We start from the raw sequence: 288,358 nt of genomic DNA, 5'->3' as shown, positions 1-288,358 counted from the left end.
ATGTACCAATGCCTGGTTAATTACATTAGTAGTGGGGTAACTCAGTAGACTCACTGTTTATCTTTTTCCCCCAGCTATTACAGCAACAACTAAACAGTTTCCTTTCCATTCTATGCTTTTGGGGGGATATAAAAAATAACCTGCCTAAGGAAGCAATATCAAGCACCTTACGTACTGAAATATCAGTGTTTCAGATGTTCTTGTTTAGAAAGCACAGGGCAGTTTTCCAGCTCATGCCAGAAACAACCAGGAACTGATCTTCTTATAACAAATCAAGTGCAATATAGCAGAGAGAAGACAGAAAGCTTGGATTTAGGGAAGAAATACTCATCTTATCTCCAATTATTAATCTATTTTAATAAATACTTGGTCAATTATTTAAAATGGCAATTAACTAAATATTTTAAATAGATGAAGCTGCCTATGCACTTTCCCTGGCATCAAGCAACTTTATACCAAGTTTCTGTTTAGAGAGATGACTGTCCATGCTTATCTCTGTCCTCTTCAGTCATCATGAAAGCTTCAAGCTCATCTGGTCCTACACCCATTTAAACTTTCATTTCCATAGAGATCAGGTATAAATACACTTCTACTACTACCTGTCCAGTTTTACAGCCTCCCAGCACTTTTGACGGAGCCCTCTGGGACTGCACACTCAATATTAACACACTCCCCTGCTTTCGCAGTCTATTCATAGAAAGATCTCTCCTTCTCAGCACTTTGAAAAGTGCCAGCTTCCAAAAGACCTCCTCTCCCCTCCAGACTCACTGAGAAATAAAAAACCAAGTGCAGACTTGTTTTTCCTCACAAAGCCTTTATATCTCAAACCCAGAAGGAGAGTTTGGAGGGGCACTTAGATAAAATACAGATTCCTAGGCCTCACTCTAATAATCTGATTCAGAAATTTTAGGATAGAACCCAAGAATCTTCATTTTATTTTATTACTTTGCATTTTGTTTATTATTAATTTTTATTGGAATTTACAACTATACTCCAATAATTGTGTTAGTTACTGCTATACAGCAAAGTGAATCAACTATATATATACATATATCCCCTCTTTTTTAAAATTTCCTTCCCATTTAGGTCACCACAGAGCATTAAGTAGAGTTCCCTATGCTATACAGTAGGTTCTCATTAGTTATCTATATCAGATTAATACATAGTAGTGTATATATGTCAATCCCAATCTCCCAATTCATCCTACCCCACCTTCCCCCTTGATATCCATATGTTTGTTCTCTACATCTGTGTCTCTATTTCTGTTTTACAAATAAGTTCATCTGTATCATTTTTCTAGATTCCACATATAAGTGATATTATACGATATTTGTTTTTCTCTTTCTGACTTACTTCACTCTGTATGACAGTCTCTAGGTCCATCCACATCTCTGCAAATGGCACAATTTCATTCCTTTTTATGGCTGAATAATATTCCATTATATGTATATGTGTGTGTGTGTATATATATATCACATCTTTATCCAAGGAATCTTCATTTTAAAGAAACTCTCTAGGAGATTCAGATGCAGGTTATCTGCAGAGAAGTGTTTGGAAGATGGGCTTTAGTTAAAACAATACTGTGTCCCTAATATGTGCCAAGAACATTATGCACATTATCTCATTTAACTTTCACCAAAAAAATCTTAAGAGATGTTATGAGCATTTTATAGTTGAGGGAAATGAAGCTTAAAGCAGCAAAACCAAAATTTGCATGAGATCACACAGCTGGTAAATAATGAAGATAGATTTGTACTATGTAAGTGCATGCTGCTTCTAACAACCCAGATCTCCAAGCTCCTAAACCAGAGATCAAGTGAAGAATACATTAAAAAATGTGTTCTTAAAGATGATTGAAAAGACAGAAAACCTAACTTTGCTGGAAATCATATTCCCCAGAAGGTCTATATATCTTACAATACTAAAGATATTGAATGGGAATGGTCTTTTCAAATAAAAGTTTTCAGCTCCCTCCACCCCGCCCTTACAGATAATCGCAGAAATCAGGTAGTCACATATTTCTTTGGCTTAGGTTAATTCCTTGTTTTGTGTGTGTTTGTGGGTTTTGTTTGTTTGTTTTTTATTTATTTTTTTTTGGCAGGACATAAAGCTCTTGGAAATACCTACAGAAAGAGTGCAGTCTCTGACTTCAAGAAGGCCTGACCAGTGCTCACCTGCTTCTTTGCTCCAGGGCTTGGTTGAGCAAGAATCCTAAAGTCATAAACAGAATATCAGACTTAGGCAGCAGTGTAGCTGGACTGGTCACTTGCCCTTGGTGTAGAGTTGGAATTGTACAGTTTGACTGGTTCATGTTGCCCATTGAGTAAATATAGTAAAAGTCAGCACGAGATGAGGTAAGGAACCTACCGAAAAGACACCAATACAGTTGGTATTAGCTCTAACCATGAGCAAAGCTTGCCAGACAAACAAGTTCATTTTAGTTTTCCCTTTGGCATTCCTCCCTAACTAAATTTCCAACCATCTATCCCAGGAATCTCGTTGTCAGAGTTTAGCGAACTTCAGTTATTTCTAATCATAGTCAAAAGTTTATTATATCCCCTTACTATCAGTGATGTTTTCCTTTAAACTTATCCACCTTTTAAAATGTATGTTTATTTTAAAGATATTTTGTATCACTATTATAAATGGAAAACCAGTGTCACTTGTTATAAATGGAAGAAAATCAGAAAAATCAGTATATAATTAGTAAAACAGTGTTCACCTGAATATCACCTAAGATCATGCTGATTGCATTTAATATGCTGACTAACATAAGCAAGAGAAACTTTGTCTATGGACTGGTATTCCTAGCCTGGAACCCAATGCTGTCCAGATGCTATTACTGCATTATGTTCCTTCCTTCCCTTCCAAATTAAAAGCCGGTTCTATATTTTTCCTTTCAGGGCTCAAGCCTCTAGTGGCCTATTCCAAGGGGATAATTAGCTCAAATTGAATAAGACAATTTATAACATAGGAGAAGGATTAGAAGAGATTCTCTCCAGATAATACATACGGGTTTTAACTCTTGCCTTCTTGAAATAACTGTTATCTTTTTTCTAGAAACCTATGATTGCCAAACCTCCAAATCATTGGGGCCAGAGCCTACCCTGGTGAGTCTGATTCCAGTAGAACTAAGGTGGAGTCCAGATAAGTAATTTGAATGTGCAACCTGTTTGGGAACTTTGGAATAACTGAAAGAGAGGTCTTTTGGGGGAGAAATAATAAGTTGATGGGGAAGATATTTTCATATGGAAGTGCTTGATGGTATTTGTCAAATCACAGTGACTGCAGACAAGGTTAATTCTGTAGACTTCAGTACCTAAGTAAGAATTTAATTGGAATCAAATCAGATATATTCTTATTACATTATTTTATTAAGAGAATTTCAAAGTAGTGCCAGATACAAGTTTGGGGTAGGGGGTATAGACAGCCTGAGCCATATGCAAATATTCCAAGTAAATATCTGATAAAGATGGAATTTCAAATCAACTGAATGACAGACTACTTTTTAATCAGTGATTTTGAGACAATTAACTTTGCACAAAATGGTAGAAAAATAATATCTGTATGGATGAAACCATTTTATGTATAAAAAATGAAACTCCTGAAAAAAAGTGAAACATGCAATTAGTGAAAGTATACATTAGTCCATCCTTTTTGAAGTAAAATTCGACATTATATCCCCCAGACCTTACAAATACTTTTACTTAGCAATTCTGCATTTAGAAATTTATCTTGAGGAAATAATCACATAAGTGCACAAAGTTGTAGAATTCTCAGAAAACACTGTTAATAATAATGCAAAACTAGAAACAAAATATTCAGAGATACGGTTTGGTTACAAAAATTATGGTACACTTGTACAGTGAAATGTATTTCAAGAATGAAATATGATTATGCCTATTTATTGGTATGGAAATACACATGATATGTTATAATATGAAAATCCAGGTTACCAAATACAATATGCTTATTTTAAAATATATATAGTTATATATTCAAAGAAAAAGCCTAGATAGTCTCCAAAATATTAATAGTCTTTGTCTCTGGATGGTGGAATTAAAAGTAAGTTTTGTTTTGTTTTGTTTTTTTATATTTTTGGACATTTTCTGAAAAAAAATGACAAGCACAAATTATTTTTAAAATTAGGAAAAACAATAAAGATATTTCTATTTTTTCACATACCCTTTAGCTTAGCAGTTCTAATCTAGGAATTTTTCTTATAGAAATAATCAGTGATATATGCACATGCACCAAAATAACACTCAAAGATTGTTCACTATGAAATTATTCATAATAATGAAAAATTAAAGTACCCTCTCTTCAATAATTAGGGTTTTTTGGTTTGTTTTTAAAGTTATTTTAACCATCTTAACTATTTTTAAGTGTACAGTTTAGTAGTGTTAAGTATGTTCACATTGTTGTGAATTATGATATTTGTTAATAAATTATGGCATACTTTATTATGAAATATTATTGACATGCAAAACTTTGTGACATAATGTCAGGTAAAAAAATCATTTCATAGCAAGGTATGTGTAATATGATTCTATTTTGTTTTAAAGACATTTAAAACAATTTTTTATTGAAGTATTTAACAATGTTATGTTAATTACTGCTGTACAACAAAATGATTCAGTTAGATACACACACACACACATATATATTCTTTTTTCTTCTTTTTGGCCATGCCACATGACATGCGGGATCTTTCCCAACCAGGGATCGAACCCATGCCCCCTGCATTGGTAACATGAAGTCTTAACTATTGGACCACCAGGGAAGTCCTATACATTTTTTAAAAAAATTCTTTTCCATTATGCTTTATCATAAGATATGAACATAGTTCTCTGTGCCATACAGTAGGACCCTGCTGCTTATCCATTCTACATATAAAAGCCTATATCTACTAACTCCAACCTCCCACTCCAACCCTCCCATAACCCCCTCCCCCTTGTCAACCACCAGTCTGCTCTCTATGTCTGTGATTTTGTTTCTGTAAAACAAGCTTTTAAAAGAGTTTAAAAAAAAAAAAGAGTTTACTTTTTTGGAGAAGTTTTAGTTTCATAGGAAAATTAGGGGACGATATAAATCTTTCCCATATACCCCCCTGTCTGCACACATGGCTAACCTTTCCCACTTCAACATCACTCACCAGAGTGGTACTTTTGTTATAATTGATGAACTGGAACTGACACATCATTATCACCTGAAGTGCATAGTTTACATTAGGATTCACTTCTCATGTTGTACAGGCTGTGGTTTTGGATAAATGTATAATGACATGTATCCATTGTTATAGCATCATAAAAAGTGTTTTCACTCCCTGAAATTCTCTGTGCTCTGACTTCTCTGTGCTCTATTCATCCCTCCATCCTTCTCCCTCAACCTCTGGAAACCACTTATCCTGTTATTATCTCCATAGTTTTTCCTTTTCCAGAATGTAATATAGTTGGAATCATACCATATGTAGTCTTTAAAGACATTTTATAAGCACAGGAAAAACAAGCCTGGAAGGATATATATTTAAATGTATACATACATATTTCTGGATACTGGCATTACAGGTGATTATTTCCCCAAGTTTTTACAAGAAACATGTATTACTTTTGTACTCAGAAGGGAAGAAAAAGTAAATGTTATGGAAGAGAAAGGTTTTTATCTCTAGAGTAATCAATTTTTGTTCATCTTCCTGTGCATCTCAAATTGTCTATTAGAGTATAACTATCATGTGGGCAGAGATTAGGTGTGTGGTTTTTTTTGTAATTTCCCTTGGTTCTTCCTGCTATATAGAGTTCTGCATTCAATAAATGTTGACTAACTGCATTCATGCATGTGCATACATATAAGTCTGTGTACCTATGTGGGCATGTATAAATATGCCAACTTCTTTCTCATCAATAATGAGATAAATAGTGACAGGTTTTTTTTTTGTTTGTTTTTTAAGTGCCATAATTCTACTGACTTTTCACCATATGTTGGGAAAAGAAAATACTTGCCAAGCTAAGAGTACAAAATGACCATTAAAGATTTGGGGGGCATACCAGTGAAGCTTGTCAGTTTTAGCCCAAGCAGTTATTTTTTTGTGTGTGCTATCTCACTTTGGATAATATTTGCTCTAGTTCCAGTTTTCTATAATTCTACTAATGAGTCTATCTGGGCATTTTATTTGTAATATTTAAATAAAACTCCAACTGTAAGTGGGCTATCTGTACCCACTCTGGGCTCCTAGTTATAAGCAAGTGTTAAATCAGCTGAAGTGATATGGGCTTTGAGCTGTTGGGAAGCTGGTAAGCAGGACAGGTGTATGTGTCTTTAGTCACATTTCATTTCTCATCGCCAAAACTCCATATTCCATATCAAAACTGAGACAAGAGTACAAAGTTTGTGCTTTAGGTTATCAGCAGGTGCCCAAGAGAGAATTAATATTAAAATCCCTAAAACCACTAAATTATTTTAAAAGATTTCTTAAAGTTCTGCAGAATCAGATAGCAGAGCTTAAGGATTTATACATTTAACCTTAGAAATAGGACAGAATAAAGACCCAATTTGAGTCCTTGATGATTTGATTTTTTTTAAATAGTTATGGCTGTGCAAGGAAGGCTTGGAATGTGACAGACATTTTAAAGGTAGATTGTGGTTTATCCTTAATTATAGCTGTAGCTGAGCCTAGTACTTGGGTTGGGGCCTAATCATGGCCCAGGCCTTTCCTCAGAGACACAGCTGGTAACTGGGTAGTACTTCTGCTTTCTTTAATCCTCTGATAGAGAATTATTGATTCTGAAATCTCTTGTAGGATGTTTTTACACAGGGAAGTGGTGACTACAGAGGTGGGAGTTTAGAAATCTGAGCAGATGGACCATCTGTGAATTTATACTGCCTCATTACGTTAACCCATTAGAGGCTGCATCTGAGTTACAGCCCAGATACATCTACCTCAGTTTCATGGACTACACTAAAGCCTTTGACTGTGTGGATCATAACAAACTGTGGAAAGGTCTTAAAGAGATGGGAATACCAGACGATTTTACCTGTCCCCTGCGAAACCTGTATGTGGGTCAAGAAGTAACAGTTAGAACCCTGTATGGAACCAACTGATTGGTTCAGGATTGAGAAAGGAGTACGACAGGGCAGTCTGCTGTCACCCCGTTTGTTTAATCTATACACTGAGCACATCATAAGAAATGCAGGGCTGGATGAGTTACAAGCTGGAATCAAGATAGGCAGGAGAAACATCAACAGCTTCAGATAATGCAGATGATATCACTCTCATGGCAGAAAGTGAAGAGGAAATAAAGAGCCTCTGATGAGGGTGAAGGAAGAGAGTGAAAGAGCTGGCTTAAAACTAAATATTAAAAAAAACTAAGATCATGGCATCTGGCCCCATTACTGCATGGCAAATAGGATTTGACAAAGTGACAGATTTCCTCTTCCTGGGCTTTAAAATCACTGCGGAGGGTGACAGCAGCCGTGAAATCAGAAGACGATTGCTTCTTGGCAGGAAAGCTATGACAAACCTAGACAGTGTGTTGCCTAGAAGAGACATTACTCTGCCGACAAAGGTCCGTATAGTCAAGGCTATGGTCTTTCCAGTGGTCACATATGGTTGTGAGAGCTGGACTGTAAAGATGGCAGAGCACCGAAGAATTAATGCCTTTGAACTGTGATGCTGGAGAAGACTCCTGAGAGTCCCTTGGACAGCAGGGAGATCAAACCAGTCGATTTTAAGGAAATCAACCCTGATTACTCATTGGAAGGACTGATGCTGAAGCTGAAGCTCTAGTATTTTGGTCACCTGATATGAACAGCTGACTCATTAGAAAAGTCCCTGATGCTGGAAAAGATTGAGGGCAGAAGGAGAAGAGGTCGTCAGAGGGTGAGAAGGCTGGATGGCATCACCGATGCAATGGACATGAACCTGGGCAAACTTCAGGAGGTGGTGGCCTGGTATGCTGCAGTCCATGGGGTCACAGAGAGTTGGACATGACTGGGAGGCTGAACAACAACAGTGTTAACCCATTGGAGGCTGTATCTGGGGCACACACTAATACCACTGTCTTCTTACATATTTAATGCACTGTCAAGGTATAAAATGTCCCTATGAAAATCCAAAGTGCTACTCAGCAGACCTTATATTCTTTCTGTTCATCAGCAAGCCCTATAAGTCTCACACACCCAAAACCTGGCAGTAGGATACCTACACTCAGCAAAGATTTAATAGCAGAGAGCACTAGTGAGGTCTCATGTGACCCAGATGTACTCCTCTTTCAAATTAACCAAAGTGTTAATTTGTGAATAATTAAAACCCTAACCCACTTTGAGACCCCTCAACCAGACATTTTGTGGGGAGATACAGAGGGTACCCTTTTGATGAAAACATGGGAACTGGCACAGGAGTCAGTGAGAATTACAGGTTTATAAGCAACACATTCCTAATGCAGGATGCTATGGTCCCACTCACATCCTTGTCCTGTGAAACTTCTATACCACAGCAAGGTCTGTACCCTTATAGAATATACTCACAGCCTCTAATTTAGTGACTCATCCTGAGTTTCACCCGATAAATAAATAAGTGACTCTAGAGAAGTCATATTTTTAAAATGCTTGGTAGTGTTAAATTGTGTATAAATGAACTTTCAAAATATAGTCCATCATATAATGTGTGACCAGTTGTAGGGAGCGGACCCTTGAAAAGAGAGATTGTCTAAAAGTGACCACTGAGCATCAGTTCTAGATATTTTTCTTTAGCAGTTCAGTTTCTAGGCTGAGCCACTCACTTTGCCTTTTTTGTTAATTATCCTACAGATTTTGGAAGAGTCAGAAATCTGGCCTTTGCAGTTCTTTGTAGAAATCTGCACACTGGCTACTTTTATTGCCTCCTGGCTGAATATTTTTAAATTCTGTTATTTTGTTTCCATGTTGTCATTGGTCTAGCCAATGCCCATTCCTTGTTTATTCCTCTTCATCCTCATATAAGACTCCTGTTTCACTTTCCCACTCTCCATATACAATTATCGTAACTTTAGTTTCAGTTCAGTTCAGTTCAGTTGTGTCCGACTCTTTGCAACCCCATGAATCGCAGCGTGCCAGGCCTCCCTGTCCATCACCAACTCCCGGAGTTCACCCAAACCCACCTCCATCGAGTCCGTGATGCCATCCAGCCATCTCATCCTCTGTCGTCCCCTTCTCCTCCTGCCCCCAATCCCTCCCAGCATCAGGGTCTTTTCCAATGAGTCAACTCTTCGCAGGAGGTGGAAAAGTACTGGAGTTTCAGCTTTAGCATCCTTCCTTCCAAAGAACACCCAGGATTGATCTCCTTTAGAATGGACTGGTTGGATCTCCTTGCAGTCCAAGGGACTCTCAAGAGTCTTCTCCAACACCACAGTTCAAAAGCATCAATTCTTCGACACTCAGCTTTCTTCACAGTCCAACTCTCACATCCATACATGACCACAGGAAAAACCATAGCCTTGACTAGACGGACCTTTGTTGACAAATAATGTCTCTACTTTTGAATATGCCATCTAGGTTGGTCATAACTTTCCTTCCAAGGAGTAAGCATCTTTTAATTTCATGGCTGCAGTCAACATCTGCAGTGATTTTGGAGCCCAAAAAAATAAAGTCTGACACTGTTTCCATTGTTTCCCCATCTATTTGCCATGAAGTCATGGGACCAGATGCCATGATCTTTGTTTTCTGAATGTTGAGCTTTAAACCAACTTTTTCACTCTACTCATTCACTTTCATCAAGAGGCTTTTTAGTTCCTCTTCACTTTCTGCCATAAGGGTGGTGTCATCTGCATGTCTGAGGTTATTGATATTTCTCCCAGCAATCTTGACTCCAGCTTGTGCTTCTTTCAGCCCAGCGTTTCTCATGATGTACCCTGCATAGAAGTTAAATAAGCAGGGTGACAATATACAGCCTTGATGTACTCCTTTTCCTATTTGGAACCAGTCTGTTGTTTCATGTCCAGTTCTAACTGTTGCTGCCTGACCTGCATACAGGTTTCTCAAGAGGCAGGTCAGGTGGTCTGGTATTCCCATCTCTTTCAGAATTTTCCACAGTTTATTGTGATCCACACAGTCAAAGGCTTTGGCATAGTCAATGAAGCAGAAATAGATGTTTATCTGGAACTCTCTTGTTCTTTCAGTGTTCCAGTGGATGTTGGCAATTTGATCTCTGGATCCGCTGCCTTTTCTAAAACCAGCTTGAACATCTGGAAGTTCATGGTTCACATATTGCTGAAGCCTGGCTTGGAGAATTTTGAGCATTACTTTACTAGCGTGTGACATGAGTGCAATTGTGCGGTAGTTTGAGCATTCTATGGCATTGCCTTTCTTTGGGGTTGAAATGAATACTGACCTTTTCCAGTCCTGTGGCCACTGCTGAGTTTTCCAAATTTGCTGGCATATTGAGTGTAGCACTTTCACAGCATCATCTTTCAGGATTTGAAATAGCTCAACTGGCATTGCATCACCTCCACTAGCTTTGTTTGTAGTGATGCTTTCAAAGACCCACTTGACTTGACATTCCAGGATGTCTGGCTCTAGGTGAGGGATCACACCATCATGATTATCTGGGTGGTGAAGATCTTTTTTGTACAGTTCTTCTGTGTATTCTTGCCACTTCTTCTTAATATCTTCTGCTTCTGTTAGATCCATACCATTTGTGTCCTTTATCGAGCCCATCTTTGCATGAAATGTTCCCTTGGTGTCTCTAATTTTCTTGAAGAGATCTCTAGTCTTTCCCATTCTGTTGTTTTCCTCTATTTCTTTGCATTGATCGCTGAGGAAGGCTTTCTTATCTCTTCTTGCTATTCTTTGGAACTCTGCATTCAGATGCTTATATCTTTCCTTTTCTCCTTTGTTTTTTGCTTCTTTTCTTTTCACAGCTATTTGTAAGGCCTCCCTAGACAGGCATTGTGCTTTTTTGCATTTCTTTTCCATGGGGATGGTCTTGATCTCTGTCTCCTGTACAATGTCATGAACCTCAGTCCATAGTTCATCAGGCACTCTATCTATCAGATCTAGGCCCTTAAATCTATTTCTCACTTCCACTGTATAATCATAAGGGATTTGATTTAGGTCATACCTGAATGGTCTAGTGGTTTTCCCATACTTTCTTCAATTTACGTCTGAATTTGGCAATAAGAAGTTCATGATCTGAGCCACAGTCAGCTCCTGATCTTGTTTAGTGTGTATCTTTAGTTTAGTGTGTATCTTTTCACTTATAGGTATTCTTGCAAAATGTGTATATGAATATTTTTTCGGTTGATGTTAGTGGCATTCTGTTCTATATCTCATTTCTTCCTTAACATTATTTAAAAGTTCCATTCATGTTTCTATGTGTACATCTAACATATGGCTTTTGTCTGCTGTATTCACTCTCCTAACATCTTCAGCTTCCCACTACCACGAACCATACTACAGTGAACATAACTCTGCATGAACCCATGTAAGAATCTGGGATACCAACTCAGGAGAAAAATGCTGGGTCATGGGACATGCAAATTTAACTGCCTGCCAGTTAATTCTTCAGAGTGACAGTACAAACCTACACTCTTACCTTCATGAGAAGGTCTCCCCCAGCATTTGGCATGACCCTACTTTCTCATTTTTATCAGTGTAATAGGTACAAAGTGATATTTCATTGTTTTTAAAATTTACATCTATCTGATTACAAATGAGCTTCAGTATATCTACATATGCTTTATTAGTCTTCTGGGCTTTCTGTTATGTAAATTGCTTATAAATATCATTTGCCTCTTTTTGTACTAAAGTTGCTGATCTTTTTACTTTAAAAATAAGCTTATTTAGTTATAGTTTACACACAGTGAAATTTGCACTTTTCAGTGTATAGAGTTTTGTCAATGTACACTGTCATGTAACCAATCAATAGCACAGTCAAGATATAGAACATGAAGTTGCTGACTTTTTGTTGATTTGCCAGTTCTTGTGTACTTCAGGTATTCCTTCATCAGTTTCAGACATTGAAATTTTTTATCTAACCTTATCATCTCTCTTTTAGTTTTCTGCATGGAACTTCATATTGAATAGAAATCCTTAATCTTAACATATTTGAATTTATCAAAGACTTGCCTTATGTTTTGATTATTAGGATATTGTTTCCACTCTAAATTCAAAGAAACAAATAATTCTTCTTAGGGAACCCAGAGTTCAGCTTGAGAAACATAAAGCTAACTTAAATGAGAATTAAATATCAGGAGGACGAGGAGGAGTTAACACAAACAGGCAGTTACCCTGATATAACTGCTGTTCATTGGGTGCAAAATAAAAAGAAGCAGGTCATTCTCATAATCCTGAGAATGGTCCAGAGGTAGAGCTATGTTATATCAGTCATTTAAATTTATTTTATTAAAAATATTTTGTTGAGAAAAGATTGACACAAGGATTACTACTTTAATACGTTGTTGTTCAGCAGAAGATATTAACAAGAGGTGGCAAGAATACACAGAAAAACTATACAAAAAAGGTCTTTATGACTCAGACAACCACAATGGTGTGATCACTCACCTAGAGCCAGAGATCCTGGAATGTGAAGTCAAGTGGGCCTTAGGAAGCACTGCTACGAACAAAGCTAGCGGAGGTGATGGAATTCCAGTTGAGCTATTTCAAATCCTAAAGGATGATGCTGTGAAAGTGCTGTGCTCAATATGCCAGCAAATTTGGAAAACTCAGCAGTGGCCACAGTATTGAAAAAAGTCAGTTTTCATTCCAATCGCAAAGAAGGCAATGCCAAAGAATGTTCAAACTACCACACAATTGCACTCATCTCACATGCTAGCAAAGTAATGCTCAAGATTCTCCAAGCCAGGCTTAAACAGTATGTGAATTGAGAACTTCCAGATGTTCAAGCTGGATTTAGAAAAGGCAGAGAAACCAGAGATCAAATGGCCAACATTTGTTGGATCATTGAAAAAGCAAGAGAGTTCCAGAAAAACATCTGCTTCTGCTTTGTTGACTACACCAAAGCATTTGACTGTGTAGATCACAACAAATTGTGGAAAATTCTCCAAGAGATGGGAATACCAAACCGCCTTACCTGCCTCCTGAGAAATCTGTATGCAGGTCAAGAAGCAACAGTTAGAACTGGACATGGAACAATAGACTGGTTCTGAATAGGGAAAGGAGTATTCCAAGGTTGTATATTGTCACCCTGCTTATTTAACTTATATGCAGAGTATATCATGCCAAATGCCAGGCTGGATGAAGCACAAGCTGGAATGAAGGTTGCCAGGAGAAATATCAATAACCTCAGATACTCAGATGACACCACCCTTATGGCAGAAAGTGAAGAACTAAAGAGCCTCTAGATGAAAGTGAAAGAGGAGAGTGGAAAAGTTCGCTTGAAACTCAACATTCAGAAAACCAAGATCATGGCATCCGGTGCCATGACTTCATGGCAAATAGATGGGGAAACAATGGAAACAGTGACAGACTTTATTTTTGGGGGGCTCTAAAATCACTGCAGATGGTGATTGCAGCCATGAAATTAAAAGACGTTTGCTCCTTGGAAGAAAAGCTATGATCAATCTAGAATGCATATTAAAAAGCAGAGACATTACTTTGCCAACAGAGGTCCATCCAGTCAAAGCTATGGTTTTTCTAGTAGTCATGTATGGATGTGAGAGTTGGACCATAAAGAAAGCTGAGCACCGAAAAATTGATGCTTTTGAACTGTGGTGTTGGAGAAGACTCTTGAGAGTCCCTTGGACTGCAAGGAGATCTAACCAGTCAATCCTAAAAGAAATCAATCCTGAATGTTCATTGGAAGGACTGATGCTGAAGCTGAAGCTCCAATATTTTGGCCACCTGATGCGAAGAGCTGACTCACTGGAAAAGACGGTGATGCTGGGAAAGTTTGACAGCAGGTGGAGAAGGGGACGATGGTGGGATGGAATCACCGACTTGATGGACATGAGTTTGAGCAAGCTTCAGGAGTTGGTGATGGACAGGGAAACCTGGCATGCTGCAGTCAATGGGGTCGCAAAGAGTCGGACACGACTGAGCGACTGAACATGTCTGATTCTTTGTGACCCCATGGACTGCAGCACACCAGGCTTCTCTGTTCTGCACTACCTCCCAGAGTGTGGGAGAATTTGAAGCTTTTGCACAGCAAAGGAAACTATTGCCAAAAAAAAAAAAAAAAAAAGACAATCTACTGAATGGGAGACTTATGCAAAGTATATGATATATAAGAGGTTAATATCCAGCATATATCCATCATACAATTCATTATCAAAAACAAACCCAATTTAAAAATGAGCAGAAGACCCAAATAGACATTTTTCCAAAGAGGAATTGCAGATGGCTAATAATCACGTGAAAAGATGCTCAACATCACTAATTATCAGGGAAATGCAAATCAAAATCACATGAACTATCACCTTATACCTGTCAGAATGGCTATCAGCAAAAAGAACAAAAATGTGGAGCAAAGGATACCTTCATTCACAGTTGGAGGGAATGTAAACTGGTATAGCCATTATGGAAAGCAGTATGAAGGTTTCTCAAAAAACTAAAAATAGAACTACCATGCTGTGTGGTGCTTAGTCACTCAGTCGTGTCCAACTCTTTGTGTCTCCGTGGACTGTATGTAGCCCAACAGGCTCCTCTGTCCATGGGGATTCTCCAAGCTAGAACACTGGGGTGGGTTGCCATGTCCTCCTCCAGGGAATCTTCCTGACCCAGGAATCGAACTAGGATCTCCTGTATTGTAGGCGAATTCTTTACCAGCTGAGCTACCAGGGAAGCCCAGAACTACCATTTAACCCAACAATCAATTCCACCCCTGAGTATATATCTTAAAAGACAACAACAACAAAAACAACACTAGTTTGAAAAGATAAATGCACCCAAATGTTCATAGCAGCATTAGTTATTCACTATTGCCAATATATGGAAACAATCTAAATGTCCATCAACAGATGAATGGATAAAGAAGATGTGATATACTGTAAAGAACTGTGTGTGTGTGTGCTGTGTTTGTGCTCAGTTGTTTCAGTTGTGTCTGACTCTTTGCAACCCCATGGACTGTAGTTGCAACCCCATGGACTGTAGACTGCCAGGCCCCTCTGTCCATGGGATTTTCCTGGCAAGAATACTGGAGTGGGTTGGCATTCCCTCCTCCAGGGCATCTAACCAATCTAACTCTAGGGCATCTAACTCGACCTAGAGATCTAACCCATTCCTCCTGCGTCTCCTGCATTGCAGGCAGATTCTTTACCACTGAGCCACAAGGGAAGCCCCAGAGAACAGTGTGGAGTTTCTTTAAAAAACTTAAAACAGAGCTGCTATATGATCTTGCAATCCCACTCCTGGGCATATATCCAGACAACACTATAATTTGAAAAGATACACGCACCTCAGTGTTCATTGCAACACTATTTACAATAGCCAAGACATGCAAGCAACCTAAATATCCATCAACAGGAATGGATAAAGAAGATGTGGTATAATCATTTAATAGAATATTATTCAGCTAGAAAAAGAATGAAATAATGCCATTTGCAGCAATATGGATGGACCTAGAGATTATCATACTAGGTGAAGTAAGCCAGAGAAAGACAAATATCATATTATATCACTTATATGTGGAATGTAAAAAAATTGATATGAATGAGTTTCTATACAAAGCAGAAACAGACTCATAAACATAGAAAACAAATATGTTTATCAAAGGGGAAGGGGGGAACTTCCCTGGGATCCAGTGGTTAAGAATCCATCTGCCAATTCAGGGGACACAGGTTCAATCCCTGGTCTGGAAAGATCCCACATGCTATGGAGGAACTAAGCCTGTGCACCATAACCACTGAGCCTGTGCTCTAGAGCCCACGAACCACAACTGCTGAGCCTATGCACCACAACTATTGAAGCCCACGTGCTCTAGAGCCCATGCTCCACAACAAGAAAAGTCACTGCAAAGAGAAGCCTATGCACAGCAAATAGAGTATAGCCCCCACTTGCTGCAACTAAAAAAAGCTCACTCACAGCAACAAATACCCAACACAGATAAATAAATAAAATTTATAAAAGTTGAGGAAGGGAGAGGGATAAATAAGGAGTTTGGGACTGACTTATACACTTTACTATATATAAAACAGATAACCAAAAAGAACTTACTGTATAGCACAGGGTACTATGCTTAATAGTTTGTAATAAACTCCATGGTAAAGAATCTCAAATATATATATATATATATGTGTGTGTGTGTGTGTGTGTGTGTGTGTGTAACTGATCACTTTGCTAAAACTAACACAGCATTGTAAAACAATTGTATTTTTGTTTTAAAAACCACCTCAGTCCAAAAAAATGCGATATGTATATTGACCAACTCAGTATATATGGAATACTACTCAGTCATAAAAAGGATGAAATTTTGCATTTGCAACAACATTGAGGACTTGAAGGGTATTACACTAAGTGAAATAAATCAGACACAGAAAGAAAATACTGTGTTATATCACTTATATATGAAATTTTAAAACTAAAAGAAACTATTGAATATAACAAAAATGAAGCAGACTCACAGATATAGAGAACAAACTAGTGGTTACAAGTGGAGAGAAGGAAGGTGGGAGGGGCCAGTTAGGGGTAGGGGATTAAAAGCTGCAAGCTACTATGATAAAATAATTAAGCTACAAGGATATATTGTACAATATGGGAAATATAGGCAATATTTTATAATAACTATAAATGGAGTATAACCTTTAAAAATTGTGAATTACTATGTTGTACACCTGAAACATAACATTGTACATCAGCTATTCTTCAATAAAAAACATTTAGTGTGGTTAACATTTTTTGTTTTAGCCATTTATTTATCTATTGGCTATGAAATGTTATATTATTTTCCTATTGCTGCTGTACAAACTAACATGGATTTAATGCCTTAAAACAGCAGAAATTTATTTATCGTACAATTCTGAAAGCCTGAAGTTTGAAATGAGTATCATAAGACTAAAATCAAAGCACAAGACAGACTGTTTTCCTTCTGGAAACTGCAAGAGAAACTCCTTTCCCTTGCCTTTTCCATCTTCTAGAGGCCACCTACATTCCTTGGCTCATGCCTGGCCTTTTTCTCCATCTCCAAAGCCTATCATTCCAATCTTTGTTTCTGTTGTCACATCCCCTTCTTTCAGCAGATACTCCAGCTTCTCCCTAAACAAGATTCTGGTGGTTATTTTGGGTCCATACAGATAATCTTGGATGATCTCCCCAGCTCAAGATCCTTGACTTGCTTGTATCTGGAAAGCACCTTTTACAATGTTAGATAACAGTCACAGGTTTCAGGGATTATGACATAGGCAAATTGTGGGAGAGGAAGCATTATTTAGCCTACCACAATTGACACTTCATTTTATGTATGTGTTCTTAATAGCTTGAGATAAAATTCACATACCATAAAATTCACCCTTTTAGTAGTTTTTAGTTTCAGTAGTTTTTAGTACATTAACAAAGTTGTGCAACCTTCACCACTAATTCCAGAACATTTTTATCAGCCCAATAAAATATCCTCATACCAATTAGCATGTTCCCTCCTACTTTCCTCTCATTCCCTTTTTCCAGCCTTAGGCAAACATTAATCTGCTTTCTGTTTTCATGGATTTGCTTGCTCATTTAATGTACATGGAATCCTACAACACATGGTCTTTCATGACTGGATTCTTTCATTTAGCATGTTTTCCAGGTCCATCCATTTTGTAGCATGCGTCAGCACTTTATAATTTATCCTAATTTTATTTTTACTTTTCTTTAAGCACAAAAAACATTTTATACTGGGGTATAACTGATTAACAATGTTGTGATGGTTTCAGGTGAACAGTGAAGGGACTCAGCCATACATATACATGTATCTATTCTCCCATAAACTCCCCTCCCATCCAGACTGGCATAGAACATTGAGCAGAGTTCCATGTGCTATGCAGTAGGTTTTTGTTGGTTAACCATTTAAAATATAGCAGTGTGTACATGACCTTCCAAAAGTCCTTAACTATCCCTTGCCTCCAGCAACCATGAGTTCATTTTCTAAGTCTGTGAGTCTGTTTTGTATGTTCATTTGTATCATCTCTTTTTAGATTCCACATATAAGGGATGTCATATGATATTTCTCCTTCTCTATCTGACTTACTTCACTCCATATGACAATCTCTATGTCCATCCATGCTGCTGCAAAGGCCTTATTTCATTCTTTTTTTAATGGCTGAGTAATATTACATTATATATATATGTATATATGTATATGTATATATATATATATATATATATATATATATATATATATCTCAACCCACTCCAGTGTTCTTGCCTGGAGAATCCAAGGGACGGGGGAGCCTGGTGGGCTGCCGTCTATGGGGTCGCATAGAGTCGGACACGACTGAAACGACTTAGCAGTAGCAGCATATATATATACACACATACATATACATACAAACATACATCACATCTTCTTTATCCATTTATCCATTCCTCTGTTGATGGACATTTAGGCTGTTTACATATCTTGGCTCTTGTAAACAGTGCAGCAATGAACACTGGGGTGTATGTATCTTTTTGGGCCATGTTTTTCTCTGGATATATGCCCAGGAGTGGGATTGCAGGGTCATATGGTAGCTCTATTTTTAGTTTTTTTAAGGAACCTCCATACTGTTTTCCATAGTGGCTGTACCAATTTACAGTCCCACCAACAGTGCAGGAGGGTTCCCTTCTCTCCATACCCTCTCCAGCATTGTTGTTTGTGGGTTTTTTGATAGCCATTCTGGCTGTGTTGATATCTCATTGTAGTTTTGATTTGCGTTTCTCTAATAACTAGCAATTTTAAACACCTTTTCATGTGCCTATTGGCTATGAACAGTGGATAAAGATGTGGTGTATATAGGAATATTACTCAGTCATTAAAAAGAATGGCCTATTCTTGTGTATGTCCTCTTTAGAGAAATGTCTATTCAGATCTGCCCATTTTTTGAGTGGGTTGTTTGTTTTGATACTATTAATTGTCATAAGCTGTTTGTAAATTTTGGAGACTAATCCCTTATCAGTTACATCACTTGCAAATATTTTCTCCCAATCTGTGGGTTGTCTTTTGTTTACTGTTTCCTTTGCTGTGAAAAAGCTTTTGAGTTTAAGTAGGTCCCATTTGTTTATTTTTGCTCTTATTTCCGTTATTCTAGGAGGTGGTTTAAAAATATGTTGCTGTCATTTATGTCAGAGAGAGTTTCGCCTATGTTTTCCTCTAGTAGCATTTTTTCTCTAGGAGTTTTATAGTGTCTGGTCTAACATTTAGGTCTTTAATCCATTTTAAACTTATTTTTGTGTATGGAGTTAAGGAGTGACCTAATTTCTTTTTTTTTTTTTTTATCTTACATGTGGCTGTCCAATTTTCCCAGCACCATTTGTTGAAGAGATTGTCTTTCCAACATTGCATAGTCTCACCTCCTTTGTCACAGATTAAAATTGAGGTGCATGGGCTTATTTCTGGGTTTTCTATCCTGTTCCATTGATCTGTATTTCTGTTTTTGTGCCAGTACCATACTGTTTTGATGACTGTGTTGCATTTCTATATACTAAAAACTAAAGATCAGAAAGAGAAATTCAAGAAGCAATTCCATTTACCATTGCATCAAAAAGAATAAAACACCTAGTAATAAACCTACGTAAGGAGACAAAAGACTTGTACTCTGAAAATTATATGATACTAATGAAAGAAATCGAAGAAGACATAAACAGATGGAAAGATATACCATGTTCATGGATTGGAAGACTCAATATTGTCAAAATGACTATACTACCCAAGGCAATCTGGACTTCTAAACCATGACTCAGTAGTAAAGAATCTGCCTGCAATACAGGAGATGCAGGAGACTTGAGTTCAATCCCTGGATGAGGAAGATCCCCTAGAGGAGGGCATGGCAACCCACTCCAGTATTCTTGCCTAGAGAATACCATGGACAGAGGAGCCTGGCAGGCTACATTCCATAGGGTTGCAAAGAGTCGGGCACAACTGAAGTGACTGAGCATGCATAGATGCACCCAAGCAGTCTACAAGGAATCAGGTCTTCCCTTGTGGCTCAGTTGGTAAAGAATCCACATGCAATGAGGGAGTCCTGGGTTTAATCCCTGGATCAGGAAGATCCCCTGGAGAAGGAAATGGCAACCCACTCCAGTACTCTTGCCTGGAGAATTCCATGGACAGAGGAGCAGGACAGGCTGCAGTCCATGGAATCGCAAAGAGTTGGACAGGACTGTGCAACTAACTTTCACTTTCACAAGGCATCTACAAGTTCATTCAACACAATCCCTATCAAATTACCAATGACATTTTTCACAGAAATAGAACAAAAAATTTCAAAATCTGTATGGAGACACGAAAGAACCTGAATAGTCAAAGCAATCTTTTTTTTTTTTTAATTTTAATTTATTTATGGCTGTGCTGGTTCTTTGTTGCTGTGTGGGCGTTCTCTAGTAGAGGCAAGTGGGTGTTACTCTCTAGCCGTTGTGCAAGGGCTTCTCATTGCAGTGGCTCCTCTTGTTGCACAGCACAGGCTTTAGGGTGCTCGGGCTTCAGTAGTTGTGGTTCCAAGGCTTTAGGGCACAGGCTCAATAGTCGTGGCACACAGGCTTAGTTGCTCTGTGGAATGTGGAATCTTCCTGGATCAAGGATTGAACCCAAGTCTCTTGCCTCTCCTGCACTGGCAGGTGGATTTTTTACTACTGAGCCACCAAGGAAGCCGGCCAAAGCAATACTGAAAAAGAAACATGGAGCTGGAGGTTTCAGGCTCCCTGACTTTATACAGCACTTTATCAATTTCTGTAGCTGAACAATATTCTATTGTATAGATGTACTACATATTATGTATCCATTTTTCAGTTGATAGACAATATAGGTGTTTTCATTTTTTCCCACTATTATGAATAATGCTACTGTGAACATTGTGTAGATATTTTTCGTCAGCATATGCCTAGTTTCTATTGGAATTTCCTTTCTCTTGGAAATGCCAGTTCAGATGGTATTCCTTTGTTTTACGTTTTGTTGTTTTTGTTGTTCAGTCACTGCCATGTCCAACTCTTTACCATCCCATGGACTGCAGCATGCCAGGCTTCCCTGTCCTTCTCTTTCTCCCAAAGTTTGCTCAAACTCATGTCCACAGAGTCGTTGATGCCATCCAGCCATCTCATCCTCTGTTGCTCCTTTCTTCTCCTGCCCTCAGTCTTTCCCATCACCAGGGTCTTTTCCAGTGAGTCAGATCTTTGCATCAGGTGGCCAAAGTACTGGAGCTTCAGCTTCAGCATCAGTCCTTCCAATGAATATTCAGAGTTGATTTCCTTTATGATTGACTGGTTTGATCTCCTTGCTGTCCAAGGAACTCTCAAGAGTCTTCTCCAGCACCACAATTCAAAAGTATCCATTATTTGGAGCTCAGCCTTCTTTATGGTCCAACTCTCACATCCATACATGACTACTGGAAAAACCATAGCTTTGACTATATATATGGATCTTTGTCAGCAAAGTTACGTCTCTGCTTTTTCATATGCTGTCTGGGTTTGTCATAGCTTTTTTTCCAAGGAGCAAGCATCTTTTAATTTCATGGCTGCAGTCACTGTCTCCAGTGATTTTGCACCCCAAGAAAATAAAATCTGCCACTGTTTCCACTATTACCCCTTCTATTTGCCATGAAGTGATGAGACCGGATGCCATGATCTTAATTTTTTGAATGTTGAGTTTTAAGCCAGCTTTTTCAGTCTCCTCTTTTGCCCTCATCAAGAGGCTCTTTAGTTCAACTTCACTTTCTACTATTCAATTCAGTTCAGTTCAGTCGCTCAGTCATGTCCAATTCTTTGCGACTCCATGAATTGCAGCACGCCAGGCCTCCCTGTCCATCACCAGCTCCCGGAGTTCACTCAAACTCACGTCCATCAAGTTGGTGATGCCATCCAGCCATCTCATCCTCTGTCGTCCCCTTCTCCTCCTGCCCCCAATCCCTCCCAGCATCAGAATCTTTTCCAATGAGTTAACTCTGCGCATGAGGTGGCCAAAGTATTGGAGTTTCAGCTTTAGCATCATTCCTTCCAAAGAACACCCAGGACTGATCTCTTTTAGAATGGACTGAGTGGCACTATTTGCATATCTGAGATTGATGTTATTTTTCCCAGAAATCTTGATTCCAGCTTGTGATTCATCCCGCCCAGCATTTTGCATCATGTGCTCTGCATGTAAAGCTGCCAAATAATTTTCCCAAGTGTCCACATCATTTTACATTCCCAACAGAAATATATGAAGGTTCAGATTTCTATACATCCTCACCAACACTTGTCCACCTTTTTTTTTTTTTTTTGCTATAGAATTCCTAGTGGTTGATATACAGTATCTCACTGTGGTTTTTATTAACATTTCCCTGAAAACTAAAGATGTCGACCAACTTTTCCTGTGTGTATCACCTATTTGTATGTCTCTTTTGGAGAAATATCTATTCAGATTATTTGTCTGTTTCTTAATTGATTTGTTGTTGAGTTGTAAAAGGTCCTTTATATATCTGGGTACAGTTCCTTATCAGATATATATGATTTGCAAATATTTAATCCCATTATTTAGGTAGATCTTTTCATTTTCTAAATTATGTCCTTTGAAGCAGAGGAATTTTTAATTTTGTTGTCTTAATTATCTATTTTTCCCTTTGTTGCTTGTGCTTTTCGTGTCACATCTAAGAAACCAATTTTGAACTCACAGTCACAAAGATTTACTCCTATTTTTCTCTAAGAGCTTTATTGGTTTATCTCCCACATTTAGCTCTTTCATTCATTTTGAGTTATTTTTTGTGTATGGTGTGAGGAAAGGCTCTAACTTCATTCTTTTGCATGTGTATATCTAGTAGTCCAAATTTATTTGTTGAAAAGACGTATTTTCACCCAATTGAATTATCTTGGATTGCATGTCAAAAAGCATCTATCCATACATTTGAGAGTTTATTTCTGGACATTCAATTCTACTCAATTGATCTATCTATTTAACTTTATGCTAGTACCACACTGTCTTGATTACTCTACTGTAAGTTTGTAGTAGGTTTTGAAATTAGGAAAGTGAGTGTTCCAACTTTGTCCTTTTTTCAAGATTATTTTGACTATGGTGAATCCCTTGAACAGCCACATACATTTTAGGATTCGCTTGTCAATTTCTGCAATATGGTCAATTTGAGCACTGCCACTTAATATTTAAGTCTTAATTCAGAAATATTGGATGTCTTACTATATTTAGGTCTTATTTAATTCCTTTCAACAACATTTTGTAGTTTTCATTTTACAAGTCTTGCATTTTCTTGTTAAATTTATTTCTAAGTATTTTATTTATTTTGATGCTATTGTAACAAGAATTGTTTTCTTAACTTCATTTTCAGATTGTACGTTCCTAATGTAGAGAAATACAGTGGTTTTGTATATTGACCTGCAACATTGCTTAACTCATTTATTCATTTGAATAGGTTTTTCTTTTCTTTTCCTCTCTTTTTTGAGATTCTTTAGTATTTTCTATATACAAGATTGTGTCATCTGCAAATGGAGTTAGTTTTGCTTCTTCCTTTTCAGTCTGCATGTCTATTATTTAATTTTCTTGCCTAATTGTCCTGGCTAGAAATTCCAGTACAATGTTCCATTGAAATGACAAAAGGGACATCCTTGTCTTGATCCTTACCTTAGGGGGATATCTTTTGGTCTTCCACTATCATGTACAATAGTACCTATGGGTACTTTTGTAGATATTCTCTATCAGATTGAGGAATCTCCTGCTTATAATGAGTTGGATGTTTGTTTGTTTGTTTTGTCATGAAAGTGTGTTGGATTTTGTCAAATGCTTTTCCATACCAGTTCAAAGGATCATGTAGTTTTGTCCTTTGTTTTATTAATACAGTATTTTACATTGATTAATTCTCATATTTAAAACAAACTTTCATTTCTTGGGGTAAATCCTACTTGGTTCTTGGTTGTGGTAAATAATCCTTTCTACATATCACTGGATTCCAATTTTCAGTTGCTAGGGGTTTTGTTTTGTTTTGTTTTGTTTTTTGAGGATTTTGTATCTACAGTCACAAGAGATATTCAGACCAGTTATTTTTTCCTGAGGTCACTTGCTTCCTGTCTGAAGAATTTTTCTGAGTATTTCTTATAAGGTAGGTCTGCTAGCAACAAATTCTCTCAGCTCTTGCTTATTTGGGAATGTTTTTATTTAGCTTTCATTCTTATAAGACAGCTTTACTGGATATATGATTACTGACTGACAGAATTTTTCTTTCAGCTCTTTGAATATATCATTCTACTCTCCCCTTCTACTTTCGATGCTTTTTGATTAGTAGTCACCTGTTCATCTTACTGGGGTTCCCTACATGTGAGGAGTCATTTTTCTCTTGCCGCTCTCAAGATTTTGTCTTTGTCTTTTAATATTTTTACCATGATGTGTCTTGGTATTGATTTCTGCATTTATTCTACTTGCAGTTCTTTGAGCTTCTTAGATTGTAGATTAATGTTTTCCGTCAAAACTCAGAAATTTTCAGCCATTATTTATTTGAATATTTTTCTGCTCCTTTTCTTCTCTCTTCTCCTTCTGATATTCTCTTTGTGCATATTTTGGGGCATTTAATGTTGTACACATCTCTGAGGCTCTGTTAACATTTCTTTATTCTTTTTTCTCTTTATTATGAAGACTGTATAATCTCTATTGATCTATTTTCAAGTTCACCATTTTTTTCTTCTGCTAGTTCAAGTCCACTCTTTGAAGCCTACTAGATCTCTTATAGTGAATTTTTAATTTTGTTATTATACTTTTAAACTCCAGAATTTTGATTTTTAAAACTAATTTATATTTTTAATGATATTTTCTTTTTATTGAAACATTGTCATCCAGCAAAAGAGACAAAGATGTATAGAACAGTCTTTTGGACTCGGTGGGAGAGGGCGAGGGTGGGAAGATTTGGGAGAATGGCATTGAAACATGTGTATTATCATATGTGAAATGAATCACCAGTCCAGGTTCAATGCATGATACAGGATTCTTGGGGCTGGTGCACTGGGATGACTGGTGCAGAGGGATGGGATGGGGAGGGAGGTGGGAGGAGGGTTCAGGATGGGGAACACATGTACACCCGTGGCGGATTCATGTCAATGTATGGCAAAACCAATACAATATTGTAATTAGCCTCCAATTAAAATAAATAAATTTATTTTAAAAGTTAAATTAAAACTTCAAAAAGAGAAACATTGTCATCACACCTTTCTTTAATTTTTTAAGTAAAGTTTTATATAATTCTTTAAATATGTTTACTATAATACCAATTCTGAAATATTCGTCTTCTCAACTGATATCTAGGCCCTCTCACTGGCAGTTTCAGTTTCTTCTTTTTTTCCCATGTATGGGAAAAACCCATGTATGAGTTATATTTCCTGTTTTCCCTTTTTTGCATGTCTAATTATAGCAGCTTTGTGTACTGACCCTCCCTTACTCAGGGTTTATTGTTGTTGTTTGCTTCTTTGTTTAGTGATATGGATAGACTATTTTAATGAAGTCTATTTCCCCTATAGTGTGCAGTTCCCCATTAATGTCATTTCTCAAAAAGCACAGCTTTGGGCATGCATGCAGTCACCCTGAGATGACAGTGGTTTTAGCAGAGATCTTTTTTTCTCTTTCTCTGATGTCTCTGTTAAGCTATCTACCTCTGCTGGTAACACACAGAGTTATTAGGAATCAGTAATTGCCAAGAAATTACCCTGCTGCTTTTGAGATTGCCCTGTGTCATATATTGCTCCTCAGTCCAATCCAATTAAATTTGTGCCCCTTTGTAGAGGTAGGTTTTGAGGCCAGCCTTTGAGTTTTGTTCTGACTACAGGAGGACTTTTCTTATTTCTTTCCCTCATTCTCTCTAGTAAATTGGTCTATGATTAGTTTTGCTTATTCTCATGAAGCTACTAGCCTCTTCTTTGCTTACTACCAAAATCTCCAGCATTTCAAAAGCACCCTTTGGCTTGAACTTCCCCATACTATGTTTCAATAAACTCAGTTCCCCTGGGGAGAGCATCAGAATTCACTGTTCTTATGGATCACCTTTCTCCCTGGGGAAAATATCTGTATCACTGCTCCAGAGCTGGAACTGGGATCAGCGGTCTGTTTCAGAATGAAACACCTACTTTACAAGCACAGTGTGTCTTGGCCTCTCTTGCTGTGGAAAATAGCCTATAAGTCAGCTGGAGTGAGGGTGACTGGGGACAAGTGTTTTTGACCTGACAGGCCTAGGTTGGAGCTTCCATACTATGATTTAGAGCTGGCTAGAGGAAGGGAGCCACAATCCTCTCAACCATGCTTAGATGAAACAGAGCTTCAAAATAGGTCTTGGGACAAGAAGAAATGCTGGTTGCCCACCCCTCCTGGGGAAAATCTTCATCTTCTTGGATGCATCTGTCTGCAGTGGAGCTTCTGTCATTGAACTTGAGATTCTCACTGTTTTTAAAACCAATATTTAGTAGATTTTATTGTATGTGCTGCCAACTGTATATCTTCTTTGGTGAAGAATCTGTTCAAGTCTTTGGCCCATTAAAAAAAAAAACCCTGAGTTCTTTGTTTATTATTAAGTTGAGAAAATTAGTTATATATTCTTTACTGAATATGTGATTTGCCAATATCTTCTCTCAACTGATTTTTTTTACAAAAGTACAAGGGCAATTCAATTGAGAACTGATAGGATTTTCGATAAATAGTGCTGGAGTAATTGGATATCTGTATGGGAAAAAGGCAAACCATGACCTCTACTTCACATCATACACACACACAAATGAAATGTGCAGCAAGATAAAGCTAGGTTTTCAGAATTGTGGCATGAGGTACTTGGCACATTACCTCTCCTCTTAATTCAGTATTTTTTATTGCTTTATAGTATTCCACTGAAAGGATATACCATTGTTTATTTATTTCATGGTATGTAAATAATACTCCAATAAAGCTGCTTTTAAAAAGTATGAACACAAATGCATTTACTAGTTTGGCTGAATCTCAAAAGCTATCTGTTGATTTAAAGAAGTCAAACAAAACAGTATATACTGAATGATTTCACATACTGAAATTCTAGAAAAGATTAAACTAACCAACAGTTACAGAAAACAGCAATAGCTTTGTAGCACTGGAAATTGACCATCATGAGGCCTGCAGCAATTTAGGGAAATTCTGTATCTTGATTGGGGTGGTGGTTATATGACTGTATATATCAGTGCTGATTCAACTGTAGACATAAAACAAAATTTTAGGTGATTGAAAAAACAAGGCAGCCCATATCCCAGACCCTCATAAAAATCAGAGAGCCCATCTTGCCTTCAATGATGAGAACCAGGGCTGCTTCATCTCTACTTGGTGTAAGACAAAACTCAGTTGAAGAATCTGGAGGCCACCTCAGAGACTCTGTCTTCTAGGGATGCAATGTAGACTAACCAATTCTTAGCCAGACTAACAAAGCCCTTCAAATTTATATTGGGTATTATTTACTCTGATGCCATCTAAATATATATACTGCCCATGTTCATAGAATAAATTCTAAAAAGCTTTTTTTTTTCCAATTTTATTTTATTTTTAAACTTTACATAATTGTATTAGTTTTGCCAAATATCAAAATGAATCCGCCACAGGTATACATGTGTTCCCCATCCCGAACCCTCCTCCCTCCTCCCTCCCCATACCATCCCTCTGGGCCGTCCCAGTGCACCAGCCCCAAGCATCCAGCATCGTGCATCGAACCTGGACTGGCAACTCGTTTCCTACATGATATTTTACATGTTTCATTGCCATTCTCCCAAATCTTTTTTTTTAACTCCTAGACATCAAATCTCTTTTTTTGAAAATGAATCAGTCTTGCTCTATTAAGATGCTAGGGTTAGAGGGAGGGAGGCACAACAGGGAGATATATATATATATATATATATATATATATATATATACATACATATATACATACACACACACACACATACTTATAGCTGATTCACTTTATCATACAGAAGAAACCAACACAACATTGTAAAGCAACTATCCTCCAAAAATGTTAGTATTCCTATTTTATACTCTGACATTATCAGGGCCCTGTACCTTATCAGTATCTGAGATTTTTCACCAACCTTTTAATGGCCATATTTTGCCTTAAGGGCATACAAGATATTTGAAAATACTTTTTACCTAACCCAATCACCTATAAAAAGGGCAATCAAGACTGAGTGATACTAAGATATAATTTAATAATTGGTTTTGTTTTTCAGAGAATATTTACCCTTTGAGACAGCAAACGGTTGTTTTAGGAGGAATAAAAAATGATTTAAAGACACATTGAGATTTAAAGACAAAATGAGAATTAAATGAGCAAATAGTATATTATTTATCATTTGTTATGATGAACATCATCCCTTATCATGGAATTTCAATACTGACATTCTCCCCTGAGGGATATGAGTTTTATTTCTAAGACCAGACTGGAATTATGGGTAAAGGCAACTTTCTTTTTCCCTTCTGATTCAATTTCTTAAATTTATGGAATCCTCTTTCCTTTTTTTTTCCTTTCCCTGATTATCAAAGTGGTAAGCATACAGTTTGGAAAATTTGGGAAGTATGGAGAAATATATAAAAAGAAATAAGTCACTTGTCATCTCTACAGCAAGAGGCCACAAGAAACAGTAGACATATGAAAGAAAGGCAGCATTATTTCCAGTTACTGAGAAATTAACTTTGTCCCTCCAACCCCAAATGATTGATCAGCTTAATGATAATAAGCTAACTTCATTTCCACCAGGATTTCATTGATACAGGGGCTTTTAGATGGAGCTGGTCATAAAAAGAGTGAACTACAGATGAAAAGGATTCTATGGCAAGTTTTAACTAGAGATCATAAAATAAAGTATTAGCGATGATGGTTCCAGGGACCAACCTCATTTAACTTCTAGTCTGTTTCTTGATCATATCCTGTTGGATGTGGTCAGTCCTATAAGTCCCAATCCCATAAGTCCTGCCTGCTAGGTACTAACAGGGATGGTGTGGGGAGGGAGGAGGGAGGAGGGTTCAGGATGGGGAACACGTGTATACTAATTAAATAATTTTCTATTAAAGAAAAAAAAAATAGAATACCGGAAAATTGAGACAACAATACAGAGTTCCCATAAAAAAAAAAAAGAAATTAAATTGCTGCATAACTAGGTATGAGTAACCATAAATTACTCAATCAATATCTTGATATTAGACATATGCATTGTCTCTAAGATATTGCTACAATAAATGACTGCCCTCAGCAAAAAAAAAAAAAAAAAGATTTTTTATGATAGTAATTTGGTGTTACAGGCAGGGATTCAGGAATATGACTTAACCCATGCAAAGGTCATAAAGGAAAGATAAACACAGGGTGCAAAGATAAATAGAAATTAAAACATTACTTTGTGATTAGTGGAGTTAGTGCCCAGTACTTTGGTACAGGGCTCTCTGTAAAGCTAGGTTTCAGTAAATAACCTCAGCTCAGGGTCCAAAAAGGACTTCACATTCTCCTGCCAAGTCTTAACCTTAGTAATTGACCATTGAATTGATAAGAACTCTTAACTACATGAAATATCAAGTGAAGGACACAGGAAAGCAAGATGGTTGGGCACCCAGGAGACTCTGGCTTAGGGTTTTAATATCTCTGAATGGCAAAAAAAAAAAAAAGCACTAAAGAGAAAGATCTTTTCATCCATAGTGACCAGCCTAAACACACTAGCAAACATAGCTCAAGGGATCCAATCAAATTACTAGGTCCTCTGGAGGGAGGTAGTAGAGGTGAGGAAGCTGTGATCCTTCTCTTTATTCTCACTTTGTGCTTAACTGTCACTGTGTGAGAAGAAACTGTACAATATGTGGATGCCCCCATAAGAGCATGGGAATCAGATGGTCCTAATTCTTTTATAGATGGAAATTTTCTCTAATTGGATCTTAAGAACACAAGTTTTAACAGGCTCACATTCTGTCTTCTTTTAGTATTACATTCATTGTAGTGGTCCCTCAAGTTTCTACATCCTTTCTAAGCTCCCCCCCTTTTTTTTCATTATCCATCATACATATTTAAAATACAGTTAACTTTTGAATAACACAGGTTTGAATTGCATGAGCTCATTTATATATGGTTTTTTAAAAATAAATATTTATCATGTACTATATAGTTTCCAAATCCTGAAAGATGATGCTGTGAAAGTGCTGCACTCAATATGCCAGCAAATTTGGAAAACTCAGCAGTGGCCACAGGACTGGAAAAGGTCCGTTTTCATTCCAATCCCAAAGAAAGGCAATGCCAAAGAATGCTCAAACTACCGCACAATTGCACTCATCTCACACGCTAGTAAAGTAATGCTCAAAATTCTCCAAGCCAGGCTTCAGCAATATGTGAACCATGAACTTCCTGATGTTCAAGCTGGTTTTAGAAAAGGCAGAGGAACCAGAGATCATTTTGCCAACATCCGCTGGATCATGGAAAAAGCAAGAGAGTTCCAGAAAAACATCTATTTCTGCTTCATTGACTATGCCAAAGCCTTTGACTGTGTGGATCACAAGAAACTGTGGAAAATTTTGAAAGAGATGGGAATACCAGACCACCTGATCTGCCTCGAGAAATTTGTATGCAGGTCAGGAAGCAACAGTTAGAACTGGACATGGAACAACAGACTGGTTCCAAATAGGAAAAGGAGTAAATGCTGGACTGGAAGAAACACAAGCTGGGATCAAGATTGCCGGGAGAAATATCAATAACCTCAGATATGCAGATGACACCACCTTTATGGCAGAAAGTGAAGAGGAACTAAAAAGCCTCTTGATGAAAGTGAAAGTGGAGAGTGAAAAAGTTGGCTTAAAGCTCAACATTCAGAAAATGAAGATCATGGCATCTGGTCCCATCACTTCATGGGAAATAGATGGGGAAACAGTGGAAACAGTGTCAGAATTTATTTTTCTGGGCTCCAAAATCACTGCAGATGGTGACTGCAGCCATGAAATTAAAAGATGCTTACTCCTTGGAAGGAAAGTTATGACCAACCTAGATAGCATATTGAAAAGCAGAGACATTACTTTGCCAACAAAGGCTCGTCTAGTCAAGGCTATGGTTTTTCCTGTGGTCATGTATGGATGTGAGAGTTGGACTGTGAAGAAGGCTGAGCACCGAAGAATTGATGCTTTTGAACTGTGGTGTTGGAGAAAACTCTTGAGAGTCCTTTGGATGGCAAGGAGATCCAACCAGTCCATTCTGAAGGAGATCAGCCCTGGGATTTCTTTGGAAGGAATGATGCTAAAGCTGAAACTCCAGTACTTTGGCCACCTCATGCGAAGAGTTGACTCATTGGAAAAGACTCTGGTGCTGGGAGGGATTGGGGACAAGAGAAGAAGGGGGACAACAGAGGATGAGATGGCTGGATGGCATCACTGACTCGATGGACATGAGTCTGAGTGAACTCCGGGAGTTGATGATGGACAGGGAGGCCTGGCTGCTGCGACTCATGGGGTCGCAAAGAGTCGGACATGACTGAATGACTGATCTGATCTGATCTGATATAGTACCTGATGGGCTTCCCAGGTGGCTCAGTGGGCAAAGAATCCACCTGCCAATGTAAGAGATGGTGATTTGATCCCTGGGTTGGGAAGATCCCTGGAGGAGGGCACGGCAACCTACTCCAGTATTCTTAACTGAAGAATCCCATGGACAGAGGAGCCTGGCAGGCTACAGTTCATGGGGTTGCAAAGAGTTGGACACGACTGAAGCAACTTAGCATGCATGCATGCATATAGTACATGATACAATCCAAGGGTGGTTGAATCCAAAGATGTAGAACCATGGATAAGGAATTGGTTCCAGCTGTAAATTTACATGTTTTTTTGACTGAGGGGAGTGTTGGTGCCCCTAAACCTTGTGTTGTTCAAGGGTCAACTGTATTTTCATTTTCATTTCCCTTTGACTCTTGTATTCTTAACAATCTCATCTACTTCCTGTTTGAGAAGGTGCATGCTAAGTCGCTTTAGTCATGTCCGACACTTTATGATCCCAGGTTCCTCTGTCCATGGAATTCTCTGTGCAAGAATACTGGAGTGGATTGCCATACCCTCCTCCAGTTATGAGAAGGTACTTTACATTTATAAAAGATAGCTCTCTGAGTGAAATGTATGGCCTAACAGTCTTCACAGTATCCATCTCTTGCTCATCTATATATACATCTCTGTCCCCAGCAAGATACCGAGGATTTTGCTCTATGTCACAGTGACTGTTGTTACCACTTTCTGCTCCAGGTTCCTTCAGACTACAAAACCTGCCTTTTAAGGAAGGTTCATCCCTTGTTCTCACAAATGACCCAATAAGGGAAGCACCCTCGACAAATTCCTAAACCAAAGGGGCTGCTGTTGGTAACTTCCAAAGGCACTCACCCACTCAGTGAGTACCAGTGTATCTGCTGTCATGTCTTCTTTCCTGAAACCTTGAGTTCCCTTTGGTTTTTAAATAACTTGTAGTATAACATTCTTTTGCACTCTACCCCCAGAAGTAGTAGCATATGCTTCTATTTCTATTTCCTTCTATTTCTCCCTGATTTATTTCTTAAGGTTCTGTACATTCCCTACCATGCATAATGATAACACTATTTGTGGGACCTTATTGTCTTTTGTCTTTCCTTTTCCTTCTCTTTCTTTTGTGTTTTAGACATTTGTTTTCTTAACATACTCCAGGCTTTACCTTAGGGGATTCCTCCCACAGTAAGAACTGTAAAGAAAAGAAGTTCTAGGGGCTTCCCTGGTGGAGTGATTAAGAGTGTGCCTCCCAGTGCAGGGGATACAGGTTCGATCCCTGCTCCAGGAAGAGCCCACATGCCATAGAGCAAGTAAGCCCATATGCCACAACTACCGAGCCAGCACTATTGAGCCCACAAGCCACAACTACTGAACCCAGCACCACAACTACTGAGCCCGTGCACCCTAGAGCCCATACTCTGCAATAAGAGAAGCCACTACAGTGAGAAGCCTATGAACTGCAACTAAGAGTAGTCCCCACTCACTGCAACTAGACAAAGCCTGGGTGCAACAATGAAGACCCAGCACAGCTAAAAATAAATAAATATTAAAAAGAAGAAAAGAAGTTCTAAGTCTGCAGAAAGCATTCATAGTTCAAATAAAACTACCTTATCCATCTTCACATCCATGAATAGAAGAATTTCTTTCAGCTGATATCTTTGCATCATTCCAATATCTAACCTACACCAGATCCATACATATTGAAATCCTAGTTTAGTGATTTCATCTTTTCTCCTCTTCCCTTAGAGCTCTAACTCTCTAAGTGTTATGGGCATCTTCCTCTTTGCTCCAAACTATACCTGCTTCCCCAATCACAAGTGGTGTCTCCTGAAATTCACTAAATAATGCCTGAAGTATCCTTTGCCACTCTTGTGGTCTTTCTCTCTTGATTTTTTTTTCCTGAATATTTTGTAATCTGTCATGAAAAGGACTATAATCTGCTCTTATTAATGACACTTTGTCTGTAATACTCAGAGGACTCATCAATAGTTTTCTGGGCCTGGGATAGTTTGTGGGAAGAGGAGGGGCAATGAGAGGTCATTCCAGTTTACTCTCATCTTTCTTTTTCTGTTAAATCTCTTTGACCTGAGTTATCTTCCTTGACCTAATAATAGAGCATATACCCTCCTTTTTCCTACTCTATACCAAAAAGCTTTTAGGCCTGGGGACATTTGGGGGGCGGGGTTATCCTTCTTTTCCTTTTCATGTAAGCCAAATTTGACCAAAGCCTTCTCAATCTTCATTTCCTGATAAACCTATGGTTTGCTTTCTGACATTTCTAAATCTAAAATGGTCTCCTAGGCTGTGATTCTCTGTTCATTTACAACACGCTGTACTTTCTCTGCCTGCTGCCAACGTCTTTAGGCTGTTGCTGTGCCAACCAGATTCTCAAAGCCAAGGCATTACTGCCACAGTGTCTTTTAGTGTATTGCTTTTTTGTTCTGACTTTTTCTTTTGAATTTTTGGTAATTTATTTCACTGTACCCTCCACCCCTGCAACCTTAATTGTAAAAGCTGCCATATTCTTCCATGTATTTAAGGCTTTCACACTTCTTGATTTGGTTTCTAACAAAGTCTACCATCCTTTGGGTCTTCGAAATCAACAACAAGGATCATGGTATACCTGAGGGATAGCCAGAATGGATTCACAAACTTATGAAACAGGAAAGAGAGCCTTAGAAGTATGGCTCTAAGTCACACAGAATAAGGTAAGCAGCAACATAATATGGGCAGATGGCACCAACTATAAACACTTAAAGGCCTAATTGTCTCCCACTAAAGTTCAGTTTACTGTCATGACAGAGGGACAGAATGAAAAAAGGGGGAAACAAACTATGGTATCCAAAATAATTCCATTGTATTAAAGAGAAAGGATATGTCCAAAGAAAAGACACATAAACTGTCACTGTTTGCAGATGACATGTTATTATACATAGAAAATCCTAAATATTCCACCAGAAAACTATTGGATATAATCAGTGAATTTGGTAAACTTGCAGGATACAAAACTAATGCATGAAATCTCTTGCATTCCTATACACTAACAAAAAGGCAGAAAGAGAAATTAAGGAAACAATCCCATTTACCATCACAACAACAACAAAAATGCCTAGGAATAAATCTACCTAAGGAAGCAAAAGATCTATACTTATAAAATTATAATACTCCAATGAAAGAAATCAAAGGGGACACAAATGGATGGAGAAATAAACCATGTTCTTGGACTGGAAGAATCAATATAGTGAAAATGAATATATTACCCAAAGAAATCTACAGATTAAATGTAATTCTTATCAAATTACCAATGGCATTCTTTACAGAATTAGAACAAATTTTTTTTTTTTTACAATTTGTATGGAAACACAAAAGACTCCAAGAGTCAAAGTACTCTTAAGAAAAATGGAGCAGGAAGAAACAGGCTCCCCAACTTCAAATTATACTAAAAAGCTATAGTAATCAAAACAGTATGGTACTGGCACAAAAACAGAAATATAAATCAATAGTACAGGATAGAAAGCCCAGAGATAAACCCATGTACCTATGGTCACCTAATCTATAACAAAGGAGGCAAGAATAAACAATGGAAAAAAGAGAGTATCTTCAATAAGTGGGGCTGTTAAATCTGGATAGCTACGTGTAAAAGAATGAAATTAGAACACTACCTAGCACCATACATAAAAATAAACTCAAAATGGATTAAAGACCTAAAAAGGCCTGCATAGTCAAAGCTATGGTTTTTCCAGTAGTCATGTACAGATGTGAGAGTTGGACCATAAAGAAGGCTGAGCACCAAGGAATTGATGCTTTCCCAAGAATTGATGCTTTCAAACTGTGGCTCTGGATAAGACTCTTGAGAGTCCCTTAGACTTCAAGGAGATCAAATCAGTCAATCCTAAAGGAAATCAACCCTGAATATTCACTGAAGGGACTGATGCTGAAGCTGAAGCTCCAATACTTTGGCCACCTGATGGGAAGAGATGACTCACTGGAAAAGATCCTGATGATGGGAAAGATTGAGGACAGGAGGAGAAGTGGGCAACAGAGGGTGAGATGGTTGGATGGTATCACTGACTCAGTGGACATGAGCATGAGCAAACTCCAGGAGATAGTGAAGGACAGAGAAGCCTGGCTTGCTGCAGTCCATGGGGTCACAAAGAGTCAGACATGACTTAGTGATTGAACAACAGCAACAACAACAAATGTAAGACCAGATACTATAAAACTCTTAGAGGAAAACATAGGAAAAACACTCTTTGACATAAATCACAGTAAGATCTTTTTTGAAGCACCTCCTGGAATAATGAAAATAAAAACAAAATAAATAAAAAAGGTCTATATAGTCAAAGCTATGGTTTTTCCAGTAGTCATGTACAGATGTCTGGTTTGACATAGCTTTCCTTCCAAGGAGCAAGCATCTTTTAATTTCATAGCTGCAGTCAACATCTGCAGTGATTTTGGAGCTGAAGAAAATAAAATCTGTCACTGTTTCCACATTTTCCCCTTATGTTTGCCATGACATGATGGGATGGATGCCATGATCTTAATTTTTTAAATGTTGAGTTTCAAGCCAGCTTTTCACTCTCCTCTTTCACCCTCATCAAGAGGGTCTTTAGTGTTCACTTTGGCAGCACAAATACTAAATTTGGAATGTACAGAGAAGATTAGCATGGCCCCTGTGCAAGGATGACACGCAAATTTCTGAAGCATTCCATATTTTTAGACATAGAGAACAGACTTGTGGACACAGCGTGGGGGAAGGAAAGGGTAGGATGAATGGAGAGAGTAGCATGGAAAAATATCTACTACCATATGTAAAGTAGATAGTCAGTGGGAATTTGCTATATGACTCAGGAAACTCAAACCAGGGCTCTGTGACAACCTAAGAGTGGTGGAATGGGGTGGAAAGTGGGAGGAAGTTTTAAGAGAGAGGGCACATATGTATACCTATGACTGATTCATGTTGGTGTATGGCAGAAACCAACACAATATTTTTAACCAAGTACCCTTCAATTAAAAATAAAAATTTAAAAAGAGACTCTTTAGTTCCTATTCACTTTTTGCCATTAGATTGGTAAGTAGGTAAGTGTTAGTCACTCAATGGTGTCCAACTCTTTGCAACCCCATGGACTGTAGCTCAGCAGGCTCTTCTGTCCAGCGTTCTCCAGGTGAGAATACTGGAGTGGGTTGCCTATGCTCTTCTCCAGGGGATCTTCCCAACCCAGGAATTGAACACATTCCTGTTCATTTTAGTTCACTGATTCCTAAGATGTTGATACTCAACCTTGCCATCTCCTGGTTGACTACATCCAATTTACGTTGATTCATGGGCCTAACATTTCAGTTTCTTAAGCAATATTGTTCTTTATAGCATCAGACTTTACTTTCACCACCAGACACATCCACAGTTGAGTGTTTTTCCCACTTTGGCCCAGCTGCTTCAGTCTTACTGGAGCTATTAGTAATTGTCCTTCACTCTTCCCCAGTAGCATATTGGACACCTTCTGACCTGGAGGGCTCACCTTCCAGTGTAATATCTTTTTGCTTTTCATACTATCCAAAGTGTTCTCCAGGCAAGAATACTAGAGTGGTTTCCTTCTCCAGTGAGCCATGTTTTGTCAGAACTCTTCGTTTTCAACCATCCATCTTGGGTGGCCCTGAGAAGCATGGTTCATAGCTTTTTTGAGTTACACAAGCCCCTTTGATATGATAAGGCTATGATTCATGAAATGGCTCAGCGGTAAAGAATCTGCCTGTCAATGTGACTCAGATTCAACCTCTGGGTTGGGAGGACCCCCTGGAGAATAAAATGACATCCCACTCAAGTATTCCTACCTGGGAAATCCCAGGGACAGAGGAGGTTGGCATCTACAGTTCATGGGGTGACACACACACACACATATGTACACAAATACGTGGCAAGTAAACAATATACTACTAAACTAGCAATGGATCAGTGACAAAATCAAAGAGAAAATCAGAAAACACCTATAGACAAATGGAAATGAAAATGTAATTTTCATTTATATTTGTAAATGAAAGCACAACAGTCCAAAATCTATGGGATTCAGCAAAAGCAATTCTAAGAGAAAAGTTTATAACAATACAATCTTACCTCAAGAAACAAGAAAAATCTCTAATAGATAATCTAACCTTACACCTAAAACAACTAGACAAAGAAGAACAAAAACAAACCTAAAGATAGTGAAAGAAAAGAAATCATAAAGATCAGAGCAGAAATGGATGTAATAGAGGCATAGAAAACAATTGCAAAGATCAATGAAACTAAAAGTTGCTTCATTAAAAAGACAAACATAATTTATAAACCTTTAGCCGGACTCATCAGGAAAAAAGGGAGAGGGCCCAAATCAATAAAATTAGAAACAAAAAAGCAGAAATTACAACTTGCACCACAAAAATACAAAACAACATAAGAAAGCAATTGTATGCCAATAAAATGGACAACCTGGAAGAAATGGACAAATTCTTAGAAAGATACAGTATCCCAAGACTGAACCAGGAAGAAACAGAAAATATGAAAAGACCAATCACAAGCACTGAATTGAAGCTGTGATGAAAAACTCCCCAAAAACCAAAGTCCAGGACCTGATGGCTTCACAGGTGAATTCTATGAAGCATTTAGAGAACTAACACCTATCCTTCTGGAACTGTTCCAAAATATTGCAGAGAAGGAAAACTTCCAAATGTATTCTGTGAGGCTACCATCATGCTGATACCAAAACTAGCCAAAGATGCCACACACAAAAGAAGAAAATTACAGGCCAATATCCCTGATGAACATAGATGCAAAAATCCTTTGCACATTACTAATGTTTTGAATCCAACAATACGTTAAAAAGACCATATACCATGATCAAGTAGGATTTATACCAGGGATGCAAGGATTTCTCAATATCCACAAATCAATCAATGTGGTACACTACATCAACAAGTTGAAAAATAAAAACCATTTAATCATCAAAAAGAATAAAGTACCTAGGAATAAACCTGCTGAAGAATACAAAAGACCCATACTCTGGAAACTGTAAGATGCTAATGAAAGTAATCGAATAAGACACAAACAGAGGGAAAGATATATCATATTCATGGATTGGAAGAATGAATATTTTCAAAATGACTATACTACCCAAGGCAATATAGAGAGTCAATGCAATGCCTATCAAATTGCTAATGGCATTTTTCACAGAACTAGAACAAAAATTTTTTAAATTTGTTTGGCGACACAACAGACCCTGAATGGCCAAAGCAATCTTGAGAAAGAAAAACAGAGTTAGAGAAATATAACTCAGCCATAAAAAGAATGAAGCAATACCACTTGCAGCAAATGGATACACCTAGGAAGTGTTATACCGAGCGAAGTAAACCAGACAGAAAGACAAACATTATATGACATGGCTTATGTGTGGAATCTAAAAAATTAATACAAACAAACAATTTATGAAACAGAAACAGACTCACAGACTTAGAGAACAAACTTGTGGTTGCTGGGGGAAGGGAAAGAGGGGAAGGGAGGGAGTTTGGGATGGACAGGTACACATTGCTACATTTAAAATGGATGACCAACAAGGGCCTACTGTATAACACAGGGAACTCTGCTCAATGCTAGGTGGCAGGCTGGATGGGTGGGGAGTTTGAGGGAGAATGGAAACATGCATATGCATGACTGAGTCTCTTTGTTGTTCGTCTGAAACTATCACAACATTGTTAATGGGCTATACTCCGATACAAAATAAAAAGTTTTAAAGAAAACTTATTTGTATATTTTACTATGAGTATTAACATATATTTTGTCCATTTTTCTTTCTTTTTGTTGGAGACTTTGGGATTCTAGTTACCCAACCTAGTTCCAGGCTCTTGACAGTGAATGTGCTGAGTCCTAACTGGAGTATTGGGGGATTCCCTTGCCCATTTTTCTATTAAGCGATTTTGGTAATTTCCCTTATTAACTATATATTAAGGAAATTGTTTGTTATATGTGTTACAAACTATTCCCCAGTTTCTCATGTGCCTTTTGATTTTATTTATAGCATTTTTCGCATGTAGGAAATAAAGCCCATGATTTTTATGTAGTCAAATTCATCAATCTTTTCTCTGGTAACTTCATTATTTTCCTTATTTTAAAAGTTTTTTTTATTAAATATAATGTACATAAAAGTGATTATTATCACATGTCATAAATGTAGTTCAGTGAATTTTTGTAAACTGAATACTTCCCTGTAACCAGCATCCAGATCAATAAATAGAACATGGACAGTATCCATGGTACTCCCACAGTCACTACCTGTTCCTTCCCACACAAGGTAGTAAATTAGTTTTATAAGGTTTCATTTTTTAATATAACATTCAAAAACTCCTTTTTAGGGAGAAGAGTGAATCCAGGAACCCATTTTATTTTTTAAAATGACTAGTTAGTTGTCCCAACACCATTTATTAAATAATAAATAAATAAATAATAATATAATATAATATAATTTATTATAATTAAATAATAAATAATAAAAAAAGGTAAATAGGAAATTTTACCTTTATCATATATCAATCTCTTTTATGTATTTGAACCTATTTCTAAACTCTTTTTTCCACTGATGTGACTATCTCTTCATGGTTTCTAGCAGAGGAATGACATAGTCTATGCTTTCAAAAGATCATTTTGGCTGCTGTGTGGAGAATGGACTGTATGGTGGGGTAGTGTGCAGGGTGCAAGTAGGGAGTAAGGATATTGTAGTAATCTAGGTGAGAGATAACAGTGGCTTAGAATAGGAAGTTAGAGCAGAATAGAGAAAAGTGGTCATAGATGAGGTAAGATTTGGGCATTTAATTCATATATCAGTACCACACAGCTCTTTTAATTTCTGTATCTTTATAATATACTTTAATATCTCATAAGACCAATTTCCTCCTCATTAGTATTTTTTCCAGAATTTTTCTTACTTTTCTTGATATGAGCTTTTCTTTATATTAGCTTAAGAATCAGTTTTTCAGTTTCAAAAAATTCTATTGTTGTCTTTAAAAGGTCAGATTAAACTTATATAGTAATAGATACAAGAAAGAACATCTTTGTACTATGAGTAGTTCCATCCAGTAACAGAAAATTGAAGACTCTGTGATTGTCAAAAGTATATAAAAGATTTCTTCATACAGATCTTTTAAGTTTCATATTTTTACGTCCTGAGGGTTTTTATTGTTGCCATTTGAAACTGGACATTATCTACCATTATATTTTTATTACCAGTTATTATCTCAAATACACAAAAGGACAAAAAATCAGACACCCATGTTTTTATTAGCTAGACTTAACTGAATGTTGACATTTTTTATACTTGCTTCAGATCATTTTAATCCTATTTTTAAATCGAATTATTATTGATCATAATGTGTTATATGTTACAGAGGGACAATATAGTGATTCACAATTTTAAAGGTTATATTCTATTTATAGTTATTATAAAATATTGGTTATATTCCTGGTGTTGTTCATCATATCCATGTAGCTTATTTTATGCCCAATAGTTTGTACCTCTTAATCCTTTATCCCTATATTGCTCCCCCCACTGCTTACTTCTCCCCACTGATAACCACTGGTTTGTACATATTTTCAATTTTACTGAATATGACTCACTTTCTGAATAGCAGTTAGTTCAGTGCACAAATATTTATTTACTCCACAATATGTGCCAGACGCTATTCTAGGAGCTGTGTTACAAGAGAGAACAAAGAAGACAAAATCTCCTGCATTCTGAAGAGTACATTGAAGTTGGGGGAGATAGACAAAACTGAAAATATCTAAAGAAAATACAGAATGTGTTATATCAGATAAATTAGAAAAAAATAAGACTGGGAAAGTGAATATAGAGTGCAATGGTGGTTAATCTTAATTGTTAACTTGGCTAGGCTATACTACCCAGTTTTTTAATAGAACTAACCTAGATGTTGCTGTGAAGGTATTTTACAGATGTGGTTAACATCTACAATTATTTGACTTAAAGATTACCCTAATTAATGTGGGGGCTTGCGTGTATGCTCAGTTGCTCAGTTCTGTATGAGAAAAGATGCAATAACAGAAATTCTAGCCTGCCGGGTTCCTCTGTCCATGACATTTTCCAGGCAAGAATACTGGAGTGGGTTGTCATTTCCTTCTCTAGGGGATCTTCCTGACCCAGGGATTGAAATTGTATCTCCTGCATTGACAGGTGTATTCTTCACCACTGAGCCACCTGGGAAGCCCTAAATAATGTGGGTGGACCTCACCAATCAGTTGAAAGTCTTAAGAGAAAACCTGAAGTTTCTTGGAGGAGAAAGAATTCAACCTCAAGATTGCAGCATCACTTCTTGCAGTTTCCTGCCTGATGACCTGCTTTATGGATTTATGACTGACAGTCCCTGCAATTGTGTGAGCCAGTTCCTAAAGATAAATGTCTTATTATAAATATATTAATGCATTGTATATAATTATATATATATATATTATGTCCTATTTGTTCTGTTTATCTGAAGAACCATGACAAATGTACAGTTTGGCTTGAGAAGACAGAATCTTAAGGATAAATTTTCATTTTTATTATTGTTGTTGTTTTGGCCATGCCACACAGCACATGGGATCTCAGTTCCCTGACCAGGATGGAATCTGTGCCCCCTGTAGTGGAAGCATAGAGTCTTAACCACTGGATCACCAGGGAACTCCCAAGGATAAGTTTTATGAGTTGGTTCTGGAGTTTCTTGAATTGCTTCTCTAATCTATTAGGTTTAAATACATTAATGACTCTATTTACAGTGGTAAAGAAGGCGCTGGGGAAAAATAAATAATCAGACTTTCAGGAATTATTGATCATGAGCTCTGAAATGACATTAATTCTAGGAGAACCAAAAGAACAGTATACTCCACTAGTCAGAGTAAGGCTCATGCAAGTCAAGTGATAATGGATAGCTCAGGTCCATCTCACAGTGGACACAGTGGTTCCTCAAATCTGTCTTGTGGTTATTTTTCTGATCTGGAATGCATAGTTGGAACAGATATAGTCAGTAACTGGCATAATCCTTTCATTGGTTCCCTAACCTATGTAGTGAGGTCTATTATGGTAGGAAAGGCCAAGAGGAAACCACTAGAACTGCTTCTACCAGAAAAATAGGAAACCAAAAGCAACACCACATTCCTAGAGGAACTGCAGAGATTAGTGCCACCATTAATGACTTGAAAGATGAAGGGGTGTTAATTACCACCACACCCACATTTAGTTTGCCTATTTGGCTTATGTAAAAGACAGATGTGCCTTAGAAAATGACAAAGGATTACCATAACTTTAACCAGATGTTGAGACCAATTGCTGTTGCTATTCCAGATGTGGTTTCTTTGCTTGAGAAAACTAATATATCCCTTGGTATCTGGGGATATTTCAGTTGTTGATCTGTCAAATGCCTTTTATCAATGCCTGTTAGTAAACACCACCAGAAGCAGTTTGCTTTCAACTTCCAAAGCAGCAGTACTGTCTTGTTGCAAGTATATCCATTGCTCTACTCCTAATTTTCATACTTTATAGAGATCTTTTACTTTGCCTTTTACTTCTATAAGACACCATACTACTTCATTACATTGATGACATTGTGCTGATTGGACCTGGTGAGCCAGAAGTGGAAACCACTCTAAACTTACTGGAAAGACATTTATGGGTCAGAGGGTGGGATATAAATCCTACAAAATTCTGGAGCCTTCTATCTCAGTGAAACTTCTAGGGGCTCAATGGTGTTATGTGAAGATATCCCTAGGATGGCTAAGTTGCTGCATCTGACCCCTCCTACAACCAAAATATAGACCAAATGCCAAGTGGGACTTTTTGGATTTTGAAGTTATGTTTCTCATTTGGATGTGCTACTCTGACCCATTTACCAAGTATTCTAAGAAACCACTATCTCTGCATGGAGCGCAGAAGAAGAGAAAGCTTTGCAACAAGTTCAGGCTGCTGTACAAACAGCTCTGCCATTGGGCCATATGATCTAGCAGATCCAGTGTCACTTGAAGTGGTATTTGTCAGTGGCAGATAGGGATTCTATTTGGGGCCTTTGGTAGGACCTTATAAGTCAATCATAGTGTATGCACTTAGGATTTTGAAGCAAAACCCTGCGAGCCTCTGCAGATAACCACTCTCCTTTGGAGAAATAGCTTTTAGCTGCTTGCTATTGGGCTTTAGTAGAGACTGAACACTTAACCATGAGCCACAAAATTACTATGAGACCTGAGATGCTCATCATGAAGTGGATATTGATTCCCACACAAACCCATAATGTTGGCTATGCACACTGGCACTCCACTAGCAAATAGAAGTGGTATATAAAATTATGCTTTAGCAGGCTCTGAAGGCACAGGTAAATAAAATAAATAAATGTCTCAAATGCTTATGGCCCCTACTACTTCTATGAAAGTGAAAGTGAAGTCGCTCAGTCGTGTCTGACCCTTTGCAATCCCATAGACTGTAGCCTACCAGGCTCCTCTGTCCATGGGATTTTCCAGGCAATAGTACTGGAGTGGATTGCCATTTCCTTCTCCAGGGGATCTTCCCCACCCAAGGCTCGAACCCGGGTCTCCCACATTGTAGGCAGACGCTTTACCATCTGAGCCACCAGGGAAGTCCTATATTACCTCCTTTCTCTCAATCTATATCTATTGCCTCATGGGAAGTTCTCTATAATCAGTTGACTGAAGAAGAGAAAACTTGGGCCTGCTTGATATACATGCATATCAAGATGGTTCTGCTTGAAATGCATGCAACACTTAAAAGTAGACTGTTCCACCACTACAACCTCTTTGTGGGACATCCCTGAAGGACAGTGATGAAGTGAAATCTTTCCAGTGTTCAGAACTTTGAGCAGTGAACATGCTTGTTCATTTTTACTTTGAAACAGAAATGGTCAGAGGTATGAGTGTGTATATACCAATTCATAGACTGTAGCCAATGATTTAGATGGGTAAGCAGGGGCTTGGAAGGAACATGATTGGAAAATTGGTGATGAAGAGGTCCAGGGAAGATGTATGTGGGTACGCCTCTTTGAATGGGCAAAACCCTTCACAAAACTGGATATTTGCATCCAATGTGAATGCTCACCAAAGAGTGACATCAGCAGAGGAGGATTTTTATAATCAAGTGGATAAGATGATCTGTTCCCTGGATAGCCATGAGCCACTTTCCTCAGCCACTCCTGTCATTGCTCAAGAGACTCATGAACAAAGTGACCATGGTGATAGGCATGGAATTTATGCATGGGCTTAGAAACATCAAGTTCCACTCATCAAGGACAACTTGTCTCCACCCACTGCTCAGTGCTCAGTCTGTTAGCAGCAGAAACCATTGCTTTGTCTCTGATCAGACACAATTTCCAGGGGTGATCAAGCCAGTTATTTGGTGGCAGGTGGCTTATTAATACATTTGACCACCTCTATCATAGAGGGGACAGCCCTTTAGTTTTACTGGAACAAATGCATTAGATATGGACTTGTCTTCCCACCATTCAGTTCTTCTGCCCAAAATACACTCTGTGGACTTACAGAATACCTTACCCACTACCATGTATTTCAAACAGCATTGGTTCTGATCATGGATCTCATTTCATAGTACTTGAAGTGTGGCAACAGGGCCATGCTCATGGAATTCACTAGTCTTACCATGTTTCCCCTCATCCTGAAGCAGCTGCATTGATAGAACCATGGAATGGCTGTATGAAGGCTCAATTACAGTACCATCTGGGTGACAATATTTGCAGGGCTGAGGCATGTTCTCCAGGAATTTGTACATACCTTAAATCAGCATCCAATACATGGTACTGTTCCTCCTATAGCCAAAATTTATGGGTCTAGGACCCAAGGGGTGGAAATGGGAGTGGCACCACTATTATTACCATAGTTATCCAATAGCATAAATTTGGCTTTCTGTTTCTGCAGCCTTATACTCTGCAGATCTACAGGTCTTAGTTCCAAAGACTGGAATGCTTCCACCAGGAGACACAACAGTGACTTCATTGTATTTGTAGTTAAGAGTGTCACCTTGCCACTTTGGGCTCCTCATGCCTTTGAATCAACAGACAATGAAGGGAGATACTTTATTGGCTAAAGTGATTGATCCTAATTACTAAGGAGAAACTGAACTCTACAACACAATGGAGGTAAGGAAGAGCTTGTATGGAATACATTAGGTTCCTTAAGGCATCCATCTCTTAATACTACTATTCTTGTGATTAAAATCAATGTAAAGCTATAATAACTCAATTCGGTGGGACTACTAATGGCTTAAACCTTTCAGGAACGAAGGTTTGAATGGCTTCATCAGGCATAGAACCACAGTCAGCTAAGGTGCTTGCCAAGGTCAAAAGGAATATGGACTAAGAAGTGGAATGAGGTAGTTATGAACACCAGTTATGACCATGTGACCAGTTGCAGGAAAAATGGCTATAATTGTTATAATACATAATCCTTATTTTTATGAATATATTTGGGTGTATATTTATGTCAAATGCCTTTCTCCCTCCATTATCTCCTCATAGAACATGAGATGCATTAACGATAATTAAATTTACATCATAGTATTTGAGTTACAGGATATCAAGGAGAGGAGTGATTCAAAGACTTTGCATACTCTTATGGTGAAAAAGTTAGCACATTTTTCAGTTGTAAATGACTTTGTTATTGTATTTATTTAGAGATATGTGTATGGATACCCATTGGACAAGAGTGGGACTGTGATAGTTCATTTTATGTATCAACTTGGCTAGTTTATTGTATCCAGTTATTTAATCAAGCACTTACATAGGTGATGGTGTATGCTAGATGTAGTTAAAATATGCAATCAGTTGACTTGAAGTAAAGATTACATTTGATAATGTGAGTGAGCTTCATCAATTAGTTGTAGGATATAAGAGAAAAAACTGAGATTTCCTGGAGGAAGAAATTCTGCCTCAAGGCTGAGGTGTCGCATTCTGCCTAATTTCCATCCTGCGGGATTTGCCCTAGATCCCACTCAAGACTGCAGCATCAACTCTTCTTGAGTTTGCAGCCTGCTGGCCTGGTCTACAGATTTCAGATTTGCTAGGCCCCACAATCACAATCACATGATCACATGTTCTAATTCCTTAAAATAAAATTATATATATATAAACATATATATTATATTTCCCTGGGAACCCTGACTGATGTAATTGTGCAGGTGTGATTTTAAATAAGATGTTTAGGAAAGGTGGCATTTGAGTATCATTTATGTTTCAATAATAGTTTATGCCTTTTTACTGTTTAAAATTATTTCTTTATTATTTTTAATTATTAAAGTTTTATTTTTAGATAGTGTAGATTCACAGTTTTTTTTATAGTTCCACAATATTTTACAATTATTTTTTAAGTAGGTAAGTTAAGATTTTTCATTGGAGATTCAATATCAAACTCAATTAATAGAATGAATAGACAGAAAAGTAGGAAGATACAGGTCTGAAAAGCACTATGAACCAATTCAACATAATTCATATTTAAACAATTTTCACACAACCACAGGATACAAATTCTATTCAAGTCCCCATAGAGTATAAACCAGGAAACACTGGAACATATCCAGGGACATGCAACAAGGTGCAAAAGTTTCATGGTCTAAAGGTATTGAAACTATAGAGTCTGTTCTCTTATCACTGTGGAGTTACGTTAGGAATCAATATCAAAAGATATTTGAAAATAACCATTCTGGTTCAAGATGGCAGAATAGAAGGATATGCGCTCATCTTCTCCTGCAAGAGCACCAAAATCACAACTAGCTGTTGAACAACCATCAACACTGGAACTCACCAAAAAAGTATACCCCATGTTCAAAGACAAAGAAGAAACTGCAGCAAGATGGTTGGAGGGGCACAATCACAATAAAATCAAATCCCATACCCACCAGGTGGGTGACCCACAAACTGGAGAACAATAATACCAAAGAAGTTCTCCCACCGTTGTGAAGGTTCTGAATCCCATGTAAGACTTCCCAGCCTGGGAATCTGACAAAAGGACTGAGAATCCCCAGGGAATCTGACCTTGAAGGCCAGTGGGATTTGATTACAAGACTTCCACAGGACTAGGGGAAACAGACATTTCAGTCTTGGAGGGCACAAACAAAACCTTGCATGCACCAAGACTCAGAGGAAAGGAACAGTGACCCCACAGGAGAATGAACAGAAACTACCTGCTAGTGTTGGAGGGTCTCCTGTGAAAGTGTGGGTGGGCAGGGGCTCACCAGAGGTATGGGGGCATGAGCAGCAGCAGTCCTGAAATATCCCCCATGGTGTAAACTCTCTTGGAGGTCACCATTAACCCAACCACAGAGCCGGTAGACCCGAGGTCTGGGTCACTTATGGTCAAAACACTACCAGGGAAGGAGTGCAACCCCACACATGAGCAGATAATTGGATTAAAACTTTACTAAGGCAAGACCCAGTTTTTCCCACCAGCAGTCCCTCCCATCAGGAAGCTTACACAAGCCACTTAGCCTTCTCCATCAGAGAGCAGACAGAAGAAACAAGAACAACCACAGTCTCACAACAACTAAAACAAAAATCACATTACAGAAAGTTATCAGCATGAAAAAGCAGAAAGTTATGTCCCAGATGAAGGGACAAGTTAAAAGCCCAGAAAAACAACTAATTGAAGTGAAGATAGGCAACCTTCCAGAAAAAGAATTCAGAATAATGATAGTGATGATTCAGGATCTCAGGAAAACAATGGGGAAGATGCAAGAAATGTTTACCAAAAACCTATAAGAACTAAAGAACAAACAAACAGATGAATAGTACACTAGAGGGAATCCATAGCAGAATAACTGAAGCAGAGGCACTGATAAATGACCTGGAGGACAGAATGGTGGAAATCACTGCAGCAGAACAGAAAGTAGAAAAAATGATTAAAAGAAATTAAGACAGCCTAAGAGACCTCTGGGGCAACATTAAGTGCTGTCCCCTACATTATAGGGGTCCCAGAAGGATAAGAAAGAGAGAAAGGACCTGAGAAAATACTTGAAGAGATCATAGCTGAAAAATTCCATACCATGGGAAAGGAAACAGTCTACCAAGTCCAGGAAGCACAGATAGTCCCAGGCAGGATAAACCCAAGGAGGAACACACAAAGACACATAGTAATCAAACTGACAAAAATTAAAGACAGAGATAAAATATTAAAAGCAACAAGGGGAAAATGACAATATACAAGGGAACCCCCATCAGGCTATCAGCTGATTTCCCAACAGAAACTCTACAAGCCAGAAGGGAATGGCATGATATATTTAAAGTGATGAAAGAGAAGAACCTACAACCAAGAATACTCTACCCAGCAAGATTCTCCTTCAGATTTGATGGAGAAATCAAAAGCTTTCCAGACAAGCAAAAGTTAAGAGAATTCAGCACCACCAAATCAGCTTTACAATAAATGCTAAAGGAACTTTTCTAGGCAGAAAACAAGAGAAGGAAAAACCCTACCTACAGAAAATAAACCCAAAACAATTAAGAAAATGATAATAGGATCATACATATGGATAATAACCTTAAATGTAAATGAACTAAATGCTCTGACCAAAAGACATAGACTGGCTGAGCAGATGAAAACATGTGCATGTATGTACTTCCACATCACTCTGCTTGACCCCCAAAATTGTAAGTAATTGTTTTATATTGTTAGGTTAGTCACATTCCCGTTATGGCTTTCAATTGTAATCATCTTTAATTTTTTGTCTGGTTATTGATTGTGAAAACTGATAAACATCATTTATATTGTGATTAGGTAACTATTACTCACTTAATACCGTTGTGTTGGTTAACAGAAAAAGAATAGAACTCTATATGACCAAAACTACCATTTAATAGAAAAACCTGTAATCACTTTTAAAAATCTAGATGTATATCAGAATCACCTTGGAATTTTTTGAAAAATACAAATGCCCAGGAATTGCATTTTATTCACCAGCACTCCAGATACGTTCCTAATGAGCAGTCATGTTTAAAAACAACTGGACTCTATGAGGATCTTTTACTTTTATCTGGTTTGTTTCACTTTATCTATTTCACATTCAGTGCTCCCATTTCATTTAGTTTATGCTTTCCAATTTCCCCATATCTTCTTTTTTTTGATGTTCTTTCTCAAGCCTTTATCACACATAGTAGAAAAGCTCTTGTATACATATATACATAATGTGTATAATATATGTATTTCAGAAAACTTATGAATTTTTGCCTAGCTAAAGATTTTATGACATTTTGATTCCACTTGTTTGACTTAATATAAATAGAATGCCAGATTTCTAATTAATAAAACAGATGTGCAACAAACAACAAAGATTTACTGTCTAACACAGGGAACTATAGTCAATGAAAAGCAATTTCAAAAATAATATATGTGCTTATATATAAAACTGTATCACACACAAAAAATAATTCTATTTTTTGAAATTTAGTAATGCTTATCTTTTCATCAGTTTTTCTAAATGTCCTATGGAAATCTAATAACAATGTATGAGATACAAAATTTTAAATATATTTGTGTAGCATATGATTAATATAAATTAGTTAAATAGAAATCTATTATTTTTAAAGTATTAGTGACATAATTCAAGATCCTCCTATTCTTGTTTTTCTGCACTTGATAAAGTATTCTCAGAGAAATGTTAATATGTCTCACTATGATTATAGATTTTTGCTTTTCCCTGATATTTCTTCTGATTTTTGCTTTATGTATCTTTGTTTCTATGTTAGGTGTCTAATGGTTTATGATGTCCATCTCTTTAGTGAATTGTACCTTTTATCATTAAAAATATTTATATGTGTTTCATTTAAAAATAAATAAATTTAATTAAAAAATAGATATTTGAAAATAACCTACATATTTTCAAGTGCAATATAGATTCAGTTTTATTGATCTTTTCTCTTACCTAGATTTTGCTCAGGTTTTCAATATTGTTGATTTTGGCTCTTTATTATTTCCTTCCTTCTTACTCTGGCTTTGTTTTGCTTTTCTTTTTCTAGTTTCTTGAGTTAGAAGTAGGATTACTGCTCTGAGACCTTTCCTGTTTTCCAATGTAAGCAGTTAGTGCTATAAATTTCCCTCTTAGCACTTTTTAACTGCCATTGCACATATTTTGGTATTTTGTATTTCCATTTACATTTAGCTATTTTTTTTCCTTTCAAGACTTCCTTTTTTTTTTTTCTTCTAATTTTATTTTATTTTTAATCTTTACATAATTGTATTAGTTTTGCCAAATATTAAAATGAATCCGCCACAGGTATACATGTGTTCCCCATCCCGAACCCTCCTCCCTCCTCCCTCCCCATACCAACCCTCTGGGCCGTCCAGTGCACCAGCCCCAAGCATCCAGCATCGTGCATCGAACCTGGACTGGCAACTCGTTTCCTACATGATATTTTACATGTTTCAATGCCATTCTCCCAAATCTTCCCACCCTTCCTTTTTGACTGATGAATTATTTAGAAGTCTTATTTCCACATTTCATGATTTCCCTGTCTTTCTATTATTGACTTCAAGTTTGACTCCATTGCGGTCAGAGAACACTTTCTGTAGGATTTCAATTCTTTTAAATTTATTGAAGTTTGTTTCATGGTATGGTCTACCTTGATAAATGTTCCATAATGAAGTGCAAGTTGCTCAGTCCTGTCTGACTCTTTGTGACCCCATGGACTATACAGTCCATAGAATTCTCCAGGCCAGAATACTGGAGTGGGTAGACTTTCCCTTCTCTAGGGGATCTTCCCAACCCAGGGATTGCACCCAGGTCTCCTGCATTGCAGTCAGAGTCTTTACCAGCTGAGCCAGGGAAGCCAAAGAATACTGGAGTGGGTAGCCTATCCCTTCTCCAGCAGATCTTCCCAACCCAGGAATCAAACCAGGGTCTCCTGCATTGCAGGCAGATTCTCTACCAACTGAGCTATCAGGGAAGCCTGATGAATGTTCCATAAGCTCTTAAAAAATTTCTGCTATTTTTGGGTGGGGTGTCTTATATATCCTAATTAGATACTGTTGGTTGATGGGTACTTCTATATCCTTACTGACTTTCTGTGTAGTAAGTAGATCTATCAGTTGCTGAGAGTGAGATATGGGAGTTTCTAATGGTTGATTTGTCTATTTCGTATTTTGGCTCTATAAATTTTTGCTTTGTGAATTCTTGGACTTAGGTTTTTGATGTGTACACATTTAGGATTATTAAATCTGGGTGGATTTACCTTTTTATTCTATTTAAAGGTTTTATTTGTATCTAGTAATAGTCTTTTCTCTGAAGTATACTTTATCTGACATTATGTAGGCACTTCTGCTCTTTTTAATTTATGTTTACATGGTATATCTCTCTCCATCTCTTTTCCCCCGGCTCATCTATATCATTAAAGTTGAAGTGAGTTTCTTATAACCAGTACATAGTTGGGCTGTATTTTATTTTATTTTATTTTTAATTTACTTGCCCAATCTTTGCCTTTTGAATAGTTTAGACCATTTAAATGTGTTTAGACCATTTAAATTTAAGATGATCATTAATTTGTTAATACTTAAGTTTATCATTTTATTCTTTATTTCCTGTTCATTTCCACTGTTTTTTATTCCACTGTCTTTCTCTTATTGCCTTCCTGTGGTTATTTGACCAATTTTTACAATTTTATATTTATTTATGTGTAGTTCTCTGGGGTGTATTATTTTCTATAGCTTTCTTAGTGGTTGCTCTGGATATTACACTATCCATACATGACTTATTACAGTCTGGTGATATCACATCTCAATTGTAATGTGGAAATCTTACTTCCATTTAGGTTCTTGTAGCCTCCTAATTTTAAAATATTATTGTTTTGAGTATCAGATGCAGTCTTAATTTTTTGTTTCAGTCATCATGTCTGATATGCGTTGAATTGTGCTTCCTCAAAAGATATGTTAAAATAATACCACTTAGCTCCTCAGAGTGTGACCCTATTCAGAAATAGGGTCATTGCAGATGAGGCCATACCAGAGTAGGCTGGACCCTTAATCCAATATGACTGGTGTCCTTATAAAAATAGAAGAGACAGAGAAACAGAGACACACACAAGGAAAGCTCCACATAATGATGACAGCAGGGATTGAAGCACTTAACAGCTACATGTATTGCCAAGTATTGCCAAAGATTGTCAACAAATCACCAATAACTAGGGAGAGGAAAGGAAGGATTCTCTCCCTTAGGTTTCAGAAGGAGCATGTCCCTGCCAACACCTTGATTTTGGAGCATGTCCCTGCCTTCAGAACTGTTAGATCGCCAGTCCAGTTTTGATGCATGATACAGGAAGCTTGGGGCTGGTGCACTGGGATGACCCAGAGGGATGGTATGGGGATAGAGGTGGGAGGGGGATTCAGGATGGGGAACACGTGTACACCCGTGGTGGATTCATGTTGATGTATGGCAAAACCAATACAATATTGTAAAGTAATTAGCTGCCAATTAAAATAAGTAAATTTATATTAAAAAAAAGAACTGTTAGATATTACATTTTTGTTTTCATAAGCCACACAATTTGTGGTACTTTGTTACTGTGCCTTAGGAAACTGATACAGATTTTGGTAGTGGGAAGTGGGGTGCTGCAGTAAAAATTACCTAAATATGTAGAAATGGCTTTGAAATTGGGTAATAGATAGAGGTTGGAGGAATTTTTAGGTGCTTGATTTAAAAAAAAAACAATCTAGATTGCATTGAATAGACAGTTGGTAGTAATATGAACATTAAAGGTACTTCTTGTAAGGAATCAGAAGGAAATAATGAACAAGTTATTGAACACTGAAGGAAAGGTGATTGTCGTTATAAAGCGTCAAAAAGCTTGTCTGAATCATGTTCTGACTTTGGACAGAAAGTAAACTTGCAAGTAGTAAAGTTGGAGATTTAGTTGAGATTTCCAAGCAAAGTACAGAAGAAAGGGCCTGGTTTCTCTTTTCTGTTTATGATTAATGCATAGAGAAATAAACTGTGGAATGAACTGCTAAGTGGAAAGGAATTAGACAAGTAATAGAAATAAAAGGTATCAAAATTGCAAAAGAAGAAAAACTGACACCATTTGCAGATGACATGATACTACATACAGAAAACCCCAAAGACTCCATCAGAAAACTACTAGAACTAATAAATGAATTTAGAAAAGTTGAAAGATGCAATTAACACAGAAAAATCTGTTGCTTTTCTATATACCAATAATGAACTATCAGAAAGAGAAAGCAAGAAAACAATTCCATTTATAATTGTGTTAAGGAGAGACCTACACTCTCAAAACTATAAAATACTGATGAAGGAAACTGAAGTTGATACAAAGATATGGAAAGGTATCCCTTGAATCAGAAGAATTAATATTGTTAAAATGTCCATACTACCCAGGGCAACAAACAGATTTAATGCAATTCTATCAAAATATCCATGACATTTTTCACAGAACTAGAACAAATAATCCTGAAGTTCATATAGAACCACAAAAAACCCCAATTGCCAAAGTAACCTTGAGAAAAAAGAACTAGGTTAGAAGTATTATGTTCCCAGAAGTCAGATCATACTACAAAGCTACAGTAATCAAACCACATAGTGCTGGCACAAAACAAACACATAGATTAATGGAACAGACTTGACAGCCCAGAAATAAACCCACACACTATGATCAATTAGTCTATGACAAAGGATGCAAGAATATACAATGGAGAAAAGACAGTCTCTTTGGTACATGGTAGTGGGAAAATTGGACAGTTACATGTAAAAAAAAAAATTACAATATTTCCTCACACTATGTACAAAAATAAACTAAAAATAAATACCTAAATGTAAAACCTGAAACTAAGAGCCTCTTGATGAAAGTGAAAGAGGAGAGTGAAAAAGTTGGCTTAAAGCTCAACATTCAGAAAACTAACATCATGGCATCCAGTCCCATCACTTCATGGCAAATAGATGGGGAAACAGTGGAAACAGTGGCTGACTTTATTTTTTTGGACTCAAAATCACTGCAGATGGTGATTGCAGCCATGAAATTAAAAGATGCTTGCTCCTTGGAAGGAAAGTTATGGCCAACCTAAACAGCATATTAAAAAGCAGAGATATTACTTTGTCAACAAAGGTCCATCTAGTCAAGGCTATGGTTTTTCCATCAGTCATGTATGGATGTGAGAGTTGGACTATAAAGAAAGCTGAGCACCAAAGACTTGATGCTTTTGAACTGTGGTGTTGGAGAAGACTCTTGACAGTCCCTTCGACTGCAAGGAGATCCAGCCAGTCCATCCTAAAGGAGATCAGTCCTGGGTGTTTATTGGAGGGACTGATGTTGAAGTCAAAACTCCAATACTTTGGCCACCTGATGCGAAGAGCTGACTCATTTGCAAAGACCCTGATGCTGGGAAAGATTGAAGGCAGGAGGAGAAGGGGACGACAGAGGATGAGATGGTTGGATGGTATCACCAACTCAATGGACATGAGTTTGGGAGTTGGTGATGGACAAGGAGGCCTGGCATGCTACAGTTCATGGGGTTGCAGAGTCAGACACAACTGAGCAACTGAACTGAACTGAACTGAACTGAAAACCTGAAATCATAAAACTCTTAGAAGAAAACATAGGTGGATCACTCTTTGACATAAATCATTACAATAATTTTTTGATCTGTCTCCTAAAGCAAGAGAAATAAAAGCAAAAATAACAAATGGGACCTAATTACACTTAAAAGCTTTTGCACAGAAAAGAAAACTATTGACAAAACAAAAAGACAATCTACTGAGTGGGAAAAAACATTTGTAAATTATATGACCTATAGGGGTTAATATATTAATACAACACATATAAACAGTTCATACAACTCAATATCAAAAAAATCAAACAACCAAATGAAAAAATGGGCAAAAACTAGGAATAAAACTATCATATGACCCTGAAAGCCCACTACTGGGTATATACCCTGGAGAAAATCATAATTCAAAAAGACATATGTATCCCAATGTCCATTGTACCACTATTTGCAATCACCAGGACATGGAAGCAACCTAGATGTCCATCGACATGAATGGATAAAAACGTATACATATACAATGTACACATATACAATGGAATATTTACTCAGCTGTAAAAAGGAATGAATTTAAGTAAGTTGAAATGAGGGGGATGAACCTAGAGCGTATTATACAGAGTGAAGTAAATCAGAAAGAGAAAAACAAACACTGTATGTTAATGTATATATATGGAATCTAGAAAAAATGGTACTGATGAACATATTTGCAGGGGGGAATGGAGATGCAGACATAGAGGACAGTCTTGCAGACACAGCAGCAGAAGGAAAGAGTGGGACAAGTCAGGAGAGTAGCATTGACATATGTACATACTACTATATGTAAAATAGCTAATGGAAAGCTGCTGTATAACACAGGCAGCCCTGTCCTGTGCTCTGTGATCACCTAGAGGGGTGGGATTAAGGGAGAGTGGGAGGGAGGCATATACTTACGGCTGATTCACATTGTCATATGGCAGAAACCAACAGAACACTGTTAAACAATTATCCTCCAATTAAAAAAAAAAAACTAAAAATATATTAGAGTGCTAACTCTAAGGTTAAAAAATGGGTAGAAGACCTGAATAGACATTTTTCCAAAGAAGATATACAGATGGTCAACAGCCATATGAAAAGATGCTCAACTTTGTTAACCATCAGAGAAATACAGATCCAAACCATAATGGGCTACCACCTCACACCTGTCAGAATGGCTATCATCGTAAAATCCACAAGCAAGAAATGTCTTCAAGAATATGGAGAAAAGAGAACCCTTGTACACTGTTGGTGGGATTATGAATTGGTGTGGCCATTGCGGAAAACAGTATGGAACTTCCTCAAAATAGAAAAATAGAATGACCATTTGATTTACCAATTCCATTCCTGGGTGTGTGTATATATATATATATATATATATATATATATATATATATATTTTTTTTTTTTTTTTTTAAAGTGCTAATTTGGAGATATACATGCACCTCAATGTTCATGGCAGTCTTGTTTACAATAGCCAGTGGGCACTTATATGTGGGATCTAAAAAAAGATCAAACCCAAAGACAATGTGAGGTATGTCTTCATTTTATGTGTGTGTTCATGAAAGGGTGGTTAATTCAAAGTTGGTATAATTCTGACTAAAGATGGAAATAATTTCTATTTAATGGCTAAAATAATATAAAAATGTTACAGTAGCATAGCAGATTATTTCACATACTTGCCCATTTTGAAGCTAATTATGGTCTTTCTGATAATTTTTAAATTTGAACTATTTCAAAAGCTGCACATCGTCAAACTCTCAATATTTTGTATTGTACTATCTCAAATTTTCATAATTAAAATTCCTATAAAATGTCATCAAATTGGAAAACATGAAGCATTGCTCTCTGATCTCATCTCTCTACTCCTTTCCAGCCATACTAGCTGTCTTCTAGCTCCTAAAGTACTGCACATTTCTCTCTGCCAAAGGATCTTTGTATGTGGTATTTCTGGGAAGTTCCCTACTCTCATTTCCATATTCCTCTTCACCTAGGTCAATCCTACTTATCCTTGGTGTGCAAGTCCAAGTATCAGGTCAGGTTTCTTTATTAGTGGTTCTCATAAAACTATGTTCCTTTCCTTCAGAGCTCTTATATCAGTTTGAAATCATATGATCATAATTAAAGTGATTTTTAAAAACTAGTGTAAGTTTTATGAGGAGAAAGTCAAAGTCCAATTTTGCTCACCATCAGTATTCTCAGTACCTAGCCTAGTTCCTAGGGCATAGTAGGTGCTCAAAATAATTTGTTTAATTGATTAATGAACAAGTATCCATAGTTGCTTCAGTAATCTTTAATTTTGCCACAGCAGCTCAATATAATAATAGCTGATATGTATGAAGTATCCTATATATGTACCAGCCACTATTTTAAATTCCTTTTTAAAATTAATTTATTTATTTTAATTGGAGGCTAATTAATTTACAATATGGTGGTGGTTTTTGCCATACGTTTACATGAATCAGCGACCAGTGTACATGTGTCCCCCATCCTAAACCCCTCTCCCACCTCCTTCCCCATCCAATCCTTCTGGGTTGTCCCAATGCACTGGCTTTGAGCACCCTGTTTCATGCATCGAACTTGTATTGGTCATCTATTTTACATATGATAATATACATGTTTCAATGCTATATCATTCCATGCTTGCCTTTTCCCACAGAGTCCAAAAATCTGTTCTTTATATCTGTGTCTTTTTTGCTGTCTCGCATATAGGGTCATCATTACCATCTTTCTAAATTCCATATATATGTGTTAATATACTGTATTGGTGTTTTTCTTTCTAACTTACTTCACTCTGTATAATAGGCTCCAGTTTCATCCACCTCATTAGAAGTGATTCAAATGTGCTGTTTTTAATAGCTATCTCATTTCCCAAATTCTGTGAGATTGGCACCATAATTATTCCCATTTTACTGATAGAGAAATTGAGGTAAGCCTTACTGTTAACAAGAAGGGAATACTGAATTCAATTCCAGGCATTCTACTTCACACTCCATGCTCTTAAATGCTAAGCCATCTAACCCAACTTCTTCATTTTCCAGATGGAAAATGGAGGCCAAGAAGGGAAGTGACTTGTCTAAGTTCTTACACTGAATTTAGTGGCAAAACCAGGAAGAGAACCAAGGTATCTTGATTAGTAATTAACTCTGACAGAACTATTACACATATGCAATTATAAAACATATTATTATGTTTAATATAATGACTCTTTCAATTTCATCTTTAAAGTGGCATCTTTCTCCAAATAAAGATCAAAAGTTTTTTGAGCTAGTTTACTAATTTTCTTAGTTTTTAGCCTAATAAAAAGACAAATACTTGAGGGTAAGGCGTTGGAGTGATTTCTAAGAATCCAAAATAAGAACTTTTAAGAAATATAGATCAATGGAACAAAATAGAAAGCCCAGAGATAAATCCACGCACATATGGACACCTTATCTTTGACAAAGGAGGCAAGAATATACAATGGATTAAAGACAATCTCTTTAACAAGTGGTGCTGGGAAAACTGGTCAACCACTTGTAAAAGAATGAAACTAGAACACTTTCTAACACCATACACAAAAATAAACTCAAAATGGATTAAAGATCTAAACATAAGACCAGAAACTATAAAACTCCTAGAGGAGAACATAGGCAAAACACTCTCTGACATACATCACAGCAGGATCCTCTATGACCCACCTCCCAGAATATCGGAAATAAAAGCAAAAATAAACAAATGGGACCTAATTAACCTTAAAAGCTTCTGCACATCAAAGGAAACTATCAGCAAGGTGAAAAGACAGCCTTCAGAATGGGAGAAAATAATAGCAAATGAAGCAACTGACAAACAACTAATCTCAAAAATATACAAGCAACTCCTACAGCTCAACTCCAGAAAAATAAATGACCCAATCAAAAATGGGCCAAAGAACTAAATAGACATTTCTCCAAAGAAGACATACAGATGGCTAACAAACACATGAAAAGATGCTCAACATCACTCATTATCAGAGAAATGAAAATCAAGACCACTATGAGGTACCATTTCACACCAGTCAGAATGGCTGCGATCCAAAAGTCTACAAATAATAAATGTTGGAGAGGGTGTGGAGGAAAGGAACCCTCTTACACTGTTGGTGGGAATGCAAACTAGTACAGCCACTATGGAGAACAGTGTGGAGATTCCTTAAAAAACTGGAAATAGAACTGCCTTATGATCCAGCAATCCCACTGCTGGGCATACACACTGAGGAAACCAGAAGGGAAAGAGACACGTGTACCCCAATGTTCATCGCAGCACTGTTTATAATAGCCAGGACATGGAAGCAACCTAGATGTCCATCAGCAGATGAATGGATAAGAAAGCTGTGGTACATATACACAATGGAGTATTACTCAGCCATTAAAAAGAATACATTTGAATCAGTTCTAATGAGGTGGATGAAACTGGAGCCTATTATACAGAGTGAAGTAAGCCAGAAGGCAAAACACCAATACATTATACTAATGCATATATATGGAATTTAGAAAGATGATAACAATAACCCTGTGTACGAGACAGCAAAAGAGACACTGATGTATAGAACAGTCTTATGGACTCTGTGGGAGAGGGAGAGAGTGGGAAGATTTGGGAGAATGGCATTGAAACATGTATAATATCATGTATGAAATGAGATGCCAGTCCAGGTTCAATGCACGATACTGGATGCTTGGGGCTAGTGCACTGGGACGACCCAGAGGGATGGTATGGGGAGGGAGGAGGGAGGAGGGTTCAGGATGGGGAGCACATGTATACCTGTGATGGATTCATTTTGATATTTGGCAAAACTAATACAATTATGTAAAGTTTAAAAATAAAATTAAAAAAAAAAACACCTATACATACCTGTTAAACAATAGCAAGTGATAAGTATTACCTGACTGCCCACTTGGTTCCAAGACTTCACAAGTGTGATCTTTAATCCACAATAAGTCTATGGGAACAATAATCTTGTTATGCTGCTGCTGCTAAATCGCTTCAGTCTTGTCCAACTCTGTACGACCCCAGAGACAGCAGCCCAACAGGCTCCACCGTCCCTGGGATTCTCCAGGCAAGAACACTGGAGTGGGTTGCCATTTCCTTCTCCAATGCATGAAAGTGAAAAGTGAAAGTGAAGTCGCTCAGTCGTGTCTGACTGCTAGCGACCCCATGGACTGCAGCCTACCAGGCTCCTCCGTCCATGGGATTTGCCAGGCAAGAGTACTGGAGTGGGGTGCCATTGCCTTCTCCGAATCTTGTTATACTAGTTTGTTTTTTGTTTAAGCAGACACTCTGGGATACAGAGCTATCAAAGTAACTTATCACAAATTTCACAATTATTAAATGGATCTAGGCTCATTCTCAACTGATTCCAAAATAGGGGGTAGAGTGGAAGATTAGATATTGATTACTGGGAGTGGCATTTTGTGACATTATTTCCTCCATAACAATGAATGGAAGGTTCCCCACACCCCCCGCTCAGGTACTTAAGCACAGCAAATCACTATAGGTAGATCTCATTTTATTCAGCTTACTTGGAAGATACTGCATTTTTTGCAAATTGAAGAGTTGGGGCAATCCTGCATAGAGTAAGTCTATCGGCACAATTTTCCCAACAGCATTTGTTCACTTCATGTCTCTGTGTCACATTTTGGTAATTCTTGCAATATTTCAACCCTTTTCATTATTATATTTGTTATGGTGATCTGTGATCATTATTGTTACTCTTATGACTCACTGAAGGCTCAGGTGATGGTTAGCACTTTTTTTTTTTAGCAATAAAGTATTTTAAAATTAAGATATGTACTTTTTTTGGTAGACATAATGCTATTGGACACTTGAAATAGACTGCAGTATAGTTAAACATAACTTATATGCACTGAGAAGCCAAAACATTCATGTGACTTGCTTTAGTGTGATATTTGCTTTATTGTAGTGGTCTGGAACTAAGCCTGCAATATCTCTGAAGTATATACCTGTAGTAACTATATGTGACAGTATTAGACTGACCAGTGGGTGTTTTTCTTATTAAATTATATCTCTGCTGTATATGTGAGCTCCTAGAAGGCAAGGCATGTCCTTTATGCAGTTGACACAGGGCTTGAGGAACTGACCCTCTGCCCCATTGAAAATCCACATGTAACTTTACAGTGGGCACTCTGTATCTTCAGTTCTGCATTTGTGGACTCAACCAATCTCAGACCCTATAGTACTGTAGTATCTCCTACTGGAGAAAGTCTGGATATAAGGGGACCTGCACAGTTCAAATTTATGTTGTTCAAGGGTCAAGTGTATTTAAACTTTTCTTTTTTTACTATCTAGCACAATATGTGGCATAGCTGAATATTTATTGAATAATTTTCAGTATTAATACTTATAATCATATTTTTGAAGTGGTATAGGCAATACAGTTTATGCTAGAAATAAATGTCTTGAGTTAGAGACATGGGCTTGGATGGGACAAGCACAGAGTGCGTTGTCAGCTTGGGTGAAAAATCTTTAAAGACTATTCATTGTATCATCTTGAGGAAGTTTACTATACCTCTCCATGTTCCAATTTTCTTAAATGTAAAATGGAGAAAATGCCTCTTTTGCAGAGTTGTTGTGAGAAATATTAATTCATTAAAGTGCTTTGCACATAATAGACAATAAATAATAGCTATTATCTTGCATCAGTGCAGAGGAGGAGATAGACTAAAACTCCATTATACTGTGGGGAAGATATTTTGGAGAATTCATGCCCCTAATATGGGAGTTCCTAACCTGTGAATCCCCTGAAATTCTATGAAAACTTTTGAGTATGTTCATTTTCAGGGGGCAAAGGCCCATTGATTTCATTAGATTCTTAAAGTGGTATGTGGCCTGAAATATGTATTAACTACAGCTCCAATTAGTTTAAATAGAATACTGTATAAAAGGAGTGTGATTATCACTCTCCCCCAAATTAAGTCCATTAAAAGCTCAACTACAGGATGTATCAAATGTCTTTAGACAAAGGACTTGCCATCTTCCCCATGAGCTCTGGTACTGTCCCAACTTTGATCAGGAGTTGGGAAGAAAAGGATGTGAAATCACTGGGAAAAGAATAGAACCACTTATTCACTACAATCATGCCATTAGTTTAGTTCAAGAGGAATCTTTCTCTAGGGCCATAGTCACCAGAATACACCTCTGAATCCTGCATAGAATGAAGAATATACATTTGTGATATCCATCACATAGGAAACTCATAGGAATTGGGAAAAGCAAAGACTCAGAATATTAGAGGGGCCCAATTGTGGGGGCTTTACTTACTCTGTCCCTCATTCTCTATCCTCCCCCACTTCCTTGGTATGGAATCTCAAAATCTCTTTTTGTTCTTTAAAGCAATGGCTTGGGACCTTGGTTTCAGTCTTTCATAGTTCTGATGAAGAGAAAAAAGACAATATAGTGCATTTAAATAAAGGATTGCCTGATTGTCTTTTGGTGTTAAAATGATCTTCTGTGAATTGATAATGACTAGTTTTATTTTAAATGTCTTTACTTACCAAAATAAAAAGTTGGTAACTATAAAGACTCCCCCTCCGTCTCTTTTTCCTTATTTAAAAATTTCCCAAATCTGAACTCTATGTCTGGAAACCATTGAATTAAGACAATGTTGCAATAGTCCAGGTGAAATACCATGAAAGCTTGAATTAATGCAGTGTCACTGAGCAGGGGGATAGAAAGGCAGGAGAATTGAGAGTGGCCAATTGGATATGAGGATAGAAGAGAAAAGAATTGCTAGTGAACCTTGCTCTCTGGCTTGGGTCACTAACTAGATGAATGGCAGCACCATTCACTGAGCAAGAACATACTCAGTGGATATATGGATAATGAAATGATCTTGAATACATAAGTCTGAAGAATTTGTAGAATGTCCAAGTGGATATAACCAGCCTACAACTGGAAATATAGGATGGGAATGCAGGAGAGATTTGAGGGAATCTAAGTGATAGTTCAAGTGGTAGAAGTGGATGAGATCCTTAAGTGAGAATAGAGGGTCACTTTCTCATACACATTTTTTTTTCACAATTTCCTTGAGTATATTTAAAACCAATGAAGTGGCTGTTGGCTGTATGTGCCACAATGACCTTGTGGTTATCCAGAGCTCTAGGCTCTCATAGGTGGCTCACATGGACTGGGCACTTGGAAGCAAAGTCGTTTTCTAGACATAGCCAATATTAATATACTGAGCACCGTGGGACAAGAACTTAAGAAAGTCTCAGTTTAAAAGAATTATGAAAAATCTGATATCTTTTGGGTACCAGGCAAATTAACGTGTATTACTTTCCAATAAACAGCTTTGACACGTTGAGACGACTGTATCTCTGTAAAATCCATCTGGATCAGAAAATAAGGACGTCATTTGTTCCTTTGAAGACTAGACACATTAGAAAATGATTCCCCAACTCAAGGGGTAGAAAAACCCCTCTGCACAGAACTTACCCAGTGCTCCTCAAATTTTAACATGAACACAAATCACCTAGGAATCTTGTTAAAATTGAGATTCTGATTCAGTAGAATTGTTGTAGAGCCTGGAATTCATCATTCCTGGTGAGTTCTCAGATGATGGTGATACTCCTATTCCTATTCAAAGTGTTACTCAAAGCATGGTTAGAACCTTAGATGGCAATTTGTCATTGATCAATAGACTTGTTGGGGTTCCCTGATAGCTCAGTTGATAAATAATCTGCCTGTAATGTAGGAGATCACTGTTTGATTCCTGGGTTGGGAAGATCCACTGGAGAAGGGATAGGCTGCCCATTCTAGTATTCTTAGGCTTCCCTTGTGGCTCAGCTAGTAAAGAATCCACCTACAATGCAGGAGACCTAGGTTCGATCCCTGGGTTGGGAAGATCCCCTGGAGAAGGGAAAGGCTACACACTCCAGTATTCTGGCCTAGAGAATTCCATGGACTGTGTGTATAGTCCATGGGGTCACAAAGAGTTGGACACGACTAAGCAACTTTCACACACAGTGGACTTGTCTCAAATATGGTACCAATTTTTTGCAATTCTTTCCTTTTCTCCTATGTTATGTTTGTTTTGAAATGTAATTTTACATATTGAATTGAATATATTAGAGCTTTTATTTTGCATATCGTTTTAAATTTTACTTTTAAAAATTCACTCTTATTGTGTTTTATAATAGTATTAGTTTTTAATGGATTGGAGGAAAACATTGGTCCTTCATCACAGACAGTTTGAGAAACATTGATCTAGACAATGAAGAACTTTTTATTTGGGACATAGAATTTAATTAGAAATGGTTGGTTTCTGTTACATATGATTCTAAAGCAGTATTTTAAACTTTTCTTTTTTATTTATTCCATAAACAATAACAAAACTCAGCTAAGTAACATTATGACAGTTTCACCATACACTCAATCACAAATATTTAAAACCTTTGCAACAAGAACAACAAAACCAGAGGTGTTACAAGAATAATTTACAAGAAAATCTATAAAACAGCAAGAAGCTCACAAATGTTCATTTTCTTTTGCACAATATCACTACACTCGTTCACAACATGTTTTGTGTTACAAAATTCCCAACAAAAGTGTATTTTTTCTTTGTATTGTGGTTTCTAAAACCAGAAACTTTGAAGTAAATATCCTTTTATTAGCACCTAGTGGTGCAGAAAAAGGAAAATTCTCACATACAGACACTTCACAGCACTTTTCTAAGAAAAATATACACTTACAAAATATGTTACAAATTGGCACACTTAAAAATATACAAGATTTTGTAGGCGTCTTAAGAGTGATCCCTAAGCTTTATTCTTCGATTGACTCTACAGATTATTTATAAAGTTTAACTCTAAAAGAAAAAGGCAAATAATTTCCTAACATTTTAAAGTTGCAGTGTCATATGTCAAACAGAAACTTAGGTTACATTCATAAAAAGGGCCTTTAACACTTTTAAATTTTCTTAAATGCGTAAGGGGCTTGGGAGAGGAGAAAAAATGGGGATAATCATTTTATTTAGCACCATAAATCAGTAACTTACTAAAGAGGTGCATTCAGTTTTATGGAAATTAAATTAAGGACTAGTACATTCAAAACTCTGTAGGCAGCAAACTCTAATCAGTGCTACAGGAATCCCAGTAGAGCATCTCAAGCTTTCTCTCATTCTTACTGGGAGTCAAAAACAAAAAGCCTCTTAGAGTTTTCATTCTAAGCCTTTTCTTTTGTGCTGTAAAACTAGGCATCTCTCAAAGAGGCAAAATGATTTAAATATCTCCTTTCTTCTTTGTGAAGGGGGTGTCTTTCTCAGACTCAGAAATCACCGAGCTTGTTAGATAGACAGACATCCTTTCCATATCATGTTGATGAGTGCTTCTTTAGTATCTTTAATATCTATTTACTCAGATACCAATTTTAAAAGCCTCATTCACACCGTAAACTTTGAACTAAACCTCTTTCTTTTACATTATCCTTCTCCAATGCTTTATCTCTTAGTTATTATTCTGAAATCAAGAGTACATCTCAAGTATCATGTAGCTGCATAGGGAGCTCTGCTTCACGACTGTAGCTACTGTTTAGTATTCTGAGAAAAAAAAAAATGTACCTTAAAGGGTAGCCTGAGTACTGCCATCAAAATAAGCCCGTGCTGGCTGAGGACCTTCAAGCTGATACTGTTTCCCAAGTTACACAGCCCACCTAAAGTTTTTTCTGTCTTATTTTGTTCCTTGAGAAACCTTTACAAAATTCCTGGGCTACACTTTGTTGACAAGATTCCTATTTGTTACTAAAAATACTTGATTTTGGTACTAAGTCTTTCAAACACAATGATGGGCTTAGTGAATTTTATTATTAGAAAGTCAATCTCATGTTAGTTTTATTTCATAAAAAGGACATATTCCTGTAGTGATGGGTAGTCACTTAAAAATCTCTAAATGAAAACAAAAACTCCTTAAATTGGACAATTTCTCAATAATACAGGAGAAAACCAATACTTCTAGTTCTAGCACCATTTAGGACTAGCTAATGCTTCATTCTCTTCAGCACAGAAACTTAGCTCTCTTTCATTCTTGGAACTGTTCTGAGAGCATCTGTGAATTGAAGATGTGGCAGATCTGCATCAGACTGGTTCAGCTTGGTAAGACCAAGCTTGGTTAAGAGGTTCTTGGATATGGGTTTTCTCCTTTAGGCAATAACTGCTAATTAGAACTCACTAAAATGGAAATTTACTAGAACTGCAGAATCTCACATAACAGGACAAAGGATGCTAGCCAGAGTTGTTTACAGCTTGTGAGCATCCTTTATACCTCTCTCTTTTTTTATGCACACTTGTTCCCTCCCTATCCTGCCTGCACACATGCAGATGCTTCTTAAGAAGCAAGGAAAAAGGTCAGAGAAGGTGAAAGTTGTCACGAAAGTCCATCTAGCACCAAGGACTTCAGGAAGATGGCTAAAGAAGTGATGGTCAAGGTAGTGCCGGAGGTTTGAAAACATTGAGGAAAAGGTAAGGCCTTAACACATAACTACACAAAGTAACAAGTCAGAAGAGAGAGCTGTGAGGAAGCTGGTATATGAGACACTGGAGAGGCCATGGGTTCAAGTCAGTTATCAAAGACCAAACATAACACTGAGAGTCTCAAAGAACATTGGTCAAGGCCACTATTTCAGCACCCTGCTCCTCATAGTCCAACAACTAACCAGGGCAGAAAGGGATCAGATCTTTCCTTATAGATCTTCAAGGAAAAGGAGTTTCCAACTTTCCTTAGTCATGTAATATAATTCTGCATGTGTGTGCATGTGTATCTGCATTTAAAACTAGATTTGAAAGTAGCCAAGGCAATGAAAAGTAATTAAGAGTATGAAAGTTTCCCTTTGAACTTCCATAAGAAAGTAGCCTGGCTAAAGTTCTTATAGTCTGACACCTTGGGGAAGTGGAATATAAGGTTATAAAAGAAGAACATTTTTAAGATCAAGAACTGAAATTAAGTAAGGAGAATAATGGAGAATATCATTCCCAGGAAAGAAAAGATTAAAGGGGATTCTGTTGGGGGAGGAATTATAAGAAGAAGCTTCTTAGAAGAGAGAAGGGAGTGGCAATCAGGAAATTCAGACCAAGGAAAATTCCATATAGCTAATTTCAGATATCTATGATAGGATAAAAACACTACCTTTCTGTCACTGGTCCTCACTCCACTAAGGCAGCTGGTTAAATAAGGAATCTCCAAAAGTCAGGCCTATTATGTTGTTAGAGGGAGCAAAGGATTGCGAGAGCAGAGACAAGACCAACAAAGCTTCCCAAACTGAAGACCTCAGAACATGATATACTGAGAGGGATATAGAATGCAATTTAGAGAACAATTATCTTCTGCCTAATCCCGTTGTTCATTTCTCAAACTCGGTTCCTTTTTATGTTTCAGTACAAAACAATTGGTTATAAGCCACTAATTTAACCTTAAAAACATAGAATTAACTGTAGGCCAAGAAAAAAGGTACTTTAAAATGGCAGTTCTCTTCGGAGAAAGGGATAACCCATGTCCTAGATTAGGCTCCTAATGGGCTCCATAGGAGCGACTGAAAGAGTATCCATTCCAAAGGATTCATGATAGCAAGTTCTGACAAGGAAATTGTTTCCAACAGTTTTAGGCTGTCCTTCTATCCCACCTCACCCCATTTGCCAAAGCTGAACTGATACTGAGGAAAAGTGGGACAACTGCTCCCATATTTATTTGTATAAAACATACTGTACTCATGGAACATTTTCTTTATTCCTTCTTTCATTGCCACCATTAGATTACGTAGAGAGCACTCCATTCCTGTAAGCTGGTGACTTTGAGATTTGGAGTCTTGGGGATCAGAATACAGGCAGAGTTGGTGATTCCAAACTAAATTCAGCTGGAAAATAGAAAAATAAAAACAAAACAAAGACCAGTTCCGAGGAACCAGCCATAGCATTTAGCAAAAACAGCTAGCTATCAGAGTGGAGAAATAGAAGAAAATGTTCCCATTTGATTATTTTTCCTTTTGAATGGCTGCTGAAGAGCAGGAGACATGTCACATCTGGTACTTTTCCATTAAGTAATTTTCCAGGACTTACCACACACTAGTGTCAAAACCTAGGAATAGGCCTGAAGCAGCCTCACGAAATGCTCTTCACCCACTCATTCCCCACAGACATACACAATCACACCATCAAGAAGAAAAGTTGGTTCATTTTACTACCTAGTTGTAAGTAGTAGAGCTGGCTGGTAAAAGGAATCATGGACAAGTGTGTATACTTATATATGTGACAGGCTTCCTTCCATTTCTCTCTGACTACTTTCAAATGTTGCTTCTCTGTTTGTGAATATATTTAGGTGGCAATGACTAGGTAGGTTCATATTTTGCTTAAAATTTTCCTTTTGAAATATATTCCCTTTTTTAAAATCCCCTTTTCCCCCACCCACCTATTCTCCACCCTCCCACCCACAGCCTATATATCCACAAGTTAATAGGTTAGTAACAATATTAGTAAGAATAGTAAGAGTAACAACAACAACAACCAACAACATTAATAATATTAATCCCCTATATCTGTATAGCACTTTACGATCTACAAAGCGCTTTCATATCCATTATCTCATCTGTGCCATAATGCATCAGTCATCAGACACACAGGCCTTCAACTGTGCAAGGAAAAGAGATCAAATGTTAGAAGTCAAGTGGTGAATAAAAGGGAAGAAAAAGCTAGTTGTGAGGGATGTTGGGGCTGTGAAATTTTTTAAAAAGGGAAAGGGCTAAATAAAAAATGTGATTTCAAAAATGTATATAAAAAATTGAGATTTAAGTTTAGTGTGTGGCATCAGATACTCTAGTTATCCTCAAACTAAGTATATATGGCCCCAATTAGTTGTTACAAATTATTCAGTTTATCAAATATATGTATGTGATTCATAGGCATCAAACTGAGATACCTTAACATTTTCTTTAAATGACATTGGCATTGCAATATTAAACACTTAACACTAAAGCCATGATATGAGTGCATTTCTGACAAAACTGGAATAAAACATTTATGAAACTACTTAAAAGCAATCTATGTATTTCATTTATCGTAGTCTTGATTTTATAGCTATTTTATAATTTATCCCAGACTATTATAAAATATATAAAACTGAGATATAAAGTATCAGCAATATAACTTTGCACTTTAAATAATTTTCAGATACAGATTTTCCTTTTAGAAAACAAACTTTAAAGCAGCTGCTTTGTTTCCTTGTAAAAGTTTCTGTAAATGCATATACTTGGGTCCCTGATGGACTTAGCTGTTGTGACTTTCAGACTTTTCCAACACTTTAACCCTTAGACAATGGAACAAACAAACCTTTATTGTGCCTTATTTAATGGTCCATGTTTCCACACAGGACAGTAGAATTTTAATTTTAAAAATAAGGTATGTATTCTTATATTTTAAATTAATTAATGAGCTTTAAACTGTGGGGGTGAATATGTAAGATGAGGTAAGGAAATTTGGCACATTTCAAACAGTATCCTTTAAGTTTTGGTAAATTGTGTAACACAACATATTTTTCCACTGTGATCTACAGGTGCTATCCACATAAGTGGGGGTGGTTAATAGCAATAATCACTGGAATGTTTCTAGTAAATTAACAGGGACAAGTTCCCCAAATACTCACAACCAAATGTTGATATAGAAGTAAAAATATATACAATACAGTCACCTGTTTGTAGTTTGGCACAATGTTTTCCTTTATTTCCCCTTGGATAAATAGTGCATAAACTACTTGTGCAACTGTATGACTTCTAAAGTCTTTTACATAGAACATCAGATTAAAGTTTGCTTCTAAAGACTTATTCCCACACTTTAAAATTCTTTTCTTTAAGCACTTACATGTCAACATACATACCACAAGGCATATTTTGAAAGAAATAAAACACAAACATCAAATGTCTTTCTGGAAAATGAGAGTCTCTTCTTCAAACACAGGTAAAACCCAAAATGTTGTTTCTGCATTTAGGAGATTGTAGTCGGAATCCCTGCAGAAAAACCAAACAATTTATGCCATCTTAGTTAGATTTAGTGTATGTCCCACAAAGGGATCATACAATCTAAATTTGTTTACATCATACTAGATGCCGTATGATGCAGAAAAAGATACCAATAGCAGGGGGCACTAGAAAGCACTCCTAATTGCCTTATGATGAGATTTTGTTTTCCAAATTACGCTCTTTTTGTTTAAATCATCTTGGTTTTTTGGTCTATATAACTTTTAAATTCTGTTGGTCAAAATTTTTCTTACTGCAAAGCCCTTCCCTTCCCCAAATCATTCAAAAGCATATTTTAGTTGTATTTTCTCAGTAAGTAAAAATTAATGCTGACTAGCAGAAAAAGTAGCCTTGTCAAAATTTATCCCTAGTCAAGCCACAACAAAATTGCCCAATCTTTTTGGTGGCTTAGAGGTATAGGGATTTTCATGCACGTTTTTCTTTTTGTTTTAATTTGAAAAAGAAAGGAATGGGACAGTTTCTTTCATGCAAACTTCTGCTTTCAAGAGGGAAAAAATGAGGGACTGTGGGCTTAGCAGAGTAGGAAAGCTAAGGTGCATCATCTCAGCCATTTTGGTGCAGTATTACCTCAGTTTTTCGAAAGAAGCTGTCCCAGCCTCATCCTTGTGGACCTGTTCTCGCTCCATACGCTTTCCCTTACACTTCTCTTCTCTCAGGGCCTTGGAGCTGGTTTTGTGACGATATAACTTTTTGTGTGTTGGTACATTATTGCCTAAAGTGCTCAGGTTATTAAGCTTTTTATCAAAGAAGGCAGAGCGAGAGTCCTCATTATAACCAGACATGCTTGCACGACCAGGATCACCTATTGCTGCTTTCCCATTGCTTTTACTCACACCCTTGATAGACCTGTGATTCTTAGTGGCTCCTGGAGAGCCACTGTTGACCTTTTTCTTAGATTCCTGTGGTGTCCCAGCCAATATTTTGAGGGTTTTTAATTTTAGACTATTGGACTCAGGGGAGTAGAATATATTAGGGTCCCCATGGTGCTCCATGGGTTCCCAAAGGGGTTCTATGGAGGCCATCATGAACCTCTGCACATCTGCCATACCAGAGGCAATGTTGGACAAGATATATGAAGGCTCCTGAAATTCCCGTTGGTCATCATCCAAAAGGTTGTTGGTGCTGGTGCCCATGTTCATGTCATTCCAGCCTGGGCTGCTTTCCTTCCCCAAAGACCAGTCTCCAGAAAGCCCCTTCTGACTTGGCATCTTCATAGAGGCTACAGGGCCATGTTGGATACATTCAGCCAATGTCTTCCCTGTGGAGGATATGCTGTTGATTTGGCCTCCTCCACGACTGATGCCAATTTGCATTTTCTCTCCATTGATTGCAGCCATGAATTTCCCTTTCTTTGCTGACTTAGGGACCTGGCGGGAAGTTTTGCCAGGTGGTTTTTCCATCCCTTTGTTGTTGCTTTTGGGGGATTTTTTCCTGTTGTTTTTCTGAGAAGAGCTTTGGTTCATAGCCCCACTCTTGCTGGGTGAACTTTTCTTTCTTGATTTTGACACCTTGTTGCTGGTACTTATTTGACTAGATGGATCATTAAATGTTGATAAGCAAGGGGCTTTCTGGAGCAGGCTGACAGAATCCTCATCATTGAACATATGGAACTGAAACTGATGGTTATGTAAAGTAAATCCATCATCCACTTGAACCTGCTGTGAAAGGGTACTGCAGTCCCACTTGATTTTCTCCATATTGCCCAGTGTTCCTGGGACACCCTCTTGAAATCCTTTTAGTGTTCCTAGTGTCTTGATATTCTCACATCTGGTAATTTGAGGGGAAAGACTGGGAGTATCAGGTGGAGATATCTCTGAGAGGGAAGAGTGGCGGAATTTGTCAGGAGTGAAGTTGGAGATATCCAGGAGGTCAGTGGACTCCTTTAGTGGTGCTATCTCATCAATGCTCTGCTGTATCACCAGCTTGGGGCTGCAGTGGGCCAAGAAGTCATCAGCAATATCATCATCACCATCCTTTTCACAAGATTTCAAGCTTAAGGAGCAATAATTGCTTGAGTTGACAGAGAGTGGGGCAATGGAATCAAAGCTAAAGAGCCGCACATTGTCCATATTGACTGGACCCTGCTGGAAAGGAAAGCAGACCTCTCCATTATTAAAGTGACATAATTGGTAAGAGTCATCAGATGAGAGCTGGGTGTCTTGCACAGAGGTATATATGACCTTGTTGCAACTACTGCCACCACTATTGAGACAGATTGGACTGTATGTTGTAGCTGTGAGGCTATTTTCCATGGAGACTACTTGGGAGACTCCAAATTCACTGGACTGGGTTGGAGCTATCTCCCTTGAGACTTCAGCCATGAATTCCTGGGAGCCAGAAGTAGGTTTGTTGTGCCACACATCTCCATAGCTGCTTGATTCCATTTTGAAGTTTTGGGATGACTGAAGCAGCTCAGACTCAGAAGGTGAGGAAAGCACACAGTCCTGGGAGGGTTGGAGAGGTACAAATGATTTTTCTGTTTGAGTGAGCCTGTCTTCATTTTGCTCTGGAGAATGATGATTGAAGTATGAGATACCAGTATTATTTGACAAGTCAGAAGCATCTAACAATGTCTGTAGATACCCTCCAGGAATAACAGGTATATTGTTGGCAACATGAGCAGATGATAGAGGCATTTCAGAAGAGCAGCTGGTTGGTAGGAACGTAGAATTCTTAGCAACCTTTGTCTCATGAAATTCAGATAGATGAGAACTATTTGAGGTCCCAGCAATAGGTTCATTCTTTGAATTAGCCTTGGAGGATTGGTTTTCCAAAAGAGGGCTCATTTGAACAACTGGCTTGCTTTCTTGCCCAGCTTTGATTTTTTTGGATTTTAACCTGGCTTCACTTTTAAATTTGATTTTGTTAAGCACTTTCCTCTCTGGTGCCTTAAACTGACCATCTTGGGCTTTGACTTTCTCTGAGTCAGGACCTGTGATGTCATTTAAATGTGATCCATTTGCACAGCTGGAGGCAGCCAGAGGTGCTGACTTCAGTGTGCCTTTCAGGCCTCCATCTTCTTTACGATTATTAGCTTGCCTCTCATCATTGCAGAATGAAACCTGCTTACCACTTGCTGACGTTTCTATGGATGGAATTCTTTGAATCCTGTGCCTGTTGCCAAGTTTAGATTTTCGTTTGCGAGCAGGTGGCAGAAATGACATCTCAAAGCTACCTGGTTCAAAGCTTTGCTTTTGGCATAAGGATGTTTTGCTGGAGTCTGCATTGCTGTTTCTCTGCTTTTTCTTCTTCTGCCAGAAGCCCTTCAAGGGAGCCAGCTTGGCATATTTGTTGAGCTGATTTTCACTCAAATTAACTGTTGTTTCACTGGCATCCACTCTACCCAACTTCACCAGCATGTTTTTCTCACCTTTAAAACGGTTGATGATAATATATTTGATAATAACAGGGGGCTCCTTACGGGTTACTTTTCTTCTCTTTTTGGGACACCATTCATCATCATCTTCTTCTATAGAACCACCTGGCAGCCATTCCTTCCTCTCATTTACTTTTTCACCCTCTAATGAGTCAACATCATACAGATAATCTTCACTATACCTGACTTTTCTCTTGGCTCGTAGCCCATAGTTCTGCTGGGAGGAGGAGCTGCCAGAATTAGTGTCCCGAGCCATATAGCGGCTACAGTCCTTGATCTCCCCCATGGTATCAAATGAGACCTCAATGAAGGAACTACCATCACTGAAATTCCCTGATGCTTCCAAGGAATTGGCAAGATGGCCTTGCTTTAGATTCTTAAATTGCCCTACTTCAGTTCCACTGCATGGTTTATTTAAGGCAGATTTTTCATCATTATCCTTCCCATCTTTTTTCTCTGCACCTTTTTCTTCCTGGCCTTCTTCTTTGCCTTTCTTCTTGTCCAGGTTTTTATCTTCCTCCCCCCAGATAATGCTCACATCAGGGACCTTGAATTGGGAAAAATCGCTACTTTGCTTCAGGGCCCCAGTCTTAGACTCCCGCTTGGGGCAGGTAGTAAAGACACTGGGAAAAAAGTTGAACTGGGCATCTTCCTGCATCAAAAGGGTGGTCTTGTCTCGAACATTGTCCTGGAAGGACTCATATCGAATTTTCAGGGAGCAGACATCACTTCCCAGTGTTGACTCATCATCATCAAACATGTAGTTATCCACATCTTCTTCAGAGAACAGGTTGACAGATAGCTCATTCTTGGAACAGAGGTCAAGTAGTTCGATCTTACTCTCACTAATGAAAGTCTCAAAGTAACCCCAATCCTGATTGGAATTTGCCAGCAAAGCCTCTTCTGTATTGCACTTATCTAACAGTAATGCCTCATAATAACTTTTCTGACCTGGGTCCTCCAAGTCAATGTCAGGTTTCTCAGCTTCTCGTCTATCTCCTGCCCTTGATTTGTGCAAGGGGAAGCCTAGGAGCTGATCTGAGAGAAGCTGTTCTCCATATTTCATGTTTTCTCCAGCATTAATACACTGAATCCCTATATCAGAGACTGCACAGGTTTCATAATCCCTGTTTAGATCACTGACTTTTAGACTGATCCCTGGCTCAGGATCTACTGAATCCTTGGATTCCATGAAGCAGCCCAAGCAAGTCCGGCTTGGCTGCATGAGGCAGTCCCCATTCAGAGCTGACATGCCTGCAGGCTCCATTATGGCAAATGGAGCTTTCTCACACTCATTGGGCAATGACCATGTGTTCAGGCCCTTTGCAACACCAGATGTAAGGGAGATGGCATTCACAGAAGCACTATTAGCAGCATGCTCAGGTGCTTCAATCAGGCCCAAAGGAGAGGGAGGGCTCTGCATACAGGGCTTCTTAGAGGGCAGAGGCAGGAGACCTCTGGGGTACATCAGGTTCTCTTTTTGAGCCACTGGTATAGACTGGATTGGTGCAGCAGCTTCTAGAGCTGCAAATGACTTCATTGCCACATCCTGGTCCTCTGAATCTAGAGAAAAGGGGGAAAATGACAGAAATAAAGTTAAAGATCTTAGACCAGACTCATTAACTCTTCCCCTTGATCAGTTTCTGGTACTTGATCTTAATGTATAAAAGGTAAGCTTCAGCTTCTCTAACTTTAGAACTAGAAACTACAAAGTTAAAGAATGACCCTGATTTTGTACTGAACATTTATGAGAGTGAAAAGTAATTACTTCTTTACATTCAGCTTTTTCTTCAGACACACACAACACTCTCCTCAGAAATGAGGGGAAAATGGATTGCTTGATCAACTGGAAAGTCAAAGCTTTCAGGGTGGGAAAATGCTCAGATGGTATATATTCATGATTTTTAAATTCTCTAAGGCATATTCCTATCCTTCAGACTTACCTCTGTTTTGGAAGCTTCTACGGAATCTAGACATTTCAAACTTCACATCAAAGCAGATTTCTAATTCACTACAAATTTAGGGGAACCTAAGTATTCATTTGATAGAGATGATTTCAGAGAGCAAAGGGGTTGGATTAGATACCTCCTTGAGACGCTTCTAGTCTAGTTACAGATTTGGTGGGATAAAGTTTAGGATTAACACCTATCTCAGAGGTATCCTAGACTTAACTTGCCCCTGCTCTGTGGATACTGAAAATCTATAGCAATAACAAAGTACTATTGGGAGAGCTAATGCATACTATAATTAAATTCCCTTACCATTTTCCTTGACCCCATTAATCATAGTGTTTTCTCCGTTGGTTGAGGCAACAATAGCCTTATCTTGTTGGTTATCCATGAATGGGACCTCTTATTGTTTCATTCCAAGTCCAAATGCTGTCCAACCTGCACATTTCAAATACATAATAATATCAGTCACTAAATTTTTTCTCTGTTTTAAGGTTATTTCAGCTAGAGAGGTCTTAAAAGCTTTACTGGAATTTACCTGTTTCCAGACTGGCTTCATAGGCACTATTGTTTTGTTTCATAGCTTATACATACCATATAAGTCAGTTTGGAAATTCACACTTCATTCATACATTCTAGACCCTTCTATCCCCTCTTGGCTACCATACTATTAAAACAGAAGTCTGAGGAAGCAGGCAAACTTACATCTTCTTTCAGATAGTAACACATTTAACCACTTCCAACCCCTAGCCAAAACAAGGCTACAAAAATGTTTCCACAGATTACTGACCTATACTTATATCCCCTTTCAAGTAATGAAATAAAGAACAGCTGCTTCAGACAAATATTACTAGCAAAAATTAATGTATCATGAAATATATACAGGAGCAATGCACTTAATTATCAAGAATTATCTAATCTTGTCAGATACAACAAGAATACTGGAACAAGTATACTCCAACAAGAATCATGGAACATATAAGTGCCACTGTAACTTTACTCTGGGATGCTGTTCTCCTGAGAACATAAATTTCTCCTCAGAAAAAATCTGACCAAGCACCCAGGATTCATTGCTCTGAATTAAATGCAAAAAAAAGTGTTGAGAATAGAGATAATATGCTTTGGCAAAAGAAGAGGTGGAGACTGGTATGGGAGTTTGATAAGTTGGGAAGGGGAGAGGAAGGGAGCACTAGGTGCTAGGCTGGATACAGTTACAGAAGTTCTCTCATTTTGTACTTATAATCACCTTGTAATTTTGGCTCTACTAGGTTCTTATTTGTTTTCTTTTTCTGGGCCATGCCACACAGCTTCTGGGATCTCAGTTTCCCCACTAGGGATTGAATCTGGACCATGGCAGTGAAAGCACTGAATCCTAAGCTCTAGACCACCAGGGAGGTCCCTTATTCCCTTAATTTTTTTCAAAAGGGCAAACTGAGTATCATAGATACTGGCTTAGATACTAATAGAGATACTATCATAGATATTAACAATGATTATCAATTATTTGGGCCTTTTTTCCCCCTACAGAATCAGAAGGCTAAACCCCGAGCAGAAAATCCTTTAGTCCGTTCCTATGACTTTTTAGATCTCAGCTCTAAATGACACAACTTAAGGCCATGTATTTTCGCACATTTTAATTTATACCTTGGCTGTTTATAAAAAAAGATTTGGGAGAAGGATTATAATTTTTTATGCCTGCAATACAAACATCTCTGCACTTGTTTAACTCTTCCCTGTTGATCAGCATTTTAGGATAACAAATTTTATGGGGTGATTAAAATCTATTTTGAGCTGAAATTGATTAGCACGTTTGGAATAATGTACAAGCTGCTTTGCTGATCATGGTAAATCATGCAGTGTAATGGCACTGATATAACATTAGCATGGAGACAGGTATTTTGAAGCAAGAAAATGATCAGTTAAAGTGGAAAAGCAACCTCTCCTACTTGACCTTCCCTCAGTTGGGTCTGAAGAAGGCTCACAGATCTTGTCCTAGTAGATTGCTATGCTCTTCCCCAAAGGCCTTTAGGGCTCAGGTCTCAGAGTCTAGATGACCCATGCCTATGATTGTGTTGGGAGCTGTCCTTGGCCTTTCCCAACTGGGAAAAAATAAGGCAAGAAAGTAATTCATGTTTCTGCCTATGGATCTGGGACAATATAGCCTTTCGGATGAGTAGTGCTAATCTCTGGGATACCAGTTTAAATTAATTCAACAAATTTACTATGTACTACCTATGGTCATGGTGGTGTACCAGAAACTGCAGTGGAAAAGGTAGTTTACTGAGACCAGATCCTTGCTCTCAAGGTGCTCAGAATTTATTGGAGAAAACAAGTCATAGACAAATACTAATAAATATATTTTATTCACTGAAATAGAGGGAAAAAGTTTCTATAGGAGTTCAAAATAGAGAGAAATTATTCCACTTCTAGAAAGGAGGTAAACCAGTGAAGGATTCACTAATAGCAGCATTTGATTTGGACCTTGAAGGATGCTGTTCCACGGAGTAGGAATGGGGAATAATAGAGGAGAGAAAGGCATTCTAGGCTTCAGGAACTTCATGAGTTGCCATGAGTCTCTCCCTACTCCAGTCAGCCTAAACAACTGCAACAGAATCATAGGCCTGACACTTTCCTTGCATATAACACCCTTTTCCTTATTTTTTCCATTGTTCTTTTTTTAAAAATTAATGTATTTTAAATGAAACAAAGATGAATATTTTTATAATAAAAGGTACAATTCACCAAGAAGATAGACATCATAAATCATTAACAGCAAAGAAACCTTAACAACAAAGAAAGATACAAAAGCAAAAATCAGAAGAAAAAAAAGTGAAAAGAAAAAAACATATAATCATAGTGAGACATATTAACATTGCTCAGAGACTATTTTACCAAGTGCAGAAAAAACAAGAATAGAAGCATCTTGAATGATGTCATTAATAATCTAAATATACTAGATTTACATTTAATTAATTTATATTAATCATATACTACACAAATATATTCAAAATTTTGTTATTTCATAAGTTGTTATTAGATGTCCATAGGACATTTAGAAAAACTGGTAAAAAGATAAACATGACTAAATTTCAAAAAATATAATTCTTTTTTATGTGTGATTCAGTTTTATATATAAGCACATATATTATTTTTGAAATTATTTTCTGTTATAGGTTATTATAAGACATTGACTATGGTTCCCTGTGCTATATAGTAAACCTCTGTTGCTTGTTGCATATCTATTTTTAAAAAATTAGGAGATTCCTTAAAAAACTGGAAATAGAACTGCCTTATGATCCAGCAATCCCACTGCTGGGCATACACACTGAGGAAACCAGAAGGGAAAGAGACACGTGTACCCCAATGTTCATCGCAGCACTGTTTATAATAGCCAAGACATGGAAGCAACCTAGATGCCCATCAGCAGATGAATGGATAAGAAAGCTATGGTACATATACACGATGGAGTATTACTCAGCCATTAAAAAGAATACATTTGAATCAGTTCTAATGAGGTGGATGAAACTGGAGCCTATTATACAGAGTGAAGTAAGCCAGAAGGAAAAACATAAATACAGTATACTAACGCATATATATGGAATTTAGAAAGATGGTAACAATAACCCGATGTATGCGAGACAGCAAAAAGAGACACTGATGTATAGAACAGTCTTATGGACTCTGTGGGAGAGGGAGAGGGTGGGAAGATTCGGGAGAATGGCAATGAAACATGTAAAATATCATGTAGGAAACGAGATGCCAGTCCAGGTTCAATGCACGATGCTGGATGCTTGGGGCTGGTGCACTGGGACGGCCCTGAGGGATGGTATGGGGAGGGAGGAGGGAGGAGGGTTTGGGATGGGGAACACATGTATACCTGTGGCGGATTCATTTTGATATTTGGCAAAACTAATACAATTATGTAAAGTTTAAAAATAAAATAAAATTAAAAAAAATAATAAAATAAATAAATAAAAAAGAAAGTTAAAAAAAAATTAGAAATATAGCATTCTATTTATACTAAGTCAAATAAGTGGAATCAAAATGTCATAATTTTTTAGGCAAAAATTCATAAGTTTACATATATATTCATAAGTTATACATATATATATATGTATACAAAAGCCTTTCTACTATGATTGATAAAGGCTTGAGAAAGCACATCAAAGAAAAAAAGAAGAGATGGAGAAATTGGAAAACATAAACTAAATGAAATGGGAGCACTGACTATGAAATATAAAAATGAAACAAACTAGATAAAGGTAAAAGATCCTCATATACTCCAGTTGTTTTTAAACATGGCTGCTCCATAGAAACATATCTGGAGCTCTGGTAAAAAAAAAAATACCTGGGCATTTGTATTTTTCAAAAAATTCCAAGATAATTCTGATATGCATCTGGATTTTAAACAGTGATTACAGATGTTTCTATTAAGTGTTTGTTTTGGTGATATAGAATTCTATAATTTTTCTGTTGATCAATCATGATACAATGGTATTAAGTGAGTAATACTTACATAATCACAATAGTAAAAGATATTTATCAGTTTTCACAATCAATAGTCAGACAAAAAATAAAAGATGATTACAATTACAAGCCATAATGGGAACATGATTAACCTAACAATATAAAATAATTACACACAATTTGGGGGGTCAAGCAGAGTAATGTAGTAAGTGGAAGTGCGTACATGCACATGTTTTCATCTGCTCAGTCAATCTATGTCTTTTGGTTGGTGCATTTAATACATTTACAGTTAAGGTAATAATCGATATGTATGATCCTATTCCCCTGGAGAAGGGAATGGCAACCCACTCCAGTATTCTTGCCTGGAGAATTCCACGGACAGAGGAGCTGGGCAGGCTAAAGTCCATTGGGGTAGCAAAGACTCAGATATGACTGAGTGACTAACACTTTCACTTTCACTTTCATGATCCTATTAACATTGTTTTGGGTTTATTTTCTGTAGGTAGGGCTTTTCCTTCTCGTGTTTTCTGCCTAGAGAAGTTCCTTTAGCACTTGTTGTAAAGCTGGTTGGGTAGTGCTGAATTCTCTTAACTTTTGCTTGTCTGGAAAGCTTTTTATTTCTCCATCAAATCTGAAGGAGAGTCTTCCTGGGTAGAATATTCTTGGTTGTAGGTTCTTCCCTTTCATTACTTTAAATATATCATGCCATCCCCTCCTGGATTGTAGAGTTTCTGTTGAGAAATCAACTGATAGCCTGATGGGAGTTCCCTTGTATATTGTCATTTTCCCCTTGTTGCTTTTAATACTTTATCTCTGTCTTTAATTTTTGTCAATTTGATTGTGTCTTTGTGTGTTCCTCCTTGGGTTTATCCTGCCTGGGACTATCTGTGCTTCCTGGACTTGGTTGGTTATTTCCTTTCCCATGTTAGGGAAGTTTCAGCTATGACCTCTTCAAGTATTTTCTCAGGTCCTTTCTCTCTCTCTTCTCCTTCTGGGTCCCAAATAATGTGAATGTTGGTGTGTTTAATGTTGTCCCAGAGGTCTCTTAGGCTCTCTTCATTTCTTTTCATACTTTTTTCTATGTTCTGTTCTGTGGCAGTTATTTCCAACATTTCTGTCCTCCAGGTCATTTATCCGTACTTCTGCTTCAGTTATTCTGCTATGGATTCCTTCTAGTGTATTATTCATTTATTTGTTTGTTATTTAGTTCTTCTAGGTCTTTGGTAAACATTTCTTGTATCTTCTCAATCTTTGCCTCCATTCTTTTTCTGAGATCCTGAATCATCTTCACTATCATTATCTTGAATTCTTTTTCTGGAAGGTTGCCTATCTCCACTTCTTTAGTTGTTTTTCTGGGGTTTATCTTGTCCCTTCCTCTGGGACATAATTTTCTGCTTTTTCATGCAGATTAACGTTCTGTAATGTGCCTTTGTTTTAGTCGCTGCTGGATTTTGGTTCTTCTTGCTTCTTCTGCCTGCCCTCTGATGGAGGAGGCTAAAATGCTTGTGTAAGCTTCTTGATGGGAGGGACTACTGGTGGGAAAAACTGGGTCTTGCTCTGGTGGGTAGGGCCCTGCTCAGTTCAGTTCAGTTCAGTCACTCAGTCATGTCCAACTCTTTGTAACCCCATGGACTGCAGCATGCCAGGCTCCTCTGTTCATCACCAACTCCTGGAGCTTACTCAAACTCATGTCCATCAAATCGGTGATGCCTTTCAACCACCTCATCCTCTGTTGTCCCCTTCTCCTCCTGCCTTCAATCTTTCCCAGCAACAGGGTCTTTTCCAATGAGTCAGTTCTTCGCATCAGATGGCCAAAGTGCTGGAGTTTCAGCTTCAGCATCAGTCCCTCCAATGAACACCCAGGACTGATCTCCTTTAGGATGGGCTGGTTGGATCTCCTTGCAGTCCAAGGGACTCTCAAGAGTCTTCTCCAATACCACAGTTCAAAATCATTAATATTTTGGTGCTCAGCTTTCTTTATAGTCCAACTCTCACATCCATACATTACTACTGGAAAAACCATAGTTTTGAATAGATGGACTTTTGTTGGCAAAGTAATGTCTCTGCTTTTTAATATGCTATCTAGGTTGGTCATAGCTTTTTTCCAAGGAGCAAGCGTCTTTTAATTTCATGACTGCAGTCACCATATGCAGTGATTTTGGAACCCCCAAAATAAAGTTTGTCACTGTTTCCATCATTTCCCCATTTATTTGTCATGAAGTGATGGGACTGGATGCCATGATCTTAATTTTCTGAATGGTGAGTTTTAAGCCGACATTTTCACTCTCCTCTTTCACTTTCATCAAGAGGCTCTTCAGTTCTTCTTCACTTTCTGCCATAAGGGTGATGTCACCTGCATATTTGAGATTATTGATATTTCTCCCAGAAATCTTGATGCCAGCTTGTGCTTCATCCAGCCTGACATTTTGTATGATGTCCTCTGCATATAAGTTAAATAAGCAGGGTGACATTATACAGCATTGACCTACTCCTTTCCCGATTTGGAACGAGTATGTTGTTCCATGTACAGTTCTAGTTGCTTCTTTACCTGCATACAGCTTTCCCAGGAGGCAGGTCAGGTGGTCTGGTATTCCCATCTTTTTAAGAATTTTCCATAGTTTGTTGTGATCCACACAATCAAAGGCTTTGGCATAGTCAGTAAAGCAGAAATAGATGTTTTTCTGGAATTCTAGTGCTTTTTTGATGATCCAGTGTATGTTGGCAATTTTATCTCTGGTTCCTCTGCCTTTTATAAATCCAGCTTGAACATCTGGAAGTTCACAGTTCACATACTGTTGAAGTCTGTCTTGGAGAATTTGGAGCATTACTTTACTAGCGTGTGAGATGAGTGCAATTGTGTGGTAGTTTGAGCATTCTTTGGCATTGCCTTTCTTTGGGATTGGAATGAAAATGGACTTTTTTCAGTCCTGTGGCCACTGCTGAGTTTTCCAAATTTGCTGGCATATTGAGTGCAGCACTTTGACAGCATCATCTTTTAGGATTTGAAATAGCTCAACTGGAATTCCATCACCTCCACTAGCTTTGTTCGTAGTGATGTTTCCTAAGGCCCACTTGACTTCACATTCCAGGATGTCTGGCTCTAGTTGAGTGATTACACCATCATTGTTATCTGGATCTTTAAGATCTTTTTTGTATAGTTCTTCTGTGTATTATTGCCACTTCTTCTTAATATCTTGTGCTTTTGTTAGGTCTGTACCATTTCTGTCCTTAATTGTGGCCATCTTTGCATGAAATGTTCTCTTGGTATCTCTAATTTTCTTGAAGAGATCTCTAGTCTTTCCCATTCTGTTGTTTTCCTCTGTTTCTTTGCATTGATTGCTGAGGAAGGCTTATTATCTCCCCTTTCTATTCTTTGGAACTCTGCATTCAAATGGGCATATCTTTCCTTTTCTCCTTTGCCTTTAGCTTCTCTTCTTTTCACAGCTATTTGTAAGGCCTCCTCAGACAGCCATTTTGCCTTTTGGCATTTCTTTTTCTTGGGGATGGTCTTGATCACTGCCTCCTGTACAATGTCATGAACCTCTGTCCATAGTTCTTTAGGCACACTGTCTATCAGATCTAATCCCTTGAATCTGTTTGTCACTTCCACTGTATAATTGTAAGGGATTTGATTTAAGTCATACCTGAATGGTCATGTGGTTTTCCCTACTTTCTTCAATTTCAGTCTGAATTTGGCAATAAGGAATTGATGATCTGAGTCACAGTCAGTTCCCAGTCTTGTTTTTGCTGACTGTATAGAGCTTCTCCATCTTTGGCTGCAAAGAATATAATCAATCTGATTTTGGTATTGACCATCTGGTGATGTACATGTGTAGAGTCTTCTCTTGTGTTGTCTTCTCTTGTCTATGTGCTCTATGGTTGGGTCAGTGGTGACCTCCAAGAAGGTTTACCCCAAAGGGGATCTTTCCAGACAGTTACTGCGAGTCCTGCCCAATCCCTGTGGTGAGCCCCTGCCAACCCATGCCTCCACAGGAGACCCTCTAACACTAGCAGGTAGTTCTGGTTTGGTTTCAGTGGATTCACTGTTCTTTTCCTCTGAGTCTTGGTGTGTGCAAGGATTTATTTGTGCCCTCCAAGACTGGAGTCTCTGTTTCCCCCTGTCCTGTGGAAGTCTTATAATCAAATTCCCCTGGCCTTCAAGGTCAGATTCTCTGGGGATTCCCAGTCCATTTGTTGGGTCTCCAGGGTGGGGAGCCTGATGTAGGGCTCTGAACCTTCACAACAGTGGGAGAACTTTTTTGGTATTATTGTTCTCCAGTTTGTGGATGACCCACCCAGTGGGTATGGGATTTGATTTTATTGTAATTGTGCCCCTCCTACCTTCTTTCTGCAGCTTCGTCTTTGTCTTTGGATGTGGCGTATCTTTTTTTTCTTTTTTTTTTGGTAGGTTCAAGCAGTCTCCTGCTGGTGGTTGTTCAACAGCTAGTTGTGATTTTGGTGCTCTTGCAGGAGGAGATGAGTGCACATCCTTTTACTCCACCATCTTGAACTGGAAGCCTCTTTTTAAATTATTAATTAATGTATTTTAATTGGAAGATAATTACTTTAAAAGATTGTGATGGTTTTTTTTTTTTTGCCATACATCAACATTAATTGGCCATAGGTATACATGTATACCCGCGCCCTGAAGCCCCCTCCCACCCCCCTCCCCACCCTATCCCTCTAGGTTTTCCCAGAGTACCAATGCCCTGCTTCATGCCCCGAACTTGCACTGGTCATCTATTTCACATATGGTACTGTACATGTTTCAAAGCTCTTCTTTAAAATCATTCCACCCTTGTCTTCTCCCACTGATTCCAAAAGTCTGTTATTTATATCTGTGTTTCCCTTGCTGCCTGCATGTAGGATCACTGGCACCAGATTTCTAAATTTCATATATACATGTTAATATATATTTGTCTTTCTCTTTCTGACTTACTTCACTCTGTATAATAGGTTCCATCTCATTAGAACTGACTCAAACTCATTTCTTTTTATAGCTGAGCAATATTCCATTGTGTATATGTACCACAACTTCCTTATCCATTCATCTGACGATGTACATCTAAGTTGCTTCCATATCCTCAGTTCAGTTCAGTTCAGTTCAGTCGCTCAGTAGTGTCTGACTCTTTGCAACCCCATGAACTCCAGCATGCCAGGCCTTCCTGACCATCATAAACTTCCAGAGTCCACCCAAACCCATGTCCATTGTGTCGGTTATGCCATCCAACCATCTCATCCTCTGTCGTCCCCTTCTCCTCCTGCCCTCAATCTTTCCCAGCATCAGGGTCTTTTCAAATGAATTAGCTCTCCTCATCAGGTGGCCAAAATATTGGAGTTTCAGCTTCAGCATCAGTCCCTCCAATGAACACCCAGGACTGATCTCCTTTAGGATGGACTGGCTGGATCTCCTTGCAGTCCAAGGGACTCTCAAGAGTCTTCTCAACACCACAGTTCAAAAGCATCAATTCTTCGGTGCTCAGCTTTCTTTATAGTCCAACTCTCACATCCATACATGACTACTGGAAAAACCATAGCCTTGACTAGACGGACCTTTGTTGGCAAAGTAATGTCTCTGCTTTTTAATATGCTATCTACGTTGGTCATAACTTTCCTTCCAAGGAGTAAGCGTCTTTTAATTTTATGGCTGCAATCACCATCTGCAGTTATTTTGGAGCCCCCCAAAATAAAGTCAGCCACTGTTTCCCCATCTATTTGCCATGAAGAGATGGGACCAGATGCTATGATCTTAGTTTTCTGAATGTTGAGCTTTAAGGCAACTTTTTCACTCTCTTCTTTCACTTTCATCAAGAGGCTCTTTAGTGCTTCCTCACCTTCTGCCATGAGGGTGGTGTCATCTGCATATCTGAGGTTATTGATATTTCTCCCGGCAATCTTGATTCCAGCTTGTGCTTCTTCCAGCCCAGCGTTTCTCATGATGTACTCTGCATATAAGTTAAATAAGCAGGGTGACAATGTACAGCCTTGACGTACTCTTTTTCCTATTTGGAACCAGTCCATTGTTCCATGTCCAGTTCTAACTGTTGCTTCCTGACCTGCATACAGGTTTCTCAAGAGGCTGGTCAGGTGGTCTGGTATTCCCGTTTCTTTCAGAATTGTCCATAGTTTATTGTGATCTACACAGCCAAAGGTTTTGGCATAGTCAATAAAGCAGAAATAGATGTTTTTCTGGAACTCTCTTGCTTTTTCCATGATCCAGCAGATGTTGGCAATTTGATCTCTGGTTCCTCTGCCTTTTCTAAAACCAGCTTGAACATTTGGAAGTTCATGTTTCACGTTTTGCTGAAGCCAGGCTTGGAGAATTTTGAGCATTCCTTTACTAGCGTGTGAGATGAGTGCAATTGTGTGGTAGTTTGAGCATTCTTTGGCATTGCCTTTCTTTGGCATTGGAATGAAAACGGACCTTTTCCAGTCCTGTGGCCACTGCTGAGTTTTCCAAATTTGCTGACATATTGAGTGCAGCACTTTCACAGCATCATCTTTTAGGATTTGAAATAGCTCAGCTGGAATTCCATCACCTCCACTAGCTTTGTTTGAAGCTTTGATGCTTCCTAAGGCCCACCTGACTTCACATTCCAGGATGTCCGGCTCTAGGTGATGTGAGTGATCACACTTTCGTTATTATCTGGGTCATGAAGATCTTTTTTGTACAGTTCTTCTGTGTATTCCTGCCACCTCTTCATAATATCTTCTGCTTCTGTTAGGTCCATACCATTTCTGTCCTTTATTGAGCCCATCTTTGCATGAAATGTTCCCTTGGTATCTCTAATTTTCTTGAAGAGATCTCTAGTCTTTCCCATTCTATTGTTTTCCTCTATTTCTTTGCATTGATCACTGAGGAAGGCTTTCTTATCTCTCCTTGCTATTCTTTGGAACTCTGCATTCAGATGCTTATATCTTTCCTTTTCTCCTTTGCTTTTCGACTCTCTTCTTTTCACAGCTATTTGTAAGGCCTCCTCAGACAGCCATTTTGCTTTTTTGCATTTCTTTTTCTTGGGGATGGTCTTGCTCCCTGTCTCCTGTACAATGTTACAAAACTCCATCCATAGTTCATCAGGCACTCTGTCTGTCGGATCTAGTCCCTTAAATCTATTTGTCACTTCCACTGTATAATCATAAGGGATTTGATTTAGGTCATACATGAATGGTCTAGTGGTTTCCCCCACTTTCTTCAATTTAAGTCTGAATTTGGCTTCCATGTCCTAGCTAACGTACATAGTGCCACAATGAACATTGGGGTACATGTGTCTCTTTCAATTCTGATTTCTTCAGCATATAGTCCCAGCAATGGGACTGCTGGGTCATATGGCAGGTCTATTCCCAGTTTTTTAAAGTAATATCCACACTGTTCTCCATAATGGTGTACCAGTTTGCATTTCCACCAACAGTGTAAGAAGGTCCCCTTTTCTCCACACCCTCTCCAGCGTCTATTGTTTGCAGATTTTTTGATGATGGCCATTCTGACCATTGAGAATACCCTTTTCAATCAGTACTCACTTTCATTCTCTTCACCTCTACCATATACTCCAAAATATTTTTACTTATATTCTAGACCACTTTTTGCTTCCAGGTATCTTGCTTGATATTCTCTGTGCCTGGAACATCTCTCCCTATTCTTTCTCCTTCCTCTATTCTTCCCCTCCTCCCTTTCCAGCTTTTGTTTCATTTCCCTCTCCTATTCCCCACTCAAAATTTCCTGACACTTTCCTTGATTCTCCATACCACAAACAAAATTAATTTTTTCCCTTCTCTCTGTTCCCAAAGAACTTTGCTCTTCTCCGTGTTTATCATCTTTTATAAACATTACTTCTTTATATCTGATACCCTCAAAAGACTATGCACCCTTCATCTCCATAGGGCTTAGCTCAAATAGTGTTTAGAATATGGTATATACTCTGTCAAAGTTGACTAGAAGATGATGTTGAATGATAGAAAATGATGGGGGAGAATTTGGGGAATAGTAGTGTTTTTTTTTTTTTAAACATCAGGTACATATAAGGAGCTATGGTTGAAAAGATGAGGACTATACTGTGGAGGCCAAAAATCTTAAAGAAAACACTGAAGGGTTTTGAGCAGAGAAATACTATTATTAGAACATTAGGACCAGTGAGAGAGGGAGAATCAGAGGTAAGAAAATATGTTCAGGAGACAATGTTCAAGGGTGAGCGGTCAAGAAGATTAGAATTAGGGCAGAGGAAATAAAAATGGAAAGATTTTAGATTTGAGTAAATTGCAGAGGTATGCTGTAGAGTTTGGAAAATGATTTAGATGTGGCAGGTGAGGGAGCAGGAGTTGGCATATGGAGAGTAGAGAGGTCAAAGAATTAATTTATTGTTGTTTAGTCACTAAGTTTGGAGAAGGAAATGGCAACCCACTCCAGTGTTCTTGCCTGGAGAATCCCAGGGATGGTGGAGCCTGATGGGTTGCCATCTCTGGGGTCGCGCAGAGACGGACATGACTGAAGCAACTTAGCAGCAGCAGCAGCAGTCACTAAGTTATGTCTGACTCTTTGCAATCTTATAGACTGTAACCTGCCAGGCTCCTCTGTTCATGGGGTTCTCTAGGCAAGAATACTGGAGTGGGTTGCCATGCCCTCCTCCAGGGGGTCTTCCTGGACCAGGGATTGAACCTGCATCTCTTGTATAGGCAGGCAGATTCTTTACCACTGAGCCACCAGGGAAGATCTCAAAGAGTTATTAATGATTGTAAAAGGAGCATTAGGGGTGGTTGGATTCCAGACCAGAGTAACCTCAGAAACACAAGTGCCAGGATGTTTATGAGAATAAAGCAAGATGAGTAATAAGCCTGATCATCAGGTCAAACATCTATAATGAAGCTGAAAAAGGTCTTAGCTGGAAAGGAGGCAACTGACCAGCAAGCTGATATGGATGGAGAAACTACGGGTTTGGTTAGGAACTGAAATGGATCAATGAAATGAGACTTGTAGTAAACAGGTCCACAGAAGTTCTCCAGGTTAGCCTAGCCAAGATCTATCTAGTCTAAATCTTCCCAGTTCAACTCCAGTCAGCTGACAGATGACAGAATCAGCATTAGTACAGAGAGTACACAGTTATCCATAATGCTACTTGACTAATTCAACTTTTTAACATCTACCAGGATTTCAAGATACTAGGTTAGATATATGGAAATGTGATGCTTTTAAGAAAACATGCTTAAATGAAGAATCATACAAGTTTTTTAAATATTAAGGATAAGAAAGACATCAAAAAAAGATTACCACAGTAAAACACTAAAAAATTCTATATACCTCAGAAGTATGGTATAATTCTATGTTGTCTTTCATGATTAATAGTCCAAAATTCAAAAGATATGCACAAAAACTCATATAAGAACTGATATCATAGGATGGATGAAATACAACCACTAACTAGCTGGGTAACAAAGCTATGCATGTTCCATCTGCTTTGATTTTTGGCAGACATAAATCTAAGACATGAGTCTTTGCTGTTAGGTTCCTGGGCAGCAACTATAGTGGCTGCATTTTGGCATAGCTCAGTGTTTAAATATTTGGATCTCCATTCCTCTTATTTTTCCCTCCCTCACTATTATCTGCACCATCCTTTCTGATATCATTGTAAAGAAATTCCCAGGAAGAACAAGTTCATAGGATCATAAATCAATGAGAAAGTATGTGAAAATGCATTGTCCATGTTAAAGCACTACACAGATGCTAGAAAACCTTATATGCAATAAGATGTGAATTAGAAGTGGACAGAAACAAGCAGAGGCATTCATAGGCTCAAGTTGGGAATGGCCAGCCTCCCCACTAGACTTATAAACTTTATTATTTTATTTTTAATTCTTAAAAAAATTTTAATGGGACTTCCCTGGTTGTTCAGTAGTTGGGGATGAACCTGCCAATTCAGGGGACACAGGCTCAATCCCTGGTCCAGGAAGATTCCACATGCTATGGGGCAGCTAAGCCCATGTGCCACAACTACTGAGCCTGCGCACCCTAGAGCCCATACTCTGCAACAAGAGAAGCTATCTCAGTGAGAAGCCCATGCACTTGGGTATCCAAGTGTAGCCCCCGCTTGCCCCAACTGGAGAAAGCCCACGTGCAGCAACAAAGACCCAGCACAGCCAAAAATAAATAAATAAATACATATTTAAAAATTTATATTGGAGTACTGTTTATTTACAGTGTGTGCTAGTTTCAGGTGTACAGCAAAGTGAATTAGTTATATACATATATACTTATATCCACTCTTTTTTAGGTTCTTTTCCCATTACAGAGTATTGAGTAGAGTTCCTTTGAGTTGAGTTCCCTGTGCTATACAGTAGGTTAGTTATCTGTTTTATATATAGTAGTATGTACATTTGAATCCCCAAATCCTAATTTATCCCTCCCCTCATTTCCGCTTTGTAAACTGTAAGGTTGTTTTCTATGTCTGTGAATCGTTTTCTGTTTTGTAAATAAGTTCAATTGTATCATTTTTAGATTCCATATATAAGCAATATCATATGATATTTATCTTTCTCTGCTTGACTTACTTCACTCAGTATGACAATCTCTAGGTCCATTCATGTTGCTGCAAAGGACATTATTTCATTCCTTTTAATGGTTGAGTAATATTCCATTGTATATATGTACCACACCTTTATCCATTCCTCTATCAATGGACATTTAGGTTGCTTCCATGTGTTGGCTATTGTAAATAGTGCTGCAGTGAACATTGGGGTGCATATATCCTTTCAGACTATGGTTTTCTCTAGATATATTCCTAGGAATGGGATTACTGGATCATATGATAACTGTATTTTTAGTTTTTAAAGAACATTCATACTGTTCTCCATAGTGGTTTTATCAATTTACATTCCCACCAACAGCGTAGGAGGGTCCCCTTCTCTCCATACCCTCTCCAGCATTTATTGTTTTTAGACTTTTTGCTGATGGCCATTCTGAGCAGTGTGAGGTGATACCTCACTGTAGTTTTGATTTGCATTTCTCTATTAGTGATGTTGAGCATCTCTTCATGTGCTTTTTGGCCATCTGTATTTCTTCTTAGGAGAAATGTCTATTTAGATCTTCTGCCCATTTTTTGACTGATTTGTTTGCTTTTTTTATATTGAGTTGCATGAGCTGTTTTTATACTTTGGAGATTAATCCCTTGTCAGGTACTTCATTTGCCAATGTTTTTTCCCACTCTGTGGGTCATCTGTTCATTTTGTTTATTGTTTCCTTTGCTCTCCAGAAGCTTGTAAGTTTGATTAGGTCCCATTTGTTTACTTTGGTTTTATTTTCATTACTCTAGGAAGTGGATCAAAAAGATATATTGCTGTATTTATGTCAGAGTGTTTTGCCCACATTTTTGTCTAAGAATTTTATAGTATCCAGCCTTACATTGAGCTTTTTAATTCATTTTGAGTTGATTTTTGTGTATGATTTTAGACAGTGATCTAATTTCATTCTTTTACATGTAGCTCTCCAGTTTTTACAGTACCACTTATTGACGATATTGTCTCTTCTCCATTGTATATTTTTGCCTCCTTTGTCATAGATTAGGTGACCATAGGTGCATGGCTGTATCTCCAGACTTTTTATCCTGTTCCATTGATATATATTTCTCTTTTTGTGCCAGTACCATACTGTTTTGATTACTGTAACTTTGTAGTACAGTCTGAAGTCAGGGAGCCTTATTCCTCCAGCTCTGTTTTTCTTTCTCAAGATTGCTTGGACTATTTGAGGTCCCTTTTGTTTCCATACTAATTGTAAAACTTTTTGTTCTAGTTCTGAGAAAATGCCCTTGGTTATTTGACAGGGATTTCATTGAATCTGTATATTGCTTTGGGTAGTATAGTCATTTTCACAATATCGACTCTCCCAATCCAAGAACATGGTATGTCTGTCCATCTGTTTGTGTCATCTTTTATTCCTTTCATCAGTTATCTTATAGTTTTCTGAATATAGGTCTTTTGCCTCCTTAGGTAGATTTAGTCCCAGGTATTTTATTCTTTTTGATGCAGTGGTAAATGTGATTTTTTTCCCCTTGATTTCTCTTTCTGATTTTTCATTGTTAGTGTATAGGAATACAAGAGATTTCTGTGTGTTTATTTTGTATGCTGCAACTTTACTTAATTCATTCAAGAGTTTTAGTAGTTTTCTAATAGCATCTTTAGGATTTTCTGTGTATAGTATCATATCATCTGCAAACAATGACAGTTTTACTTCTTTTCCCTTTGGGATTCCTCTTATTTATTTTTCTTCTCTGATTGCCACGGTGAGGATTTCCAAAATTACATTGAATGATAGTGGCAAGAGTGGACATCTTTGATTTGTTCCTGATCTTAGAGAAAATGCTCCAGTTTTTCACCATTAAGAATGATGTTTACTGTGGGTTTGTGGTATATGGCTCTTATTACGTTGAGGTAGGTTCCCTCTATGCCCACTTACTGAAGAGTTCTTTAAAAAATCATAAATTGACATTTTCTGCATCTATTGAGATGATCATATGGTTTTTATTCTTCAATATGTTGATGTGGTATACCATACTGATTGATTTGTAGATGTGGAAAAAATCTTGCATTCCTGGGATAACTCCAACTTGATCATGGTGTATGATCCTTTTAATGTGTTTTTGGGTTCAGTCTTCTTATATTTTGTTGAGTATTCTGTGTATATGTTCATCAGTGATACTGGCCTGCAATTCTCTTTTTCTGTGTGATATCTTTGTTTTTGGTATCAGGGTGATGTTGGCCTCATAGAATGAGTTTAGGAGTGTTCCTTCCTCTGCAATTTTTTCAAGAGTTTCAGAAGGGTAGGTGTTAACTCCTCTAAATGTTTGATAGAATTTGCCTGTGAAGCCATCTAATCCTGGACTTTTGTTCATTGAAATATTTTAATCAGTTTCAATTTCAATACTTATGATTGTGAAAGTGAAAGTCCCTCAGTTGTCTCCAACTCTTTATGACCCCATGGACTATATACAGTCCATGGAATTCTCCAGGCCAGAATACTGAAGTGGGTAGATGTTCCCTTCTCCAAGGGATCTTCCCAACTCAGGGATTGAACCCAGGTCTCCTGCATTGCAGGCGGAGTTTTTACCAGCTGATCCAGGGAAGCCAAAGAATACTGGAGTGGGTAGCCTATCCCTTCTCCAGCAGATCTTCCCAACCCAGGAATTGAACTGGGGTCTCCTGCATTATAGGTGGATTCTTTACCAGCTGAGCTACCAGGGAAGCCCCGAAACTTGTGATTGGTCTGTTCGTATTTTCTATTTCTTCCTGGTTCAGTCTTGGAAGGTTGTACCTTTCAAAGAATTTGTCCATTTCTTCTAGTTTGTCCATTTTATTGGCATATAGTTGCTTGTAGTATTCTTTTATGATACTTTGTATTTCTGTGGTGTCTGTTGTAACTGTTTTTTTCATTTATAATTTTATTGATTTAAGTTTTCTACCTTTTGTCTTAATGTGTCTAAGTTTTATTAATTTTGTTTATCTTCACAAAAAAACAGCTTTTAGTTTCATTGATCTTTGCTATTGTTTTCTTCATCTCAATTTTATTTATTTCTGCTCTAATCTTTATGATTTCTTTCCTTCTACTAGCTTTGTTTGTTCTTCTTTCTCCAGTTGTTTTAGGTGTAAGGTTATGTTGTTTATTAAAGGTTTTTTTTGTTTTGTGATGTAAGGCTGTTTTGTTATAAACTTCCCTCTTAGAATTGCTTTTGCTGCATCTCTTAGGCTTTGGACCATTGTGCTTTCATTGTTATTTGTCTCTAGGTACTTTTTTAATGTCCTCTTTGATTTCTTCAATGATCCATTGGGTATTCATTAACATATTGTTTAGCCTCTACATGTTTGTGGTAGTTTTTTTTTTTTTTTTACAGTTTTTTTCCCCTGTAATTTACTTCTACTCTCACAGTATTTTGGTTGGAAAAGATGCTTGATATGATTTTTATTTTCTTAAACTTACTGAGGTTTGTTTTGTGGCCCAAGATGTGATCTATCCTGGAGAATTTTCCATGTGCATGTGAGAAAAAAATATATTCTGCTTCTTTAAGATGGAATGCCCTATAGATATCAGTTATGTCCATCCAGTTTAATGTGTCATTTAAGTCTGTGTTTCTTTATTGATTTTCTGTCTGGATGACCTGTCCATTGATGAAGGTAGGGTGTTAAAGTCCCCTACTGTTATTGTGTTACTGTTGATTTCCCCTTTTATGGCTGTTAGTATGTGCCTTATATGTTGGGGTGTCCTATGTTTGGTGCATATATGTTCACAATTGCTATATCTTCTTCTTGGGTTGATGCCTTGATCATTATGTAGTGTACTTCCTTGCTTCCTGTAACAGTCTTTAATGTCTGTTTTGTTTGATATGAATATTGCTACTCCAGTTTTCTTTTGATTTCCATTTTCATGGGATATCTTTTTCTATTCCCTTACTTTCAGCCTGTATGTGTCCCTAGGTCTGGTGTTGGTCTCTTGTAGACAGTATATACCTGTGTCTTAGTTTTGGATCCATTCAGCCAGTCTACATCTTTTGATTGGAACATTTAACCCATTTACATGTCAGGTAATTATCAATATGTATGCTTCTATGGAATTCCAGTTGAGCTATTTCAAATCCTGAAAGATGATGCTTTGAAAGTGCTGCACTCAATATGCCAGCAAATTTAGAAAACTCAGCAGTGGCCACAGGACTGGAAAAGGTCAGTTTGCATTCCAATGCCAAAGAAAGGCAATGCCAAAGAATGCTCAAACTACCGCACAGTTGCACTCATCTCACACGCTAGTAAAGTAATGCTCAAAATTCTCCAAGCCAGGCTTCAGCAATACATGAACCATGAACTTCCAGATGTTCAAGCTGGTTTTAGAAAAGGCAGAGGAACCAGAGATCAAATTGCCAACAACTGCTGGATCATGGAAAAAGCAAGAGAGTTCCAGAAAAACATCTATTTCTGCTTTATTGACTATGCCAAAGCCTTTGACTGTGTGGATCACAAGAAACTGTGGAAAATTCTTCAAGAGATGGGCATACCAGACCACCTGACCTGCCTCTTGAGAAACCTATATGCAGGTCAGGAGGCAACAGTTAGAACTGGACACGGAACAACAGACTGGTTCCAAATAGGAAAAGGAGTACATCAAGGCTGTATATGGTCACCCTGTTTATTTAACTTATATGCAGAGTACATCATGAGAAATGCTGGGCTGGAAGAAGCACAAGCTGGAATCAAGATTGCCAGGAGAAATATCAATAAGCTCAGATATGCAGATGACACCACCCTTATGGCAGAAAGTGAAGAGGAACTAAAAAGCCTCTTGATGAAAATGAAAGTGGAGAGTGAAAAAGTTGGCTTAAAGCTCAACATTCAGAAAATGAAAATCTGGTCCCATCACTTCATGGGAAATAGATGGGAAACAGTGGAAACAGTGTCAGACTTTATTTTGGGGGACTCCAAAATCACTGCAGATGGTGACTGCAGCCATGAAATTAAAAGACGCTTACTCCTTGGAAGGAAAGTTATGACCAACCTAAACAGCATATTGAAAAGCAGAGACATTACTTTGCCAACAAAGGTCCATCTAGTCAAGGCTGTGGTTTTTCCAGTGGTCATGTATGGATGTGAGAGTTGGACTGTGAAGAAAGCCGAGCGCCAAAAAATTGATGCTTTTGAACTCTGGTGTTGGAGAACACTCTTGAGAGATCCAGCTAGTCCATCCTAAAGATCAGCCCTGGCTATTCTTTGGAAGGAATGATGCTAAACCTGAAACTCCAGTCCTTTGTCCACCTCATGCGAAAAGTTGACTCATTGGAAGAGACTCTGATGCTGGGAGGGATTGGGGGAAGGAGGAAAAGGAGATGACAGAGGATGAGATGGCTGGGTGGCATCACCGACTCGATGGACATGAGTTTGAGTGAACTCCGGGAGTTGGTGATTGACAAGGAGGCCTGGCGTGCTGCGATTCATGGGGTCACAAAGAGTTAGACACGAAGAGCGACTGAACTGAACTGATGGCCATTTTCTTAATTTTTTGGATTTGTTTTTGTTGGTCTTCTTTCTTCCCTTCTTTTGTTCTCTTGTCTATCTGTTTTATAACTATCTTTAGTGTTGTGTTTGGGCTGCATTTTCTTTTTTGTGTGTGTATCTATTTTAGTTTTTTGGTTTGCAGGTTCTATGATGTTTTGATATAGAAGTCTATATATGTACAGGGTTGTTTTAATTTGCTGGTCTCTTAATTTCAAATGCAATGTGCATTTCTTACATTTGTATTCTCCTCTTCTCATGCTTGCTGGTTTTGATATCATATTTATGCACCGATGATTTCCTAATATTATTTTTTCATGTTTGCTTTGACTAATGAGTTTTCCCATTTGTAATTTTCTTGTTTCTATTTGTGGCCTCTTTCTCACTCTGCCTAGAGAAGTTCCTTTAGCATTTGTTGTAAGGCTGGTTTTGTGGTGCTGAATTATCTTAGCTTTTGCTTGTCTGTAAAGCTTTTGATGTCTCCATCAAATCTGAATGACAGCTTTGCTGGGTAGAGTGTTTTGTTTTTTTTTTCAGGTAGAATATTCTTGGTTATAGGTTTTTCCCTTTCATCACTTTAAATATATCATACCACTGTCTTCTGGCCTGCATGGTTTCTGCTGAAAAATCAGCTGATAACCTTATGCGGATTGCTTTGTATATTATATTTGCTTTTCGCTTGTTAGTTTTAATATTTTTCTTTGTATTTCATTTTTGTCAGTTTGATTAATATGTGTCTCAGCATGTTCCTCCTTGGGTTTATCCTGCCTGGAACTCTCAGTGGACTTTCTTGATAACTCAGTTGTTAAAGAATCCACCTGCAATGCAGGAGACCCCTGTTTGATTCCTGGGTTGGGAAGATCTGCTGGAGAAGGAATAGGCTACCCACTCCAGCATTCCTAGGAACTCTCAGTACTTCCTGAGCTTGGGTGGCTGTTTTCTTTCCATGTCAGGGAAATTTTTGGCTATAAAGTCTTCAATTATTTTCTCAGACCCTCTCCCTTTCTGTTCTTCTTCTGGGGTCCCCTATAATATGAATGCTGGTGCATTTAATGTTGTCACAGAGGTCTCTGAAACTGTCTTTTCTTTTCATTCTTTTTTTTCTTTATTGTGTTCCATGGTAGTGATTTCCACCACTCTGCCTTCCAGTTCACTTATTCTTTCTTCTGCCTCAGTTATTCTGCTACTGGTTCCTGCTAGTGTATTTTGTATTTCAGTGATTGTGTTGTTCATCTCTATACCTCTGTTTGCTTGTTCTTTAAATCTTCTATCTCTTTGTTAAGCATTTCTTGTATATTCTCAAACTGTGCCTCCATTCTTTTTCTGAGATTTTGAGTAATCCTTACTATAATTACTCTGAATTTTTTTCCAGGTAGAATTCCTATCTCCTATTCGTCTAGCTGTTCTTGTGGGTTTTTTACCTTGTTCCTTCAACTGTAACGTGTTTCTCTGTTGTCTCATTTTGTCTAACTTTCTGTTCTTGTGGTATCCTTTCTGCAGTCTGCACTCTTGTAGTTTCTCTTGCTTCTGGTGTCTGCCCCCAGTGGGTGAGGTTGGACCAGGAGCTTGTGTAGGCTTCTTGGTTGGAGGGACTGGTGCCTGCCTTCTGATGGGTGAGGCTGAGTCTTTTCCCTTTGGTGGGCAGGGCCACATTAAGAGGTAAGTTTTGAGGTGGCTATGAGCTCAGTATGACTTTAGGCAACCTGTCTTCTAATAGTTGAGACAGTGTTCCTATCTTATTTGTTGTTTGGCCTGAAGCTTTACAGCACTGGAGCCTGTAGGTTCTTGGGTGTGCCTGGGTCTTCTTGCTGAAATGGAGACCTCACACCAATTACTATTTGCTGGGGCCTCTGCTACCAGTGTCTTTGCCCCCACAAGTGAGCTATATCTAACCCTTGCCTTCCCAAGAGATATTCCAAAACCTCTAGTTTGGTGTAGCCCAGGTTCATATGAAGATACTGCTTTGCGCTGGGTCCCAGTGCATGTGAGACCTTGTGGTGCACCCTCCAAGAGTGGAATCTCTGTTTTCCCCAACCCTGTGGAGCTCCTGCACTCACGCCCCACTTGCCTCAAGGCTAAATGCTTTCAGGGTTTTCCCTCTTGATGCCAGACCCTCAGACTTCCTTGGAGGACTATTTTTATGTGGGGACACATGTTCTATGTGTGTTTGATATTTTTTGGTGCAAAAACTGTTTTTTAGATATCTGCCACCACTGTCCTTGGTGTATTCTGATCATTATCCCCTTGATAGGAGGTGTGACTGATGTGGTGACCACAGCCTGCACTGGGTATTGAGCATGGCATCTCTGTTGTGCTGTGGTTGTCACTGCCTGTGTGTGGTAGTGAGTCACACTGAGTCACTGCAGTGTGAGGTAGGTAGGATTGGAGCACTCCCACTGGAAAAGAAGTCACTGAGTATTCCTTCTCTAGAGCTGTTCACCTGTGAGTGTGCTCTGTTGTGTCACCTTTCACCCACTGTGTGAGCTCTCAGATTACAAGGTTGGTGGCACTGCTCTCAGCCTCACTTTAACAGTGTATATGCTGGCAACTGGCCCTGGTGTCTCTCAGGTGTTGTTTTCACCAGGCCACCAGCATTGATCCACTGAATTCAGGTCCCAGGATTGCATTAAGTGTGGAACAGGACCTGCTGTGGGCACTATTGGGCTCACACTCTGGCATGGCCAACCCCCACCTGCACATGCCCATAAAATTCACAGTTGCTAAAGCCAGATTTGTCTTGGCTGTGGGAGCACTCATTGTCCATTCAGATGTTCTGCAGGTGCTGAGTTTACCAAGTCAGTTGCAGGGGTATAAATTTGCAGTTTGTGCAGCCATGAGGTATAAATTTGCAGTTTGTGAAGGTATAAATTTACAGTTTGTGCAGCTTTTTCTTTGGTTGCAAGGTTCTTGGGGTTCAGCTTAATTACTTATTAAGCCCCACTTCTTTCTGTGGGCTACCCACAGGTATCTGCTCCTGAGGCTGCCCTGGAGCATATGAGGAGGGGGTGTGAAGGAGGAGGTGGCCGTCAAGAGCACGAGACCCCATCCGGGCAGGACCCGGTGTAGAGGAGAAGGTGGTGACTGGGGTATAAGAGCCCATCCTTTTGGGGATTGGGCACAAAGGAGGACATGGAAGTTGGGGGTGTGAGAGTCTGCCCCAGCAGGAGTGCTTCTTAATGCCTGGGTATGCAGGGGCTAGCACACAGGGAGAGAGGCTGCAATGGTGGCCCTTCCTTTTGCATGTCACTCAATGGTGCTTCATTTTCACAGTGGTCCAGGCTTCTTTCCCGAGCAATCCTCATTACAGAGCTCCTCACTACTATCCCCTAAGGCTGCCTTCTCATAGCCAACAGTAGTCCCCTCCCCAGGTCTTCTCTCCAAACCCCATTTTCCAGTACCTATTCCCCATCTGCACTGGCAGACACACATGTTAGGCTGGGGAGCACATGGCTGTGGCAGACCACTTGCATAGGTCTCACTCTGTCCAGCCTGCCTCAGACCGGTAGCTGGGCTCTCCTCTGAGCCCCTGAAGCTCCCCTTCTGTTATAGCAATCTCCCCACTGGTGAGGGGGTTTCCCCAGATGCAGAAACCTAGTCTCTTCCTCAGCAACCCCCCAGGGGCACAGGTTCTATCCCACTTCCTCTCCTCTTCCTTTTCCTTTCTGGTTTCCTTCACTCTACCTGGTTACACAGAGATCTGTCTTGCTTTTAGGTGTCTGAGGTCCTCTGGTAGTGTTTAGCAGGTGCTTACAGAGAATTGTTCCATTTGTAGATGTATTCTTTTTTTTCTTTTTCTTTTTTAATGAAGGACAATTGCTTAACAGAATTTTGTTGTTTTCTGTCAAACCTCAACATGAATTAGCCATAGGTGTACATATATCCCCTCCCTTTTGAAACTCCCTCCCATTTCCCTCCCCATCCCACCCCTCTAGGTAGATACAGAGCACCTGTTTGAGATTCCTGAGCCATACAGCAAATTCCTGTTAGCCATCTACTTTACATATGGTAATGTAAGTTTCCAAGTTACTCTTTCCATACATCTCACCCTCTCCTCCCCTCTCCATGTCCCAGAGTTCACTCAAACTCATGTCCATCGAGTCGGTGATGCCATCCAGCCATCTCATCTTCTGTCGTCCCCTTCTCCTGCCCCCAATCCCTCCCAGCAGCAGGGTCTTTTCCAACGAGTCAACTCTTTGCATGAGGTGGCCAAAGTATTGGAGTTTCAGCCTCAGCATCAGTCCTTTCAATGAACACCCAGGACTGATCTTCTTTAGAATGGACTGGTTGGATCTCCTTGCAGTCCAAGGGACTCTCAAGAGTCTTCTCCAACACCACAGTTCAAAAGCATCAGTTCTTCGGCGCTCAGCTTTCTTCACAGTCCAACTCTCACATCCATACATGACCACTGGAAAAACCATAGCCTTGACTAGACGGACCTTTGTTGGCAAAATAATGTCTCTGCTTTTCAATATGCTATCCAGGTTGGTCATAACTTTCCTTCCAAGGAGTAAGCATCTTTTAATTTCATGGCTGCAGTCACCACCTGCAGTGATTTTGGAGCCCCCCAAAATAAAGTCTGACACTGTTTCCACTGTTTCCCCATCTATTTGCCATGAAGTGATGGGACCAGATGCCATGATATTAGTTTTCTGAATGTTGAGCTTTAAGCCAACTTTTTCACTCTCCTCCATGGTGGTTTTATTTCTAGGTTTTTTAGGAATCTCTACACCATCTTCCATAGTGGCTGTGTCAATTTACATTCATACTAACAGTGCAAGAGTGTTCCCTTTTCTCCACACCTTCTCCAGCATTTACAGTTTGCAGACTTTTTGATGATGGCCATTCTGACCGGTGTGAGGTGATAGCTCATTGTGGTTTTGATTTGCATTTCTCTTATAATGAGTGATGTTGAGCATCTTTTCATGTGTTTGTTAGCCATCTGTATGTCTTCTTTGAGAAATGTCTGTTTAGGTTTTTTCCCTACTTTTTGATTGGGTTGTTTGTTTTTATGGCATTGAGTTGTATGAGCTGCTTGTATATTTTGGAAATTAACCCTTTGTCAGTTGTTTCATTTGCTATTATTTTCTCCCATTCTGAGGGTTGTCTTTTCACCTTGCTTATAGTTTCTTTTGATGTGCAAAAGCTTTTACGTTTAATCAGGTCCCACTTGTTTACTTTTGTTTTTATTTCCATTACTCTAGGTGGTGGGTCATAGAGGATCTTGCTTTGATTTATGTCATCGAATGTTCTGCCTATGGTTTCCTCTATGAGTTTTATAGTTTCTGGTCTTACATTTAGGTCTTTAATCCATTTTGAGTTTATCTTTGTGTATGGTGTTAGGAAGTGCTCTAATTTCATTATCTTACATGTAGCTGTCCAGTTTTCCCAGCACCACTTATTAAAGAGGCTGTCTTTGTCCCCATTGTATATTCTTTCCTCTTTTGTCAAAAATAAGGTACTCAGAGGTGCATGGGTGTATTTCTGGGCTTTCTAACTTGTTCCATTGGTCTATAATTCTGTTTTTGTGCCAGTACCATACTGTCTTGATGACTGTGACTTTGTAGTATAACCTGAAGTCAGGAAGGTTGATTCCTCCAGCTCTATTATTGTTTTTCAAGATTGCTTTGGCTATTCAGGGTCTTTTCTGTTTCCATATGAATTGTGAAATTTTTTGTTATATTTCTGTGAGAAATGCCATTGGTAATTTGAAAGGGATAGCATTGAATCTGTAGATTGCATTTGGTAGTATGTCACTTTCACAATATTGATTCTTTCTACCCAGGAACATGGAATATCTCTCCATCTGTTTATGTCATCTTTGATTTCTTTCATCAGTGTCTTATAATTTTCTGTGTACAGTTCTTTTGTCTCCTTAGGTAAGTTTATTCTTAGATATTTAATTCTTTTTGTTGCAATGGTGGATGGGATTGATTCTTTAATTTCTCTTTCTGATTTTTCATTGTTAGTATATAGAAATGCAAGTGATTTCTGTGTATTGATTTTGTATCCTGAAACTTTGCTAAATTCACTGATTAGCTCTAGCAATTTTCTGATACTACCTTTAAGATTTTTTTCTGACCTGGATTCCTTTTGTTTCCTTTTCTTCTCTGATTGCTGTAGCTAGGACTTCCAGAACTATGTTGAATAACAGTGATGAAAGTGGATGCCCTTGTCTTGTTCCTGATCTTAGTGGGAATGCTTTCAGTTTTTCACCATTGAGAGTAATGTTTGCTGTGGGTTTATCATATATGGCCTTTATTATGTTGAGGTGGGTTCATTCTATGCCCATTTTTTGAAAAGTTTTAATCAATAATGGGTGCTGAATTTTGTCAAAGCCTTTTCTGCATCTATTGAAATTATCATATGGTTTTTACCTTTCAATTTGTTAATACGGTACATCACACTGATTGATTTGCATATATTGAAGAATCCTTGCATTTCTGGAATAAAACCAACTTGATAATAGTGTATGACCTTGTTGATGTGTTGCTGAATTCTGTTTGATAAAATTTTGTTGAGGATTTTTGCATCTATGTTCATCAGTGATATTGGCCTATAGTTTTCTTTTTGTGTGTTGTCTTTGTCTGGCTTTGGTATCAGGGCGATGGTGGCCTCATAGAATGAGTTTGGAAGTGTTCCTTCCTCTGCAAGTTTCTGAAAAGAGTTTTAGAAGGATAGGCATTAGCTCTTCTCTAAATGTTTGATAGAATTCTCCTGTGAAGCCATCTGGTCCTGGGCTTTTGTTTTTGGGGAGATTTTTGATCACAGCTTCAATTTCAGTGCTTGTAATTGGGTTGTTCATAATTTATATTTCTTCCTGTTTCAGTCTTGTAAGATTGAACTTTTCTAAGAATCTGTCCATTTCTTCCAGGTTATCCATTTTATTGGCATATAGTTGTTCATAATAGTCTCTTATAATTCTTTGTATTTCTGTACTGTCTGTTGTAACCTCTCCTTTATCATTTCTAATTTTGTTGATTTGATTCTTCTCCCTTTTTTTCTTGATGAGTCTGGTTAAAGGTTTGTCAATTTTGTTTATCTTCTCAAAGAATCAGCTTTTAGTTTTATTAATTTTTACTGTTGTTTCTTTCATTTCATTTTCATTTACTTCTGCTTGGATCTTTATGATTTCTTTCCTTCTATTAATTTTGTGTTTTTTTTTGTTGTTGTTGTTGTTGTTCTTCTTCTTTATCCAGTTGTTTTAGGTGTGAAGGTAGGTTAGGTTGTCTATTCAATGTTTTTCTTGTTTCTTGAGGTATGATTGTTTTGATGTAAAATTCCCTCTTAGGACTGCTTTTGCCTCATCCCATAGATTTTGAGTTGTCATGTTTTCATTGTCATTTGTTACTAGAAATTTTTTGATTTCCCTTTTGATTTCTTCAGTAGCCTGTTGGTTATTTGGAAACGTGTTATTTAATCTCCATGTGTTTGTGTTTCTAACAGTTTTTTTCTTGTAATTAATATCTAGTCTCATAGTGTTGTGGTCAGGGAAGATGCTTGACATGATTTCCATTTTCTTAAATTTACTGAGGTTTGATTTGTGACTCAAGACGTGGTCTGTCCTGGGGAATGTTCCATGTGCACTTGAGAAGGTATATTCTTCTGCAGTTGGATGGAATGTCCTGAAGATATCAATGAGATCCATCTCATCTAATGCATCATTTAGGACTTGTGTTTCCTTATTAATTTTCTGTTTTGATCATCTGTCCTTTGGTGTGAGTGGGGTGTTAAAGTCCCCTACTATTATTGTGTTACTGTCAATTTCTCCTTTTATGTCTGTTAGTGTCAGTCTTATGTATTGAGGTGCTCCTATGCTGGGTGCATAGATATTTACAATTGTCATGTCTTCCTCTTGGATTGATCCCTGGATCATTATGTAGTGTCCTTCCTTATCTCTTGTAATCTTACTTAAGGTCTATTTTGTCTGATATGAGGATTGCTACCGCAGCTTTTTTTTCTTCCCATTTGCATGGAATATATTTTCCATCCTCTCACTTTCAGTCTATATGTGTCTTTAGGTCTGAAGTGGGTTTTTGTAGACAGCACACATATGGGTCTTGTTTCTGTGTCCATTCAGCCAGTCAGTGTCTTTTGGTTGGTGCATTTCATCCACTTACATTTAAAGTAATTATTGATGTGTGTGTGTGTGTGTTCCTATTGCCATTTTCTTATGTAGATGTATTCTTGATGCATTTGTGGGACGAGGTCAACTCCATGACCTCCTACACCCCTGCCATCTTGAGTCCTCTTAACTCATAAACTTTTAGGCCATAGGTAGCTCAACTGGCACAGCTCAGAGTTCCTTTACTTTTGTGAAATAATTATATTTTCAAGACTTCTGCCTGATCTCTCTCTCAAGTACAAGGAACAAGTAGTAAAGAAGCCCAGGCACTGTTTGTCAGTATATTTATTTACTCTTTATTCTTATTTTCAAAGAGTCCCTTTCTTCTTGTTGTCAGACCCATACAGGAAGTGTAATGGCACATTAATTACAGGGAGACTAACCTGGAACACCCATTGATGTGTAAAAGATGAGAGAATAGAAGAATTTGTTTGTGAGAATAGAAGAATTGTGTTTATACAAGAATTGTGTTTTTATAAGAATTTTGTCCTTCATTGCCAGGCTGCACTAAGTTACATTTAAAGCTTGAGTACAATAATTGCAGACTGAATTATCTTTTAACTTTCTCTGTATGGTTTCTAATATCTTTTCTTATTACTAATCTAGACTGTTAAAGGAATTTTAAAACTATTATTAAATTATTTTAAGAAATATAATCATCGAAACACAGAGCTGAAAAGATCTTAGAAGACAGTCAAATCCCTAAATCCCCATTTTACAATGGGGTAACCAAGTCCCACAAAGGAGAAACTTCTCAGTCAATGTCACATGGTGAGATGGTAACACAAAACATTCTTTGAAAAATCCCCATGGCACCATGTTACACATAAGGTAAGATATACCTTATAAATAGAAATAACCACCAATCAGAGGACTACCAACTTTTTGTCTTTACCAGTGGGAATACTGTCACAAATAAGAAAAATGTCTTTGTTTATCCCAAGGTGGGGAGTGGAAGGGAGTGGAGAAAAAGCCAAACCCCAAACCCATCTGGGAAGGAAGCACTGGTCTTCCAACCTCTGGATTCTAGGGCTTTGTATAGGTATAACATTTCCAGAAACATCTTTCTCTCTCTCTCTCTCTCTCTCTCTCTCTCCCACACACACGCATAATGTTCATGTATATTCAGAAAAAATCATAGTGTCTTTTCTCATTGTAAAAGTATAATGATGCATATTAAACTAGAGTTGGAAGATATGTAGAGGTGGGAATTCATTTGATCTGAAAGTGCTGAGATAAACTCAACTACTTAATAATACCTAGTCAAAACACCAGTTGAAATTTTATATGTGGATTTGAGGGACCAGAGATACCAGACAAGTAAAAAGGCTTTTGAAAAAGTCCCAAGTGATCATAGTCTTTTACTTATCTTTTACAGCATCTTAATCCCCAAAGCAGATAACAAGAATATAAACATTAAATCAACTATTATGTTTATTTAGAACCCCTAAGGAATTACAAATCTACTCATTTTCGGATAGATAGAGATTTTTAGTAAGTAGACAAGTATGTGTGCTCAGTCACTCATCTATAAATGGTTCCAAGTAAATTGAAGACAACACATAACCAAATACAAAACATCCCATAAGCTAAAGTGATACCACTAACCTGGCCCAGGAATTTGGAATCAATCATGGTCCTACTGGAGTCATCCCATGAGATGATGATGAGCTAGCTGTTATAGCTAACTGGGTTCTTTACTTTTACCAATGATAAAATCTCTGGCCTTCCTTCCTAATTTCAGAGATAGTTTCAAGGCTTTCCCAGTATGTATACTTGAAAAAGGGGTACCTGTCCTCTATTCTAACCAGTGAAGAACAGTATAGTTCACCACTGATGAATATCTATGGATCTGGGGCTTTGTTGAGTACCTACTTCCTTGCATCTTTTGGCTATGTGGAAACTAGAACAAACAGCTGGTTGGAAGGCTGGGACTGTCACAAGTGTGAACATATGCTAGCTACTTACACAACTATTAAATACCTGTTTTATATGTTAGATTATACCATGAGAAAAAGAGAAGTGAGAAGCACAAAATCTACTGCCCAGCCACTTATAGTCTAGGAGATGTAGGAGCATACTTGGTATAGCAGGTATCTCTCAGTGTGATAAATCTTGAAAAGTGAAAATGTTAGTCACTCAGTCGTGTATGACTCTTTGTGACCCTATGGACTGTAACCCACCATGTTCCTCTTCCATGGAATTCTCCAGGAAAGAATACTGTAGTGGATTGCTATTCCTTTCTCCAGGGGATTTTCCCGACCCAGGGATTGAACCCAGGTCTCCGCATTGCAGGCAAATTCTTTACCATCTTAGCCATGCAGGAGACATGATTACTCTTAGATTGGCTCAAACATTTACTTCTCTATGTTGACTTTACTCTCAAACTATTCTGCTAGCCTTATTAATCTCCATGACAGGTCTTTCAGATATTGGTCCAACTAATATTTTCTTCACTAAGGGGGAAAATTTCCCCCTGATCCATATGCCCAAGGCTTAGAAAAATGATCCATCTTGGATCACTCCATGAAGATAAGTGCAGCTTCCCACTTGACTCTGGACTTGTTCTTGTTAAATACACAGCTGCCAGGCAACCCTTAGCAAGTGGTGAGACTACTGTTTCAAATCCCACCCCACCCTCCTCACAGTCCTTTTGCACATATGCTTGTAGTAGGCAGAGCTTGACACTCACTCTCAAACTGATAGGCTGGTAAATGGCTGGATTTTTTCACAACCAGAAGATCTGTCACTACCAAAGATCAGAGGTCCCAGACATCCTTCACCAATAAGTAGACTCCATCAGAGTCTCTTTGTATAGTTACTTATATGTAGAGAAAAATACTTTAAGATGAGTTTGACCATTTACAATAGTATTTTTATAACTGCTATAGTTTTACTCAGCACAGGAAGGAAAAATTCCAATAACCCCAGAAAAGCACCCAGCAATCCAATGCCATATATTCACAGACTACACACCTCTTTCCAATCAGAAGGATTTTTGTCATATTCTTTTAATTTTCTACATTGGGCCAGGAAAGGTTATCCAAGGGAACAATAGAAAGGATAGGTGTACAAGGTGGGGATACATCACAAAAGAAGAGGGGTTGAATCTAAGAATACATATGTTGCCATTCTAGTTGGAGTTCTGCAACAACAGCCTAGTAATCATCTATCACTATTATCTCTCTAGTCTGGCCTCTGGAAATTCATTACTGTAACCCATAGCCAAGGCAGCAAAAAAGCCCTCATAGCAACAGAATCTGTGAAATAGCACTCAGCTCAAGCCAATCCTGGATAAAGCTGTAAAGATGGCATTCTGGGACACTGTGCTCATTAAAGTCTAAATAGGAAGCACCACACTGCATGTGCAGTTCCAAAGCCTACATTTGTTGAGCAGCAGCAGTCAGCTCTGTAAGACTTGTCCCAGTTCCAGCAGCCAAGTAAACAGCAGGGAAGAACCCGCAGGGCCAGACGTTCTGGAGGTGCACCTACTGATGAGAAACCCAGGTCCTGGAAAAGGCAAGGATAAATGCTGTTCTTTCCTAGTGATCCTTTCTTAGGTTCCTTTGCTATCTCCTCATCTACTGGCAGGGTCAAGTGTTTTTCAGAAGGACTGTTGTCTGAAATGACAGCAACTATTTATCTTTTCTATGCCAATATCTGGGCTCATGTGCAACTTCTAACCTGAGCCATCCAATACAGTAGCTACTAGTCACATGTAGTTATTTAAATCAAAATACAAATTAAATAAAATTAAAATTTCAGTCCCCTAGTCACATGAGTCATATTTCAAGTTCTAAGTAATTATATGTGGCTACTGGTTACCATATTGGACAGCACAAATATAGAACATTTTCATTATCAAAGAACATTCTACAAGATAGAACTGTTATTCTTACTCCCCAATCATCTAGTCATGTTCTAAATAAATTTTTAGCATTTTATTTATCTTACTGGTCTCACAAAAAAGAATTGATCTCATCATATTCCTCAATTCATCAGTAATCAAAATAAAGCTTCTTTTTTGTCATTCTTCATTTATTCCTACACTCTTCCATAGTTAATCATTGCAATGTGGTGAATGTCTATTTTTGTATGTGTTATTTTTAAAGAACATACTGTTTTATGTGTATATTATAAAATTTTATTAAAATGATACCATGCTATAGAGTTCATTATTTTAATTTTACTATGAATCATGTTTTTAAGGTTCATCCATACTTCTATATGTATATCTAATCTGTTGTTTTTATCTGCTGCATAATGCTCTATGGTATTCACCCATCACATTTAACCTATTTTTTTTTAATTTTTTTTCACATTTAACCTATTTGCTCTCATTATAATTATAAAATCTAAGATTCCTGGCTTGGGCTTCCTAGGTGGCTCTAGTGCTAAAATTCTTGCCTGGGGAATCCCATGGACTGGCAGGCTACAGCTCATAGGGTGGCAAAGAGTCAGACATGACTGAAGCAACTTAGCACAGCACAGTAGGATGCCTGTCTTAGCATTTTATAGAACTCCTGGCAGAAATTCCTGGCTCACAGAACATCTTCAAAGAAAATCATATAAAAAATACTTGTAATTTGAATATATGACCTCACTTTTAATTGTGGGTATCTTCACTCTCTGGAACACACTCTTGTCCTACCCTTCAATAGTGTAACTTACTGGTATTCCTTTTTGCCTGTTAATGGTCACTGTCCATTTTTTGCTTGGCTCTTGTCTTATAGGAGGTTTCTTCCCTATTCTTGATTTGAAATGTTTCTTTCATTAGTCTTTGGTTCCTATTACCTGGACTCATGTTACGTTCCTTATCTCTTCTGTTTATTTCTGAGTCTTCCTGTAACTCCTTTTCTTTGCCTTGCTGTCACTCAAGATTCAGTTCAATAGGCAGTTTCCTGGCTAAAGTTTTCACTGAGCAGTGGGGGTTAGACACCTAACAGGACACAGGATTGCTGCACTGATAGCCAGAGACAGTCAGCACCTAGTGGGATGGTTCATGCTTTGTGTTAGCCTGGCACACTAGGGAAATAACCTTTTAATTCAATGCAGCATACTTCATTTATTGTAGTGTTATCCAGTTTGAAGATATTATGGAAAACATCTCCAGAGAGATTTAAGATTTCAAAATCATCCTGAGTTTGAACTTAATTCAACTACTCCAGAAGGCTAAAACAATGCAAGATGACATTTTAGACACTTCATATGCCAGGCATTATTAGGCCAGATAATGTCATGCCAAATTAGAATGTTTGTCTCCTGGGTAGGAAGGAGGATTGGTGGGAAGGAGAGGTTGTAGGTATGTGCTTTAATTAAAATCATCTTTCAGTATTAATGACCTATCATTTAAAAAATGATTACTCTATAGAGATACAAAGAAAGAATTGAACAGGGGATACCTGATGTCATTATGGTGGCAGAAAGGGACTAATCATCTTTGATAAGGGATGAAACAAACAGGAACTCATTTAGAGGAAAAAGTCCAGGACAAGGGGATCCAAAACTGATGGAAGAAAACTGATGGAACTCAGAGAAGAAAATTCAAGATGCGTTTTCTGTCTTCCAATGCTTGAAGACCAATCACAAAAAAGTGAAACTAAATTTGTAATTTTTCCCCTATTTCCTACCCAGTGGCATTCAGATGTCTTTTTAAAATTTTTATTGAAGTATTGTTGATTTACAATGTTGTATTTAAATTCTGCTGTACACCAAAGTGACTCAGTTTTACATACATGTGCTGTGTGTGCTTAGTGGCTCAGTTGTGTCTGACTCTGCAACCCTAGAGACTGCAGCCTGCCAGGCTCCTCTGTCCAAGGGGATTCTCCAGACAAGAATACTGGAGTGGTTGCCATTTCCTCCTCCAGGGGATCTTCCCAACCCAAGTATCAAACCCAGGTCTCCCACATTGCTGGCGGATTCTATATATATTCTTTTTCACTATGGTTTATCACAAGATATTGAATAAGTCCCCTGTGCTATACAGTAGGACCTTGTTGTTTATCTACCCTATGTATAATAGTTTGCATCTGCTAGATTCATTTAGTCAGACCACAGTGGGAAGTAACTTGAGGGAGGAAGACTGTAGTTCAACATATGAATAAACAGAGATGTCCAGAGACAAAATGGGCATTGAGGGAGGAGCACAGGAGAAAGAGTGAGCTCAGTGGCTGTATTCAAGCAGAGGCCAGGCAAAAATTCAGCAATATTAAAGAACAGATCTGAGTATTGGATGGAGAAGCTGGACTAGATGATTTGAATACTTTATAATTCAATGTGATAGCAAGAAAATCATTTGCACAAATCTGAAACAATTCACCACTCCAGTACTCTTGCCTGGAAAATCTCATGGATGGAGGAGCCTGGTAGGCTGCAGTCCACTGGGTCGCTAAGAGTCAGACACGACTGAGCAACTTCACTTTCATGCATTGGAGAAGGAAATGACAACCCACTCCAGTGTTCTTGCCTGGAGAATCCCAGGGACGGGGGAGCCTGGTGGGCTGCCGTCTATGGGGTCGCACAGAGTCGGACACGACTGAAGTGACTTAGCAGCAGCAGCAGAAACAAATTCAATGAGCTGTTAAAGATATATAAAAAAAATACAGCAAAGCCAATAAAATTGGGTCCTACTCAAGCTACTCCATAATATGTGTGAGAAAGAGAATAACAGAAGACATTCCCACACTCTGACACCAATACCACCTTGGATATGGGCCCGTAGCAGCAAGGAACATGGCCTGTCCATGGACTCAAGCCATATTGAGTCAAGTTTTTATAAAGCACAGAGAGACTCTCTCAGGAACAAGGAGCTTTGGGTACTGGAGAAATGCTATTAAAAAATGAAGTCTTAAAGAACGAATCTGTAGTTTTTTTTCCTCAGCCAAAGTCATGACAGTTTTTCCAAAGCAATTAGTATACATGCAAATTGGCCTAGGTAGATAAGGATTCTTGCCTTCAATACATTGGCACTACTTCCTCTCCCAACCTAAAAAAAGAGTGTTTTCTCCAGGAAGGCCTTGACACATTTTTCCAGGGCTCTGCCCAGAGTTTGAAAGCTCAATGACATGACACTCCACTTGGCTGGATTTTATTGCCTGCTGTACTCTTCAGTTTCCCTTCTAGCCCAGACTTGATTATAATCAAGGTTTGCAGAAGGCACACAACATGCAGGAAACCTGTTGCATTGCCAGTTAAGTACAAACATATCCTGAAAATGAAAACCAAATGTCAATACAATGAAAAGAAACTCACAGCTTCTTCAGAAGTGTTGAATAAAGACAGATACATGAACGTGCTTTTAGCCTAGCAATTCAGTCCCAGTCCTGTTATATAATATTCCATCATCTCCCACATCTGCATACTCTATATCTTTATCAAATTGTTTATGTTTTAGCACATTTATAATGAAGGTGCCAACGTTGCTTTCATAAATTTTATTTAGTGACACGTGGTTGCTCTAGTTTTCCAAAACAACAAACATACTTTGCCCTAGCCACCCAGTAAAGATGACTATTCACAATCTTTAGGTCTCACCTGTGTGTTGACAGGACAAAAGACACTTTATGGCCTAGGGAATTGCTCCAGTATGGTGGTAGTTTCTAGCATCAGAATTGGTTAGTTTGAAATCCCTGATTACACAGATCAGATTTATTTCAATAAATCCCGTCTGTGGAATCAAAGATCCCAAATCAACCTTAAAGGCTATAGTCCGAAAGTAGTTACCAGTTACTGTTATACATCCCCTCAGTGCCTAGTAAGCCCAGGGCTTACTAGACTAGGGCTTAGTAAATATCAGTTTCTTTTTCTCCCTCTTTCTCTCTACACCTATTTCAGTTCCAGAGGCAGGTGGTACATAATAATAATAATAGCTAATACTTAAGTAGTGCTATCTTCCTTCAGAGATGGATAAAAGTAGGGGTGGGGAAAATAAATTAATCAGTATTGAATGAAGTTAGTAGGCTGGCTGCTAGTCTCAGCTATGTAATTCTGGGGACATCATTTAAACCTGCCAAGCTCCAGTTTACTCATCTGTGAAACAAGAGTACAGGTTTCCCTGCTATTTGAAAGAAAAGTACTCCTAGAGAACCTTTTGTAAGTCAAAATGGTGTAAAAGGAAGAAGCAATTACCTTAGCACACATCTTGCTAATTGATACACAAAATAAAGATAAAGCACAGATGCTCACAGACACAGTTCAACACTATGGTGGTGTGATGTTGAAATACTGAGTGTAGTTCCTGGAAAGGAGCTTGATAGTGCCACTCTTACTGATCTGGGTGCACACCGCCTCTTGTAATATCTCTCTGCAAACAAACACTGAACACTTTTTGATTTTCTTTTTTTTTTTTTTCCAGTAAAAGTGAAAATCGTCTTCTGATTTACTTCAGTTTGTGGAAACAGGTACTAATGTAGGTTTCTCATAAAAGTGAAGTGGTGGAAAGCAAATTTTCAAAAAGTGAGGGATACATGTAATAGTTACCTCATAGGGTTAATGTGAGAGTTAACTGGTTTATGAATATACATAAAGTAGCACAGCACCTGGTTCACAGTGGGTCCTCAAAAGTATAGTTATCTTCTTCTCCCTCCTCAGCCCAGAGTACGATTTAAAAAAATTCTGGCAGTATACTCTAAAGTTGGTAGATGAAATCCCCAGGATCTTTGGAGGTAATTCAAGGCAGGAGGCACAGAAACCAGCTTTGAAGCAACTCAACAGGTTGGAAGAGAACTACCTAAATGGGGCAGTCTTGTCCTTTCTTTATCTTTCCTGTTGATCTCTAAGATATTTTGTGGTACTTAGAGCAATGGGAATGATAAAGTTCCTATGATCTATCTATTTGATGCCTGAAAAGTATTCCTAAGTTGGGGAGTGCTTTAGAACCTGATGTGACATGGTTTAAGATAAATTTAAAAACGTTGCCCTCTGTCATGCAACTGAGCTCCCCCATGGCTGTAGACTGGATGGTTTTTCATTGATTTAGTATAATTCTACTTTTTATTCCCCCCTTCCCCTCCCTACTAGTGCTATCCTGGTGACTGAATCTTGCCTTTCCCCCATGTCCTGAGAAGCTGATGCTGTTAATCTCAAAACAGCCTGAGGTCGAATCCAGAAACCATTTGGGAATTTAGGTGGAGGGAGGAAAGAGGGTTTTGCCTCCAGAAAGTTGATGACAAAAGCCTCTGTTACCTTTCCCTTCCAACCTCTCCTTGGGGAAAAAGAAAACCCTCTATTTACGTTACCTGCCTCTGCTGAGGAGACTTAGAGAGGTGGGATCGATCCCTGTATATGAAGACCACCTCGAGGAGGAAATGGCAACCCACTCCAGTATTCTTGCCAGGAGAATCCCCATGGACAGAGGAGCCTGGTGGGCTACAGTCCATAGGGATGCAGAGTCCAATATGACTGAGACGACTTAGCACGCACTCACACCTCTACTGAACTTCTTATATTCAATGACAATTTCTATCTTGCTTATTGCCTCACCTAGTTATCCATCAAGCTTTGATATAGTATCTGTTCCCAACAAATATGAAGGAAACAGGACCTTCTGGGGAAAACAAACAAACATGCCATTAAAGCTTTCATTCCAAAGTCCTTAACTCCTTATTTCCTCAGGTATCGACTACCTCCTGTTTTCCAAATGCTGAGTTTTTTTATTTTTATTTTTTTAATTTAAATTTATTTATTTTAATTAGAGGCTTATTACTTTACAATATTGTATTGGTTGTGCCATACATCAACATGAATCTGCCATGGGTGTACATGTGTTCCCAATCCTGAACCCCCCTCCCACCTCCCTCCCCATACCATCCCTCTGGGTCATCCCAGTGCACCAGCCCCAAGCTTCCTGTATCCTGCATCAAACCTGGACTGGCAATTCATTTCTTATATGATATTATACATGTTTCAATGCCATTCTGACTGGTATGTGTGTGCTGGAGGAGGGGGAATGGGAGGGGTCAAGTTACAATTACATTTTTTAGTCAGAAAAAAACAAATCAGATGGTAATCAAATCCAAGGAGAAAACATAGATTAAAGTCTTTACTTTCTAAATCTGATACTTAGCTAAACACAGCTGTTAAAGATGATGTCTTTGTTGTGCATGTGTATCTATAATAATGCTGTTATTAGTATTCAGATATGATGCTGAGAATGCTCCCCATCTCTAAGATATGCACTCAGAAGGACTTTCTCCAAGACTGGGAGATTCTACACTGATCCATCTACAACCTCACCGGGTTACTCTATATCCACAGTCTAGGAAGGGAAAGAAACTAACATTTATTTAGTGGAATTCTACCAAGTACTATAAATATATTTATTATCCTAATTTAAACAGTCTTGTGTGGAGAAGGCAATGGCACCCCACTCCAGTACTCTTGCCTGGAAAATCCCATGGATGGAGGAGCCTGGTGGGCTGCAGTCCATGGGGTCGCAAAGAGTCAGACACGACTGAAGCGACTTAGCAGCAGCAGCAAACAGTCTTGTGAGATATATATTATAATCTCTTTAGTATATAAGAAAATTGAGACACAGAAGAAAGTTAACTCTTTCAGGCCCACCTAGCTAGCAGGAAGGGAATCAGGATTCAAACCTAGCACTGAGTTTCTCCAAAGCTCACAGTCCTTCCACTCATCACAGGCTTCTTCCAAGATGCCTGGGCTGAGGGCTAGGGTTCGGTCTTTGGTGGGACCATAAAAGCGGACTAACTCACCCTGAGACTGATAAGACAGCTTTAATTCAGTAACGTGCTGCTATAAACAATCCACTTGAACTCTACATATAAAACATTCCTTGGAAGGAAATAAAGAAGGAAAGGAGAGAAGAGGTTGCACCAGGTTCCCAATTTGAAAAATACCTGAAATCAAGAACCAGCACTCATTTGAAGGTTTTTTTTAGGTCAAACTTACCAAAAGACCCCCAGCACAATACTGTCTTAAGAACAGACTTTTTCACAGCTAAGAAAGTAATATATACTATTTTTCCATGACCGGTCCTAATTAAACTGAAGGAATTAAGTGAATATGACGATGGGGCTATAGAGGACTTGACAGTTTCATGCAATTATTACAAAAATAATATCCTGAAAATTACCACCCAGTGAGTCAGGAAAATAAGCATCATCATCTCTGTTTACAGATGAGAAAACTAAGGACCAGGGAAGTAATAACACAAAGTTGTTGAGATGGGGCAGGATGGGCCCTGAAGTCGTGAATGCTATTGTTTCTTCAGTACAGTTTTAAGTAGGGGAGTGACATGATCAACAGAACTGTAGCAGAGAGGAATGTTGGACCAGAAGCCAGGGGCTCTGGGTTCTAGTCATAGTTTTATCACCTTTATTAACCTGTGAAAGTGTGAAAGGAAGATAAATCTCCCTGCCATTTTTCTTTAACAGGACTCTTGGGGACTCAAATGAGAGAAATAATGGATATAAATATGCTGAATATGTCATCAGATCCTTGGTGACTAGAGAAATTAGTCAGTTTTTAATAAATATTTCTGGAGGATCATTTATTCTGTTGTCATTTATGGTACCTAAGTACACAGTCATGACAATCTAAAACATTCTTAGTGAAGAAATAAGACCTAAAAATATGCTCTAAGCTTTTGGATAGTTTAGGTACTTTTTAAAATTGAAGGATAGTTGATATACTTGGAAGTACCAGACCACCTTACCTGTCGCTTGAGAAACCTGTATGCTGGTCAGGAAGCAACAGTTAGAACCAGACAGGGATCAACTGACTGGTTCAAAATTGGGAAAGGAGTACAACAAGGCTATATATTGTCACCTTACTTATTTAACACAGAATATATCATGTGAAATGCTGGGCTGGATGAAGCACAAGCTGGAATCAAGATTATCAGGAGAAATATCAACATCAGATATGCAGATGATACCATTCTAATGGCAGAAAATGAAGAGGAACTAAAGAGCTTCTTGATGAAAAAGGGTGAAAGAGGAGAGTGAAAAAGTTGGCTTAAAACTCAACATTCAGAAAACTAAGATCATGGCATCTGGTCCCATCATTTCATGGCAAACAGAAGGGGAAAAAGTGGAAGCAGTGACAGATTTCATATTCGTGGGCTCCAAAATCACTGCAGATGGTGACTACAGCCACAAAATTAAAAGATGCTTGCTCCTTGAAAGAAAAGCTATGACAAACCTAGACAGCATAGTAAAAAGCAAAGACATCACTTTTGCAGACAAATGTCCATATAGTCAAAGCTATGCTTTTTCCAGTAGTCGGATACGGATGGATGTGAGAGTTGGACCATAAAGAAGGCTGAGCATGGAAGAACTGATCCCTTTGAATTGTGGTGCTGGAGAAGACTCTTGAGAGTCCCTTGGACTGCAAGGAGATCAAACAGTCAATCTTAAACGAAATCAATCCTGAATATTCATTGGAAGGACTGATGCTGAAGCTAAAACTCTAATACTTTGGCCACCAGATGTGAAGAGCTGATTCATTGGAAAAGACTCTGATCCTGGGAAAGACTGAAGACAACAGGAGAAGGGGGCAGCAGAGAATGACATGGTTAGATAGCATCACTGACTCAATGGACACGAAATTGAGCAAACTCTGGGAGAAAGTGGAGGATAGAGGAGCCTGGCATGCTATGGCTTATGGGGCTGCAGAGTCAGACATGACTTAACGACTGAACAACAACAACAACAACAAAGTTGATTTACAATATTACATTAGCTTCAGGTGTACAGCATAGCAATCAGTATTTTTACAGATTACATTCCATTATAGCCTATTACAGCCTTTCCCAGGTGGTAAAGAATATGCCTGCTAATGCAGGAGATATGGGCTTGATCCTTGGGTCAGGAAGATCCCCTGGAGGAGGAAATGGCAACCTGCTTCAGTATTCTTGCTTTTAAAATATCATGGACAGAGAAGCCTGGCAGGCTACAGTCCATGGGGTTGCAAAAAGTCGGACATGACTGAGCATCCATGCACACCTGATAGCATATTACAAGACAGTGGATATAATTCCCTGTGCTATACAATATATCCTAATTGCTTATCTATTTTACACATTGTAGTTTGTAACTGTTAATCTTATACCTCTACTTTGTCCCTGCCCTCTTCTCTCTCCCCTTTGGTAAACATCAGTTTGTTTTCTACATCTGTGAGTCTGTTTCTGTTTTGCTATATACATTCATTTGCATTATTTTTTTAGATTCCACATATAAGTGATATCCTACATTATTTGTCTTTCCCTGTCTGAGAAAGAGACACTTTCAAAGGTGAAACACTTTGTTTCACTTCACACAGTATCCTCCTTCTATACATGTTGCTGCAAATGGCAAAATTCTGTTCTTTTTTTGTGGCTGAGTAGTATTCCATTATATATATGTTTCTTCCAGTCCAGCATTTCTCATGATGTACTCTGCATATAAGTTAAATAAGCAGGGTGACAATATACAGCCTTGACGTACTCCTTTTCCTATTTGGAACCAGTCTGTTGTTTCATGTCCAGTTCTAAATGTTGCTTCCTGATCTGCATACAGATTTCTCAAGAGGCATGTCAGGTGGTCTGGTATTCCCATCTCTTTCAGAATTTCCCACAGTTTATTGTGATCCACACAGTCAAAGGCTTTGGCATAGTCAATAAAGCAGAAATAGATGTTTTTCTGGAACTCTCTTGCTTTTTCGATGATCCAGCGGATGTTGGCAATTTGATCTCTGGTTCCTCTGCCTTTTCTAAAACCAGCTTGAACATCAGGAAGTTCACGGTTCACATATCATATGGTGGCTTTATTTTCAGTTGTTTGAGAAACCTCTATACTGTTTTCCATAGTGGCTGTACCAATTTCCATTCACACCAATAGTGTATAAAGGTTCCCTTTTCTCCACATCCTCACCAACATTTTTATTTGTGTTCTTTTTGATAATAGCCATTCTGACAGGTATGAGGTGATATGTCATTGTTGTTTTGAATTAGGTACCTTTATTGAATTAAGAATATGATGAATGTGATAGAATTGCTGACTCTCATCTGGCTACCTCTTTACCTAACCTGAGTTTCCTCAGAACTCACTAGGATCCAAAAGAAGCAGCCTCATTTAAAGATCAAGGTATATGCAAGAAGGCAGACAGAGCAAGCTTATGAATCACAGGAGAGAGACAGATAGCATAATGCCTCCTAACATCTGCCATCATGGGGTGCAGGATGAAGAGGAAGTAAATCTCACATTTTAATTTTTTCCCAGTACACAGACAGCTTAATTAACTTTCATAACATACCTAGATAAAAGTCTTAGACCAACGAGTCCAATATTAGGCTTGCCTGTGGGCTATAGACAAGCAGCAGCATCTTGGCATCTATGACAAGGTGTTGGGGGAGAGAAAGGAGATTGTTATTTTAACCCGTGTTTTCTTTATTCCCCTCTTCTTGCTCCACCTCTTACTGGCCCCCTTTCACTTTTGGTCTATCTTCCCAATTTTCTTGTTTCAACCAGTTTTGTGCTATCATTCACCTCTTCTGGTCACAAAATGTTCCAAAATATTTATAATAGTTCTGAAATAATTGTTCACATTCAGATAGGGTAACCCCACATCCTCCCTAACAATTTTTCTGAATTTGTGGGTTCTTTTCTGCCAGAATACTGGGGCTTGAAAAGATGAAAGCCAGTATTATAAAGACAGTGTCTGAAATGTGTTCAAGTTATTAACAGTTCAGAACTCCCACTGATACTACCTAATAAAAGGCACTTTGCTGTTTGCAAATACAACACAGAATCAGTTTAGAGTCTGTCATTTTGCTCATGCCTTGCTCACTACTGAGCTTTCTCTGCCAGAGAGGTATTCTTGGGTTCTTGAAATATAAAGAATTGAGACAAGGAGTTGGAGTTTTCTATTCAATGGGTATGGAGAGTTGAAAATTTTTTCAGTAGGTTAACATGACAAAGTCTGTTGCTACTTCTTACCTCTGCCCCCAGCTTGGATATACTAGGGCTCAATCCTGTTACCTTATGGTGGCGGGTCTAGCTGCTGACACTATCTAAACCTCTGCTGTAATCCATTTGTCATCAAGAAGCTTTGGAGTGATAAGGCAATTTGTGATTTTATTCTATTTCGATGGAGAAGCCACAGTAGCCTCAGAATTGTAATATCTGCTAAATTACTATGGAGAATTATGTAATACTTTAGAGCCAATGATTTCCAAATATTTAATTACAGCTAAGTAAGATTTCTTTGGTATTTTTCTGTAGATTTATACTGAACACATACTTTATATATTTATTTACTTACAGGTGGCGCTAATGGTAAAGAATGCATCTGTCAATTCAGAAGACGTTAAGAGACACAAGTTCCATCCCTAGGTCGGGAAGAACCCCTGGAGGAGAGGATGGCAACCCACTCCAGTATTCTTGCCTGGAGAATCCCATGGACAGAGGAGCTTGATGGACTATGGTCCATAGCACTGCAGAGTCAGACATGACTGAAACAACTTAGCATGCTTGCATGGACTTACTTGGCTTATTTATTTATTTAACCATAAAAGTGATCAAGGACCAGGGGCAAGATGTACAGGATACTTTACCTGGAAATGGCTTGGAAGCATTTGTACTATCTTAGATAAAATCCTGGCCCTATTGAACAGAGATGGAAACCCATTCAAGCAGAAGGGGAATTTCTCAATTTCTCCAAAAATATGAACATGCAAAAAATTTCATCATGTACTGCAGATAAATAGAGGGTGTTCTTGTTCTAGTATGCCTGACTGGGTGGTACAGACAGCACTCACAGGTGAATGGCAATAAACAGCTCTTGCTGCCAACATCTCTCATATGCTTTCTTTCATTTTTTCTTGAGCTCTTCCAAGTGAAGCTACACCATAGTCAAGGCTCATGAGGAAATACAGGGAGGTAGATTTTGAACCAGTTAAACTGGAGTCACATTACCCTTAGGAGTGGCCTCACTTTATTCATAGAGTATGATTAACTTACTCTTCCTTGTGGACCCGGCTTCCTTGGTGGCTCATATGGTAAAGAGTCTGCCTGCAATGCGGGAGACCCACGTTCCATCCCTGGGTCAGGAAGATCCCCTGGAGAAGGAAATGGCAACCCGATCCAGTATTCTTACCTGGAGAATCCCATGGACAGAGGAGTCTGATCACAGGATCAGACTCATAGGATCACATAAAGTCAGATACGACTGAGCGACTAACACTTTTTTTCTTCAAGATTAACTTATATATGATGAACAAGTCAACTTTTTAAGGTTAAAAATATAGTATTTACCCTGGACAAGTTATACATCAGATTTACTAGCTGCTGACCACTCTCCCAACACAATCCCAACCCAACTGCAGGAAATTATATGAACTGAAACCCAAGCTGCTATTTAAGCAGCTACTGATAGGACTGAGTTAAATTCCACACATTTGCAACTGCTTAAAGAGCAGGCTGGAGAATACTTTGACTACCTTCAGATGAATGCAAGTGAGTCCAAAAAACTAAAATGACTTATCACCTTATGATGACTAATGATAAGGGTATTAATATTTATCCATCACTTACTGTATACTAGAAGGTTGATATTATTTGCATTTAACCCTTATAAAAGCCCTGTGAAATAAGAAGGAATTAACATTTTTATTTTATAAATTAGAAAACTGAAGCTTCTAAGAGAGTTTAAGGTAATTTGCTCAAATGCACACAGCCTATTACTGGTGCTAAGACAATATGTTCAGGCCACATACAGAAATTTTAATAGCAGGGAGAGATGTGTATGTGTGTGTAAAAGTGAACAATACTTTGCTAAGTAACTAAGGACATTGCTACTTCAATGTTTTTCTCTTCATGTAATTTCCCCTCCGTTTACAGTCTATTTGTGCTAGTGTTCAGTTTGTCTTTGGAACTTTCTTAATTTCTTTTCAGAGATGAAAGAGTCCTTCATTTTAATCCAGGCACACAAACATAAATGCTGAGTCTTCCAGCTCTAAGAAAGCCTAGAAAAGATTCTTGCCCATGCTTGCTGCTGGAAACAGGTCAGTTGCAGAAACCACTCATTGATCCAACTCTGGGAATGCACTATATTTTCAGCCTATAGGTGAAATAATCATTTATTGTTAAAATGTATTTATAAAGGAACAGACAATTTTTTTCCCCCACAAAAGTCACCTATGATGTCAGAGTTTTAACTGAGACACAACCTGACTTTTATTATGGCCCATTGTTCTTGTTCTTTTTATTTTATTTTTTAGCCAATATATTGTTTTCAATAGTCATTCTTCATGTCTATCATCATCATCCTACAAGGGGAGCTAACAAATGGGTTTTTGATAGTAGGTGCCTATCTCTACTTTAATTCACCCTGCACATTGTTTCCAACCAAACTATTCATCAATATCCTGGCTCAATTACTCAAAATGAATCATCACCTCCTATTATATCAAATCCAGTCACCTCTACAAGGCTTTCAAGGATTTCCATAATCTGGCTCCACCATACCTCAGCAGCCATACCTAGCACTATGCACAGCACTTGACATGCTTACTGTCCCAATATACACAAGGTTTCCTTGCATTTTTCCTTTCTGCCTCTCTAAATTCCACCTTCCAAGGCCCAGACCACTAACAATAAAACCTTTTTTTTTCCCTTATGTTTTGTGGACCCAACCAGAATTTGTGCTCCTGAAAGCAGGTTTTCAGGATTTTACATCTACTGCCATACCATACCTGTACACAGTTCTGGGTATGCAACAGGAATCACTAGATCCTCACTGCTTGATTCCAAAAAAATATTTCCTTTGGGGAATTTAGAACACAGATTTATATAGTTTATACTTGGAAATGTCTGGGAGAAGATAGACTCAGTTTTGATCTGTTTGTTACATTTTACTAATTCCCTTTAATGTACTTCCTCCACCAGAGTCAGTCTCCTTTAATTATTCCTGGGCATTCTTTAGGGAATTCCACCAAGATACCAAAGGAAAATGAAATCTAACTACATTTAAATGATGTAATCGCCATTGGCCTTTGTATCAAACACAGATAAAGGTTGAATTTTTTTCTTTCTTAATGTTAACTTTAATCAAAGTGTACAAATGAGCTAAACCTAAGCAAACGTGGGCATATAATGAGGCCTGGAATTCTATAACATAATCTAGTTGGAAGCATGATTCACATATGTGATAAAATTGTGTGCTTTCAACATTTCTTGACCAATCTGATAAAACTGTCTTACATTTTCACAATAGTTTATAGGTTATAAAATATTTCATGTCTGTTATTTTGTTTGATCTCTGTAATAAAACTATAAAACAGATATTATCTCTCTTTTGTGTAAAGTGAAACAAATTCAGAGCCAGAAAAGTTAAGAAAGGCCTTGAGCCAGGAGAAGAAAGAAACAAGGCCTAAACCTATGTACAGAGAAACTGGGTGGGGAAGGGACAGTGAAGCACAAGAGGTGCCTGGTAACTTTAGCTGAACATCAGCTGTGTGCTAGGTACTGTCAGATGACACAAATATGAACCACAGTCCTACCCTACAGGCACATAAATGTGTGAGAAATATATATAAAGTCTAGACAACTGTTAGTTAATAGAAAACTAAGTTCCAAAGTCTTCACACCTAATGTTCCTTTTCCTACAATTCTGTTGCAAGGATCCAGTTCCCAGTCACCACCTTCTGTCTCTTCTCTCGTTGGTGCTCAGAGGCCACCTTCTGAAATAACTACAGAAGAGACTCTGCTGAAGCCCTATGGCTCCACACAAAGAATAAGAGCACATTAGTTGGAAAGGAATATTGGGAGAGGATGCTAGGGTCTCATGCAGAGACAACCAAATCAGGAAATTAGTGATGTGAATATATGAGAGCAGGAACTTTGTATTTTGGTCCATTACCAAATTACCAAATATAAAACTATAAGAAGTATGTTTGGAAGAGAGAGTCAAAGGAAGAGTACATGGAGAAAGAGGTAGAGGAGGAAAAGAGGGAGAGAGAACAAGAGAGAAATCTTAGGTTTGGTGTATATGAAATTTATACTAAGATTTACTCTCTTACCAGGATATAGTACAGCTCTGTTCATGGAGGCCAGTGGTTTATTGATACTTGTCCTTGAGGACAAGGCAGGGATGGACTAACTGAGAATTTTGTAAGTCTTTGCAATATAGGGAGCCAACAAAGTGACATGAATATCTGAAAGTCTGTAAAGTGTAACAGTAGGTAAGAACTTGAGTGCCCTGAACCAAAATGGTGGCTAAATGACAGTGCTGCTATTGTTTAGTTGCTAAGTCACGTCCAACTCTTTTGTGGCCCTAAGGACTATAGCCCACCACACCACTCTGTCCATGGGATTCTCAGGCAAGAATACTGGAGTGGGTTGCTATTTCCTTCTCTAGGGTATCTTTTCGACTTCTTCGAACCTGCATCTCCTGCATTGGCAGGTGGATTCTTTACTGTTGAGCCACCAGAGAACCCCATTTTCTGCTAAATCCAGAGATTAAAAAGGTCAAGAGAAGGGAAAGTGGCTTAAGGGTGCATCTCTCCCTCAGTAGCTCCATTTACTTTAAATTCTTCTAATTTACGATGCCAAAGAGAGGTCTCTAGGAGCTGGCAGCATCTCCTAGGAAGGCAAAATCCTTATTACCATGACAAAGAATTCTGAAACTCTTTCAAAGAGTTTCAAGGAGTTTCAAGGAGTCCAGAAGAGGACTCCTTCTGAGCTTAGGTTTGGAAATTTGTCAACTAACATATTATACTACTTAGTAATTTAGAATATTTTGATAGAATAAATTTCATATTCAGAGTTGAACAAGCCAGAAGGCAGAAGGGGCCATCATTTCTAAATCCAAGTGTCCACAGAAACCAGAAAACCCTAAGTCCCCCTACTATATACCATTCCCCAATACGAGGCCACCTACATGAGCCTTATTTCCTACCATATCATGTCCCAACATTTCTACATGGCTTTCAAGACCTACCTCCAAACAATTCCTGCTGCCCTGGTTATTAGGTTTGGCTTTATTACTCCACAGACATGCTCTTCCTCCTATCTTCCTATGTGCTGTCATTGATAGCTCTATCTGGAACACCCTTTCCTCTGTATCTCACCCAGTGAAATTATACCCATATGCCAAAGTCCATCTCCTCCTTGAAGTCTTTCCTGACTATTAGACACTTGGTTGATCTCCCTCATATCTGAAGAGTAAATGTGATCTGTAGTAAGAATGATGGAAGCAGTGTGATGGAGAATTTAAAATAGTACTAGAAGATTAGGAGAAATTTTGAATTCAAGTTGCAGGTTTGCCAGTAAATAGAATAAATGACTTTGACAATGTTATCTAAACTTCAATTATTTGTGTTTTATTATATTTCTACTCCATTATTCATTACTCGTCTACCCTATGCTTATTGTTGAATCCTATCTAAATCTTTCCATTAAGGATTTTACAGTCTACTAAATGAGATGTGTATATAAACAATTAGAAGTAAAAATAGGAAAAGTGGTTAAATATTAAGAGAGCGTCATAGAAAGTTCCTCAAGAGGTTATAGGAAGTTTGCATTTCTCTATGTAGAAAATAGCACTGGAACTTGCATGAACAAAGGTATTCTGCTGCTGCTGCTAAATCACTTCAGTCGTGTCCGACTCTGTGCGACCCCATAGACGGCAGCCCACCAGGCTCCCCATCCCTGGGATTCTCCAGGCAAGAACACTGGAGTGGGTTGCCATTTTCTTCTCCAATGTGTGAAAGTGAAAAGTTAAAATGAAGTCGCTCAGTTGTGTCCAACCCTCAGCGACCCCATGGACTGCAGCCCTCCAGGCTCCTCCGTCCATGGGATTTTCCAGGCAGGAGTACTGGAGTGGGGTGCCATTGCCTTCTCCAAAAGTATTCTAAGGATCAAAAAATATATAGGAAAGTGTTAGGAAACAATACATAGAAAAATGCCATACAAATGCAAAGGCCAGTAGTATTTTAACTGGGGTGAGTGGGAGGAGAAGCTGTTCCACGGAATGATAAAGTGGAGCAACGAGTGCTTCAGTCCCTTATTACAATCTGCCAAATACTTTTCTTCAGAAGAAGCAATGGGCTCCCTTGATGTCAGAGTTGCCCTTTTCTGCCAGCACACAAAAGAGCCTACATTACATTGTAGTCCATGAAAACTTTCCAGAGCCACCTGCAGCAGGGGACTCAGAAAGAGCCTCAAATAATGCTCAGTAACTGGCAGCAGATGGCCAATTTGAAGAGAAGCATTGCTATGCCTCACATACCTCAAAGAACATACCAGCAATATGAATGAGCTGGTTTTTATCTTATATTCAGGATAAGGGCAACTGTCTCAGGCCCCACTGTTAAGCAGTTGGGGGGGGGGCACTACAGCAGCTACATAGGTATAAAGCAGAGGAGGAATCTGACAGCAGCTGAAATACTCTGAATACATGTACTCTCTCACCAAAGTTCCAGCAAGAGGCTTGTTGTCCATCAGTAAGATCCTCCCTCCTCTAAGTGATTCTCCAGTCTACTGGTTGCAACCACCAACTGGGTTCAGATAATACAGACCATCCTTTGGTAAATGCTTTCAGCAGTTTTAAGTATGAGTATGTGTGTGTCTCCTCAGGATGACCCTCCTTCTCCCCCTCTACACAAAGAAATCATTCTAATGTACAATGCTAAATTTCATTTCCATAGTCTTTTTCTTCATCCTTAGAGGACATTTTTTTGGGGGGGGGAGGAACAAGGTTTGGCTGGCCATCTAGTCCAATATTTAGCTCAAAATGATATTCCAACAGTATCCAGGTTCATATAAACTCATCTAAATTAAATTTCATTCAGACACAAATTCACCACTGGTATTAGTTTTATTATTAATTATAGTCTTTTACTTCCACTGTATAATCATAAAGGATTTGATTTAGGTCATACCTGAATGGTCTAGTGGTTTTCCATACTTTCTTCAATTTAAGTCTGAATTTGGCAATAAGGAGTTCATGATCTGAGCCACAGTCAGCTCCTGGTCTTATTTTTGTTGATTGTATAGAGCTTCTCCATCTTTGGCTGCAAATAATACAATCAATCTGATTTTGGTGTTGACCATCTGGTGATGTCCATGTGTAGAGTCTTCTCTTGTGTTGTTGGAAGAGGGTGTTTGCTATGACCAGTGCATTTTCTTGGCAAAACTCTATTGGTCTTTGGCCTGCTTCATTCCGTATTCCAAGGCCAAATTTGCCTGTTACTCCAGGTGTTTCTTGACTTCCTACTTTTGCATTCCAGTCCTCTATAATGAAAAGGACATCCTTTTTGGGTGTTAGTTCTAAAAGGTCTTGTAGGTCTTCATAGAACCGTTCAACTTCAGCTTCTTCGGCGTTACTGGTTGGGGCATAGACTTGGATCACTGTGATACGGAATGGTTTGCCTTGGGAAATGAACAGAGATCATTCTGTCATTTTTGAGACTGCATCCAAGTACTGCATTTCAGAGTCTTCTGTTGACCATGATGGCTACTCCATTTCTTCTAAAGGATTCCTACCCACAGTAGTAGATATAATGGTCATCTGAGTTAAATTCACCCATTCCAGTCCATTTTAGTTCACTGATTCCTAGAATGTCGACATTCACTCTTGCCATCTCTTGTTTGACCACTTCCAATTTGCCTTGATTCATGGACCTGACATTCCAGGTTCCTATGCAATATTGCTCTTTACAGCATCGGACCTTGCTTCTATCACCAGTCACATCCACAACTGGGTATTGTTTTTGCTTTGGCTCCATCCCTTCATTCTTTCTGGAGTTATTTCTCCACTAATCTCCAGTAGCATATTGGGCACCTAACAACCTGGGGAGTTCCTCTTTCAGATTTAAGGGACTGGATCTGATAGATAGAGTGCCTGATGAACTATAGACTGAGGTTCGTGACATTGTACAGGAGACAAGGATCAAGACCATCTCCATGGGGAAAAAATGCATAAAAGCAAAATGGTTGTCTGGGGAGGCCTTACAAATAACTGTGAAAAGAAGAGAAGTGAAAAGCAAAGGAGAAAGGAAAGATCTAAGCATCTGAATGCAGAGTTCCAAAGAATAGCAAGGAGAGATAAGAAAGCCTTCCTCAGTGATCAATGCAAAGAAATAGAGGAAAACAACAGAATGGGAACGACTAAGGATCTCTTCAAGAAAATTAGAGGTACCAAGGGAACATTTCATGCAAAGATGGGCTCGATAAAGGACAGAAATGGTATGGACCTAAAAGAAGCAGAAGATATTAAGAAGAGGTGGCAAGAATACACAGAAGAACTGTACAAAAAAGATCTTCAAGACCACGATAATCACGATGGTGTGATCACCCACCTAGAGCCCGACATCCTGGAATGTGAAGTCAGGTGGGCCTTAGAAAGCATCACTACGAACAAGCTAGCGGAGGTGATGGAATTCCAGTTGAGCTATTTCAAATCCTGAAATATGATGCTGTGAAAGTGCTGCATTCAATATGCCAGCAAATTTAGAAAACTCAGCAGTGGCCACAGGACTGGAAAAGGTCAGTTTGCATTCCAATCCCAAAGAAAGGCAATGCCAAAGAATGCTCAAACTACCACACAGTTGCACTCATCTCACACGCTAGAAAAGTAATGCTCAAAATTCTCCAAGCCAGGCTTCAGCAATACATGAACCATGAACTTCCAGATGTTCAAGCTGGTTTTAGAAAAGGCAGAGGAACCAGAGATCAAATTGCCAACAACTGCTGGATCATGGAAAAAGCAAGAGAGTTCCAGAAAAGCATCTATTTCTGCTTTATTGACTATGCCAAAGCCTTTGACTGTGTGGATCACAAGAAACTGTGGAAAATTCTGAAAGAGATGGGAATACCAGATCACCTGACCTGCCTCTTGAGAAACCTGCATGCAGGTCAGGAAGCAACAGTTAGAACTGGACATGGAACAACAGACTGGTTCCAAATAGGAAAAGGAGTACGTCGGGGCTGTATATTGTCACCCTGCTTATTTAACTTCTATGCAGGGTACATCATGAGAAACGCTGGGCTGGAAGAAGCACAAGCTGGAATCAAGATTGCCAGGAGAAATATCAATAACCTCAGATATGCAGATGACACCACCCTTATGGCAGAAAGTGAAGAGGAACTAAAAAGCCTCTTGATGAAAGTGAAAGTGGAGAGTGAAAAAGTTGGCTTAAAGCTCAACATTCAGAAAACGAAGATCATGGCATCTGGTCCCATCACTTCATGGGAAGTAGATGGGGAAACAGTGGAAACAGTGTCAGACTTTATTTGGGGGGACTCCAAAATCACTGCAGATGGTGACTGCAGCCATGAAATTAAAAGACGGTTACTCCTTGGAAGAAAAGTTATGACCAACCTAGGTAGCATATTAAAAAGCAGAGACATTACTTTGCCAACAAAGGTCTGTCTAGTCAAGGCTATGGTTTTTCCTGTGGTCATGTATGGATGTGAGAGTTGGACTGTGAAGAAAGCTGAGCCCCGAAGAATTGATGCTTTTGAACTGTGGTGTTGGAGAAGACTCTTGAGAGTCCCTTGGACTGCAAGGAGATCCAACCAGTCCATTCTGAAGGAGATCAGCCCTGGGATTTCTTTGGAAGGAATGATGCTAAAGCTGAAACTCCAGTACTTTGGCCACCGCAAGCGAAGAGTTGACTTATTGGAAAAGACTCTGATGCTGGGAGGTTGGGGGCAGGAGGAGAAGGGGACGACAGAGGATGAGATGGCTGGATGGCATCACTGACTCGATGGACGTGAGTCTGAGTGAACTCTGGGAGTTGGTGATGGACAGGGAGGCCTGGTGTGCTGTGATTCATGGGGTCGCAAAGAGTTGGACACGACTGAGTAACTGAACTGAACTGAACCGAACTGATAGTCTTTTACTGGCCTGTGCTCAGGGTTTGTTAGGAAGCACCTGCCTATGCCTTTTTCCAGACATTCGATTCTACACCTTCCTTGGAAGGGTCAGATACTTGCCAAAAGTCCTTCATGGGTGGTGGAAAAATTTGGCTTGTGCACCCCTCCTCAAGAAATATATAGCTAATGATGAGAACATATAGTGTCAAACTGAAGAGGGACAAAATATTTCTCCATTACAGACAAAAACTCCTCAATTTGGAATTTTTTTCACAGCCTTCCATTTACTGCTCTGAAGAGTTACCTTGCAAATGTCCATTATTTCTCTCCTCAGACATTAGGGACAGCTCTAGCCTTCATTACTTAAGTCTTCATTACTTATTTGTAATAATAATACCTTGCATTTAAGGTACTGTTTATCCTTTGTATCATATAACATATATGAAGTGAAATTAGTCACACAGTCATGTCTGACTCTTTGCAATCCCATGGACTGTAGCCCATCAGGCTCCTCTCTCCAGGCAAAAATACTGGAGTGGGTGCCATTTCCATCTCCATGGGATCTTCCTGAAGGGATCGAACCCAGGTCTACCTGCATTGTAGGCAGATTCTTTACCATCTGAGCACAAAGGAAGCCCTTATATATTTATTTATATAAATAAATATATATATTTTTAAAATCCCTTATATATTTATTATATAAGGAAGCCCTTATATATATTTATTTATATTTAATTATAATTTAATGTATGTATTTTATAATATACTGCTGTATCATACATGTATACACAGTACATTACATTGACAATAATTTAATACCTGTCTGTGAAGAATTAACCCAGCAGGCCCGCATTACTCAAATTGTATACATTCTCAGAAGGGCCTACTTGTATGACTAGACTTTGGCTGGCTCCTAGGAACTGAGGTCTTAGAATGTTCCCTATACTACTGATTAGGGCACTGTGCATGCCTGAAGTCTTGAACCACATTATACCAACTTGTGTGGATAGTTTGTGTAAAAAATGTAATTTATGCTGAACATCTGTTTTCTTTCTTTGGGGTGGAGGTTGTTCTGAAGTTTTGGTAACTACAATCAGCACTGCTGCTGCTGCTGCTAAGTCGCTTCAGTCGTGTCCGACTCTGTGCGACCCCATAGACGGCAGCCAACCAGGCTCCCCCGTCCCTGGGATTCTCCAGGCAAGAACACTGGAGTGGGTTGCCATTTCCTTCTCCAATGCATGAGAGTGAAAAGTGAAAGTGAAGTCACTCAGTCGTGTCTGACTCCCAGCGACCCCATGGACTGCAGCCTACCAGGCTCTCCGTCCATGGGATTTTCCAGGCAAGAGTACTGGAGTGGGGTGCCATTGCCTTCTCCTAGAGTTACCCAAATAAAAACCCTAGACTATTAGGCAAAATAAAACTTCCCTGGCAAAAAACAGTTTGCATGTATTTCTGAAGTTCATTGCTGGGGGATTTAATATGTCCTGTGTGAATCCACTAGGAGAGGACTCTTGGAAGCTTCTACCTGGTATGCTCCAACTTGTGTCTGATCTACCATTTTCCTTTACTGATCCTTCTTTTAATCCCTTTGCTGAAATGAACTGTAGCCTGACTATAATGACTTCTGAGTCCTGCAAATCCTTCTATCACACCAATGAATCTAGGGGTGAACTTGGAATTCAACAATACAATCTTACAATGTCATGAGGATTATCACTTCCATTTTACATATAAGGAAACTGAGTTTCAGAGAAATCAAAAGACTTCTTCAAGAGTGGAGTTAATGCTTGAGCTGAAACTAGAAAACTATTCTCTCCAAATCTCATTCTTTCCCTACAACACTAAGTAAATTTTGTTGAGCTTGGAGAGGTAGATAAAATGGTATCAGGTATCTTTCAGCTCTGACAGCCCATAACTGTATATCCAGAAGCCTACATAAAAAAAGTACAACCTTTAAAAATTAATTTTTCTTTTTAATTGGAGGCTAATTACTTTACAATATTGTGGTGGTTTTTGCCATACATTGACATGAATCAGCTATGGGTGTACATGTGTCCCCCATCCTGAACCCTCCTCCCACCTCCCTCCCCATCCCATCCCTCAGAATTGTCCAGCTTTCAGTGCCCTGTTTCATGCATCAAACTTGGACTGGTCATCTATTTCACATATGCTAATATACATGTTTCAACGCTATTCTCTCAAAACATCCCACCCTTGCCTTCTCCCACAGAGTCCAAAAGTCTGTTCTTTATATCTGTGTCTCTTTTGCTGTCTCGCATATAGGGTCATCATGACCATCTTTATAAATTCCATATGTATGTGTTAATATACTGTATTGGTGTTTTTCTTTCTGACTTACTTCACTCTGTATAATAGGTTTCAGTTTTATCCACTTCATTAGAACTGAGTCAAATATGTTCTTTTTAATAGCTGAATAATATTCCATCGTGTACCACAGCTTTCTTATCCATTCATCTGCTGACAGACATCTAGTTTGCTTCTATGTCCTGGCTGTTGTAAACAGTTCTGTGATGAACATTGGGGTACATGTGTCTCTTTCAATTCTGGTTTCCTCAGTGTGTATGCCCAGCATTGGGATTTCTGAGTCATATGGCAGTTCTATTTCCAGTTTTTTTAAGGAATCTCCACACTGTTCTCCATAGTGGCTTTACTAGTTTGCATTCCCACCAACAGTGTAAGAGGGTTCCTTTGTCTCTGCACTCTCTCCAGCATTTATTGTTTGTAGACTTTTTGATAGCAGCCATTCTGACTGGCATGAGATGGTACCTCATTGTGGTTTTGATTTGCATTTCTCTGATAATGAGTGGTGTTGAGCATCTTTTCATGTGTTTGTTAGCCATCTGTACGTCTTCTTTGGAGAAATGTCTGTTTAGTTCTTTGGCCCATTTTTTGATTGGGTAGTTTATTTTTCTGGAAATGAGATGCATGAGCTGTTTGTATATTTTTGAGATTAGTTGTTTGTCAGTTGCTTCATTTGCTATTATTTTCTCCCATTCTGAAGGCTGTCTTTTCACCTTGCTTATAGATTCCTTCGTTGTGCAAAAGTTTTAAAGTTTAATTAGGTCCCATTTGTTTATTTTTGCTTTTATTTCCATTACTCTGGGAGGTGGGTCATAGAGGATCCTGCTGTGATTTATGTCAGAGAGTGTTTTGCCTATGTTTACCTCTAGGAGTTTTATAGTTTCTGGTCTTACATTCAGATCTTTAATCCATTTTGAGTTTATTTTTGTGTATGGTGTTAGAAAGTGTTCATTTCATTCTTTTACAACTGGTTGACCAGTTTTCCAAGCACCACTTGTAAAAGAGATTGTCTTTTCTCCATTGTATATTCTTGCTTCCTTTGTCAAAGATAAGGTGTCCATAAGGTTTCCATAGGTGTGTGGATTTATCTCTGGGCTTTGTATTTTGTTCCATTGATCTATATTTGTATCTTTGTGTCAGCACTATACAACTTTTAAAATTCAGAGTTCATTCAGGTCATCTCTTTCTATCCCCATATTGCACACATCATTTCTGTCCTAGAGTGTCTGAGGCTCTACTGACAGTCTACAAGAAGTCACGGGCAAGGAAAATACTATACTTTAAAGAATGACTAGTTCTGCTATGCATACTTTCCCCCAGATGTTTTGTCTAATCCTTGATAAAAAAAAAAAAAAAAAAAAAACTGTACACATGGATACGAGAAAGACCCTGGCTAGATTTGTTCAGTATCACTATTAGGGTAAGTGAAAGTGAAAGTCGCTTAGTCATGTTTGACTCTTTGAGAACCCATGGACTATAAAGTCCATGGAATTCTTCAGGCCAGAATACTGGAGTGGGTTGCCATGTCCTTCTCCAGGGGATCTTCCCAACCCAAGGATCGAACCCAGGTCTCTCCCACTGCAAGCAGATTCTTTACCATCTGAGCCACCAGGAAAACCCGAATGGAAGGGAAAGTTTATAGCCTTCTCTGACCTGATATTGCCAGCATAATGTTGCCTTGCTCTAAATTCCCAAAGGACATACACATCTGTGTAGTCTGTCTCACTAACTATATCTGTATGTTCTGCAAATGGTGGGGGAGGAGATTGTGCCTACATAGCATAAAATATAAAACTTATGAAATAAATCTCCTTTCATGAAATTCTTATTTTGGATTTTTTTTGGGGGGGCATGCTGTGAGGCTTGTGGGATCTTAGTTCCCCAACCAGGGATCAAGCTAGGGTTCCCAGCAGTGAAAGCTCAGAATCCTAACCACTGGACTGCCATTGAATTCCCCTGCCCTTTCGTGAAACTTAATATTTATAAAATATGATATATATTTTAAATAGAACAATAAAGTAAATGAATAAATTAGGCTGCAATCTTGCTTCTATCCCCAACATTAAAATATCATTGGGTGAGTTTCAAAAACCTGGGCTGAGCTTTGCTTTGCAATGCTCTGCAAGATTTTCCACTGAACAGGAAAAATGGGAAGACACCCACCTGTGTAACAATCAATGTTTATCTTTGGATAAAGGATCTTTACTAAAGGATCTTGCTGCTCTGATTTTGGCGTTGGCAAGTCCATTTTCATTACAATGTTTGGGGATCTTCACAGATTTATATCATGAAGAAAAGAAGTCTGTTTGTCTATGTGGAGAATGTTGAGTTAGTTGTACAGTGTGGACCCTTGTTGTTGCTGTTGTTGTTCAGTCACTCAGTCATGTCCAACTCTTTGCAACCCTATGGACTTCAGCACACCAGGCTTCCCTGTCCTTCACCATCTCCCAGAGTTTGCTCAAACTCATGTCCATTGAGTCGGTGATGCCACCCAACCATCTCACCCTCGGTCATTCCCTTCTCCTCCTGCCTTTAATCTTTCCCAGCATCAGGGTCTTTTCCAAAGAGTTGGCTCTTCCCATCAGGTGGTCAAAGATTTGGAGCTTCAGCTTCAGCATCAGTCCTTCCAATGAATACTCAGGGTTGATTTCCTTTAGGATTGAGTGGTTTGATCTCCTTCCAGTCCAAGGGACTCTCAAGAATCTTCTCCAACAGCACAGTTCAAAAGCATCAATTCTTCAGCACTTAGCCCTATATGGTCCAACTTTCACATCGATACATGACTACAGGAAAAACCATAGCTTTGACTATATGAACTTTCGTTGGCAAAGTAAAAAGCTTTTTATTATGCTGTCTAGGTTGGTCACAGCTTTTCTTCCAAGGAGCAAGCGTCTTTCCATTTCACAGCTGCAGTCATCATCTGCAGTGATTTTGAGCCCAAGAAAATAAAGTCTGTCACAGTTTCCATTGTCTCCGCATCTATTTGCCAAGATGCTGAGTCTTAAGCCAGCTTTTTTTTTTACTCTCTTCTTTCACCTTCATCAAGAGGCTCTTTAGTTCCTGCTTGCTTTCTGCCATAAGGGTGGCATCATCTGCATCAGTTCAGTTCAGTTGCTCAGCTGTGTCCAACACTTTGCGACCCCATGGACTGCAGCCCACCAGGCTTCCCTGTCCATCACCAACTACCAGAGCTTACTCAAACTCATGTCCATCAAGCCAACTTTTTCACTCTCCTCTTTCACTTTCATCAAGAGGCTCTTTAGTTCTTCTTCACTTTCTGCCATAAAGGTGGTGTCATCTGCATATCTCAGGTTATTGATATGATATGATATGATACTCTGCATATAAGTTAAATAAGCAAGGGGACCATATAAAGACTTGACATACTTCTTTCCTAACTTTGAGCCAGTCCATTGTTCCATGTCCGGTTCTAACTGTTGCTTCCTGACCCGCATACAGGTTTCTCAGGGGGCAGGTAAGGTGGTCTAGTTTCCCCATCTCTTTAAGAATTTTCCACAGTTTATTGTGTTCCAAACAGTCAAAGGCTTATAGCGTAGTCAATGAAGAAGTAAATGTTTTCCTGGAATTCTCATGCTTTTTATATGATCCAACAGATGTTGGCAATTTGATCTCTGGTTCCTCTGCTTTTTCTAAATCCAGCTTGAACATTTGGAAGGTCTTGGTTCATGTACTGTTGAAGTCTAGCTTGAAGAATTTTAAGCATTACTTTGCTAGTGTGTGAAATGAGTGCAATTGTGCAGTAGTTTGATCATTCTTTGGCACTGCTTTCTTTGGGATTGGAATGAAAACTGACCTTTTCCAGTCCTGTGGCCACTGCTGAGTTATCCAAATTCGCTGGCATATTGAGTGCAGCACTTTCACAGCATCATCTTTCAGGATTTGAAATAGCTCAGCTGGAATTCCATCACCTCCACTAGCTTTGTTCATAGTGATGCTTTGTAAGGCCCACTTGACTTCACACTCCAGGATGTCAGCTCTAGGTGAGTGATCACACCATCCTGGTTATCTGAGTCATAAAGATATTTTTTCTATAGTTCTTCTATGTATTCTCACCACCTCTTCTTAACATCTTCTGCTTCTGTTAGGTCCATACTGTTTCTGTCCTTTATTGTGCCCGTCTTTACATAAAGTGTTCCCTTGCTATGTCTAATTTTCTTGCAGAGATCTCTAGTTTTTCCCATTCTATTGTTTTCCTCTATTTCTTTGTATTGATCACTGAGGAAGGCTTTTTTAAATCTCTCCTTGCTATTCTTTGGAACTCTGCATTCAGATGGATATATCTTTCCTTTTCTCCTTTGCTTTTTGCTTCTCTTCTCTCATCTATTTGTAAGGCCTCCTCAGACAACCATTTTGCCTTTTTGCATTTCTTTTTCTTCAGGATGGTTTTGATCACAGCTTCCCATACAATGGCATGAACCTCTGTCGATAGTTCTCAGGCACCCTATCAGATCTAATCCCATGAGTCTATTTGTCATTTCCACTGTACAATCATAAGGGATTTGATTTAGGTCATACCTGAATGGTCTAGTGGTTTTCCCCTGCTGCTGCTGCTGCTGCTAAGTCGCTTCAGTTGTGTCCGACTCTGTGCGACCCCATGGACTGCAGCCTACCAGGCTCCTCCATCCATGGGATTTGCCAGGCAAGAGTCCTGGAGTGGGTTGCCATTGCCTTCACTCTGGTTCTTCCCTACTTTCTTCAATTTCAGCCTGTATTTGGCAATAAAGAGTTGATGATCTGAGCCACAGTCAGCTCCCAATATTGTTTTTGCTGACTGTATAGAGCTTCTCCATCTTTGGCTGCAAAGAATATAATCAATCTGATTTCGGTATTGACCATCTTGTGATGTGCATGTGTAGAGTTGTTTCTTGTGTTGTTAGAAGAGGGTGTTTGCTATGACCAGTATGTTCTCTTAGTAAAACTCTGTTATTCTTTGCCCTGCTTCATTTTGTACTCCAAGGCCAATACTGATACTCTGGGTTATAAAGGAACAACCTAGCCCAAAGTACCAAAGTCAATCAAGAATTCCATATGAAACCCCAAACAGTAATATGTACTGAATATGCTAATATTTACTTTGTAAACTGAAGTAGTATTGATTTTGTGAGGGTAAGGAAGCTATAAAATTAGCTCCATTTGAAATGAAGCTGATGTATTTTCTTTTCTTTTTTTTTTTCCAAGTTGATGTATTTTCAACACTGCTAAAGCAAAAAGAAAAATTTTTAAATACTGGGTCACTTTAATAACTAAATATCTACCTGTCCTGATGCAGGAAAAACAGATCATGTCTTCAAGACTGAGTTTTATTTTACTTTATTTTCTTTTAAAGAATATTTACTTATTTTTGTGTTTTATTCATTTGTTATTTATTTGGATGTTTCGGTTTTAGTTGCAGTACACGAAATCTTCATTGCATCATGTGGGACCCTTTGTTCCAGAGCACAGGACTCTCTAGTTGAGGCATGCAGGTTCAGTGGTTGCAGCATACCATCTCTCCAGTTGCAGTGTGTGGGTTTAGTTGCTCTGTAGCATGTGGGATCTTAGTTCCCTGACCAGGGATCAATCCCATGCCCCTTGCATTGCAAGGCAGACTCAACCACTGGACCACCAGGGAAGTCTCCTATTTATTTATTTGATTGCACTGGATATTTAGTTGCAGCATGTGAACTCAGTTACAGCATATGGGATCTAGTTTCCTGACCAGGTATTGAACCCAGGCCCCTGCATTGGGAGCGTGAAGCCCTAGCCACTGGGCCACCAGGGAAGTCCCCAAGATTAATTTTTAAATGTATGATACCATCTAATATATGTATCATTGTATATTCTGTCTAATATGATTATTAAAATTTAATAATTCACATTTGTGTGATAAATTTATAATGTACTAATATATTTCATATTGTTCATCTTATGTTGATCCCTAGCAATAACTCTACATGTGAATGGGTAGGTGTTGTCCTCATTTTAAAGATGTCATGGATAGAAGGCTAGGAGAGGCTGAGCACTAGATAGCTGGCATTAGAATACAGGTATCAATGTTCCAAGCTTCCTCTGCTTTGTAGAGGAAGTGGCACTAGTGGTAAAGAATCTGCTTCCTAGTTCAAGAGACACAAAAGACATGGCTTTGATTCCTGGATCAGGAAGATACTCTGGAGTAGGAAATGACAACCCACTCCAGTATTCTTGCTTGGAAAATTCCATGGACAGAAGAGCCTGGTGGGCTACAGTCCACGGGGTTGCAGAGTTAGACATGACTGAGCTCGCACACATACAGCAAGGGACACGAACATGATGAGATGCTGCATACTCCTTTCCAGGTCAAAACTCATTATCTGGAGGAGGAGCCAAGATGGCGGAGGAGTAGGACGGGGAGACACTTTCTCCCCCACAAATTCATCAAAAGAGCATTTAAACGTCGAGTAAATTCCACAAAACAACTTCTGAATGCCGGCAGAGGACATCAGGCACCCAGAAAAGCAATCCAACTCTTCGAAAGGAGGTAGGAAAAAATATAAAAGACAAAAAAAGAGACAAAAGAGGGAGGGACGGAGTTCCGTCCCGGGAAGGGAGTCTTAAAAAGAGAGAAGTTTCCAAACACCAGGAAACCTTCTCACTGCCGAATCTGTGCCGAGCTTTGGAAGCACAGAGGGCAACATAACGGGGAGAAAAAATAAATAAACAATTAAAACTCAAAGATTGCGAGTTCTACAGTAACTCCCCCAGCGGAGAAGCATCGCAGACGCCTGCACGCGCCATTAGCAAGCGGGGGCTGGGCAGGGAGGTGCAGCGCGGGCTGCATCGCTTAGAGTAAGAATCTGGCCTGAATACCCTGAGCACTATCTGAGCGAAATAATTTGGGCTAGCAAACCAGACTGTAGGATATCTACCACGCGAAAAGCCAGCCCCAACCTAAGACACCGCCAGGCCCGTGCACGGAACAAAGAACTGAACAGAGATAGCTGGCTGCAGACCTTCCCCCTCCAGTGACAGGCAGCCAGAGCCGGAAGGGGGCAATCGCAGCCCCAGAGAGACATTATCTATAAAACTGTAAGCAGGCTTCTTTGCTAACTAAAACTTCTTGGGGGTCTGGACGGTTAACATCTGCCTGAGAAGGTGTGCCGGTTTTACACCCAGATAACCGAGTGGCGGGGAGGCGATAAGTCGCAGCATTGGCGCTCGCCAAACACCTCATCACTTGAGCTGCTCGGACCTGGGAAGAGCACAAAACTCAGGCCCAACTGAGTCTCTGCCTCTGAGGACTGCCCGAGTGCCTGAACCTGAGCGGCTTGGACCTGGGAGGTACTTGCAGCCCAGGGCCAGCCTCGGATTGTTCTCGGCGGAACAACCTAGAGCCCGAGCAGTGTGGGCAGGGAGGCTACACGCGCCGTGAGCGGGGGCAGACCCAGTGTGGCTGAGGCACTGCGAGCGCACGCCAGTGTTATTTGTTTGCAGCATCCTCCTCCCTCCCCACAGCGCGACTGAACAAAGAGAAGAAATACAGCTCCACCCATCAGAACACCGACACAAGCTTCCCTAACCAGGAAACCTTGACAAGCCACCTGTACAAACCCACACACAGTGAGGAAAAGCCACAATAAAGAGAACTCCACAAACTGCCAGAATACAGAAAGGACACCCCAAACTCAGCAATTTAAACAAGATGAAGAGACAGAGGAATATCCAGCAGATAAAGGAACAGGATAAATGCCCACCAAACCAAACAAAGAGGAAGAGATAGGAATCTACCTGATAAAGAATTCCGAATAATGATAGTGAAATTGATCCAAAATCTTGAAATTAAAATGGAATCACAGATAAATAGCATGGAGACAAGGATTGAGAAGATGCAAGAAAGGTTTAACAAGGACCTAGAAGAAATAAAAAGAGTCAATATATAATGAATAATGCAATAAATGAATTAAAAAAACACTCTGGAGGCAACAAATAGAATAACAGAGGCAGAAGATAGGATTAGTGAATTAGAAGATAGAATGGTAGAAATAAATGAATCAGAGAGAATAAAAGAAAAACGAATTAAAAGAAATGAGGACAATCTCAGAGACCTCCAGGAGAATATTAAACGCTACAACATTCGAATCATAGGGGTTCCAGAAGAAGAAGACAAAAAGAAAGACCATGAGAAAATACTTGAGGAGATAATAGTTGAAAACTTCCCTAAGCTGGGGAAGGAAATAATCACCCAAGTCCAAGAAACCCAGAGAGTCCCAAACAGGATAAACCCAAGGAGAAACACCCCAAGACACATATTAATCAAATTAACAAAGATCAAACACAAAGAACAAATATTAAAAGCAGCAAGGGAAAAACAACAAATAACACACAAGGGAATTCCCATAAGGATAACAGCTGATCTTTCAATAGAAACTCTTGAAGCCAGGAGGGAATGGCAAGACATACTTAAAATGATGAAAGAAAATAACCTACAGCCCAGATTATTGTACCCAGCAAGGATCTCATTCAAGTATGAAGGAGAAATCAAAAGCTTCTCAGACAAGCAAAAGCTGAGAGAATTCTGCACCACCAAACCAGCTCTCCAACAAATACTAAAGGATGTTCTCTAGATAGGAAACACAAAAATGGTGTATAAATTCGAACCCAAAACAATAAAGTAAATGGCAACAGGATCATACTTATCAGTAATTACCTTAAACGTAAATGGGTTGAATGCCCCAACCAAAAGACAAAGACTGGCTGAATGGATACAAAAACAAGACCCCCTACATATGTTGTCTACAGGAGACCCACCTCAAAACAGGGGACACATACAGACTGAAAGTGAAGGGCTGGAAAAAGATTTTCCATGCAAATAGGGACCAAAAGAAAGCAGGAGTAGCAATACTCATATCAGATAAAATAGACTTTAAAACAAAGGTTGTGAAAAGAGACAAAGAAGGTCACTACATAATGATCAAAGGATCAATCCAAGAAGAAGATATAACAATTATAAATATATATGCACCCAACACAGGAGCACCGCAGTATGTAAGACAAATGCTAACAAGTATGAAAGGAGAAATTAACAATAACACAATAATAGTGGGAGACTTTAATACACCACTCACACCTATGGATAGATCAGCTAAACAGAAAATTAACAAGGAAACATAAACTTTAAACGATACAATAGACCAGTTAGACCTAATTGATATCTATAGGACATTTCATCCCAAAACAATGAATTTCACCTTTTCTCAAGTGCACATGGAACCTTCTCCAGGATAGATCACATCCTGGGCCATAAAGCTAGCCTTGGTAAATTCAAAAAAATAGAAATCATTCCAAGCATCTTTTCTGACCATAATGCAGTAAGATTAGATCTCAATTACAGGAGAAAAACTATTAAAAATTCCAACATATGGAGGCTGAACAACACGCTGCTGAATAACCAACAAATCACAGAAGAAATCAAAAAAAGAAATCAAAATTTGCATAGAAACGAATGAAAATGAAAACACAACAACCCAAAACCTGTGGGACACAGTAAAAGCAGTCCTAGGGGAAAGTTCATAGCAATACAGGCACACCTCAAGAAACAAGAAAAAGTCAAATAAATAACCTAACTCTACACCTAAAGCAACTAGAAAAGGAAGAAATGAAGAACCCCAGGGTTAGTAGAAGGAAAGAAATCTTAAAAATTAGAGCAAAAATAAATGCAAAAGAAACAAAAAGAGACCATAGCAAAAATCAACAAAGCCAAAAGCTGGTTCTTTGAAAGGATAAATAAAATTGATAAACCATTAGCCAGACTCATCAAGAAACAAAGGAGAAAAAATCAAATCAATAAAATTAGAAAGGAAAATGGAGAGATCACAACAGACAACACAGAAATACAAAGGATCATAAGAGACTATTATCAACAATTATATGCCAATAAAATGGACAACGAGGAAGAAATGGACAAATTCTTAGAAAAGTACAACTTTCCAAAACTCGACCAGGAAGAAATAGAAAACCTTAACAGACCCATCACAAGCACGGAAATTGAAACTGTAATCAAAAATCTTCCAGCAAACAAAAGCCCAGGTCCAGACGGCTTCACAGCTGAATTCTACCAAAAATTTAGAGAAGAGCTAACACCTATCCTGCTCAAACTCTTCCAGAAAATTGCAGAGGAAGGTAAACTTCCAAACTCATTCTATGAGGCCACCATCACCCTAATACCAAAACCTGACAAAGATCCCACAAAAAAAGAAAACTACAGGCCAATATCACTGATGAACATAGATGCAAAAATCCTAAACAAAATTCTAGCAATCAGAATCCAACAACACATTAAAAAGATCATACACCATGAAAAAAAAAAAAAAAAAAAACTCATTATCTAACCCAAAGTTTATAATTACACAAGTTTATTTGTTGAAATACTAGCCAACATGAAACCCAAGCCTAGTTTCCTGAATTAGTAGTGAGGTACATGCTGTGACACATAAATATTGATTATATTTCCTGATTTTGACTCAAATATCCCTTTACTAAGAAAAGAGGAGAGGATGATACAATTTTAATAGTCTCCCAGAAACTTCCGAAGACTTCTGACTCCCATGGGGCTAGCAAGTACCCTGCCATCTAGTGGTCATTTACAGAAATTTCATCTTTCTGGTACCCGTGAGAGGAAACATCCTTTGGATATATTCCATTTTCCTTCCATAGGCAATATGGGATGAGAGTGATCACTATTCCAATCAAGCTCAGTAGCAGATATCCTACTGAATGATACACACATTTTCCAGTCAGACTTCTTGGAAAGAGATTGAATTAAATATAGTTTAATCATAGCAGCAAATGCACTCCAAGGTATATACCAAAGTGAACTTACGTCCACAAAACAACCTGCACGTGATGTTTATAGAAACTTTATTCATAATTTCTAAAACCTATAAACAATCAAGATTTCTTTCAATAAGAGAATGGTAAACATTTTTACAATGGAGTATTATTTAATGATAAAGAGGAACTATTTAAAAGAACTATTTGAAGGAATTACTGTCAGGTGTGACAACATGGATAGCCCTTAAGTACATTTTGCTAAGAGACAGAAAGCATACATAAAAGTTACATATTTTATGATTATATTCATATGACACTATGGAAAAGGTAAAACCATAGGGATGGGATTCTCATCAGTAGTTTCTGGGTGTCGGGAAAAAGGGTAGTTGATAACAAAGGGGATACACAGAAGAATTTTGAGAGTGACATAACTCTTCTTTGTGGTTTTGGGGGTCATGAATACATGATACTATGCATTTGTCAAAATCTATAAATCCATAATTCATACATAATGAGCCTTAGAGTATGCACATTAAAAGTTCAACCAGGATGTCAAGAGATAAAGGATGCAATGAAGACTGTGACAAAGGAATCTCTGTTACAAATGTGTGAAATAACTGCACTAGGTGAGGATATGTGACTTAACTTTGGAAAATCCTGTTTTGACTGGAAACTAAAAGAGCAGAAAGACAAAAGCTGAGGACATTCATTATCACGAAACCCACCCTACAGGAAATCCCAAGGGGAGTTTCTCAGATCGAAAATAAAGGCCAAAACTCAAAGTAACTTAGAGCCATATAAAGACATAAAGACTTTTAATAAAGTTAAACTAGTGAGCAAATGTATAAACCAGTATTTTTGAAATTTTTATTTCTAACTCTACATTTTATTAATATTTTCTACAAGATTTAAAATATAAAATTTGTGGCATCAATAATATAGGGGAAAGGTGTTGTTTAGAGCTGTTTTTTTTTTTATCGAATTTAACTCACATTGGTTTCAATGCATGATAGATTGCTTGAACTATGGGATGCTTAGCTTTCATTCTTTGTTACAGCTGAGAAAAATTCCATTGTATGTGTATTAATTATATACACACACACACACACACACACACACACACACATACACACACACACACTGCACTCAATATGCCAGCAAATTTGGAAAACTCAGCAGTGGTCATTTCAGTTCCATTCAGTTGCTCAGCCGTGTCCGACTCTTTGTGACCCCATGAACCACAGCATGCCAGGCCTCCCTCTCCATCACCAACTCCCAGAGCCTACATAACTCATGTCCATTGAATCGGTGATGCCATCCAACCATCTCATCCTCTGGCATCCCCTTCTCCTCCTGCCTTCAATCTTTCCCAGCATCAGGGTCTTTTCCAGTGACTCAGTTTTTCACATCAGGTGGCCGAAGTATTGGAGTTTCAGCTTCAAAATCAGTCCTTCCAATGAACACCCAGGACTGATCTCCTTTAGGATGGACTGGCTGGATCTCCTTGCAGTCCAAGGGACTCTCAAGAGTCTTCTCCAACACCACAGTTCAAAAGCATCAACTCTTCGGCACTCAGCTTTCTTTATAGTCCAACTCTCACATCCGTACATGACCACTGGAAAAACCATAGCCTTGACTAGATGGACCTTTGTTGACAAAGTAATGTCTCTGCTTTTTAATATGCTATCTACGTTGGTCATAACTTTCCTTCCAAGGAGTAAGAGTCTTTTAATTTCATGGCTGCAATCACCATCTGCAGTGATTCTGGAGCCCAGAAAAATGAAGTCAGCCACTGTTTCCACTGTTTCCCCATCTATTTGCCATGAAGTGATGGGACCAGATGCCATGACCTTAGCTTTCTGAATGTTGAGCTTTAAGCCAACTTTTTCACTCTCCTCTTTCACTTTCATCAAGAGGCTCTTTAGTTCTTCTTCATGTTCTGCCATAAGTGTGGTGTCATTTGCATATCTGAGGTTTTAATATTTCTCCCAGAAATCTTGATTCCAGCTTGTGCTTCATCGAGCCCAGCATTTTTCATGATGTCCTCTGCATATAAGTTAAATAAGCAGGGTGACGGTATACAGCCTTGATATACTCCTTTTCCTATTTGGAATCAGTCTGTTGTTCCATGTCTAGTTCTAACTATTGCTTCCTGACATTGTACAGGAGACAGGAATCAAGACCATCCCCAAGAAAAAGAAATACAAAAAAGCAAAATGGCTGTCTGAGGAGGCCTTACAAATAGCTGTGAAAAGAAGAGAAGCAAAAAGCATAGGAGAAAAGGAAAGATATACCCATTTGAATGCAGAGTTTCAAAGAATAGCAAGAAGAGATAAGAAAGCCTTCCTCAGTGATCAATGCAAAGAAATAGAGGAAAAGAATGGGATGGGAAAGACTAGAGATCTCTTCAAGAAAATTAGAGACACCAAGGGAACATTTCATGTGAAGATGGGTTCAATAAAGGACAAAAGTGGTATGGACCTAAGAGAGGCAGAAAATATTAAGAAGAGGTGGCAAGAATAAACAGAAGAATGGTACAAAAAAGATCTTCATGACCCAAATAATCACAATGGTGTGATCACTCACACTTATCTAGAGCTGGACATACTGGAATGTGAAGTCAAGTGAGCCTTAGGAAGCATCACTATGAACAAAGCTAGTGGAGGTGATGGAATTCCAGTTTAGCTATTTCAAATCCTGAAAGATGATGCTGTGAAAGTTCTGCACTCAATATGCCAGCAAATTTGGAAAACTCAGCAGTGGCCACAGAACGGGAAAAGGTCAGTTTTCATTACAGTCTCAAAGAAAGGCAATGCCAAAGAATGATCAAACTATCACACAGTGGCACTCATCTTACATGCTAGCAAAGTAATGCTCAAAATTCTCCAAGCCTGGCTTCAGCAATACGTGAACCATGAAATTCCAGATGTTCAAGCTGGTTTTAGAAAAGGCAGAGGAACCAGAGATCAAATTGCCAACATCCGCTGGATCATGGAAAAAGCAAGAGAGTTCCAGAAAAGCATCTATTTCTGCTTTATTGACTATGCCAAAGCCTTTGACTGTGTGGATCACAAGAAACTGTGGAAAATTCTGAAAGAGATGGGAATACCAGACCACCTGACCTGCCTCTTGAGAAACCTATATGCAGGTCAGGAAGCAACAGTTAGAACTGGACATGGAACAACAGACTGGTCCCAAATAGGAAAAGCAGTACGTCAAGGCTGTATATTGTCACCCTGCTTATTTAACTTATATGTAGAGGACATCATGAGAAACGCTGGGCTGGAAGAAGCACAAGCTGGAATCAAGATTGCCAGGAGAAATATCAATAACCTCAGATATGCAGATGACACCACCCTTATGGCAGAAAATGAAGAAGAACTAAAGAGCCCCTTGATGAAAGTGAAAGAGCAGGGTGAAAAAGTTGGCTTAAGCTCAACACTCAGAAAACGAAGATCATGGCATCTGGTCCCATCACTTCATGGCAAATAGATGGGGAAACAGTGTCAGACTTTATTTTTCTGGGCTCCAAAATCACTGCAGATGGTGATTGCAGCCATGAAATTAAAAGATGCTTACTCCTTGGAAGGAAAGTTATGACCAACTTAGACAGCATAGTAAAAAGCAGAGACATTACTTTGTCAACAAAGGTCCATCTAGTCAAGGCTATGGTTTTTCCAGTGGTCATGTACGGATGTGAGAGTTGGACTATAAAGAAAGCTGAGCACCGAAGAATTGATGCTTTTGAACTGTGGTGTTGGAGAAGACTCTTGAGAATCCCTTGGACTGCAAGGAGATCCAGCCAGTCCGTCTTAAAGGAGATCAGTCCTGGGTGTTCATTGGAAGGAGTGATGTTGAAGTCGAAACTCCAATACTTTGGCCACCTGATGCAAAGAGCTGACTCATTGGAAAAGACTCTGATGCTTGGAAAGATTGAGAGCAGGAAGAGAAGGGGATGCCAGAGGATGAGATGGTTGGATGGCATCACCGACTCAATGGACATGGGTTTGGGTGGATTCTGAGTGTTGGTAATGGACAGGGAAGCCTGGCGTGCTGCGGTTCATGGGGTCGCAAAGAGTCGGACACGACTGAGTGATTGAACTGACTGACTGACCTGCAAACAGGTTTCTCAAGAGGCAGGTCAGGTGGTCTGGTATTCCCATGTGGCTATAGGACTGAAAAAGGTCAGTTTCCATTCCAATCCCAAAGAAAGGCAATGCCAAAAAATGTTCAAATTGCCATACAATTGTGCTCATTTCACATGCTATCAAGTTCAGTTCAGTTCAGTTCAGTCACCATGCTAGCAAGATTATGCTCAAAATCCTTCAAGCTAGGCTTCAGCAGTATATGAACCAAGAAATTCCAGATGTACAAGCTGGACTATAAAAGGGCAGAGGAACCAGAGATCAAATTGCAAATATTTGCTGGGTCACATAAAAAACAAGGGAATTCCAGAAAAACATCTATTTCTGTTTCATTGCCTATGCTAAGGTCTTTGACCACGTGGATAACAACAGACTGTGGAAAATTCTTAGAGATGGGAATACCAGACCACCTTACCTGTATGCAGGACAAGAAGCAACAGTTAGAATCAGACATGGAACAACTGACTGGTTCAAAATTGGGAAAGGAATATGTCAGTGTTGTATATTGTCGCACTGCCTATTTAACTTCTATGCAGAGCATATCATACAAAATGCCAGGTGGGATGAATCATAAGGTTGAATCAAGATTGCCAGGAGAAATATCAATAACCTCAGGTATCCAAATGATACCACTCTAATGGCAGAAAGCAAAGAGGAACTAAATTGCCTCTTGATAAAGGTGAAAGAGGTGAGCGATAAAGCAGGCTTAAAAGTCAACATTAAAAAAATGAAGATCATGGCATCTGGTCCCATCACTTCATGGCAGACAAATGGGGAAAAAGTGGAAACAGTGACCTATTTTATTTTCTTGGGTTCCAAAATCACTGCGGAGGGTGACTGCAGCCATGAAATTAAAAGACACTTGCTCCTTGGAAGAAAAGCTATGACAAACCTAGACAGTATATTAGAAAGCAGAGACATCACTTTTCTGACAAAGATCTGTATAGTCAAAGCTATGGTTTATTCAGTAGTCATGTGCAGATGTGAGAGATGGACCATAAAGAAGGCTGAGTGACAAAGAATTGATGCTTTCAAACTGTGGTGCTGCAAAAGATTCTTGTGAGTCCCTTGGACTGCGAGGAGATCAAACCAATCAATCCTAAAGGAAATCAGTCCTGAATAGTCATTGGAAGGACTGGTACTGAAGCTCCAGGACTTTGGCCACCTGATGGGAAGAACTGACTCTTTGGAAAAGACCCTGCTGCTGGGAAAGCTTGAAGGCTGGAGGATGAGGGGACAACAGAGGATGAGATGGTTGTATTGCATCATCAGTTCAATGGCCATGAGTTTGAGTAAGCTCCAGGAGATAGTGAAGGACAGGGAAGCTTAGCATGCTGAAGTTCATGGGATTGCAAAAAGTTGGACATGATTTAGCAACTGAACAACAATAACAATATATACATATGTTACACATTCTTCATTCATCTATTGATTAACACTTGGGTTGCTTCCATACTCTGGCTATTGTAAGTAATGCTGCCATGAACACTGGTGTACTTGTATTTTTCTTAATTTGTGCTTTTGTTTTCTTGAGGTAAATACCCAGAAGTGAAATCCCTGGATCTATGGCTGTTCTATTTTCTATGTTTTGAGGAACCCCCATACTGTTTTCCAAAATGGGTGCAACAATTTACAATCTTATGAATAGTGCCCAAAGGTACTCTTTTCTCCATACTCTGATAATTATTTGTTATTTATTTTGTTTTTGATAGTAGCCAATCTGACAGTTGTGCAGTGATATTTCATTGTGGTTTTGCTGTACTTTCCCCTGATGAGTAGTCATGTTGAGCATTTTTTCTTATGACTCTGCCATCTGTATGTCTTCTTTGGAAAAATGTCTGTCAAGGGTCTCTGCTATTTTTTTTTTTTTTTTGGTTGAGTTAAATGAGTTCCTTGTATAATCTGGATATTAACCCTTTATGAGATATATCATTTGCAACTATCTTCTCCCATTCATGGGTTTGCTTTTGTTGCCTTTGCCTGAGTAGACAGATAAAAAAATATCACTAAGATTAATGTTAAAAATGTAGTGTCTATATTTCTTGCAGATTTATGGTTTCAAGTCTTACGTTTACATCTTCTACCCATTTTGAATTTATTTTTGTATAATGTGAGAAAGTAGTCCACTTTGATTCTTTTTAATATAGCTGTCAAGTTTTCCCAATACCATTTACTGAATATAATTGTATCATATATACACATATCTGTATATATATTACATATTCTTGCCTCTTTCATTGTATGTTAATTGACCATTTAAGCTTGAGTTTATTGCTGGCCTCTCTATTCTATTCCATTGATTTATGTGTGTTTTTGTCCCAGTACCATACTGTTTTGATTACTGTAGCTTTGAAGTATAAAGTCAGAAGTCATAACACTTCCAGCTTTCTTCTTTCTTAAGATTTCTTTCGCTCCCATACCTTCATTTTTAAATACAATTTTCCAATAAAAGGAACTAGGGTTCTTTGAAGAATTGGTGAATTCTAGGACTAGGGAAAGTAAAATACCAAATAAGCCTGAAGTATCTTGTAGTACCAGAAAATAAGGCAGTACTGAAAAGATAACATGAAGGGGACATTTCAAAGGGCCACAGGAGCCAAACTCAAAGAATTCCTGATGGACAAAGCTGTGAGAATTTTGAGTAACAAAATAAATGAGGTAATATTGGATTAAAACTCAAAGTATAAAATAAATATATGTGAGTTCATACACATATAAATGTAAGAATAAATTAAGGTATAAAAGATACATATATTCTTTACGGATGATTCCAAATAATATGTATATAATATCTTTCTCCCTTCCTGAAGGACAAGCTTCAGTGGGGGCTACACTTAGTGAGCTACTTCCAAAGAATAGAGAATGGAAAGGCAAAAAAAAGAAACTTTACTTTGGATAAAAATGGCAAATATTAGGTTAACAAAGTGATCAAAGTTAAGTAGTGATATTAGTGATACATCTTGTTGATATATGTTATTGTTGTTGTTCAGTCACTAAGTTGTGTCTGATTCTTTGTGAACTCATGGACTGTAGCATTTCAGGCTCCCCTGTCCTTCACTATCCCCTGGAGTTTGCTCGAATTCATCTCCATTAAGTCTGTGATGCTATCTAACATCTCATTCTCTTCCGCCCCCTTCTCCTTTTGCCTTCAATCCTTCCCAGTATCAGGGTTTTTTCCACTGAGTCAGTTCTTCACATTATGTGGCCAAAGTACTGGAGCTACAGCATCAGTCCTTCCAATGAATATTCAGGGTTGATTTTCTTTAAGATTGACTGGTTTGTTCTCCTTGCAGTCCAAGGGACTCTCAACAGTCTTCTCCAGCACCAGAATTTGAAAGCATCACTTCTTCAGCACTCAGCCTTCTTTATGGTCCAAATGTCACATCCATATATGACTACTAGAAAAACCATAGTTTTGACTAGATGGAACTTTTTCAGCAAAGTGATATCTCTGCTTTTTAATACAATGTCTAGGTTTGTCATAGCTTTCCTTCTAAGGAGCAAGTGTCTTAATTCCATTGCTGCAGTCACCATCCACAGTGATTTTGGAGCCCAGAAAATAAAATCAGTCGCTGCTTCCACTTTTTCCCCTTCTGTTTGCCATGAGGTGATGGGACCAGATGCCATGATCTTCGTTTTCTGAATGTTGAGCTTTAAGCCAGCTTTTTCACTCTCCTCTTTCACCCTCAACAAGAGGCTTTTTAGTTCCTCTTCACTTTCTGCCATTAAAGTGGCATCATCTGCATACCTGAGGTTGATGGTATTTCTCCTGGCAATCTTGATTCCAGCTTGTGATTCATCCAGCCCAGCGTTTCACATGATGTACTCTGCACAGAAGTTAAATACAGATGGTGACAATTTACAGCCTTGTCCTACTCCTTTCCAAATTTTGAACCAGTCAGTTGTTCCATGTTCAGTTCTAACTGTTGTTTCTTAACCAGCATACAGGTTTCTCAGGAGACAGGTAAGGTGGTCTGGCATTCCCATCACTTTAAGAACTTTCCAGTTTTTTGTGATCCACATGGTCAAAGGCTTTAGTGTAGTCAATGAAGCAGTGTACGAATAGTGTAGTCAACAGCATAGTCATTAAAACAGTCAATGAATAGTGTAATCAATGAAAAAGAAGTAGATGTTTTTCTGGAACTCCTTTACTTTCTCCATGATCCAATGAGTGTTAGTAATTTGATCTCTGGTTCTTCTGCCTTTTAAAAATCTAGCTTGTACATCTGGAAGTTCTTGGTTTATGTACTGATGAAGCCAAGCTTGAAGCCTTTTGACATAATCTTACTAGCATGTGAAATGAGTGCAATTATATGGTAGTTTGAACATTCTTTGGTATTGCTTTTCTTTGGGATTGGAATAAAAATTGACCTTTCCAGTCCTGTGGCCACTGCTAGGTTTTCCAAATTTGATGACATATTGAGTGCAGCACTTTAACAACAGCATCATTTAGGATTTGAAATAGCTCAGCTGGAATTCCATCACCTCCGCTACTTTTGTTTGTAGCATTGCCTCCTAAGGCCCACTTGACTTTGCACTCCAGGATGTCCAGCTCTAGGTGAGTGACTACACCATTGTGGTTATCTGGGTCATTAAGACTGTTTTTCTGTAGTTCATCTCTGTATTCTTGCCCCCTCTTCCTAGTCGCTTTTGCTTCTGTTAGGTCCTTACCATTTCTGTTCCTTATTGTGCCCATTTCTACATGAAATATACACTTGGTATCTCCAATATTTTAAAATAGATCTCTAGTCTTTCCCATTGTATTGTTTTCCCCTATTTCTTTGCATCGTTCACATAAGAAGGCTTTCTTATCTTTCTTTGCTATTCTCTGGAACTCTGCATTCAGTTGGGTATATCTTTCCCTTTCTCCCTTGTCTTTCACTTCTCTTCTTTCCTCAGCTATTTGTAAAGCCTCCTCAGACAACCATTTTGCCTCTTGCATTTCTTTTAGCTCGGGATGATTTTGGTTATTGCCTCCTGCACAATATTAGGAACCTCTGTCCATAGTTCTTCAAGCACTCTGTCAACCAGATCTAATCCCTTGATTCTATTCATCATTTCTACTGTATAAGTGTCAGGGATTTGATTTAGGTCATACCTAAATTGCCTAGTGGTTTTTCCTACTTACTTCAATTTAAGCCTGAATTTTGCAGTAGGGAATTGATGATCTGTGCTACAGTCAGCTCCAGGTATTGTTTTTGCTGACTGTATAGAGCTTCTCCATCTTTAGCAGCAAAGAATATAATCAATCTGATTTCTGTATTGATCATTTGGTAATGTCCGTGTGTAGAATTGTCTATTGTGTTGTTGGAAAAGGGTGTTCTCTTGACAAAACTCTGTTAACCTTTGCCCTACTTCGTTTTGTACTTCAAGGCCAAACTTGTCTGTTACTCCAGGTATCTCTTGACTTCCTACCTTTGCATTCCAATCCCCTGTGATGAAGTGAACATTTTTTTTTTTTTTTTTGGTGTTAGTTCTAGAAGTTCTTATAGGTCTTCATAGAACCTGTCAACTTCAGCTTCTTTGGCATTACTGATCGGGGCATAGACTTGGATTACTGTGACGTTGAATGATTTGCCTTGGAAATGAACTGAGATCATTCTGTCGTGTTTTGAGACTGCACCCAAGTACTGCATTTCAGACTCCTTTGTTGAATATGAGGGCTACTTTATTCTTCAAAGGGATTCTTGCCCACAGTATTAGACATAATGGTCATCTGAATTAAATTTGCCCATTCCCGTCCATTTTAGTTCACTGATTCCTAAGATGTTGATGTTCAATCTTAACATCTCCTGCTTGATGACATTCAATTTTCCTTGATCGATGGACCTAATTCCAGGTTCCTATCCAATGGACTTTACTTTTACCACCAGACACATCCACAACTGAGCATCATTTTTGTTTTGGCCTAGTTGCTTCATTCTTTCTGGAGCTATTAGTAATTGCCTGAACTCTTCCCCAGTAGCATTTGAATACCTTCTGACCTGGGAGGCTCATCTTCCAATGTCAAATCTTTCTGCCTTTTCATATTGTTCATGAGATTCTCACAGCAAGAGTGGTTTGCCATTTTCTCCTCCAGTGGATCACGTTTTGTCAGAACTCTTCATTATGATCCATCTGTCTTGGATGTCCCTGCGTGGCATTGCTCATAGGTTCATTGATTTATGCAAGCCTCTTAGTCACAACAAGGCTGTGATCCATGAAGGGGATATTATGTACCCTCCTTGATATAATGTGATAAAAATGGCACTTTACTTCTGTGGTAGTCTTCTCCAAAAGGTCTTCCTTAGGGGCTTCTTGGTAAAGACTCTGCCTGCCAATGCAGGCAACATGAGTTCAATCCCTGAGTTGGGAAGATCTTCTGGAGAAGGAAATGGCAATCCGTTACAGTACTTTTGCCTAGGAAATACCATGGACAGAGGAGCCTGTTGAGCTATAGTCCATGGGGTCACAAAAGAGTTGGACATGACTTAGTGACTGAACAATGATAACAACAGTCCTCTACAAAACCAATAACCCCAGTGTGCTCATGAGAAAAACATCAGACTTACAGAAATTGAGAGGCCTTCTACAAAACTTCTAACCAGTACTCTACAAAAATGTTAGAGTTATGAAAAAGAAAAAAAAAAGGAAAAACTGAGAAACTGCCACAGATCAGAGATGAGTAACAACACATGATGATTAAATGCAATGGACTGATTAAACCTTGGACTGGATTCTAGTACTTTTTAAAAAAGGACATTAATAGGAAAACTGGTGAAATTAGTAGTAATATATCAATGTAAGTTTTTTTTAATTAGAGGATAATTACATTAAATACTGTGATGATTTTGCCATACTTCAACATGAATCATCATTAGGTATACACATGCCCCCTTCCTCTTGAACTCCTGTCCCACCCACTCCCCATCCCAAACCTCTAGGTATTAACACCTCTATGTGGCTTTGGGTTCCCTCTGTCATACATCTAACTCCCACAGGATATATATTTTACATATGGTAATGTGTATGTTTCAATGCTATTTTCTCATCTCATCCCACCTTCTCCTTCCCTAATTGTATCCAAAATGTTTGTGTCTCCTTTGCTGCCCTGAAAATAGGATGATTCTATATATCTGCATTCATGTACAGTATTTGACTTTCTCCTTCTGATTTACTTCACTCTGTATAATAGGCTCTAGGTTCATCCATCTCACTAGAACTGACTCAAATGTATTCCTTTCCATAGTTGAGTAATATTCCATTGTGTATATGTACCACAACCTCCTTGTCCATTCATCTGACAATGGATATCTACATTGCTTCCATGTCTTAGCTATTGTAAATACTGCTGCAATGAACATTGGAGTACATGGGTCTTTTCCAATTATGGTTTTCTCAGGGTATATGCCAAGTAGTGGGATTTCTGGGTTGTATAGTAGCTTTATTCCTGAAAGAAAAGAAAGAAAGGGCTTCCCTGGTGGCTCAGAGGTTAAAGTGTCTGCCTGCAATGCGGGAAACCTGGGTTCAATCCCTGGGTCAGGAAGATCCCCTGGAGAAGAAGCTTTACTCCTAGGTTTTTTAAAAGTTCTATTCTCCATAGTAGCTGTATCAATTTGCATTTCCACTAAAAGTGTAAGAGGGTTCCCTTTTCTCCACACTCTCTCCAGCATTTACTGTTTGTATATTTTTTGATGATGGCCATTCTGACCAGTGTGAGATGATACCTCACCATGGTTTTGATTTGAATTTTTCTAATACTGAGTGATGTGAAGAACTGACTCATTGGAAAAGATGCTGATGCTGGGAAAGATTGAAGGCAGGAGGAGAGGGGACGACAGAGAATGAGATGATTGGATGGCATCACCAACTCAATGGACATGAGTTTGAGCAAGCTCCAGGAGTTGGTGATGGACAGGGAAGCCTGGCATGCTGCAGTCCATGGGGTCACAAAGAGTTAGACAAGACTGAGTGACTGAACTGAATAATGAGTGGTGTTGAGCATCTTTTCATGTGTTTATTGAGCATCAGTATGAATTCTTTGCAGAAATGTCCGTTTAGGTCTTCTGGCAGTTTTTGATAGGGTTGTTTGTTTAAATGACCTGCTTGAGCTACATGACCTGCTTGTATATTTTGGTGATTGATTCTTTGTCAGTTGTTTCATTTGCTGTTAATTTCTACCATTCTTGGGGTTGTCTTTTCACCTTGCTTATAGTTTCCTTTGTTGCACAAAAGCTTTGAAGCTTAATTAGGTCCCATTTTCTTATTCTTGTTATTTCCATTATTCTAGGATGTGGGTTACAGAGGATCTTGCTGTGGTTTATGTAAGAGAGTTTATGTAAGAGCTTTATTGTTTCTGGCCTTACATTTAAATTTTAATCCATTTTATTTTTGTGTATGGTGTTCTAATTTCTAATTTCATTCTTTTACACATAGTTGACCAGTTTTCCTACCACCACTTGTTGAAGAAAAGAAATTGTCTTTTCTCCATTGTATATTTTTGCCTCCTTTGTCAAAGATATTGTGCCCATAGCTGCATGGATTTATCTCTGGGCTTTCTATCTTGTTCCATTGGTCTATACTTCTGTTTTTGTGCTTTAACCACACTGTCCTGATGACTGTAGCTTTGTAGTGTAGTCTGAGGTCAGGAAAGTTAACTCCTCCAGTTCCATTCTATTTTCTCAAGATTGCTTTGGCTATTCAGGGTCATTTGTGTCTCCCTGCAAATTGTGACAGAGAAGGCAATGGCACCCCACTCCAGTACTCTTGCCCGGAAAATCCCATGGATGGAGGAACCTGGTAGGCTGCAGTCCATGGGGTCGCTAAGAGTCGGACACGACTGAGTGACTTCACTTTCACTTTTCACTTTCATGCACTGGAGAAGGAAATAACCCACTCCAGTGTTCTTGCCTGGAGAATCCCAGGGACGGGGGAGCCTGGTGGGCTGCCAGACGTCTATGGGGTCGCACAGAGTCGGACAAGACTGAAGCGACTTAGCAGCAGCAGCAAATTGTGAAGTTACTTGTTCTAGTTCTGTATGCAGGTCAAGAAGCAACAGTTAGAACCACACATGGAACAACAGACTGGTTGCAAATTGGGAAAGGAGTATGTCAAGGCTTTATATTGTCACCCTGTTTATTTAACTTATATGCAGAGTACATCATGTGAAATGTTGGGCTGGATGAAGCACAAGCTGGAATCAAGATTGCTGGGAGAAATATCAATAACCTCAGATACATAGGTGATGCCACCCTTATAGCAGAAAGCGAAGAACTAAAGAGCCTCTTGATGAAAGTGAAAGAGGAGAGTGAAAAAGTTGGCTTAAAACTCAACATTCAAAAAATGAAGATCATGTCATCTGGTCCCATCACTTCATGGCAAATAGATGGGGAAACAATGGAAACCGTGACAGATTTTATTTTCTTGGGCTCCAAAATCACTGAAGATGGTGACTGCAGCCACAAAATTACAAGATGCTTGCTTCTTGGAAGAAAAGCTATGACAGCATATTAAACCTAGGCAGCATATTAAAAAGCAGAGACATTACTTTGTTGACAAAGGTCCATCTAGTCAAAGCTATGGTTTTTCCAGTAGTCCTATATGGATGTGAGAGTAGGACTATAAAGAAATCTGAGTGACAAAGAATTAATGCTTTTAAACTGTGGTGTTGGAGAAGACTCTTGAGAGTCCCTTGGACTGCATTGAGATCAAACCAGTCAATCCAAAAGGAAATCAGTCCTGAATATTCATTGGAAGGACTGATGATGAAGCTGAAACTCCAATACTTTGGCCACCTGATGTGAAGAACTGACTCATTGGCAAACACCCTGTTGCTGGGAAAGATTAAAGACAGGAGGGGAAAGGGACAACAGAGGATAAGATGGTTGGATGGCATCACCAACTCAGTGGATATGAGTTTGAGCAAGCTCCGGGAGTTGGTGATGGACAGGGAAGCCTGGTTTGTTGCAGTCCATGGGGTCACAGTCAGACATGACTGAGTGAATGAACTGAACTGTACTGAGTTCTGTGAAAAGTACTGTTGGTAGTTTGATAAGGATTGCATTGAATCTATATATTGGTTTTGGTAGTATAGTCATTTTCACTATATTGATTCTTCCTATCCAAGAACATGGTATATCTCTCCATCTTTTTGTGTCACCTTTGATTTCTTTCATCAGTGTCTTATAGGTATCTGCATATAGGTCTTTTGTCTCTTTAGATAAATTTATTCCTAAGTATTTTATTATTTTTGTCACAATGGTGAATAAGATTGTTTCCTTAATTTCTCTTTCTGATTTTTCATTGTTAGTATATAGGAATGCAAAGGAGTTCTATGTATTCATTTCATATACTACAACTTTCCTATATTCATTGATTAGCACTAAGTAAATTTCTGATGGTATCTTTAGGATTTTCTATGTAGATAATCATGTCATTTGCAAACAGTGAGAGTTTTAGTTTTTCTTTTCCAATCTGGATTCCTTTTATTTCTTTTTCTCCTATGATTGCTGTCACTAGGACTTCCAAAACTATGTTGAATACCAGTGGTGAAAGTGGGCACCCCTGCCTTATTCCTGAATTTAGAGGAAATGCTTTAACTCTTTCACCATTGAGGATAAGGTTTGCTGTGGGTTCTTTGTTTGTGGCCTTTATTGTATTGAGGTATGTTTCTTCTGTGCCTACTTTCTGGAGAGTTTTTTTTTATCATAAATGGTGCTGAATTTTATCAAAGGTTTTCTCTCCATCTATTGAGATGATCATGTGGTTTTTGTCTTTTAGTTTGTTAATATGGTGAATCATATTGATGGATTTGTGTATACTGAAAAATACTCGCATCCCTGGGATAAAGCCTACTTGATCATGATACACTTTTTAGTGTGTTGTTGGGTTCTGTTTGCTAAAATTTATTGACAATCTTTGCATGTATGTTCATCAGTGATATTGGCCTGTAATCTTCTTTCTTTCTTGTGTGTGACATCTTTGTCTGCTTTTGGTATCAGAGTTATGGTGGCTTTGTAGAATGACTTTTGGATTTTTCCTTCCTCTGCAATATTCTAGAGGAGTTTGAGCAAGATAGGTGTCAGGTCTTCTCTAAATTTCTGGTATAATTTGCCTGTGAAGCCATCTGGCCCTGGGATTTTGTTTGTTGAAAGATTTTTTTACTACAGTTTGAATTTCTGTTCTTGTGATTGGTCTGTTCATATTTTCTATTTCTTCCTGGTTCAGTTTTAGAAGGTTTTACTTTTCTAAGAATTTGTCAATTTCTTCCAAGTTGTCCATTTTATTGGCATATGGTTGCTCATAGTAGTCTCTTATGATCCTTTGTATTTCTTTGTTGTCTGTTGTAACTTCTCCTTTTTCATTTCTAATTTTATTGAGTCTTCTCCCTTGATTTCTTGATGATTCTGCCTAATGGTTTGTCAATTTTGTTCATCTTCTCAAAGAACCAGCTTTTAGTTTTATTGATCTGTGCTATAGTCTCCATTTCTTTTTCATTTATTTCTGCTCTGATCTTTATGATTTCTTTCTTTCTACTAGCTCTGGGTTTTCTTGTTTGTTTGTTTGTTCTTCTTTTTCTAGTTGCTTTATGTGTAAGTTTAGGTTATTTATTTGACATCTGTCTTGTTTCTTGAGGTAGGTTTATATTGCTATAACTTTCCCTCTTAGCACTACTTTTACTGCATCCCATAGGTTCTGACTTGTCATGTTTTCAGCCAGTTATTTATAGGCATATTTTGACTTCCCATCAGTGATCTGTTGGTTATTCAGAAGTGTATTGTTTAGCCTCCATGTGTTCGTGTTTTTTATAGTTTTTTCCCCCTGTAGTTAATATCTAAACTTACAGAGTTTTGATCAGAAAAGATGCTTGAAATGATTTCAACTTTTTTTAAATTACCAAGGCTAGATTTGTGGCCCAGAATGTGATCTATCCTGGAGAATGTTCCATGTGCACTTGAGAAAATATTGAAGTCTATTGTTTTTTGGTGAAGTGCCCTATATATATCCATTAGATTCAGCTGGTCCATTGTATTGTTTGAAGTTTGTGTTTCCTTATCAATTTTCTGTCTGAATGATCTGTCCATTGTGTGAGTGGGGTATGAAAGTCCCTCGATATTATTGTGTTACTGTCAATTTCCCTTCTAATAGTTGTTAGCATTTGCCTTATGTATTGAGCTGGTCCTATGTTGGGTGAATATGTATTTATAATTGTTATGTCTTCTTGGATTAATCATTATGTAGTATCTTTCTTTGTCTCTTGTATTGATTTTTATTTAAAGTCTATTTTATCTGATATGAGTATTGTTACTCCCACTTTCTTCTGATATCTATTTGCATGGAATATATTTTTCTAGCCCCTCGCTTTCAGTCTGTATGTGTCCTTAGGTTTGAGGTGGGTCTCTTGTAGACAGTATATGTAGGGGTCTTGTTTTTGTATCCATTCACCCAGTCTATGTCTTCTGGTTGGAGCATTTAGCCCATTTACATTTAAGGTAATTATTGATACGTATGATCCTATTACCATTTACTTCATTGTTTGGGGTCTGTTTTATAGGCCTTTTCTGTGTTTCCTGTCTAGAGAAGTTCCTTTAACATTTGTTTAGCTGCTGCTTGTCTGTAAAGCTTTTGAATTCTCCTTAGAATCTGAATAAGATCTTTGCTGCATAGCATAATCTTGGTTGTAGGTTTTTCCTTCTCATTACTTTAAATATATTTGCCTTTCCCTCTGTCCTGCAGAGTTTCTGTTGAAAGATAAGCTGTTATCCTTATGGGGATCCCCTTGTATGTTATTTGTTGCTTTTCCCTTGCTGCTTTTAATATTTGTCCTTTGTGTTTAATATTTGTTAGTTTGATTAATATGTGTTTTAGCATATTTCTTCTTGGGTTTATCCTGTATTGGACTCTCTGGGCTTCCTGGACTTGGGTGGCTATTTCCTTCCCCACATTAGGGAAGTTTTCAACTATAATCTCCTCAAATATTTTATCATGCCCTTTCCTTCTGTCTTCTTCTGGGACAACTATGATTCAAATGTTGGGGCACTTAATGTTGTCCCAGGAGTCTCTGAGGCTGTCCTCATTTCTTTTTATTCTTTTCTCTTTATCTGCTCTGCTTCATTTATTTCCACCACTCTGTCTTCCAGCTCACTTATCCATTCTTCTGCCTCAGTTACTCTACTGTTGGTTCCCTCTAGTGTATTTCTAATCTCAGTTATTGCATTTTTCATTGTTGATTATTATTTAATTCTTCTAGGTCTTTGTTAAACATTTATTGCATCTTCTTGATCCATGCCTCTAGTCTATTTAACCATGCTTCCATTTTGTTTTCAAGGTTTTGGATCATCTTTACTATCATTATTCTGAATTCTCTTTCAGGTAGACTCCTTATTTCCTCCTCACTTGTTTGGTCTGGTGGGTTTTTACCTTGTTCCTTCACCCGCAGCATATTTCTATTTCTTTTCCTTTTGTTTAGTTTACTGTGCTTGGGGGTCTCCTTTCTGCAGGCTGGGAGGTTGTAGTTCCTCTTAATTTTGAAGTCTGCCCCCCATGAGTGAGGTTGGACCAGTGTGTAGTAGCTTCCTGGTTGGGGGGGGGGGGGGCTTGTGTTTGTGTTCTGATGGATGGAGCTGGATCTTGTCTCTCTGAAAGGCAGTGCCATGTCGAGTAGTGAGTTTTGGGGTGTCTATGTATTTGGTATGCTTGGTATGGCTTTGGCAGCCTGTCTGCTAATGCGCAGCACTGTGTTTCTGTTTTGTTGAAGCACTGGTGTGGGGCATCAAGGCACTAAGCTTGCTGGTCCTTGGGTGGTGGGCTTGGTTATGGTGTGGAGATGGGGGCCTTTGGGAAGGCTGTCACCTATTAATGTTCCCTGGTGTCATCATTTATCTGGGGGAGCAAAGTCTTGGGCTCGGGTCTCCCACCTCAGGGTTTCAGGCTCTACCCCTCTGTAGTCCAAGATCTCACAAGCCACACAGCACAGAAGACAAGTCCCGAATATTCAGAAGCTAAGAACATCTAGCAAGACTTACACAAAAATCCTCTAATATTTCTAAGAAGGTTTCTGGACCTGTTGTGGGCACCACGGTGTTAGTTCAGTCTCAGTTCTGGCCTTATTCCAGCTTGTACTTGCTCTTAAAGTTCACAGTTGCCCCTAAAGTCCACGGTCTGTTTCCTCCTGGGCATGAGGGGGTAAAGGATGAGGCTCATCAGGGCTCTTGCTTTCTTGGGCTGGGGAGAGGGGAGGATATAGCAGCCACAACTGGGATGTACTGGGGAGTGCCTGGGGCCATAGAGACCTGTTGGATGCTATTACAGTATGAGGCAGGTTGTGAGTTCCCCAGAGGAAAAAGCCCCAGGCTGGGGGTCCCTAGAAAGAGCTCAGCTGTTTAAGCTCCCATTAAGGTGCAGGCAGTAACCTGTGCCTGCTCACAGCCTGGTGGTAGCTGACAACTTTGGGATCAGGACTGCGTCAGCAATGTTTTATTTCCTGCCTCAGGCTTTGGCATTGGCAGGCACATCTAATTCCCCAATTGTATGGAAGTAGTCTTCTCAGAATATCCTCATGGCCACCAGCCCCCGACCTCTCCTTGGAACCTTTGCTGGAGCCTCTGCCCCCCGCCCCCACCCTCTGATGTAGGCTGAGTCTTGCTAGCCACTTCTCTTGGCTTCCTGCCTCAGCCTCTGGTCTGGGCTGAGTCTTGTGAGCTGCTTATCAGCTGAGAAAAGGTGTTTGACAGCAGCAGTGATTTCTGTGAATTTTCTCTGTGTTTTGCCCTCTGAGCTGGCACTGTTGCATGGCACTCTGAGGTTTGGTAGTTCCCCTTTGGCCCCACCTGTGAAGGGGTTTTCTAATGCATGGAAACTTTTCCTCCTTCACAACTCCCTCCCTCACTTGAGGCACAAGTTCCTGTCCTGAAATCCTTTGTCTCTTTTTATGTCTTTATCCTTTGTCCTATCTTGTTCTAAGGAGACTGACTTGCCTTTTTGGAGGTTTCAGGTGTTTTGCTGTTGTTCAGAAGTTGTTCTGCAGTTGTTCCAAATTCTGATGAATTTTTGATATACTTGTAGAGAGGCAGGTGATATCCGCAACTTACCCCTCTGCCATCTTCTTCCATCTCACCAGTGTAAATTTTGGTAAATATACCATAGTAATATAAGATAATAACATTATCAGAAACTGAGTGAGTGTATGGAAACTCCCTGTACTATGATTGCAACTTTTCTGTAAATATAAATTTAATTTAAAATAAAAATTTTAAAGTTAAACCACATGGAGTATATGAAAATGTTTTCACACAGAGAGAATTAGTTTAAATAGATATACCAGTCAGATTCCTCCTTAACATACGACCAAGGAGGGATAACAGCCTTCTGAAGACAGAGGTCCACCATTATCTTACTGTGTGACCTTAAGGAAGTTCCTTTCTTCAACTCGGGGCTTGAATTTTCCATCTGTACCATGAAGGGTAGAACAAGATGGTCTCCAAATGTCCTTTCAGATCTACCCATTCTGAGCTCCTTTTTAGCTGTGTGAAAGGCAGGAACACAGCCTAAGAGCTTCCCTTGGGTTTGCTTTACAATACCAGCTGTTTTACCAAAAACAAGCTCAAAGCAGAATGTTCCATGTGAGTTCCAATCACCAGAAATCTCATAGAGATGGGTTCAGTAAGAAGCAGGATGAAACCACATAAGCCTCCTTTCTGGTAGAGTTCTATGTTCTACAAGAAATGAAGGTAATGTGAAATCCATCTATATGTAGTGTTTTTAAAAAGGGAGAATGAACCAAAACTTATATTTCTATGGTTATGAACCAAAACTTATATTTCTATGGTTAAAATACATGTTGCTTCTTGTTAAGCCATAGCCACTCAATCACACTGGCTAAGAAGAACACATTGCCAGCAAACCAAAGTGCCTTCAAAATATCACTCTTTCTGCTCACTAGATATGGAGAGGTAATATTTGAAAGCGAGTAATGCCTACCTCCCAAGGAGAGTTGGAGTCACTCAGGGCAATCATAATACTATTATCCCTGCTCTTGAAGGCCATTTGTCAGGCTTGACTCTTCAAGGAAATAACAGTTAATTCCCAAGAACCAGAATGTGCTAGCTTCATACCTTGACATCACTTCAAAGGCTTTGTAGGAAAGAGATGGCTGAAAAAGCTGTGCACCTGAGGGTGCAAAGATAGTGACTTTCAAAGATAGTGACTCTGTGTGATAAAATATATATATATATATATATATATATATATATATACACACACACACACAGTACACCTTCACAACTCCCTCCCTCATTTGAGGCACAAGTTCCTGTCCTGAAATCCTTTGTCTCTTTTTATGTCATATTTTTATGCCATATATATATATATATATATATGAATATATATATATATATATATATATATATATATATATTCACACATAGTGTACCAACCTCAAAACTAAAGGGCCATATCACCATCTTATAAAAGATTTAAACTGCCAAAAGTCTTCCTAGCCTATTCTAGACTGACTACAGCCTGAGGGAAGATTAAAAATATTAGAGGTGGAAAATAAAATTCAATGGAGATTTCCAAATTTTAAGATTTCTTTCCTTCTACTAACCCTGGGGTTCTTCATTTCTTCCTTTTCTGGTTGCTTTAGGTGTAGAGTTAGGTTATTTATTTGACTTTTTTCTTGTTTCTTGAGGTATGCCTGTATTGCTACAAACTTTCCCCTTAGCACTGCTTTTACATTGTCCCACTGGTTTTGGGTTGTTGTGTTTTCATTTTCATTCGTTTCTATGCAAATTTTGATTTCTTTTTTGATTTCTTCTGTGATTTGTTGGTTATTCAGCAGCGTGTTGTTCAGCCTCCATATATTGGAATTTTAAACAGTTTTTCTCCTGTAATTGAGATCTAATCTTACTGCATTTTGGTCAGAAAAGATGCTTGGAATGATTTCAATTTTTTTTTAATTTACCAAAGCTAGATTTATGGCCTAGGATGTGATCTATCCTGGAGAAGGTTCCATGTGTGCTTGAAAAAAAGGTGAAATTCTTTGTTTTGGGGTGAAATGTCCTATAGATAACAATTAGGTCTAACTGGTCTATTTTATCATTTAAAGTTTGTGTCTCCTTGTTAATTTTCTGTTTAGTTGATCTATCCATAGGTGTGAGTGGGGTATTAAAGTCTCCCACTATTATTGTGTTATTGTTAATTTCTCCTTTCATACTTGTTAGCATTTGTCTTACATATTGTGTTGCTCCTATGTTGGGTGCATATATAATTGTTATATCTTCTTGGATTGATCCTTTGATCATTATGTAGTGTCCTTCTTTGTCTGTTTTCACAGCTTTTGCTTTAAAGTCTATTTTATCTGATACGAGTATTGCTACTCCTGCTTTCTTTTGGTCTCTATTTGCATGGAAAATCTTTTTCCAGCCCTTCACTTTCAGTCTGTATGTGTCCCCTGTTTTGAGGTGGGTCTCTTGTAGACAACATATACAGGGGTCTTGTTTTTATATCCATTCAGCCAGTCTTTGTCTTTTGGTTGGGGCATTCAACCCATTTGCATTTAAAGTAATTATTGATAATGGCAACCCACTCCAGTGTTCTTGCCTGGAGAATCCCAGGGACAAGGGAGCCTGGTGGGCTGCTGTCTATGAGGTTGCACAGAGTCAGACACGACTGAAGCGACTTAGCAGCAGCAGCAGCATGATCCCGTTGCCATTTACTTTATTGTTTTGGGTTCAAGTTTTTACACCCTTTTTGTGTTTCCTGTCTAGAGAATATCCTTTAGCATTTGTTGGAGAGCTGGTTTGGTGGTGCTGAATTCTCTCAGCTTTTGCTTGTCTGTAAATCTTTTGATTTCTCCTTCATATTTGAATGAGATCCTTGCTGGGTACAGTAATCTGGGATGTAGGTTATTTTCTTTCATCACTTTAAGTATGTCTTGCCATTCCCTCCTGGCTTCAAGAGTTTCTATTGAAAGATCAGCTGTTATCCTTATGGGAATCCCCTTGTGTGTTATTTGTTGTTTTTCCCTTGCTGCTTTTAATATTTGTTCTTTGTGTTTGATCTTTGTTAATTTGATTAATATGTCTTGGGGTGTTTCACCTTGGGTTTATCCTGTTTGGGACTCTCTGGGTTTCTTGGACTTGGGTGATTATTTCCTTCCCCATTTTAGGGAAGTTTTCGACTATTATCTCCTCAAGTATTTTCTCATGGTCTTTCTTTTTGTCTTCTTCTTCTGGGACTCCTATGATTCGAATGTTGGGGCATTTAACACTGTCCTGGAGGTCTCTGAGATTGCCCTCATTTCTTTTAATTCGTTTTTCTTTTTTCCTCTCTGATTCATTTATTTCTACCATTCTATCTTCTAATTCACTAATCCTCTCTTCTGCCTCTGTTATTCTATTATTTGTTGCCTCAAGAGTGTTTTTGATCTCATTTATTGCATTATTCATTATATATTGACTCTTTTTTATTTATTCTAGGTCCTTGTTAAACCTTTCTTGCATCCTCTCAATCCTTGTCTCCAAGCTATTTATCTGTGATTCCATTTTGATTTCAAGATTTTGGATCATTTCCAAATCTTATCAACCTGTAAGAGAAGTAAGGAGTGCCTCACTTGGATAGGAACACAAGGCTATTCTGCCACCACCACATTCAGCTGTGCTTAAACATAATAGCTGCCTTTATATTTCATTCTTCCCTTAATCAGCACTTTCAAGAGCCCAATAGCCAGTGTGACAAACAACCTGAGAAACACTGGGTTTTGCCTGAAATTCATGGCTTTGAAGTGAAAAGGGCTTTCTGCAGAAGGTGTTTTTAGAGTAGCATCTTGCTTCCTTCTTTGTATTTAGAGAATTTCTGTAAAGAGCAAGGGGAATATTTGTGCCAGTTACTATAATTTTCTTACCAGGTAAAAAAACTTTTTTAATGCTTTACCCCAGTACATTTGCTGCCAACAGAGAAGCGCCAGTTAGATGACAATAGAGTACAGGTTTTTTTAATCTTAATTTCTACAATTTTCCCCACAAAGAAAAAAATTATGGTTATTCCTTCTATTAACATATCCCCATTGAAGCTAACTTAAAATACATAGTCTCATGGCCAGTGTTCAATAATGGAACATTCTCAGGATAAATGGAATAATAGAGAAAAGGAGAAATCAGAGAGAAAGTTCCATGGGAGAGAAGGGCAAAGAAAAGGGAAAGTGGAGAAGAAAAACAAGGAAAGATGGAAAGAAAAAAGGGAAATAAAATAGTTGAAAAACAGAAGAAAAAAGAAGTAAAGGAAAAAGATGATAGTGAGACAATAAAGCAATGAAGAAAAGCCTCAACATGCCACTGCTTTTTAACTTTATTGAGTAGCTATACTGTAGACCTAAGAACATTTGTTGCTGGGTATGAAACGGATTGGATTCCAACTGCTATTTTTGCATAGAGGGAGATTTTCACAAAGGCCAGATGAAGGCCTGGCTCTCCTTCACAATAAGTCCACTGACTCATTTTCTTTCTTTCTTTTTTTTATTTTAATTGGAGGTTAATTACTTTACAATATTGTATTGGTTTTGCCATACATCAACATGAATCCGCCACAGGTATACACGTGTTCCCCATCCCAAACCCTCCTCCCTCCTCCCTCCCTGTACCATCCCTCTGGGTCATCCCAGTGCACTAGCCCCAACAACCAGTATCATGCATCGAACTTGGACTGGCGATTCATTTCATATATAATATTATACATGTTTCAATGCCATTCACCCAAATCATCCCACCTTCTCCCTCTCCCACAGAGTCCAAAAGACTGTTCTATTAAAAAAAAAAAAAAAAAAACTGGAAATAGAACTGCCTTATGACCCAGCAATCCCACTGCTGGGCATACACACTGAGGAAACCAGAATTGAAAGAGCCACTGACTCATTTTCAACCCAGCTATAGGATTTTATTAAAGCAGGTAGTTAATGATACAAATTCAAACTGGTTTCAGAACTCCCAACAGAAAATGCTTTCAATCTCTCACAGAATTAAAGGTCAAGTGGCCCCCTATCCCCATTGCTATTTACCCCACTGGCCAGTAGCACATGTGCATGCACACACACACACACACACACACTTCCTTAAATTTGGGGGTTTAGGGGGCCCAAAACAATAATGAACTCTTAAAACTCAGTAAAAGAACATCATATATTGATAAAAGAATCTATTTATCAGGAAAATATACTAATTATAAATATGTACACACATAACATCAGAATCCCAAAATATATGAAGCAAAACTTGACAATTGAAGGGAGGACTACACATTTCTATAATAATATTTGGAGAATCCAGTATCCCACTTTCAATAATGGATATAGCAACTAAACAGAAGATCAATGAAGATATAGAAGACTTGAACAAAGCCATAAACCCTTAAGGCCTAACAGAAACATAAAGAATGCTAGACCCAACGACAGCAGAATACATTTTTCTCAAGTGTACATGGAACACTCTCCAACTAGGCTATACGTTAGGCCATAAAACAAGTCTTGATAAACTCAAAAAGATGACAATCATACAAAGTATCTTTTCCAAAATAGAAATCAAAAATAGAAAACTATAAATTCACAAAAGTAGATATTAAACAACACATGCTTTAAAAACCAATAGGACAAAAAAGAAATTAAGATAAAAAATACATAACATATCAAAAGTTATGTGGTGCAGTGAAAATGGTGCTTACAGGGTAGTTTATAGCTATATATGCCTATATGTAAATCCTTGAGAAAGATTTCAAATCAATAACTTAAAGAGCTAGAAAAAGAATAGTAAACTGAACCCAAAGAGAGTAGAGTGAAAGAAATAATAAACATTAGAGTACAGGTAAATTAAAGAGAGAATAGAGAAAGAGAATCAACAAAATTGTAAGTTGGTTCTTTGAAAAGATCAACAATATTTACAGATCATTGGCTAGACTGATAAGGAAAAAAGATAAGACTCAAATTACTAAAATCAGAAATGAGAGTAGAGACGTTACTACAAGCCTTAACAGAAATGAAAAGCACCATAAGAAATAATATGAATAATTGTATTCCAACAGAGTAGGTAAGCTATATAAAAAGGACAAATTCCTAGAAACATACAAAACTACCAAAATTGTTGTTGTTGTTCAGTCGCTCAGTCGTGTCCAACTCTGCAACCTCATGGACTGCAGCATGCTAGGCTTCCCTGTCCTTCACCATCTCCTGGAGTTTGCTCAAACTCATATCCATCAAGTTGGTGATGCCATCCAACCATCTCATCCTCTGTCGTCCCCTTCTCCTGCTTTCAATCTTTCCCAGCATCAGGGTCTTTTCTAATCAATCTGCGCTTTTCATCAGGTGGTGAAAGTATTGGAGCTTCAGCTTCAGCATTAGTCCTTCCAAAGAATATTCAGGGTTGATTACCTTTAGGATTGACTGGTTTGATCTCTGTGCTGTTCAAGGGACTCTCAAGAGCCTTCTCCAGCTCCAATTCTTCAGTGCTCAGCCTTTTTTATTGTCCAGCTCTCACATCCATACATGACTACTGGAAAAACCATAGCTTTGACTACATGGATCTTTGTAGGCAAAGTAATGTCTCTGCTTTTCATATGCTGTCTAGGTTTGTCATTGCTTTTCTTCCAAGGAGCAAGCATCTTTTAATTTCATAAGTAAAGTGATTGGATCAGTAATTAAAACACTCCTAATAGAGAATTCAGCTTCACTGCTGAATTCTATCAAACATTTAGAGAAGAGTTATTTAACACCAATTATCCTCAAACTCTTCCAAAAAAGGAAGAGGAGGGAACATTTCCTAACTCATTCTATGAGGTCAGCATTACTCTGATACCAAAGGAAAAGGTATGACAGGAAAACTGCAGAACAATATTGCTTAGAAATATAGCTGCAAAAATCTTCAAGCAAACACAATCCAGCTTCATATTAAAAGGATTACACATCATGACCAAGTGGGATTTATTCCAGGAATGAAAGTGTGGTTCAACATACAAAAATCCATCAATATAATATACCACATAAGTAGAATGAAGGAAAAAACATCACACGATCATCTCAATGAATGCCAAAAATTATTTGGCAAAACCCAACAAGTTCTGTGATTAAAAAAAAACACTCAACAAACTAGGAACAGAAAAGAATTTCTTCTATAGTAAAGGAGTTTAATGAAAAATCCATAGAGTACCAAACTCAATGGTGAGAGACCAAAAGCTGTCCCCCTAAGATTAGGAATAAGATGAGAATGTCCACTTTCACAGCTTCTATTCAGCATTGTACTAAAAGTTTTAGCCTGAGAAATTAGGTAAGAAAAATAAAAAGGCAGCCAAGTTGCAAAGGAGGAAACTATCTCCATTGATAGAAAACAAGACTGTTTATATAGAAAATCCTAAAAAAACTTCCAAAACACCAGTAGAGTTAATAAGCAAATTCAGGAAAGTTTCAGGATACAAAATCAACACACAAAAATCAGCTGTATTCTTTTTTTCCACTTTATTTTTTAAATTGAAGGATATTTGCTTTACAGAATTTTGTAGGTTTCTGTCATACATCAGTAAGAATCAGCTATATGTACACTCATGTCCCCTCCCTCCTGAACCTCCCTTCCAGCTATGTTCTTAATGAGCAATTCTAAAAGGAAATTAAAAAACAATTTCATGTTAATTAATTGTATTTGTTGAATGATACATGCATTGTAAAATTATTTTAGTGTACCTAAGATTTTGCACTTATTAATGTTTCAAGAGATTTTTATCCTCTCATTGTTATATAGAAAAAATTCTATCCTTTGAATAGACTACAGTATGTTTATTTCTTTATAACATAAGTTAACTTGCCAATTTTTAAAATCAGGATACTGTGATGAACAAAAAAGAAACAATTTCATTTACAATAGTATCAAGAACAATAAAATACTTATGAATGAATTTAACCAAGGAAGTGCAAGACTTGTACACTGAAAACTACAAAACAACATTTAAAGAAATTAAATAAGACCTAAGTAAATAGAAAGATATCCTGTGTTCCTGTGTGGGAAGATTTAATATTGTTAAAATAGCAATATTGAAAGATCTAAAGAATCAACGCAACCCTCGTAAAAATCCCAGTGACCTTTTTGCAGAAATATACAAGTAATTTTAAAATTCATATGTAATAGTAAGGGACTCAGAATAGCTAAAATAATATTTTAAAAGAATGACAAATTTGGAGGACTCACACTTTCCATTTCTAAACTTACTGCAAAGCAACAGTAAATGAAATAGTGTGATACTGGCATGGGGAAAGAAATATAGATTAAAGGAATATAATTTAGATTTCAGAAATAAACCCATGGATGTATTAGAGTTCAACAGGGGTGCTGAGGCCAGTCAATGAGGAAATAGTCTCTTCAACAAATACTGCTGGGACAACTGGAGAGTCACATGCAAAAGAATGAAGATGTACCCTTACCTCCACACCATATAAAAATTGTAATGAAAATGAATCAAAAACCTAAATGTAAGAGCCAAACCTATAAAACTCTTGGATGAAAACGAAAGGCATAAATCTTCATGACCTTGGGTTTGACATTGGTTTCTTAGATAACACCAAAAGTATAAGTAACAAAAGAAAAAAAAATAGATGAATTGGATTTCATCAAAATTAAAGACTTTTGTGCCTCAATGGGCACTATCAAGAAAGTGAAAATACAATCCACAAAATGGAAAGAAATATATGCAAATCATATATCAAGTCTAGTATCCAGAATATATAAAGAACTCTTACAACTAAACAACAAAAAGACAAACAATCTTGGGCAAAGGACCTGAACAGATATTTTTCCAAAGAAGAGCTACAAATTGTCAACAAGCAAATGAAAAGATGCTCTATGTCATTTGTCATTAGAGGAATGCAAATGAAAACTACAATGAGATACCACTTCACACCCACTAGGACGGCTATAATTTTTAAAAGGAAAATTACAAGTGTTGTTGAGGATAGAGAAATTCGAATACTGACACAGTGCTGGTGAGAATGTAAAACACTGCAGTCTCTATAGAAAACAGTTTGGCAGTTCCTCAAAAAGTTAGACATAGAATTACCAAACAATCCTGTAATTCCACTCTTAGGTGTATACCTAAAAGAATCCAAAGCAGTGTTCAAATAAAAATTTGTACATGAATATTCATAGCAGCACTATTCACAGTAGCCAAAAAGTGAAAATAACCCCAAGGTAATCAATTAATAAATGAATATACTGTGTGGTTTATCCATTCAGTGGGATATCATTTAACCACAAAAAGGGATGAAGTACTCATACAAGCTTTAACAAGAATAAACCTTGAAAATATTATAAGTGAAAGATTTGTTGTTGTTTAGTCATTAAGTTGTGTCCAACTCTTTGTGACACTGTGGACTATAGCCCACCAGGATCCTCTGTCCAAGGAGTTTCCCAGGCAAGAATACTGGAGTGGGTTGTCATTTCCTATTCCAAGGAATCTTCCCAACCGAGGGTGAACATGTGTCTCCTGCATTGGCAGACAGATTCTTTATCACAGTGCCGCTAGGGAAGCCCCTAAGTGAAAGAGGTCAGCCACAAATGGCCATTTGTTGTATGATTCTACCAACATAAAATATCCAGAATAGGGAAATCCATAGAGACAGAAAGCAGATTAGTGGTTGCCAGGGCCTGAGGAGAAGGGGAAATAAGGAGTGACTGCTTAATGGGTATGATGTTTCATTCTGGGGTAATAAAAATGTCTAGAACTAGAAAGTGGTGAAGGTTGCACAACACTGTGAATGTTCATATTAAATGCCACTGAACCATATACTTTAAAATGGTGAATTTTATGCTATATTAATTTTACCTCAATTTTTTAAAACAGTGAAAAATTCAGCTTTTAAAATTTTCACAGCTTACTGAATTTCAGGAAAGAGTTTGGAATGAAACTCCCCCTGCTTACATTGCTTAACAGACTCAAAACCAATTAGGCAAACTGTTACAGATAAAAATGTAGGAGAAAAAGTCCTGAATTGGAACTCAACCTAGTTCCCAACCTAGCCTGCCACTAATTTGCAGGTGACCTTGATAAAATCCCATCTTTCTGGCCCCCAGTTTCTCCTTCTGTAAAATAACAGTATATGTGGAAGGAGGGGGTCGCTTAATGATCTTTAAGGACACTTTTATCATGGAAAATTTGATTGTAAGTGAAATATTTGTCCACTGAAAGCAATACCCTGAGTGCTCTGAGAACTTTCACAATTGTAAAGCTATTATTAGCTTTTCTAAAAACTTGAAAAAAATTCCTCATCCTGTTCTTATTTACTTTTTAGAATTGGACTCAGTGGGGAAAAGGCCAGGGTGGGATGATTTGAGAGAATAGCACTGAAATATGTACATTACCATATGTAAAACAGATGGCCATTGCAAGTTTGATACATGAAGCAGCTGGTACTCTGGGACAACCCAGAGGGATATGATGGGGAGGGAGATGGGAGGGGGATTCAGGATGGGGGGACACATGTATACCTGTGGTTGATTCATGTTGATGTATGGCAAAAACCATCACAATATTGTAAAGTAATTATCCTCCGATTAAAAATAATTAATTAAAAATTATAAACAGTGAAAATCACTTTTCTTCTACAGTTCAATGAGTTTTGATAAATACACATAGTGATATACCCACTACCACAACAATTCAGATACTGAACAGTTCCATCACTCAAGAAATTGCCTTGTGCTCTCCCTTTGGAGGCAATCCTTCCCTAATCCCTGGTAACAACAGATCTGTTTTCTGTCCCTATGGATTTATCTTTTTCAGAATGTCTTATTCTCTTTACAGTTACAAAATACTTTTTGCAAAAATAGATCATATAGTAGAATTTATTTAGCTGATCCCCTGCGAACAGACATTTTGTTTCCAATATTTTGCTTCAAAGGCTTTCAGATGTTGAACACTTACTCTGTGCCAGGCCCCATGCTATAAATTTTCCTTTATCCATTCCTGTTTATAATCATCCCCATAATGTTGCAAGGTACCCACAATTAACTCTGTTTTCTAAAACAAACAAACAAAAAACACAAACCCATCTCACCAGAAGTTAAGTAACTCATCCAAATCACACAGCCAATAATCATTATGGGCTTACCCAGTGGCTCAGTGGTAAAGAATCTGTCTGCAAAGCAGAAGACACAGGAGACCTGCGTTTGATCCTGGGTCAGGAAGATCAAACCACTTTGGAAGACAGTTTAAATTGAACATATTCTTACCATATGATCCAGTAATTACGCTACTTTGTATTTATCAAAGTGAGCTGAAAACTTATGTCCATACAAAAACTTGTGCACAAGTGTTTATAGCAGATTTATTTATAATTGCCAAAACTTAGAAGCAACCAAGATGTCCCTCAATAGGTGAAGAATAAACACATCATGGTACATCTACACAATAGAATATTCATTTCAGTTCAGTCGCTCAGTCGTGTCCAACTCTTTGCGACCCCATGAACCGCAGCACGCCAGGCCTCCCTGTCCATCACCAACTCCCGGAGTCCACCCAAACCCATGTCCATCGAGTTGGTGATGCCAACCAAACATCTCATCCTCTGTCGTCCCCTTCTCCTCCTGCCCTCAATCTTTCCCAACATCAGGGTCTTTTCAAATGAGTTAGCTCTTCGCATCAGGTGGCCAAAGTATTGGAGTTTCAGCTTCAACATAGAATATTATTCAGCAATGAAAATAAATAAGCTATCAAGCCATGAAAATTACTGACCAGTATTCTTGCCTGGAGAATCCCATGGACAGAATAGCCTGGCAGACTACAGTCCATAGGGTCTTAAAGAGTTGGACATGACTGAAGCAACTGAGCACACAGCACAATAATTATTGCAGCAGAGGAAGAATTCAAACTCAAATCTAAGACACTTTCCTCAATCTCATTAGTACCTCCCCACATTCTGACATGTAAATAAGGCCAGTACTATCGTTCTTTGAAGACAAATAATATTTTAACATAGTTTTTCTTCTTTTTTATGAGTCAGTGTTGATACATTATTAACTGAAGTCCATAGTTTACATTAGGGTTCACTCTTTGTTGTATATTCTATGGATTTTGGCAAATGTATAACAATATGGATCCACCATTACAGTATCATACAGAATAGTTTCCCTGCCCTAAAAATTCCCTGTGCTCCACCTGTTCATTCTTCCTTCCCTCACCTTGAATTTCTGGCAATCACTGATCTTTTTAGTATTTCCATAGTTTTTACTTTTCCAGAATATAGTTAGAATACTAGAGCACATATGTCTCTAGTATTAGAGACACATAGAAGTCTCAAGTTGACTTCTTTCACTTAGAAATAGACATTTAAGGGGTTTGCTGAGGCATTTATGAGTCTTCCTCATAGACCGATGTGCAAATCTCAAGCAACTGGCTTGCATAAGTGTCATATAAGAGGTTTCTTCTTTTGAGAGCACCAAATCCTCAAATAATGAGTCTTACTTTCCTCCCTCTAGTACTTTCCATAGAAGCTCCTTTTATTTTTTAACTTGGTATTCAGCAATTTTCATGGCTTGAGAGCTCATTTATTTTTATTGCCAAATAATATTCTATTGTGTGGATGTACCATGGTGTGTTTATTCTTCACCTATTGAGGGACATCTTGGTTGCTTCTAAGTTTTGGCAATTATAAATAAATCTGCTATAAACACTTGTGTGCAAGTTTTTGTATGGACATAAGTTTTCAGCTCACTTTGATAAATACAAAGTAGCATAATTACTGGATCATATGGTAAGAATATGCTTAGTTTAAACTGTCAAACTGTCTTCCAAAGTGGTTGTGCTATTTTTCAATCCCATAAGCAATGAACTCCTGTTGGTCCACATCCTAGCCAGAATTTGGTGTTGTCAATGTTTTGGATTTTTGCCATTCTAATAGGTGTATCTATTATATTATATACTGCTATCTCATTGCTGTTTTTTAAAAGCTGATCCTTTTTGTAGTAAGAAACACATATCCAAAAGATTACCATATAAACCATTTTAAGTGCATTTCAGTAGTGTCAAGTATATTTACACTGTTGTGAAACTGATCTCCAGACCCTTGCAGAACTGAAACTCTATACTCATTAAACAACAACTCCTCTTTGCTCCATTCCCCCAGCCCCTGGCAACTATCATTCTATTTTCTATATCTATGAATTTGACTATTGTAGATATTTTGTATAATTGTACTTAAACAGTATTGTCTTTTTGTGACTGGCTTATTTCACTTTGCTGTCAAGATTCATCAATGTTGTAGCATGTGATGGAATTTCCTTCCTTTTTATATGATGTATAGTATTACATTGCATGTATATACCACGTTTTGCTTATTCATTCATCCATTGATGGACATTTGGGTTGCTTCTACCTCTTGGCTATTGTGAATAGTACTGTTCTGAACATGGATGTGCACACTGATGTTTTATTTTGCAATTCCTTCATGATATAAAATATTTGGCATCTTTTCATATGCTTATTTGCCATTGGTAAATACTCTGTTCAGATCTTTTACCTGTTTTAAATTAAGTTGTTTGTTTTCTTATTGTTTAGTTTTTAAAATTCTTTATATATTTTGGACACTGGCCTTTAAAAGAAAACATTTCTTCCCAGTCCATGGTTTGTCTTTTTATTTTCTTAATAGTGTCTTCCACAAAGCAGAAGTTCTAAGTTTTAATAAAGCCCAACTTACTAACTTTTCTTTAACAGTTCATGCTTTTGGTGTTGTATCTAAAAAGTCATCACCAAATAATGTTACCTATTGTTTCTCTTTTGTTGTCATCTAGAAGTTTAATAGTTGCATTTTACATTTTGGTCTATAACACATTTTCAGTTAATTTTGGAAAAAGATGTAATGCCTGTGTCTAGATTTACTTTTTTGCACATGGATGTCCAATTGTCCCACCAGCAGTTGTTGAAAAGACTATCCTTTCTCCATTGAATTGCCTTTGCTTCTTTGTAAAAGATCAGTAGGCTGTATTTGTGTGTGTGTATTCTGTTCTACTCATCTATTTGTGTATTATTTTGCCAATACCACACTGTCTTGACTACTGTAACCTTATAGTAGGCCTTAAAGTTGGATAGTGTCAGTCTTCCAGCTTTGTTCTTCTCCTTCAATAATGTGTTGGCTATTCTATGTCTTTTACCTTCCCATATAAACTTTAGAGTGTTTGTTGATATCACCAAATAACTGACTGAGATTGGGTTAACTCTATACATAAGTTAGGAAGAACCAACATCTTGATATTATTGAGGCTTTCTGTCCATACACATGGAATATCTCTCCATTTATTTAGACATTTGATTTCTTTCGTTGTATCTTTGTTATTTTCCTCATATAGATCAGGCTTCCCTAATAGTTCACCTGGTAAAGAATCCACCTGCAATGCGGGAGACCTGGGTTTGATCCCTGGGTTGGGAAGATCCTCTGGAGAAGGGAATGGCTACCCACTTCAGTATTCTGGCATGGAGAATTCCATGGACTGTACAGTCCATGGGTCACAAAGAGTCGGACACGACTGAGTGACTTTCACTTCACTTTATATAGATTATATTTTATATATTGTACATATTTTGTTAGGTTTATACATAAGTATTTCATTTTTTGGTGCTAATTTAAATTGTATTTTAAAATTCAAGTTCTAGCTTTTTATTGCTGGTATATAAGGAAGCAGTCAACTTTTGTATATTAGCCTTGTATCCTATAGCTATGCTATAATCACTCATTATTTCCAAGAAGGTTTTTTGTCATTATTGATTCTTTGGGATTTTCTACATAAACAATCAAGTCATCTGTGAACAAATATAGTTTTATTTCTTCCTTCCTAATGCCTTTTATTTTCTTTTCTTGTCTTACTGTATTATCTAGAACTTTCCAGTAAAAAGTTTAATAGAACTGGTGAGAGTGGACATGTGGCTTCTCTTGTTCTCCATTTTAGCAGGAAAACATCTAGTTTGTCACCATTAGCTGTGATATTAGCTGTAGATCTTCAGTAGTTGTTGTTTATCGAATTAAGGAATTCCCCTCTATTCTTAATTTACTAAAAGTTTTTTTTTTAATCAAAAAACAGTGTTAGATTTTGATAAATGCTTTTTCATCACCTATTGGTGTGATCATATGATTTCTCTTCTCTAGCCTGTTCATGGATGTTCTAGCCTGTGATGGAGTACATTAATTGTATTTCGAATGTTGAAAAAGCCTTGTATACTTGGAATAAAACCTACTTGGTTGTGTTGTATAATTCTTTGTATACATTATTGGATTGATTTGCTAATATTTTTGAGGATTCCTACATCTATGTCCATGAGAGATACTGGTATATAGCTTTCCTTTCTTGGTCTTTGTCTGGTTTGGGTATTAGGATAATGCTGGCCTTATAAAATGGCTTAGTAAGTATTCCCCCTACTTCAATTTTCTGGAAGAGATTGTACAGTTTCTTCCTTAAATGTTTGGTTATATTCATCAGTGAACCAATATGGTCCTGGTGTTTTCTGTTTAGGAAGGTAAACTACTGATTCCATTTCTTCAATAGCTATATAGGCTCTATTACCTTTTACATATGGCATTCCATGGCTCTCTAATCTCTAAACAAAGATGACCCCTTCAAATGAAATAGAAAGGAGCTTTCTTGTTGTTGGAGGAGGGAGTACATTTCTGCCTTCTAAAAAAGGTTCTAACACTTCTGTCACATCTGTAACATTATTTCTAGTAGGAATAAAATGTAAAAATAAAAGTAATAATATAATTAAAATTGTAGGACCTTTCCTGTGCTCAGATGGGGCAGAGGCAACTGTTCACTTCAGGGTATGACTTGGAACCTATGAAACATGGAACTCTGTTACACAAGAAATCTGAACAGAAAATCACCAGAAAAGTCACAGAACTGAATTTACATTGCTTTTTTCTTTATTTGTGGAAACTTCAGAGGAGCTAGTCACCCTCAGCTTAATAGTTCAACAGCCTAAAATATCCAACCAGAAATTTTGGGTCAACACTGAACACTAAGCAGAGACCTTAGTTCAGTGGCCTCATTTAACAGATAAAGAAATGATTCCTATTAACATGCTGGAGCTTGAACTCAGGTTTCCTGATGCCAAATCCATTGTTCTTTCTACTGTAGTATAATACACACTGCTTTTGCAGTCCTCCTCAATATCCATACACACAGTGCCTATGTTTCAAGACTTTCCAGTACCAATCACACTTTCATCTCATGCAGAGTTTATCACACAGTAGGTACTCACTGTTTGGCCGAATGATGAGCGTGTTCAGTTTACTACTGAAGGAGCAGAAATCAGAGTGGAACCCAGGAAAATCAAAGCCAGCTTGGGGGAACTGGTTTTTAAACAGGATTACAAAATAATTCTACAAGAGGAGGCTCTATCAAGAGGAAGAAAGAAAATATATCGACATCACTTTGGTATTTTGAAAAGAAGAAAATTTCAGTGTGCTTTCTTCTCTAGACAGAGAAAGATAATGAGTGCAATTTATAAACTGAATCATCTTTGTACTACTTGAAAACTGCATTCCTTTGTAATTAGGATTTTAAAGAAAATTACAATTACAGAAAGCTTGTCTCAAGGATAAGAGTCCTTTTAATTTATTTTAATTTTTAATAAATGCTCGACTTCAAGGATAAAATGGGGAGAGATGTGGGGGTGGAGGCTTTCTAGTGGGTTTACATTAAATACCATACATTAGTATGTAAATTACTGTTCTTGCTTAATCTTGTGCCAATCATATAGCTCTAACTTTAAAACCTACGCAATATGGTCTACCATAGCCTTGGCAGAAACAGATCAAAGTAAAAGTAACCTAAGCTCGAGTTTGGTGGAGTGTGGTGCAATAAAAGAGCACTAAATTGAGCATTAGTGGCTCTGGGTTGTAGTCCTATCTAAGACATTATTATGTCACCTTAGGCAATTCATTTCTCCTTTAGGCCTTAGTTTTTTCATGTCTAAAATGGTCCTAACAACCTCTAAGGGTCAATGTGAGGATCAAATGAAATAACACAAATAAAGTTTATCAACTGCTCTATGAATTAGAAGTGACATAATGACTCAGCAGAGCAACCTCATTTACTTCTTCCAAAACTCAAACTGGATTGTTCTTCCAATGATCAAACTGGAATCAAAGGACTGTAACACAAAGTCCAAGGATTACTCATAACAGCTAATATTTATTAAGTACTTATGCCAAGCACTGAACTTTATATACATTATCTCACATAATATTTACAACATTTAATATTAACAACTAAGACATTCAAGATGGTGGAGGAATAAGACAGGGAGAGTACCTTCCCCCCTTCCTTGCACAAATATATCAAAAATTCATCTGCAAGTGTAACAACTCCTACAGAACAACTTCTGAACACTGGCAGAAGACCCCAGACTTCTAAAAAGGCAAGCCAACCTTCTCAGAATGAGTAGGGAAAAAGATAAAGATAAAATAAGAGACGAAGGATTTGGTATGGGGACCTGTGCCTCAGGGAGGAAGTCATGAAGGAGGAAAAGTTTCCACACACTCAGAAAACCGCTCACAGGCAGGGATGGGGAGAGTTTCAGAACCACAGAGGGGAATACAACAGGTGCTTGGAAGGCAAAATGGAGATAACTTACCACAGAGAAGTTAACAGCACTTCTCAGCCAAGAAGCAGTTTATGTGCCCACTGCAGCCAATGGGGGCTGGGCACTGAGGTTCAAGCGTTGAGGTGGGGGGTTAGACCCCAGGGAGAGAACCAGAGTTGACTACTGTGAAGATATTCTCAGGGGGCTAATACAACACAGCTGAGGGAGTCCAGACAAAAGCCTGGGCCCATCTGAGAAGCAAGAGATCATTGTCGTGGGGACCCTCTAACTTTCCACACTCACAGATGGTAGGACCCTGCCTTCCTGAGTGCCAAAGGTGGGATGACCTGGCTGTGGTCTGCGACTCCAGAGGTAGAAAAGCTAGCACAACTGCAGTTTGCGATACCAGAGCGGGGAACACAAGCTGCTTAAGTGCCAGAGCTGGCATGGGTGCCAGGGGCGGAGGGCAGGAGGCCGCTATGGCCCCAACCCCAGGGGTCTCAGCTGCCACCAACCTGTGAGAGGCATGGGTCACTGTCCATACCTTCCTGGGAGCCTGAGCAGCTTAGTTTTGCCAAGGAACCCACAACCCAGGGCCAACCCCGCCCTGGGGAAGCACACAACCCGCCTCAGACTGTGGTGACTTCCTGCAGGTCTCGGCTGTGGCGGGCACTCCCCACATATCCCAACTATGTCTGCTGTACCTTTCCCTCTCCCCAGCTCAACTAAGTAAGTGAGCCCCAATAAGCTGCTACTTTCACCCCCTCCTGCCTGGGCAGGCAACAGACACAGGAGGGTGGCTTCCAAGCAGAGGCAGGGCCAAAACCAAAGTGGACTAACAGGGAGGCTGTGTGAGCAAAGGAGAGACAGGGAAATTGCAAGCGCAGTGGATTAAATCCCCGCAATTAGCCTGAGACTATGGGCTTTGGGGCAATTGTGGACTTTGGGAGCAAGTACAAGCTGGAGTAAGGCAAGATCTGAGACTGAGCTGACACCACACTGCCCACAACAGGTCCACAGACCTTCCTAGAAATACTGGAGAACTTTCTGTGTAGGCAGATTGGAGCAAACTGTAGTAAGGACACTGTCTTACTACGACTCTGGTTTTTTTTTTTTTCTTTGTCACATTATTCTAATGTTGTTCTTTCTGTATTTTTACTTTAATTTTTATAACCTTTTTCCTTTTAAAAATATCTTATTTTTAAATAAATTCATTTTGTTTCCTATTTTTACAGTACTCTTTAGTTATATTGCATTTTTTCCATGTTTTTGATGTTGTATTCTTGCTAGTTTAGTTTTTAGTATTCATTTTCACTTTTGAGTTTGTTTGTTGGTTTGATTTCTCTCTTCTCTTTTCATTCCTGTTTTTATCTTCTTTCCTCTTTTTTATCTTTTCTTTTCTCTTTATAAGTGTGTGAGTTTATTTGGCTGTTCTGGGCTGTTGAGCATTACTTTCACCATTAGTCTTGGGGTTTTGTCTTCTCTGCCTGTGAGGTCTCAGTGCTATGGGGGTAAAGCCTGAACTCCTGATGTGGGAGACCTAAATTCAGGACTTTGGACCACCAGAGATCTCCCAATCCCATGGAACATTAACCAGAGAGAGCTCTCCCAAACGCTCCCATCTCAACACTAAGCCCCACCCAGAGGCCAGCAAGCTCCAATGCCAGATGCCTCACGTGAAACCTTCAGTAAAACAGGAACACAAACCTTCCCATTATCAGACAGGTTGCCCAAAGCCATATCAAGCCCATAGAAACCACAAAACACATTACTGGACACAGAACTGCCATTTAGATAGACAAGATCCAGCTCCATCCACCATAACACAAGCGCAGGTCTCCCCAACCAGGAAACCATCACAAGGCACTGGTCCAACCCCACCCATGGGGGGCAGACTCCACAAATAAGAGGAACTATGACCTTCAAGTCTGCAGAAAGGAAACCTCAAATACAGAAAATTAAACAAAATGAAAAGACAGAGAAATATGCATCAGATGAAGGAACATGGTAAACAACCACAAGACCAAATAAATGAAGAGCAAATAGGTAGTCTAACTGAAAAAGAATTCAGAATAATGATATTAAAGATGATTCAAAATCTTGTAAATGACATGGAGACACAGATAAATAGACTGGAGCCACAGATCAAAAGGATACAAGAAATGTTTAATAAGGACCTAGAAGAAATAAAGAATAGAAAATCACTGATGATCAACACAGTAACTGAGATTAAAAATACACTACAGGGAATCAATAGCACAATAACTGAGGCAGAAGAATGGATAAGTGAGCTGGAAGATAGAATGGTGGAAATAACTGAAGCAGAGAAGAATAAAGGAAAAAGAATAAAAAGAAATAAGGACAGTCTCAGAGACTCTTGGGACAACATAAAGCACACTAACAACTGAATTATAGGGGTCCAAGAGAAGAACAAAAGAACGGGTATGAGAAAATATTTGAGGTAATTACAGTCAAAAACTTCCCTAACATGGAAAAAGAAATAACCACCCAAGTCCAGGAAGCCCATAGAGTCTCATACAGGATAAACTGAAGGAGAAACATGCCAAGACAGATATTATTCAAACTAATGCAAATTAAACACAGTGAAAAATATTAGAAGCAGTGAGGGAAAAGCAACAAATAACATACAAGAGGATCCCCATAAGGCAAACAGTTGATCTTTCAACAGAAGCTTTGCAGGCCAGAAGGGAGTGGCACTGTATACTTAAAATAATGAAAGGAAAGAAGGTACAACCAAGATTACTCTATTCAACAAGGATTTCATTTAGATTTGAAGGAGAAAACAAAGGTTTTACAGACAAGCAAAAGCTAAGAGAATTCAGCTGTAACAAACTAGCTTTACAGCAAATGCTAAAGGAATTGCTTTAGACAGGAAACACTAGAGAATGGATATATAAATAAGACCCCTATATTGTTGTCTAAAAGAGACTCTCAGACCTAGAGACACACAAAGACTGAAAGTGAAGGGCTGGGAAAAGATATTCCATGCAAATAGAAATCAAAAAAGTCAGGAGAACAAATACTTATAGCAAATAAATTAGACTTTAAAATAAAGAACATTACAAGAGACAAGGAAGGACACTATATAATGACAAAAAGATCAATCCAAGAAGAAGATATAATAACTATAAATATATATGCACTCAACATAGGAATACCTCAATACCTAAGACTAACAACTATGAAAGGGGAAATTGACAGTAACACAATAATAGAGGGAAACCCACTCACACCAATGGATAAATCATTCAGACAGAAAGTGAATAAGGAAACACAAGCTTTAAATGATACATTGGACCACTTGGATCTAATTGACATCTACAGCACATTCCAACCCAAAACAGTAGATTTCACTTTTTTCTCAAGTGCACAGGAACATTCTCCAGAATAGATCATATCTTGAGCCACAAATCAAGACTTGGTAAATTCAGAAAAATTGAAATCATTTCAAGGATCTTTTCTGACCACAAAAATATAAGATTAGATACCAGCTATAGGAAACAAACTAGTAAAAAAAAAAAATAACCCCACAAACACGTGGATGCTAAGCAATATGCTTCTGAATAACCAAAAGGTCAATGAAGAAATCAAAGAGGAAATTTAAAAAATACCTGGAAACAAATGAGAAAGAAAATATGACAACTCAAGACCTTGGGGTGCTGTAAAAGCAGTGCTAAGAGGGAAGTATTTAACAATACAAGCCTACCTCAAGAAACAAGAGAAACATCAAATAAACAACCTAACCCTACACCTAAAGAAACTAGAAAAAGAAGAACCAAAAACCCTAAAGTTAGTTGTTGTTCAGTTGCTAAGTTGTGTCTGACTATTTGCGACCCCATGGACTGCAGCAAGCCAAGGCTTCCCTGTTCTTCACCATCTCCCGGAGTTTGCTCAAACTTAAGTCAATTGAGTTGGTGATGCCATCAAATCACCTCATTCTCTGTCACCACCTTCTCCTCCTGCCCTCAATCTTTCCCAGCATCAGGGTCTTTTCCAATGAGTGGGCTCTTCACATCAGGTGGCCAAAATATTGGAGCCTCACCTTCAGCATCACTCATTCCAATGAATACTCACAGTTGATTTCCTTTAGGATTGACTGGTTTGATCTCCTTGCTGTCTGTTCAAGGGACTCTCAAGAGTCTTCTCCAGCACCACAGTTCAAAAGTATCAATTCTTTGGTGCTCAGCCTGCTCTGTGGTCCAACTCTCACATCCATACATGACTATTGGAAAAACCATAGCTTGGGCTTAACAGATGTTTGTTGGCAAAGTGATATCTCTGTTCTTTAGTATGCTCTCTAGGTTTGTCAAAGCTTTTCTTCCAAGGAGCAAGCGTCTTTTAATTTCGTGGCTGCAGTCACCATCTGCAGTTATTCTGGAGCCCAAGAAAAGAAAATCTGCCACTGTTTCTCTATCTATTTGCCATGAAGTGATAGAACCAGATGTTGTGATCTTAATTTTTTGAATGTTGAGTTTCAAGCCTACTTTTTCACTGTATTTCACCCTTGTCAAGAGGCTCTTTAGTTGCTCTTCACTTTTTGCTATTACAGTGGTGTCATCTGCATATCTAAGGTTGTTGATATTTTACCCAGCAATCTTGATCCCAGCTTGTGATTCATCCAGCCTAGAATTTTGCATGAGGTACTCTGCATGTTAGTTAAATAAGCAGGGTAACTATATACAGCCTTATTGTACTCCTGTCCCAATTTTGAAGCAGTCTATTGTTTCACATCTGGTTCTAACTGTTGCTTTTTGACCTGCATACAGGTTTCTCAGGAGACAGGTAAGGTGGTCTGGTATTCCCATCTCTTTAAAAAATTTCCACAGTTTGCTGTGATCCACACAATCAAAGACTTTAACATAGTCAATGAGGCAAAAGTAGATGTTTTTAAGATATCGTAAAGACCAGAGCAGAAATAAATGAAAAAGAAATGAAGGAGACAATACCAACAATCAATAAAACTAAACAAAATCAACAAATCATTAGCTAGACTCATCAAGAAAACAAAAGGGAGAAGACTCAAATCAATAAAATTAAAAATGAAAACGGAAAAGTCACAAAAGACAACACAGGAATAGAAAGAATCATAAGAGACTACTACCTGCAACTTTATGCCAATATAATAGATAGTATAACCTTCTAAAATTGAAACAGGAAGAAATAGAAAATATGAACAGTCTAATCACAAGCACAGAATCTGAAACTGTAATAAAGAATCTCTCAACAAATGCTCAAGGCCAGATGGCTTCACAACTGAATTTTATGAAAAGTTTAGAGAAGAACTAACACCTATCCTGGTCAAACTCTTCCGGAAAATTTCAGAGGAAGAAAAAAATCCCAAACTCCTTCTATGAGGCCACCATCACCCTGATACCAAAAGCAGACAAAGATGCCACAAAAAAGAAAATTACAGACCAATATCACTGATGCCAATACATGCAAAAATTCTCAATAAATTCTAGCAAACAGAATCCAACAACACATTAAAAGGATCATACATCATGATCAAGTAGGCTTTATCCCAGGGATGCAAGCATTCTTCACTACACACAAATTCATCAATGTGATTCACCATATTAACAAATTGAAAAATAAAACCATATGATGGTTTTTATAAAATAAAAACCAACAAATGTAGAGAAAGCTTTGACAAAATTCAACATCAATTTATGATAAAAAATTCTCCAGAAGGTAGGCATAGAGGAATACACCTCCACATATTAAAGACCACATATGACAAAACTACTGCAAACATTATTCTCAACAGTGAAAAACTGAAAGCATTTCTTCTAAGATCAGGAACAAGACAAGGGTGCCCACTTTCACCACTATTACTCAACATAGTTTTGGAAGTCCTAGTCACAGCAATCAGAGAAGAAAAATAAAAGGAATCCAGATTGGAAAAGAAGTAAAACTCTCACTGTTTGCAGATGACATGATACTATACATAGAAAACCCTAAAGATGCCACCAGAAAACTACTAGAGCTAATCAAAGAATATAGGAAAGTTGCAGATATAAAATCAATACACAGAAATCCCTTATGCCTATACACTAATAATGAAAAATTGGAAAGAGAAATTAAGGAAACATTCACCATTGCAAAAAAAAAAAAAAAAAAGAATAAAATACCTAGGAATAAACCTACCTAAAGAGACAAAAAAAAACCTGTATGCAGAAGAGTATAAGACACTGATGAAGGAAATCAAAGATGACATAAACAGTTGAAGAGATATACCATGTTTGTGGATTGGAAGAATCAATATTGTGAAAGTGACTATGCTACCGAAAGCAATCTACAGGTTCAATACAATCTCTATGAAACTGCCAATGGTATTTTTCACAAAACTACAACAAAAAATTTCACAATTTGTATGGAAACACAAAAGACCCCAAAGAGCCAAAGCAATCTTGAGAAAGAAAAACAGAGCTGAATGAATCAACTTTCATGACTTCAGACTATACTACAAAGTTACAGTCATCAAGACAGGGTGGTACTGGCATAAAAATAGAAATATTGACCAATGGAACAAGATAGAAAGCCCAGAGATAAACCCATGCACCTATGGGCACCTTATCTTCCACAAAGGAGGCAAGAATATACAATGGAGAAAAGACTGTCTCTTCAATAAATGGTGCTGGGAAAAGTGTACAGCTACAGGTAAAAGAATGAAACTAGAACACCTTCTAATACCATACACAAAAATAAATTCAAAATGGATTAAATTTTAAATGTAAGCCTTTTTGAGATAATAAAGCTCTTAGAGGAAACCATAGTCAGTACACTCCTTGACATAAATCACAGCAAGATCCTCTATAATCCATCTCCTAGAATAATGGAAATAAAAACAAAAATAAACAAATGGGACTTAATGAAACTTGCAAGCTTTTGCACAGCAAAGGAAACTATAGGAAAGGTGAAAAGACAATCTTCAGAATGGGAGAAAATTATAGGAAATGAAACAATTGACAAAGGATTAGTCTCCAAAATATACAACCAGCTCAATACCAGAAAACCAAACAACCCAATAAAAAAATTGGGCTTCAAAAAAAAAAAAAAAAGATGGGCAGAAGATCTAAACAGATATTTTTCTAAGACATAAAGACAGCTAATAAACACATGAAAAGATGCTCAATATTACTCATTATTAGAAAAATGTGGATCAAAACTACAATGAGGTGTCACTTCACACTGATCAAAATGGCCATCATAAAAAAATCTAGAAATAATAAGTGCCGAAAGGGTGTGGAGAAAAGGGAACCCTCTTGCACTGTTGGTGGGAATGTAAATTGGTACTGTCACTGGGGAGGACAGAATGGAGATTCCTTAAAAACTAGAACTCAAACTACTATATGACCCAACAATCACACTATTGGGCATATATGCTAAAAAAAAACATAATTGAAAAAGCACGTGTACCCCAATGCTCACTGCAGCATTATTTACAACAGCTAGATGTTCAAGCTGGTCTTAGAAAAGGCAGAGGAACCAGAGATCAAATTGCCAACATCCACTGGATCATGGAAAAAGCAAGAGAGTTCCAGAAAAACATCTATTTCTGCTTTATTGACTATGCCAAAGCCTTTGACTGTGTGGATCACAAGAAACTGTGGAAAATTTTTCAAGAGATGGGAATACCAGACTACCTGACCTGCCTCTTGAGAAATCTATATGCAGGTCAGGAAGCAACAGTTAGAACTGGACATGGAACAACAGACTGGTTCCAAATAGGAAAAGCAGTACGTCAAGGCTGTATATTGTCACCCTGCTTATTTAACTTATATGCAGAGAACATCATGAGAAACGCTGGGCTAGAAGAAGCACAAGCTGGAATCAAGATTGCTGGGAGAAATATCAATAACCTCAGATATGCAGATGACACCACCCTTATGGCAGAAAGTGAAGAGGAACTAAAGAGCCTCTTGATGAAAGTGAAAGTGGAGAGTGAAAAAGTTGGCTTAAAGCTCAACATTCAGAAAACGAAGATCATGGCATCTGGTCCCATCACTTCATGGGAAATAGATGGGGAACAGTGGAAACAGTGTCAGACTTTATTTTCTGGGGCTCCAAAATCACTACAGATGGTGACTGCAGCCATGAAGTTAAAAGATGCTTACTCCTTGGAAGGAAAGTTATGACCAACCTAGATAGCATATTGAAAAGCAGAGACATTACTTTGCCAACAAAGGTCCATCTAGTCAAGGCTATGGTTTTTCCAGTGGTCATGTATGGATGTGAGAGTTGAACTGTGAAGAAAGCTGAGCGCCAAAGAATTAATGCTTTTTTTTTAAAAAAAAATTTATTATTATTTTTTTTTTTACTTTAAAATATTGTATTGGTTTTGCCATACATCAACATGCATCCGCCACGGGTGTACATGTGTTCCCCATCCTGAACCCCACTCCCACCTCCCTCCCCATACCATCCCTCTGGGTCATCCCAGTGCACCAGCCCCAAGCCTCCTGTATCCTGCATGGAAACTGGACTGGCGATTTGTTTCTTATATGATATTATACATGTTTTAATGCCATTCTCCCAAATCATCCCCCCCCCCCCCACAGAACTGTGGTGTTGGAGAAGACTCTTGAGAGTCCCTTGGACTGCAAGGAGATCTAACCAGTCCATTCTAAAGGAGATCAGCCCTGGGTGTTCTTTGGAAGGAATGATGCTAAAGCTGAAATTCCAGTACTTTGGCCACCTTATGTGAAGAATTGACTCATTGGAAAAGACTCTGATGCTGGGAGGGATTGCGGGCAGGAGGAGAAGGGGATAACAGAGGATGAGATGGCTGGATGGCATCACCAACTGGAAGGACATGAGTTTGAGTGAACTCTGAGAGATGGTGATGGACAGGGAGGCCTGGTGTGCTGCAATTCATGGGGTCGCAAAGAGTCGGACACGACTGAGCGATTGAACTGAACTGAACTGAGGACATGAAAGCAACCTAGATGTCCACCGACAGATGAATGGATAAAGAAGTTGTGATACATATATACAATGGAAAATACTCAACCATAAAAGGGAACACACTTGAGTCAGCTGTAATGAGGTGAATGAACCTATAGCCTATTATACAGAGTGAAGTAAGTCATAACAAGAAAAATAAACATCATGCATTAACACATATATACAGAATGACACTATATACATAAATGACACCAGTGAACCTATTTGCTGGGCAGCAATGGAGACACCGACATAGAAAACAGACTTTTGGACATGGTCAGGGAAGGAGAGGGTGGGACGAATTGAGAGAGTAGCACTGAAACATATACATTACCATATGTAAAATAAATCAGTTCAGATCAGTTCAGTCGCTCAGTCGTGTCCAACTCTTTGCGACCCCATGAATCGCAGCACACCAGGCCTCCCTGTCCATCTCCAACTCCCGGAGTTTACTCAGACCCACGTCCATCGAGTCAGTGATGCCATCCAGCCATCTCATTCTCTGTCGTCCCCTTCTCCTCCTGCCCCCAATCCCTCCCAGCATCAGAGTCTTTTCCAGTGAGTCAACTCTTCGCATGAGGTGGCCAAAGTACTGGGGTTTCAGCTTTATAGCCAGTGGGAATTCCCTGTATGACACAGGGAATCCATACCCAGTGCTTTGTGACAGCCTAGAGGGATGGGATTGGGTGGCAGGTGGGAGAGAAGTTCAGGAGGGAGGGGACATATATATACCTATGGCTGATTCATGTTAATGTGGCAGATACCAACACAATATTGTAAAACAATTATCCTCCAATTAAAATAAATAAACTTTATAAAAGATGATGATCCAGAAGAAAAAAGCCTAAGAAAGGAAAATAAGTTCATGTAAAACAAAGGAGAGGGGAATTTTCAAAAGAAATATATTGTCAAAAATTCCAAATGTCATGTAGAAGTAATGTAAATATAAATTAAATATGCATAAAAATTGATATGTATACAAAATGAAGCCAAAAATTATATATTGCATTTTCTTCTAAATAAAGTAAGAGACACTGATGTATAGAACAGTCTTATGGACTCTATGGGAGAGGGAGAGGGTGGGAAGATTTGGGAGAATGGCATTGAAACATGTAAAATATCATGTATGAAACGAGATGCCAGTCCAGGTTGATGCATGATACTGGATGCTTGGGGCTAGTGCACTGGGACGACCCAGAGGGATGGTATGGGGAGGGAGGGAGGGAGGAGGGTTCAGGATGGGGAACACATGTATACCCGTGGCGGATTCATTTTGATATTTGGCAAAACTAATACAATTATGTAAAGTTTAAAAATAAAATAAAATTTAAAATAAAATAAAATAAAAATATTATCAACTATGCAAGAGAAAGTACTATTATCCATATTCTACAAAGCAAAATAGTGAGGCACATTAAAGAAGCAGCAATATAGCTATGGTCCCATAGTAAGCATAACAAAGAAGAATTCAAAGCAAATTATGTTCAAAAGCTTAGGATATACTCTTCTACCTCCATATAGTCCAAATCACAAAAAGCCTTGCTATAATTGTATATATAAACAATACATTTAAGATCTCTCATCCTGGCACCCATGGTCTTCCAAGATAAGGCTTACACAGTTTACCTTTCCAGTGTCATCTCCCAATATGACTTCCCCTTTCATTTTCCCTTTTCTTCCATATATCACAGGTAGTTCATGTGCCGTGGGATTGGTTCCTTCCCATTAGTGCATAAAAAAGTATTCTACTTGAAATAGAAGCCGTCTGCATGTCAGGTTCTCATTGTTGATAACATTCTCCTATGTCTGGTATTAAAAACTGCTATTTATATATTTAGCATAGTAAATTTATAGACAAATCCAAGCACTCTACTGGTTTCATGTATTCACTTACAGCTCTGTTCCTTAGCTAGTAGCAGTTATTTTTTTCAGCTTTCTTTATTTTTTTTTCAGTTTTATTTATTATTTAAAAATTTTAATATAAATTTATTTATTTTAATTGGAGGCTAATTACTTTACAATATTGTATTGGTTTTGCCATACAGTTTTAACATAGCCTAGATTCAGGAGACAAGCAGTCAGAGGTAAGAATGTTTGCGTTTACATGCTGTCAGCAAAAGTTATCTACTTCTCTCAGCAAGGTAGTTAGGGTCACCTAGCCATCACTCTGAGCCTGTAAGCTAGTTAGATTCTTTGAATCCACCTCTGCCCCCCTCCACAAACTTGGAGGGGGAATGAACAGTATCATACAGTCAGTTTCCCACTTTGTTGGCTACCCACAGCACAGTAACAGGATTATCAGTTTCCTCATAGGGTTCCAGGATACTAAACTCCTGAGTTATGTAGGAATAAAGCCTCCGCATTGCTTGCCCTTGCTTTCTAGGAATTAAGAAAAATCTGTAAGTAAGGGGTTGGGTTAGCATGACAAATACCCATTTGAACATAAGAGAAGGAAAATTTTAGCTTCAAAGAAAACATTTACATGATTCAATTAATCCTTCCTCTTTCAACTATATAACTAATCATAATTTGCTGAAAAACATGCTGCAATGATTTAGTGAAGATTAGATAGAGTTCAGAATTGGACCTGGGAAATAATTAGGAGGTAGAATTTCATGCTGTCAGTATTTCTAGCATTCTGCCTCAATAAATAGTGACTAACACATCTCAGAAGCTATTCTATTCACCATTATTAATAATCACTAACAATAATTCATTCGGTACATACAATTGACACGTAGGATCCAAACAACTTCCAAACTTAAGTAAAATTGTGTACCATGTACATGCATCCCCTCACACCAAATTAATATATAGTTTCCCTAGCTTAATAGCTTTTTTAAAAAAATATACTTAAACAAACTTCTCTGTTAACTTCTTAAAAAAGATATTTATCAAGTTATTTAGAATCTTTAATCTTCACTGTGTTTAATATTTCATATTTTTGACAAGTAATGAGTTAAGATATCATATCCTTTATAAAGATGCCAAATTAAGCTAGCTTTCTCTTCATTCAAGAAACTGATCAGCTAAACATTAAATAGGGCAATATGACACTAAGAGGAGAAGAGGAAGGCTAAAGATCAGAGTCAGGGCTACAAGAGACAGAACAAGTCTCAGGAGGACAAGAAATAGAATTAAGAAAAGTTGAGAGTAAAAGAAAATCAAAGGAAAGAAGATAAGATTAGAGAAAGATGTCTAAAGGTAAAGATTCAAGAAAAGCCTATCATTATTTCCTTACTTTTTCAGAAACACAGAGAGTTTAACTGCTTGTCTAAGGTCATAAAAGAGGCAAAACTAGGAACAGAGGCCAAGTATTTTAAGGTAAGTATTTTGACTCCAAGTGCATCACAACTGTAGCTTTCTCTCCTGGTGTGACTGATCTCCGGAAGCTGAGTTAGGAAAACCTACTCTAACGAACAGATCACAAGTCTAAGAGTAATACTGCTTTTTACTCCCAGAGAATACTGGTCTACCTATTTATGTTCTTTATACTTTAGTTCCTCCTACTGTCAAACAGCAATCATAACAACAGGCCCAAAATTCTCACGGAGGATGTGAGGCTAAAGAATAGAAGTGAGAAAGCACTTAGAAAAGAATTATTTCATTCTACTGAGATTCTTTAAGGAGCTGCAATAGAGACAAAAAGCAAACAATTCAGTCTCCCCATTACTCTGCATTAAATTCAAAATTTAAACAAAACAGCAAAATGAAAGGTAGACGGCTAAAATAACATTCAGGAAAAACTCATACTGTAAATAACTGTTCCAAGGTCCCTCCTTGAGACAAAGCACTTTTTAACCAAGTGCTGTCCAAAGGTGCCACCAGAGACTAGAGAAACTTTATGCATTTTAAAGGCCAGTCCAGGTTTGATGCATGATACAGGATGCTTGGGGCTGGTGCACTGGGATGACCCAGAGGGATGGTACGGGGAGGGAGGTGGGAGGGGGGTTCAGGATGGGGAACACGTGTATACCCATGGCAGATTCATGTTGATGTATGGCAAAACCAATACAATATTGTAAAGTAATTAGCCTCCAATTAAAATAAATAAATTTATATAAAAAATAAAGGCAAGTTCTGTAAACTTTGACAATGGGTGAGATTAAACCAGTATTCTATTCAAGACAATAGGTTCTTCTGAAAGCATCTAGGTAAGAATATGTACATACATGAATATAAACACACATACACTTTTTCTTTCACATAGCTAGTAGCTACATCAGAATTAGAAGCTATATCACAACTGGAGTTATTATAATCACAGCATTTCAAAGCTTAACAGTACCTTAGCGTTGGTCGTGGACACTGCTACTAAGAATCAGAATTTCTGAGTCGATTTGTTATAAGAGAGATTTATTGTCACCCCTGTAGCACATCTCAACAAGATGGACAATGGGCTGCCCATTCTTACTCCAAGGAAATGGTGCTGCCAGGATATTGACATATTATTGTATTTAATCATCACAACCAGTTGCCAAGGCAGAAATTATTGTCCTATTTTGCAGGTAGGAAAACGCTGAGCTCAGCGAGCTTAATTGGCAGACCCAAAGGGAAAAGCCAAGAACCAACCATTAATCAGTCAGATCCCTTCCTTTTACAGATAAGTATACATTGTCCCACCACTTCATGGGAAATAGATGGGGAAACAGTGGAAACAGTGTCAGACTTTATTTTCTGGGCTCCAAAATCACTGCAGATGGTGAATGCAGCCATGAAATTAAAAGATGCTTACTCCTTGGAAGGAAAGTTATGACCAACCTAGATAGCATATTCAAAAGCAGAGACATTACTTTGCCAACAAAGGTTCGTCTAGTCAAGACTATGGTTTTTCCTATGGTCATGTATGGATGTGAGAGTTGGACTGTGAAGAAGGCTGAGTGCCGAAGAATTGATGCTTTTGAACTGTGGTGTTGGAGAAGACTCTTGAGAGTCCCTTGGACTGCAAGGAGATCCAACCAGTCCATTCTGAAGGAGATCAGCCCTGGGATTTCTTTGGAAGGAATGATGCTAAAGCTGAAAGTCCAGTACTTTGGCCACCTCATGCGAAGAGTTGACTCATTGGAAAAGACTCTGATGCTGGGAGGGATTGGGGGCAGGAGGAGAAGGGGACGACAGAGGATGAGATGGCTGGATGGCATCACTGACTCGATGGACGTGAGTTTCAGTGAACTCCGGGAGTTGGTGATGGACAGGGAGGCCTGGCGTGCTGCGATTCATGGGGTTGCAAAGAGTCAGACACGACTGAGCGACTGATCTGATCTGATACATTTCAACTTTGTACTTTGTAACCTGCAAGACTGCACATGAACAGTAGCTATGGGAACAACTCTAAAAGGCATATAGTCATCTTTCTGGTGTTAACTCTACATTCACAGTACTGTTGTGGAATCCGAAGTGTTATAGAGGCTCATAGTAGTATACAGATCCAGGCTTAAATATTCTGAAACACTTATTCTACTTCAATACTCAGCCATGTGCCAGGTCTCATGCTATTTACTGTGTGGGAGTTCACTTCAGTTCAGTCGCTCAGTTGTGTCTGACACTGCAACCCCATAGACGGCAGCACGCCAGTTTTCTCTGTCCATCACCAACTCCCAGAATTTACTCAAACACATGTCCATCAAGTTGATGATGCCATCCAACCATCTCATCCTCTGTCGTCCCCTTCTGTTTTTGCCTTCAATCTTTCCCAGCATCAGGGTCTTTTCCAATGAGTCAGTTCTTTGCATCAGGTGGCTGAAGTATTGGAGTTTCAGCTTCATTATTAGTCCTTCCAATGAATACTCAGGACTGATCTCCTTTAGGATAAACTGGTTGGATCTCCTTGCAGTCCAAGGGACTCTCAAGAGTCTCCTCCAACACCACAGTTCAAAAGCATCAATTCTTCAGGACTCAGCTTTCTTTATAGTCCAATTCTCACATCCATACATGACTACTGGAAAAACGATAGCTTTGACTGGATGGACCTTTGTCAGCAAAGTAATGTCTCTGCTTTTTAATGCTTCCTAGGTTGGTCATAGCTTTTCTTCCAAGAAGCAAGCATCTTTTAATTTCATGGCTGCAATCACCATCTGCAGTGATTTTTGAGCCCCCCCAAAATAAAGTCTGTCACTGTTTCCATTGTTTCCCCAAGTATTTGCCATGAAGTGATGGGACCAGATGCCATGATCTTAGTTTTCTGAATGTTGAGTTTTAAGCCAACCTTTTCACTCTCCTCTCTCACTTTCATCAAGAGTCATTTTATTTATTTTTTTAATTTTATTTTATTTTTAAACTTTACATAATTGTATTAGTTTTGCCAAATATAAAAATGAATCCACCACAGGTATAGTTCTTTGCTTTGTACCATAAGGGTGGTGTCATCTGCATATCTGAGGTTATTGATATTTCTCCCGGAAACCTTGATTCCAGCTTGTGCTTCATCCAGTCCGACATTTCACATGATGTACTCTATATATAAGTTAAATAAGCAGGGTGACAATATACAGCCTTGACGTACTCCTTTCCCAATTTGGAACCAGTCTGTTGTTCCATGTCAAGTTCCAACTGTTGCTTCTTGACTTGCATACACATTTCTCAGGAAGCAGGTAATGTGGTCTAATATTCCCATCTCTTTCAGAATTTTCCATAGTTTGTTGTGATCCACACAGTAAAAGGCTTTGGCATAGTCAATAAAGCAAAAATAGATGTTTTTCTGGAACTCTCTTGCTTTTTCAATGATCCAACAGATGTTCGCAATTTGATCTCTGGTTCCTCTGCCTTTTCTAAATGCAGCTTAAAAATCTGGAATTTCATAGTTCATGTACTGTTGAAGCCTAGTTTGGAGAACTTTGAGCACTACTTTGCTAGTGTGTGAGATGAGTGCAAATGTGTGGTACTTTGAACATTCTTTGGCATTGACTTTCTTAGGGATTGGAAGAAAACTGACCTTTTCCAGTCCTGTGGCCACTGCCGAGTTTTCCAAATTTGCTGGCATATTGAGTGCAGCACTTTCACAGCATCATCTTTCAGGATTTGAAATAGCTCAACTGGAATTCCATCACCTCCACTAGCTTTGTTCGTAGTGATGCTTTCTAAGGCCCACTTGACTTTCACATTCCAGGATGTCTGGCTCTAGGTGAGTGATCACACAATTGTGGTTATCTGGGTCATGAAGTTTGTTTGTTTGTTTTTTGTATAGTTGTTCTATGTATTGCCACCTCTTCTTAATGTCTTCTGCTTCTGTTAGGTCTACATTGTTTCTGTCCTTTATTGTGCCCATCTTTGCATGAAATATTCCCTTGGTGTCTCTAATTTTCTTGAAGAGATCTCTAGTCTTTCCCATTCTATTGTTTTCCTCTATTTCTTTGCATTGATCACTTAGCAAGGCTTTCTTATCTCTCCTTGCTATTCTTTGGAACTCTGCATTCAAATGGGTATCTTTCCTTTTCTCCTTTTCCTTTAGCTTCTCTTCTTCTCTCATCTATTTGTAAGGCCTTCTCAGACAACAACTTTGCCTTTTTGCATTTCTTTTTCTTGGGGATGGTCTTGATAACTGCTTCCTGTACAATGTCATGAACCTCTAACCATAGTTCTTCAGGCACACTGTCTATCAGATCTAATCCCTTGAATCTGTTTGTCACTTCCACTGTATAATTGTAAGGGATTGGATTTAGGTTATGCCTTAATAGTCTAGTGGTTTCCCCTACTTTCTTCAATTTCAGTCTGAATTTGGCAATAAGGAGTTCATGATCTGAGCCATAGTCAGCTTCTGGTCTTGTTTTTGCTGACTGTTTAGAGCTTCTCCATCTTTGTCTGCAAAGAATATAATCAGTCTGATTTCAGTATTGACCATCTGGTGATGTCCGTGTGTAGTTTTCTCTTCTGTTGTTGGAAGAGGGTGTTTTCTATGACCAGTGCTTTCTTTTGGCAAAACTCTGTTAGCCTTTGCCCTGCTTCATTTGTACTCCAAGGCCAAGTTTGCCTGGTACTCCAGGTATCTCTTGACTTCCTGCTTTTGCATTTCAGTTCAGTTCAGTTCAGTCACTCAGTCATGTCCGACTCAGTGAGACCCCATGAATCCCAGCACGCCAGGCCTCCCTGTCCATCACCAACTCCCAGAGTTCACTCAGACTCATGACCATCGAGTCAGTGATGCCATCCAGCCATCTCATCCTCTGTCGTCCCCTTCTCCTCCTGCCCCCAATCCCTCCCAGCATCAGAGTCTTTTCCAATGAGTCAACTCTTCGCATGAGGTGGCCAAAGTACTGGACTTTCAGCTTTAGCATCATTCCTTCCAAAGAAATCCCAGGGCTGATCTCCTTCAGAATGGACTGGTTGGATCTCCTTGCAGTCCAAGGGACTCTCAAGAGTCTTCTCCAACACCACAGTTCAAAAGCATCAATTCTTTGTTGCTCAGCCTTCTTCACAGTCCAACTCTCACATCCATACATGACCACTGGAAAAACCATAGCCTTGACTAGATGGACCTTTGTTGGCAAAGTAATGTCTCTGCTTTTCAACATGCTATCTAGGTTGGTCATAACTTTTCTTCTAAGGAGTAAGCATCTTTTAATTTTATGGCTGCAGTCACCATCTGCAGTGATTTTGGAGCCCCAGAAAATAAAGTCTGACACTGTTTCCACTGTTTCCCCATCTATTTCCCATGAAGTGATGGGACCAGATGCCATGATCTTCGTTTTCTGAACGCTGAGCTTTAAGCCAACTTTTTCACTCTCACTTTCACTTTCATCAAGAGGCTCTTTAGTTCTTCTTCACTTTTAGCCATAAGGGTGGTGTCATCTGCGTATCTGAGGTTATTGATATTTCTCCTGGCAATCTTGATTCCAGCTTGTGCTTCTTCCAGCCCAGCGTTTCTCATGATGTCCTCTGCATATAAGTTAAATAAGCAGGGTGACAATATACAGCCTTGGCGTACTGCTTTTCCTATTTGGAACCAGTCTGTTGTTCCATGTCCAGTTCTAACTGTTGCTTCCTGACCTACATATAGGTTTCTCAAGAGGTAGGTCAGGTGGTCTGGTATTTCCATCTCTTGAAGAATTTTCCACAGTTTATTGTGATCCACACAGTCAAAGGCTTTGGCATAGTCAATAAAGCAAAAATAGATGTTTTTCTGGAACTCTCTTGCTTTTTCCATGATCCAGCAGATGTTGGCAATTTGATCTCCGGTTCCTCTGCCTTTTCTAAAATCAGCTTGAACATCTGGAAGTTCATGGTTCACGTATTGCTGAAGCCTGGCTTGGAGCATTTTGAGCATTACTTTACTAGCGTGTGAGATGAGTGCAATTGTGCGGTAGTTTGAGCATTCTTTGGCATTGCCTTTCTTTGGGATTGGAATGAAAATGGACCTTTTCCAGTCCTGTGGCCACTGCTGAGTTTTCCAAATTTGCTGACATATTGAGTGCAGAACTTTCACAGCATCATCTTTCAGGATTTGAAATAGCTCAACTGGAATTCCATCACCTCCACTAGCTTTGTTAATAGTGATGCTTTCTAAGGCCCACTTGACTTCACAGTCCAGGATGTCGGGCTCTAGGTGGGTGATCACACCATCGTGATTATCTTGGTCTTGAAGATCGTTTTTGTACAGTTCTTCTGTGTATTCTTGCCACCTCTTCTTAATATCTTCTGCTTCTGTTAGGTCTATACTATTTCTGTCCTTTATCGAGCCCATCTTTGTGTGAAATGTTCCCTTGGTATCTCTAGTTTTCTTGAAGAGATCTCTAGTCTTTCCCATTCTGTTGTCCCCTATAATTAAAAGGACATCTTTTTTAGGTGTTAGTTCTAGAAGAGCTTGTAGGTCTTCATAGAACTGTTCAATTTCAGCTTTTTCAGCATTACTGGTTGGGGCATAGTCTTAGATTATTGTGATATTGAATGGTTTGCCTTGGAAACGAATAGAGATCATTCTGTCTTTTTTGAGACACCCAAGTACTGCATTTCAGACTCTTGTTGACAGTGAGGGCTACTCCATTTCTTCTAAGGGATTCTTGCCCACAGTAGTAGATATAATGGTCATCTGAGTCAAATACACCTATTCCAGTCCATTTTAGTTCACTGATTCCTAAAATGTTGATGTTCACACTTGCCATCTGCTTTTTGACCACTTCCAATTTATCTTGATTCATGGACCTAACATTCCATGTTCCTATGCAATATTGTTCTTTACAGCATTGGACTTTACTTCCATCACCAGTTACATCCACAACTGGGTGTTGTTTTTGCTTTGGCTCTGTCTCTTCATTCTTCTGGAGTTATTTCTCCAGTGTCTTCCAATAGCATATTGGACACCTACTGACCTGGGGAGTTCATCTTTCAGTGTCTTATCTTTTTGCCTTTTCATACTGCTCATAGAGTTCTCAAGGCAAGAATACTTAAGTGGTTTGCCATTCCCTTCTCCAGTGGACCACATTTTGTCAGAGCTATCCACCATGACCTATCTGTCTTGGGTGGCCCTACACAGCATGGCTCATAGTTTCATTGAATTAAACAAGACTGTGGTCCATGTGATCAATTTGATTAGTTTTCTGTGATTGTGGTTTTCATTCTGTCTGCCCTCTGATGGATAAGGATAAGAGTGGGTGGGAGTGGGAGCAGGCAAAAGAGAAGCATAGCCCCTGTCCCTGGGGAGCTTCTAGTTTATCTAGGAAAGCTGTGTCTGATGCATGTGAAACAACTTGACAATAATAGAAGGTAGACAGTATAACTGGCACAAAGCCAACATTACATGACTGAATATATAATTGGCATGAGACAATTACAGAACAATTAAGACTAAATATATAATTAACTTCCTGTTTTTAACTCTATGTTGGTTCATAAATGACACCCCATACATATTTGTGTTGTTATGGAACCTCAGGAAATTCTCTATTTGCTTTAATTTCTAGATAAAGTGGGCTGAGCTCTGGGTCTGGTTTGACAATGTTCCAGTTCCTACTGTTAGTAAGTTGCCTCGCATTTCCAGAGAGGCTCCTAGAGGGCACAGAATCTTTACATCAATGGTATGAATTGTGTCAATTTAAATCACTAATCAGGAAGAGTCAGTTTAATCAATATTTCTATAAAGAATGCATACTTCCTTAATCCTAATACATATTTCTTTACAATTCAGATGCAGGATTTATTTTTAGAAGATATGTAGGTATACAATTAAAGCAGTGATTTATATGTTACATTTTTAAGATTAATTTTCAGCTTCATCATGAAACTGAATGATGAACTTCTTATTTTATGCATCAAAGGTAACTGAAATAAATTCTTACATGATCATTTGGAAATATGTGGAATTAAGGCCACTATCAGAAAGCAACAGTTAGAACTGGACATCAAACAACAGACTGGTTCCAAATAGGAAAAGCAGTACATCAAGGCTGTATATTGTCACCCTGCTTATTTAACTTCTATGCAGAGGACATCATGAGAAAAGTTGGGCTGGATGAAGCACACGCTGGAATCAAGATTGCCAGGAGAAATATGAATAACCTCAGATACGCAGATGATACCACCCTTATGGCTAAAAGTGAAGAAGAACTAAAGAGTCTCTTGATGAAAGTGAAAGTGGAGAGTGAAAAAGTTGGCTTAAAGCTCAATATTCAGAAAACGAAGATCATGGCATCTGGTCCCATCACTTCATGGGAAATAGATGGGGAAACAGTGGAAACAGTGTCAGACTTTATTTTTCTGGGCTCCAAAATCACTGCAGATGGTGATTGCAGCCATGAAACTAAAAGACACTTACTCCTTGGATGGAAGGAGTTATGACCAACCTAGATAGCATGTTGAAAAGCAGAGACATTACTTTGCCAACAAAGGTCTGTCTAGTTAAGGCTATGGTTTTTCCAGTAGTCATGTATGGATGTGAGAGTTGGGACTATAAAGAAAGCTGAGCACCGAAGAATCGATGCTTTTGAACTGTGATGTTGGAGAAGACTCTTGAGAGTCCCTTGGACTGCAAAGAGATCCAACCAGTCCATTCTAAAGGAGATCAGTCCTGGGTATTCATTGGAAGGACTGATGTTGAAGCTGAAACTCCAATACTTTGGCCACCTGATGCGAAGAGCTGACTCACTGAAAAAGACCCTGAGGCTGCGAGGGATTGGGGGCAGGAGGAGAAGGGGACAATAGAGGATGAGATGGCTTGATGGCACCACCGACCCGATGGATGTGAGTTTGAGTAAACTCTGGGAGTTGGTGATGGACAGGGAGGCCTTGTGTGCTGCGGTTCATGGGGTCGCAAAGAGTCAGACACGATGGAGCGACTGAACTGAACTGAAGGCCACTATCTTATTAGTGTCAAAGGTATGATCCTCTCAGGGTTTCAAATCTGAGTGAATTGCAGCCATTCCTATGCCCTAAAATCTACCAGAGTCACCAAATCTAATCTCTATCAAACATTATCAGTGCTAATAGTGCCCAATAGTAAGACCTTGTTTCCTCAAAGTTGGGTTAAGGCAAGAGGTTTCTAGATGCCCTCTTTGCCTTGAAAACATTTTCTACACTGCTAGCAAAACATTCTCTTGAAAAATATCCCTTTGCACATGTCCTCGTCTCCCCTCGCAAAAACCATCAGTGGTTACCCAATTCTCACAGCGACTTTAGCTTGGTATTAAGGAGCTTTATGATTTAAACCTAGTGCATTTCAACATCCTCAACCACTACACCCTAATATGAAATTCTTGCCCCCAAAACAATTGTCGCACTTACTACCTCCCCCCGTGTGACAGTATTTCCATTTCTGTCTCAGCACCTTAACACTATTCATTGACAATAGAGAGAATTCCATTATTTTCCTTGAGTTGCAGATGTCCTTCACTATCATGTTCAAGTCTTGTGTGTGCTTGCTGAGTCACTTCAGTTGTGTCCAACTCTTTGTGACCCTACAGACTGTAGCCCACCAAGCTCCTCTGTTCATAGGATTTTCCAGATAATAATACTGGAGTGGGCTGCCATGCCCTCCTCTATGGAATCTTCCCGACCCAGGAATTGAACCTGCATCTCTTACATCTCTTGCATTGGCAGGCAGGATCTTTACCACTAGCACCACCCAGGAAGCCCATCATGTTCAAGTCTTATCTTTTTCAAAAAGTTTTCTTCAATACTTTAGCTCACAATTACATTTTTCTTACTTTTAAAATTTATCTATTTAAAACTTTTCCCCAGATTTATTGAGACATAACTGACATATAACATTGTGGAAGTTTAAGGTGTTCAATGTGTTGATTTAATTCACTTATTTATAATATATTTTGAAATGATTAACCATAGTAGCATTAGTTAACACTTCAAAAACCTCACATAACTACCATTCATTTTTTTTTTATTTCTTTAATTATCAAAGTATGATAACACATTTATAGGAGACTTGAAACATACAGAAGAAAGTTACATATAGTTCTACTATATATTACAGTTATTTTTAAGTAGATAAATTAAGATTTTTAGTTGTAGTTTCAATATCAAACTCTCAAAAATGAATAGTATGAATAGACAGAAAAGTAGACAGATATAGTAGACATGAAAGGCACTAAGAACCAATTCAACATAATTAAGAATTATACATTTTTCACACAACAACAGGATACAAATTCTATTGCAGTTCCCATAGACTATAAACCAGGAGATACTGGAACATATCCTGGGACATAAAACAAGGTGCAAAAAATTTCATGGTCTAAAGCCATTGAAATAATACAGAGTCTATTCTCTTATCACTGTGGAATTATGTTATGAATCAGCATCAAAAGATATTTGAAAACAACCCATATATTTTCAAGTGCAATGTGACATTTACCAAGAGAGATATTTGACTTAGCCATTGAAACCCTCAATAAAACTAAAAGACTGAAAAAACACAGAGGGTGACTGCAGAGAAGAAAGCACATTAATGAGAAATTAATATCAAGGATACATTTAAAAAATCCATGTATTTGGTAATTAAAATGATGGGTGTATCTAAGAAGCCATAACAAGGAAAATTAGAAACTATTTGTAACAGAATAAAATGAAAAGAAAATTTATCAGAGTTTGTTGCACGCAGCTGAAGCTGCTTAATGCAACTAAATACAATGTAGAATGCATCATTTATTAATTTCCTATTTATTTGCAGCATCAGTTCAGCTCAGCCACTCAGATGTCGGACTCTTTGTGAACCCATGGACTGCACCACACCAGGCTTCCCTGTCCATCACCAACTGCCAGAGCTTCCACAAACTCATGTCCATTGAGTTGGTGATGCCATCCAACCATCTCATCCTCTGTTGTCCACTTCTCCTCCCGCCTTCAATCTTTCCCAGCATTAGGGTCTTTTCCAATGAGTCAGCTCTTGACATCAATGGCCAAAGTATTGGAGCTTCAGTCTCAGCCTCAATCCTTCCAATGAATATTCAGGACTGATTTCCTTTAGGATGGACTGGTAGGATCTCCTTGCAGTCCAAGGGACTCTCAAGAGTCTTCTCCAACACCACAGTTCAAAAAGCATCAATTATTTGGCATTCAGCTTTCTTTATGGTCCAACTCTCACATCCATACATGACTACAGGAAAAACCATAGCTTTGACTAGACAGACGTTTGTCAGGAAAGTAATGTCTCTGCTTTTTAATATGCTATCTAGGTTGGTCATAGCTTTTCTTCCAAGGAGCAAGCGCCTTTTAATTTCATAGCTGCAGTCACCATCTGCAATGATTTTGAACCCAAGAAAATAAAGTCTGTCACTGTTTCCACTATTTCTCCATCTATTTGCCATGAAGTGATGGGAACAGATGCCATGATCTAAGTTTTTCAAATGTTGAGCTTTAAGCCAACTTTCCCCCTTGCCTCTTTCACTTTCATCAAGAGGCTCTTCAATTACTCTTTGCTCTCTGCCATAAGGGTGGTGTCATCTGCATATCTGAGGTTATTGATATTTCTCCTGGTAATCTTGATTCCAGCTTTTACTTCATCCAGCCTGGCATTTCTCATGATGTACTCTGCATATAAGTTAAATAAGCAGGGTGACAATACACAGCCTTGACACATTCCTTTTGTTATTTGGAACCAGTCTGTCGTTCTATGTCCAGTTCCAACTGTTGCTTCCTGACCTGCATACAGGTTTCTAAAGAGGCAGGTCAGGTGGTCTGGTGTTCCCATCTCTTTCAGAATTTTCCACAGTTTATTGTGGTTCACACAGTCAAAGGCGTTGGCATAATCAATAAAGCAGAAATAGATGTTTTTCTGGAACTCTCTTGCTTTTTCCATGATCCAGTGGATGTTGGCAATTTGATCTTTGGTTCCTCTGCCTTTTCTAAAACCAGCTTGAACATCTGAAAGTTCACAGTTCACATACTGCTGAAGCCCGGCTTGGAGAATTTTGAGCATTACTTTACCAGCGTGTGAGATGAGTGCAAATGTGTGGTAGTTTGAGCATTCTTTGGCATTGCCTTTCTTTGGGATTGGAATGAAAACGGACCTTTTCCAGTCCTGTGGCCACTGCTGAGTTTTCCAAATTTGCTGGCATATTGAGTGCAGCACTTTCACAGCATCATCTTTCAGGATTTGAAATAGCTCAACTGGAATTCCATCACCTCCACTAGCTTTGTTAATAGTGATGCTTCCTAAGGTCCACTTGACTTCACATTCCAGGATATCTGGCTCTAGGTGAGTGATCACACCATCGTGATTATCTAGGCCGTGAAGATCTTTTTTGTACAGTTCTTATGTGTATTCTCGCCACCTCTTCTTAATATCTTCTGCTTCTGTCAGGTCCCTACCATTTCTGTCTTTTATTGAGCCCATCTTGGCATGAAATGTCCCCTTGGTGTCTCAGATTTTCTTGAAGGGATCTCTAGTCTTTTCCATTCTATTCTTTTCCTTTATTTCTTTGCATTGATCGCTGAGGAAGGCTTTCTTATCTCTCCTTATATGATATTGTACATACTATATATGTATGTATACAAAAGCTTTTCTATTTCCAGTTTTTTAAGGAATCTCCACACTGTTCTCCATAGTGGCTGTACTAGTTTGAATTCCCACCAACAGTATAAGAGGGTTCCCTTTTCTCCACACCCTCTCCAGCGTTTATTGCTTGTAGACTTTTGGATCGCAGCCATTCTGACTGGTGTGAAAGCACTGAATATGAAATAGAAAAGGTGAAACAAACTAGATAAATGTAAAATATATCATAGAGTGCAGTTGTTTTTATACATGGCTGCTCATTAGAATCACATCTGCAGCTTTGGAGAAAAAAAACAATACCTGGGTATTTTTATTTTTCAAAAAAATTCCAAGAAAATTCTAATGCACATCTGGATTTTGAAAAGTGATTACAGGTTTTTCTATAAAATGGTAGTTTTAGCATTATAGAATTCTATTATCTTCTGTTGACCAATCATAACACAACAGTATTAAGCAAATAATAGGTACAGAATCACAGTAGTAAAAGATGTTTATCAGTTTTCACAATCAATAGCCAGACAGAAAATAAAAGATAATTAGAATTGCAAGCCATAATGGAAACATGTTTACCCTAACAGTATAAAGTAATTTTTATTTTGGAGATTCAACCAGTCCATCCTAAAAGAAATCAGTTCTGAATATTCACTGGAAGGACTGATGCTGAAGCTGAAACTCCAATACTTTGACCACCTGATGCGAAGAACTGATTCATTGGAAAAGACCCCGATGCTGGGAAAGATTTAAGGCAGGAGGAGAAGTGGACAACAGAGGATGAGATGGTTGGATGGCATCACCAACTCAATGGACATGAATTTGAGCAATCTCCGGGAGTTGGTGATGGACAGGGAAGTCTTGTGCTGCAGCCCATGGGGTCACAAAGAGTCGGACATGACTGAGCAACTGAACTGAACTGATAAAGTAATTACATACAATTTTGGGGGTTAAGTAGAGTGATATAGTAAGTGGACGTGCATACATACAGATACTGTCATTCACTTAGTCAGTTTATGTCTTTTGGTTGGTGCATTTAATCCATATATATCAGATGGTAAAGAATTGGTCACAATGCAGGAGACAGGTGTTTGATCCCTGGGTTGGGAAGATCCCCTGCAGAAGGAAACGGCAACCCACTCCAGTATTCTTGCCTGAGGAACGGACAGAGGAGCCTGGCAGGCTCCAGTCCATGGGGTCACAAAGAGTCAGACACGACTGAGAGACTAACACTTTAACTACTATGATCCTATTACCATTTTCTTCATTGTTTTGGATCTATTTTGGTTAGATCTTTTCCTTCTCTTGTGTTTCCTGCCTAGAGAAGTTCCTTGTAAAGCTGGTTTGGTGGTGCTGAATTCTCTTAACTTTTGCTTGTCTGAAAAGCTTTTGATTTCTCTGTCAAATTTGAATGAGAGTCTTCCTGGGTAGAGTTTTCTTGGTTGTAGGTTCTTCCCTTTCATCACTTTAAATATGTCATGCCATTCCCTTCTGGCTTGTAGTTTCTGTGAGAAATCAGCTGGTAATCTTATGGGAGTTGCCTTGTATATTATTTGTCATTTTTCCCTTGCTGCTATTAATATTTTATCTCTGTCTTTATTTTTTTAATTTTTTAATTATTTTTTTTACTTTACAATATTGTATTGGTTTTGCCATACATCATCATTTATCTCTGTCTTTAAATTTTGTCAGTTTGATTACTATGTGTCTCAGTGTGTTTCTCCTTGGGTTTATCCTGCCTGGGATTCTCTGTGCTTCCTGGACTTGGTTGACTATTTCCTTTCCCATGTTAGGCACGTTTTTACCTATTACCTCTTCAAATATTTACTAGGGTCCTTCCTTTCTTGTCCTTCTGGGACTCCTATAATGTGACTATTGGTGTGTTTAATGTTGTCCCAGAGGTCTCTTAGGTTGTCTTAATTTTTTTCATTCTTTTACTATATTGTGTTTTGCAGCAGTGATTTCCAATATTCTGTTTTCCAGGTCAGTTATCCATTCTTCTGCCTAGGTTATTTTGCTATTGATTCCTTCTAGTATATTGTTCATTGCTGTTTGTTCTTTAGTTCTTCTAGGTATTTGGTAAACATTTCTTGCATTTTCTACATTCTTTTTCCAAGATCCTAGATCATATTCACTATCATTATTTGAATTCTTTTTCTGAAAGATTGCCTATCTTCCCTTCATTTAATTGTTTTTCTGGTGTTTTATCTTGTCCCTTTATCTGCGAAATAATCCTCCACCTTTTTATTTTTATTAACTTTCTGTAATGTGGTTTTTGTTCTGGCCCCTGTGAGACTGTAGTTCATCTTGCTTCCTTCTGTCTGCCCTTTGTGGGTAAGCTTCCTGATGGGAGGAACTGGCAGTGGGGAAAACTGGGTCTTGCTCTGTAGGGGAGGGCCATGCTCAGTAAAACTTTAATCCGACTTTCTGCTGATGGGTGTGGTTGTGCTCCCTCCCTGTTAGTTTGTTGGGCTGAAACAACCCAGCCTTGGAGTCTACAGATTCTATGGTAGAGTTAATGATGACCTCCAAGAGGGTTTACACCAAGGGGGACCTTCCAGGACTGCTGCTGCCAGGGTCCCCATCTCCATCTCCATAGTGAGCCACTGCTGATCCATGCCTCCACAGAGGACCCTCTGAAACTAGCAGGTAGGTCTGGTTCAGTCTCCTGTGAGGTCACTGATTCTTTACCCTATGTCTTGGTATACACAAGGTTTTGTTTATGCCCTCCAAGCCTGGAGCCTCTGTTTCTCCCAGTCCTGTGGAAGTCCTGTAATCAAATTCCACTGTCTTTCAAAGTCAGATTGCTTGGGGATTCCTAGTCCCTTGGCTGGATCCCCAGGCTGGGAAGCCTGATATGGGGCTCAGAACTTTCACAAGCATGGAAGAACTTCTTTGGTATTACTGTTCTCCAGTTTGTGGGCCACCCACCCAACAGGTATGGGATTTGATGTTATCATGATTGCACCCTCCTACTTGTCTCACTGTGGCTTCTCCTTTGTCTTTGGATGTGGGGTATCTTTTCTTGGTGGGTTCCAGTGTCCTCCTGTCAATGGTTGTTCAGTAGCTACTTGCGGTTTTGCTGCTCTTGCAGGAGGATGTGAGCACACATCCTTCTACTCTGCCATCCTACCATTTCTTTTTGTGGTGAGAACATTAAAGATCTACTCTCCTAGCAAAGTTCAAGTGTACAATACAAAATCATTAACTATAATCACCGTGCTTTACATTAGATCTCCAGAGCTCGTTCATCTTATAACTGGAATTTTTTATTCTTTGACCAACATCTTCCATTCTCCCCACCCCTTGCCCCCCACCCAGCCCCTCAAAACCACCATCCTACTCTCTGTTTTATGAGTTTATCTTGTTCAGATTCCACATATAAGTGAGATCATACAATATTTGTCTTTGTGTGACTTACTTCACTTAGCATAATGCCCTCAAGCCTACCCATGTTGTTCCAAATGGCAGGAATCCCAGATGGCTCAGCGGGTAAATAATCTACCTGCAGTGCAGGAGATATAGGGGACATGGGTTCGATCCCTGGGTTGGGAAAACTCCCTGGAAGAGGAAAGGGCAACCCACTCCAATATCCTTGCCTGGAGAATCCCATGGACAGAGAAGCCTGGTGGGCTACAGTCCATAGTATCACAAAGAGTCAGTCACAACTGAGCATAGCACACACACACACACACACACACACACACACACACACACAAAACATCTTTATCCATCAGTGTTAACAGACACATATTGTTTCCATATCTTGGCTATTGTGAATAATGCTGTAATGACCATGGGAATGCAGATAGATATCTCTTCAAGACTCTGATTTTACTTCAGATTTTATCTGATTTTATTTCCTTTGGATATATACCCAGAAGTGTGACTGCTGGATCAAAGGGTAGTTATATTTTTAATTCTTTAGGAACTTCCATACTGTTTTCCATAGTGGTTGAACGAATTTACTCTCCCACCAACAGTGCACACTGGTTCCCTTACTTCCACAGCTTCAACAAGAATTGTTACTTTTTGTGTTTTGGACATTTTGGGGGCTCCAAAATCACTGCAAATGGTGACTACAGCCATGAAATTAAAAGATGCTTACTCCTTGGAAGTAAAGTTATGACCAATCTAGATACCATATTAAAAAGCAGAGACATTACTTTGCCAACAAAGGTCTGTCTAGTCAAGGCTATGGTTTTTCCAGTAGTCATGTATGGATGTGAGAATTGGACTATAAAGAAAGCTGAGTGCCGAAGAATTGATGCTTTTGAACTGTGGTGTTGGAGAAGACTCTTGAGAGTCCCTTGGACTGCAAGGAGATCCAACCAGTCCATTCTAAAGGAGATCAGTCCTGGGTGTTCTTCAGAAGGAATGATGCTAAAGCTGAAACTCCAATACTTTGGCCACCTGATGCGAAGAGCTGACTCATTGGAAAAGACCCTGATGCTGGGAAAGACTGAGAGCAGGAGGAGAAGGGGACGACAGAGAATGAGATGGTTGGATGGCATCACCGACTCAATTGGCTCAGGGAGTTGGTGATGGACTGGGAGGCCTAGCATGCTGCAGTTCATGGGGTTGCAAACAGTCGGACACGACTGAGCAACTGAACTAAACTGAACTGATTCTAACAGGTGTCAGGTGGCATCTCACTGTGGCTTTGATTTGCATGTCCCTGATGATTAGTTATGTTGAGCATACTTTCATGTATCTATTGGTCATTTGAACATCTCTGGGAAAATATCTAGTCAGGTTTTTTTGCTCATTTTAAAATTGGATTTTATTTTTTTACTATTGACTTCTGTCAGTACATTATATATTTTTGGGATTAACCCCTTACCAGATATATGATTTTCAAACATCTTTTCTCATTCTATAGGTTGCCTTTTCATTTTGTTGATTGTTTCTCACCAAACAAGAAGCATTTAGGCTATCTTTACTTAGAGCAAAGTCATCTATGTGTTAAATTAAGTGAACATATCTTTCAATCTTAAAAATCTAAGGTTTTTTTTTTTTTTAAGAAATTCAAGTACCATCAATATTAGAATAAATTAAAATATTGGCTTTTGTAGCTAATTTTTCAGCCTCTTCCTTTATAGATTGGAAAAAATGAATTCCTACTTTTTAATTCCCAAATGGTTTATTCTATTTATAATTAATATATAATGAATAAGCAAACATTCTATACTTAGAGATAAAAGCACTGCTTTTAAAAGCTAGATTAACATTTTAATGGTTTTTGATAATCCTCCTGCTTTAAGTGTGTTCCTCTCCACTTGGTATGACTTTCTTTAAAACCTCATCAGTAAACATAAATTTCTAATGAGTTGTCCCTAACCCTGAAATTTCTTACTTTTATATGAAGGGATGACAGCAAAATATCCAAGTAACTCCTTTTCTCCAGCAGTTGAGGACTTGGTACGAAAATGAATTTGACATAGCATAGCATCTGCTGTGACCTATTAAACTCTCCCAACAACTTAAATGATAATATAATTAAATCTGTAAGCATTAAGACATTAAAATATATTTTTGTATGTAGACCTCTTACACAATGCATTTTAATACACTTTAGAGCCCAATTTGAAATCTGATTTATCCACCTAAATTATTCTTTTTCATTTCATTTCAAATTATTCTTGTACTATTAGAATATGAAAGTACATTTTATTCACTGTTGTGAAATATAAAAACTTGAGAGATTCAGAGATATTTTATTTAGTTAGGTTTCTAATCTAGGCAAAGCCCTCAGTGAAACAAATAATTACTGTTTGGAATAGAAAGCTAAACAGTAATTCAATACATCAATTTGCTATTTTTATTCTTAGTCTTTAGCCATTACAAACAGACTCAAAAGAATGGAAGATTAATGTACCATCCAGGCTATGGCTGGTCTTAAACTATCAGTTCCTACTAAAGAAGCCCCACATTACACTAGTCATCACACAGTTTATATATCATGGTCCACATTCCAGAAGACTAAAGCAAGACAATAAAACCTTCCCACACCATCTTTTATGAATAGTGAAAGAAAATACACCAGATTCCTTTAACAGTCCACATATTGCTGGTCAGGTAAACCTCAAAAGTCTACCTGAATTAAAGCCCTATCTGATGCTGAAGTACTTCTATTGAATAGTATGCTCACTATCTTCTGAAAGTAGTTATCAAATTCCATGCTCATGTTGCTGTTGCTGTTAAGTCACTTCAGTCGTGTCCGACTCTGCGTGACCCCATAGACGTTAGCCCACCAGGCTCTCCTGCCCCTGGGATTCTCCAGGCAAGAACACTGGAGTGGGTTGCCATTTCCTTCTCCAATGCATGAAAGTGAAAAAGTGAAAGTGAAGTCGCTCAGTCGTGTCCGACTCTTAGCGACCCCATGGACTGCAGCCCACCAGGCTCCTCCATCCATGGGATTTTCCAGGCAAGAGTACTGGAGTGGGGTGCCATTGCCTTCTCCGATGCTCATGTATGTTGAGACAAACTTTCTTTCCCTATAGCTTCGGCCATATAATAGACATCTAATTCCTCTGTCTTTCAAGCCTTTGATATATATAAATACAGAAATCATGCCACCTCTTTCCAATTTTCTCTTTTTTTTTTAAGGTAAACAACCTTACTCCTTTAGTCTTTTCTATAACTCCACTTTCTTAATAATAATAACCCTGATTTCTTTAGTCTTAGGTGATATTACACAGTAGAAAAGGTAACTTTAATCTCTGTGCTTTGGTAGAAAACAACTACTTCTTTTAAGAACCCTATTCTGCCTTTTCTTCATATACCTCCATCATTCCTTATCCAACATTATCTTCTTTCTCTCCTTCTCCTTTCTTCTTTATTCTGTAACTGGCCATCATGCAACATGAAGAACATTTAAATTATTTGTGATATTTACCTTCACTGGTTCTAAATTTTAAAAGTCAGGTGAGTTTGTCCTTTTGTAGGTTTCAGGAGGCACTTATATCTGGGAACTGAAAAAGTCAAACTCAAAGAATTAGAGAGTAGAATGATGGTTGTCAGGAGTCTGGGTAGAGAAAATAGGGAGATGTTGATCAAAGATACAAACTTAGTGTTATAAGATGAAAAATTCTAAAGGTCTAATGTACAGACAGCATAGTGATTATAGTTAATGATACTGTATTATACACTTGAAAGTTGCTAAAAGAGTAGATCTTAAATGTTCTCATCACATAAAAGAAATGATAATTATGTGAGGTGATGGATGTGTTAATTAACCTTATTGCAGCAATCATTTTGCAATATATACATCTATCTATCAAATCATCACATGGTACACCTCAAACTTCTATAACATTCAGTTCAGATCAGTCGATCAGTTGTGTCTGACTCTTTGCAACTCCACAGACTGTAGCACGCCAGGCTTGGCTTCCCTATCCCTCACCAACTCCTGGAGATTGCTCAAACTCATGTCCATCGAATCAGTGATGCCATCCAACCATCTCATCCTCTGTCGTCCCCTCTCCTCCTGCCTTCAATCTTTCACAGCATCAGGGTCTTTTCCAATGAGTCAGCTCTTCACATCAGGTGGCCAAAGTATTAGAGTTTCAGCTTCAGCATCAGTCCTTCCAATGAATATTCAGGACTGATTTCCTTTAGGAGGGACTGGTTGGATCTCCTTGCAGTCCAAGGGACTCTCAAGAGTCTTCTCCAAAACCATAGTTCAAAAGCATCAATTCTTCATCACTCAGCTTTCTTTACAGTCCAACTCTCACATCCATACATGACTACTGGAAAAACCATAGCTTTGACTGGACGGACCTTCATCAGCAAAGTAATGTCTCTGCTTTTTAATATGCTGTCTAGGTTGGTCATAGCTTTTCTTCCGAGGAGTAAGCGTCTTTTAATTTCATGGCTGCAGTCACCATCTGCAGTGATTTTGGAGCCCAAGAAAATAAAGCCTCTCACCATTTCCATTGTTTTCCCATCTATTTGCCATGAAGTGATGGGATTGCATGCCATGATCTTAGTTTTTTGAATGTTGAGCTAAATGTCAATTACATCTCAATAAAACTGGAAGAAAAAATATATTTGCTCTGAAGAATACTGTTGCAACCTGAAATTGTTTGCAGAGGAGCTGCTTATGTTAGAGACACAATAATACAAACATCAGAATAAGAATGTGTTCTGGACATGTTTGCCTGTCATATATAATCTGTAATTTGAAGATAAATGCTGTCAATATAGAATCAGTTTCATTCTTTCCAATATTATCTTTTGTATCCAAATATGGAGCACCTCAAATGGCTCATTTACCTTAAAAAGGCTCTTATAAACATCTAACTCATTCTTGGTATCTAATACCTATCTGCTCAATTAAACAGTAGCTATCCTAGGCCCACCAAAACTACTAATGTAGTTTTAAAGATAAAGTGTTAGAGTTGTAGATGATCTTTCCTACTCACATTATAATGCTTACTTGCCTGATTTCTTAGGCCTGTTTTATATCTTCCAGACTCAAATATGCAAATAGATAGGCAGATATACAGATAATGATATGTGGCTTCCAGAAACTACTTTTTTACCATGTTCACAAAGTACTAGAGGCAGACAGGTACTTTGATAAACTTTTTGATCAAGAATGATTATGAAACAGGTAGTCATATACTGGTAAATGTTTAACTACCATTTTGAGGTGTGAGGAGGACTAATTTGTTGCCTTTGCTGATTTCCATGGGACAAATACCTCCACTCTAGCTAATTTCAAGCTACCAATCACTGTACATGAACTTGTCACTGAACATAAGCTTGGAACTGGGAAGCAATGTGCACAAATGGTTGTCAAGAGCTGATTCAAGCCAGCTCCAACACACCACTGGATATAGGCTGGAAATAAATTAAAACAGATTCCTCTCCACCCCACTCCACTCCCAAGGGAAAGAAAATCATTCCCAAGACATTTTGTCTTGTTTCCTTCATGGGTAGACAACACAAAAGGCAGATTAAAACAAAGAGATATCCCATACAATTGATGCATGTGGTTTCTTAATTACATAAGGAAGAAAATAGTATGTCCCCTACTACATTTTTAGTGAGAAGACAAAATTACAGAAAAAAAAAACCCACAAAGAAAATGATGAAAACAAGGGTTGGAGACAGGTTTAAGTTACTTGGATCTTTCAGCTTGCAAAAGAGAATGTTGTAGAGTAGAGAAAGAAAGGGAGTGGGTTTGTAGAAAGGAAAATCATTCTTTAATAGGAAAGGTTTTTAACCTGTATTGGAGGAGATAAAAGGAGGAGAAGTGTGACTACCTAATAATCTCCAATGAGGACAGAAAAAGAAAATGGAGCTTAAACTGCAGTGGAAGGTATTTGAGGTACTATGTTGAAAGAGATGACAGAATGGTTGTAGGAATACAGTATGCACCATGCAAATTTCCAAGTACTACATCATTTCAAAGACTCCTATTTTGTTGCTGTGCTCCAGGTATCCAGTAGAAGTTAAAACAGTTATGCTGATAACCATGTAATTGACCATATAACTAACCTACTCTAGGCTTTCAAGAGTAGGAAAGGAGGGAATTCCCTGGCACTCGAGGGGTTAGGACTCCATACTTTCACTCCAATGGCCCAGATTCAATCCCTGGTTGGGGAACTAAGATCCCATAAGCAGCATAGCATGGCCAAAAAAATATGTTTAAAGAAAGAGTAGGAAAGGAAATGGAAGTCTAGATTGGTATTATTGTAAAATTAATGCTACTAACTTGCTGTGCAATTTCAGGTCAGTTTCTCGTTTATTGACATCTGATTTCTTCTCCAAAATAGCAGACTTTAAATTATAGTAATACCCTCCATCTCAAGGATAAAATGGGTTATTATTACTTCTGATTTTAGTGATTTTCTTGCCTACCAGGCAATTGTGACATAATAAATTAAGCTGAAGTCACTTAGGGCAACAAACCACTGTAGAAAAAGTGTTACATTAAGGTTTTTGTCATCCTAGCCTTACAAAGAAGTGGAAAATCTCATCTTTATCACAGCCCCTGAAATTGTCCCCCTTCTAGTCTTCTCTTTCCTTATCAGTGCTAATGGAGTCAATAGCCAACAGTCCCCATTAGGGGCCATGATTTCTCCTATGTATCTAAAATTAAAACAGCTCATGATTTACCACACCTGCACATACTGAGAATCCACCTTGCACAATCATCTAGAAAAGGCACACATGATAGTTTTAGACAGGACAGAAATTAATTTCCCCCCAATCTTATACACATTCCAATAGTCCTACATGCCAGCAAATGCAAGAACTGTCTTTTTAATCTCCCTTACACTGACAAGATTCTCACTGTGGCTACCTAAGAGGGAAGTATTAATACATATTAATTACATCCTTATACAAACAGACTATATAATCATAATTGTTCTGTTTCCTGCTTTTCTCACATTCCACAGTTCAGCCAATGCAACAGAAAGATAATGAACAGAAGAAGAATTTCTTCACTGTCTTTTCCTGCCCTCTTTCTTCCTACCACTTGTGCATTTTTTAAAAAGTACTCTTCCATCTACAAAGGTAAAAATGCAAACACCAGAGAAGGATTGTGAACTACTGTGAAGAAAACAAACCAAGAGTAACAGTGCAGGTCTGAAAATGAAAGGGTCGGGTTATCAGAGTAGTCATCCATGAGGACAAGGATTATATGTAACTATCCACTTAATTTTTTATAAGCGGAAGGGAAATCTTCATTGGGAACATAATAAAATGTTTAAGTGAGACACTGAGAGGAAAAAATAAATTCTGAGCTTATAAGAAAGACACAGCGATTTCTTATTTAAATGGCATAGCACATAGATATAGTCTATAAATATGTATGTGTATGTATATGTCTGTGTGTCTTCCAAATAACTGATGAAAAAGAAGAGAGTGGTAATCACTGTAGATGGAAGAAGTAATCAAAACAGGTCCCAAGTAGCAAATACCAACTTCGGCCCTGTAAAAAACTAGTTTTAGTCCAGAATAAACTGGAATATGAGTAAGTATAAATTTTAATTAAAAATAATGAAAAGTGGAACCCAGAAAGCTCTGATATTTTGATATAGGTGCATGTGTATGCACAATGTGTTAAAACCTGAATATGGAGGAACACAGTACCTACAATCTGAGTGATAACTAACCAGACTAAACATGGGAAAAGCAAATAAATGAATAAATTAATTAATTAATAAAGAAATATTTTTAAATTCAAAAGCTATTCTATAAAGGAAAGACTTATAATACTAGATATGAAGTTAAATATAAAATTTGTTTAAAACAACAGAATCAAAGTGGAGTAATTTTACCTTTAATTTGTTTTCCAAAGCAAGTTTTGAAAACATGTAATAATATCTTTTGATTAACATATTACTATGTTCCCAATGATTCTTTCTCTATATCTGAAATGGTCATGCCCAACAGCCAATTTGCCAATAGGCTATTCCTTGCCTCTGCTGCTAAGTCTTGTCCAACTCTGTGCGACCCCATAGATGGCAGCCCACCAGGCTCCCCCGTCCCTGGGATTCTCCAGGCAAGAACACTGGAGTGGGTTGCCATTCCTTCTCCAATGCATGAAAGTGAAAAGTGAAGGGGAAGTCGATAGGTGCTATTAACAACATACGGCAACAATGCATGGGTGTACTTTGAAAGCTCTAGACAGGGCACAACTTTTGTTCTGCTTCAGGATCCTTACTTTTCTTTCAGTTCAGTTCAGTCGCTCAGTCAAGCCTGACTCTTTGTGACCCCATGAATCACAGCACGCCAGGCCTCCCTGTCCATCACCAATTCCTGGAGTTCACTCAGACTCACGTCCATCGAGTCGGTGATGCCATCCAGCCATCTCATCCTCTGTCGTCCCCTTCTCCTCCTGCCCTTAATCCCTCCCAACATCAGGGTCTTTTCCAATGAGTCAACTCTTCACATGAGGTGGCCAAAGTACTGGAGTTTCAGCTTCAGCATCAGTCCTTCCAATGAACACCCAGGACTGATCTCCTTTAGGATGGACTGGTTGGACCTCACTGCAGTTCAAGGGACTCTCAAGAGTCTTCTCCAACACCATAGTTCAAAAGCATCAATAAGCTCTGCCTTAAGCTCTCAGTCATGCTGAAACTGAAGAGTTCTCCCCAACAAACTGCATCCTACCATGCTGTGCTGGGCTGTGCTCAGTCGTTCAGTCATGTCTGACTCTTTGTGACCACATGAACTGTAGCCTGTCAGGCTCCTCTGTCCATGGGGATTCTCTAGGCAAGAATACTGGAGTGGGTTGCCATGTCCTCCTCCAGGGGATCTTCCCAATCCAGGGATCAAACCCAGGTCTCCCACATTGCAGGTGAATTCTTTACTGTCTAAGCCACCAGGGAAGCCCAAGAATATTGGAGTGGGTAGCCTATCCCTTCTCCAGGGGATCTTCCCAACCCAGGAATCAAACCCTGGTCTCCGGCATTGCAGGTGGATTCTTTACCAGCTGGGCTACCAGGGAAGCCCACATCCTAACATATCTGGGTATAAAGAAAACAGGGTTTTCATACGTCATTCAGTATCATCCTCACATATAATTACTAGCTTCCCAGGCGGCACAGTGATAAAGAATCTGCCTACCAATGCAGGAAACACGAAACCCTGGTTTGATCCCTGGGTCGGGAAGATCCCCTGGAATAGGAAATGGCAACCCACTCCAGTATTCTTGCCTGGAAAATTCCATGGACGGAGGAGCCTGGCAAGCTACAGTCCATGAGGTCACAAAGAGTCGGACACAACTGAGCACACACACGTTCACATATAATTATGGTATAAAGAGAATATGGACAGCAAAAATTTAATTAAAAACCTGTAAATATGTATAAGTATAAACCTAAATTTTTAATTCTTCTGTATAGGTTTGTGACAGAATTCTAGTAACCTGCTCAAGCCTTACTTGAGATATAAATAATTCTCCTCCTTTTCTTCAAAGAGTGCAGTCTGTTGTCACTATGAACTAAGTCCAGTTGTCATTAAAAATAATTATCTGGGAAAAGTAAATATATATTCCCTATCCTTTGATAATCTCACTCACTGAGTTATTATAGATCATTCATCTCTTCTCAGCACTTTGTGCCATTATAACAGTTAACATAATTTGCCTCGCATTGTTCTTTATTTCTCTTAACCTAATTAGACTAAAAACTAGGTGGTGGCAAGATGCAACTAGGTGGCAATTTATCTCGCATTCCCCACAGAGCTTTTCACATACTAAGTACTCAATGCCAGTTAAGAATAACCTTTTGTGTCTTCTCCTAGGGATCTGTGAGAACAGTCCCAGCCCCAGACTCTTCTTTGGGCAGTACCACTGAGGCAGTACCACAGAGTACAGTTCTAACTGTAACTGTGTAGCATTTTTAATTGCTCTATCTAGGACTTTAAATCATCAATATTAATGAAAGCTCTCAAAACTTATGGGTCCTGTTTTGGGTTTTCAATACTTTCCCCCATCCCCTAAGTCTCCTTCCTCCCTACACCACTTGCCTCAAGACAACAAAGAATAGTGGCTTGCAGTAAAGCTCCTTAACTCCCCTGGCGAGCCTCATGAACACCTAATACAGTGGGGCTAGAGAGGAGAGACTGAGGAAATTTCTCATTCACAGATGATTTGCCTGATCTCTCTTTAAGTGAACTAAGGAAGCTTGGTTATTCATCTAAACCAAAATAGCTTCTCTATACTTTTGGCTGTAACTATATCAAAGCTCCAAAATATTTTGGAAGAGAATAATTTGAGAGTTATTAGATCTGTGATTCAACTCAGTAATTCAACAAGCATTTTCAGAATGCCTCCTATGTACAAGGTGAGATAAGAAGGAATACAAACACAAGAGACTAGGATACCACCTTAACTGTACCTAGTAATATATCCTGCACTATTTTTTTTTTTTCAGAAAAAACAGTTGGATATGAATGCTTTAAATGGGCCAGGGATTGTCTTGATTGGTTAGAGATTTGCAGATATAACAATTGGGGTAGCTAAATAAATAAATAAACCCCACCAGTACAATTATTTGTAAAGATAATTAATGGTAATCTATTATTAACTATTGTTAACTATCAAGTAATTAAGTGCCCCCTGACTACAGGAAATAGAATCCCTGAATCAGATCTTAATTAGATCTTATTTATTAACTTATTAATATCTCCTATGTGCATGACTTGGTAATTGGTGCTGAAGGGGAGGAATTACTAAGAGAGGTAGATGCAATGATAAATAAGGATGATCCAATCATAATTTTCCCTATGATATAAAATGGAGGCCATACCCCCTTGCTCTACCACTAATATACTATGCCTTGTTTCCCTCCTTCAGGAATCTCTGTGAGGATACACATGGATCAAATTAAAAATAAAATTGCTGCATCCCCCCAAAAAAGGCAAATTCTCAATTGAGACACTGTTCAAATAATTCACATTCTCCCCCTTGTTTGGGGTAAGTGCTAGAAACCCCAATAAAGATTCAAACATTATAGTATACAACAAATATAGATCAAGAGCTCAAGGTATATTGAAGGGGTGCAGGAATGAAGGAGATAGTCAGCAAGAGAGGAAGGAAAAGTGAAGATGCTAAGCATATGGGACTATATGGCTAGCTAGCTAACAAATGAATCAAGTTCTACTGTTTCCAGTATACACAGAGCTATTCCAACATTATACAAACTCACTTGTGATGTAATTCAAGAATTCAAGTGGACAATATATTTGACCACTGACAAAAACTGAGTTTCTACTTAAACGTGACTCATAATATGCTTTAAAAATAAACAATAACAATTCAAAGGGGAAAAAACTATATACAAAATCCTCTAAACCCTTCTTTCTCAAAACATTCTCAATTAGCAGCTCCCAGGAACAGTACAGGGCTTCCCACGTGGCTCAGTGGTAAAGAATCTGCCTGCCAGTGCAGGAGACAGGGGTTCAATTCCTGGGACAGGAAGATTCCCTGGAGAAGGAAATGGCAACCCACTCCAGTATACTTGCATGGGAAACCCCATGGACAGAGGAGCCTGGCAGACTATAGTCCAAAGGGTCGCAAAAAGGATCAGACACAAGTCAGCGACTAAACAAACAAGAACAGTGTAAAAGAAGAGGAGGCATTGAGCTTATTTCATTTCACAACTGAATCTTTCTGCACAAGTTGTAGAGAAGATTCTTTCCTGACAGCAATTTAGTTATCCACCTAAGGCTTACTTAATGTGTTTTCAGAAATCCTGCTTTCAGAATTTTCAAATAGAAACAATTAGCACCCATTGTAATTAGCATCTTCTTTCCCAAAGCTAAAGGCTCTACTTTGCCAAAACCATAGATTCTCCCAGCCACCTTCAATTGCTTCAACTGCTAGCTTTATACTTCTAGCTTTATAGGGCTTTGCCCTATAAAGGGCAAAACCATCTTCATTTTTTCTTTTTTTAATGGAAGACAAGTTGATATACTTAGTTTCATGTGTATAGCATGATTGTCATTGTTGTTCAGTCGCTAAATCATGTCCGACCCTTTGCAAACCCACGGACTATAGCATGCCAGTCTTCCCTGTCCTTCACTATCCCCCGAAGTTTGCTCAAATTTATGTACATTGTGTCAATGATACCATCCAACCATCTCATCCTCTGTCATCCCTGTCTCCTTTTGTCTTTAATCTTGCCCAGTATCTGGGTCTTTTTCAATGAGTCAGCTCTTTGCATCAGGTGGCCAAAGCATTGGAGCTTCAGCTTCAGCATCAGTCCTTCCAATGAATATTCAGGGTTGATTTCCTTTAGGATTGACTGGTTTGATCTCCTTGCAGTCCAGAGGACTCTCAAAAGTCCTCCAGCACTACAATTTGAAAGTGTCAATTCTTCAGCACTCAGCCTTCTTTATGGTACAACTCTCACATCTATACATGACTACTGGAAAAACCATAGCTTTGACTACACAGACCTTGGTTGGCAAAGAGAAGCCTTTGCTTTTTAACCCACTTTCTAGATTTGTCATAGCTCTCCTTCCAAGGAGCAAGCGTCTTTTAATTTCATGGCTGTAGTCACCATCTGACTTTCAAAGAAATCACCCTAGAAAACTTGAACTTGGTTCCAAATGATGAAGCTGCTCCACTGTCAAAGGATGAGGGCCTGTCACCTTAGGGTAGATTCTTAGCAACATGCTGCAGGCTCCGGAGACAATCTCTAGGGAGAAGTGCACAAAACACTTAAGCAATGTCAGTTTTTTGAGAATAATGTTTCCTAAAGTGACCGATTTGAAAGGGGAAAGATGTATTTACATATGTAATTGTTGATTTTTTAAAGAAAATATTGATTATTTTTAAAATATTTTAATGAAAATCTGATACTTTGTTATTTTAATTTATTTTTATACAATTTTAATTAATTAATTGGCTGCTCTGGGTCTTAATTGCTGCGCATGGGTTTTCTCTAGTTCTCTCTGCATAGGGGCTACTCTCTAGTTGAGGTGTGAAGGCTTCTCAGCACTGTGGCTTCTCTTGCTGTGGAGCACAGGCTCTAAGTTCATGGGCTTCAGTAGTTGTGTCCAGTGGGCTCAGTAGTTGTGGCTTGTGGGCTCTAGAACACAGGCTCAATTGTTGTGGCCCATGGGCTCAGTCACTCCAGGGCACATGGGATCCTCCCAGATCAGGGATCAAACCTGTGTCTCCTGCACTGGCAGGCAGACTCCTCTCCACTAAGCCACCAGGGAAGCCCAATTTCCTAGACTTTTAGCAGTAATACGAGATGCCCAAATACATGGAACTATATCAAAGTTGAGTGAATATAAATTAGAAATCTAACATTCTATTCATACTAAGTCAAACAAGTGGAATCAAAATGTCATAAATTTTTTCACTAGGCAAAAATTAATAGATTTTCTAAAATATAATACACATTTTATATATATATACACACACACACACACACACACACACATACACATACACACAAAAGCTTTTCTATGTGCTTGATAAAGGCTTGACAAAAAACAACAACAAAAACAGAGAAATTGGAAAACATAAACTAAATGAAATGGGAGCACTAAATATGAAATAGAAACAGTGAAACAAGCTAGATAAAAGTAAAACATCATCATATAGTATAGTTGTTTTTAAACATGATTGTTCATTAGAAACACATCTGGAGCTTTGGAAGAAAAAAGCAATACTTGGGCATTTATTTGCATTAAAAAAAAATTCCAAGATGCATAAAAATTCTCTTATGCATCTGTATTTTAAAAGTGATTACAATTTTTTCTATTAAATGGTAATTTTAGTGATATATAATTATATTATCCTCTGTTGACCAATCATGATACAGTGGTATTAAGTGTATTCACTTAATTAATAGTAATTAATAACTACATAATCACAATAGTAAAATCACATAAAATATGTAAAATCACATAATCATGTGATAAAAAGATGTTTATCAGTTTTCATAATCAATAGCCAGACCAAGAAAAAAGATAATTACAATTGCAAGCAATAATGGAAATATGTTTAATCTAACAATATAGAATACTTACATACAATTTGGGGAGTTAAGTAGAGTCATGTGGTAAGTGGATGGGCATATATGCAAATACTTCTATTCATCCAGCCAGTCTATGTCTTTTGGTTGGTGCATTTAATCCATTTACAGTTAAGGTAATTATTCATATATATGTTCCTATTACCATTTTCTTAGTTCTTTGGGGTTTATTTTGTGTAGGTCTTTTCTTTCTCTTGTGTTTCCTGCCTGGAGAAGTTCCTTGAGTACATGTTGTAAAGCTGGTTTGGTGGTGCTGAATTCTCTTAATTTTTGCTTGTCTATAAAGCTTTTGATTTCTCTGTCAAATCTGAATGAGAGTCTTGCTGGGAATAGTATTCTTGCTTGTAAGTTCTTCCCTTTCATCTCTTTAAATATGTCCTGCCATTCCCTTCTGGCTTGTAGTGTTTCTGCTGAGAAATCAGCTGATAACATTATGGGAGTTCTCTTGTATATTATTTGTCACTTTTCTTTGTTGCTTTTAATATTTCATGTTAGTTTTTAATTTTTGTCATTTTGATTACCATGTGTCTTAGTATGTTCTTCCTTGGGTCTATCCTGCCTGGGACTCTGCACTTCCTGAACTTAGTTGACTATTTCCTTTTCCATGTTAGGGAAGTTTTCAGCTATTATCTCTTCAAACATTTTCTTGGGTCCTTTCTCTCTTCTTCTTCTGGGACCCCCTATAATGTGAATGTTGGTGCATTTAATGTTGTCCCAGAGGTCTCTCAGGCTGTCTTCATTTTTTTCATTATTTTATCTATATTCTGTTCTGTGGCAGTGATTTCCACCATTCTGTCCTCCCAATTACTTGTCCATTCTTCTGCCTCAAATATTCTGCTATTGATTCCTTCTAGTGTATTGTTTGGAGAAGGCAATGGCACCCCACTCCAGTACTCTTGCCTGGAAAATCCCATGGATGGAGGAGCCTGGTAGGCTGCAGTCCATGGGGTCACGAAGAGTCAGACACAACTGAGGGACTTCACTTTCACTTTTCACTTCATGCATTGGAGAAGGAAATGGCAACCCATTCCAGTGTTCTTGCCTGGAGAATTCCAAGGACGGTGGAGCCTGGTGTGCTGCCATCTATGGGGTCGCACAGTCGGACACGACTGAAGCAACTTAGCAGCAGCAGCAGCAGTGTATTGTTCATCTCTGTTTGTTCTTTAGTTCCTCTATGTCTTTTGGCAAACATTTCTTACATCTTCTCAATATTTGCCTCCATTCTTTTTCTGAGACCCTGGATCATCTTCACTATCATTATTATGAATTCTTTTTCTGGAAGGTTGCCTATCTCCACTTCATTTGGTTGTTTTTCTAGAGTTTTATCTTGTTCCTTCATCTGGGACAAAAACCCTCTGCTTTTTCATTCTGATTAACTTTCTGTGATGTGGTTTTCATTCTAGCTGCTGTTGGATTATGTTTCTTCTTGCTTCTTATGTCTGATCTCTAGTTCATGAGGCTAAGGGGCTTGTATAAGCTTCCTAATTGGAGGGACCGATAGTGGGAAAAACTGAGTCTTACTCTGGTGGGTAGGGCCATGTTCAATAAAACTTTAATCCAATTATTTGCTGATGGATGGGGTTGTGCTCTCTCCCTGTTTGTTGTTTGGCCTGAGGTGTCCCTACCCTGGGGTCTACAGGCTCTACAGTAGGGTTAATGCTGACCTCCAAGGGGACTTATGCCAGGGGCCCCTTCCAGGACTGCTGCTGCCAGGGCCTCCATCCCTGTGGGGAGCCACTGCCAACCCACACCTCCACAGGTGACTCTCCAAAACCAGCAGGTATGTCTCATTCAGTCCCCTGTGGAGTCACTGCTCCTTTCCCCTACATATTGGTGCACACAAGGTTTTGTTTGTGCCCTCCTAGGGTGGAATCTCTGTTTCCCCTAGTCCTGTGGAAGTCCTGAAATCAAATCCCACTGGCCGGCAAAGTCAGATTCTCTGGGGATTCCCAGTCCCTTTGCCAGATCCTCAGGCTGGGAAGCCTGATGTGAGGCCCAGAATCTTCACAACAGTGGGGGAGTGCGGGGACTTCTTTGGTATTATTGTTCTCTAGATTGTGGGTCGCTCACTTCGTGGGTATGGGACTTGATTTTATCATGTTTGCACCTCTCCAACCATCTTGTTGCTGATTCTTCTTTGTCTTTGGACACGGGGTATGTTTTTTTGGTGGATTCCTGCATCCTCCTGTTGATGGTTGTTTCACAGCTAGTTGTGATTTTGGTGCTCTTGCAGGAGAAGATGAGTGCATGTCCTTCTACTCCACAAGGCAGATTCTTAACCACTGGATCACCAAGGAAGCCCCTTGATTACTTTATAACCACAGCCCATATATCTTGTCTCTTGACCTCAATTACAAGTGCTTATTGGCAAGGACACTTTTCAAGGTGGCAGTTTGCACAGTATGTTAACACCTTCTTCATAGATCTTAAAAGACATCCATCTGAACTGAAGGTTATGAGTTAAATAGTAATAATAATAGTAGTAATAAGAATAACACAATATAAAATTAAAATTAGAATACATACTTTATATAAGACACTTGCTGAGCATATAGATTCATCCTATGCATTAAATGACTCTTTAGTGAACTGAATGGTCAGGCAACTCAGTTAGAGGCTTAACTAACACTTCCCCATTCCTCTACCTGAACTGTTCAGTTCTAAGGCTGAATTATTTCCTTGCCTTTAGTCATTGATAACAGCTCATGTCAAGTCTGGACTGCTTATTTATCAATGTTATTCTGCATTCCCATAGACAGAAGCCTTTCCTTCTGAATAACATTCAAAGGTTAGGATTATTCTCTATGTCTTATTTTTCTCCTGTGGTTAAAAAAAAAAAGTGTCATTATTTATTTAAAAATTGATAATTACCTTTAGGGAAACTACTGGTTGGGAATGTAATTAATACAAATGACCTACTCCCCCATGATAAACAAACCAGATCCAAGTCAGCAGACAAAGTCAGATGTTTAATACTGGTCCCATTTCCTCAAAGTACCATGGACTTGAACCACATTAATAATTATATTAGTTTAATGTAGCTGCTATAACAAATTACCACAAAAGAGTGGCATAAAATAACAGCAATTCACTCCCTCACAGTTCAAGAAGTATAAAATCAAGTTGTCACCAGGGCACACTCTCCTTTGGAGGCTCCAGGGGAGAGTCCATTCCTTGCAGCTTCTGGTGGCTAATGCCATTCCTTGGCTTATGGTTGCATCTTTCTCTGCTCCATCTTCACATTTACTTCTCCACATGTCTCTTTTCTTCTGTGTGCTTGTGCTATCTTCCCTTGCTTCTTTCTTGTAAGGACACATGTGATGGCATTTAGGGCCCATCCAGATAATCCAGGGTGATTGCCTCATTTTGAGATTCTTAATTGCATCTACAAAGACTCTTTTTTTCAAATAAGGTAACTTTAACAGGTTCTGGGGATTAAGGGTATTATTAATAAATTATCTTCTTGAGGGGTACCATTTAACCCACTATAATGATCAATGCATGTACACCCATGGCAGATTCATGTTGATGTAAGGCAAAACCAATACAATATTGTAAAGTAATTAGCCTCTAGTTAAAATAAATAAATTTAAATAAAAAAAGAAAGACACAGTCAAAAAAAATAAAGACACATTAAAATCTCATAAAAATTTCAAAATAGCTAAAAAACTAATAAGGAAGATTTTGTTAGAAAAACTGAATATGTAAAAAATAGTAGTGGTTGTTAATATGCTTACCAAGACAATAGAGATAATAGTTGAATATACAAATAGGCACAAAATTTATCTTTTCAGTTACATCTGCCTATAAAGATAGTACAACTAGGAATGTCACCATTTCAAAACAATAAAGATAAGCCTATAAAACTATAGACTTTCAATGAGATATTATCTTGAGAATAAAAGATGCTAGGCATAAGTATGGAAAGCAAGAAGAAGGCAAGGCATCTTTGATCCAGAGATATCTTTAAAAACAAGTGATACTCTCATCCACTTGGGGTTAAGGTAGGGTATCTTCGACCCACCTTGATGATTATGACTCACTAGTACTAATACTTCCATTCCACAGTTCTAATTAGTGTTGCCACTCATTTACTTTTTTTTTTTGAATATTCAGAAAACACAGGAATGTGCTAAATGCTATAGAGCAGTGGTCTTAAAACTGTAGCCTGTATCATGAAGATTTTTCAGTGAATAAGGAAACAATGATAGTTTCAAGGGAATCCACTCGAAGATCTTAAATATCCATCTGTATTCTTTCATAAATCTGAACTGCCTGAGAATCTAAAAAAAAAGGTCTCTAACTATGGGCCCTTCCCCATCTTTACTAAAGAAATGCATACTTCTTACCTGTGCACAAAGTCCCATGGTATAAAAATCTCCAAGGCACTAAATAAAGGAATAATTCCAAATATTGGTGTAGATGCTAAAAAAGTCAATTATTCTATTAACTGGGCAAAACATAGTTTTGCAAGGCAGATAGCATCTAATTCTTTGAGCAAAATTAAAGGAGAATGTTCAGCTTATAAATCATTAAAATAATTTTTGATAATAGACCATTGTAATTTGTGTAAAATAACTTGAAAGGAGATCAAAGAATTGGGTAACAATGATAAACAAAATTTCCATTCCCATTTCATTACACAAGCAAGATTATGATCATTTATATCTAAAAAAACATAAAGAGGTGGAAAACGAACGCCTTGCAGGGAGGTTGAGCTGCTTGCACTATGTCTGATATGAATGAGCTGTCCAAGCTCTATGAGGAGAGCAACGACCTGCAGATGGATGTGATGCCTGGCCAGAGCGACCTTCCACATAAGCGGAGGGAGCCGGAAGCTATCCCCGAACCCCTTCGGAGGAAGGCCCAATGCAGGAGGAGGCAGCCCAGCCAATGAGGGAGCCACAGGGGCCCCGAGGCCTAGCTAGCCGGCCCAGCCCTGGGGAGCAGCCAGGCGAGATCACAGGCACTGATTTCGAGAGCGATGACCATCAGGAAGAGAAGCCGCTCAGTGGTGCGGGCTACAGAGTATCAGCAGCACTTGAAGAAGCCAACAAGATGTTTCTGAGAACCTCCAGAGCCAGAGAAGCAGCTCTGGATGGCGGGTTTCAGATGCATAATGAGAAGACCCCGTTTGATCAATTGGCTTTTATCAAAGAGCTTCTTTCACTTATGGTTGTCAATCATCTGACCAAAGAACTCGGTTGTAGTGAGATTATTGATAGAGAATAGTTAAATGCTGTTAAGAGAGGAGGATGCTGCTTGAGGAGAGAGCCAGCATTCCACTATCTTTTGGGTTCATTCCAAGTAGTTCCATGACAATGAAAAACTTGATTTTTTTTTTTTTTTTTTGCAGAGTATAATAAGGTAGTGACTGCACAGTTAAGAAAAAGGAAGAAAATTGTTAAAGAAAAGTATCTTAGTACTGTTGAATCCTGTTTTGAAGAGTGTCCTGAGACACTTAAGGCTTTGATGTTGTTGTTTATTCAGATTAATTTCTTTGCATTGAGGGAAATATCTTTCATGTTTCACTGTAAGGAATAGCTTTGCAAGAATGTTATGACCAAGACAGACTTCCAGTACAAGAGCCCACTGATATTAATTATATGAGAAAAAGTAACTGATTTATCCACCTTAGGACATGAGATGTCTTTGAGTTATTTGGACTGAAAGAATATTGAGAAAACTTTAAAGATTCAACTTTGTGATCTATCCAAGCTGTGGTTATCAAAGGGTAAATTTTTAGTGTAAAATAAATCTTCTACCAACTATTCTTCAGTATCCCAAAGAATAATAAAGTCCCAAAAGAAGTGTGTGTCATGTGTGCTATATCTTGAAATGTGTTTCCAAGAACAACTGAGATTTTGTTTGTACATGTATCTTGATCATTTTTAAAGTTACTGTAATCTTTAATTCAATAAAAATCATTGCCTTGAACATTTTTAAAAGTCAAAACTTAAGACACCATTAATAAAGTTTCAAATTTAGACAGTAAAATGTACATGAAAGTATAAAGAACACAAACTATTTCAAATATCAGTATATACTAGAGAATTTTCTGTTTCACTTGCTCTTTTTTTCATTTAACTTTACAGACAAAAGACTCTGGTTGAACTTCATAATATAAAAACTGTTAAGTGAAAATTGTCCAGTAAAAGGAAAGCCCTACATCTAAAAAAGACACTATGAACAACCCTTAAAAGTTTTTAATCTGCCAGGAAATCCACTTCAGTATCTGAAGTTTCCCTCTGTCTCCTCCTCTAATTAAGTTTGTTTTTTGGTTATGCACCAGCATTCAAGATAATAAAAGTTTCTTTTTCTGTGTAAAAAATAAAGAAAGAAAGAAAGAAAACTAATGCCAAGCCTGTCATACTCTGGCAATAATTAATACTGATCTATAGGCATGTCAACTAATTAAAAAGGTACTGTCCGTTTCATTTATATGTATTTGCTATAAAAGTTTTACTTTTAATGAAGACTCATTCCAGATGACTTTTAACCTTATGGATTTAGGGTTTCAGGAAAAAAATTCAAGTATATACATGTATACATATAGTTCAATACAGCTTGTGATATAGTACCTTGAGAGGTAAAAGGGAAATAGACATTTAGACAAACAAGGACATCATTGTTCACATTACCAAGGAAAGCTTCATGGAAGTATAGTTCAGTTTTTCAATGCAATTCAGTTAATATCTAGGCATGTATCATTTAGCACATAACAGTAAGTATCAAGGCACCATTGCTTAGTGCTATGTAAGATTTCAAAAGAAACAAAACAAGGTCTCTATCTTCTCAGCATGTATAATTTGGTTAACGAGGATAAGAATAGTAAAGATTTCATTAGTCAGAGGTGAAAGATGAGTAGTTCACAGATGGATAGAATAGTATGGACCTGGGGGGAGGGGAAGAGGCAGAAAAAGGCAAGAACATAACAAATGAAGAACAAATCATCCAAAAGCAGGATACGTGACATTTAACCATTTAGAAGTGTTATAAAACTGAAAGGCTTCAAACTGAAACACCTAATCTGTTAGATCTCTAAAGTACAATGGATATAGTGCTGAAAAACACTAAGTTAAAGCTACAGAAAAAAAAAGCTACAGAATTCTGTTAGATAGCAAATTTGTATTGAATAAACTAAAATTAGATAAGGATTAAAATTAGTTTTAAAAGGCATTTTTACACAAATAAAAAATGGACCAATTATAACCAGATTTTTACTGGTTAAGATAATTTACAAAGGGACAGGTAGGTTATGGTACCATAGGTAAGCAGATTATGGAAGACTCCATACCCAAGGAAGTCATAAGCTTCAGGCCATAAATGTGTGTGCATACTTGGGGGAGGCAGGTAAGACAATGAAGGGTGGAAAAAACATTGGGAGGGCTAGGTTACAGCACTGGCAAATGGTCTGATGTGCTAGAAAATAACCACTTCAAATTAATATTTGGGGAGTGGAATATTCAAGAAGATAACTGAGGGCCAAAGGAATGAAAGTAGAAAGATCTGTCTCATAGACTTTACCATCAAGACAGATTTTTGTTTTAGGAAAGTTATCAGACATTCATAACACTAATTGATTTTCACAAAGAAGTGCATAGATGAGGTCTCTTTGGGAAATGTCTGCTACATTTTGGCTTGGAAAGAAAAGATCTTTGCTAGTGCACCTGGGGTCCTTTATACAAAATTTAATTAACATCTCTTAGAAGGAAAGCTCACTGTGGTCCCCAGCTATTTTGTGAAGCTCCTCACTCAGGTATGCTGTGACAAATTAAACCTGAGCAAATGGTATCTGTCATGTGTTTAGTACCAAAGGGATAGCAGTCAGAAGAGGAAGGAGATAAGTTTGAGATATTAAACTAAAAGAAAGAAACAGGAGAATGCCATTGACTAGGAAGATTCTCCGAATATACCTGAATCCTGAGGGCTACATATCTCTCTTTTTGCTAACTTGATGACTTTTTTGGATCTGGGGTGGGAGGTTTCAGAATGAAGAAATAGAGAGTTTTCTAGGCTACCATTTAAGTCGATCTTTTGAAATATTATTCCTAGAAAAATTACTATGGTCTTCTTTCTTATGAATTTGCAAGCAAATAGGGGGATCCATTTAAGAGACAAAAGAGATATCACAGCTGAATGTAGTACATGAACCTAGAATGGATCCTGAATTAGAAAAAAAAGTAATGAATATTATTGGGTCAATTGACAACATAGAAATACAGAAGATAAAATATTATCTCAATGTTAAGTTTACTGAACTGTGATTATTTAAGAGAATTTTTTTATTCTTTGGAAACATACACTAAAGTAGCTAGGTTAAGGAGACATGATGTATGCAAATTATTCTAAAATGGAAAAAGATTATGCACATACATGAGAAAAAGTGATAAATAAAGTGAGGCAAAATATTAACAATAAGTGAATCTGGATAAAGGATATACAGGTATTCTTTGTATTATTTTTTGCAAAATTTCTATAAACTTGAAATTATTTAAAAGGACTATTCACTTCTCCATCAACAACAGAAAAGTCATATATTGAGGAATTCAAAGTGATATCAGCAGGAATGATAAAGATCTCAGAAAAATCCCTTCCTTCATCCAACCAATGAGATCACTGGCAAACACTGTTATTAATTAAGATTTTTGGAACTTGGAAAATTAACCAAAGGCTTGCAGCAATCCAGGAAGTGTTATTTAAAAAACTAAAAATAGAGTTACCACGCGATCCTTAAATCTCACTCCTGGGTATATATCCAGAGAAAACTATAATTTGAAAAGAAACATGCAGCCCAATGTTCACTGCAGCACTGTTTACAATAGCCAAGACATGGACGCAAACTAAACATTCATCAATAGATGAACAGGCAAAAATGTGGTGTGTATATATATATATATATACACACACACATACATATACATACACACACAAACACACACATATATATATAATGGAATATTACTCAGCCATAAAAAAGAATGAAATAAGATCATCTGCAGTAACATGGATGATCTAGAGATTATCATACTAAGTGAAGTAAGCCACACATAGAAAAACAATATCTTTTTTAAATTACATTTTTCATTTTGTGTTGGATTATAACTGATTAACAGTGCTGTGATAGTTTCAGGTGGACAGCAAAGGGAGACAAATATGATATTGCTTATATGTGGAACCTAAGAAAAAGATACAAATGAACTTATTTACAAAACAGAAATAGACACACAGGCATAGAAAATAATCTTCTGGCTACCAAAGGGGAAAGGGGGAAGGGATAAATTAGGAGGTTGGGATTAACATATACATAGTACTATATATAAAATAGATAAGCAACAAGGACAGGGAACCAAACTTAATATTTTGTAATAACCTATAAGGGAAAAGAATCTGAAAAATAATTATATATGTATATATCACTGTGCTGTATACCTGAAACTAACATAACATTGTAAATCAACTATACTTCAATTTTTTAAAAAAAGAGGTAGAAATGAAAATCCAGCAAACATTTATTCAAGAAAAATGGTTGTATCTTAGTAAGATTGAGATTTGGTAGTTTTTAAATTTTCCCTATTCCCATCCCCATCCCCAACTCCAAACTAGTCTTAAAAACTAGGAGCCCACAATTACAGTGAAAACCAGCAGTCACAGGAGAGTGTAGAATGGGATTGGAGCTTTTTCAAAGCTCCATTTTCAGATAATTACCATTATTTGACTTATTGGTTCCCTGTAATATCCCACTCACAAGCCTTGTTTTTATTTAAGCTGACTGAGATCTCCCCCAGTACAAATGTCCTTTTCCCCAGGGGCATTTGTTGAAAACAATCTGTGGCAGTTGTTTAACATCATAGTTCTCTAAGGCAATGGGTAACACCTGGGGCAAACAATAGGCTAATGAAAAAGCTTAAAAGGAAAATCTGGGGAAATATCTATGGGTGTTTGAACAACTCTGACATATTCCTGGGAATCTCAATGGCCATGTTCATGTATAGAGCTGTGATCATGCCCAGGGCTATGTGCATGCTCAGGAAATACCTGAGAAGGGTCTCAGCTCTCACATCTGGCTGACCTTGAGCCTCTATACAAGCAGGGAGTGAAAGCTAAAGTAAAGATGTCAACTACCTGCTTAAGTGTTGAAGACATGCCCCCAACACACACAAAGAGCCCCTTAGCAAAGACTGGGAGATTTACTGGTTCCAAGTAGCAACCTAGACATCCATCAACAGATGAATGGATAAAGAAGTGGTGGTACATATATACAATGGAATATTACCCAGTCATAAAAAAGGGATGAAATTGAGTCAGTTATAGTGATGTGGATGAACCTACAGCCTGTCATACAGAGTGAAGTATGTCAGAAAGAGAAAAACAAATGTCATATATTAATGCATATATATGGAATCTAGAAAAATGGTACTGATGAACCTATTTGCAGGGGAATAATAGAGACACAGATATAGAGAATGAACTTGTGGACACATTGGGGTAAAAAGAGGGTGGGACAAACTGAAAAAGCAGCATTGACATATGTATACTACAATGTGTAAAATAGATAGCTAGTGGGAAGCTGCTAGAAAGCATAGGGAGCTCAGCTCAGGGCTCTGTGATGACCCAGAGGTGTGGAATGGCAGGGATGGGAAGGAGACTCAAGATAGAGAGGATGTGTGTATACATATGGCTGGTTCACACTGTTGTACAGCAGAAATTAACACAACATTGTAAAGCAATTTTATTCCAATAAAAAAAATTTTTTTAAGGAAATCTCAGTCTAATCATTAGCTCAGCATTAAGCTAGCCAATCAGAGACTTAAGTGCCCAAGTACAAAAAAGAATACAGACTCTACAGATTAATTCAGAAAATAAACAACTACAACAAACCCTGAGAAGGTAGTAGAGGATATGATTTCCAGATATGCCACTGTTACTTAAAACATCCAGTTTCAACAACAACAAAAAAATCATTACCAAAAGCCAAGAAAGTATGACCCATACACAGGATAAAAAGTAAAGCAATCAATAGAAACTGTTCCTGAGGCAGCTCAAATGTTGAATTTACTAGACTTTAAATTGGTTACTAAAAGTATTTTTCATGAACTAAAGTAAATAATATCTAAACAACTAAAGGAAAGTATGAGAACAATATCTCACCAAATAGAGAATGTCAATATAGACATAAAAATTATGAAATGAACCAAACAGAAATTCTGAAACTGAAAACTAAAAATGAAATGTAAAGTTCACTAGAAGAGCAAGATTGCACATTTGAGCAAGCAGAAGAAAGAATCAATGAACTTACCGCTGCTGCTAAGTTGCTTCAGTCGTGTCCAACTCTGTGTGACCCCATAGATGGCAGCACACTAGGCTCCCTCATCCCTGGGATTCTCCAGGCAAAAACACTGGAGTGGGTTGCCATTTCCTTCTCCAATGCATGAAAGTGAAAAGTGAAAGTGAAGTTGCTCAGTCATGTCCAACTCTTAGCGATCCCATGGACCACAGCCTACAGGCTTCTCTGTCCATGGGATTTTCCAGGCAAGAGTACTAGAGTGGGGTGCAATTGCCTACTCTGCAATGAACTTGAAAATAGGTTAATTTTTGATTAACATGTCTAAGGAAAAGAAAGATCAAAAAATGAAGAAAAATGAACAGAGCCTTACAGACCTGAGAGACACCAATATACACATGATGGGAGCCCCAGAAGAAAAGACAGTACAAAGGGGGCAGAGAGAATATTTGAAGAAATATTGGCCAAAATCTTTCCAAATTTGATGAGAAACGTTAATCAACACATCCAAAAAGCTCACAAATTCCAAGTAGGATAGACCCAAAGAGCTCTGCAGCTAGACATATTATATACCTATGATAAATTCATCAGGATTATTTTATTTAAATGCTGGCATAGAAATGGGAGGGAAAAGGCTAGTGAGAAAAAAGGGAAGAGAAAATCCAGGGGAAAAAAGTTAGAATTTTATATGATTGTTTATCACTCAAAGATCAGGGCTGTAGTATTTAGTATGTGAAAAAATCAGGGAAGTAAATTTCAGGAAAGCCATATAAAGAATATACAGTAAAGAACACTCCCATTTCAAGAATGTAGTGGCGTTTAGAATAGTGGTCTGATATTGAGCCATTGCTGAACATTGGTCATAATATCTATAGACTACATAATTGAACTATTGGTCATCCATAGTTGTTCCCCTTGCACAATTATTGGATATTTCATCTTCTTTTTAATCCCACTCTGACTTCCCATAATCTAATGACATGTAGGTGAAGCTCATTTTTTTTAAAAAAACTACAATAATATATTATAAAACTCAACAGAAAAAACATGTAAATCATATGATAATTGGGATTACTTGTTCTATCACTTTTCTCCTTTGTCATAGATAATAGAGAAACAACCACATATTGATATTCAAATGGATTCTCTTTTATCAAACCAAGAAAATATCTTCAACATTATGCATCACCGTTGAACTGTATCATATATGTTAATGGCTGAAGGCTCAACTACAACTCCTGACCTTCAGGAACTTAAGTGCCCTCCCAATGCAGAAACCCCACACAAACTCAGAGGGGCAGCAAAGGAGGAAGAACAGAAATCAAACATAACTTCCCAAGGAAGTCCACAGACTAAACTCCCACTTCCATCAGCAGAACTCAGAATTCAGCATTGTGCCATCTGTGAATCTCATCTGACATAATGAAGATGGCCTAAGAGAAGAGAAAAAGAGGGAAACTGAAAAGGGCCAGGTTTCCAGGACTTTCCAACACTTGCTCTTGGTACAACATTTGGTCATTCCCAGAGCCCCATCCCTGTGTTACAAATCTTAGCCTTTTGCACACTGTAGGTAGAGGTTTTACAAGAATTTGCAATCCCTTCAGGGCTACACTAAAGGAATTCTTACTCCAGTCTTTGTTTCTACTCAAACATCAGCACTGTGGTAAAGCCTAAAAGAATGAGCTTCATTCCTTACCTATAATGTCAAAATTGAAAAGGTTAATCACCATTAGTCAATGGAAATAAGGAGCAGATAGGAACTTATCTATCACACAAATGAAAGGGTTCTGAATTGAAGCCCACATACAAAATGACAAACACATACCCAGATGCTCTGGCATCCCTTCTGTACACCAAATGGCTGCACTCCTTCCTCCAATGTGCACTGCTCTCTCCTTGGATCCTGCGTGTGCACAACTGCAGTGCATGGGTTCATCACAGTATCTTTTTATGTGTAAGACTGTTGGGGGAAAGCCTAGGCAATCATCACAAGTGCCACCCCCCACTTTTCCTCTCAGCTCAATCTAAGAGAAAGAATCCAATCTTTCCTAAAATCCCAGGAGCACCTCTTAAGACAGCTTCTAGGCACTTCCAGCCAGATTTGTATCCTAAAACTGACAGCAGCCCCTGATGCCTGCTCTACAAGTAGGAATTGAGGCATATGAAGTCTGGGAATCACTAGTCAGAAGTGAGACAGAGACAAAGAGACATATCCAGGCAAGCATTGGCAGGTAATTCTGGTCCTCAGCTGTGCACTGTATCTACAAACCCAGAGGAACCCAGTACCTCAAGTGAATGTCCCTTTAAGTTCAACATGATGCACACTCATTTCTTCACAGTATAGTGATACTATTCAGGTGCTCTGAGAGTCTTTCCTATATTTACTTCCATGGATAATCGCCAACATACACACATGTATAGTACATGTGTGTCTGCATGCACATACACAAAGAGAAAGACAAACAGCAAGTACCGGGGGAAAAAGCAGAGACCAAATCAAAACAACTTCTATCAGACCCAGGCTCTTCACCTAGATTAGAGTTTCTCAAGATGGCCACTGCTAATATCATGAGCCAGATAATCTTTTGTCATGGGAAGGGGGAGTGGGTGGCAATGGCAAGGCTCTCTCATCAATTGTATAAGGTTTAGAAGCATCCCTGCCCTGTTCCCATTAGATGCCAGTAGCAACCCCTCCACCAAGTTATGACCAGAAATGTCTTGAGACATTGCTAAATGTCTGAAATGGCAAATTTTTCCTCTTGAAGATCACCAACTTAGACCAAAAGGGTTTGCCCAGCATGGCTCCAACCAGTGCACAAATTGCCACATTACAAAAATATATGCAGGATTAACTAGTCAATACTTTTAGCAGAGTCAGGGAGGTTAGAGATTTTCATAACCAGAAGTCCCTTTCAACAAAAAGAAAGTATCCCTGCCACCTAGTAATGAGCATCCTCTATGACAGCCTATTCTAAGATTGTCTTGGCTTTCTTCTGACAACTTCCCACATAGTGTTCAAGCACCAAGTGACCCAGTGGGCCTCTCCACATGTGGTTTCCTGCCAAATAATTTTCCACAATTGCTCTGTCATCAAATTTTCATATTTGTCAAGCAAATTCATATAGATGTGAATATATATATATATATATATATATTTCCATTTCCAAAAATAACAGGAAAGGAATTAGACTAGAGAACTGATGGGCTTCTGGTTCAACACGGTGGAGAAGAAAGACGTGGTCCTCCTGTGAGAACAACAAAAATCACAACTAGCTGTTGAATAACATAAACAGGAGGACACTGGAACCCACCAAAAAAATATATCCCATGTCCAAAGACAAAGAAGCTGCAATGAGATGGTATGAGGGGTGCAATCATAATAAATCATATCCCATACACACCAGGTGGGTGATGCACAAGCTAGAGAACAATAATATCAAGAAAGTTCTCTCACTATTGTGAAGGTTCTGAGCCCCACGTCAGGCTTCCCAGCCTGGGGAACCAGCAAAGGGCCTGAGAACTCTCCAGGGAATCTGACTTTGCAGGCCAGTGGGATTTGATTTCAGGACTTCTACAGGACTGGGGGACACAGAAACTCCACTCTAGGAGGGCACTAACAAAATCATGAGTGGACAAAGACCAGGAGAAAGGAGCAGTGACCCACAGGACACTGAACCAGACCTACCTACAAGTTTTGAAGGGTCTCTTGTGGAGGCATGGGTCAGCAGTGGCTCCCCATGGGATGGAGGAACTGGCATCAGCAGTTCTGGAAGGGGCCCCTTGGTGTAAGTCCTCTTGCAGGTCACCATTAACCTTTCTATAGATCTGGCAGACTCCAGGGTTGGGTTACCTCAGGCCAAACAACTAACATGGAGGGAGCACAACCCCATCCATCAGCAGATAACTGGATTAGAGCTTTACTGAGCCCTGCCCAGTTTTTCCCACCATCAGTCCCTCCCATCAGAAAGCTTACAGAAGGCTCTTAGCTTCATCCACCAGAAGGCAGACAGAAGCAAGAAGAAACACAATCCAACAGCAGCTAGAATGAAAACTACATCACAGAAAGTTAATTAGAATGAAAAAGCAGAGAGTTATATCCAGATGAAAGGACAAGATAAAACCCCAGAAAAACACCAAGTGAAGTGAAGATAGGCAACCTTCCAGAAAAAGAATTCGTAATAATGATAATGAAGATGATCCAGGGTCTCAGAAAAAGAATGGAGGCAAACATTGAGAAGATGCAAGAAATATTGCCAAAGACCTACAGGAACTAAAAGAACAAACAAACAGAGATGAACAATACACAGGAAGGAATCAATAGCAGAATAATTGAGGCAGAAGAATCGACAAGTACCTGGGAGGAGAGAATGGTGGAAATCACTGCTGCAAAACAGATTATAGACAAAAGAATGAAAAAAAAATGAAGACAGTCTAAGAGACCTCTGGGACAACATTAAACGCACCAACATTTGCATTATAGGGGTCCCAGAAGGAGAAAAGAGAGAAAAAGGATTCGAGAAAATGTTTGAAAAGATAATAGCTGAAAACTTACCTAACATGGGAAAAGAAATAGTCTACCAGGTCCAGGAAGCACAGAGAGTCCCAAGCAGGATAAACCCAAGGAGGAACACACCAAGACACATAATAATCCAACTGACAAAAATTAAAGACAGAGATAAAATACTAAAAGCAACACAGGAAAAATGACAAATAACATACAAGGGAACTCCCATAATGTTATCAGCTGATAATCATTCTGATTTTTCAACAGAAACTCTACAAGCCAGAGGGAATGAATGGCAGGATATATTTAAAGTGATGAAAGGGAAGAACCTACAACCAAGAATACTCTACCCAGCAAAACTCTTGTTCAGATTTGACAGAGAATTCAAAAGCTTTCCAGACAAGCAAAAGTTAAGAGAATTCAGCACCACTAAACCAGCTTTACAACAAATGGTAAAAGAACTTCTCTAGGCAGGAATCAAGACAAGGAAATGATCTTACCCAAAATAAACCCGAAACAATTAAGAAGAAAAAAAAAATTTTAATTCATAAAAAAGAAGATGGTAATAGGATCATATTATGGATAATTACCTTAACTATAAATGCATTAAATGCACCAACCAAAAGACATAAATTGGCTGGGTGTGGAGAAAAGGGAACCCTCTTACACTGTTGGTGGGAATGCAAACTAGTACAGCCACTATGGAGAAGAGTGTGGAGATTTCTTAAAAAACTGGAAATAGAACTGCCTTATGATCCAGCAATCCCACTGCTGGGCATACACACTGAGGAAACCAGAATTGAAAGAGACACGTGTACCTCAGTGTTCATCACAGCACTGTTTATAATAGCCAGGACATGGAAGCAACCTAGATGTCCATCAGCAGATGAATGGATAAGAAAGCTGTGGTACATATACACAATGGAGTATTACTCAGCCATTAAAAAGAATACATTTGAATTAGTTCTAATGAGGTGGATGAAACTGGAGCCTATTATACAGAGTGAAGCAAGCCAGAAAGAAAAACACCAATACAGTATACTACCACATATATATGGAATTTAGAAAGATGGTAACGACAACCCTGTATGCGAGACAGCAAAAGAGACACAGATGTATAGAACAGTCTTTTGGACTCTGTGGGGGGGGGATGATTTGGGAGAATGACATTAAAACATGTATAATATCATATAAGAAACGAATCGCCAGTCCAGGTTCGATGCAGGATACAGGAAGCTTGGAGCTGGTGCACTGGGATGACCCAGAGGGATGGGATGGGGAGGGAGGTGGGAGGGGGGTTCAGGATGGGGAACACGTGTACACCCGTGGTGGATGCATGTTGATGTATGGCAAAACCAATACAATATTGTAAAGTAAAAAAAAATAAATAAATAAAAAAATAAAATAAAATCACAGGGGGGAAAAAAAAACTAAATTAGGATCCTGAGAGAATCTGAAAAAAAAAATTCATAAAAAAAAGAAGATGGTAATAGGATCATATATATGGATAATTACCTTAACTGTAAATGCATTAAATGCACCAACCAAAAGACATAAATTGGCTGGGTGGATGAGAATGGTTGTATGTATGCACTTCCACTTACCACATCACTCTACTTAACCCCCTAAATTGTATGTAATTATTTTATACCATTAGGTTAAATATGTTTCCATTATGGCTTGCAGTTATAATTATCTATTTTTTTTTTTTTTGGTCTAGCTATTGATTGTGAAAATGATAAACATCTCTTACTATTGTGATTATGTAACTCTTATTCACTTAATACCATTGTATCAGGATTGGTCAACAGAAGATAATAGAATTCTATATCACTAAAAATAATTATTTAATAGAAAAACTTGTAATCACTTTTTAAAATCCAGATGCATAAGAGAATTATCTTGGAATTTTTTGAATAATGCAAATAAATACCCAAGTATTGCTTTTTTCCTCCAAGGCTCCAGATATATTTCTAATGGGCAATCATGTTTAAAAACAACTGGACTATATGATGATGTTTTACTTTCATCTAGTTTGTTTCACTTTTTCTACTTCATATTCAGTGCTCCCATTTCATCTAGTTTATGTTTTCCAATTTCTCTATCTCTTTTTTGTTGTTTTTGTTCTTTCTCAAGCCTTTATCAAGCATAATAGAAAAGCCTTTGCATACACATATGTATTATACATAATATGCGTATTTTAGAAAGTTATGAGTTTTTACCTAGCAATAAAATTCATAACATTTTTATTCCACTTGTTTGACTTAGCATGAACAGAATGCTAGATTTCTAATTTATATTCACTCAAAACTTTGACATAATTCTATGTATTCTGGCACTTAGTATTACTGCTAAAATTCATCTTAGTGATTTAAAAAAAATTGAATGAGGCTTGAAACTTCTAATTCTGAGAATATAAAGAAATACTATGCTGTAAAAACTAGAAAATGAACACGTGATACAGTATTATTAACTAAAGTACAGGTTTTGTTCAAATTTCATGAAAAAAGATTCTTTAAAAGAAATTTCTAGCTATTAAAATGGACTGAGCTGATAGTTGCACTTCTCTGTAAATATACTAACAGCCACTGTATACTTTAAATGACTGACTGGTATGGTATGTGTTTTATATCTAAATGAAGCTTTTTAGAAAAAAGAACTGATGATGAGTTAAGTGTAGTGGAGCTTATTTATCTAAAAAACATTACTGGCTCTATCTTCAGCTAGCTGTTCGGTCATGAACTAGAATGGGCTAATAATCCACGCTCTGCTTATCTACTGAGGTGTAGAGAGGATCAAATGAGATAATGAATGTGAAAGTACCTTGAAAATACAAAGCCCCATACAATTATGTTTATTATTTCCACTAATTTCCAGGTTTGCAAAACTGAGAGGAAGAAATAAGCTCTCATGAGGTAGGATTGGATATTCTAATTCCCAGGGCCATAGTGGAAAGGTAGAAAAGAATGGGATGGGAAAACAACTTATTGGGCTTTGAAAATGAAATCCACAGTGAGATGGATGTATGCCAAGTACTAACATCAGATGGTAAAAGATTTCCTGTAGTTAGGGCACAGAAATTTTAAATATCAAATGGGCATGGGAAGCAAAATTATAAAGGAAACATCATTTTACTTAAAACTTTAAGTCCTCTAAATTTCAAAAATCATTCTCTCTCAAACTGTGTGCCTCGAAACACAAGTATTTCTCAAAATATGAATACTAATAGATGTTTTCAGCAAATGAGTTTAGGAGAAGTTTCAACTATAGAGTCACAGTATACATAAACACAAAGACTGGAAAGATATGTAGTAAAGAGATTGTTCTATTTTGTTTAACCCATTATATCCTTTAACATATCTGACCTGAGAACCCTATCTCTAAATCTATCTTTCTTTCTTTCTGTCTCTTTGTCAAGATCAGACTGAGAAATGTAACACTCAAAGGATTTCAGAATCAAAATGGACTAGAAAGAAAGTGAGTCAGTAAAGTGATTGCTGAGCATACATGTGAAAGCATGTATAAAAATACAAGCCAGAATGATGAATCCATCTTCCCAGAGCACTGATCAAATTTTTCCTAAGGTAGCACATCTAGTTCTGGGCTCCCAAAGGCCATGAAAAAGACAGAGCTAAAAAAGACGACGAATGTGATGAAATTCATTAAAAGAATGAGTTGAAAGATCTAAGTTATGTACAAATCAGAGACAGCAGAAGGATAACAATAAGAACTGAGGGAGCAACAAGGAGTGTTCAATGTACAGCTATAACCAAAGACACACTGCTCTTGAGTCTGCTTTAGTTTCCTTCTCACTGTCTGCCTGCTGCAGGTCCTTTCTGACTCAATTTTTCTCTTCTTCTACCAAAGGTGGACTCAGTTTCCTCCTCTGTTCCTCAGCTCACTATACTACACATTCAAGTTCTTGTCCCATAGCTTCCTGCCCCCATCTAAGTGCATGCCAGATGACTTGATCCAATCCTAGGTCTTAGATCCTAGACCTACATGTCTTTCCTGTACTTCACAGGAGAGGTATATGTTGCATGTGAGGAAGATATTCCTAACAGAGTAGGTATAGGATATAGGGTTTCATGAACAGTATTAAAAGTGAATACCCATCTACCTTTTTAATTAGGTGCAATTTTATTTTGAGGAAAGAACACAAACTATAGAAGAATAGAAGCCAAGCGAGACCAAGAAAATCCAGAATCTACATTTTACAGCAGTTGGAAATTGGCAACTAGCCTGAAAAAAACATGAGTGGAGTCAAATGCAGGAACTCTAAAGAGTCCCAGACAAACATTAAAAAGGGAAACCCCAATATTAAATAATGTGGCTGTTCCTGAAAACGCATCAGTTGAATTATGTACATGTTCACAAACTTATTCTTGATTACTAGGTTAGAAAGACATTTTATTCCTTTTCCAAAAATTCTCAACAGAACCTCCAGCCACAAGGACAAACTCATCTTCCATTGCAACATTTGAGGATTTCCAAATTTGGAAACTAAATGTTCAACTCTTTCAGGCCATATGGCAGAGGGACAGTGACTGAATACTCAGTGGCTAACTGTGAAGCCACAAGAGATGGTGAGAAATGTGGCCATAGCCAGCTTTTTAAGCTTTGACCCTGCTTGCCAGACCAAAGAGCAGCACAGGGTAGGGGAACAAGCCAAACAGTGGCAAATCTATACACCGAAACTGAATCTTGCAGTATCCTTTCTGCCAGAGCCACAAAGTAAATAAGGAGAGAGGAAAAAAAAATCCCTTTCTCAAAACAGACCTAGAGTGGGTGTGTGGCTTCAATCCGACAGTCTCATTTTACTTCAGTGCTTTTGGGCAGAGTGGGGAGGAAGAAAGGAGAGAGAGGAGGAGGTGAGAGAAAAAACACAGCCATTTTTGTAAATTAAATTTCAGAATCTTTTCATTATGCAGCTTCAACTCATTGAGTTTTTTTCCCTTCCAGCCCCCTCTTCCTCCTTCCTTAAAACTCTTGCTCCATTCACTACCCACTCCTTCATGAACACACACACACACACGTACACGCACACATAGTGTTGCCCTTGATATGAATCAAAGCAGACAGAGCAGCTCTGCCTCAGTACTTACCTCTGTAACCAGGGATGTAAACAATATTCAGGAGGTTTTTTGGCCTTTAGAAGGGTTTTAACAATAATGGTGCATTTCCACTTTTACTTAGAAAAAGCTGAAAGGAAACTAAAAGGTTTAATAGGTACAAATATTGTACTTCTACTACATCAGTAAATAATGCCAACATGGAAGAATGGCAGTGTGTGGCAACATACTGAATGATGCTGTTTCTGGTAATCCTCCAGCAAAAGCCTTTGTGAAGTTTTACGCTGTTAATCACATTAAATTGACCTCTGAGGGCCAGGACATAATGTTCTATTATTGTTGTGTGTTTGTTTGTTTTTACTATTTAATAGCTCTCATTTTAAAGCTTAAGCTTAACTTAAATAGGGGATGATGCAGGAAAAAAACAAGCAATTCAAAGTTTGACTTGATGAATCTGTCCAGGAAACAGTATGACATTTGGACACAGATGCTTAGGTCTCTGGCCAAAGAGAAATTATTGATGTGACGCATAAGACTGGGGAGTCTAGGGAGTCTAGGGCTTCCATTTTGAATTAATCAAGCTGTGTTCTTTAGACATTTGATTAATTTATTCTAATTCTCAAAAATGGCTGCTGTTCCCCTCACCTTCCAAAGCCCAACCTGGAGTGACATGGTGAAGAATAGCACAGAAACCTGCATGTTCACAAGCTGGGCTAGTACAAAACATTTCCCCAGGGTCAGCAACACTTGCATGTACAAGGAGCTATTTTGAGGGAAGTTTTACTAAGTCCTAAATGTGTATTTTTTTTTCTCAGAAATTCTATGAAGCAAAATTAGTTGACTGGGCCATAGGCCATAAAACCTAATTAGTTCTGTAAGGTTGTTTAATGTTTAAGCCTAACCATCAGTAGACAGCCATACCAAAGAGGTTTTCAGATTTCAAAGCCTCAATGCAGAGGGACAAAAGCTAAACATAAGATAGAAAGGAATCAATTTTTCTTTTAACTTGGGCACCAGGGGAAAACAAAATCCTGAGGAGGGAAAAGAGAAATTGGTTACAAGGCTTTCAGGATTCCACAGGGCTCTGCGGAATTAACCGAAGATCTTACACAGGACTAACAAAACATCTACATTTTTCTTTCTGGGCACTCAGGTTACTGTGCACATAGTATATTCTTCATCCTCTTCATAGCCTATTAAAATAGGAGAAGTAGGTATTCTCCACCACCCTAATATACCTTAGAGGGTTTGTCCTCCTGTCAGAGTCTCCAGAGTTTTACTACTGAGTGATACAGATGCATACTGCATAAGCAGAATTGAAGTGCTGCCTCTAATTCAGCTTCATCAAAGCTTAAATCCACAGAACAATGATCAACTTTGCATTTATTTTCCAACATCAGCCACCTCATTTGAATGACACTACTTTAATGACAATAAATGTTGCATGGGCACCATGAAGTGAGAAATATCACCCTGAATTAATACCCCATCTGCCTGCCATCTCACTAAGATCCTGAGGCATGTTTCAAAGCAAGCATAGGAGAATTTATACCTAATCAAAATCATAGGGGAAATGGAATGTCAGAGACAGAATTTAGTTTCTTTTTTAGAATTAGAGTATTTGTGAGGTGTCAGACTACTCTGTCCACCAGATTTGCTGAGGAGGGAGGGTAGAAGAGGAGAGGGAAAAGGAGAGAATATACATATAGTTTTTATTTTATTATAAAATAATTTTTATATATGGTGATTTAGGTGTCAAGGAAGTATTAGAAAGTGGACTGATTTTTGCCCCTACATTTTTCTGTTTTTCCCCTACATGTCTAAGCATTGCACTGCTCTTCTGTTGGAATCAGAAATATATATAGAGAGAGAAAGAGAGAGAGCTTCCCTGGTGGCTCAGCCGGTAAAGAATCTGCCTGCAATGCAGGTGACCCAGGTTCAATCCCTGGGTTGGGAAGATCTTCTGGAGAAGGGAATGTCAACCCATTCCAGTATTCTTGCCTGGAAAATTACATGGACAGAGGAGCCTGGCAGGCTATAGTTCATGGGGTCACAGAGTCGGATATGACTGAGTGACTAACAACAACATTAATACACATGTATGTGTGGATGTGAGAGTTGGACTGTGAAGAAGGCTGAGTGCCAAAGAATTGATGCTTTTGAACTGTGGTGTTGGAGAAGACTCTTGAGAGTCCCTTGGACTGCAAGGAGATCCAACCAGTCCATTCTGAAGGAGATCAGCCCTGGGATTTCCTTGGAAGGAATGACGCTAAAGCTGAAACTCCAGTACTTTGGCCACCTCATGCAAAGAGCTGACTCATTGGAAAAGACTCTGATGCTGGGAGGGATTGGGGGCAGGAGGAGAAGGGGACGACAGAGGATGAGATGGCTGGATGGCATCACTGACTCGATGGACGTGAGTCTCAGTGAACTCCGGGTGTTGGTGATGGACAGGGAGGCCTGGCGTGCTGTGACTCATGGGGTCGCAAAGAGTCGGACACGACTGAGCGACTGATCTGATCTGATGTGTATTTTGGGAGAAGTGACAGTGAACAGTGGAAGGATGAAGAAACAAGAGTCCAAATCAAAGGGCTTGGCTTTTTAAAAAGTTTAGTATCTATCTTTACCATTGAGTTCTAAATCCTCAGGCTGCAAAACAAACGGAAGAATAACAATCTAAAAGTTTTCTTGTTTCTCACCCTCACATTTTTTTTTAAAAGACTTAAAGCACTCATCTAATGAGGGAGCTAAGACTTATACAGACTATCTTATGTGTGGCCTTAAAGTCACAGCTAAGCAAGCCATTTTGTTCTATGTAGCAACATTATTACACTTAATCTTGTGCATTCAACAAACACAGAGAGAGAGAAGAGATGAGAGAATGAGGAGATATGGCACCCAAGATGGAAGTGGGAATACTGGGTTCAGATAAGTTGGAAGATTTTAAATTTATCCAGCACCCATGTACACATAATCAGATAACATCTATGGATGGTGTGGAAGCTTTTCCTCGAAGTCTTAACTTAGGCTCATCAGACCCTTTGCAAATATTCATATCTCCTACATTTATTCAAAGTTGCCCAGCCACCAGGGTCAGTCAGGGCCATGTGGACCTGGAGTCATTACCTGGCTCTGTCATTAACTTAGATACCCTTATCTAGGGAAGGAGCATATTGATTGCATTTACATTGACTAATACTTTGGGTGGAAAAGGAGAATTTTAAAAGTCCAAGTTTCCAAAAGACTTAGCTTTTCTTTAAGTAAAAAGAATCAGCAGAATTCATAATCCTCACTCAATTCACCTCAGAACCTCTTGCAGATAGCAAAGAAGTAAAGTTCATAGGTTCAAATAATTAAAAGCCAGTCCCAGCTCCCCTTTTACTATAGCTGATTCAACTACTCAGTCATGCTTCCAGGTTTCTCCATCATCCCTCCATCTCAGAGATCCATAAAATATTAAAGCTAAGAGAACTTTCTCACCAACCTCTCTACACTTGAGTAGGTATTTGTGTCTAAGCCCACTTACTCCCTGCCCCATCCTTTATCACCAGAGTTGAAAAGTCTAGTTCTCAGTCCCTTTGCTATCCTCCTCCTTCTCTGGGTACTCACCCTCCCTCAGTCCTGAAACTCAGCCTTTCCCATTTGCCAGCCAAACCTAAAACCACTTCCTTTCAAATACTCCTTACTGCAAAATTCAGGCTTAAATTAAGAAAGTAGGGAAAACCACTAGAGCATTCGGGTATGTTTAGATGCTAAGTCGTGTCCAACTCTTTGTGACTCCATAGACTTTAGCCTGCCAGGCCCCTCTGTCCATGGGATTTCCCAGGCAAGAATACTGGAGCAGGTTGCCATTTCCTTCTGCAGGGATCTTCCTGACCCAAGGATCAAAACCACGTCTCCTACGTCTCCTGCATGGCAGGCAGGTTCTTTACAACTAGCACCACCTGGGAAGCCCAAATCAAATTTTTTTTATGATTATACAGTGGAGGTGATGAATAGATTCAATGGATTAGATCTGGTAGACAGAGTGCCTGAAGAACTATGGATAGAGGTTCATAACATTGTACAGGAGGCAGTGACCAAAACTATCTCAAAGAAAAAGAAAAGCAAGAAGGCAAACGGGTTGTCTGAGGAGGCTTTACAAATAGTTGAGGAAAGAAGAGAAGCGAAAAGCAAGGGAGAAAGGGAAAGATACACCCAACTGACTGCAGAGTTCCAGAGAAGAGCAGGAAGAGAAAAGAAGACCTTCTTAAATGAACAATGCAAACAAGTAGAGGAAAACAATAGAAGAAAAAGACTAGAGATCTCTTCAATAAAATTGGAGATACCAAGGGAATATTTCATGCAAGGATGGTCATGATAAGGGACAGAAACAGTAAGGACCTAACAGAAACAGAAAAGATTAAGAAGAGGTGGCAAGAATACGCAAAACTATACAAGAAAGGTCTTAATGACCTGGATAACCATGATGTCACCTATGGCCAAACATCTTAGAGTGTGAAGTCAAGTGGGCCTTGAAAGTGAAAGTGAAAGTCACTCAGTCATGTCTGACTCTTTGCGACACCATGAACTATACAGTCCATGGAATTCTCCAGGCCAGAATACTGGAGTGGGTAGCCTTTCCCTTTTCTAGGGGATCTTCCCAACCCAGGGATCTAACCCAGAACTCCTGCATTGCAGGTGGATTCTTTACCAGCTGAGCCACAAGGTAAGCCCAAGATTACTGGAGTGGGTAGCCTATTCCTTCTCTAGCAGATCTTCCCAAACCAGAAATCAAATTGGATTCTCCGGCATTGCAGGCAGATTCTTTACCAACTGAGCTATCAGGGAAGCCCTTAGGAAGCATTACTATGAAAAAAGTGAGTGGAGGTGATAGAATCCCAGACGAGCTATTTGAAATCCTAAAAGATGATGCTGTTAAAGGGTTTCACTCAATATGCCAGCCAATTTGGAAAACTCAGCAGTGGCCACAGGACTGGAAAGATCAGTTTTAATTCCAATCCCAAAGAAGGACAGTGCCAAAGAATGTTCAAACTATCGCACAACTGTGCTCATTTCACATGCTAGCAAGGTTATGCTTGAAATCCTTCAAGCTAGGCTTCAGCAGTACGTGAACCAAGAACCAGATGTACAAGCTAGGTTTAGAAAAGGCACAGGAACCAGAGATCAAATTGCCAACATTTGAGAAAGCAAGGGAGTTCTAGAAAATCATCTACTTCTGCTTCACTGACTACACTAAAGCCTTGGACTGTGTGGATCACAACAAACCGTGGAAAATTCTTAAAGAGATGGGAAAACCAGACCACCTTACCTGTCTCCTGAAAAAAGCCTATGTGCAGGTCAAAAAGCAACAGATAGAACTGGACATGGAACAACTGACTGGTTCAAAATTGAGAAGGGAGAACATCAAGGCTGTATATTGTCACCCTGTTTATTTAACTTCTACACAGTATACATCATGTGAAATGCTGGGCTGGATCAATCACAAGCTGGAAACAATATTGCCAGGATAAATATCAACAACCTCAGATATTAGATACCACTTTAATGGCAGAAAGTGAAGAGAAACTGAAAAGTCTCTTGAAGGTGAAAGAGAGTGAAAGAGGAGGCTTGAAATTCAACATTCAAAAACCTAGGATGATGGCATCCGATCCCATCATTTCATGGCAAATAGAAGGGGAAAAAGTGGAAGCAGTGACAGATTTTCTTTCCTTAGGCTCCAAAGTAACTGAGGATGGTGACTGCAGCCATGAAATTAAAAGACACTTTCTCCTTGGAAGGAAAGCTATGACAAAGCTGCTGCTACTGCTGCTAAGTCACTCCAGTCGTGTCCGACTCTGTGCGACCCCATAGACGGCAGCACACCAGGCTCCCCCGTCCCTGGGATTCTCCAGGCAAGAACATTGGAGTGGGTTGCCATTTCCTTCTCCAATGCAGGAAAGTGAAAAGTGAAAGTGAAGTCGCTCAGTCGTGTCCGACTCTAGCGACCCCATGGACTGCAGCCTACCAGGCTCCTCCGTCCATGGGATTTTCTAGGCAAAAGTACTGGAGTGGGGTGCCATTGCCTTCTCCGATGACAAAGCTAAATAGTGTCTTAAGAAGCCAAGACATCACTATGCTGACAAATGTCCATATAGTCAAAGCTATGGTTTTTCCAGTATTCATGTACGGATGTGAGAGTTGGACCATGAAGAAATGATGCTTTCAAATTGTGGTGCTGGAGAACTCTTGAGAATCTCCTGGATTGCAAGGAGATCAAACCAGTCAATCCTAACCCTGAATTTATTTCAGCATGAGAAGGACTGATGCTGAAGCTGAAGCTCCAATACCACCTGATGTGAAGAACTGACTCATTGGAAAAGACCCTGATGTTGGGAAAGACTGAAGGCAAAAGAAGGGGTGGCAGAGGATAAAATGGTTAGATAGCATCACTGACTCAGTGGACATGAATTTGAGCAAACTGTGGGAGATAGTGGAGGACACAGGAGCCTGGTGTGCTACAGTTCACAGGATAGCAAACAGTCTGACAACTTAGTGACTGAACAACTTTCTTCAGCCCATCATGGCCATTAGGTGGCGCTGCAGACAGTTAGCTCACTCTTCAACTCCTTGGCAGCAGGCTCTTTGGGTATGGCAAGTTGATTCTGGAGAGTTATGATCTGAAATACTTTGTAAAAAGCACAATTTCTGGTTTGTACAAACGATTTTAAGATTAAGGGAGTGATCAAGTAGAAACATGGAAAGTGTTCTTGCTTTCTTTTTTTTCTCCACATCAGTTCTAGCCTGCATGACAAGACTTACTATTAATATCTTCTTGCCTTGTTCATGAATGAACAGAAATATCCTAGGAATAAAAGTTGGTGCCTTTTGTCAAGTCTCCCAGTACAATCTCTGAAACCTTCAAAATAGAAGAACAGGAACTGGGCACTGGAGTGTGTATGTGTGACAAAATATTGCTGTATAAATTATTTGGGGGTTATATACTATTTGGGATTAGCTGCATCTCAGCACCTTTCCATTAGAATTTGATAGTTGGTGAAAAAGAGACAAAGCTAGCTGCCTAATATCTGTGGCAAGCAAGGACAATTAGAAAACATTCATTTTTGTCCTGTTCATACTTCTATTCCCAAACTAACCATATGCTTTCTAGGTTTTGGCTTGACCACCTAATTGACATGTACTAGCAGACACAAATGATTTTTTTTTAAAGTATTTAATAAACGTTTACCTTTCAGACTTAGTTTTCATATTTCATTTTATATCAAGGAGCTAAGTTCAGCCCATATGAAAATGTACAGACAATTCTGATTAAGGATGAAGGTCTGACAAACAATTGTTAGCCTACACAGTCAAAATTTAAACAAAAGGTTACTGGAGTAAGAGTCAAGAGAACTGGGTCTAACTCATATGGCAACTTTGGATAAGGCTCCCTCTCTTTGAGACTTTCTTTTCTGGGTATACCACTACATGCCCTACCTGCTTCACAAAGGGATTAGAAGGATCAAAGAAACTACTTTCTAAATGATTTTGAAAAATATTAAGCGGTGCTCAAAGCAGAAGCATTATATTTCCCATAAGCGTCTTCATTCTTATACAGGGTCATTTTTTCATTCAGTGATAAAGTCTGTGTACTATGTAGTATCACAAATAGATTCCAGAAGTGGAACTACTTTCAATTTCTCTAAAGTTTTTTTCTTATACAAATATATATATATATATATATATATATATTTTTTTTTTTTTTTTTGCCAAGCTGAAATCTCAGTTTCCTGACAAGGGATTGAACCTGTGGCCATGGAAGTGAAAGCATCGAGTCCTAACCACTGGACCTCCAGGGAACTCCCTCTCTCAAATTTTATAATGCAAAGTTTTGAAGGGTAAGAAGAGTGAGAGGAGGCAGTTCAAGTAACTGACAAAATGGAATGTTTCCAAAAGAAAGCAACTAGGAGAGAAAGGAGTCAATAAATCTGCCACATGAAGAATGTCTGAAGGAATGCGTGGGAAATGTTTAGTCTGGAGCAGACTACAGGAACTAATGATGACTGTTTAAAAAAATCTAAAGGCCTATCACACACAAGAGAGATTAAGTTTTTTCATAGTGGAAGGCAGACCAAAAATCAACCAGGCTCAAAATGAAAAAAATTAACCCACATGATGGAAATATGTCAAAGGGGCACAGGAGTCAACTGAAAAAGCTCCCAATGGCCAAAGTTGGAACAATTTGAGAAACAAATAAAGTAGTATTGGAATATAACCCAAAGTTTAAAATAAATATTCATGAGCCAATACTGATACAAATAAGTGACTGAATAAATAAATTAATAAATAAATGAGAGAGAATAGCACATCTCCAGTGCATAAAAATTTCAAATAATTTATGTAGACATTCCATCCTCATGGAAGTGGTGCATAATGCCCCAGTCTTAAAGTGTAGACTGCCCAAAGTAATTCCTTCTAAACAGTACATAATGGAAATAAGGAAAAAGTAAATTGACTCTGGAGAAACCTAACAAACACTGCCTCGGCCAGGTAATCATGCATCAGCAGTGATAAATCATGTTGATAGTATGTTGATATGATGTGATGAGAACAGTATTTTACCTCTGTGGTCTTCCTCTCAAAAACTCAGTATCCCAATCTAACCATGATAAAAACATCAGACAAATCCCAACTGAGGAGCATTCTACAGAATACATAACCACGAATCTTCAAAACTGTTAAGGGAGCACCAGCTTTGGGTTCCCTGCATCATACATCAAAACTTGCACTGTTCATCTATTTTACATATGGTAATGTATATGTTTCAATGCTATTCTCTCAAATAATCCCATGCTTTCCTTCTCCTACTGAGTCCAAAAGGGGTGAGGAGGGAGGTGTGAGGGGGGGGGGGTTCAGGATGGAGGGGACAATGTATACCTATGGCAGATTCATATTGATGCATGGCAAAAACCATCAGAGTATCGTAATTATCCTCCAACTAAAAATAAATAAATAATTTTTAAAAAACTGTTAAGGAAAAGTGTGAGAAGTTGTCACAGTCAAGAGGAACAAAGGAGACATGATGACTAAATGCAATGTGGTATCCTGAATGGGATACTGGAACAAAAAAAGGATATGAGGATACTAAGAAAACACAAATACAGACTTTTGTTAATGATAATGTAGTAACATTGGTTTGTTAATTATGACAAATGTGCCATAGTCATGGAAGATATTAATAACAGGTGAAACTGGGTGTTCACTATATGGGAACTCTCTACTCTCTTCACAATTATTCTGTAGCTCTAAAACTGCTGTAAAGAAAAACAGGGAAAGCTACAAGAAAACATATTTCAGTTCAATTTAAGAACAGGCTTTCTAAAAAAAATAAAAGGCATCCAAATTGGAAAGGAAGAAATAAATTTATCTCCATACACAGATGATGTGATTATATATATATAAAAACCTAAAGTGAAAGTGAAAATGAAGTCATGTCCGACTCTTGCGACCCCATGGACTGTAGCCTACCAGGCTTCTCCGTCCATGGGATTTTCCAGGCAAGAATACTGGAGTGGGTTGCCATTTCCTTCTCCAGGAGATCTTCCCGACCCAAGGATTGAACCTGGGTCTCCTGCATTATAGGCAGATACTTTACCATCTGAGCCACCAGGAAAGTCCTGAAGAAAAACCTAAAGATTCCACAAAAAACCTGCTAGAACTAATAAACAAATTCAGCAAAGTTTCAAGACACAAAACCAACATGCAAAACTTGCACTTCTATATACTAAAAATGAACAAGCCAAAAAACAAATTAAGAAAATTATCCCATTTATACTAGCATCAAGAAGAATAAAATATTTATGAATAAACTTAACCAAGGAGGTGAAAAACTTGCACACCGAAAAGAACAAAATGTTGCTGAAGGAAACTAAAGACACTAATAAACAGAAAGACATTCATGTTCAAGGATTATAAGACTTAATATTGTCAACATATCAAAACCACTCAAAGCAATCTATAGATTCAATTCAACTTATATTTTTTAAAAACCCAATAACATTTTTTGCAGAAACAGAAAAATTCATCCTAGAATTCATGTGGAATTTCAAATAGCCAAAACAATCTCGAAAAGAATAACAAAGCTGGCAGCATCACACTTACTGGTTTCAAAACTTACTACGAAGCTACAGTAATTAAAAAAAAAAAAAAAAAACATGGTACTGGGATGAGGACAGACATATAAACCAACGGAATAGAACAGAGAACCCAGAAATTAGCTTTCACTATATGGTTAAAAGATTTTCCAGAAGGGTGCCAAGACCATTCAATGGGAAAACGGAAGTCTTTACAATAGATTGTGTTGGGAAAACTGGATATCCACATAGAAAGGAAGTTGCACCCTTATCTTATATCATATACAAAAATTAACTCGAAATGGATCATTGTAAGAGCTAAAACTATAAAATACTTAGAAGAAAACATAGGAGGAAAGTGTCATAATGTTTGACCGGGCAATGATTTCTTGGATATGATATCAAAAGCAGGCAAGAAAAGAAAAAAAAATAACTTAGACTATATTAAAAACTTTTGTGAATCAAAGGAAACTACCAACAAAGTCAAAACAAGATTCATGGAATGGGCAAAAATATTTGCTAATCATATAATCTGAAGAAGTATTCATATCCAGAATAAATTAAGAACCCTTATAATTTAGCCAATAAGCCCATGAAAAGATGTTCAATGTAACTAATCATCAGAAAAATGCTCATTAAAACCACAAGATACCACCTCACAAACATTAGGATGGCTATTATTAAAAAAATTGAGAATAATAAATGTTGACAAAGATATAGAAAATTTGGAACTCTTACTGTTTGTGGGAATGTAAAATGATTCAGCTGCTATGGAAAACAGTATTGCAATTCTTAAAAAAATTAAAAATAGAATTACCATATAATCTAGCAAGTTCATTTCTGGGTACATACTGAAGAAAATTGAAAGCAGTATTTATTCACAGCAACATTATTCAAAATAGCCAAAAAGTGAAGCAAGTCAAATGTCCATTGACAGATGAATGGATAAACAAAATGTGATATAAACATACAATGGAATATTATTCAACATTTAAAAGGAAGTAAATTCTGACACATGGTACAACATGGATGAATCTCGAGGACTTCATGCTAAGTGAAATAAGCCAGTTACAAAAGGACAAATGAATACTACAGGACTCCACTTCCGTGAGAAACCTTGAAGAGTCTAATTCATAGAGACAAAAAGTATAATGGTGATTGCCAGGGTCTGGGGAGAGGGTAGAAATGGAGAGCTATTGTTCAGTGGATACAGAGTTTTAGTTTACAAGATGAAAAGAGGTCTAGAGATGGATGGTGGTGATGGTTGTATATGTGAATGTACTTAACTCCACAGAACTGTATACTTTAAAATGGTTAAGATGGCACATTTTTGTAATGTGTATTTTGCCACAATTAAAAATAATAAAATAAAAAGAATGAGCATCTGGAATGGACTGCCTTTGGGAGCAGTTACCTGCCTGTAGATACATCTAGGCAAGGTAATCTAGAAAAAAAAATTTATGTAGCAAGTAAAAATTATTTAGATGACTTCCTAGTTATTTCCAAGAGGCAAAAAAAAATTGTGGCCAAGGTGTCAATGTAAGGTTTAATGAGTAAACATACAAATGTCCAGGGTGGTAATGCTTCTAAATGTTGTGATTTGCTGCACAAAGCACCAGTGAGGCACAACTTATACTTGTCTTCTGTTAGCAGGCAGTTAGAAATTATGCAATTGTTGGTTTACCTGATTCCACTATACACCTTTCAGTCCCAGGGAATCCTGCTGAAGAAAGTATTGCATATGCAATTTATAATCCCCAGAGCACAACTATCTTATACCCAGTCTTAGAAATAGTCCTGTACACATAGCTCTCCCCTAGTAAAACACAATTTCCCTAAAATGTGGGGATATTTTACTCACCTACCACTCCATTATTACTCCTACCACCTCCCTTGTCCCAGCTACAGTATCCTATACTTAGTAGGTATTCTTTAAGTATATAATATCTATGAATGACTTTGAACTTCAAATAAATGGAATGAGAAAGCCCCTTTAATACCCCTCCCAGAAGTTAAGGGCCTGTCTCAAATATCAAGGCAGTTCCAAACCACCATAAGTGCCTTTAATGTATATTACGGCCTCTCTCTGCCTAACTGTTGAGTTTGGATATTAGTCTTCTCAAGTCCTAGGACTGGAACTTACACAGTTGGCTTTCTTGGTTCTTAGGCCTTTGAATTCAGACTGGAAGTACACTGTTGGCTTTACCGGGTCTCCAGTTTGCAGACAGAATTTTTTGGGACTTCTCAGCCTCTATAATCACATGAGCCAATTACTTATTTTGTATGTACACACACACACACACTATTGATTCTTTCTCTCTGGAGAATCCTGACTAATACAGATTTTGACCAAAAGTCCCCTTCTTGACATTTAAAATATTTAATCATAAATGATTCAAAGTTACAGGCCAGAAGACTCATAAGGGAAGCCAAGTATACAGATACAAACCTATCCCCAATTGGGTGAGTTTAATTTCAGGTCAAAGATTAACTTTCTATTTGGCCAAAGCCTTACTTGCTAACTCAAAAATAGGAAGGTAGTAATTAACTAGATCAGTGGTTCCCAACCTGAGGTCCCTGGTCTTAACAGACCACAACGGTAATCATCGGGATCCTCAAGTCATTTTTAATATTTCAAACCTTTAAAGAAAACAGAGTACTTAACTGTCATACAGCTGCCCCAGTTATCTAAACGCCAAATTTCTTTGCTTTTCCCTGGAATTACAGCAACCAAGCACAATAATATTGCTTATTTATGCTGATTAGAAGCTCTGACATACACATATGTGTTGTATATGAACACAGAGAACTATTATTTAATAAATGTAACATTTTCAGAAGAAATAACAACCTCTTCGAAGCACTAGGCCTTATGAAAAATGATTAGAAAAGGGTTTGGGAGGGCTTGAAAACATTGGGAAGTACTGATCTGTGGCTGAGGTCCCTTGCAACTCTTCCAGGTCCCATATCTACTTGCCTCTCTTATCTTTCCTAGTGAAGACTACAGTCTTCCCCTAACTGAGACACTGGAAACAGACTAATAATGGACTTCTTGGTCTACCACCCTCTTTGGGTCTGAGGACAGCTGTGATGTTTCTGCAACCTCCTATGTCCCCTACACCCACACATTCAGACCTGATTGGTTAAGTGGGGGGGCTTTACATAGGCAATAAAAGGCAAGATTTCCCATAGCCAAGCTGGCCAGCATACAGGCAAGTTCACTGCAGTTTAGATGCTGTAAGTGCCACTTCACATTTCCCAAAGCCTTTGATAGGTGTAGCAGGTTCAGACTCCCACAGAGAAGTTGTCTGCCCAGTTTGAAGGAGAAAAGCTCCTCAGTGCCTAAAGCCACTCCTTGTTATAAAGGCAGCTTTAGCTCTGCAGCTTTTGCTGGGGGGAGGGGAGAGAGGTGTGGAAAGAAGCTCCCTTGAATTGAAACTTGAATCTGGGGGTAAACACAGCTGGGACGTGGTCCAACACTGGCTTCTATAACCTGGAAACAAGAGCACCCTATGTCCTAGCAAAATACACATTTGCTGAGTCTCGTCCTGCCTATTTCTAAACCTCAATCAACTGCAGAAATAAGTATCTTTAAAAAGAAAATCTTTTGGCAGGGGAAAGGGCTCTTTTTAGAGGAATTTGCTTAATTATTTCAATTTAAAATCTTGAACATTTTTAATCCTGCAGTCCTCACTAATTTGCAAGCATACACTCACTCATGAACACACACAGACACTTACACACACACACACATACACACACCAGCCCTGCGTGAGCTTGAGACAGAACTGCAGTTAGCCACTAGCGTGACTCCTGTCTTTCCAGCCCTGTGTGAAAGAATAGAGCCTGGAACTGAAAAATTGAACCTGTCAAGTGCTTCTGAACAACTACTGTGAATTGACATTTGGCCCACCTAAAGAAAATCACAGGCAGCAAGGGCAAGTTAGCAATGAACTAAACTGATTAAAGCAGAAGCATGGTGAGCTTCAGTGAGCTAAGGTCTGACTTTCTAAGACCCAAGACGACCAGGAATAACTGTGCTTCCATTTAACTTTATTTTATTTTGTAATCTCAGCATTCTGATTTTTTTTTTTTTTTGCTGTGTAACCTTGAGTGAGTAGCTTAATCTTTCGGTGCTTCATTGGTTCAAACACACTGAACCGTCTAGAGTGACAAACCATCACCTCTCTTCCTGCAGGTCTTGATAGTTGAACGTAGTTTTGCATATACAACGAGTGCAACCAAAATTGTACTCAACAATTCCAATCATGTATGTGCATGTGTGTAGAAGTGATATGGCTTAGTCAGGGATGGAGCCCCCTCTCACATAAATGCTGAGGAAGTTTTAAACACTATTGTCCTGTATGTTCTGCAGCTTGGAAAAATTGAACACCTGATCTCACCCTCATAGAACAGGGAAAACAATCACTATCTCTTCCTTGGGGTGGCTTCTTCTGAGCCTGGAAGCCTGAGAATTCACTCCTCATGGGCCTGAGGGGCACTGCCTACCCTTGGAGGTGGAGGGGTGTGTCAGGGTATCTCTTGGTCACACTCCAAATTTCTGACCACATTCTAACTGTTATGTATGAATAATTCAGGAGCAGGAGCCCTGAAAATGTCAACCTAGATTTTGTTGTTGTTGTTGTGTAGAAGAACAAGATCTAGTCAAAGGACAGGAACCATCTTGCTGGGGAATATAGCATGGTCCTTGTTTCTTCTCTGCATAAGTCCTTCCCTATGCTATCGATATTTTAATGGTTATATAGCAAAAGTGTGCCTTAAAAATTATTCATTGGCAAGATTTCAATGTACAAATCTGTCTTTTGAAAACTGTGCATTATGGCATTATAATGTTAAGTGGGGAAAAAAGCAAGGTACAACCACAGAAACATTAAAAACACACAGGAAAAAAGTTCAGAAGATAAAAATATTAAATTAAGCAGTCCTTGATTTCTTCATTTTTACACTCTTCCATATTTCCCACACCTTATTAAAATGGAATTTTTATAACAAATGATTTCAGTTTTAGGTTTCTTTTTTCTTTTTTTTCACCATGGAAAGGTTTCATGTACAGGATATGGAGTCAGGGGTCTCAAATAAATTAAATGGACATGTAGCCTTGTTAAGCAATTTTCCTTCTCTGGGCTTCTATTACTCCTTCAAAACATGAGGTAGGTGACTGACAAGGCAGTATCCCTACAGACCCTTCCAATTTTGCTCTTCAGTGTTTTATAGCCAAAATCACTGAGCTGGCTGAGCTGCCTAAAGCCTTTGCAAATTGTTCTCTGGTCCTAAGAGCTATCAATTAGTTGGATTCTCCAATTTTCCTGTAATGTAGTTAGGTATCACTTTATAATGAAAAATATCATGAAAAAGTAAGGTACATGTAATTGACTCTACAATACAGTTAGAATGGGAAAAAGAAATGTAAAAAAGAAAATGGAATACATCCCTAAACAAGATGTTGAGTGAAGGAAAAGAAAGCTAGCTGCAGAATAACACATACACTAGGATATTATTATTTATGTAAATTAAGAAAGACACACAGGACAATTCTATATATTGCTTCTCACTCTCTCTCTTTAGTCCCTCAGTCATGTCTGACTCCTTGTCACCCCATAGACTGTAGCCCACCAGGCTCCCCTATCCATGGAATTCTCCAGTCAAGAATACTGGAGTAGGTAGCCATTCCCTTCTCCCAGGTGATCTTCCCAACTCACAGATCGAACCTGGGTCTCTTGCATTGCAGGTAGATTCTTTATCATCTGAGCCACCAGGGAAGCCCATATGGATATATAAATTATATGGAAGAATACATACCAAATTAATCTTTGCCTCTGGGAATGAATGGAGAGGAATAGGGGATTGAATTTGACTTGTCTATAATGTGTTATTTCTCCCACTGGGAAAAGATCTAAAGCAAACCTTGTGTTGAAAATGCTAACAGTTGTTGTGCAACATGAATAAGGTTTGGAGATCAGCTATACAACATAGTGCTTAGAGTTAACAATACTGTACACTTAAAGATTTGTTAAGTGGGTAGACATGTTAAGTGTTCTTACCACAATAAAAAAAAAATGTTAAGTTTGTCAATTCTGAGTCAAGATCCAGGTGTGTTTGTTATATTATTGATTCTCAATGTTTTTCAGTATTTTTCTAATCACTCAAAATAAAACATGCCATTTTTAAAAGCAAAAGGTTGATTATTTCTTTTCCATATTTTTCAAAATCTGTTAAATGTTCATAGATTATTTTGATATATGGTAAATTAATTTAATCTCAAAACTAGGGAAATGAAAAAGAGAAAAAAGTAATGGGACAAAGAAAAATGAAAGAAGGGGTCACCAGAATGAGATACAGAGAAGCCCTGGGAACCTGAGGAACTTTTGGCCCAAAAGTAACCAACAAATTCCATAAGCCAAAGATTTAACAAACGGACCTATTGCAAGATGGGGGCTTTTGGGTGTTCCATCCCCCACCCCTTACCATACGTATTTAAAACCCCACTCTGTCTCATTGATTTTCTGCAGACAGAAACTTCCAGTGAGTCTCCTCCAATTACCTAGCCTTTCAGGGACAAAATTTCCATCTTGCCTTCCAAGGCGGCTGCTACAACACCACAAATCACCTTCTGCCATCCTTTCTTGAGCCAAACTCCTACTGATTTCCAGAAATCGTATGGGGAATATGACTTTCTAAATTTATTCCCTCACAGTACTCAGCTCACAATATTTTTTAAACTAAATGTCTTACTGTAAAAGTTGAACCTGCTGAAGATAAAAGCTTTTCCTTTTTCCTCTATTGTCCTTCCCCAAGCTAAATCCCCCTCATAGTCAGAAATGCCATTTTATCCTACAACTCTGAAGAAATTTCAGTCATCTTGGTTCTTCGCTGCATACTGATTGACAATTTGATCCATTTGCTTTTATCAATTCACTGTCTCTTGATTTCTCCCATGGCCCCTTTGTCAGCTCTTTCCCCCTAGCCCTCCTTGCTTTCCATGGGCACCTCACAATATGATATTTTTGAATGGCTCTTCCTATCCTGACCTTCCGCTACACGTAGGAGCCATAGCTCTTAGTTGATGTAACTGAAGTGCTGGTTCCAGACTTAACTCTCTAAGGGTAGCAGTGACCTTGTATCCAGCCACACAATACGCCAGGAAAGCAGCTATAGCCAAAGGAGATATGGATCATGGGCAACATCAAGTGGAAGGTTGAAGGCCCTCCTGATAAGTGAAGAGGGTAGGCTATGAAGGCGAGGAAGAGTTAAATGGAATGGATGAACACAGGCTTCATGTGTTCAGAAGTGATAGTCCCTCTTACCTCACAATTCAGAGACCACTGACAGGGCAATCTAAGGGAAGGGATTAGGGCTTGGTCTATAGTAATCACTCTGTCCCTGATTTACAGTATGGCTTTGTGAAATTCACTTTAAAGTGCCAGAGACTCAATTCCCCCATCTGGAAAATGTTACCATCATGGAAATTGTTGCTGTGGGAAAAGATCTTAGAGATTAGCTCTAGACCAAGCCCTCATTTCACAGTTTGAAAACTCAGGCCCAGGAAAGGGAAGCAACTTGTCCTATGTGGTCTTCAATATTTACTTTTCTTAACTCCATAAGGTTGTTTGTGAGGTCACATGAAATAAAACATAGGAGCCCTTCTAATCCTCGAGAAGAGAGGGGCTATAGAATTCTAAGGTGTTATTTTTGGCAGCCTTAGTGCCTTTGGTCCCTTAACATAACTATCTCCTGAATGAAGACACACCAATCTTAGTTTTAACTTCCTCAGGACCACTGAACACACAGCTGTCTCTCTCAGCTGGCCATCTCAGCAATAAGCACAAACAACAGCTCTCTGCCCTATTATCCACTGCTGCTTCTACCACCTCAAACTATCCCAGCTGCTTGAGCATTCCTTCTATCTGACAGTCTGGAAACAACTGGTAGCCCCAGAGTCCTCCTCTGAACTCACTGTAGCCAATACTGCCTTACATTGTGTGACATCCAGCATTTCCATGCCATAAGTAGGACACATGGAGAAGGGAGACGCTCATTATAAAGGGCCTTTAGATGGATCTTGGGAGTCAGAACAGAGCCATGCAAATCAGAGAAAGGCTGAAGAAAACCAAAAGGACAGAGGGAAAAATAAAAAGCATACCTAGGATCACACTTTTTCTTTCAGTGCATACTATGCCAAAGTGGCTCTTCATTTAAAAGAGTAATTTGAGAGTGTTCCTCTCTAGTACATGGCCTGGCTGTGTGACTCAGAACTCTGGATTCTTAAGTATAATAAGCTGATTTTTCAGAAAATAAAAGAACCCCATTCCTGGCATTAGCTGAATCCACTTTAGGCCTCTATTAACCAACGGTGCTCAGTACTGGAACATATAAAAGTCATATCTGAGGGTCGAATGGCAGAGGTGAGAATCAAAAAGGAGAGATTAGTCCACCTACCTGCTTTTCAGCATCTTTCAGTAGTTGGCTAAAAGTGGCTTGTCCCTTATGAATCATGAGTTATCAGGGTCAGCAATATCATGACATTACCAACTTATCTAGACAATAAACAAATGGGCTTTTCCATTTATTCAAGTGCTAAATATATGTACATGTAGCAACCAAAGCATTATTGAAATAGAGCAAAAAAACAGTGGCTTATAGGAAAGGGTGAGATAAATGACAAGGAAGGCTAACTCTAGGTTCTCTTCCCAGATTTATATAGCAATATCCTGATCCTGGCCCCTCTGCTTAACCAGTGACCACTGTCTTCAAAATTAACTGGTGTATTTGCAGCCTCCTTGAGAGACAACATGATAAATTTGGATTCTGGTTGCTCCTACTGTATTATTTCCATATGTCTGAGTAACAGACCGGGAATACTCACCTCTTCCCCACAAATGCACATATGGAAGGATCTAGGTGAGCCATGGTCCTGGATTTACAACCTACACCTTGATCTTGTGTTATCAAGTATGCCTACCTCTCTGTTTTCACAGTGTAACTTTCAAACTGTTTCTTCCTCAGATGACTGTCTTTTTGTTTAGCTTTAAGTCAAACCACATAAATCTGAAAAAACTCATTGTAGCACTGAATAACTCCCTTTTCTTTTACTTATTTAGCCAAATGAATTTGACTATGTCATTTATGAAACATCTTAACATACCAAGGCCACAACTTTACACATATAGGATTTGTTATGGGAAAATGCAATGTGACTTATAGACTCTACATATGACATACATTAAATAGACAATGGGTGCACCTCTTCTCTTACTGAGATGTAAAGTACATAGGCAGCCCTACGCAAACACCTGAAGATGTACTCACAAATATAGAGATCCAAGAAGGGAAAATGTTACTGAACTACCCCAAGAGGAAATTGAGAACACTGACTCCACGTTAAGGAAACTCCTACAAATCTAAGCAAAGAGAGATTTGAGAAGGCAACAGTGTGCAAAGAAGCTGTGTAACAGGGTCTACTGACTCTCTGGGCCTTGGACAAAAAAGTGCCAACAAGTCAACCCAGCTCTGTTAAGGCCAGAGCTCTGTCACAAATGTCGCCCCAAAGCAAACTGGCTAAGCATGTTGGAGATAAATGACATAACAGGGGCCACCAAGATGCCAAATAAACCCTAGATTCTACAAATCAACAGAATGCCCTTTTCATAACCTACTCTTTTCTGATAATATTTCCTCAATCAACAGTTACTTCAGCCATAGAGTGAAGTTTGTTGCTTTGAATAAACAAACTTCTCCCCAATAGGAGAGAATTTCCCTTTAACAAAATGAAGTGTGACAGGAATCTGCAACATGCTACTCCACCTCTCTTACAAAGATTGAGAGGAAGAAACATATTTAATACTTGGTATAGTTTCTATTAACTCTCAGTTCAGTTCAGTTCAGTCGCTCAGTCATGTCCGACTCTTTGCGACCCCATGAACCACAGCACGCCAGGCTTCCCTGTCCATCACCAACTCCCAGAGTTTACCCAAACTCATGTACCTTGAGTCGGTGATGCCATCCAACTATCTCATCCTCTGTCGTCCCCTTCTCCTCCCGCCCTCAATCTTCCCAGCATCAGGGTCTTTTCAAATGAGTCAGTTCTTCGCATAAGGTGGCCAAAGTATCAGAGTTTCAGCTTCAAAATCAGTCCTACCAATGAACACCCAGGACTGATCTCCTTTAGCATGGACTGGTCGTATCTCCTTGCAGCCCAAGGGACTCTCAAGAGTCTTTTCCAACACCACAGTTCAAAAGCATAAAGTCTTCGGCGCTCAGCTTTCTTTATAGTCCAACTCTCACATCCATACATGACCACTGGAAAAACCATAGCCTTGACTAGACGGACCTTTGTTGACACAGTAATGTCTCTGCTTTTCAATATGCTATCTAGGTTGTTCATAACTTTCCTTCCAAGGAGTAAGCATCTTTTAATTTCATGGCTGCAGTCACCATCTGCAGTGATTTTGGAGCCCCCAAAAATAAAGTCAGCCACTGTTTCCACTGTTTCACCATCTATCAACTCTACTATATTGATAATGTCCAGTTGAGTTCCTTGTACACATATCTTTGTAGTATTCATAGCACCACAGGCTTTGGAAACAAACCCCAGCCACAGACCTCAAATCCAATAACTAGGTCCTTGTTGTAGTCTACCTATGCCACAGCATCTCACACCAAACCTCACACCACATCAAACCTCAGTTGTTATAGAACCAACCTTCCTTCCTCACCTCTGGTCTTCCTATGACAGCCATCTATGTATGCATTGTTCAGTATGGTAGCCACTAACCACATATGCTTATTAAGCACTTGAAATGTGACTGAATTCCAACCCCTCACCAGAAGTAATGAGAAGCCCTGCCCTCCAAGTGTCTACAGAGGCTGAGTGGGGAACCTGAACTTGCACTTCCACCTGGCAGTAACAAAGGCATCATACTCCCTTCCCCTGCTGAAGCAATGTCAGAAAAAGCTAGCTGAACAGAAGGTTTGAATAAGATCCTGAGTCTCATAATGTAATACAAAAACGTCCAGGTTTCTATTAAAAATCACTCATCATACCAAGAACCAGAAATATTTCAAGCTGAATGAAAACAGGAAATAAATAGATGTCAAAGCTAAGACGACAGATATTAGAATTAACTAGAGATGATTTTAAAATAGCCGTGATAAAAATGCTTCAGTAATAAACTACAAATACTCTTAAAACAAATGAAAAATACAAAGTCTCAGCAAAGAAATATAAGATACATGTTTAAGGACCAATTAGAATTTTTAGAAATTAAAAATACAATAACTAAAATTCTAAAAAATATCAACATGTGGGCTCTAAAATATAATGAAGAGGACTAAGGAAAGAATTAGCTAACTTGAAGACCAAATGATAGAAATTATGCAATCTGAACAAAGAAACTCAAATTGAAAAATAATGAACAGGGTCTCTGTGGGACTATAAAGAAATATCTAACTTTCCTGTCATTAGAGGAGGCCTGGAACAACAGGATAAAGAAGGCAGGACAGAAAAAGTATTCAAATAAATAATGGCTGAAAACTTTCCAAACTTGGCAAAAGACATAAACCTACAGATTCAGGAAGCTAAGAGTATATGCAGTGAAAATATCCTTCAGGAACACACGGGAAACCAAGAAATCTAAGATGAAGGAAACCAAGAGAATGTGTTGCTAACAAACCTGCACTAAAAGAATGACTAAAGGAAGGTCTCTAAACAGAAAGAAAAATATAAAGAAAGAATCTTGAAACCTCAAGAAGGAAGATAGGACAACAGAAAGAGTAAAAGTAAGAGTAAATACAATTGACTGCTTCTCCTGTTGAGTTCTCACAATTATGTTTGACAGTTGAAGCAAAAATCATGACACTGTCTGATGTAGTTCTAAATATATATAAAGGAAATATCTAGGACTATAATATTATCAGTGAGGGAGGATACAGGACTTAAAGAGAGGTAAGGTTTATTTAAGCAGGTAAAATGTTGATACTAGTAGACCGTGATAAGTTAGGTAATGGAATTCTGGAAAACAGTTTTGCAGTTTCTTAAAAAACTAAACATACACTTACCATATGACCTAGTAATCATACCCTTGGGCATTTTCCCCAGAGAAGTGGAAACATGTTCATACAAAAAACTTTACACTAACCTGTACAGCTTTCTTTGTAATAGCCCAAAACTGGACACAACCAAAATGTTCCTCAGGTAAATGATTAAACAAACAGGTTTCAAGGTAGCTCAGTGGTAAAGAATCCACCTGCCAATACAGGAAACAAAAGAGACCCAGATTTGATCCCTGGGTCAGGAAGATCCCTTGGAGAAGGAAATGGCAACTCACTCCAGTATTTACCAGTATTTATGCATGAAGAATCCCATGGACAGAGAGACTGGTGGGCTGTAGTCTATCGGGTCACAAAGAGTTGGAAACAACTGAGTGACTGAGTACACATACATGCAACCTGTACAGCTTTCTTTGCAATAGCCAAAAACTGGACACAACCAAAATGTTCCTAACAGGTAAACGGTTAAACAAACAGCAATATATACATACCATGGAATACTGCTCAACAGTATAAACAAATGTACCATTTATATGCAAGACAACTTAGATCTCAAGGGCATTATACTGAGTGAAAAAAGCGAACCTGAAAAGGTCACATACTCCATGACTCTATCATTTTTGAAATGGCATAACTATAGATTCATTTTTTAAAAAATATTAGTGACTGCCAGGGTTTGGGGATAGAGGGCATGAGGGGGTGAATGTGACTGTTAAAAAAAAATAGGTAGCACAAGACAGATCTTTTTTGGTGATGGAACAGTACTTTATATTGATGATGTTAGTGGTACACAAATCTACACGTGATAAAATGACATAGAACTAAACAAACCTGTTGTTCTAACATCAAGTTCAAGGTTTGGTCTTAAACTATAGTTAGGTAAGATTTAACTATTGGTGGAACTAGGTGAAAGGTACATAGGACCTCTCTGTCCTTGAAACTTCCTGTGAATCTATTATTTCAAAATGGAAAGAAAAAAAATCAAGTCACTGTCACTACTATAACCTGTGAATATACCAGGTTATATGGCACAGGGGAATTAAGGTTGCAGGTGGAATTAAGTTTGCAAATCAACTAACCTTGAGATGGGGAAATAATTCTGTACTATTCATCCAAGTCGGAGAAGGCAATGGCAACCCACTCCAGTACTCTTGCCTGGAAAATCCCACGGATGGAGGAGCCTGGTAGGCTGCAGTCCAGGGGGTCGCACAGAGTCGCACACGACTGAGTGACTTCACTTTCACTTTTCACTTTCCTGCATTGGAGAAGGAAATGGCAACCCACTCTAGTATTCTTGCCTGGAGAATCCCAGGGATGGGGGAGCCTGGTGGGCTGCCGTCTATGGGGTCACACAGAGTCGGACATGACTGAAGTGACTTAGCAGCAGCAGCAGCATTCATCCAAGTAGACTCAATGTAATTACCAAGGTCTTTAAAAGTAGAAGAGGGAGGCAGGAGAGTGAGCTGTCAGAGAAGGAGACATGACAATGGAAGCAAGATTGAAGTGATGTAATGTAAGGAATCAATTCATTATTGCTGACTTTGAGAATGTAGGGAAGCCATGAAACAAGAAATGTAGGCACAATCTAGAAGCTGGAAGACAAGGAAATGGAGTCTCCCTTACAGCCTCCAGAAAGGAATACAGCCCTGCTCATACCTTAATTTTAGCCCAGTGAGACCTATTGCAGATTCGTGACCTCTAGAATTGTAAGATAATAAATTTATGTTGTTCTAAACCACTGAGCTTTTGGTAATTTGTTACAGTAGCTACAGAAAACTAATACAATCACCAACTAGGAGTTAAAAACTAACCCACTCAAAGATGGCTTTTTGCAGAGTACATTCAATTCATTAGTCAGAAGTTAATAACTAAGGACTGTAATCTTGAGTTATATATATTGTAATCTTGAGTTGTATATATTATATATATTGACCATGGCTATATACCATGGCTAATGCAATCTGCAATTCCACATCACCAATGATATCAATAATACAAATCTTGCCTCAGAATTGCAGGGAAAAGAAACATGTTACTCCTTATTAAGTGGGGCCTGCTAAGCCAATGCAAACATAAGAATAGAAGTATTTGTGCCATGGAGGCTGGAAATCTTGTTTCAGTTTCAGTTCAGTTCAGGTCAGTTGCTCAGTTGTGTCTGACTCTTTGTGACCCCATGAATCACAGCACGCCAGGCCTCCCAGTCCAGCACCAACTCCCGGAGTTCACCCAAACTCATGTCCATCGAGTCGGTGATGCCATCCAGTCATCTCATCCTCTGTCATCCCCTTCTCCTCCTGCCCTCAATCCCTCCCAGAATCAGGGTCTTTTCCAGTGAGTCAACTCTTCGCGTGAAGTGACCAAAGTATTGGAGTTTCAGCTTCAGCATCAGTCCTTCCAATGAACACCCAGGACTGATCTCCTTTAGCATGGACTGGTTGGACCTTCTTGCAGTCCAAGGGACTCCCAAGAGTCTTCTCCAACACACAGTTCAAAAGCATCAATTCTTCTATGCTCAGCTTTCTTCACAGTCCAACTCTCACATCCATACATGACCACTGGAAAAACCATAGCCTTGACTAGACGGACCTTTGTTGGCAAAGTTAATATTTCTGCTTTTCAATATACTATCTAGGTTGGTCATAACTTTCCTTCCAAGGAGTAAGCATCTTTTAATTTCATGGCTGCAATCACCATCTGCAGTGATTTTGGAGCCTCAAAAAATAAAGTCTGACACTGTTTCTGCTGTTTCCCCATCTATTTCCCATGAAGTGGTGGGACCAGATGCCATGATCTTCGTTTTATGAATGTTGAGCTTTAAGCCAACTTTTTCACTCTCCTCTTTCACTTCCAACAAAAGGCTTTTTAGTTCCTCTTCACTTTCTGCCGTAAGGGTGGTGTCATCTGCATATCTGAGGTTATTGATATTTCTCCCAGCAATCTTGATTCCAGCTTGTGCTTCTTCCAGCCCAGCATTTCTCATGATGTACTCTGCATATAAGTTAAATAAGCAGGGTGACAATATACAGCCTTGATGTACTCCTTTTCCTATTTGGAACCAGTCTGTTGTTCCATGTCCAGTTCTAACTGTTGCTTCCTGACCTGCATTTAGGTTTCTCAAGGGGCAGGTCAGGTGATCTGGTATTCCCATCTCTTTCAGACTGTTCCACAGTTTCTTGTGATCCACACAGTCAAAGGCTTTGGCATAGTCAATAAAGCAGAAATAGATGTTTTTCTGGAACTCTCTTGCTTTTTCGATGATCCAGCAGATATTGGCAATTAGCTAGAGGTTAACTATTTGTCAGAGAATTTTCTCTTGTGTTAGTAAAGAGGGCATTTATACTTATTTTCTAACAGGGGGAATATAGAAATCATAGAAAAAATGCATTAAATTAGAAAAAGGATGGGGTTAATAAAGTTGGTAAAAAAAAAAAAAACCTCAGCAGAATCAAAGCTAATTTTTTATATGACAGGAGAATCTGTTTCATTCTTTTCTCTTCCTCAGTATCCTAGTGCTTAGCATGTAGTAGATGCTCAATAAATGTTTGCTGAATTGAATTAGAAATGATCATTAATGGATCCTTTCAGATTTAGAATTCCATTAGTCTTCATACTCTGCCATACTCCAAACTGCTAAGAATAGAAACAAAGGGACAGGCAAGAAACATTTATTCATAGATAGGAATACCACGTATTCTTACCCTTGCATTTGCATAGCACATATGTGGCATGCTTGCAGAGGTTAAGGAGCATTGCCTTTAATATATAACATTAGATTTCCAGGATGGCTAACATTGCAAAAGGCCCATGAGTCCCGATGGTCCTTATGAAGATATCTGGACACCACCTCCTTGTCTGGCTCCATCAACACACTTAACGATCAGTGCTAGCAAGAGTTTCCTATTTTTGTCAAGATAAAACTTCTCTTTGGCTAAGAGAAATATATAGAGATAGAGAACTGAAGAGAGAGCAATGAAGGCAAGTAAGTGTGAATGAGCTTTTATGTAATGTATTTTATATATTAATAATGAACTTGCAGAGGTTGAGTGTTGAACAAAATCTGAAAGTTAAAAAGTCAAAGATTTGGAGAAACTAACCCTGACTTGCCTTTGGTGAGAACAGTAATGGCAGAATGAGTAATAAGTGACTCTTTTTCATAATAAAAAAATGCCTGTGAAGGCTAATCAGAAAAATGCTTATAACGGTAGCTGAGAGCTGTGAACCACAAGTATACTAATAACAGGCTTTTTTGAAAAAGTCGTCTTCATGTCTCCCCTTTCAAGTTACCTTGACAATGACAGTCATGCAACAGGAATTCATGTAACAACAGGGCAAAGGCTAGTGCAAAGGTTTTTAACTCACAATGTATGGTTGGACTCCCTGAAAACACTTGAAAGTGTCATACTTTTAAATTAGCACAATTCTGAAGAGTGTATCCTTGACATTCATCAAATTTTCAAAAGGGTTCATGCCAAAAAAAAGGTTAGGAACCACTGAGCTAGACAGTAATGGCCCATTTTTTCTACTCCCCTACTTAGTAAAACTCTTCTTTAGAATGTGTTCTAGTAACTTAGTAAATAAAGAGACAGAGGGTCTCTGTTCAAGCAAGTTGCAGAGACCTGGTCTCTGGGTGAATAAATCACATGGATGCCTAGAATGACGTGGAAAATATTGGAAAGGACGATGGGAAGAATTCATTAGCACCACAAAATTTAAGTTACTGCAATAGGCAGGAGAGAAAAGATCATTATTGACATTTCAACTCAAATTCACATGTGGATTTCACCTTTGGGATCATCCTCCTGCCACCTCACCAGGTTCTGGACAGTCTCCCAAGCCCTAGATATCAGCTGATAGGTATGTGTTCAGGAAATGTGGACTCATTTTGACAGTGGCCTAGGTAATGCTCAATTATGAAGGGAAAGCTTGTAAACATTTGCAAAAGCAACTCTAAATGGCTTCACATTTTCTTCTTGTCTACATTATTTCTTTTTCCATAGCAAGCCAGATTTGGCCTGTGGGCTATAGTCTCTTTTGACTCTGGCCCTAGATCAATGAAAACCAATCATAGATACTTAAGACTGGAAGGCAGTTTAAAAAGTCATCTTGTCCATTACAGAAAAAACAAATGGAAATATACATAATATATGTAATATATATATATATATTTCATTCATATATTTGTATATTTGGCAAGACCAATATTTGGCAAACTATTCTGGACACAGAAGTACCTGTGAACTTCTCAAAACATGTTTTAAAAAGAAACTAACACAACACTGTAAATCAACTATACTCCAATTCAAAAAAATTTTTTTAAAAAAGAAAAATTCAGGAAATTTCATGATTTCACTGCAGGGCCCTGGTTTCGATCCCTGGTCAGGGAACTAAGATGCTACATGCTACAGGGAGGGCTAAATAAATATTTAGAAAAGAAGAATTCACACCTCAGTTGCTACCACCCTTTTTTGTTTTGCAACTATTCATACTATGGTCAGGATGATCTTTCTAAACCTAAATGCCTTCTGATATGCTTTAAGCCTGTAAACTATTACCAGTCTTTCATGAAAGAACAGCCACTCTCCAGTGAGCAGACACCTGTTTGTGTGTGCATGTGTGTGTGTGTACATTCACAAATGCATTTTGGAGGGATATCTTTAGACCCAATAATCTAATTCCATCAAGCCCAAAGTTTGAATTATTTCTTGTATTCTTATCCTCCAGACAGACTTCTTAGCTAGGAAAAAGACAGACTGAACTAGTTAAGGGATTATGACATTTTCAAAGCTCATTCAGATTTTACAAATATAACCACCTCCCTAAATCAAGAAGCATATTTGATTTAAAAGTGACCTACAGTTAGGGTGACCATAGAAACTTTTTGTCCAAAATGGGACACTTGAGAGTAAAATAAGTATGCTGGGACAACCAGGTATAATCAACAACATATGGCCACCCTACTTCCAGTCTTCCATAGAGGAAACGCTTTAACTTACCCTCAACAAAATGAATCTCTATTCCTTGTTGTCAATGGAGGATGGCTTAACACTACTCTAGTAGTCATGTCCACAGTATAATCTTGTTCTCTAACCTCTAAACCTCCCCAGGTTAAACATTAGGAGCAACTTCTTGCTTAGGCTAGCCACATAAAACTTAAGATAGGCTACTGAGGGAGAGAGGTATAACTTTTAAATGGGATTTTGAGAAAATTGTAAATAATTAACTATATCAAAATCACCCTACTGAAGATGGAGAAATGACTTATTGAAATTCCTTTTAGAAAAATTAAAATTATGTTCATAGTAGGATCCTGAAGACATCAGTCCTTTTTCTACAGGAGAACAAGAGAGGGAAAGACATTGAGCCACAGTGCTTATCTACAGAAAATGAGACCAAAAGGAACACATTCCTTAGCAGAGGCCTGCAAACCACAGTAGGCAATGAGGGACTGGCCTCACCCTCAACTGTAGCTGGCCCAGAAAAGGTCTTACCATCAGTAAAAGGCAGCTTCCTCCCACACTCCACTTTCCTGGTTGACCCCACCCCAGACCACATTTCCCAACATTTAATGTGCTACTGTGACACAAGGACAGTGTTGTTTGAGAAGAGAGGAAAGTTCACCTCCGTCTAAAATGAAATTTTCTGGGAGAGAGAAGAGGTCTGAGGTTAAAGGTAGCCTCGAGTGATACTGTTTTGTCCAGTCCCCTTTGTTTTGTTTCCAAGCAGCCTTGGAGAAGTGGCATGAAGAACCCAACCAAGTTCTTTGTGTCTAACCATATGACATTGGGTTTGAAAAGGTGTTTTCTGGTTGAGAAACTGTCAATTAGGGAGCTAGCTGATGGGCAACTTTTCAGAGGAGGCAATGGGGGAAAAAAAAAGAAAATGTCCAACTCTGAAGTTTTTATGATAGGAAAAGTAGGAAAGCCAGATGACCTATTCCTTAGTATATCATTTCCCTTCACTATCATCTACTTTGGTTCTTCTCTCCTTTTGCTTACTGCAAGAAGGAACACCTAAACCATATATGTGCCACCAGATAAATAAGTTTAAAGATAATATAACAGAATCAAAGGCCAGTTAGAATCTCCTTTTATCCCTTTACTAAGGGTTTGGAGAAAAACAAAGTATTCACTAGAACTGGACTTAGGAACACAGAAACTGCAATCAATGGTTCTTTGGTTAGGCTGGTACCTCTCCTAAGCAAATTCTTCTGTGCAACTGGGATCTCTACCAGTGATTGTGTCAGAAAGTCATGAGCATGTATGTTTAAAACCCAGCCCTTATCACTTTTTTCATCTCTCTTCTCTCACCTCCTAAACACAGGCAACACCACCACATCTTTAGCTGTCTCTGTTCACTGAGTAGTTTACAGGTAATCAGACAATTGTGAAAAAAAAGAAAAAGGGAAGAGAGTCAGACTGAATAAAACGGAGAGAAAGCAGCAGTGTGCTGTACTTGTTTGACTTTGGCAACAGGGTGTAATAGGTTTGCTTGTGTGTGTGTGTTTGTGTGTGTGTGTGTGTGTGTGTGTGTTTCAAAAAGCATTGATGCATCGAATATTTATTCACTGAACAGGTTGATTTATTTAACAGACTTGATATATGTCAGATTCTACCATGTGCTTACATAATTGTTACCCATTTATCAGAGCTGTTATTTAGCCAAATATTTGTTTTAAAAGCATTTTCCTTTAAATGACTTTCTCTAGCCCACTGCACAATCAATCCATGGTTCATTTTAATTATGTAATGTTATGTTACATTATGTTAACAACAGCTATTTGGTGGAGGTCTCTGAAATTTCATCTTCTAGGGCCATTTCATCTCCACCCAAAATCTATTTCTTTTTCCCCTTGTAATAAATTGCTGGTTAAAATCACATCATAGGGAACATTTAAAAACTATGTATAATGCTTTTTCATGTTATGCTATTTTACACTTTTGATTTCCAGAAAAAATGCAGTTTCTCAACATTCTGCTAAAATCACAGATCTGAATATTAATAACCTAAAAAACTGGCTATAAGGACAAAAAGTATGATTGTGTGTGTGTTGAGGATGTGTGTCTGTGGGGTGTGGAAAAGCAGTTGGAACAGCAATGGGAGAGCTAGGTGGGTAATTAAAATAAGAGAAAGTAAATGGAATCAAATTTCAAAACAAATTTGTTGAATCACCCTTCTCCATCTGAATACATGTGCAGAAAGAATTATATTTTTTCAACTCAAATGCATTCAGTTTATCTAGGTTCTGTGGGAGGTAAAATATTAGAAGGTATTTCCAAGAAACAAAAATGTTTAATCACTAGCTGCCATGCCTAGTTTGAGTTCCTCTACTGTAAATATGCCAACTGCAAAGGCAAGAGGCTTGTTTTGACCTCCCAGGTCAAGAAGCGTGGGGACTAGTAAAGATGAGGTGTGGGAGGGAGGAAGGGAAATCCCACCATCACACAAGTGAATCTCTGACCTAGTAAGCAAATACGTTTGTGTTGTTACTGTTGGGTAAAATGTACAAGTCTTCCAGAAATTAGACACTGTAATAAAAATGTACCAGCCCAAATTTAAATTGCTCACTAGACAGATGGTTAATTATATTCACAGCCACATATTTCACTGGGATAGAGTTTCAGACACTCAGCCAGTTTTATTTGATTAGCCGGTTTCCCAGTTAATATGTAAAATGACAGTTACTTAGGGCTTTTTTGTTACCTTCTAAAAATATATTTTAAATAAGTATAAATTCTCCTCAGCCATGAGAATTTCATGGCTGTAAGTAAAACGTTTGGTCATGTTAACCTATGTGTAAAAGATGTAAGAGAGATTCATCCCTCGAAACCCGAATGGTCTCTATAGTTCAGAGAAGACCATTGGAGCACATTCTCTCACCAAGCAAAATATCTCAGCAACTATCAGCACACTCTTCTCCACGATCAAAAACAACAGAAGAGATATTCAAATCCCAGGGTAAAGTGTTTTAGATGCTTTTTAAAAACAGCCCTGGGAGGCCTACACACAAATCATGTCTTTGCAGATAACAGTGTAGAAAATGGAACGCTAGGAAAAGGCCACAGAGCTAAGTATATTGCTGTGCACAGAATTCAACAATATGCTGGGAGCCGAAACCCAGAAGCAAAATACCAAACCCACTTACTCCAAAATGCAAACAGAAGCTCGAAGAAAATCAAATGTGTTGGTGTAGAAATGGGGATGCCATTTTTTTTTCCTCTTAGAAAAAAGACAGAAAACCTTGGGCGGGTTATTCGATCCCTCATGGATCAGACAGAAGCAGTCATGCTGAAACCATTGGATTCCTCAGCAGAACGGCGCCAACTCAGCGGCGCGTTTTCCACACTTTCCCAGAGCCTGGCCCGGCTCCCCGTGTGGGCTCGAGGCCTCCCCGCCCCACCGGGTGTGAGAGAGCGGAGCGGCGGTGTGCTGCCGGGAGCGGCAGAGTGAAACGCCAGAAGCCACGCAGGAAAGCGTCGATTCGACTGCCACCGAGAGCGGGAAGGGGCAATGGGCCAATTACGCAAAGGTGACATGCCGCGTGGGGCTCTATAGGGCTCCCAACTTAGACCTGCCCATGGCACTGGTCCGGTGGCGAGTGTTCAGTGGCGCTCTGTGGTCGCCAGTGCAGCCCAGCGGGCATGGAAGGTGTCGGCGACGGCGCTTCTCACCTTTGGCCCTGACTCTTGGTCGCGGCCGCCTCGTGGGTTTGCCCGCTGACACCGGAGAGTGCAGTGTTACTGCCCGTTCCCCAGCCAGGATCTTCCCGGCGCCGGCCCGCAAGGAGGCGGCACTCAGCTGGTCCCCGCCGCCCCGCTCTGAGCGCTGTGGCTCCGGCCCGCTCGCTTCCCCTCCCCCTCGCCGCCACCCCCTCCCCCGGCGCAAGCACACAGGCCTTTCCTAGATTACAGTGCCTGTCGGGGCTAACCGGGATCTCTCGCCCTCGCGGCCTCACTCCCTCATATACAGACAGACACACGCACGCCATTCTCACACAGACGTCCTCCCTTCTGTTTCCCCTTCTTCCTCTTCTCGCTCGGCTTCCCCCAACGCGTTCCACCCCCTGCCGCCGCCACCCCGCGTCAACCGGGAAGCCGGCGAGAAAGGCCAGGGGCTGGATGGCAGCGCTTGTACTCACCTCCCAGGCCGACTCCGGAGACACGCGTCGCCGGCGGACTCAGGCAGCTGGCGCTGGGGCTAGCGCGGCCGCAGTCAAGGCTGGGCTGCTGCCGTCGCCGCAGCTGCTCAAGCTGTCCCCGCCGCCGCTGTTGCTACTGCTGCCGCCGCCGCCGCCGCCTCTGCCTCAGCTCCATGCGCCGGGCCCGCCAGGTGGACGCGCCTCTCTCCCTCAGGCGCCGCCGCCGCGGCGGTGCTGGATGGTTTCAGGGCTGTCTGGTTATGGCCCTAAAACTCAGCGCCTCGGTGGCCGCCGGCTGCTCCTGAGGTCCGCTCTTGTAGTGCACCGCCGCCTGCTCCGGCCCGGGCTATCTCACCAGTGGGCTGCGCGCACGGCGCTGGAGCCTGCTGAGTACCGTGGCTGCGGCCGTCCGCAGGAGGGAGAGAGGAGGGCGGCTGCTACTGCCGCTATCGCTGTTAAAGCTATTGCTAAATGCTGCTACTGTCGCTACTGCCACTGCTGTGGCGGCGGCTGCTGCTGCTGCTGCTGCTGATGCTACTGGTTTTCCTTCCCGGGTTCTCCCCCTGCCTCTTCCCCACTCCTCCCCCCCCCCCCACCCCGCTCACTTTCTCCACCTCCTCCTCCTCCCCCTTCTCCTCCCTCGCCGCTTTTCTCAGAGCCTCTGCGGGCGCTGCCTGGTCTCCTCTTCTCCGTGAGCTGCCTCTGCCCATTCAGAAAGGTGCCCAGAGTGGGATTGCCTCGGCTGCCACCATCGCTATTGCCCCTGCCATTGTTTCCTCCAACACCGCTGTTCTTGCTGGACCCGTTCCCCCCTCTACCTCCCTTGCCTACCACAGCCCTCCTTTTTCCTCCCGCGCTCTCTTTACCCTCTTTACAGTCCCTTCCCATGTGCCCCCTCCCACTTTGTCCGTCTGTCCCTCCCTCCCCTCAGGCACCCGGGAGCGCGCACTGCGCGGCCACCTGTCATAAAGGGCGCGCACCTTCCCCACCCCCACCCCGCCCCCCACTTTTATTCTCGCAGCCAGTCCAGTCCACCGCGCTAGTGGCGCGTTCTTCCCTGGCAGACACACAGCTGGACATCACTCTTCCATGCCTTTTAGGGTAGTTATGTGTACAGAGAGGGCGCTCTGAAGTTTGGGGAAGAATATTTCAATGTTCAAAGGAGACGCTTCTCCCACCAAGCGTCTAACCATTCAACCTCTACCTACCCTTAACTTCAGAGTCTAGGCCCTCAGGAGGGTGGGTTGTGTTGGAAGGGCTGGATGGAGGGCCATTTTCCAGAGAACTGGAGATGGCTGGGGTTTTTTGTGGTTTTTTTGTTGTTTTTTTTTTTTTTTTTTGTAATAAAGAAGAAGAGAAGGAGGGAACATGAATATGCCTGGAAGGAAATGGGATGTACCTGACTGCTGTCCTAGAGAAATCCCTTAGGTGGTCATTTACCATCGGAATTCATGGGAACCCAACAGGAAAAGCCAGCGGTTCGAGAGCAACTTAGAAGGGGCCATTCAGCACTCCTGGAACCCTGAGTGTAAGGTTGGGGCCTAAGCCCCTGAGTCATCATCACTAAGAACCAGGGCAAATGATGGAAAGGTTACGTTCTAGAACAGAAGGTACAAAACTAAGCTACTTTCTGTGCACTTATTCTAGCAAGCCTTTACCAAAGCACAGTTTCTCCTATCTGGCAGGGCCCAATTTCAGATGCATTTGCTGCCACAGCTGCAACCTCATTTTGCTGCCAAGGTTCAGGCTTTGAGACCTTATATATGCAACTCTCACTATCACCGTCAGTAGAACCTCTATGACCTGTCACACAACCCTTCCTCAGAAAAGCACAGATTGGGAGGGTCTGTTTCCCTTTCCCTGGCAAAGCAGGAAAGACAAATGTTCTAGATATCCCATTGCCAACAAGGTCTGGGTTACCTTTTCTAGTCTGGGGCACTCTCCATGAGTCTTTCTTCACTGAGAAGTAAAGAGTCTGAGCACAGGGAGTGCTTTTACAGTTCCTCATCTCCATGCCTTGGGTTCTGCCATTCCACCTGCTTGGAACACTCTTGTCCTTTCTCCCTATCATTTTATATCTGTTAAAATCATCCATAAATAATAGCTTATCTACAAATAATTGATAATTATTGAGCTCCTAATATGTGCCAAATTCTATGCTAAGCAATTTACACGAATTATTTTATTTAAGCCTCACAACAAACACAATTTTATTATTCCCATTTTACAGATGAGAAAATTGAGTCACAAAGAAGGTACATATATACGTATCTTGAGAATAAAAAGAATATCTTCTTTATCTTACATTTGCCATGCACTGTGAGAATATATTTGCATCTTTCAGGCACCGGGGTAAATGTGAAGAAAAATAAGATTTGGCCTCTTCCCTCAAAAGCAAACAAAAAGGTTAAACATGTGAAATGCCGCCTGTCTATTGGCTGGATCTCAGTGGCCACAATGGATTGCTATTTTCCCATTGTTGGAAAGCACGTTGTTTTCACCTGTATTAACCACATATGCTAGTTTTCCTTTTAGAATTAGTCACTTTTTAGTTACCAGTTCTAATTTGCGTCACTGACTTTCACCTAGAGAGTACCAGGAACACACCCAAAGTTGAACAAGTTAGGTTTACTACTTGTTATGGTGAGGGAGAATGCACACCATAGATGTTATGGGCTGAAGTGTTTCCCCTTCCAAATTCATATGTTGAGCCCTAACTCCCAAATACCTCAGAATGTATTTGGAGTTGGATCTTCAAAGAGGTGATTAAGCTAAAATGAAGTGGCTAGGGTGAGCCCAAATCCAATATGACTGGTGCCCTTATAAGAGGAGAAAATTTGGACATACAAAGAGACACTAGGGGCACGTGAGTACAGAGAAAAGATCGTGTGCAGACACAACAAGAAGGCAGCCATCTGCAAGGCAAAGAAAGAAGCCTCAGGAAAAACCAAATATGCCAGCACCTTGATCTTGGACTTCTAGCCACCATAGAACTGTGATAAAAAATTTAAACCACTTTGTCTATGGTATTTTGTTATGACTGTCCTAGCAGACTAATACGATATGAAACTACGAGACATCTTTGTAAAGCAGTGGTAGAAAGGACTTATTACAGGATTTGGGCTTTGGTTGGGTGATTTGGGAGTCTAAGAAAGTAGGGGTTCATTCTATATTGAATGCTATAAGAAAGCAAGGGCAATTCTATGATTGTGCATCTTAATATATCTTATCTATAGGGAAGGTGATTATAGTGAGATGAAAGTGAGAACTAATCTTTTGTGGGTGGCACAGTGACCTTGTCTTTGTCTGTGCTTAGACTAAATGATGAAGCAGATTTGCTTTCTTTCATTGTATCATGTTCTCAGGGTAACACTGTCTGATGTGGGTATTTTGTGAGATTGTTTACATCCAGCAGGAGAACAACATGGCCTACCTGTGCCTACCTGTGAGTGCTAGGCCAGCTTTCAGACGTCAAGAGCTGCTTTTTTTCCTTTCTCACATGTGACTACTTAACACCATTCATTAGTTGTAACTAACTTGGCCTTAGGCAAGTTACTTCTCTGTGCCTCAGTTGTCTTACCTATACTTGAAGGAAATTAAACATAGAATAGTTGTGGGAACTATAAACAGAGGAATATACATAATGTTCTTAGAACAGGGCTTGCAACACAAGCAGCATTCATTGAATATGGGCTATTATCCATTTATTTCTTCTCCAACATACCATTTAGCATGAATTACATGTAGTTAGGTGTTGATACCGGAGAAGGCAATGGCACCCCACTCCAGTACTCTTGCCTGGAAAATCCCATGGGTGGAGGAGCCTGGTAGGCTGCAGTCCATGGGGTCACGAAGAGTCAGACACGACTGAGCGACTTCACTTTCACTTTTCACTTTCATGCACTGGAGAAGGAAATGGCAACCCACTCCAGTGTTCTTGCCTGGAGAATCCCAGGATGGGGGAGCCTGGTGGGCTGCCACCTATGGGGTTGCACAGAGTCAGACACGACTGAAGTGACTTAGCAGCAGCAGGTGTTGATACACTCTCTCTTACTGGACTATAACTTCCCTGAGGACAGGGATACTGTCTATTGCCATAGTAATAACAGATAACTTTCATTGAGTGCTTTCAGTGGGCCAGGCACTATTGTTAGCTGTAGTCACTCCAAAAAAAAACTTCAGAGGCCCCGTTCTTACCTGTAGGCTAGCCTGGGTGTCCTCCTCTATGCTCCTACAGCGCCTATGTTTACCTTAATCACTATACTCAAAGTACGATACTGATGCTATCTGCTTATGTGTCTTCTTCCCTTTATATACTGTTCAGTTATAAAGGGGAGAGTAGGTACTTTTAAAATTTACAAATAAAAATTCTATATATTTAAGTGTACAATGTTATATTTTGATACATGTATATATTTTGAAATGATTACCACAATCAAGCTAATTAACACATCCATTAACCAGTCAATGATCATACCAGTCAATCCTAAAGGAAGTCAGTCCTGAATATTCATTGGAAGGACTGATGCTGAAGCTGAAACTTCAATACTTTGGCCACCTGATGCGAAGAACTGACTCATTGGAAAAGAGCCTGATGCTGGGAAAGATTGAGGGCAGGAGGAGAAGGGGATGACAGAGGACAAAATGGTTGGATGGCATCACCTACTCGATGGACATGAGTCTGAGCATGCTCTGGGAGTTGGTGATGGACAGGGAAGCCTGGCATGCTGAAGTCTATGCTGTTGCAAAGAGTCAGACATGACTGAGCGACTGAACTGAGTGAACACATCCATTACCTCACATAGTTATGATTTTTTTTTTGATACAGTGAGAACACAATATCAAGTCTCTTAACAAAGTTCAAGTATAAAATACAGTATTATTAACTACAGTTACTGTGCTGTACATTAGATTTTAAGAACTTATTCATCCTGCATAACAAACTTTATACCCTTTAATCAACAGCTCCCCATTTCCACCATACTCAGCCCCTACCAAACACATTTTTGAGTTCAATGTTTTTAGATTCCACATATAAATGAGATCATGGAGTATTTGTCTTTCAGTTTCTGGCTTATTTCACTTAGAATAACGTCCTCTAGGTTTATCCATGTTGTCACAAGTGGCAGGATTTCTTTCTTTTGTAAGGTTAAATAATATTCCATTGTGAATATGTGTGTGTGTGTGTGATATTTTATTTATCCAATCATCCATTGACAGATATTTAGGCTGTTTCTTTGAAATGAACATGGATATCTTCAAGATACTAATTTCACTTGAAATCAGATACTTGTAACTTTGGTGCCCATGTCTTATCACAGTGCCCAGCACAATAGAAGTTCTGCATATAAAGGTATTCATTGGATTTTCAGTGCATGCTTTGCTTTGTCTGGAGTGGAACTCAGGTCAAAGTAGCTATCTTGTCTTAGCTCACATTGCCCCTTTCTCTGGGGTTTTATTTACTGAAAAAAGTAACAAAAGATCTCTTACATAGTGTTCTCCCTGTGTGGTAGATCTAAAAGAATCACCATAAGACTTCAATGCAGGAAGGTGCCATTTGGGAACAACTAGCCTCTGCCATTTAACAGTCAATTGTAACATTTCCATTGGGACAAAGTGGAGTAATGAAGGAAACTAGGACCTAGACCTTAGGTTTTGACCTTAATTTTGCTGTTGACAGACCGTGGTATTCAGCAAGTCACTGAACCTCTCTGACCTTCAATTTCTCCATGGGGGAAATATATAGAGCGTAATCTCTTTATTCACCAGCTAATAGAGCTTGATAACAAAAATTAAAGAGTATTTACTGGAGTTTCTCTTTAGGAAAAATATTTACTTCTTCCATTATTTCCATGTTGCATGCTTGGATGACTCTTAACCTCTGGAACTGGTGTTCCAAAATGGCCACAGCCCTTCCAATGCCAAGCAAGTGCCATGAGTATTAAGGTTTTTCAGCTTGCCATACTCCCTAAAAGTTCCACAATTCAACCTATTCCCAGTGAAGCAGTGAAGGGAACTATAGTGCCTGGAAACTTTGAAGACATAAGAGGGGTTTCTATACTGGAGTTGGACCCAGAAAGTTTCTTTCCATCATGCTGAGGAAAGACATAGGATGTTTTTCAACTCAAATTTGTGTTCTACCATAGGGATAAAATAAGGTGAATGACAGAATAACATTATCATAGTATCACATGCATATACAAGGGCAGAAAATACCTTATAACTTTGCATATAATGTATCACCATTGTGCCCAGAGACTATGTAACAATCATAATAACAGACTCCGGCTGGGACTCTATGGCACCTTTCCCTGACGAATTCCAAAGAATGGCCTAAAGGAACTCAGGAGGTCCAAATTTGAGAGAGCAGTGAGTTAAAACCAACATTAGCTGTTCCTCTTGTTTGAGGGGCAGCACCCAGCACATTAAGGGCTCCCATTAAATATAATGGAACTGACAAATTTCCTCAGTACTTCCTTCCTTTGTCCTAAACAGCTTTAAGAAATGATAGCTTTCTCCATCCTGACAATAGACAGATGTGTCCCTTTTTTCCCTTTCCCTAGAAGGGTTCTTGAGAGTCCCTTGGACTGCAAGCAGATCAAAACCAGTCAATCCTAAAGGAAATCAATCATGAATATTCATTAGAAAGACTGATGCTGAAGCTGAAGCTCCAATACTTTGGCCACCTGATGCGAAGAACTGACTCATTGCCCTGATGCTGGGAAAGATTGAAGGGAGGAGGAGAAAGCAACAACAGAGGACAAGATGGTTAGATGGCATCACTGACTCAATGGACATGAGTTTGAGCAAGCTCTGGGAAACGGTGAAGGACAAGAAAGCCTGGCATGCTGCAGTCCATGGGGTCGCAAAGAGTCAGACACTACTGAGCGACTGAACAACAAAGGTTTGTCATAACTTTCCTTCCAAGGAGCGAGTGTCTTTTAGTTTCATGGCTGCAGTCACTGTCTGCAGTGATTTTGGAGCCCAAGAAAATAAAATCGGCCACTGCTGCCACTTTCCCCCCTTCTATTTGCCATGAAGTGATGGGATTGAATCCCATGATCTTAGTTTTTTTAATGTTGAGTTTCAAGCCAGCTCTTTCATGCTCCTCTTTCACTTTCATTAAGAGGTTCTTTAACTCCTCTTCACTTTCTGCCATTAGAGTAGTATCATCTACATATCTGAGGTTGTTATCTCTTTGGGCAATCTTGATTCCAGTTTGTGCTTCATCCAGCCCAGACAATGCAGAATGAGGGCTGAGAGAGAGATGAGAATAAGTCAGGGCCTTTTTGGTCATGAGACCAAAGAGGTTTGAAGGTCCCTGGGCATGTGCCAGGTAGGGGTGGCCCTGAGAGAGAAGAAGGACTGTGCTAGGCAGTGAGGAGAAGAGCATGAGGAAGTGCCAAGGAGGAATGGTCAACAGCGTATTTGGGAGCCAGCAACATGTCCATCATGGACAGGGATTGTTCTAAGGAGGAAGCCAAATTTGGATGTGTTGAATGGGTCCAAATTGGGGAGGCTTTGGAACTGTACAGCATTTTACCCTTGAATTCTTGTTCTCTACTTTATACTGAATAAATGTGGAAAATAAAGATCATGGTCACACATTAGGTAGCTAGATGAGGCACTGAACCTTAGTGTTCAGATTATAGCAATGGTAAACATTTGTGATTTATGATGGACTTTCATCATAATGACATATATCATGTCATTCTTTCATGAAAATCTATTAAAAAAAACAGTGCCCCACTGTGGACATTCCCCTCTTTGAAGCCTTAAAATGAACAAACAAAACCTGTTGATTGAGTTCATTGTTCTTCAAAGGCAGAGCTGGGTTGTAACATCTGGGCTCACAGATCAGAGCCAAATGAGTGAAGTACTGATTCCAATCAAGTGTATCTAGGGTGTCCTGTCCCACTTTCCCAGCATGCTCAGATGCCTTGGCTGTTGTATTCAAAGCCAGCCTAAGCAATGACAACTTCTCCCACTGAGCGCTTTCTCAGGATAAGCCTTTGAAATATGCTAAGACAGGCTGAGTGACTTAACGTTAGAGAACTGAGGTTTGTAGAAAACCATTTCCATCTTCAGTTGCCATGGGCCATTGGAGAAGCCCTAGATGAAACCATAGGCCCTAAGTAAGGTGGGGGCTTCCCAGGTGATGCTAGTGGTAAAGAAACCTGTCAATGCAGGAGACGAAAGAGACAGGTCTAATCCCTGGGTTGGGAAGATCTCCTGGAGGAGGGAATGGCAACCCACTCCAGTATTCTCACCTGGAGAATCTCACAGACAGAGGAGCCTGGCAGGCTACTGTCCATAGCGTCACAAAGAGTCGGACACGACTGAAACAACTTAGCACAGCACAGCACAGCACAGCACAGGGGTATGGGTGAGTGGTGAGGAAGTGTCCAGACTTAGAACAGGACCATGGACAGAGATCAGCAGGCATCTTTAACCAGATCCCACAGTGAAATGCAGCCCTCCGTCATGTGGCTGTACATTCTGTGTTCTGTGGATAATGTTTGGAATGTGTGATGTGGGTTTTGGGCTTCCTTGAGTTGGGCACAATCGGAGTGCCCTGTACAGTGTGATCTCCCTCTCAGGACAGGCTCACAGGCCTTATTTAGTGTGGGAGGTATTAGTAGTGTCAACTTGTACACTGTTGGAAACTTCAGTGTAGTCTTCTGGTTTGAACAGTAGTCCTAGAATAAGGAGAAGAGCCAGACTGAGCTCAAGAAACCCTAGAAACATCTGATTCAGGGCTTCTTGGACATGGTTCCCTCTTCTCCTTTAAAGAAAGGAACCGGAAGGACTCCTCTTCATATAAAATCCAGTACTCCAGAGTTTGCCTCATTCCCCAACTGCCACCAACCCAGGAAGAAGAAAGCAAAGTGAGCTGTGTTATAGTAGAAAAACACTAAACTTGAAACAAATGACCTCGAGTTCTGACCCTTACTAATATAATCCTGGACAGTTTACAGAATCTTCTCAAAGCCACAATCTCTTCATTTGTAAAAAGGAGATAACAATTATAATCTCTACCTCACAGAAAGAAGTTTATGAGTAAGGCTTGGCATATACAAGTATAAAATAAATGTGTCTGCTTGTGCATGTATTCTAGAAGTTCCTGAAATCTCCCTTTCTGCAGTAAATCTTTCCTAGGTCATTGATGAAGTTGTGAGTTTCCTTCTGTCTACACTAGTAGTTCCTATTGTATCTTCCTTTTACTCTGTTATTAGCTGATACTCTTGTTGTTGATGTTGATAATGGTGGTGATGATGGTGAGATAATGATGGTGATAGTACAATGTGGTAAATAATGACTGCCTCAGATCATGGGACAAATGATACAGATAAAGGGAGAGTGAGAGAAGCTAGGAAGGAAACTAGCTCTGGTTGAGATTGAGCCCTGACCTTCCCTGAACTAACCTATCCAGGTCCATCCATATAGGCAATCATGTCAAATCCCCAAGGACATTGCACTGGGGATTATGCAGCAAAATGTGTTGTCTAAGTAGATCCTGCCCAGAATGGAAGATGTGTTTCAAAAGGGTAAGTGCAGAATAATGCAAGAAAAGAGATGTTCCCACCCATCTAACACAAATGCTCCCTGAGCACTCTTTTTGGCTAAATACAAACCAATCAATTGGCATCTAGGAAATATGGAGTCAATACGCACCCAGAGCAGTCAGTGAGTGTCCTCACCTTTGTTTAAAAAAAAAAAAAAAGGTATTCTCTCTTGTTACTTCAAACCTTCAAAATCTTCAATTGCTTCCTAAAGTTTGAATAATAAAATGTCAAAATCCCTAGGCTGATAGCCATGAAACAGTTCCAATATCTTTCCAGTTCTATGTAGCTGGTGCTGCAATCACAAGAACATCTTCCATTTAATATGTCCATATCTTTGTTCATACTTTTCTCTCAGCCTTGAATGCCCTTTCTGCACTTCTGCACATCAAAATCCTTCTCTTCCTTTAGGGTCCTTGAAGTGTCATGTCCTATCTAATGTCTTTCTTAAATCCCCTTGTATTATTTTCCTAGGACTGCTGCAACACATTACCACAAATTTGGTGGTATAAAATGACATAAATTCATTGTTTCACAGTAGAGGCCAGAATTCCAAAATCAAGTTGTCTGCAGGGCCATGCTCCCTCCAAAGGTCTAAGGGAGTATCTTTTCTTGCTTCTTCCAATTTCTGGCATTCCTGGTATTCCTTCATTTGTGGCAGCATGACCATAATTTCTGCCTTCATCTTCATGTGACCTTCTTACCTGTATCTCTGTATTGCTCATCTTCTTATATGGACACCTGTCATTGGATTTAGATCCTATCTAGTCAATCCAGGATGATGTCATTGAGAGATATGTCATCACTTAAGACCCTTTTCCACATAAATTCACATATACGGGTTTGAGGGGGTTATGACTTGGGTATGTCTTTTTGAGGAGGTCACCATTCAACCAACTACATCCTCCAAGACTAAATCAATATACCTTTCTTTTGACCTTATACATCATATTCTGTAATATATATTAGAGGTTTGTGAATAGAATTCTGTCTCTCTGACCTGGGGGCAAATTTTGCAATGCCAGGGACTATGTCTTATTCATCTCTGTGTAAGTCATCACTTATCCCAATGCCTGACATATAGTTGATGTTCAGTTGGTTATTGTCAACATTTTTAAATGGTCAACATTTTACTTCCGGAATAGAGGGAAGCAGCTGTGGAAGGCAGGCTGGAGCAATAAAGTACTATTTATCAGAGTTATGATGTAGAGTAAGTGCCTCTAGAAAAGTATTGGCTCCCCCATCTCCAGGAGGCAGTTGTTATTCCTTGCAGTATTATAATCCAAGCAGCAAGAATTTCTTTAGAATTACCAATTCAAACTATACTTTCTCCTTTAGCATATTTAACTGACTGACTATGTGCCAACTGTTATGCTAGGCATGACACAGAGATACATAAATCCACAAGATATACATATTTCCCTTTATGAGCTTAGTGTCTATCCAGAAAGGAAACATATACACATATGACATTTATGAGGTCATATACAAGCATCTGCAGATAGGTGTGACTGAGGGACTACTGTCAAAGATAAGTGAGAAGTCATTTTGTTGTTGTTGTTGTTCAGTTGCTCAGTTGTACCCAACTCCTTGAACCCCCATGGACTGCAGCATATCAGGTTTCCCTGTCCTTCACTATCTCCCGGAGTTTGCTCAAATTCATGCCCATTAAAAGCAAGAGCGGAGAAGGCAATGGCACCCTACTCCAGTACTCTTGCCTGGCAAATCCCATGGACAGAGGAGCCTGGTAGGCTGCAGTCCATGGGGTCGCTAAGAGTTGGATACGACTGAGCAGACTTCACTTTCACTTTTCACTTTCATGTATTGGAGAAGGAAATGGCAACTCACTCCAGTATTCTTGCCTGGAGAATCCCAGGGACGGGGGAGCCTGGTGGGCTGCCGTCTCTGGGGTCGCACAGAGTCGGACACGACTGAAGCGACTTAGCAGCAGCAGCAGAAAAGCAAAAGAGTTCCAGAAAAACATCTATTTCTGCTTTATCAACTATGCCAAAGCCTTTGACTGTGTGGATCACAATAAACTGTGGAAAATTCTGAAAGAGATGGGAATACCAGACCACCTGACCTGCCTCTTGAGAAACTTGTATGCAGGTCAGGAAGCAACAGTTAGAACTGGACATGGAATAACAGACTGGTTCCCAATAGGAAAAGCAGTACGTCAAGGCTGTATATTGTTACCCTGCTTATTTAACTTATATGCAGAGTACATCATGAGAAACACTGGGCTGGAAGCACAAGCTGGAATCAAGATTGCCAGGAGAAATATCAATAACCTCAGATGTGCAGATGACACCACTCTTATGGAAGACAGTGAAGAAGAACTAATGAACCTCTTGATGAAAGTGAAAGAGGAGAGTGAAAAAGTTGGCTTAAAGCTCAACATTCAGAAAACTAAGATCATGGCATCTGGTCCCATCACCTCATGGCAAATAGATAGGGAAACAGTGGAAACAGTGGCTGACTTTCTTTTTGGGGCTCCAAAATCACTACAGATTGTGATAGCAGCCATGAAATTAAAAGATGCTTACTTCTTGGAAGGAAAGTCATGACCAACCTAGACAGCATATTAAAAAGCAGAGACATTACTGTGTCAACAAAGGTCTGTCTAGTCAAGGCTATGGTTTTTCCAGTAGTCATGTATATATGTGAGAGTTGGACTATAAAGAAAGCTGAGCACTGAAGAATTTATGCTTTTGAACTGTGGTGTTGGAGAAGACTCTTGAGATCTGCAAGGAGATCCAACCAGTCCAGGACTGATCTAAAGGAGATCAGTCCTGGGTGTTCATTGGAAGGACTGATGCTGAAGCTGAAACTCCAATACTTTGGCCACTTGATGTGAAGAGCTGACTCATTTGAAAAGACCCTGATGCTGGGAAACGTTGAGAGCAGGACGAGAAGGGGACGACAGAGGATGAGATGGTTGGATGGCATCACCGACTCAATGGACATGAGTTTGGGTGGACTCCGGGAGTTGGTGATGGATATCAGGAGTTGGTTCATGGGATCACAAAGGGTCGGACACAACTGAGTGACTGACCTGAACTGAAGTCAGTGATGCCATCCAGCCATCTCACTGTCTGTCTCTCTGTTCTCCCCATGCCCTCAATCTTTCCCAGTATCAAGGTCTTTTACAGGGATTTGGCTCTTTGCATCAGATGGCCAAAGTATTGGAGCTTCAGCATCAGTCCTTCCAGTGAATATTCAGGGTCGATTTCCTTTAGGATTGACTAATTTGATCTCCTTGCTGTCCAAGGGACTCTCAAGAGTCTTCTCTAGCACCACAGTTTGAAGGCACCAATTCTTTGGATCTCAATGGTCTTTATGACCCAAATCTCACATCTGTACATGACTACTGAAAAAACCATAGCTTTGACCATACGGACTTTTGTCAGCAAAGTGATGTCTCTGCTTTTTAATACGCTGTCTAGGTTTGTCATAGCTTTTCTTCCAAGGAGCAAGTATTTTTTAATTTCATGGCTGCAGTCAACATCTGCAGTGATTTTGGAGTCCAAGAAAATAAAATCTGTCACTGTTTCCACTTTTCTGCCATCTGTTTGCCATGAGTTGATGGGACTGAATGCCATATCTTCATTTTTTTGAATGTTGAGTTTCAAGCCAGCTTTTTCACTCTTCTTTTTCACCCTTATCAAGAGTCTCTTTAGTTCCTCTTTGCTTTCTACCATTAAGGTGGTGTCATCTGCATATCTGAGGTTGTTGATATTTCTTCCAGCAATCTTGATTCCAGCTTGTGATTCATCCAGCCTGGCATTCTGCATTATGTACTCTGCATATACGTTAAATTACCAGGGTGACAATATACAGCCTTGACATACACCTTTCCCGACTGTGAGCCAGTTCATTGTCCCATGTCCAGTTCTAACTGTTGCTTCTTGGCCTGCATATGGGTTTCTCAGGAGACAGGTAAGATGGTCTGGTATTCCCATCTCTTTAAGAATTTTTCACAGTTTGTTGTGATCCACACAGTCAAAGGCTTAAGTGTAGTCAATGAAGCAGACGTAAATGTTTTTCTGGAATTTCCCTGCTTTTTCTATGATACAACAGATGTTGGCAATTTGATCTCTGGTTTCTCTGTCTTTTCTAAATCCAGCTTGTACATCTGGAAGTTCTCAGTTCATGTACTGTTGAAGCCTAGCTTGAAGGATTTGGAGCATTACCTTGCTACCATGCAAAATGTGTATTACAAATATTTGGGCATGTGTCCACTCTCACACTGAACTGAGAATTCCTATCTCCTTAAGGGCAGGAAACTTGCTTCCTTCTCTTTGTCTCTCCATTCTTCAGGCATATATTTGTGGAATAAAATGTTTAAATTAGTGAATGAGCTGAAGACTTTATGCATACTTTTATACCAACCATGGCCACACAGATGAGCGCTCCTAA

General features: G+C 38.8%; 1 protein-coding gene, 1 non-coding gene and 1 pseudogene across 2 annotated transcripts; 2 read left to right on the top strand and 1 right to left on the bottom strand.

The window, feature by feature from the left end:
- Positions 1 to 36,203: 36,203 nt before the first annotated feature.
- Positions 36,204 to 36,309, top strand: LOC138986603 (U6 spliceosomal RNA). The gene has a single exon (XR_011463407.1). It is a non-coding gene; the product is annotated as a U6 spliceosomal RNA (small nuclear RNA).
- Positions 36,310 to 65,735: 29,426 nt separating this feature from the next.
- On the bottom strand, positions 65,736 to 274,887 carry NEXMIF (neurite extension and migration factor). Its single transcript, XM_070365965.1, has 4 exons — positions 274,377 to 274,887; positions 75,846 to 75,971; positions 70,776 to 75,147; positions 65,736 to 70,178 (listed from the first exon to the last, which is right to left on the bottom strand). Exons 2-4 carry the CDS (start codon positions 75,922 to 75,924, stop codon positions 70,085 to 70,087), a joined length of 4,545 nt encoding a protein of 1,514 aa, XP_070222066.1. The 5' UTR covers positions 75,925 to 75,971; positions 274,377 to 274,887; the 3' UTR covers positions 65,736 to 70,084.
- On the top strand, positions 225,933 to 226,435 carry LOC102280645 (EP300-interacting inhibitor of differentiation 1-like; annotated as a pseudogene).
- Positions 274,888 to 288,358: the final 13,471 nt, after the last annotated feature.

The sequence above is a fragment of the Bos mutus genome, chromosome X (genome assembly GCF_027580195.1).
Source record: "Bos mutus isolate GX-2022 chromosome X, NWIPB_WYAK_1.1, whole genome shotgun sequence".
In the NCBI taxonomy this organism is placed as follows: domain Eukaryota; kingdom Metazoa; phylum Chordata; class Mammalia; order Artiodactyla; family Bovidae; genus Bos; species Bos mutus.
Note: the sequence above shows the minus strand (reverse complement) of the source record. Positions and strands in the feature narration are given on the sequence as shown.

Excerpts from the sequence above, each read along its gene's own strand:
- NEXMIF (XM_070365965.1), bottom strand. The coding sequence starts at position 75,924 with ATGGATAACCAACAAGATAAGGCTATTGTTGCCTCAACCAACGGAGAA. Across the intron at positions 75,148-75,845 it reads TAATGGGGTCAAGGAAAATG|ATTCAGAGGACCAGGATGTG; the intron begins GTAAGGGAATTT and ends CCTTTTCTCTAG. Across the intron at positions 70,179-70,775 it reads GCTTCTTTCGAAAAACTGAG|GGATTCCGACTACAATCTCC; the intron begins GTAATACTGCAC and ends GTTTTTCTGCAG.